The 252,935-nt window shown below is 39.5% G+C and overlaps 10 protein-coding genes, 2 long non-coding RNA genes and 3 other non-coding genes across 26 annotated transcripts; 6 read left to right on the forward strand and 9 right to left on the reverse strand.

The window, feature by feature from the left end:
- Window positions 1-48,875: 48,875 nt before the first annotated feature.
- cxcl18b (chemokine (C-X-C motif) ligand 18b) lies at window positions 48,876-50,560 on the reverse strand. Its single transcript, XM_051070901.1, has 4 exons — window positions 50,377-50,560; window positions 50,035-50,149; window positions 49,851-49,943; window positions 48,876-49,328 (listed from the first exon to the last, which is right to left on the reverse strand). Exons 1-4 carry the CDS (start codon window positions 50,447-50,449, stop codon window positions 49,268-49,270), a joined length of 342 nt encoding a protein of 113 aa, XP_050926858.1. The 5' UTR covers window positions 50,450-50,560; the 3' UTR covers window positions 48,876-49,267.
- A 15,210-nt stretch (window positions 50,561-65,770) lies between these two features.
- LOC108900091 (macrophage mannose receptor 1) lies at window positions 65,771-74,457 on the reverse strand. Its single transcript, XM_018700931.2, has 9 exons — window positions 74,381-74,457; window positions 72,091-72,374; window positions 71,294-71,419; window positions 70,441-70,540; window positions 70,134-70,202; window positions 69,596-69,687; window positions 68,185-68,310; window positions 66,891-66,990; window positions 65,771-65,990 (listed from the first exon to the last, which is right to left on the reverse strand). Exons 1-9 carry the CDS (start codon window positions 74,442-74,444, stop codon window positions 65,923-65,925), a joined length of 1,029 nt encoding a protein of 342 aa, XP_018556447.1. The 5' UTR covers window positions 74,445-74,457; the 3' UTR covers window positions 65,771-65,922.
- Window positions 74,458-79,201: 4,744 nt separating this feature from the next.
- LOC108900110 (ribosomal protein S6 kinase beta-2) lies at window positions 79,202-91,592 on the reverse strand. Its single transcript, XM_018700963.2, has 16 exons — window positions 91,365-91,592; window positions 90,459-90,513; window positions 90,108-90,145; window positions 89,902-90,016; window positions 89,268-89,336; window positions 88,918-89,065; window positions 88,610-88,667; window positions 88,365-88,465; window positions 87,748-87,838; window positions 87,531-87,621; window positions 85,226-85,333; window positions 83,965-84,027; window positions 82,728-82,805; window positions 82,174-82,281; window positions 81,850-81,962; window positions 79,202-81,367 (listed from the first exon to the last, which is right to left on the reverse strand). The coding sequence occupies exons 2-16, from the start codon at window positions 90,510-90,512 to the stop codon at window positions 81,190-81,192; spliced, it is 1,413 nt and encodes a 470-aa protein (XP_018556479.1). The 5' UTR covers window position 90,513; window positions 91,365-91,592; the 3' UTR covers window positions 79,202-81,189.
- A 6,043-nt stretch (window positions 91,593-97,635) lies between these two features.
- trnak-uuu (transfer RNA lysine (anticodon UUU)) lies at window positions 97,636-97,708 on the reverse strand. The gene has a single exon. It is a non-coding gene; the product is annotated as a tRNA-Lys (tRNA).
- A 2,773-nt stretch (window positions 97,709-100,481) lies between these two features.
- trnat-ugu (transfer RNA threonine (anticodon UGU)) lies at window positions 100,482-100,554 on the reverse strand. Its single transcript has one exon. It is a non-coding gene; the product is annotated as a tRNA-Thr (tRNA).
- Window positions 100,555-101,257: 703 nt separating this feature from the next.
- LOC108900105 (E3 ubiquitin-protein ligase DTX1) lies at window positions 101,258-128,862 on the forward strand. Of its 3 annotated transcripts, none has more exons than XM_018700957.2 (12): window positions 101,258-101,706; window positions 102,855-103,081; window positions 114,599-114,813; window positions 114,953-115,857; window positions 122,227-122,288; window positions 122,440-122,601; window positions 122,824-122,885; window positions 123,015-123,181; window positions 123,268-123,421; window positions 123,525-123,614; window positions 123,733-123,831; window positions 123,956-128,862. In XM_018700957.2, the coding sequence occupies exons 2-12, from the start codon at window positions 102,871-102,873 to the stop codon at window positions 124,085-124,087; spliced, it is 2,259 nt and encodes a 752-aa protein (XP_018556473.1). In that variant the 5' UTR covers window positions 101,258-101,706; window positions 102,855-102,870; the 3' UTR covers window positions 124,088-128,862. The 3 variants fall into 3 exon arrangements, with proteins under 3 accessions (XP_018556473.1, XP_050926850.1, XP_018556472.1); XM_051070893.1 differs by lacking the exon at window positions 101,258-101,706 and adding an exon at window positions 102,033-102,127; XM_018700956.2 differs by lacking the exon at window positions 101,258-101,706 and adding an exon at window positions 102,136-102,589.
- A 2,075-nt stretch (window positions 128,863-130,937) lies between these two features.
- Window positions 130,938-138,805, forward strand: LOC108900116 (NACHT, LRR and PYD domains-containing protein 1a). 4 transcript variants are annotated; one of them, XM_051070897.1, is made up of 10 exons: window positions 130,938-131,167; window positions 131,536-131,688; window positions 131,923-131,992; window positions 132,104-132,128; window positions 132,241-132,296; window positions 135,794-136,008; window positions 136,164-136,429; window positions 136,617-136,733; window positions 136,839-136,980; window positions 137,703-138,805. In XM_051070897.1, exons 4-10 carry the CDS (start codon window positions 132,120-132,122, stop codon window positions 138,029-138,031), a joined length of 1,134 nt encoding a protein of 377 aa, XP_050926854.1. In that variant the 5' UTR covers window positions 130,938-131,167; window positions 131,536-131,688; window positions 131,923-131,992; window positions 132,104-132,119; the 3' UTR covers window positions 138,032-138,805. The 4 variants fall into 4 exon arrangements, with proteins under 4 accessions (XP_050926854.1, XP_050926855.1, XP_050926852.1 ...); XM_051070898.1 differs by having other exon boundaries at window positions 131,536-131,641; XM_051070895.1 differs by having other exon boundaries at window positions 131,536-131,641; window positions 131,923-132,128.
- Window positions 138,806-143,113: 4,308 nt separating this feature from the next.
- LOC108900095 (uncharacterized) lies at window positions 143,114-148,834 on the reverse strand. 3 transcript variants are annotated; one of them, XM_051070899.1, is made up of 6 exons: window positions 148,743-148,834; window positions 148,417-148,550; window positions 146,806-147,084; window positions 144,376-144,675; window positions 144,168-144,285; window positions 143,114-143,497 (listed from the first exon to the last, which is right to left on the reverse strand). In XM_051070899.1, exons 2-6 carry the CDS (start codon window positions 148,451-148,453, stop codon window positions 143,257-143,259), a joined length of 975 nt encoding a protein of 324 aa, XP_050926856.1. In that variant the 5' UTR covers window positions 148,454-148,550; window positions 148,743-148,834; the 3' UTR covers window positions 143,114-143,256. The 3 variants fall into 3 exon arrangements, with proteins under 3 accessions (XP_050926856.1, XP_018556453.1, XP_018556454.1); XM_018700937.2 differs by lacking the exon at window positions 148,743-148,834 and having other exon boundaries at window positions 148,417-148,569; XM_018700938.2 differs by lacking the exon at window positions 148,743-148,834 and having other exon boundaries at window positions 143,338-143,497; window positions 144,172-144,285; window positions 148,417-148,569.
- Window positions 148,835-151,266: 2,432 nt separating this feature from the next.
- LOC108900097 (uncharacterized) lies at window positions 151,267-159,417 on the forward strand. Of its 2 annotated transcripts, none has more exons than XM_018700943.2 (6): window positions 151,267-151,564; window positions 153,463-153,741; window positions 155,878-156,177; window positions 156,269-156,386; window positions 157,827-157,894; window positions 158,365-159,417. In XM_018700943.2, the coding sequence occupies exons 1-5, from the start codon at window positions 151,528-151,530 to the stop codon at window positions 157,861-157,863; spliced, it is 771 nt and encodes a 256-aa protein (XP_018556459.1). In that variant the 5' UTR covers window positions 151,267-151,527; the 3' UTR covers window positions 157,864-157,894; window positions 158,365-159,417. The 2 variants fall into 2 exon arrangements, with proteins under 2 accessions (XP_018556459.1, XP_018556458.1); XM_018700942.2 differs by having other exon boundaries at window positions 151,269-151,564; window positions 156,269-156,382.
- Window positions 158,879-164,830, reverse strand: LOC127142508 (uncharacterized). The gene is made up of 2 exons (XR_007813303.1): window positions 164,366-164,830; window positions 158,879-163,684 (listed from the first exon to the last, which is right to left on the reverse strand). It is a non-coding gene; the product is annotated as an uncharacterized LOC127142508 (long non-coding RNA).
- Window positions 164,831-166,490: 1,660 nt separating this feature from the next.
- On the forward strand, window positions 166,491-179,878 carry patl1 (PAT1 homolog 1, processing body mRNA decay factor). Its single transcript, XM_018700936.2, is given in 22 exon segments — window positions 166,491-166,608; window positions 168,498-168,603; window positions 169,446-169,510; window positions 169,512-169,668; window positions 169,937-170,200; window positions 170,962-171,053; window positions 171,394-171,474; window positions 172,787-172,987; window positions 173,474-173,575; window positions 173,854-173,940; window positions 174,523-174,743; window positions 175,557-175,641; window positions 175,643-175,702; window positions 175,911-176,028; window positions 176,131-176,228; window positions 176,574-176,633; window positions 176,756-176,901; window positions 177,097-177,256; window positions 177,554-177,679; window positions 178,488-178,579; window positions 178,696-178,845; window positions 179,533-179,878. Coding segments are annotated over 22 exon segments (2,508 nt in total). The 5' UTR covers window positions 166,491-166,593; the 3' UTR covers window positions 179,555-179,878.
- A 409-nt stretch (window positions 179,879-180,287) lies between these two features.
- Window positions 180,288-186,945, reverse strand: LOC108900099 (uncharacterized). Its single transcript, XR_001963663.2, has 4 exons — window positions 186,833-186,945; window positions 185,047-185,154; window positions 182,508-182,867; window positions 180,288-180,675 (listed from the first exon to the last, which is right to left on the reverse strand). It is a non-coding gene; the product is annotated as an uncharacterized LOC108900099 (long non-coding RNA).
- An 86-nt stretch (window positions 186,946-187,031) lies between these two features.
- Window positions 187,032-187,123, forward strand: trnar-ucu (transfer RNA arginine (anticodon UCU)). Its single transcript is given in 2 exon segments — window positions 187,032-187,068; window positions 187,088-187,123. It is a non-coding gene; the product is annotated as a tRNA-Arg (tRNA).
- Window positions 187,047-192,101, forward strand: LOC108900096 (fibrinogen-like protein 1). 2 transcript variants are annotated; one of them, XM_018700941.2, is made up of 7 exons: window positions 187,047-187,200; window positions 189,282-189,450; window positions 189,919-190,078; window positions 190,199-190,296; window positions 190,387-190,475; window positions 191,295-191,494; window positions 191,679-192,101. In XM_018700941.2, exons 2-7 carry the CDS (start codon window positions 189,339-189,341, stop codon window positions 191,869-191,871), a joined length of 852 nt encoding a protein of 283 aa, XP_018556457.1. In that variant the 5' UTR covers window positions 187,047-187,200; window positions 189,282-189,338; the 3' UTR covers window positions 191,872-192,101. The 2 variants fall into 2 exon arrangements, with proteins under 2 accessions (XP_018556457.1, XP_018556456.1); XM_018700940.2 differs by lacking the exon at window positions 187,047-187,200 and adding an exon at window positions 187,982-188,151.
- Window positions 192,097-236,859, reverse strand: LOC108900093 (microtubule-associated tumor suppressor 1 homolog). Of its 3 annotated transcripts, XM_018700933.2 has the most exons (18): window positions 235,464-236,859; window positions 234,940-235,371; window positions 233,213-233,441; window positions 226,415-226,600; window positions 221,911-222,159; window positions 219,785-219,952; window positions 208,925-208,966; window positions 207,085-207,203; window positions 206,546-206,893; window positions 201,380-201,446; window positions 198,182-198,305; window positions 197,950-198,040; window positions 196,502-196,607; window positions 196,256-196,329; window positions 195,427-195,525; window positions 194,725-194,841; window positions 194,483-194,580; window positions 192,097-193,596 (listed from the first exon to the last, which is right to left on the reverse strand). In XM_018700933.2, exons 1-18 carry the CDS (start codon window positions 236,640-236,642, stop codon window positions 193,383-193,385), a joined length of 3,942 nt encoding a protein of 1,313 aa, XP_018556449.1. In that variant the 5' UTR covers window positions 236,643-236,859; the 3' UTR covers window positions 192,097-193,382. The 3 variants fall into 3 exon arrangements, with proteins under 3 accessions (XP_018556449.1, XP_018556451.1, XP_018556450.1); XM_018700935.2 differs by lacking the exon at window positions 226,415-226,600; XM_018700934.2 differs by lacking the exon at window positions 208,925-208,966.
- Window positions 236,860-252,935: the final 16,076 nt, after the last annotated feature.

Below are 252,935 nucleotides of genomic sequence, written 5' to 3' on the forward strand. Positions count from 1 at the left end.
AAGCGGTACCGTAAGCATGTTTCACTCTTTCATCTGATTGGTGGAAAAAGGCAAATACAGCAGGTCATTGAGCTGTTGAAACCAAAATGCTGATTCAGTAAAATACACACCAAGGTTAAAAAAGAATTAAGGGAGAAGCTGGAAAAACATGGCCTTTGTACACATACAGAAGCTGAAAAATAGTCTAAGTTTGGCTGATGGTTTCCCAGACTATCTCTAATAACAATGGCATGTAAAATAAATTAGAGCACCCTGGCCTCTGAAATGGTAAGACATCATGTTATGTTCAGTCCTTGGATCCTCTCCTTGTTCTGCTGTCCTCTATTTCAAGCAGTAACTTAAAGATAATACAGCACATTGCATGAGTTTTAAATCTCCCCTAAATTGCCTGGTTTGCTCCAAATGGAGACAAAACACCCTTTCTGGGGGGCTATTATGATGCCAGTGATTAGTTATTTTCCATTTCATGTGCCCTGAACCATCGCAGATATTCAGCTTCTTGCTGCACCGCCTCATTTTGCTGTCCTTCCTCAGCCCACTCTGATCACCTCATGTTTCACTGTATCTCATGTAAGCTACTCCTGGGTATTATTCACAGCCTCTTTTGCCCTGCAGAGGATTCTGCCACATTGTGTGATAAGGTCTGAAACCTTGACATGGAGGCCCAGAAGCAGACTCCTTCCTCTGCAGGGGAAGAGCACACTGTTCACGTGTGGGTGGAGGTAATATTTGTGTGTTTCTGCATGTCGTGGGCAGCCTTATGCAATGTCTGTGACAGTTTAAAACAAGCTGGTCCAAGCACTAACAGCCACCCAGATGTAGCATCCTTTCTGTCAGCTTCGTTCATACCAAAGATATTTGCAGCTTCATTAGTAAAGTAATGAAAACTGCATCCTCTACATGGGCATTTACACCCACCTTTGTATGTAGTGTAATGCCGACTACAGCAGTTGTGCCTTGTGCATACACATGGGGCTGTAAGGTTCTGAATTATACATGAATTAATTAAATAGATTCCGGAGTTGATTCAGAGAGCACAAAGGAAATGAGATTCCTAACATGAGATGGCCTGCTGCGCTTTTTCACCATAAGATTAGCATTGTATTGCCACTTTCTTTTGTCACTACGTGAATGGGACAATAATAGCTACAATTTCGTTGTCATTAAATAATGAGTGGTAAGAAGAGAAATGTGCTGAGTTCAAACTTTTAGAGGAGATAGCTTGGCCCCTTAAAGAGTATGTGGGGGAGTGTAAAAACATTTTAAAAATTTTGCTTGCAGTAATCACTTGCTGTTACTGATTCACAGTGATGCTCATCAAGTATTTAGAGGTGCTATTTACTCTGCTCCCTAAAAGACCACTTGACATCAGTGATAGGATTCACACAACAAACAAATAAATTATTTCTGATGATGAATGATTGATGAAAATTGTGTGATATACACTTTACATACATTTAATATACATTTTAAAAGTGGAAAATTATATTCTCTATACCTTTCTGCACCTGTTTCCCACCTTTCCTTTTCCTAAAATTAATTTCCCTACTGATTGCCTGGTTGGGGGAGCTCAGCTGATGAGCTGGAATCATGATCTGACCTTTGCCTTGTCTGAGTAGATGAGAGACTGGGGGAGTCTCAGTGACCCTCATTTCCCCTGGCAATGTCTCAAACAGCACAGCTGATGCTCAGGTATCTGCTGGATAATGTGATAAAGTTCATCGCAGACACTATTGCCATGCAGACAATGGCGCAGGAAAATGAGGCAGTTTTCAAAATTGCCATGTAGGATGCCAGAGCTGTCCTCCTCTAGTCAGCAACATTTGTCAAATTCAGATTGAATCAGCGGTGTTGTGCTCACACAGGCGATTAGGGAAAATAGGCTGCAGTTCAGCATCTCACAGCACAGGCAGTCTATACAGCTACTGTCTCGTATTTTACTCATAAGCCTTAGAGGTTATGTGACTCTTAAAATTAATGGCAAATCTGTTACAAGTATGGCAACTATTGGAGTGGCACTGCCTTCATAAGAGTGAAACAGTTTCATTTATGCTCTGGATATTTTCAGCCTCTTGATTTATTGTAAAACAAACAGAGCAGCAAGAGAACCTCTCCAAGAACTTAATCCCTGGAACTGAAACCCCTGCTGCTATTGTTCCAGCTGCTATCACTTCCACTGTAGTATATGCTTTCTCCCTCCATCCAAAATAATGAGAAGTCCCTGCATAATGTACATTTGGAGCTCTTTCAACATTCCGAGTGCCAAGAGATTCATTTTTTTCACACCATGGTGGATCCAGTCTCTGGCACTGTCTAAATTTGGATTCCTACGTTTTGTGGAACTATGCTAATATCTCCCCCAGTTGTCCAATGGTTACCCTGGCCCATTAGTGGCAATTTCACTGTTTGTGTGACTTGTGACGAAAACTTGGAGCCAGCCTGTGAAAACAGTTATTTTCCCATTAACCATTCCAGCACTTTATCAACCCATGGCTGGCTGTGCTCCGAAACCGCACCATCAAACATCTGCAGAAGAAACAATGCAATTATAGAAGCCATCTGGAACAATAACGTAGGAGAATAGATATGATTAACACTAACACAAACAGATGGCAAAGTGTTAGATTGCTGTTCGACAAGCACATAATAGGAGAGAACCTTAAGTCCAATTATCAATGGCAGCAGTCTGCCACTGTTGAAGAGGAAGCCAGTCCTTTGCAGCAGGACAAGGCTGCGGGAACCATTGGAGCTGTCGTGGCTCACTTCTTTCATGGTAAAGCACTTAATGCCACCTTGAAAGGACAAAGCAATGTGCAGGTAGACATAAATGGTTCATCAAATGGTTGGAATATTTAAATGAGGTGTCACTGTGGTGGGCTCTTAGAGGGCCAACAGTATGTGTTCAATAATAGTGTCTAGAGTGGAATGCTGGACACTCACCCTTTATTACACTCCACCCAATAACCACACAATAAATTATCAGAAAGTTTGCATCATTTGAATTCACTGTAAGCAAAAGTGGCATTAACCATTAAGTAATCCTAATGATCTTTGCAACACTAGAGTAGATGATGTTACTTTTCTGTACCTAGTCTTTTGGGAAGAGGACTTTTGGGGAACAAAAGTTAATGTGTCTTTGCAGCTCTGGGTCAATTCCCTGCAGTGACCGACCATCCAAGAAAAGAGAATGGGGAGATGAGTAAGAGTAAGTGGACTGCACTTATATAGCGCTTTTCTAGTCGTATTGACCACTCAAAGCACTTCACACTACAGGTCACATTCACACACACATTCATACAGCACCGCTCTACCTCCTGAGCCACAGCCACCCTTAGAGTCTGTTGTCTCACATCTCCATCTGCATCAGGAACATATCATCTCCCTGAAAACCTAAACAGGTAATGTTGACATATAATTGCATTTGCCAAAACTAGCCTCCTCAAGTAATCTCAGTTCAGCATCTTTTCACTGTGCAGCAGTTTGATAAGCCATGTACAAAATAAGAAACACTTCCCGTCCACCCCAATACTACCACCACCACCTCCCCTCAAGCATCACCCAGAGGTCTTCAGATCTGCCAACAATGAGACTTCAGCAGGAACTCATCTAGGAAAATATATCCATATTTGTAGTGTTTTCTGAAATGCTGTTGTGTTTTGTTAAATGTTGTAGTGTTTTCTGAAATGTTGTTGTATTTTCTGAATGTTGTGTTTTCTGAAATGTTGCAGTGTTTTGACCTTCAGGGCCACTGTACATATTTCTCTACCTGTGGAACTAAATCTCTGTGTACAGCCTTGCTTTTCATTATTATTGCTACTAGCTGATCTTTTTCAATGGAGTATGTATCATGTTAGACAACCAGAACTGACAGATGTCTGTCTAAGGTGACGTGGTAAAAGGTAAAATTAAAAAAGGTATGCAATGTAAAGATGTGTGTCACATACAGATTCACCTCTAACCAGTAATTTTACATGTTAAAATACTGAAAATGCGTATACATATATAATATATTATGACACTGTGTAAACGTGTTTCCTATTCCAATGCTGCAAGCACGTTGTTTATCATTAAAGTGGTTTGTGTACCTTGCATGGTCATTGAGGTTTATTGATTTTCTCATCTAACCTGAGATGCTCAAATCTCAGTTACATGATTTGTTAATGAATATGATAATATCCCTTTGTTGTAATGGCCTTTGCATACTTTTTTAATCCAACCATGTAGAAAGAAAGACATGAATGTGCTAGACATTAACCTCCTGCCCACACTCCTGTCATCTGTAGATATAATTTTGGGAAGACATGAATTAGAGTAGCTGATGGGTACAATATCGCTGATGCACACATTCTGTAGATGAGTCTGACATTTAAACCAGACACGCTCTTCATTGAAGCTGACAGCTGTGGAAAATAATCTAATTAATTTAGTTTTCTGACCTAGGTCTCACCGTGGCCAGGTTTGATGCCTTTATATTTTGCAAAAGTAGCATCAAGCACATTGTACATTGACTCTTCAATTAGTTTAATGTGGAAATTCAGAATTTCTGATTTTCAAGTTTTTATTGACAATGGATGATGATAACAAAGCTGATAGAAATGGAAACAACTCCAAAGTTTTCCCCATCTCCAAACAGGATCTCTGGAGTTGGAGAGCCAGAGTGACCGTGTTCTTGGTCACTTCTGACCAAGGTCATCTCTCCCAATTGCTCAGTCTGGTTCTAGGAAGAGTCCTAGTTGTTCCAAAGTTCTTCAATGTAAGATTTATGGAAGTTTTTTTTTAGTCTTCCCCATATCTCAACACAATCCTGTCTCTGAGTTATGCAGACAGTTCCTTTGACCACATGACTTGGTCTTGCTCTGATATGCATTGTTGGCTGTGAGACCTTACATAGACATGTATGTGCCTTTCCAAATCATGTCCAATCAATTGAATTTACCATAGGTGGACTCCAGTCAAAGTGTTGAAACATCTCAAAGATGATGAAGAGAAATGGGAGGAACCTGTGCTAAGTTTCAAGTGTCATAGCAAAGGTCTGAATGCTTATGTCAATGTTAAGGAATCCGCATCCCTGGCACAAAGTCAGATATGTTTTCAGTGGGTATTGGACTTCGCCAAGGGTGCCCCTCATCTCCGATCCTGTTTGTGATATTCATGGACAACGTCCCAAGGTGCAGCCGAGGTGAGGAGTGTGTCCAGTTTGGGAACCTCAGGATTGCATTGCTGCTTTTTGCAGACGATGTGGTTCTGTTGGCTTCATCAGACTGAGACCTCCAGCATGCACTGGGATGGTTTGCAGCCAATCGTGAAGCGGCCAGGATGAGAGTCAGCACCCCCAAGTCTGAGGCCAAGGTCTTCTGCCCAAAACAGTGGATTTTTCCCTCTGGGTGCGGGGATAGTTGCTGGGTCAAGAGAGGGAGTTCAAGTATCTCAGGGTCTTGTTCACCAGGGAGGGTAAAGAGGGGCTGGAGACTGACAGGTGGATCAGCGAAGCGTCAGTAGTGGGCCGTTGTGGTGAAGAGGGAGCTGAGCCAGAGGGCAAAGCTCTCAATCTACCAGTCAGTCTACATCCCAACCCTCACCTATGATCGTGAGCTGTGAGTAGTGACCAAAAGGACGAGACTGCGGATACAATTAGCCAAAATTAGTTTCATCTGCAGGGTGGCGGGGCTCAGCCTTAGAGGTGGTTCTGGCATCTGATCAGGATGCTTCCTGGGCACCTCCCTTTGGATGTTTTCTAGGCACGTCCTACTGGGAGGAGACCTCGGGGTAGACCCAGAACCCATTGGAAGGATTATATATACTGGGAATGCCTTGGGATTCCACAGGAGAAGCTGGAATGTATTGCTGGGGAGAAGGATGTCTGGAATACCCTGCTTAACCTGCTGCCACTGCGACTTGATCCCAGAGAAGCGGAAAAAAATGGATGCAAAATAATACAATTCGAAATAAGTGAAAGGGTCTGAATACTTTCTGAATACACTGTATACTCTAATCACATAACAGGGCATGGAGATGTTTGTTTGCAACAATTACAGTCACAGAAAAATTCAGTTTTGTTTTCTTTTGTTTAAAAAGAATGATAGAATACATTACATTTCCAAAAATATTGTGACAGAATTTTTCATCTCCCTTTCTCTCACACCTCTCTCACACACACACACAGTGAGAGGAAAGAGGGATCAAAACCTCCCAAATGTACCCTTGACATCCATTATTAATCACTGTGTGCACCGCAAAGTCTGACAGCAAAACTATCAGTGTTGCACACATCAAAAAGTGAAGTTGTTTTCTTCAGCAAATGTAAAATGTAACATGCGTCAATGAGTAGTGAGCCTTTGCAGACAACATTTTATCTGCAGAAAAACTATAGGCAACGCTTCATCTGACAAATATAGCATTGATTCACTGCAATGGGAATGGACTAGAATGTTTCACTTTGTATGAATCTGATTTGCCTGAGTTAGTGTAAAATATGGTAGATTATTTGTGAAAGTACAAGTTTTAACTTACAATAACTTGGGGGCTCCTTGTTCACCTGAGCATGGGCACAACATTACCAAATCTGTTCAACCTTAAATGACCTACTAGCATGTGTGGTACACATTTGCCTAAGACTGATGTATCATGGTGGGCTGCGTTTGCCTTGAAGGGAATATGTTTTATTGAATCCAAAAGTCACTGACTGGGCTCTCACAGACTGCCGGAGGATGGTTTTACACTGTGAGGTTCACTCAAGTGCTGAGCATGAATATGTAGGTTTGCAAGGGCACTGCATAATTTGGTTTCTGTTCCTTGAGAACTTTTTTTACCATCTTGATGCAGTCAAGAGTACAAAATCTTGTAGGTAGTAAAATTTGTGCCTCAAGGTTCAACATGTGTTTATAGATTTCTGGACCAGTGTATTTTTATTAGTACAGTAATCTGTACAGCTGTGGTCAAAAATAATGTTGACCACATCCATAAAAACTCTGCTTCAGCAAATCCCAGCTCAGAAAATGAAAAGGTTTGCAACTTTCTTATAATGATATCCCCTCTCTTTATGTTTGAACAAAAGAATTTTAATGAACTGAAACTGTTACTGTCACTCCATGCTAACCTTTTGCTAAGATTAGCATTTTTTGAGTTTGTTAATTGGTAACAGGGTTAATCAAAGTCAACAGGTATAATCCTCTGGGATCTGTACCAAATTTCATGGCACTCCATTGAGATATCGCTAACAGACCAACCAGAGTTGGATGAACCATTGTTATTTATTGATCTGATGATTGATTGATTTTATATGTTGTCAGCTATCTGTAAAATTTGGAGCCTACTGAGTTTATTCAGCCTCTCTGTCTGGTAAAACCATGCAGCACAACTTATAGCACAACTGTAGATGGAGTGAGATGGAGTCTACTGAAAGTGAGAATTCTGAAATAACACTTTCCTAGCCATTTAAGGAAAATTGTTTGTTTTTTTTAACCTTACAAGTTTACAAGGAGCATCTGAATACATAAATAGTTTTTGTCTCTGGAGGTTCAACACTGACATTTTGTGTTAAGGCTTAGGTTCAGCCTGCTCTCAGGCTTCTGTGCATTACATCATAGGGGGAAACAGCCCCTAAACTGAGCAACACTGTCTCCCAGAAATTATATCTATATACACCTTAACTACAACAGCAAGTATGTTTCACAGATATGGCTATGATGGATGGTAGGCATACAACATGTTGATTAAATGTCCAATCTATCTTCAGTATTACTTTGCAGCTTTGAATAATTTTCTATAATGCAGTTTGGGTTATGGGTAAGCATGTTATAATAATCTTTGCTAAAAATGTCTTCTTTTTTTTCTAGAGGCATACTATTTTCCAGGTATTTTTTTTACTTTATTCCACTGGCTGATGCATAAGATATCACTTAGGTGCTTGACAGTTGAGATGTGTGTGTATCATTTAATCTCACAGTATTGGAAACAGTCATATATTTATCTTGAAATACAGTGTTCAGAGGAAATGCTGCAGTATAATGTATGAAAATCACATCACATAATGCATGCCAACACATATTACTGTTTAGACTTAGTAATATTGAGGATGTGAAACCCTAATCTCTATTAGCAGAAATTACAATCAGTTTTAGAGGTAATTTAGCTGTAGATGGATAAAAATCTACCTGTGTTGCCTGTGTCATCATAATATTGATTCATTGAGGCCAAATTTTATCTTATCGCTTAATTATTTTTTCCAGTTCACAGGTCAGCTTGAAAATTACAGAGCCTTATGCAGGCATTATGCCACATCATGCCACTATGGTGGACCAGAAAAAAACATGAGCTGAAATGTACATTTACTCAAGTACAGTAATGAAGTACAGTCTTTAGTTTCTTGTACTTAAATTAAGTATTTCCATTTTATAATCATGTATACTTCTACCACACTACATTTCAGAGGGAAATATTACCAGGTTCAGTGTCATAGTTAACAAATGTACAGAATAGGCTGTAGGGTAATGTAGGCTTCATACCACATCAGTTTTACAGTTCATAAAAAATGTAATTCCAGAAAACATTCTTACCCTCAACTGTATTACATATATGCTTCAACTTTAACGGAAGTGACCAAATGAACCTGGGGCCTTTGCCCACTTTGCCCAGTTGCCATCCCTCAAGCCACACCGTTAGTATTGTTAAAAATTACCATATTGTGCAGCACCAACATCGTCTGATCTGTTTTAACATGCTGGAGCTGGGTGCAGAAAGTTACAAGGAGACAATTAACTTCATGGTTGGATTTATATATATATATATATATATAACTGAACGTTGCTATCACAGTGAGCAGTGCTGTGGCCCTACTCTCATGTGTTTAAGTTTCATTCCATATTATGTAGACAAATATTTAGAGACTATTGATTGCTGTGTGAAAAGACTGAAATCCTACCATTTGTTTTGTTGAGCAGAGTTCATAATTAAGTACTTGTGTCAACATTTTGTTGAATAAATGTTTCTAATTTCTTCTTATCTTTATTTACATAGGGAAGATCCTCTGAGAGCAGCTCTGTTTAGATGAGCTTTGCTTGCTCTTAGCAGAGGACGCATAAGGTCTAACCTGCTGAGCTGTTGGATTGAACTTGGATTTACATCCTAAATTATGAACAACATTCTTATTTTAGTTACTGCAGTAAACTGATTCCAGATCATTTGCCATATGTTGGAAGATATGTAAACATCATAGAATAGAATGGCTCATGTTACTGATTACATGAAACGTTGCCATGGTTTTCTGTGATATTAAATGGTTTACAAGGGTTTGCAATCTACTTATTACATTTTTGACGACAAAGACATTTCAGAAACAGTACATATTAGCAGTATGAACAGTCTCAGGTATCAATAGTTATTTCTCCACTGATATTTTTAGTAATAGAGGTCATCTTTTGTTTTTTGTTTTTTTGGCAATAACATGCAATAACAGGGTCTAGGGATAGAATGTCATGTCAGTCCACCACTTGGCTCAGAGCCTCATGGGCCTCAGAGGATGAATCCCAAAGACTTTGTTTAATCCTTGACTTTTTTCTTCTTTTTTTTTTTTTTTTTTTTAAACAAAAAAGGACCTTCACTGGGGTATAACCAGTTGTCAGCAAGGTGACTCCATGCATGCACAGGTGATGCTGACTAGCAATGGTGGTTAAAGATTTGGAAAACAACATTCTGTTATTTCCTAGACTTCCAGTTTAATGCTGTGTAGCCATGCTTATGTGTAGCGACAGACTGGCATGATTAAAGGACCCATACAGGCTCGTGAATTACTGTAAGGAGGTTGAGTGTGATTTATTTTTCCTCTCAAAGGAGATTACTATGCAGAAAATTTGAATTATGATGTTCAAATTGCACTGGTATACTGAGCAGTTTGTGAATTCCATGAATGGGAAGAATGAGCAATACAATATTACTCTGAGAAGTATTAGAGAGATGAATGTCTAACAACCAGCAAATTCCATGTGACTTTCCTGATAATACTCCACAATGAAATCAAAAAGACTCACTCCTGTATAGTTGGGATTATCACAATGTTCATATCTACAGCCTGTAGCAAAGAATTACACTTTTTACTTTTTTATTTCACTTTGTTCTGTTTTATATAAATTACTTTAACTTTTTTATTTCCCTACATCCCAGTTTCCATAATTTCAGTTTTAAAGTCTTTGTTTTTCCTGCCATATGCATTCCATCTCCACCTTCCAGTGTCTTCACTTGGATATTAATGGCCATTTTTCAATTGGACGGAGCTTGTTGACAATCACCCCTGGGTTCTAGATTGTCTGTTCTTCCTCTAAAGAGGACAGACTATGACCTGGTTATATCGCTGCACAACGAAGTGAGGGCCCTCTACACTTGCTTCCATGGCTATTTTAGGGAGAGGTTGGTGGGAAAGCCGAGTTGGCAGATATTTCCAGACTTCATAAATGAGCTATGCAGAGGGCCGCAGGGGACAAAAGGGCATAAGATTCTCTCTGTGAATTGGATGAGGAAGGGAGCAGAGAAAAGGATAGAAGCAGAGGAGAGAACAGAAGAGAGCTGTGATCAAGAAAGTTAGTGGTCACATTGACTTCACCATCAACTCTCAGAGTATTCTCGACACTGTCTGCTTGTTTCATAATAAGCAAAGCAGCATGGCTCAGAATAGCCCCTGACTTTTTGTGGACAGCTTGTTAAGGTTAGCCTTTGTAAGTTGACATGACTTTCTGAGAAGAACTCAAGCTGAGTTTTAGAAAGTGGTGGGAGAGTAATTTTGGTGGTAAAACTGTTACGGTGATGTTCACTGTTAACGAAACAGAGCCAATGTGCTATACATTTTTGCTGAGCAACAGTTTACCTTGTTTTTGGCTTGTTTAGGTTGGTGTTCCTGTATGACAGAGTGAGAGGTAATCTGGTCCTAAGCTAAGATGTCAGTAAAGCTAGGTGTCAGTAAACATCTCCAAACTGAAAACTGGCTGCATGTCAACCACTAACTAATTTGCCATATCAACTTAAAAGGTGATGATATGTCAATGTTAAAACTCTCTACTGCCCCAAAGTGGCCATAAAATCAGTTATTGCAGGACTTTTCAATGAGTAATAAGCAATAAGTAACTGAATACATTTCTCAAGTAACTTTCCCAACACTCACCAGTATACAGGGTCTAGACAAAAACTAATTAATCTCAGTAACTGAATCACTGTTGTGTACACTGCAACAAAGGGTCACATTTAGTTTCATGCCAATTGCCTTTTTATTGTCAGTTTTTAAATGTTGTTGTTTTTAAATCAAACTACTACATGTTTTTGCAAAACACCTGTATAACAAATCAAATCAATGTCCTCTGAGATCTTAGTTGACTTGTTTAATGAGAATAGGAAAAACTCACATATCAAATTGTTTATTGCCGGATCTTTTTTATAACGCTGCTGTTTGTTGGTCGACCTAATCTGACCCACCTTTATAGCAGTGTTTGTTATTGTGATCAAATGATGATTCAGTTCAATTCAATTCAGTTTTATTTATATAGTGCCGAGTTATCTCAAGGCACTTGTTCATATAGAGCAGGTCTAGACCGTACTCTTTAAAATAGATATTTACAAAGAGAGACCCAACAAATCCCACCATGAGCAGCACTAGGAGACAGTGGCAAGGAAAAACTTCCTTTAAGAGGCAGAAACCTCAAGCAGAACCGGACTCAGGGTGGGTGGCCATCTGCCTCAACTGGTTGGGTTGTGGGGGGGGGGGACCAGTAATACAGCAGTAGTAATGATAGTAGTGATAATTAAAGTATTAACTGCTAGCATAGCAATAAAACTAATAGCAGTGTAAGTAATTCCTAATCATAACAGTAGGTGTTGAGCTGGGTTGTAGGAGCAGCAGGAGACTTGTCATCACAGATCAGACTCTACAGCTCCAGAGGCAGAAATACCTGCAGAAAGAGACAGAAGGGGAGAGCATAATTAAGGGATGGTTCAAGCCTGAGTCAACCCTAACTATAAGCTTCATCAAAAAGAAAAGTTTTAAGCCGACTCTTAAGGATACACATTATTTTGTCTGTGGTCTGCAGCTAAGAAATTCGTTGTCGTTAGTTTTATTACAGTGATTGTGTTTTTACCAATAACTGGCAGGACTCATCATGGCAAATGCATCTTGGTCTCTGGTTATAATAGTTATTTTTGTGTTCCTGGGTAAAGGAGGACACAGTCACAAATTAATTTCTTTCAGAAACTTGCAATGGTTTTCACTACTTTAATTAAATGAAACCTCAACAGTTAAAGGAGCAAGTGATTTGTGCTGCCCCATACTGCAAAAAGACCAAAACATCTCAGCAGGGGTTTGACGGAAATGTTGATCAATACCAGTAACTCAGTGATTACTTAACCAGGTGCTGACATTTCTAAATTTTTAAAAGCTTTTAGTTTCTGGCCAGTGCTGTGTGTTTTCAGGCAAAAAGTGCCCATTGCGCATTCAGGACACTCATTCCCCTCACCTCCTTCATTTTATTCTACTCAAACAAGGAAGATGGCTCTATGAATGACGTTAATGGACATTTTGGCTACAAAGGCTAATACATCAAGCCATAATAGCAAATGACAAACTGTCTCTTCACAGGAAGGAGGACCAGGGACCTAGGAACAGCTCTCTGTGTAGATGTCTCAATAATAAAGTGCTTTACTTATCAATTACCTCTTAAGGAAGAGGTTAGGGTTGATTGTCAGCTGTATAAAGTATTTGACTTTGACACCAGAGACCGCAGTTTACAACCTGTCTCATACAATTTTTCACAAACAAACTGAGGTTTTGCTTTTCCCTAACATCGCCGCATGTAGCCAAAGGTTACAGAGATTTTATAATCAATAAAAAATGTTCTTATATTAACAATGGATCAAATTATTATATGTCATGTAAAAGTTGTTAGTTGCAGTGATGACAATTACCACCTGACTCTGTGATTCCCAGCTCTATGGAGCTTTGAGACAATGGGCTGCTGTTTTATGTTTTTAGTTGTTTTAGCTATAAAAAGCCCAAATCAAGCAGCAGACAAAGTTAGCAAATAGCCGGTGAACAAAGTGGAGCATTTAGTAGTTAAAGAGACAGATATTTTCTTCTTTAACTTGTGAAGACCAAAACAGAGCTAAAAAAAAAAAAGAGTGACTATTGCACTTAGATCAGGTGGCCAGAAACATGTCTGTGAATGCTACTGTTGCTCCTTGCTTTTATTTTGAAAGGTCAGAATGGAAAGAGCGTTCTTTAATGCACAGAGCCTCCACGATATTTTCATTATGATTCAGCATTCACACCACTGTCATCCTGTTTTTCTGCTCCCAAACATTGTTCAGCCACCAACTAGTCCTGCATACTTTCAGCTACAGAAACCATTCACTCTATTAACACATTCAGCTTTTCAGGACAGGTGTGCTTGTATGCAACTTGTTTTTTGACTATTTAGAATTTTGAAAATATTCTACTTTTTCCACTAAATTTTGGCCATTCAAATGAATGGAGGGGAGTTTAATATCCTCTAAAACTTCTCTTCACCTCTTTGAAATTCAACTACTTCAGTATACTTTCAGCTACAGACTTATTCTACTGTGATGTTCTATCTAATGTTGCTGTCCCTCATGCTGGGCAAGAGGCTGATAAAGGTTGTAAATTAATTATTGTGCCCTCAGGGTTAGATAAAAAGTGACTTGCAGCATGTAGGTGTTTTTTTTTTTTTTCCCATCCACACCCAGACTACATATTTTAGGTCAAGCAGATTCCATAATTAGAACTACCTATCTCTGGGTGCAGATGGACCATGACCCCAAATGCCTTCCTCTTCAGGCAAAGCCCTCTCACCTTCCCTCCTTGGTGGTTCTCTGAAGACATCTTATTAATTGAACAATGCATGTACTGCAACACTTTTGCCATGTCAGCAGGGGAATCTTCCTCTCCCCATTCAATTGAGACTTCAAACACAGCTGCTCAGGCTACTCCAGGGTAAATACAGGTTATGATGCCGCCTACACACAGCAGGTCCTCTGACAGGTGCCCAGAGTCCCAAATATGAGTTTGTTCCAGCAGCAGTAATGTTTGTCAGTATTCTGTAAGGGTACTGGGACTGTTTATGGAAACTATCCACTGTCCCCACCCGAGTGTTTCTGTGTTGCAGATGCTTTCAACTTGCTGATACTTACCAGTATTTTGACAGCTGGATGAAGACCATGCATCATCTTGTTACTTGAGGTGGTGTCTTACAACTGCAGGTATAGCATTGTGCTTTGGTAATTGCAATCCCTGTGGTTCCCCTATAGGACTGAGGGAAAATGGATCTCTGTGTTTACAAAGGGTTTGTTGTCCCTGTCTGTGTGCTGATGTGCTTTAGATTGTGCTGTGCTTTTTATAAGTTTAACTCAGTTGACAGTCAGAAAGGGAAAATGTACCAGGATGAAGGAATGCTGGCATTTTCAGAATTCAGCTGTGCTATTTAATTTATTTAATTTATTCTAATTGGCAATTCTTTAAGCCTTTGGAGGGGTATTTGATAAATTTACTGTGTGATATTACTGACAACTAAATCCCCACCTTTTTTATGAGTTATCAGCAGCACTTTTGCAGGTTGTTAGTGGCTTAAAGGTGAGTCATTTCCTTAGCCAGACCTCATTAGCCAGTCATCTCTAAACATGTTTTGTCAAAGGCCGTTGGTTCACTGAATGCCACAGTCAGCCTCTACCTGCATCTTTCACCTTGTAGCACATGTAAAGTGGTTGTGCTTCCATTGCAGAGAAATTGTATCCTTCATATCAGTCACCATTCAAGATCCTCCTGTGTCATGTTTTGCTTTACTCATTTTTTAAAAAAAAAAAGACCACAAACAAAACCTGAAGTTATGTTGAAACTATTCCTGTCTAGCAGACAAGATTCAACAAGGGAGAGAACAACGGCAAGAAAATGGCCCAGTTAGAAACTTTCAAATCCTCCCTTTTGGCAACATTCAGCAACTCTGATTGTCAACTCTGATATATATGTATATATATACAATTAATAATATTTTATATATTTATGTAATCATTTATTTATTTCACGTGTTTCACAAAGTTACTCCAGTCATAACTGGAAGGTTTATAGATCAGTCCTCCACACATTTTCATCTGTCACAGAAAAGGAGGTACCCTACGGCTTAAAGACAGTATCAGAGAGCTAAAAGGAGAAGGAAGGATCGACACCTCTCTTGAGACACCAGCTGCTCTGATGTATATTCAGGAGTACAGGAAAAAGGTGACAAACCTATTGAAAATATGTCAAGTGGCATTCAATCATGGGCCATGGGGCAGTCTGCCAAGGAGGAGCATAGGTCTAAAATCAGCTCAGGGGCCATCTCCCTCACAAACCTCTGGGGCAGCATCCTTTCAGAGTTTAACTTGCTGTGTCATCAAGTTGGGATTCACACTAGAGGACAAATGAGAAATGTTTAACCACCGTGCTTTGTTCAACAGCCAGAGACACTTCCATTTTCAGAAAATACGTGTTTTATATTGGTTTTTAAAAAAAGCTATATAGACATGTATGTGTTTCTGACACAACAAGTGCACTACAGAACAATGTCCCACTCTTTCCATTACTGATGATGTCTGAGCACTACATTCCTTTTTGGTTTGTTTCAGGCAACCTAACTCTGCACCCACACTGAAGGTGGCTTTTTTCAAAAAACATTTTTAAAAACTTTTACAAATGTAGGAAAACCATTCAGCATAGGGTGATTTGATTAGACAAGTGGTATCTTTGTGTAAAAGGAGGTAATGTCTCCCACTAGCATTAACTCTTCTGTCCCCCTGGATACTTTCATAACACTAATACTAACTCCCTTAATCCTGAATCTTAATCCCAAACACTAGCCCTTATCAGTACATATTACTTGCTTCCCTGAGAATTTACTTACCTTAATAAGACATCTGTCTTCATCCTTTGTTTGGCTTTTCCTCTTTCTTCTCTATTCTCTCTTTCCCTAGTCAGGGAAGAGTATAAACATAATTCTAAATATAATGGTATAATCTTACTTGGCAGGATTTAAGATTGTCTTTTCTGATCGATTTATTATTGTGTGTTTTATAATATGTGTACTAATACAACTCAGTGTATGCATGTTTATTAATGTCAGCACTTTGTCAGATTTTTTTTGATTAGCATTTGCCTTCATTTATTTAAAATTTTAGCACTTTCAATGACTAGGTTCCAGTGATGATCTTCCTGGGTTCCCTCATACACTCCAAGCCACCACCTATCACAGCAATGCGATAGGATCCCCCCTGAGTGGAGAGGGGGATGAAGTACATTATTCCAGCTGTCCTGCTCTTTTTAACCTTACCTAAAAACAAATTAATTATGAGCTCATATAATGAATACATATTTTTGGTGGTGGCACCTCAGATCTGTCTAAATCCCTAAACCCTGGTGCCTTTTAGGCTATGTAGCCCTTTGTGCTAATCCCTAGTTTTTAACTTCTTTGTTGTTACCCTTCTTTAATTTTTTCCTTGGTATTAGAGCTTTTATTAAAACCATGTAGTATGACTTGTTCAAACCATGAACATTAACACAAAAAAGCAAAACTAGTGCACAATAACTTAGTTTGGGGACTTTACCTAACCGTAAGCCATCTGATGGTTAGAGAACAATATGGCAGTGCTTGGGAACAGAAAACCCCTTCAATGACTTACCACAAGAGCCAATGTCATATTGAGCAAATACAGAGCTGGGAAACATCTTTTTCACGTTTCCATTATGTGTTATATAGAGCTGGGTAACATTGGACTCTAGAAGAGCATAAAACCCTTTGTCATGTTCCCATTGACTCACCTCAGAAATATTGACTCACCTTGAAATAGAATATAAACAAGAAAAAAACATTCACAAAGTTTTACTTCATGAAGAGATGACTACTTGTGATTAAAGCAATAAAACGTTTATTTAAAAAGAACTTGAAAAAATGATAGAAGGAAACCTAAGCTTGAAAAGAACTAAAGTAATACACCTGGGTGTAGGAGATGCAGGCACAAAAACTACTACAGTGAATAACAGCAGGTTGCATACTCAGATTCAACTAAGAACCAACATTTCACCAGACACCTGGCTCATTCGAGATTAGATCATCATTTATTTTGAAGAAATCATAAACCAGATCTAAACATAAGTACATGGGCTATAATTCTCAATGACAGCTGTTTATTTAAAAAAAAGCATGGACCATAAGCATATAATGAGTGCATTTTCACAAGACTGCAATTCTTTTCAGAATGCAGTACATTCTGGGCTGATAAAGTCACAATTCATCACTTATTTTCTGGAAAGACAGAAATAACGGTAGAGAGAGAAAAATGTAGCTTTAAAAAGTTGTGGTGTGGCGAAGGAATTACTTATTCTTCTGAATTACTTTCTTTGTAAGTGGTTCAGATAGCTTTCGTGCATTCAGGTCAGCTTGCTTCATGATAAATTCATGAATGAAAATCAACACAGAAAAACGCTTGATGAATTCAAAGCTTTTGCTCATATTTCTGCTCTCCAACTGCCATGTATTCTCCCATTCGTTTGGCTGTAAATGCATACTAATGAATCCTCTCTAAACAGCCACTGTGTCCTTCAGTTGTCCCTCTGTCTTCATGAGGTTACCAGTCTTTCCAAGCTTGAACTCTGACTTTCATATCAGAGCAGAATATTGTCACATAATGTTGTCCCACATATACATGTACTGTATCATACAGGTATAAGCTGTTGGGGAAAAAAGATGCAATATTGATGACCTTGTGGTGATTTGTTTCCCTCTGCCTGACTCTTTCTCTCTCTGGGGTATTACATAACATGATTCTTGAGTCGAATTAATATATTTACAGAAAGCGATTCAAATGAATGCTACAATCTGATTTGCAAGTGTGACCATGCAAATTTTTAGCACAACATGAATCCTCCACCTGTTCCACTGCAATAACAGTATTAACATCAATAAGAAGATGATGTCAAGAAGATAATATTATTAAGTTGTTGATATCCCTCAAAGTAATTTGAGTGAAAAATGCTTTAAAGTCATGACATGGATAATGGATTGTCAGTATACTACTTAGCATGTGACAACAGTTGTATAATGCTAAAAAATTCTCAAATCTAAGATCAAATTCTAAAATCAAGACCCTGATGATCATTGGCTTATTTTATTTGATGATGTCATCAGTTTTATTTCAATTTGGGCTTAAATACTGCAACGTTTTAAACCTGAATTGGAATTGTATGGGTTAAGTGTTTCTCAGAACTAGACCCATACATACATACATATATACTGTGTGTGTTAACCCTGCAGGAATGAAGGTAAGTTGACCTTCATTCCTGCATGAACTTTGTTGGCAGCTTTTGTCCCTTAGAGTAGAAACTACATCAGTCCTGACTCACCACACACATGCAAAAGTGAAAGCTAATGTTATCCATCTATTCAAATGGAATATATATATGATCTCCAATATCAAGTGTGTCGAGTACAACACACAGCTTAACGCAAGGAGGTCACACCTTAGGAAACACTTAAAACCATTAAGTGAAGTGGAAATAGGTGAGGCGGGGTGAAGGGAAGTGAGTACACCAAAAAGGTAAATGACCACATTTTGTCACATAATAACTCCTGGAATGTATTGGATATCACAGATTGATGATATATAACAGTTTAAGAGTATCCAAGGGTGGAATTTACTTTACCATTTATCTGGCCCTGAGTTGCTGGCTCTGCTCCCTGACTGAAGACAGAGAGGGAGTGACATTTAATTTCACATGGAGGTGTTTTAAATGAATCACCTCCACTATTAAGAGCACTACATAGTGTTTAATGGCTGAGTTATCATGCATTTTGAGCAAAAGATCCAGGTTCATGTGTGAGGAACATGACAAGTGGTTCTGCAGTTCTGCAGAGCTGCCAACATATTTGATTGTTAATTGGTCTGATCCTTGCCAAGGTGGAGTCAGCCATTGTTAAAAGTGACCTTTGGAGTGAGTCTACATGCCTAGATTTTTTTTCTTTTTTTTTTTTTCTTTTTTTTGTAACTAAAAGTGGTTCAGAAGAGTTTTATTACTGTATCCATCTACCCTAAATCACTGTGGGGCCGTTGCGAGCTGAAGTGTAATTAATGCTAGAAAAGTTTATGAATGCGTTTATGCCTTAAGGACATGCTTTAGTCACTTTTTGATTCAGTCATCAGAATATGTGTGACCTCACTGTATTTGACACTCACAGTGAAATGAGGATGTGCCCAATGAAGTGCTCAATGGCCTTGGATGAAAATAATTGCCATTCATTTTTACTTTTCCCCCACAAAAAAACCCTTAAAGGTATAATATGCAGGATTTTCCAAAATAGACAAAATTTTCCCAATTGAACTGTGTGGTGGTGTTGCTTTCTGCAGAGACCATGCATCTGCCTGTATTTTCTTATTCAATTCCTATTCTCCAATAAAAACACAGGGTGTGAGGGAGTCTATAAAAATATAGCACCCTGGTTACATTACTGTCTCTGCCTCTCTCCTTGCTCTCTGTCAGTGTGAACTACAGGTTGATTGAGGGCGAGGCACCTTCAGCAGGATTGTGCGGATGATGTGCTATAAAGATTTCTCCTGTTTCACCGAAAAACCCATCATAAGTGTTATGCATGGGAGGTCAAGATTCTAAATGACACTTGCTAAACCACACTTGCTATCACCACCAGTAACCATGGGCATCGCCAAATCAACCAGGACTGAAATTTTAAGGATTGTGACTGCAGGTGAGTTGAGACATCACAATATGAATGTAAAAACTATCTTCTAGTGTCAAACTTTGCACATGCATCAATCGGCACAGTGAAACATCCAAGTGAATTAACAATGTGTAAAACATACTTTTGAATGTAAGGGAGCTTTTGTATAATGCAATAATAATGCATACCAAAGTCCAGTGTGCCTTTAATAGACCAATACTGAAACTCAAACAGCAATGAACAAACCTAAATAATAATAATAATTCTATAGAATGATGAATATATAACAAGAAATTGGTTTTATAAATGACAACTAAATTTTATGACATGTTGTTTCTTTCAATTTGACAAATCGGTTGACCCCAGAGACACAGAAGCCATTACTACTATACGTTTATAAAAATGCTGTTAACCTTTTTCCATAGCTCATTTTGTACTTTAAAGCCATTCAGTGAATCTTGGCCTTGATATATTGTTTTTAAGCTTATATTTTTAGCAAATGGCAGGAAAAAAGGTGACAGAAGGCAAAGAACGAGTCGAGTCTGTTGCCTTTGAAGAGAAATTCTGCCAACCGCTGTTTCAGACACAACTCTTCTAAGTTATTCCTGCTGCCTGACAGATGATGTATCACTAAAGTCCCTGTCAAGTGACCTCCTCACAGCATGCATTTTTCTAAGCCTGTTTTGAAAACCTCTCATCTTATAAGTTGCTGTGTGATTATTTTCTGTTCCAAAACTTAGTCAGAATGGAGTTCAGATGTGCAACTGGAGACATATTGTAATGTAATATTTTAGTATAACCTGTTCAAAGATATTTTCTGACGTGTATGGAGAGACACTCAAGAAATATATATAGAAGCTTACCGGTAAATGTTTTGTGAATATACACAGCAGCAGACTTAAAATCACAATGGTTCTTTTGGATAAATATAACACCACATTATCACTATACACAGCAGGATAATATGGGATTGATGATTGATAATAGAGATCACAGACATTCCAATCACAGTGTACCATTTTGAAATTTCAGTTCTGTTGTGTCTGTTGAAATAGCAACTCAAGTCAAGTCATTTTTATTCATATATTCATATAGCGCCAATTCATAACAGAAATTATCTCAAGGCACTGCCTATACATCTTATAAATGAGCAGAACCAGGACTCAGGGTGGGCGGCCATCTGCCTCGACCGATTGGGTTTAGACAGAGAGAGGGGGGTGGGGGGTAACGAGAAAGACAACATCTGCAGATACACAGTCAGTCAAAATGTAAATAATAATAATAATTATAGCTAAAGGAATAATAATGACAGAACAATGAAACATTGTAGCACTAACTCTATCACTAACACTAATAAATGTTTAACTGTTGTCACATCATGGTTGAGCTGGCTCATGGAGCAGCAGGAGACTGTACAGCTCCAGCAGAACCCTGCAGTAAGAGAGAGATTTTATACATCAGAGTCTCTTTACAATTCTTGAGGAATACTATATGCATATGTGAAAAACATTGTAAAGCCTTTTGTAGCTCCAGAGAGAGCTGCACAAAATCTGATAACTGTGAGGTCACTTGAGGGTGAGGACTACAAGTCTGAAAATGAAAAGCCCTCTGCAGCCTCACTGCTGCTTGCAGCTTAAGGCTACATTAGCCACTACAAGCATAACACAAACTGTTAATGGTCGAGGGCTTCACATTGTGGATAATGTCGGCACCAGGTTGTAACAAGGAAGATGAATTAATATGTGGACTACAAGATAAAACTGAGGTGAACTGACCCATTTCACATCACACATAGTAATTTGATCCCTGCAGGTTCTCTACTCTGGCTATGAATGGAACTCTGTAAATCAGATCAAATCAAAAAAAGGGTGGAGTGGTCCTTTGAATTCATACTTCCTAGTGTCCATTGTAGCATTAGTACAATGACTAATGGGGTGGCTGTGGCTCAGGAGGTAGAGCCAGCCACCAATTGGAAGGTCGGTGGTTCGATTCCTGGCTCCTCCAGTCTGCATGCTGAAGTATCCTTGGGTAAGAGTTGCTTTCGATGTGTCATTGGTGTGTGAATGTGTGTGTCTGTGCTAGAAAGCACTGTTGTATAGACGTGCTGTGTGAATGTGTGTGTGAATGGGGTGAATGTGATCTGTAGTGTGAAGTGCTTTGAGTGTTTGAAAAGACTAGGAAAGCACTATATAAGTATAGTCCATTCAGTTTGTTAAAAACAGAATGTTTCTGGGAGTGTGGTGTTCACTGTGCACAAAAAAAGAAAGAAAAACTGCAGCAACCCAGCAACAGACACAGGTAAGCTAATCAGATAAATAAATCTTATCAGTCTGATCACTGCAGACACCAGGAACAACTGTCACAACTGAACCACAGCAGCAGCTTCAGCATTCACCCTGTAGCCACTCAGAGGAGGCCTCTGACAAGGATCCAGGACATTAAACACAGTGGGAAGGCTGTAGAGGATGTCAGTGAACCCTTTCAATTTAGGTATGATAGTAAACAAAGGTTTTAAATCAAATAGTCTGTGTTTATTTCTGTCTATCATCTTGGCTTTCCACGTTCAGAGGTAAACAAACTCTTTTTATCCACCTGTGGATAAAAAGACTGTGGGGGAGTGTGAGGTGGAAACAGCTGAAAGCAGAAAGGAAAATACTCCCTCTAGTTGGGGTGTCATGCTGTGTATTGACCAGGGAATCTTATGATCACTGGATCAACTGGTTCAATATAGAGCAGGATACTTAACACCTCCTCTTCTTTCTCCAGAGAACTACAAGACAAAATAAAATCTCCAAGAGAAACTGGCACCGTCCTACATTTAATATTGACTCAACACTTTAATTTAGTTAGCTGCCAGTAGAGCTTCAAACCAGAAATACAACAGTCTAAGAACTGTGTGGACACACCCATTAAGCTGCAGAGCCTGGCATACAGTACACTCACTCATTCACTGCTTAAACCAACTTATTTGATGTATATAACTGAAGAATTTCTCATAGCTGACTAACGAATTGATAGTGACTGTTTTGAGTGCCCATAAATGTTTGATTGCACATCTGTTATCATGTGTACACAAGACAAAAACTATTCAGTTGTTTGTAATTCAAGGCAAATAAGTCATTACCACTTCTTCTCCTTCAGATTACTATGCTAATGTGATTATTTTTGTGTGCTCATTCTGCAGTGATTGAGGAGCACACAAACCATGGTTGTCACTTGAGTCTGTGTGCCTTGCTGATTTGAATAGTGAAATATTGTACAAATGACCACAGTCATTTGCTGGTGGAGTGTGATAAAACTCTTCCTGCTAAATATACCAAGCGAGAGAGGATGAGATAAAATATATGCAGGGAAAATTGTCTTGGAAGCCAAGTGCTACAGAGTGAGGAAAAAAAACATGATCATGATGTATGCTTTGTATACATACACACATTGAGTATTAATTCAAGAGGCATAAATATGTAAATGAAGTCATAAAACAACAGTGTTGACAAAATATGAGTCAAAGTCAAATAGGTTTTGGAGACAAAGGACCACATCAGTCAGCTATTCCCAAAATATCTACATTGATAGTTAATCCTGGTCTGCATGCATAAGAGATCTTCACATTGGCAACAAAAATGTCAGCGAAACTGAAAAAAAGATTTGCTTTTGGCTACAGTGAAAGAATAATGGCAAATTGAACTGGCATAAGGGTTCATAAATGTTCAATAGAAGCCACTAAACAATTTTTCTTGTATCTTTTTTTCAATTCAATCAATGTTATTTAAATATATGGAGTGAATCATATGCAATCTACTACTGAGTAAAGACTGTATTTTCAGCAATATGCATTATTACAAATGTCTGTGTGGTTTTGAATAAGGTCTGGCTCTGGTTTCTCTGGATTCACTATTGTGTAGCGGCGCTCTCTTTCTAACATACAACTGTTGGCCCTAGTATACACACCAGCTGCACTTATTGTGCCTGGAACACATTGGCCTATCATTAACTTACTTAAAGAAATTAACAATTTGTCATATCAAGCAGCTACAGTGATGGCTGCACTGGCCATCACTGTAGCTGCTTGATATGACAAAGTGAAGTGTTTGGTACATTTCTCCTTGCAAAAAGGTCAAGGTGGAAAAAAAGTGTTTGTTTTTTTTGGTTTTTTTTTTGTTAGATTTGTTAGCATCTGAGCTTAGGGAATCTGGGTTTTTGCTAACTTGGACCCCTCCCATTTGGTACTTTGGACTCTAAAATCAGAATTCACATTGTGACTGGCTGTAAGATCCCAGCATTTAGCCTTGGGCCTGTTATTAAGTTACTTTAAAAAAAAATGACGTTAATCAGCTCAGGTAATATAATCTGCTGCCAACAAAGTTTGCCATTTTAACCAACAAAAACAATGGTCAGTGCTCACTAAAAATGTGATGTTTTTTATGTGGCTATAAAAGATTTCATTAAAAATTAGCTTTTTAATCCAGATATTTTGCCAAAATATAACCAACAATTTTAATTCAATCTAAGTATAAATGGAGGATTCTCTGTGTGTCTGTCTAGGGTGTTCTCACTGACAAGTCATCACAAGCAGACACTTAGCCAGGACCCCTTGGTGTCACTTTCAATTCACTGATTACCACTTTAGCATCATTTCATTTTTCAATATGCAGGGTGGTCAGATAGACTTCCAATGCTGCACGGAAAATTGATACATGAGACAAGCAGACCATTGTCTGCCGATGAACATCGTTAATATACATAACACTTAATTCATCCAAAAAATGTGCACATTCTGCACAATGAAAACATTATGCTACAGGGGGTACCCTGTGCATTGAAAAGTGTTGCCAAGTACTCCTGACCAAGTGCTGATCAGATCGATTTCAAACTTCGCAGGTGTAGCACTGAGGACTCACAGAAGTGCAGTGTCAATTGTAAAGTTTTTTGTCAAGAAAATCAACAGCTGTATGCACTGCTCAGCCTTATATTCCCCCAGCTGAGTGGACTTGGGCTCTGTCAATTTAACCCTTTCCATCAAGGCTCTTACACCCATTTGCCAGCGTGTAACAATTGCTGATGCCTACCACATCACTTGTGGTAATGGGATTTGAGCACTATGAAGACAATAGCTTGTGACATTACATGGAAACACTTCCAAGGCTAATGCCTCGTACACTCCATCTCCTTTCCTCCTCCTCCTGTCTCTCTCTCCATCTTTGATTCTCTATTTCTGTCTCTCTCTGTCAGAGTGAATAACGAACCAGCTGTTTCTCTTCTCTTACCCATCCCTAAACATCGACTTTATTCTCAAATCTCAGGCAGAGACATACAGTAGTCCTTTCTTCCTTATCAAAGCTAGTGCACTGATAATACAATAGCCCAAAATGCATCTATTAACAATTCAAACAACAATGTAAACAAGCCTCACTGCTGCACTTGACATTGTTTTCAAGATTCATATTTTGCTGTATTTTGCTGTATGAGCATGTCTGACCTAAAAATGAGCAGCCAGGACTTGTTGAATTCCAGTCTCTTCAAAGAGGAAATGTCTTGGGAACCAATTTGCCAGCTCTACAGGACGGCATTGTTTAAACTTTGCCTGTAATGAAACAAAATATTTTTAGACAGATTTTTATAGCCCATCCTATCTTGTATTTTGGTGGTGTGACAAATACAGTGTGAGCTGTAACAAAACTATCCAAGAACATCAACTCTGGTTCAAGTCAGGAGTAGCATATATTGTACTTTTTTCCTGGAGAGCATTTCCAGAGAATAAGAGTGACAACTTTGTGAGCTGAGACTGTGCAACTGTGTGATTGTTGAGGGAACTTTACAGAGATATATTCATGATAATCAAAAGAAAGTCAGGCAGAAGAAAATAACTGCTATGGAGAATAACAAAAACTGCTACAAAAGTGTAGCTGCTGGAGAAAGTTGCAAAGTTCAGAGCCTAAAGACATGAATAAGGGCATGTGTAGATGTATTTAAGACTTGTATCCAGGAAAACTCCTATTTATGGCCCTTGTCATTACTTACCTGTCTGGACAGACTAATATTGATGAGATGTATTGACAAACAGAGCCATTACAAGATGCTGTGGGCATGACTAATTTTGAAAAAGAGACAAGAGAAGAGACGAGGGAAATTTCAAGTGTTACCCTTTGACTTTAACAACACTTTAACTTCAGAGACTTCCTTCTGTTTTTCCAGTTGTATCACTGATGTCCACCAGCAGCAGCTAAGCAACTTCACTGCAAAGACATTATTACCCTCTGCAGGAAAAAGCTTTTAGTATGTGGTGTCTTATAAATGTCTAGTAATTTGTTTGTTAGTAATTCAATCACTCTAACATAAATAAAATGCTAGGAACAATTGCTGCAACTAAAAATGTCCAAAAAACAATAACAAAGACAATGAAACAAAAAATTCAACCTAAAATCAAATCACCAGAGCACCAAATATCAAAGTACATCCAAGTATCTAAAGGTACAGTAGAGTGCTCTTGAGGTTTGCGTGAAGTGAGTTTGTGTATAGACTTTTTCATGTTGTTGTTTAATTCAGTATCTCAACTCTGTGTGCTTTTTTTTTCACATATTGTGGCTGTATTACTCCCACCTTGTATTTGTATTATTCTCTATATTCAGGGCTGGCACTGTGGCCAGAGGTGAACTGGCTGAGCGCCAAACATCCTGCCCTTTCCTGAGGGCTCTAGCATTTTGAGTATCATTTATTTATCTACATTCATTCATATCCTGCACTAGATAAGTGTCTAACCCTGTCCAGTTCCAGTGTGGGGAATGATGAGGGGTGATGAAGGCAGGGGACCAGGCCAGCACAGTGGATGATGTTTTGCAGGTTTGCAGGCTGAATGCCGAGGCAGGCAGAGCAGAGACTCTGAAGTACAGGAAACAGTAAAGGCACACTGGAGAATTGCTCAGAAACTACACAAAAGACTGAGAAAAGTCAAGAGACCACAGTAATGACAGAACAATCTGGCTGGGGGGGGGGTCTGTATTAGGGTAAAAGTAAGGTGAAAAAATATGGCCCGAACCCTGTTTTCCTACTTTCCCATCATCCAGTGATAAGGAGCAGCTATAGAGGAGCCTCTCATTCTAACTCCAGAGCAGCTAGTAACACGTTGAAGGAGATGTATGAATGATTCAAATGTCAAATGACCAGTTTAGAAGATCAACTCTAGTAATCTGAGTGTTACTCTTATCAAGAAAAATAAATGTAAAAGACTATGCTGAACAACAGAGATAGACTCTTAGAGATAGATCTACAGACGATGACTAGGTCCCCACCCCACCCCTATCACCATTTATGTATATCTGCAAGGCATTAACCAGATCGTATATAATACCACATCCCAATGTAATCTAGGAAGCCATAATCTCCTTTATTTCTCATCATATGAAGCTATAGGTCAACCACTCTGTGACCCAAATCATTGTATTGATCAAATATTCAGGAAAACCAGCGAAAAATCAAGAGTCCTACGATATTATTATGCTGAGATATGCAATAATAATAACGAGGAATCTACGACTGCCACAAAGGTCAAAACGCAACAACATTTCAGTAAACAAAACAATTCAGAAAACACAACAGCAATTAAGAAAATAAAACAACATTTCATAAAAATAAAGCATTGAGGGACCAGTGCTAACCTGAGAGCATACCTGGAATTCTTCAGCATTGTAAGAAAAATGCCACTGAAAAAAGGCAGACATCAAGACAAAAAACATGCGCCAACAGTAGGAGGCTATACAGTCCATTACCTGATCATGGGATGCCAAACTAAGTAAACTTAATCCATAAATCTCATTCATAGACATCTCAGGATTCAGTAAGCATCCTAAACCTATTTGCTTCCACTATCACACTGCTCATTTTAATTACTCATGTTAGTTTGATCACATTTACATTTGTATAACAACAGGGAAAACAAGATGGTATGGAGAGCCCAAACCCAACACCTCCTGCTTACTGTTGATGGTGCTACTGTGGAACAGATGACTAGCACCAAATATCTGTATTTCTGAGAATTTCTCGTGGACTAATAACAGTGCATCACTGGCCAAGAAGCTGAAGAGGGCGAGAGCACCAGCTGAGAAGATCACTAGTGCCTCACTCTCTTCCATCTTGGACATATACAACATCTGTCCTAAACTGCAAAGCAACCAACATTGCAAGTGACCCCATCCATCCCTCACATAGCCCGTCAGTCTCCTGCCATCTGAGAGAAGATACCAGAGCCTCTGAGTCTACTCCACCTTACTGGGTAACAGCTTTATCCATCAGGCTGTCAGGATGCTGAGCTCTTTCCCCTCTACCTCAAAAATGTCTTGACTGAAACTCACCTATTCCAGCCCCCACATCCAACAGCCAACAGCACCAGATATATGAAGCTTTTATACACGTATGCACACACATCTACATTCCACCAGCCACTTTGAACAGAATACCACTTTAAACCTGTTGATTTCTCTTCCTGTGGATGACATATCACTTGCACATCTTTTCACCAGTATTTATACCATATTTATTATGATTATTATCATTTATTATCATTACAATTTTGTTCTTGAACTGTGCATAGTATGTTTTTGTGTTGTATTTAACCTATTCTGGAGACCATTTGTCATTTTGTTTAGTACTTGTATATGCTACACCATGATCTGAGAGAAACAGCATTTCGATCCTTTATATGCCCTGTACATATGGCAGAATTGACAATAAAGTTGACTTTGACTTTGACTAATGTGGACACAGTGGACCTGGGGCTGTGGGCTCCCCTGAAAGTCTGGGGTCAGAGGTGACATTTCTTCCTTTTGGAAAGTAAACCCATCATAAAGTCCACTGTAGGTAAAGGCAATGTTAAAGGCAAAAAAAGAGAAAACAATGACATCCAAATTTGCAGTACCCTCTACGAAGCTCAAGTTAGAAACACTCTCATGTCACCTGCTACAAATCTGAACATATACTATTTCTAAGGTTGGTTGATGATCTCAGAATTAAATCCAAACATGGTGAAGCTGCAGATACCTGGAACAAAATTCCAGGAGATCTGTGGCTTCAACATATTGCTTTAACTGTAAATCAAAGTTGCTTGTATGCTTGGTTTCAGATCTGTACTTTTGTAATTTTACTCTCGCCCCTCATACAGTTTTGTTTTTTATCAGCCTTTTCCTCATTTTCGTCTGGTCTGCCTTTCCTTCATAGTCTTTTTTCTCAAAATATCTTGTGTCTCAGTGTAAAGCACCTTGAATAATCCTGTATATGAAATGAGTATTACTAATGAAGCTGCCTTGTTTGTTCTTGCTGCAGCTCAGGAAACCTCAGGAAACACGAGACATGAGTGGCAGGAACTGAAAGAGTAACAGTGGTAGCTGAGGAAATATTAGAATTTAGACTGTGTGTGAGTCTTGAAAGGTATAACTAACATCTAACGAGCTCAACAAGGTTCCAGATTATTCACTGATCAGATTGATGAGGGGATGTGAGGAAAGGTAAATACTAGGGATGCTCACAAATAATCGATTAGATGAAACGGTAAGCATAGTCACACCTTTCTTTAAAGAATTCATTTTTATTTGACTAACTTTTATTTGGTTAGGGGTGGGAGGAGGTTTATATTTTACTTCATAGATACGCGGAACTAATATTTATGGTTCTGTTTCTGCCCGAGTGTGCATCTTCTCTCTGTGTGGTGCAAGCACAGCACTGGAACAGACGTCAGCAATAAGAAGAAGCGAAGCGGGCTGTTAAACGAGCTGCTGCTAATGTTAGCTCAGGTTGTTGCTAGATACTTGGCTTCAGTGTTCATCGTTCAGGTGGTTTTTTTTACTGGGAGCTGAATTATCTACAGAGGTCTCATTAACTCCAAAACAAACAGACCAAGTAATTAAAATCGGTGGAAACACGGAATAAAGCAGTTTCATATAAAAAATCAATGTTTCTCCACGCGGACACAGGACTAGGGCTGCACGATTGCTCATATTAAAATCGATTCAGGGCGCTACGAGATCTCATTCCTAAATGACAATGATTCCACTGCATTTTCATCAGAGACACCCGCTGCATCAAAATGAAGGCTGTGTTCGAAACCGCATACTAACATACTGCCTACTACATACTCAAACAGTATATACTGTATACTGCCTACTAAATGAGCGTTTAAGTAGGTGGCCGTTCACATTGAAGCATACTACCAGTATCCCAGAATGCATTTCACACCACCGGTGGCAACAGTAACAATTGGCAGCGATTTAAAGCAAAGATTTTTCACGTTTATTGATCGTTTTTTTCTGTCCTTTTTACATTTTTTTTTTTTTTTTAGGCGACAATATTGCCATATAGATTTCTAATTTGTATTTAGTTTGTGTTATAAACACCTGTTTATAAATCTGCTCCAAAGTTTTCGGAGTTCTGGGCAGAGCCGCTGGCCGACAGAGGCGATCGGCTTGTCGTCTGCGGTACATTATCCAGATGTACATCAATTCTGGATTTCCCTCAGAAGCAAGTATTAACACACAATCAAGTTTCAGTCAGATTGCTAGCTCCCAGTAAATTAATGTGATGTGAACTGCTAAGACTGAGGGAAAGTAAGAAAAAAGAAAGAAAAGAAAAAGGTCTCTTTCATTAAAATCAGTTATTATTATTATTATGATTCTTATATATTGCTTATAAGAAGGTCCGTCATTGTACGCAGTCTGACGAAACGCAATGCATTGTGGGGTGATTGAGTATATCCAGTAAGCTCACGGTGCATACTCTGAAATTCTTGCCGATTTAGTATACATCCGGGCATTTCTCAGGTACACAAAATTTGCATACTATGCAGTGTGAACACGCTACATACTAACTTTGATGTCAGACTTAGTACGAATAGTACGTTAGTATGCGGTTTCAAACACAGCCGAACACTCCTATCTCCCTCAGCCAATGACAATGGCATAGCACTGAATCACAACAGAAATGATCTCAAGGCACTTTTCATATAGAGCAGGTCTAGACCGTACTCTTTAAAATATGGCCTTTCCTATATCAGGCACCATTCTATTTTCTGTTATGCTTCCTCGTGTTAGGGTCAAAAAACATGTTGAACATCGTGAGAGAGAATCGTGATCTTGTGATTCTCATTTTTTCCAGAATCGTGCAGCCCTACACAGGACGTTGAGAGGGGCTGTTTGCTCAGCTTGTTTACTTAAGATCCAGACATCTGATCACAGAAATCCTTCATCTGGTTTAAGATTATAGTTAAAGCGTTATAAAAAGCAACGGTAACATAACTTGAAACATTCAAAAAGTAGTCTGCTGAAAATGTTTTAATGTCCAGCCATTCGGCCAACAGCCAATGCTAGCAGAAAACACTGTGGATTTGTTGTACCTAAATACTCATGTGACAGCAAACGACAGGAACAAATAACTGCTTTGGTGACTTAGATGATTTCAGATGATATATTTCCTCTTAGCATTGTCAGAGGAGTGGAGCCGTCAAAGGCTCATGGAACCTGAATACACCGTGCTTTCACAGAAGACCATTACTGGCCAGATTGAGAAAAAGTACAATGAGGCAGCTACAGCTTTAAAAAAGAATTTGATGGAAGCCAACAAAGTAGCAATAACAACCGCTGCATGGACAGCTCTCACATCAGAGTTTTCTGTCACTGTCACCTGCCCTTACATGGACCGTGACCATGAACATGAACATTGCTGCTAGCTGACGTGCGTTGTTGATGAGTGGGGCTTGGGAGGTAAAGTTAGTGCATCTGTACACTGCACTGCAAAAAATATGACTTGACATGACAACATATTATTATTTTGGTTTGGGTGGAGGGCACGTGTTAACAATGATGTCATAACTAATTGAATAATCAACTTACATTGGCTTTATTAATCGACTTGAAAAAGTAATCAAAATGCCCATCCCTAGTAAATACAATACATAAAAATAGTAAGGCACTACTAAGGCAAATGATGCTCCTTTTTTACACAGAAACTCAACCAACCACATGATGTTTTAGACAGTGAAGCACTGAGCAGGGAGCCTGTGAAGGACCACACTCCTCACCAGCTGCGGCCAATGTCACACTTGTGTGGTCGTTTGTTTAGAGTGAATAACCTAACATGAAAATGTTAGGGAAATTATAACATTACAGTAAAATGTGCAGCATTTTGTCCTGCTCTACTTACTTTTTTTATTACTCCTCTCAGTTGTCACCATAACCCTGACCAGATAAATAACAAACATTCAGCAGTTCCAAATCAGATATTATTCACTCAGAAAAAATTCATCTTTTATGAACAACAGTTAAAGAATGACTCATAGCTTACTACTAATTTAACTGGCCCAAGAGCATTTGTGTTGCTGTGCACGCTGCTTACTGCTCTGTGTCACCATGACCCAGGTAAAAGACTAAACAGGCTCCATAATTCAAATCCAATTGGGATTATTATTCCAAATCTATCCATTTTGTGAGCAAATGGTTTTAAGGTGATTCATCGCTTTCTCCTCGAATGCCAGATGGGGGTAAATATGATGATTACCAGTAAGCAACAGCCATACACTGAAGAAAAACCTGGCTGTGGTGTTTCTGATGTCATCTATATGTGTCTAATGATTCAGCTTCAAAGCTGTATCTGTGTCATTTACTGAAACCCCAGTATCCATATTTGAGTAGGAGGCTGGAGACTAAATGAAATTCACAATCAGCAAAACCCTTGCCTGCATTTGTGAAACCTACCAGCTGCAGCTAGTAATTATTTTCATAATCAAATAATCCACCGGTTTTTTAATTGTGTTATTGTTTAAAGAATTTCACAACAGAGTGAAAAACTGCATGATGGTGGTTCAGTTGTTAGCACTGGTGCAGGCAGCATGCAGTGGGTCTATCAGACCTTTTTGCTGGTAACAGCTTCCTGCTGGCTAGCTTACACTGAGTTAAAATGGGCTAAAAGTCTCTGTGGAGCTGAGGGGAGCTACAGGGTCAAGAGATAACTTCCTGTGTGTTCATCAGTATGATTGACACCCTTAGAGGCAGATATTTCAAAACACATACAAATAAAACCACAAATATCTGCATGGCTAGATAGCACCGGAGATAAGTGAGAGCCTGTTTTTGGAAAATTGGATGAGCCTACCCATACTATCCTCTGTTCTAACTTTTCATCAAGCTGCAAATACAAGAACTGATTTTTTTTCACTCTTTCAGTATTCAGCCATGTCAGTGGCCTCTTGACAACAATGACATTTGTCACCGATGTCTGCATGCCATACGCAGAATATTTTTATAATGTTGGTGGCAATTATCTTGAACCTGTGAAGTGGGACTAGTCTGTACAGCACATAAATTAATCAGTTAAATAAATGATTTATCACATTACCAGTGCTGTAGTCCAACAAGTGGAATGGATTTTATTCATTTCCTGTCTGCCCATGAAAACAGTGGAGAGATGAGATATGGTCTCTGTGTGACTAACAGATCTTACCACGGCGGTCTTTAAGTATATGTGATGTGAATGATATTTCAATTATACTATAAGCTTATCTTCCCCTTTGCAATTGCATCTCATAATAGTCTATTATCCATGGCTTTTCATGCTTGATTATTAAATAGGATTTCAAGGCTCCACAGGAGTTTGCCAGCAGCAACAAATGAAGCAGAGAATTGAGAATTGATTTCTTATTGAGCAGACAAAACACCCTCCCTCCTCATGCTTACTAAGCTAGACTACACTCTCGGATATACATGACAACTTCATCTGAGGCTGTCATATTTCATTGGGGTTGTTTTTTTCCATAAGAAACAAAGAAATGGCAGTGCAGGCTTGCCTTCTGTGGGTTTTGTGATGCAGCGGTGAGTGCTGGTCTCTGTAGGGAAAGGAGCTAACCGCAGCGGTGAAAGCAGAGCTTCGCTGCTGAATTATGAGTCCCTTAGCTCCAGAGCTTTCATTGTAGCCTTTATGACACTCAATATACGCTGACACCCACACAAGCATATGTACATTTGTACACACACACACACACACACACACACAATCAGATGGAGACATATACACTACACACTAACACAGGCACATATCTATTTGTATATACTGTGTATTTATGTACACACACACATGCACACACACTGTGCACTATGATGTAATGATTCAGCCCATTGGCATGTGTGTTATAAAAGGCCTTGAGTGTTAAAATGCAAGTGCTGCAGAGGAAACCCCAGTTAGTGTTTATACCTTTGGTAAGAGAAGGCCACACACCTGCATCTTTCATACATCTGCCTCTATGTAAGGACAACCCAGGTATCGTGATAAGTGGAAGAGCATACAGTATAGAGGTGGGTCAGTGGTCAGTACCCACCTGCAGTAGATAACTGAGAGAGTTAATGAGATGTACATTGACAGATGGACAAAATCAATTAAATACTTGTGGGAATAAGGAAGGTGGTTGGTGGTTATTATCCAAAAAAATATATAAAAAATAACCCTTTGTAAAAGCACAACTTATTGTTTCAGTATACAAAATGAGATATTTTAATTGGTGAGCTTTGCAGGTGGTGGTAGGTAGATTTTTTGTTAACTTTTGGACAGAACCAGGTGAAGTGTTTTCAACAGTTTCCAGTCTCTGTACTAAGCTATTACACATTCTCTTTCTATTGATCAGGAAGTCATTTGACAAATGCCTTGTCTAATTACAACAATTTACACATATTGGAAACCTTTCTGGACACCTTGTTTAACATCTCACGGTGATGTTTGTTTTCTTCTTAAAATGCCCAAAAACATCTGTAACCAAGTGGATAATGCTTCAAAGAGGAGAAGCATCATTTGAAAGAAGGGATGTGTTTATCATGCAGTAATGAGTGTCAATACAACTCAGATAAACAAGACAGCCAGAGCAGGGAAGAAACATATCCAAAACCTCCATCAAAGAAAACTAATGCAGACAGACAGACAGTATGATTTGCAGCCTGCAGAGTGACTGTAATCAATATTCAGGTAAAATATTTAAGTTAACAAATATTACATCATTTCTCTCCCACAGGCAGCCTCAGGCAGACTGGCATCAGTCTTAGGGAGTGTAATGTTTGGGAAAAGGTTTTTCTAGAACCTGAACTGAGGTCTCAGATGTGTAAATTGTCAGTCACAGAAAATGCTTTCTGGTTGTCTTGTAATGATGTATTCTGTCTGCACCATGTTTGTGAGTTCAGATAGATGAGATTCTTTTCATCAAGCCCTGTCTTGAACTTCAGATTGTATTTGGTCAAATCTAAACGTTATCTGACAGATGCTTCTGAAGAAGCTGCCAACAGATCTCAACATTAATCGCTTTGGCTCAGGTTTGCTACTGACATACTAAAATGTGTCTAATCAGAAAAAAACTTTTCAATTCTAAAATGTCTGAGAATTTAAGAACTTTGTAATTGTGAATGAATGACTTTGTGTAATGTGTTTGCATTATGTATTATGTATCAGGGCTTAATGATAATCCTCTATGGAATATCAAGAATTTTGTGAGACAGAAAATAGAGAATTTCACTCATGTTCCACAAAAACATAGTAATTCAAATGTCAGTAGTTTTCATTAGAATTTAAGGTTATGTAATATGTAATGTGATTTTATGTGAAACCCCTGTATTTTTAACACATTACACAGACATCAAGGATTGTTCATCGCCATAAATGCAGACTTTCTAGACATGAGTTTATGAGTTTTTCATTGGAGCGAAACAACCTCTCAGAGGTATATAATGGATTAGTGTTAGGATCCTCTCACAACAAGCTGACATCATCAGCTGAGGCACTGCAAAATGATTCATTATGCAACGCCTCATGCTGATATCTTGATATCTGGACTGATTTTTCTTTCTTTCTCTTTTCTAACAATGGCACAAAACGTTCCTGCTTCAAGCCAGGATGTTTTGCCCTATCGTGTGTGTGTGCATGTGTGTGAGGGAAGGAGAATAGTTGGGGGGTTGCAGGCGGGATAGCAGAGCCAGTAATTGTCTCCAAAGTATGTGTGTAGGCCCATGGCTAAACAGGGTCTATCAAGCAAGCACCCTGGCGATCGTTGTGCAGCACTATTGTTATTCCATTTCTCATTCCCCACTCAACAATGGAATCTTCCCTCTGCATTTTGCCACAGTGGTTGAAGGAGCCAACTTATCTCTCATTCATCCACCTGACTGTGCCTGAATGCAAAAACCCTTTTAGCTTTATTCTGTGTGGCTCCGTCGGTAAAATTAATGACTGAAAGTATAATTTTCTTAGAGCAACAAGACTGATTTAATGCTTCACCTCAAAATACCTTGGCATGCATATGTCTTACCCTCCGCTATGTGCTCTCTCCTTCCTTCCTCCTTACCTTCCTCATGGGGCCTGGACTTAGTGTTTGTACAATACAGAGGGCTTGAACTCAGAGCCCTGGTAAATGCTCCATGAGAAAAGATCAATTTTTCATGAATGAGTCCCTGGTGTTTTAAAAGGCAGGCAGGAGCAGACGGGGTGGTCTGCTTTCAACAGCCCATTAACAAAAGAAACACTGATATCCCACAAGACAACACAATGCAAATCCACAAGGAATTTACTTCTGGTGGATCTGAAATCATTTTCCTTTTAATGCAACAGAAAGTAAGTTTGAGGAAAAAAAATCTCAGTGATCCTCAGTCTCCAGCTCTACTGGCTAACAACTTTCAGCAGATCACATTTACAGAGCTTTTTATTTCCTGTAACAGTGAAGCTATGAATATACCCAAGTTACACATCCTCAACAAATCATAGTTGCTATGCTGCTTTCTTTGGGTTGCATTTGTTGGACCCGTCAGATAGCAGGTGTTTAGCAGGCTTTAGCAGCTGATTGAAAACCAGCTCGCCCACCAATGGTCAGCCAATATTAAGTTAGTACTGGGATTTTTAAATAGCTAGCTTAGAGAACTAGCCTGTTCAGCGAGCCTAGGTTTAAGAGAAGAGACATCATGTAAATAATGTGACAATAATGTGAAAGCTGTGTCTGCTTGTCTGTGGCTCTTTTGTGCTTGACTGCAGGTTGTGGCGCAAAAGCGACACTGTCAGTGTCAATATTAAGGATGGTTACTGTTACATTACAGTTACAGAGTTATATTAATTAATATTGATGTTTATATTAATGTATCAGTTATACAAGTACAATAATATGTTAAGAAAATGAATAGCAAAAGATTTAAAATAAATGAATGTATTCCTTTTGGTCTTATAGTTCACATATATCTGTGGGTTATAGGAAAGAAAAGAAACATGGCACTTTCAGTTTCAGTAGGATTAGCTTACTTGCTCTTGCTCTACTTCTTTTATTCAGATTTTTTGTGAATGGCAAATGTAAGGTAAGTGATACAGTCACACTTTTGTGTGTTTTGTAGCCACAAAAATTTCACTGATGTTTTGACTAAAATGACAGTGAGTAGATAATGAAGTGTAAAGTATTCACCTACAGTGGTACAAAATAGTGCAACTGGCAATAAAACAGTCTCATCATCCCACTTCTTTCAGTGTGTGAACTCTGTGAAGTATCGCTGTGGACACTTTAATAGACTTTTCAAGAGGGTCTTTTTAGTATTAATTTCACAGTTGCATAGCTACAAGAGGATTTAATTTGCCCGGGCCAAACATGGTCTGTGTGACTCTTTGACTCACAATGTGAGATTGGAGAAAGTCCAGTTTGGTGGCTACACAGCTAATTGTCTGTGAAATACAGCATGCCTATTTCAAGCCAAATGATATTTCTCCCTTTTCATCAGCTGCAATTTCAAAGCAATGAGGTCACTGAGTCGCGCTGAAACCAGTGAAGCATTAAAAAGCAGCACATGCCTTTATATTTCAAGTTCCATGTGTCCTCTAACAATACATAAACTTAGTGTGTCATATGCCACGCCAGTGAGCAGCACAGCCTCAGCATACCTCCTGCATATCAAGACAATGATAGACATTCTTTGAGGACTCAGAGCACGATTTGTCTCTGGGTTGGCCACTGCAGCTGAGTCTTTTTTTAAATATCACTCACTGGAGCTGAACAGGGAGAAAGAGCAATCACCCAGCTGATTAGATTAGTGAACACGGGACAGATAACGTGTCGGTCGGCTGATTGAGAGAAAACAGAATGCAGGCCAGGACCTGCTACTGCGGATCACATTAATTGTGCTTTAAGTCTACCAGCCTGCGGCTTAGCTAACACTTCTTCCCAGGAACGCAATTAATAGTGAATGTCTACTTGTTGCCCACCACAACCCAGTGTGCTCGTGATTGCACACATACGTGAATACTCTCTCACACACACATGCACTCACGCTGCAGCTCTGAAGGTGATTAGTGAGTATGTTAGCTGCCTCCCAATGAGTTTCAGCATAGTCCACATGGTACTTCAGCATGCGAGTTCTGAGGGAACAGCATTGATCAAATGCTCATTGCTGATGGCCATCTTGTTAAAGTCTCTTATATTGTAATTATACAGGACCATGTTAATGCCTTTTATTCAATTAATGAAACACTTTGTGTTGGAGTGACACACAGTACAGTACAGTTTGAATTGAATTTGAATTGTTGGGCTTCACAGAACACCAGAACGCCTTTACAGACTCAAATGCACCTGCTATTTTTTGCTTTGTACATTAGCATCTTACAGTAGTAATATGCCTGTGTGTTTGTGTGATTGACCCAGAGCAGAGTGCTGAGGAGGGATCAGCATCTCCCAGCAAGACACAAGACGCCTGAACTACACAGTGACGGCGGACAGTCCAGGGAGCAGGAGCTGCACAAATTAGGCACCAGGGAGTTCTCAACCAGTGTGGTTGACCTGTCCATCAAGAGCTATGCCTTAAATAGCTGCTGTTGTCTAAGAAGAGAAAATTATGACATGCTCAATTAGGTTCTAGTTTAGTTTGGTAAGTTATTGTTTCGAAATAAATCTTTGTCTTTTCCATGTCTCTCTGGATCTCTGCTCTTTCTACTCTAAGTAAAATAATATCCTTTCTACCTTGTACATCCAGTTGGTCAGCATAAGACACATCTTGTGATGTTCTCTTCAAACAAATTGTTATTGAATTGGGTTTGATTGGTTTTGCCTAATTTGATTCAAAGGTGAAAGGATAGAAGAGCTATGCACTGTACTGTGATTGTTGTGCAGATTGTACTTCCCTTTAAAACTAATTTGTGATTTGGAGCTCTCTGAATAAAACCAAGTAACGTTCTTGTACTGCTTAAATTAAAAAAAAAAAAAAAATGTTTAAGATTTTGGGAGATAGCCTGTCTGTTTGTTTTCTTGCATAGAGAGAAGACTGCAATCGTGCTGCATAAAGACTGGACACAGGGGAAACAGCTCATCTGGCTCTGTCCAAAGCTTTTTTAAAAATCCATACACCGGTACCTCTATAGTTCACAACTTTATTTATTTATTTTTAAAAAGAGAGAATTGTGAAAGCTTCAGCTTGTGTGTTTGTGGGACATTGTGTGTTGGGCTATTTCTTACCTGGAAGCAGTGACTTGAGCTTTCACTCTTATCCTACGCTAAGCTAACCAACTGCTGGCTGTGTCTTCATATTTAAAGGAACAGCTTGATATTTTGGGAAATAAAAATAAAATAAATCCCATGTGATTGTGTTATGGAGGAGGGAGAAAGCTTTAAGTAGCTCTGATGAATAAAGGCTTTGTTGTCTCAGCAAACTCTTATTCCAGCTAAGTGATTACTCAACTATAATGTAAAATTTATCAAACAAGTGTTGGTTTGAATATGGTGTGATCATTTATATCTGAACAGTTTGCAAGGAGTTGCTTCTTTAAACACTTCTCCTGGACTTTAAATACCATCCATTTATAGACACTGACCAGTTGCCCTTTCCACCTTTGTCTTCCCCTTCATCTCTCCCTCTTTTCATTCTTGCTCATTAAAACCTTTCCTATTGCACTGGTTCCTCCCCATTAGTTCTCGTGCTGGCCTCTGTAACTTTCTCAACTCAAACTTAGAGTTCCTCCTTTCCCCCTCCTTGTCACTTCATTTTTTTTTTTATCCTTGTTTCTCCCTAACTGTCTCCTGTATTACCCTCCTTTCACAGGAGACTCATACATCCTCCTGTACCAGTTTTAATTCTTCTTGATCTTGGGCCTGTCTCCCTCTAATTCTCTGGCAGCCTTCAGTGCCTGCAGGACAGATTCACACGAACGTCATTTCACACTGAAGCTGAATTCTGTCAGCTTTTTGGATCTTGTAATGTAATATTTGTGCTGCAGTGCATCTTTCTTTTTCATGAAAACTTCTGTTCACTACATCAGCCTCTGGGCACCTAATGATGTAGTCCTTTAAAAATGGGATTTTGACAATGCAGTATGTTGTAGCAAGTAACAGAGTTAATTGTCCACATTATTATTACAGCTTAAATCCATATTTGCTAACATTGCTAACCTGATACAGTAGTCAAGCAAATTTACATTTCCCTCTTGTGTTGATTTACATGATGAAGTCTGGAATGAGATCTGCCCTCTTGTAGAGTTGGAAATTAAATGTTTATGCCAAGATTAAGCAAAGTTTTCTAAAGATGAAGAATGGATAGAGGGATGGATGGATGGATGTGCATGGTGGTTTTTTCGCTGTTTAAAAAAACATTGCACTGTTAAACATTCTTTTTCAGAGCTGTGTTCACTAACAAAGTGAAGACTGCAATTTGTATCTGTGCACATGCATTCTCCAGTGTGTATTAATAAATTGTTCTCCAAGTTAGAGTGCATGATTTCATGATAAAAGAGATTATAGTTTAAATGTAAGAGTTGGTTTTATTTTATTTTATTTTTTTGCCAGAATGTTAGTCGTGAATGTGAGCAGCTCTTTTACTCTCATTGTGGTTGAATCTTCCTCATCTTCTGACGCCAGACTACACTGGTCACACTGACACAAACAGCAACTGAAAGCTCCTTCACAAGTGCAGAAAGCCCATCAGACAGTCTCAAGTGAGACAATTATAAGTTCTCTACAAAATTTGCCGCCTGTCCAATAGTATACCGTGTCAACCCTCAGATAGCTATGATTGTGCATTACACCCATAAACACGCCTTGCGTCGCTGAATAACTAACTATCTGATGTGAGATGACATTTTTTTAGATAAGAACAAATGGGGTTCTGCCCCCTTTTCATTTGTCCACAGCCCTCTCACTAAACTGCTTAAAGTATGAAGGGGTCATTTCCAATGGGTGCAATGCGCCTTCAATGGGAGTGGTGAAAAGGTTAATGAATTCAACACTGTAAGGCACGATTCCCCTTACAGTGGGCACAGTGAGAGGTGGAGGGTGCACAGGGCTTCTGCAGCATGCTGATGAAGGCACAGCAATAAAGGAGAATGTCGCTGCCCCCTGAAGGTGGAGATCAGCAGGTGCAAGGCTTATGCGAGGAGCCAGTGAAAGGGAGGCTAGGAAAATGTCAGATTTCATTTAACAAAATGTCTTTAATTAGGTGAGCTTTCTAGAAATTCTGACTGTGATGGGGGGGTTTTCTTCAGTTTTTGAATAAGATATTAATTAGAATGTAATGTTTTCAGTCATGGACATTAGCCTTGAATCACAACCAATCTACCAGTTTTAGGTGTATTTTCATTGTTTTCCTTTCCTTGTTGCCAAATAATGTTGTAATCAGGTGATGATTTGATTAGTTACTCAACAGAAAACAGATCAATGACAATTTTTATAATTTATCAATCACTCAAAGTATTTTAACATATACAATCACCAGAAATATGCCAATTCTAGCTTCTCAGGTACAAAACTGTGTTTCTTTTATGCATTTCAGATCAAAATAATGGAATTCCTTTGGGTTTTTGACTGGCCAAATAAAATACATAAATTCAACACATTACATATGTTTGGCTCCAGAAATAGGCACTAATCATAATTTTTTTTACAGTATTTGGGCATAAAAATAAAATAAAGATAAAGCATAATTTCATCTTTATTTGCTACGTTGCAGTGTGGTAGCATTCAGGCAGCATTAGAAAACAGGCAGAGTGAACACTACTGCATTGTAAGATCACACTCCACCCTCTGCCTAGTAATCTTGTCAGCAGCAGCACATGCAAATTCACCAACAAGCAGAAGAAGATAAAGGGAACGGCAGGGCTGCGAGAGGGGAACAGTTTAAATGTACCACTGTGTTTCTGTATGCACAATATCAGTGTGTGTGTGTGTGAGAGAGAGAGAGAGAGAGAGAGATAGAGAGAGAGAGGCAGGGAAGATTTGTGTGTGTGTGTGTATTTCTCTGTCTCAGTATCTAAGCTGCATCTCACACTGCATCTCAACAACTTGACAGAGGGCGTCAGCAGCAGGGGACCTGAACCAGTGACCAGAAACAATCCCCAGGCAGGCTGTGTATTTCTGCTTTCCCTCCTCACGTCCCTCCATCCATCCCTCCTCCCTCCTTCCTTGTAAATCAAAGCCACATGCAGCACAGCTCGTTGCTCCAGAGTTGGCCAGTGGTACATCAGGTGGAAGAAAATCCAATCTATTTGACTGCAATATTATTTGCATAGTGTACACAGTGGCTATTACAACTATGATTAAAACAATCATTCCAAATCCTCTCTCATGGAAAGAACAGAGCAGAAACAACATTATTGCTGTGATTGGCTGCAGATAACTATGCCATGCGTGACACTGTAAGAAAAAATCCTTTGGAGACGTAGCTTTGCTCTGCATCCCATGAGGCTGTATCATTCATTTGGCGATGAGGTGTACGGTTCAGCATTCAGAGTCATGGGCCAGCAGCTTTGTGTTTACTCAGTAGTTATGAAGTCTATGGAACTGGCGGGCCAGCTCTGTGTTTTTCTACTCCCTGTGCAGTTACCCCCTTCTGTACTTAAAATGACAAGCGGCGCGTATGCAGCCCTGCGACTCTGAGCGGGAAGGCGTCCAGTCAACAGTGAGAGAGGGAGTGAGGGAGCAATTGGGGTGGATGCACCATCCTTTATTTATAGAGCTGGAAGCAGCAATGACTGACAACCTGGGATAGCAGAGAGGTCCATCTCCCTCAACCCCCCACCCACCCCCCTCCAAAAGCCTCAGGCTGTCTCACACCCAGGACGCTGTCACAAACACACACCCACACACAAACATCAGCACTGTCGGGTGAAAACCTCCTATCTCCAAAATGTCACCTTGTCAATATTGTGCTGTACTTGGCAATCAGTCTGACTTTATCTACAGAAGGTTAGAATTTAGCCAACTTGTCAACAGGCAGGTAAACTTTAACACCACAAAAACTACAAATAATCATATTTGGAGATACAAGGTTTTGATATAATAACTGTGATACGTTGACCTAAGTACCAGCACCCTCACTGACATGTAGACACCCTAAAAAAGAGAGACTGAATATAAAAGTGACAGACACGTGAACAGGCACATTTCTTGAGTCACATCCCAACATGCTTTCATCCTGTAAAGGAGTCTTATTGTTGTTTTCAACGTATTTCTCTATTGCTTTTCCATTGCGCATTGCTTGACTGTGTGTTTGGGGTGAGGGGAGGGGGGTGTGTGTTCTGTTGAACCATTGTCCACAGTCATTGCCGGCCCCACCAAAGCAATGAAAGAGCACATGAAAGCCTTTGCTCTGACAGTGTTCCATAAATGTTGCACCACACAAACATGTTTGGCCAATTTACACTTTTTCCTTTGTCAGACAGCTCCATCAACAAGCAACTGGGTGGTTTCCATTCACATAAATAAAATATCTGGAGATGTGTGTGTGTGTGTCTATGTGTTTTGTTTTTTTTTTTGACTTTTGCTCCAACAGATGCATGGTATGGATGTGTTGGACTACAAAGGAGCGAGTGACAGTTCTCATATAACTTTGATTTTATCTGTTCCAGCATACAAGAGTGCATTTTATTTCATGGGAGACAGTAGCAATGGTCTTTTTTTGTCACAAAGCTATATATAAACTTCAAAGCAATAGAGAACGACACATAATATCATGGAAATAAAATGCAGAGTCTCCTTTCAGGACTGGCGCTTGCTGCAGAATGTTTAAAATTTAAAGATACTTGTCGCAGTCTTTACAAAGTGCCTGACAAATTATTAGCAGCAACTGTGAGAACATGAAATGCCTCCCCAGATCGAATGCTTTTAATAGCGTGGAGACGGTACATTGGTGAAGTGTTAGCTTTGTTGGTGAGAGATCACTTCACAGAGCTTCCATGGGTCTGACAGCCAAGGAGAACCGTGTAATAAGTGCCTTAACAGCTGAAACACCTAGCAACAGGATGACAGCGCTTTTATACATCATGTTCGCTGATCGATAAAGGAAGAAAGCCGACACCTTCTTAAGAGCACCACTTGTCCTGAGACTTTGAAAAGAGTTTGAGAAATGTGGAGGGTTGGATGAGTGGCTCAGGGGTTCAACAATAGCATTAAAAGCGCTGTTCTGGTCAAAGCCAAACCTGATCAGCTTCACGCAGACCTGCAACATGCTAAGGATCAGTGTCTTTGGGAGCAATTTGATTCAGAGACGCAAGAGCCCCAGCTTTGCCTGAAGCAAAGATGATTTTTTTAGTGTGCAAACCTCCTTTCATGTGCTGGATTGTGGCTAGTAGTGTGATTTGGTTTTTACTATGGGGACAGCGAGCACAGGCTTTAAGCTGGAGAGAGAGAAGACCCAAGCTCGCATGGCAATTTCTCAGTGGGAAAGTGTTAATGCCTGTATACATACACAGATATAGTATGAGTGCTTGATATCATAGTATGATTAAATGCATGAGGGGGATATGTTTGATTCAGTATTACCAGATATAAATAAAACCACCACGCAGTGCACACAAGACTGATTTAAAATACTGACTATATCACCACAGTGTTAGCTGAAAGTTACTCGTACCATTTTACATAACTGTGTGTTTTACTAGTGAGGGCTTAAAAACATTCATGATAACCTAGACAATGTCAATGTTCAGAGACATTATTTTAAAACTGATCTTATTTTATGAACTGCAAGGCTTGCAGCAATAAGCTGAGTTTGTGTGTGTGAGTGTGTGTGTGTGTGTGTGTATTTACTCTGAGGAGGGACCTTTAGATCTAGAGTTGAGCACTTTGTGCAAGCTGCACTGAGCAACTCAACACTTTGGTGCCCCCAAATGGCAGCAAGAGGAAACTGCTCAGAACCCAGAAATCATGTATCATGACTTCTAGAACTCCTCAGCTCCAGCTCTTTACCAGAATATCAGGAAAACAAACAGGACAAACCCAGTTCCCTCATGATTTATAATAATCCTCATGATTCATAAGCCTTTATGATAGAATTATGAGCATGATAAATGAAATGATGTTTGAGATATGAGATAGGAAACAGTAGTTAAAAAATTCTTGATGAAAATATCATCTAATTATGTCTAATTAAGTTTTTTCAAGCATCTATCTTTAAACTGCATCCCACAGTCTGAAGTTTGCTTGGTTGTCATGGAGAGGATTAAGTTGGTATCACATGACCCAACATGAGATGAAGTTACCTATGCATGTGCTATCTATGGAATCACTAAACCATGCTTTGACAAACCATGAGGACATCTGAGCCATCTTCATTAAAACTAAGCAAACTCCATCAGCTGATGAAGACCACTAAGAGAGGTTAACAGTTACTGTTTCCAAGGTATTGAATTTTCCACATTTCACAGTCTTACTTTTTTCCTTACTTTCCTTTCCATTCCGAGTCAGAAAACTAGTTAGTTTTCCTTTGAGATGAGATTGTAGAGTAACAGTAGTCGTATAAGATGTGATCTTACATATAGTGGTTACATATGATACAGTTAAAGCCCTTTGAGACCTGTGTGGTGGCTGCCATATAAGTAACTTGACAGGATTCACAGGATTTTCAGTGTCAGTGTTTCCAGCCTCTGTCCTGTTTGTTATCTTGATCCAGAGCAGTGCACAAGCACTGCTGAATGTCTGTGAACAGGCGGGCAGTGGCTCAGTGTGGAGGAGACCGTGCTGTTTGCTCTCCCATGGGACTTAAGTACAGTGTAGTTTATATTTAACATGTGTTTGTCATGTTTGTATCTATGAGAGAGAGTGAAAGAGAGAGAGAGAGAGAGAGAGAATGTGTGTGAGTGGCCAGACAGGGTGAGCACAGCCTCAGGACCCAAAGAAGTAGTGGGCTTATTGAGGATCTATTCTTTCCCACACTCTCATGCCCTGACCCAGACCAGGCCTGCTCTGATTTCCCTGGAGTGGGGCTGCAGCAGCTCTGATATTCTCCAGCAAACTTTATCTAACCAGCAAAGTTAATGGTTAAAAATCAAGATGTGTTGGCTCAGCTGATCACTGAGAGGAAGCTGGCATAGCTGAGACCATCAGTCAATCATTAACTCACTCAGCATTACCGTGTTAGCATTCATCAACAGACAGGCAGGGGATAAATGTGCTACCTTTATATGGGATAACTACAAAATGTTGATTATATCATCATTCAGTGTTTCACTGTTTATCAGCCTGAGAAATGATTTATGTCACCTGTATTTTATTGTGTATGCACAATAAATTTAATGAGCAAATAAGAAAAAAGAAATTAAAATTAACTTTTGCAAAACCACCAGTATATATTCTTGTTATTTGTGTTGACTAATTATTTGGTAAAAACTGTGATTGGAGGAGGTGAGTTTTTGGTACCTACTATCAATATTGGTACTGGTAATTTCATTGGTGCAATATCTGTGATAGTATAGTTAATAGTTTGTCATAACAGTTGATTTGACCATTCACTAAGCCTGAGCCTCCGTAGTTATTGTTGCTGTTCTTCTCAGGTTTTCCATTCTCACACCATGTACAGAGTTCAGGGGGCAGAGCTAAAACAGGCAGAGCAGTAAAACATAGGCTTCTCATTTCTACAATTTCATTTGTCAGCTGAAACTGACACCTTTCATTAACAGGTTTTATCACTTTTAGCCAGCTAGCCATAAGCTAACTTTAGCTTCTGTCAATACCCCCCAGCCTCCTACCCCCTGCTCAATATCATGAAAATGTTAAGCACTGTAATTACAAATCCTGACCATGTAGCACAATTTTGTAATGTAAAATCTTATATCTAATATCCACCTTTATTTTTGATTCGATCCTCCTGGGTGTGGATGATACCAGTCTTGCACAAATCTGTGGAGACATGTTTTGCCATTTTTCACAGATGATTCTGTTCAGCTCTTTGCTGGAGGGGTTGCTGTACTTTGTATTGGATCCAAGTCAGAGAACATCTTTATAAACTGTGTGTGTGTAATTTTTGAAGTGTGTTTAGCATCCTTATCACATTGGAGAATTCCTCTCCTGTCATCCATCATTCATTATCTGGGTATACAAACTCATTGTGTCATCTTTAAATGTCACCTGCCCTACACCTTTTGCAGCTCCACATCAGCGCACTCACATCTCTGCATGCACTGTGCAGTCCTGGCCAGGTCCACATCAAACATGCTGGAACCCGTGTAATCCAAACAATTTCTTTGACTAAAGAATGTGCTGCCAGTGTTCATCAGGCTTCTTTTCATGTTCTCAAGTTTAATCTTGCTGTTTTGTAAGCAATGATTTGAATGATTTGAATCATTGTAGTGATACTGCACAGGGATATATTTTGTCTTGTGGTGTGCTGAATGTCATACTCTCTATGTTACTCTGGACATTAATCCATGTAACATGGAGATTTGAATTGTGGAGTGACTGCCCCTTGCTGTGTCAACAGATAGACACAACTGGACCAGTGCACTGAAACAATATGAACAAAAAGTCATGTCTGATGAAAATATTTACTATAGTGCAAGCTATGCCAGCTAGCTTCCACTTTCCACTTGAAACACTAGGTTTACATCATACAATTCAGACTGTAATAACAGGATACAGGTGGGAAAAACCATTCACAGCAACCTCTGAGTTGTCATTCCTTACCAGAGATACTTGGGAGTTCTGACAGGTATGTCTCCCACTTGGTGAAAAGAATTACAGAGATGTCAATATAGCAGTGGCACATGGCTGCAAGCATCCATCACCGGTAGTTACACCTACATATTCATACTAAAAGAATCAATTCAGCTAATTTAAAGGAGCTATTCAATATTTGTGCTTTCACTTTTAAACACAATACAAACAACAACAAATACACAACACAGCAAAGTATCTAAGTTAGCTACTTTTAATCTGCTGTGGCTACAAAGCTAGCAGCAATGTCAGCCTTCTAAGAGTGATGCATTAACTCCCACGTCAGTTCTTACTTTTCTGTCAATACTGCAAAAGCTAATCTATCTTGCTAGCCAACATTCATGAATGTGGCAGAGGGTACTTAGCTTCCTAACTTTCCCTTTCCAAGTGGAACACAAATTTAAAATGGTGAATGTTGTATAAGGAGAGACTTAAATTGATGGCTGTTGTGTGGGCGTGTTGAAAACTGAGAGAAAAGATGTTACTGATAGCTTACACAGGATTATGACATGCACTGGCTGGTAGGTCACTGCAATGGGAAACAGCTGCCCAGTTTATTGCAGGTTAAACACTGGTTCCAGAAATTTGTCCATGCTTGTGTCTAAAAGCGTAACATTTTTATCCTCTGCAGTATCATAATTGATACTTCTTTGCACAAAAAGTGACAAGAAGTCTGACTCTAAGATTGTTTCCTTGTTGCTCTATTGACTCAACTATTGAGAACTTTTGCAGTCATAACTCATCACTTTTCACTTCGGTTGACAGAGTCACGAGATGCTTCAGGAATCCATTCCCCCTCTGTCATCTAGCCTGCAGCTGCAAACAGCTGTGGTCAAATTTTCTCATGGGCATCATTTAATTGTTATCATGCTAAGCTTCTTTCTCCCTGAGGAGAGAGCAGTTTTTCTATGATAACAATTAATGGTCGCTCCCTGCAACAAAGTCACTTCAATGTCCTCAAGTGCCAGCTGCGTCTTCACTGCAGAAAAACAACCATTTGTTTTTATTTTGATGCTCAGCTGCAGAGATGCTGGTGGTGAGCCACAGGTTTCATTAGGAAGGTTAAGAAATGGCAGTTGGAAACAGATGGTTTGCAGGATTCCAAAAGTTCATTCCTTTTCAGAGAAAATAAATTCAATGTTTTTGGCAGAAAACTAGGATAAAAACAACCAGAAAGCATTAAGTCATATCAAAATCCTTTTTATTTTTACAATAAATAAGTCAACATAAATAGTTGTATATCATACAGAAAATGAAGGTGTGTGCAATTCAACAGTGGCTTTCTTACACAGACTTGCTGCTATAGTACAGTATATATATATTTATGTTATCTATCTCTGACTTCCATAACCTGGTTTCTTTACTCCATTCTCTCCCCTTCCTGCCTCCCAGCTGTTAAGCATCTCCCCTCCCACCACTCTTCCCTTGTAACTGTCATTTCCCAATCCTTTCCAGCGCAGGACTTCAGTGAAAGCTCTGCTCTCAGAATTATTGGGCTTGTGTGTCTTCATGTGACCTCCGGGACTCCAGTCCGGATAACTTTCCTCCCCAGTCAGGCCTCCCCTCACTTGTCCTTTCACTCTGCCCTTTTCTTTCTTTCAATACACTCCATCTTACGGCTCTCATCTTTGTTTATCCTGAAAAGAGAGAGGAAGAAAAACTGGGATGAGGCCAGAGAACTAATACAAAACATCTGGAGGTTTGTGCAACCAGTGTGTGTTGAAATTTGTTGAGTCAGCCTTTCCTGATAAAAACCCCTCTTATTTACAGAAAGATTTCTAACCCATTTAGTTTCTGCCTTTTGCAGAGCAAGGTTTGCCAGTTAAGGTTTTGGCTCTACAAAATCCATTCCAGTGTTACATCTTGGGGCCATATCAAACATTTTTAAGTGGTGTTATTTTTTGCCATAACTCTCTGTGAAAGCTGTGCAAAATCCAACTATTGCTGGAGGACTCAGTCAGAAAATATAGCTCAGATGCAGTTTATTACATTTTTGAAAAGGCATGAATTTGTGTGCAGATTTAAGCTCAGATGGTCTAATGCAGGAGCTCAGTTTACCAATTTAGCACTAACTTCCAAAGTTAGTTGAGCTGAAAGTCATGTTATTGCATGACTGCTAATCTGTGATGTTGTTTGGATCATTGCATGATATAACTTACCTTTCCCAGCATCTCAAAAAAGCCTTGGCCATCTTTCCCTCGGTGTTCATACAGATTTTCTCAGTGGAGTTGTTCGACCCACTCATGGTTACACTGAGAAAAACAAGAAGTCAAAGTCAATACGACTGATGAGGCTCTAAGTCTTATAAAGCAACAGATATTAAAATGTTTATTTTAAACTCACATTAATTCAGTTTTGTCACATCCAGGCCGCTTTTCAAGGACTTGGAAATCTGACATGTTGCCTTTAATGAACTTGATTGTGTTGGGACAAGAGCAACGTCCAGGTAATTCATGAGCTGCAGGGAAAAGTTTTTAGATTGCAGTTAGATGTGCAGCCTCAGAAACAGGAACAATTAATACATAGTTTTACCATGGAAACAACATCTATTAAATTGTAGTTGTAGTTTAAGAATAATGCATGATAAATTCTGTTTTGCAGTGTTTTTCAGCATTACTGAATCACTCATCCTGCAATCCTGTAATTAAAAAGCCACTGTAACCATTAAACAGGACTTTAACTCACCTTGACAGAGCCCTAAGCAAACTGCTGCCACAACAACCAGCAAGAGAGCAGAGCTTTTCAGTGACAAGGCCATTTTTCTGTTGCGCGACAAAGAAGTCCAGAGATCCTTTGGAGGAGAAAGAGAAGAACTCCAGCAGGTTTCTATATCCTCTTGAAGTGGGGAGGGAGGAGTGAAGAGCTGCTGCAAGCCTTTTCCCCTTTTATAGGCAGCGCAGAGTGGGTTTTCCCCAAGTCCATGATTTTTCCCGTTAAGCCAAACCTGAAACATGCTCTGGAATTTCCACACAGACACACTCTGGAGACTCACTCTGGAATGTGCCCAGTGCTTATTTTACTGATGTGGAAGATAAAGGGTCAACAATGTGTTCATTAAGTGGATTGCTGATGTAATTAGATAAAATGAGTAAATTAGAAACAAAGTGCCTGAACTACATACAGAGGTGATTAACTTTTTGCCCAGGCATGTCCTGATAAACCAAACCCTGAATAGACAACATCTGTCAAGAGTGAGAACAGTTGCACCATGTTGACTTTGATAGAAAAGCTCCTGCCAGGAGGTGATGGTGCCAGGTTTATGTGTTTATGTGTTATGTGTTAAACAAGACGATATGGGAGGTTTGCTTTAAAATGGAACTGCTCATAGTGTGCTGTATTGTGCAATGTTGATACAACAGCTGTGAACAGAGTGTATTATATAAAATGAAAGGGAAGAATTTATTTACTCTGTGAAGATGAACTTTTACCTGGTATTATGATTATGCTTTATTAGTTTCTTGTGGTTCTGACTAATGAATACTGAATATGAATTTGTGGGTCAGAAAGTGAAAGGTGAAGGTGAAGGTGAAGGTGAAATCTAAAAGATCAACTTTCTCTTTCTGTCTTCTGTATTCCTCAACATTCCTCATATCTGTTAACAGTTACTGGAAACCACAAAACATGACACACTGAGGCGTCATGGCAGGGGTGGGGGGTGGGGTGGGGGTGGGGGGCTCTGATTGGAAGTAGAACAGCAGACACAAGACCAGCACCTGTTTATGAAACATGCTGAAACATTTTACTGTGGATAATTGTTTAACATAGGCCTGAATCTGCTCCCTGTGCCCACTATTTACAAGCCTGTTTGCATACTGTATACAAGCTGTGGCAAGTATCATCCCATTCATGACTTAACAACTCACACCATGTGAAGAGTTCACTTTCCCATAGCCTACACAGTAGGTGTGCCACAAGCTGGTAAATCTGCTTTTTGCAGCCTGAACACATTTCAAGTTAAGATGGTGCTACATGCCAAAAATACTGTCATTTAAAAAAGACCAAGGCATCTACACTTTTATTTTGATTGCAAAAACTTTATTTATCTGTTAGCATACCAGATGTGATAGAAGAAAACTTGCAACACTCTACATTACAATATGCCTATTTTTCTGATTTTTTATTTTATTTTTTTTTTTGCGTGCTTGTACATAGAAATAAACCAAAAAACTACCAAATGTGAGAGACATAAGAGGTGAAAACTGAATTTACTAATACCCTGGCACAGTGACTAATATAAAGCAAAAAAGAAATAAATGCCAGTGGACTCAGAAGGACTTGAAAAAGTGTGAAACAGTAATAATAGAATTATCCAGTGTCAACCCAGAACATCACTGAAGAACATTAAAAAGGGTCAGGCTCAGGTGGTTAGGGCGTGTACCATGTGGGCCCTAGTGGTCTGAGCAGGCGGACCCCGGTTCAACTCCCGATCCGGCCGGACCCTTACTGCATGTCATCCCCCACTCTCTCCCTGTTTCCTGTCTCTCTCTCACTGTACTATGAATAAAGGCAAAAAGCCCCCCCCCCCCCAAAAAAAGCACAGGCTCCGTACACAGAGACAGATTACAGCAGGAGCTAGCCTAACATTACCTCTAAGGTAATGTTAGCCTGCTGGAGAAGCCTCATAAAACCATGTGAGACAGACTGTAATATGATAAGCCTGTCCCCTCTGGAATCAAATTGAAAAAATAAATATCTCTTGTTTCAGTGTTTGAGTTTAGTGAACTATGCATGTATTTCTTTCAAAATGTGCATAAAATATAGACGTTAAAATACATTTTATCTCCTTCCTGCTCATAATAAAAAAGTGTTATGGTATGGTTACTTCACTGACGAACACAATGTGACTAAATACAGCACATAAGCTGACTGACGTTTAATGCTAGTATCAAGTTGGATACTACTCTGTTTTTTCCAGTGTAACATGATTGCATACAGTAAGCTAAGACCACTGAATGACTGGCCCTCTAAATATTCATATTCCCTCAAACCTGACCACAAATTTACCTACTAAAGCAGTACTGTTGCTATAAGTGAACATATATCAGCTTATCCATTCATCCATCCATTATCTATACCACTTATCCTTAAGGCTGTAGGGAGGGTTGGACAGATCACCAGTCCATCGCAGGGCTGACATGTAGAGAAAAACAACCATTCACACTCACATTCACAACTACAGGCAATTTAGAGTGACCAGTTAATCTGTATGTCTTTGGACTGTGGGAGTGCTGTACAACTGTGACCCAGAGAGAACCTGATATCCACTCATGAGGTAACACAATGATAAACCACAAACAACAAAAACTGTACGAGATGTGGGGGTATACCATCTGGTATGGCATCAGCCGTGGGTCTCAGTTCTTTTACAGTGTGACCACATAAACTCTCAAACTTAAACAGTGGTCTCTGGCATTGGCAAATCCTCTGCTGTACCAAGTGAGCTGAAGTCAAAATGATGCAGAAGTCAGAAGGCTTGTTCAATCATCACAACTGAATAAGTAACTGCAGCCTAAAATAAATGACAAAGCTATTATTTTGCACTGTGACATATTGTGACTCCTCATAAGGTATTTCTGTTGGATCTCTGCTGTAATTATTTGGCTCACTCTATCAGTTGTAGCTGTGGTTTCTTAGTCAGTGATAGAATACAATGAAAGTCAATGTAATTTACTTTGGGCCTCCTTTTTATTATCAACTTTATTTCAAAGCCAATATGATTGTACAGCACATTACTGGCCAGCAGTGCCCCAGATCATCACATTTCAATTTTATGCGTCTATTAAAAAACATCACAAACTCCCAGTGGGAATAACTGAATGTGAAGAGCCGTTCTCTGTCTGTAAAGTCTTCAGACTGTGAGCTTGTAAATCTAAACACAGAGATGAAACAGCAGCAAATCTGGGATTTATTAACTACAATCAAATCAGTTTTTAATTAATAAAGTGACATTAAGACTAAGACATGTGGCCTCCTCAACGATTTATTACCTCTATTGTTATTTAGAATAAGAGAGTGTGTCATTTTAAACAGATTGCCTGGCATTAGCTTTATTTCTTTATTCAGTAAACATAGAGGCAAGCTGGAAGCAAGCAGTGCTGTAGATGTAACAGCTATAGGACCTCAACAAAGTCAGCAGTAAAACTGATGACAAACTGATTATACTGCTAGAATTTTTTTCAATCTTGTTAGATTTCTCACAACTCTTTCCATTCATCCATTATCTATACCACTTACCGTTTGAGGGGCCTCAGGAGCCGGGGCCACTCCCAGCTGACACTATTACATTTACACCTTGGAGCAATTTGGAGTCACCAACCTAACCTGCATGTCTTTAAACTGTGGGAGGAAGCCAGAGAACCCAGAGAGAACCCACACAGGCCCAGAGAAACGCCACACAGAAGAGCCCTACTGTATGTCTATTTAAAATACAAATATATATTTATATAAAATATAATCTAAAGAATTACCATTTTGAATCTAGTAATTTATTTATTCTTACTAATACTTATATCCACTGAACAAACGAAGCACAAACCTTTGTCTGCTTTTGACAACTTACTCTGTACAAATATGAGGATATTTCTGAAAGTAGTGGAGCAATAGATTGTAGAGCAATAGACTGTGGAGTCATAGAGAATTATTACACAACTCTGCCAATCCCCTCAGTTCTACAAAGTTTATTAACATCTTTCAGCTCCTTGGTTTTACATCCCACAGTTTTTCTGTTTTGGTGCTCTCATTATCCATTCAGCCACAGCTAGCAGTTGCTCAAAAGTTCTGATGAATCCACTGCACTCCACCTACCCAGCACCACACTGCAGACAGATGAAGTCAGTGAGCATAGTCACACATTTTTTAACGGTTAACAAACCACATATTTTTCTCAAAAGTTGTCAGAGAACAAACCAGAGCCTAAAAGAGATTGAATTTAGAACTTTGGATCACCAACACGACTCTAAAGAAATACTTATGCTGCTCATTCACAGTAACATGCTATGTGTTCACAGCTTGTTGTGCTGCCTTCACATGGACAGAAAATGAACAAATGCAGCTTTATAAACAGCTGCAGGCAGTGGTTTGCAACCCGTTTGAACACAGAAGACCCATTCATAAACTACACCCTAGAGATATGGTATCAATGTTGAGATTACCTTTCAACAGTGCAGCACTCTGTGTTGTGAAATAATAGGATCATACAAAGTAAATGTACTATGACTGTTGTAGTCAGCAACATGAGAACTGATCCACACTAAAAACCTGAACATTTCCTGTTTGTCCTCTGTGCTCATGGTGCACGTCTAGACTTGAGCCTGGCAGATTGCAGCCATAATTCCAATACTGTCTCTATGTTCATCTTTATCACCTTTATGTTCAAATTGTCTTTACTGTTTTTATGTTCAATTATTGTATTTTAGGATGATGATTTCAAGTGTGTGAGGTGCATTTTCATATTATTACCGCTACACTCAGATCTACATGTATCTTCTGACACAAAGTTCTTATTATCTCACCACTTTCTTCAGCTGTATGTCACACTTCAGAGTGTTTACACATCACAGGGGTCTTAGGGATATTACAACCAAACTGAATTGACTACAGCAAATCTGTTTCATATCACTCCCTTGACACATTGCAGCATATCTTACTGCAGAGAGCAGCTCACTATGATATCCCTCCTTTTCTAATTTAATGAGTTTTGGAGAATAGATGATATCTGTGCCTCAACATCATTGTGGATTCAGTTAAAAATGAATCCAAAAACAGACACAATGCTGAAGCAGCAATTTACTGTAAATGAAGAGCCATAGTGAATGTGGATAATAAGTAATCCCATATAAGTCGTTTCTTATTAGCATTACTTACTAGTGATACAACAGTTCAGCTATTACTTTGGAAAATGGCTTCAAGCTTGTGCATGACAGTAACATTTCTGCATGACGCATGTAGTGTTGCACAATGTGTGAGAGCACTTCACAGTCAGTTAGAGTACAACAGGCTTGTTCTGTGGAAATGTCTCTAGGGAGGCTGCTCTGCTCTCTCTCTCTCACCACATGTTTGTTGGACACGACTTGGTTGATTCCTGCCAAGGCCCAACTGGAGACACTTTCCACATAGTCACAAAACTTTGGAGAAAAAGAAACTAAAAGTAGTGGGTCGAGTATAAAGTATGCCCTAAAAAAATAATGAAGCACAGCAGTGTTTAGAGACAGAGAGGATGTTTACAAGGCAAGGAACAAAGTCATTGTTGAAGTTCAAGTCATTTTATGTTTTTCTTACAAATGTTTTGTTCAAAATTAAACAAAATGTCTTTAAAGATACATGAATGGAACCACACACACACACACACACACACACACACACTGGTTACACACTATACATTTACACAATGCAGGAGGAATAATTAAGGAACTTCACTGTTTTGCACATTTCATCTGCAGGAGAAAACCAAGCATATTTTGAATGGAAAATTTAAAATGATCAGATTAAATTAAAGTGGCAACCTTTTAAGCCCACTGATGAAAGTATCACAATATCTCTATCTGTTTTCAATGGTGGAGACTGCACTGTCAGACTGGGAGAGACATTGAACCCTTGACTTACCTGCTTTGACCAACTCACACTCTAAATGACAGGTACACAGAGAGGGCCAGTAAAGAGACTGACAGGACCAGAAAAAACTTTTAAAACTTTATGCACTTTATTAAACTTTATAACAGTCCACAGGCCCACTGGGTTTTGTCTCTGTAATCCCAGTGGCCAGTCTGACGATGGTGGAGAGACCTTCACAAGCTGAAGGGCATGAAGACAGATGCGGAGGTTGCTCTGTTCCTGCTTGACAGGTGGGTAACACTAACATTCACATTCTATGTTTCACAAAGCCAATAGGTGAGAATTGTTTTGTCCCATTCATTAATGTTTGTGATGACTTATCTCAACTGGTTAGTTAGCAAGCAGTTACCAGGGTTATATTTGTGTGACCAGCAACATTAAATTACTTGCCAACCAACATTTGTCTAACTTTCTAAGACAGTGTAGATATGCTGTGTTGTGATTATGTGATGTTAGCTGTAGTAGCAGGAGTAGCTGTGAGTGCTGCTGTCTGGAGCTGGTGTGGTGGCTCTGGTAAACCATCTCCTCTCTGCATGTTAGCTTTGCAGCTCCAACTGTAACAATAACTTGTTTCTTGTCTCATAATTCGCTCTATGCCATGGCATTTGTCCATACCATGCAAAGGGTTTTATAGCCACAAAGACCTAAAAACACAAGCACAGCGGATTTATTTGGTTGGATACATAATTTGAAATGCTATGTATTACCTTAGCTACAAACCTTGGTCCTCTCCTCTATCAGTGCTTTTTTTTTAAAAATCTAATACTTGATTACTACTCTTGTGTTTGTGTACGTGGCGTTTCATTTTGGACAGTGGATCAGGTTGAAACATTGCAGGGAGTAATGGAACAAGAAGGAGCAGTCACAGTGAGCTGTTTGATGAAGAGCTGCAGCTGACAGACTGCAAACTTCCAACATCTCAGCGAGGTAGCCATCTCCTTTCACTGTGCCCTGCTGCTCACAGACTCATGACTATGCAGCATAAAATCAGCCTGTTTGTTCACAGTTAGAAATAAATAAATAAATAAATGGTCAGTTATTGCCTAATTTCTTAACTAATATGACAGTAGCTTGTTTTTCTGCCCCCAGAATTCTGTGACCTGTGATATTAAACTGTATTTGCTGTTACCAGCAGCAACTACAGGTGTCACCAAATGACTGGAATCTACAAAATTACCCCTTTAAAGCAAAACAAACACACACTATACTATAGATTCAGCAATTTAAGACACAAAATATGATTTCCCTAATTGTGTCCTTTATTTCATTGTTTGATTTAATTCAGGCATTTTAAATGTTCCATAGTTTGGGACCTCAAAAATCAAGAGAAGAGAGGTCACATTTTCTGTTTGGTCAAGGGCCCCTTGGTGGGTGAGGGGCCCTATGTAGCCACTTCCATTTTTGTTTCTATTTAGTCATTTTAAATCTTCTGGTTTGGGGGGCCTGAAGAGAATCTGACAGGGAGTGTATCTTAAAATATTAAAATCAGAACTAAAAACATGTTCAGTTTGTTCGAGTGCCCCCTGGTGGTTGGGGGTCCTATGCAGCCACTTAGCTCATTCACACCTCAGGCTGGCTCCACTCATTTGTTTGTTCTACCATTTATATTTTTCCCTTTTCATCTTTTGTTTCATGTGTTGAGCTCATTTAGCACTTCAAAGAGAATGCATATCACTTTTGGAGAGTGTCTGCACTCAATTACTTCTTACACATAAATAAATGATAGAGGCTGATGTCAAAACACGCTGCAGGGATAACTGAGTAAATCCAGTCGAGGAGGTAATCAGTTCGCCCATTAATCCCATCCCTCTGGCTCACACCAGGCCTGCAAACAGAGACTGTGCAAGCAATCTGTCCAGCAGGTTGCAGTTACTACGCAGTGATGTGTCATGGTTTGACTGGTCAGTTACGGTGAGTGACACATCTGACAGTTCAATTGGAATACAGGGTCCGTAGGTCATCAAGGAATTGAAAAATATAGTTGGAGCTACAAGTGTACCTCCGGGGCATGTGCGTACCATCCAGTGGCGGTGACCTCTGAGGGGCCCATGGAGAGGGTACTGAGCAGGCTGAGAGAGCTCTTTGATTGAGTCCATATACTCCTCCAGGGTGTGGAGGGAACAATCCGGGTTTCCGTCCCCTGTGTCGCTTTCCTGCATCTCATTGATGGTAGGAAGTCTGTCCACTGTGGAGAGGAGGCATTTGGGCTTCATCCTGCATAGGAAGGCATGCCTGTTAATGTTGCCATTGTGATATTGTGATCTGAACTTTAAAAATGGTTCCCTCTGTTTTAATAGAATATCCTGTACTCTTAAGAGACATTCCTTACTGAGACTATAGTGATTATAGCAGAGTGTATTGGGTTTACCAGTACCAGTACCAGTGTAGTTGCTAAATAGCGACAAGCACTATGAATATTTAGCTGATTTTGTTCAAGACTGTCCTGTAAAATCCCTCAGATTGCCTCTAGAATTCTAAATACACATAAGGTCACGTCTTAATCTACATGTACTAATGGAAGCTCTCACGCTTACACCAAGTTAAATGTTTTTAAAAACAAGACAGCATGAATTTTTCCTTTTTCGTTAGATTTTTTAAAGTATTGTGTGTCTTTTTTTAATACACATTTTGCCTAAAGTGTACAATATTATTTAATTTAATTAAATTTGTTTATGAATTTATTTTATATATTTACTTATTGTGGATGTTAACCTAAAACCACAAATTTCTTTCAGAAAATTGGCAGTTAAAAAAGTAATATGAATTGACCATGTTTTTTTTCACATTAGACAGATGAGTATGATACATTTTGAAAGAAAGAGATGAAGAGATGACAGAAACAGAGCAGACTTTTTTTCCATGAGGTGATGGAACCAACCAGAAGAACAAAAAGTCAAAGTAAGCCAGAACACTGACCGAAAAACAAACTTTCATGTACAAAAGTTATTCAGTTCATATTTGTTTATTCCCTTTTGAGTAAAAACAAGACAGGTATAAAGAGGATGGAAGAAAATTTGTAAAACAGAATATTGTCTAGCAATTGGAGGCTTAACACTAACAGGATTCACCTGAGAAGCCAACATATTTGTTCTTTCATTATGTTTTGTTAAATGAAGAGACACAGCCTAAACAGTTTAAATGCAAACTCTTTAATGTTAACCGAGACCCTGTTCAGGAACACTGAAATGAGAACCCTTTCTATATGAATTCCATCCAAACACAGACTTACCTGTAATGTCTCTGTAATTCTTCCTGGTGATAATGTGTCCTGTGACAGCACAGTCCTCTCACTCTCTGTGTTTCTGCCAGAACTCTGTATTTTCACCCAGTATGCCAGTAGTCTGTGGGTGTCAACTGAGCTTTTGCTAAGGCTCTCAGCATGTACAGAACATGTTATGGTGGCATGGGGGTGTAAATCTGGAAGCGCTGCTGGAGGATAAGCCAGGGGAGCTTTTATAATGCATTAGCCAGACTAGGCTAACGGAGCCAATTATAGCCATCAAAGCACAGAGAGAAAGTCAGGCTGAGATGTTGGATGTGGGTTTGGAAGTACTGTGCAACAGGAGGGAAACAGGGTGGACGTGGTGATCAGTGAGTGGATTTTCAAAGGGGGAATGTCATTATCTCACATCCAGACAGCTAGTGGCTACACAATTTACAACTGGAACTCTGCTTTTATTGATTGGTTCAGGTAGTGGTTAAATACACCAATCAATGAAATTCCACTGTTGAGATGAAAATTCTGTTTAGTAATAACTTAAAAAAAAAAACATTTAATGTGATGAAAAACGAAGAGTTTTCTCATATATGCTGCTTTTGAATGAAAAAAATGGGCCTCTAAAATGATACTGTATGAACACAAGTGTGTAATATTCAAGGAAGAGTGGAGCATTAGGTTTCCCAGGAAGCTATATAACAAAGGTTAAATAACTGAGCTGCTGGATTAAATAATCTCTGTTTGCTCTGATGTTCACTCCAACTGAATCATCAGTTAGGTCAATTTACAGGATTGAGTGTTCAGGAATCTGTATTTATCTCTTTGTTGTGGCTGGTTCAGACAGTAAGATTTAACATTATATATATATATATATATATATATATATATATATATATATATATAGCATCTTTATTTGTTTTCTATACAGACAAGTGACAAATTAAAAGAAAAACCTGAAAAAAGTAGAGGAACATATGGAATGCAGATGCTTCCATATTGGGTGTGGAGTACAAAAATTTCAAGTGGTTGATTAGACAATTCTTTCTGCCACTGTCATCAAAACAACAATGCCATTCATCCTAAGCAATGAACTGTTCTGGAGACTCATGGTGGAACAAAACATTCCTGAGAAACTTTCTGTTGGTTTTTGCTTGAATTTGTCACCCATCTGTGGTTCAACCAGTGAGAAGAAACAGTCTCACTGGGCTGCTCTTAGATAAGTGATCTACTGAAGAATCAAGACCACTGTACAGCCTGCCAGCTTAGTCAGAGAGATGGTGACATGATGACTGAGAACAACAGCTCTTACGATGAATATACGGTTTAGTCATGGTTTAAGAGCACTGTCTATATATATACAATTTCTCTCAGGAAATGGGATGGTGTTTGAGAGTAACAGTTTTTACAGTAATATATTCTAGTCATAGCCAAATCAGACATCAGGAATTGAGTCATTTTTCTGCAACAGACCATTGTTAAAGGAATTAAGCCAATAACTCTGTGAAAGTTACGCCTGATATGTATCCCACCCAAAGGAAACATCCTTCACAACTAGTCTATGGTTTCACCATTCATCCATATCCCACTCACACAGTTTCTCAGGAATTTCATTGGAATCATTAGTGACAATAATCACTGGATAGTTTAAACACTGCACTGTAAAATGAAGTGTATCCCTACTTTTCCTTTAGCTTGACACCAGCTATCAACTTCAGTGTGTTTTACATTTTACAGCACATCTGAGGGTTCATGGTGTTCTGGTTTACCTCCTTCCTCCACCATCTACAAAAAGTAATGTAAAATAGCACTCCAGACATTGATACAGTAATGCTCATATGGCTCCTCATTAACATATGGTTTCTTATCTGGATATAGACTGATTTAACAAAGTCAATTTGCATCAACACTGGATCTTTATGTCTGGAGCAACACAACCACTCCTCACTCCTTCCTCACTAAGACTGTTAACTCAGACACAGCTCCACTGAGAGCTGACCTCAGAGACACATGCTAACAATAAAATGGTGTACACTAAGCTTGCCGGCTAATGTGCTATTTGAGGCACATTTCTTTGTCAACACAGCCCAACATGAACCTTGAGATTAAGGCCAGGGCTTAAAATAGATGTTGCTGTGATTAAGAATAGACTGTGAGGCTCAGGTGCCATGGGTAGATGGATATTAAAGGACTGAACTGCCCTATGTTATCTGATGTAATGGTAGCCTACCTTAAGACCAATTAGTTAGTTAGTTAGTTAGTTAGTTAGGTAGGTAGGTAGGTAGGTAGGTAAATTCTGCTGATTTGCTGTTAATGTTCCTGTAGCACAAAAACTGATCTGTGAGATAGAAATAGATTACATTACCATTGGATAGCCACAGTAGGCTACATTATCTTGCAAAGTGACACTTAGAATAAAACATTAAAATAATTAATAGTTTCATAGAATAGATTTGGCAAATAGACTTACTTCTTGCCAAGAGTTATGGCAGATCAATGCTGCTCTCATTGGTTGAGTTGAGTTGTGAAGTTACTAGACATGCCTGTAAAACCAGCTTGTCAAACAAACAAGATATAATGTGCTAATTAGTGAATTTCAGAGGTGCCAGTAAGAGAATTTTGCTACCGTCAGACAGAGCCAGGCTAACCATTTCCTCCAGCTAACCAGCTTCTAGCTGTAGCTTCATATCTGTCAGACAAATACAAGAATAGTAGCTGTCTGCAACAAAGCAAATAGTCCCAGTCTTTTCATTTTTAGTGTTTGCTTCTTCACTTGATAAGCTAGATGTTGAGGTGTTGACCCAAGATTTGAGGTCAGTTAACCCTTTCAACCCAGTATTTTTTCTTCACATGTCCCATGTAGAAAGAAGTCTAAATTTTCAAACTCACATTTTTTTTCATGTCTACTATGATGGACTTTACAAATGAAAATACAACGTGTTACTGTTTTTTTTTCCTCAGATTTTTAAAATAGTGTTTAAAATAGTTGTTTTTTTTTCTTTTTTTTAAGCTTTTATGTGTCTTATAAAAGGTTTGCAAAGAAGTGGCTTAAATGAGACTACAATTGTCAGTGCCACAAGTCTGAACACAAATACCATCTATTCACCAGTCTGCCTGTAGCCTTGCTGTGTTTACACTCACACTCATGGAAACTATTACTAACTTTCAAAAAGAGATAAGCGTGCTAAATCAAATCAGTTAAAGTTAGAAGCTCAGTGGTGGTGGCACAGAAGTCCTGTGACTGTGGTGTAGTTTGCTAATAGCCTAACATCAGCTTATCATTTCTGGTGATTGTATTAAGGCTTCAAAACTCATAGAAGTGATGTTCACTTGTGAAGAGCTTGCTATCTTGCTGAACAAAATATATTAATGTAAAAAAAATCCCATTGGCTTTTTGTCAAGGGAGCCAGGGTGATGCTAACTTCCTAGCTGGCCTACAAAAATATGTCAACCCTGCACTACTCTGTTTCTTTACATAGCTGTATACAGCTGTTTAAAGGCCAGTTAGGTTTCTGAAGACTTTTTTAGAACCAGTTTATTGCCTCCTTTTCTGTGACATTTGTCATTAGGTCAAACATGTCAGCACCATGATCCTCAAATGTGTTCAGAGGTTAACTGACTTTATCTGACTGCATCACAAATGCAATACTGTGTACATGATTTTGTATAGCATTTAACAATGACTAATCACCCATGTTGCTGTACTGTGAAATAAGATGAAATGTTATGGACTTAACATGAAAACTTAAATATTAAGTTAATATCATCTGAAATGAGAATATGTTGTAAAAATAAACAAATAAATAAAAAATATTCTATCATCAGCTTCGTTCATTAAGACAAAAAGGATATTGTTACAAAGTGCAGGTGTAGTTCCTAAATTACAGAGAAGTAGGCAAGCACAGAGTTTGGGGATAAAGGACAGTATTTCTTCTTCTCTCGTGTACAATGTACTGAACTATTAAACTATATTGGCGAATAACATGAGGGCTTGTTCATATGTAGACATATGGCTTCCATGAAAGGTTCTAAATAAGTTCAGATAAACTCTGTGTTATGTTGTTTGTTCTTAGTTAAGTACTTTTAGCGTGAGGGAAACAGCATTATAGTAAGGATCCCTCGCTAAAATGAGATGGAAAAAATGGGAAATACAAATCTATTGTAAATGTTCAAATGAAAGGGACCACTGTCAGATTTGAATCGTGACAAACTCTGTACTGTAGTGAGATTAAAGGTCACACAGACTAACTGATGCTTTTTTTTTTCCCCCTACATGAGGGGAGCTCACAGCAGCATCATGGACATGGTGAGATGCCCAGGATAAAGCAAAAGGTGGCTGGATGTCTGTAACACCACCTGTCCTCACTGCTTGAGGAGTGAAAGCACGTTTCTGCCTGACAGAGCCCGAGGAGAGAAAGGAACAGAGACAAAGGAAGGTACAAGAAGAAGAACAGGAATGTTTTAGATTTGAGAAAAAATGGAGAGATAATTCCAAGTGTCAAGAGAACAGAAGAAAACACACAGGTAGGGAGGGGAAACCAGAGCACTCTTCTATTTTACATTCAGATGACAATTGGCATATACTGTTATTTGAGAACCAAGTTCAGTAATCTTTCCTCCTGTGTTGTACCCTCTAAGCTATTAATGCAATGACTGTATTGTGCCCCCTGTTGGTCAGAAGGCACTACTACACACACTATTTGGGCCTTCCTGGTTAAATCATACAGAATGCAAACACACATTGTTTAAAAGTTTGTTACAAAGTGTATTATTATTAAATAAAATAAAAATATATGACACATATTACATAGATATATATATATATATATATATATTATATATATTTTTTTTTACACTGAGAGGATCGGATAAGGAACTGTTATAGTTCAATACTGAACTTAACTTCTTGCCTTAGCAGATTTTTTCTTTGTGTGTCCTCTGGTTGGATCTGATACAAGAGCAGTTCTTATCTGTGTGTAAATTCTATAGCAGATCCTGGATCAGTGTACAAGTGTACAATGTTATCCCACAGTCAAGTCCAGTGACTCAGCAAATGAAAAAGAAAATCCACACTGCCCTACAGTGAAGGACAGGAATATGAGCAAGCAACCACAACATGTTAATGAAAAACAGAATAAAAGCTGGTAAAAATAAAAAGAAAAAAGTCAACATAGCAAATGCCAGTTTATTATCACTTCAATATGATCAGACTCCAAAAGATCAGGATGACTGGGGACACATTGTTGCAAAAAAAACACAATAAAACATTATGTAGCCTCCCAGTGAACATAGTATAAGCTGTATAACCTGTGCTAACGTTTGGTTATTGGTATTTCACAGTGCTAATTTCCTCACCTATCTCTGAAACTGACAATCCCACATTCACATCCACATAACTTTATCCTAACAGGTAGTTGTGAGACATTTTGGTTTTGGGAGGATATATTTATGTGTTCTTGATTGACATTTGACACAGTATCAGTGTTTTAGCCCTGCTAGTGTGATGGCTCTAGGATGGCACTGTCAGTCTGATTGTCAACCTGACACTTTAGGTAAAATATCTACAGGCATTCATGTTCCCTAGAGGATGTATATGATTAACTTTGATGATCCACTGAGGTTTCCTCTGGTTTCACCATGAGCTGTTAGTATTCTGAGTGATGTGTTTCAACTTTTGGATAGATTGTATGAAGTAGCTTGATACCTTCAACTTTTCATCTGTCATCATAAATAGGTCAAAACTTCAATGTGTCCAATACTTTGGAAAAATATTCATTAGGCTCCTCAGCTTCACTTATTGTTTAGTGCTGATTAGCAAATGCTAGCATAGTAACGCACTAAATCCAGATGGTGAAAATGGTTAACATTATAACTTGTAACATCAGCACATTAGCATCATTGTGAACATGTCAAAGCACTGAGTATTCAGCACAATGCACTGCTGTGTTTAAGTACAGCCCCACAGAGCTTCTCACATCCCTGTAGACTTTTCATTTTGTTTTGACAATTAAGTCAATTAATCTGAATCTGCATGTTCTTTGTAAACTGTGAAAATGATGTGCTTCTTTATATTTATACTGTACATGAAAATGTCAGTGATGGTTTATGAGAGTTGATGTTTTTTGTCAGTTTGTGCTGTGGGTGTTACAGTTAAGAACATTTTGTTTATTATGGAGAAAAATCAACACATTCAACCTCATATTGTGTGTGTGTGTGTGTGTGTGTGTGCAGTGTAAAAAATAACCACCTTTAAACTCTTGTATAAGTGACTTTAATTTCTTTGGGATTTTCTACAAGATAGATACTTTGGCAGTTTTGGGAAGAATACCTCTGGGTTAAATTTGTACTTCTGAAATATTCCATTACACTGTCTGTGCTGTGTGAGGTGCAGATTTTAAGTGCAACTTTCACACAACCACATTCTTCACACAAAACGAATTGTAGGTTTGATCACAGTCATAATTGCTCCAACCGTCTGTTAAGAGAGAAAAGGAGGAAGAATGAGATATTTACAGAAAATGAACACGTCCTTATGTATAATGCAATATATAATAAATACAATGTACAACACAAACTGATGTAAGGGTCAGAGGGTCACTAAAATTCATCCTCTGGGGAACCATAAATACTGGAACAAAATCCATCCCAAGATTACTGTCATCAATTCAGTGTCCGACCAAATGTGAAATATGATCACCAGCTCCTGGTCGGTGTTTTTGCCAAACAATATGATGATGACAAAATGTAACTTTGCTGAGCAACAGTGACCTCTGCAGCCATGAGTGGTAATGAATTCTGTTGGTCTCTGAGCCCAGAAAACAAATGCCCATCAACTGCATAGCCCCACTGACTGAACTCAAACATGGCCGCACGGTGTATGTTACCTGTGATCCCTGCCATCCCTACACAGAAGTGCTGTCACTGTAACAAACACCCTAACCTGTTTAAAATGTTTGTTATATGTGTGGTGTGTGTGTGTGTGTGTGTGTGTGTGTGGTGTGTGTGTGTGAGTGAGTGTGTGTGTGCATGTCAATGCAGTTGTAGTTAATATCAACTAACTAGCAAATAACTATGACAGATCTTTGGGTAAACCTACTTCCAGGTATTACCTAGTTCCATCATTTTCATTAATAGAGGCAGGCCTGAACCTGAGTCCATGATTGTGATTAGTACATCATCTGTGTATAAACTTACTTTATACTGCACTCCTCCTATATCCTGACTTATTCCACCCATATCACAAACCATCCACTACATTTGCTGCACTCAAGTTAGTTTGATTTTTTGAAAATGAAAAAATGACTAGGAGCAGGTTTGTCTTTGTGTGAAACTGAAAAAAAGGACCCAAGGACATACCGTAAGTCTGGTTTCTTACCTTTGCTATATGTTGAAAGACATGGGTTGGTGCTGTCTTGAGACATCTGAGTAAAAAACCCCTGGTAAAACCAGGAACCATCAAGCCACATCCACTGGTCCTTAAATGAGACAGTGATATATTATAATTTAATCAGATGTCTTAATGGATTTATCTTATTTCTGTGTTGTTGTGTGTTGGTGACAGAACATCTGTTATTATCATTTAAAACCAATATATGTAGAATTTTCAGTATAGAACACTACTTTTTATTGAATCTGAAAACACAAATAAGAATCTGTGTGGATTGGGTATTGTCTACCACAGTGTTATTCTTAACACCACCCACAGATGGCCCCAAAGTAAGACTTGCTATGCGATACCACTGATTTAGATAATTAAAGAGCTATGGCCAGAATGTGATTATCTTGACATAAAACAGTGTCGCGCAAAGTTCCAAAATACACCTACCATAATCTCTAAAGCTCAACATGATGTATCTCATTTATTTGACGTATAAATAAACCAAAATGTAAAACAACTTGTAGTTTTACTAGGAGTTGTATATTAGACAACAGCAATGAGTCTTGCTGTAATGTTAGGGTGACAAGCAGCAGGCACAAAACATGTTAATTAGCAAGCTTTAAAGCCACTGGTGCTTTGAATGAGAGCCAGACTAGCTGTTTCCCCATTTCCAGTCTTAAAATTCCAGGCTAAAATTAGCTAGGCTAACTGATTTCAAACTCTTGCTCTATACTTAACACACAAACATGAGTGGCATCCCAGAAAATGAAAAAAGCATATTTCCTAGAATGTCCAATCATTCCTTTAACTACTTGGAATAGTTAAAGAGCACAACCCATTTTATCTTTGCCTTGAAAAAGTAGAATAATGAGTGTGTGCATAGTACTAATATGAAAAAAAACAATGTAACATAAAGAATTCGTAAGCCTCCTTTTGTCTGAAGGTAAAATGTTAGCTAATAAACAGGCTTCATGTATAACTGGTTTAACACAGCCGAGCCAACTTTCAACTACAAAAGAAGGAAAGTAGTCTAAGAATAAGTTAATACTTTCTGAGTTAGTAAGTTATATGTATGTTTCTATAAGTGTTTGTGTTTTCACTCTTGTATGTGTTTTGGTGTTTTTAGTATTTCTGGCACTGAATGTCCATTAATGTCCATTTCTTTTCTCTTGCAGGCTATGTGTTTTTTTCCTTAGGGACAAATGTGGATGAGGAACCTCATTTAAACTCTGCAAATCAATAGTATAGCACAGAAATACCCAACACTTAATCTGCTGTTAAATTGTGTCACCTCAAGGTAGAATCCACCTAGCCAGGTTGGAGAAAAACCATTAACAGTTGTTTGCTGATAGAGGAAGAAATACTCCTGAGGGCTGTGGACAGAGACCAAGCTGGCCTCAAGACCAGCACAGTTAGTCTGTTGGAGAAAAATAAAACAGAGAAGGATGAAGCATGCAGTACAACAGGAAGTACAGCAGAAAGAGGTGACATGAAGGTCAAGGGCGAGATAGAGCATAAGAGCATGAAAGGAGGCACTAAGACATTGGAGGCGGCATGTAGTAAGTGAAAGACAAGGAGAAGTCACAGTCATCATTATTTTATATTCAAAGCACTAGATTACAGAGCTAAAATCAGAGGTTAGAATCAGAGGTGATCCTAACTTATAACTAAGCTAGGTAAGTGGAAAGTATGTATTTCCCTTATTTGTGACTAAATGTATACAGTGAATTTATTCTCAAATAATAGAGGCTATTATGAACAAAAAAAGACCAGTCACTGATACAGACTGGACTGTATCAAAAAAATATGAGACAGGTGAATAATCTGTAGCAGGCAGCAACTTTAGCATAGTAGTAGTAAATTTAGTTACTAAAGTTACAGCAGCAATCCCATCAGTACAACAGTCATGGCCTACTCTCTGTTTCTCTTTTTTTTAACATAAATAATGTTTTCATACTCTAATTTATTCCAGTCTTTTCGTCTTTGCTGTACTCCTGATTGGTTTAAGCTACACTCAACAAAACTCAACACTTCCTGATGTTTCTTGACATCAAAAGCCTCCAGAGAAAATACTGGAGGAAGTGTTGGAATGCCTGACGATGACTCTTGCTGAATTAATGGAATTAGCACTATGGAAATGGTCATTATACTGAATGAATGAAGGCAAAAGGTAAACGTGGAGAGAGTTTTGCATTAACTAAGGAACAGGGAACAAAATCCAAAATAAAGGCCTGTCTGAGCTAACTAACGGCCCAGGCTACCATTTAAGAACAGAGGTGGGTCGAGTAGCCAAAAACTGTACTCTAAAAGTACTGTAAAAGTACTGTAAAAGTACTGTAAAAGTACTGTTACAGGAGATAACAAGGTGATACTTTGTCATAATTGTGTATTAAATACAGATATGTTCTCTTCTTCACTTTCACCCAGGGAAGAGCATTTGTGTTTGGAGTGTTATATCAGTTATGTCCATGTAAAATGAGAGCATCATTTGCTCTCTGTTTTTCTGTCTCTCCTCACTGAGCCACATGAATGTTATTAGTTAATACAGCTGCAAAGACACACACTAATAGCTCCAATATCTACATTATGACAGAGCGAACATTACGACTGCATTAAAACTACTTCAACAAAATCAAAAGAGTTATGTAACAGAGTAAATGCCATTCTGATGTTGGAACAAGGAACTCATATTGTGTATTTACATCAGCTTCAGGCCAGGTCAGAGACTCATAGTTGTAGTAATAACAACGGCCATGGAACTCGGTCCAGCCTTCAGGACACACAATTGCCTGTGCTGTGAACATCAAACAAACAAACAAAAAATTCATACATGGCAGACAATTTAGCACAGTATTCTGGATTCAAATCCACACTATGAACTTTTCTCTCTTCTCCTTTTCTACTGCCATGGGAGAACTCATATATCTCATTTCTGTTCAAGCATTGGAAAAGGAAAGTTCTTAATTTCTTCATAAACCAAATTGCTTCAGGGTGTGCTGAAAGTGCTTCTAAAAACTGACAAGACTAACTGAACTTTTAGAGCCTCTTTATGTCATATCAGTGTCATGATAAAAATAAGATGCCAGTAGAGATGAATGCCTTGAAAAAGTAGAACTCTGAGTGTGTAGAAAAACACAATGTAACAAAGAATTCATAAGCTTTCTCTCATTCTGAATGTATTTTCTTTTACATTGTAAACCTCTTTTATTTGCTGTCAAGTAAAGACAAAGATGGACTTACGGACATTGGAGTTCTTCACACAGATGGAGGCAAAGCCACCAACGTTGCACGGGGAGTTGCTCCATGCCTCTGTGAGAAGAAAAGATTAGAAAAAGGACACGACAGTAATGGAGCAGTTACATAACTGTGCAGATAATAAATCCCCAAACTCACACCAGAGGCTTTGACTTTTCATTCTGAAAATGAAGTCCATGTGTGAGATGAAATCATTTCTAAAGAGTCACTGTTGTTTTTGTTCTACTGGCTACAGGCCATTTATACTGTGTATTGTTGAGGTCCCTGGAATATCGTGTGTGTGTTTTCTTACCATACGTATTGAGCAATAGGCAGGGGTTGCTGCTGTCTGGGGACTCACTGCCCCAGCTGTTATTGTAAAACCAGGAACCATCAATCCATAACCACTGGTCCTGGAGGAAAAACACATCAACACATCATTATCAGTGCTTTGTTGTGCAGCAGAGAGTAACTTAAAATTAAAAAATCAAATACACAAAGGGAAATATGTTTATGTTTATGTAATTCTGTATTTAAACTGGTTAACATACTATTAGCAGTTGCAACACTGAGCTGCAAACATGTAATATATATACTGTGTAATAATAATATGTATACTGAGTACTGTGACATTAAAAAATACCACAAATATAGTATACAGCTGTTATTTTACAGCTAGAGCTCTTCTCTACCAAGGAAAGTATTGTCATTTAATGAAAAAAAAAGTAAAAACACCTAAATATATCACATATTACTATTTCTAAAAGATTACATAATGTTATGACTTTTAACACGACACATTTAAATACAGTAAAATCATGTAATTTTTATGTGATTTTAACAAATATTATTTGCATTTTTAAAAACCATCACAATGTAAATTTTTCATAAAAATGGCAGTTTAAAAATGTTTAAAAACATTGTTTTTTTTTTTTTTTACAGTGCATGAGTCCATATTAACGTTACCTGATTTACCCTGACATCTTCAGTATAAATGTCACCACCTCGATCAACAAAAAATGTCATAAAAACCTAATTATATTACTGAAACGTCTTAAACAAGTCCCATTTATTCTGTTGATTGTCTCTAAAATCTTTATTTCTTTGTGGTGCTGCAGATTGCTATCACCATGGCTAATAATACCACATCATGTTTTCCTTCGTACCTGTAGGTAGAAACCACCCAGCCAAGCGTTCTGATTGCCATTATTGCTGGTGAGCTGCTGGAGGAAACCGTACTCCTGAGCGCTGTGGACAGAGACCAGCATGGAGTCCATCATGGCACAGTTTGACTGGTGGAGGAGAAACAGGGCAGAGGGACAAAAAGAGACCCATTAAAGTCTGAATATCTAAACTGCATGTAGCTAAAGCCTTGAGGTTAAAATAGACAGGAAATGCTCTTAATTTAGACTCAAATTTGATATCAAATGGGTGTACACTATGTAAGAAATCCAAATGATTTGATTTAGGAAATCAAAGTACAATGCTCAAACTACAATTACAATATAGAATTGATGCTGAAAATAAACAAAAACCCAGAAAGATGTTCCTCTTCACAGAAAAAACACTGCACATACAGAACACATACAGAACACTGCTCTGCACATTTAATTTCATTTTGTTGTAATTTATAGTCATTTTGAATTTAGACCCAGTGATTCAAAATTATATTTTTGACCGATAGAAGCTATAAATATTGTGTTTTAGTTTGAATGAATTAAAATTAGATAATCTATAGTCAAGTTTTCAAATCTACTTTTAAACAGATATTACTTTACAGTGGCTTTAAAAAGTGAAGAACTAATCAGCCTGTCTGTACTATGGCTTTACTTACTTTCTCTGCAACTATATATACTGTATATTAAAAAAAACACAACACTGAATAAGTGAGGCTCCAATGTAATATTGAAATTAGATTAATAATGTACAATATGTACAGTATTTGTGGTCTTGCAGTATTTACCTGAGCCTGAGGCCAGGTCATGTCCTCATTCACAAAGCTGTAGCAACGTCCCTGGAACACCTCCCATCCTTCAGGACACATCATCTGGCTTGGTGAAGGAGTAGTGTATACTGTGGTTTGTGGTGTCGTGGTTCCAGGAGATGTAGTGATACAACAAGTAATTGATGTGGATGGAATGTAATTTGGATAAGTGGTCATTGTGGGAGAACTGTCATTGTAAAGCCCTGTCACTGTGACTGTTGTGAGTGGAGTTGTAGTAGTCATAGACTCTACAGAAGGAGGCACTGTAAGGAAAAGAATTCAAGTCTGTATTACTTCAAAAAATGTCACCATATTAACCAAATCAAATAATATTTGCCTTCACAAAATCAATATGCCTTTAAAACAGCAATATGACCCTTATTAGTATATATGATAACGTTAGGCTCACCTGAAGGGGAAAAGTATGTTTAGCAGAGGAAGCAGAGCCCCAACCTCATGAAAATGGAAGAACAACTCAACACGAAATTCTAAAAAGCGTTCTTTCATAGACCACCAATACTGATGTCAAGGCCTTTTCACATGTGGAATACAGATCACCCTATCCCTCTTCTCATGAGCGAATCCTGTACTACATTTTCATCAAACTGAAAGTGTAAACATAGAAAAACAAAACCGTAACACTGGAACTTAACTTGCTTACATGCTGTTTTAAAAAGCATTTTGTTTGACATTCATGATATCCATGCTAGGTGAAAAAAAGAGGTTTTTAAGTACTAATTTTTTATGAGAAGAATGTCCTCAGTAACTTAAAAGTGGGTCATCCACAGTGTTTTGTGTTTTATTGAAGTGACTTTATTTTCTTTGTGTATAATGAACAATAATTAAGTAATAATTTACTACTGTACTCTTAAGAAGTCAGAATAAAACACAGACCCTGTACGGATCACCAGTCCATCGCAGGGCCAACATATAAGGACAAACAATCATTCACACTCTCATTCACACCTACAGGCAATTCAGAGTCACCAAGTAACCTAATGCATGTCTTTGGACTGTGGGAGGAAGCTGGAGTACCTGGAGAGAACCCACGCAGGTGACATGTGAACTCCACACAGAAAAGTCCTGGTGAACCAGGGCTTGAACCCAGAACCTGTTGTGAGGTGACAGTGCTAACCACTGCACCACTGTCTCGCCCCTAATTAAATCATTAGAATCACAATTAAATAACATTGGTTGATGTAACTGAATAACCACACACACCTCTGCACAAATCAGTCTGGTCCATTATAACTTAAATAAACAGACTATACTGTCTGTTTATGTGGGAGACATTGGATCTATCATAATTATACTAATCCAATCCATATGTTATCCAGTCCATTTATTAATCCTCACACGCTCCAGCTGATATTCCACTTCAGCCAGCCTTCTTGCATTTTGTGTTGTCATGCATACATGAACTAAAATAGCAGGCACACCTGGAGACGCCCACACAGTCCACGCACCCAAGACCTACATCCTTGCACCTGTCATTGTGCTTGAATGATTGACATAGGGCCTTTAAAATGTGCTGATCACAACCTGAGTGCACTTGTGCATCACTGCAACAACTACATCAGAATCAGTTTTCTGCCCATTGAATAAAAAAATATGACTCACTCTTATGCTGTGTCTAAAAGAATTGATTTCTTGCCTTCCAGGGTAGAAAAAGACATAATTGTGGCTAACATATTAGCAAGCATTCGCCTACATACCCCTCTAGCAGACACTGAGCAAAATTAGCACTGGGAAATATTTGTATCTTTAGCTACTAGCTGTTTGACAGTCAAAACGAGCTAGAGGCTGACTTTGTCTCTCAGTTGTTTGATGCTGTGTACAGTGGTTCTATGAAAGCCTGCTGTCTCTGAAGACAAGGCTGGTGAATGCTAAAGGCCAGAAAATCAAAACAATGAGCCAGATGAGGTAAAATAGCTCTGTTAGAGCTGGGGGACCTGATCTGGGTGATAGTTCTCTGTGGGTGGGTCCTTACTACAAGCAATATCTTTCACATTATAGAACCATCTGATCCATTGTTAAATGGAAAATGTTAAATAAATATTTTAAAATAAAGTTAATCATTATAGCTTGAAAAGTGTGTTGGACCATAATTGGAGGTACATTCTTTTCAGAAAAAAATCATTTTTTCATTCAAACTTTCTCGCTAAATTTACAATTATTTTTGCCATAAAATGTATTTACTTCATAGAGAACTGGGTCAAACAAAGCAAGGGATGTAAATGTATGTATTAGGCTAGTGTGAGTCACATACCTGATGCAGCCCTGACAGAGAGGACAACACCCAGGAGAAGAGAGAGGACAAGAGATGACTTCATGGTGATGAATGATGGATTCTTGCCATAGAAGAAAAGATTCATCACTTAGCACTTAAAATTCCATATTATGGTTCTGGTGGAGTGGAAAAGATGGTAGAAAGGCTTACCTTGTTCTGGTGAAAGAGAAATGGTCTCCCGCAAGGAGATCCCAAACTGCACAGGGTGCTTTATAGTCCTGTATCACCTTTACACATTTCAGTGTAATATGTACTTAACATGCATGTGATAAAACTAATCAGCACGTCTACATTCTGGTATCAATTTATCAGTGTTTGTTCTACTAGTTTCCAGAAACTGCTGTAAGGAAAATGCATTTGAGTTTTGCTTCACTTCAGTTAAAATGCTTCCCATTTTAACCGACATTAAACAGAGTAGGAGGAAAAAAACAGAACTCAATTTAAGTCCTGAGATTTAAATTCAGTTTGTACTTTATTTGTGAACAGAGCTGTAATTAATAGCAAGCACCAACAACAATGAAAACTTGAAGTTTGCATGCAGTGTTTTTGGATGATTTTTTGTTCTGAGGTGATGACGTGAGTCGTGGACCTAAAGTAGCACCTGCAAACTTTGGCTGCTGGGAAATGAACTAAATGGGCAGCTAATCAGCAAGTGAAGGTCAAAACCGTTGTTCCTGAAGGTGCACCCAACGTGATTTACCATATTTGCTGTACACACATTGGTAATTTCTTTGTCACGGGAGAAACGTCACCAAATATTCCATAACATATCATTTCCCATTTAAGGCAACAAACAAACAATATTTTATAATAACTTATTTCCAACATATTTACTTTACAGTTGTGTTTCAGTCCTCAATGCTTTTGTTAACAAACCTGCAATAAATTATTTGTTTTGTTTGTTGTTGTTGTTTTTTTTTATTGTATTTTGTTTTGTCAGTCCAGAGTCCTGTACTACAAAACAAGGTTACTGGCTTATCACAGTAACTTAAGGAGTAACTTAGAGACATTGGGTTTTGCTTCCAGATTAACCCGTACTACCAGAGGTGGGTAGGTTTACCTGAGGTCTGCTGCCATATCAATTAATACTGCACCTCTAAACTGCTCTGAGCAGGTTATGGTACCACACCCCTCTGTACACAATCTTGTCACATTTGGGAGACCCAATTGGTATTGGCCTAAGGACTGTGAGGGATTCACTCCACATGGTGTGGGTGTTTAGAGACTCAGTCAGTCTTAATAATAGAAAAAAGAAAAAAGCAATTATTCTTTATTACTTCAGTAATTATTTCTTGCATTCTCCCTTAAAAATGACATATTGATTACAGGATTTTTTTTACGTTCCAGTTTTTCAATTTCCAATTTCTGTTATTCTAATTTGTAGCATTTATTTCTTGCTGTCAAGCTCAAGTGTTTATACAAAACCCATATACTGTCAGGTTCAGCCTGTATGGCAAAAGAACATGGCAAGCTGGTAGCTGCAGCAAAGCAATATTATCCCTCTGAACCACACATAGGAGATGAATGGAAACTGCATAAAATGATTTCAAACAATTGATATATTACAAAAAGTGTGGACCCTGAGCTGCCTCCAGGGTCAGAGGTGACTACCCCCTCTACTCCCTCCATTACAGGTTTTTCTTTGTTATGGTCAACTGCTCTGCTTGTGAAAATGTGGCCTTCTGTTTTTCTAAGTTCAGCCTTTTTTTTCTATAAGTATCTGTCCTCAGTATTATGATAACTACTATTGTATAATATTTCATATTTCATCCTGACTTGTTTCCAGGTGTACTTTCCACTGGGGCTGGCAGCTGAAATATTGTGAGAATGGATTTGCTGTTTAACATGAGAGTATTTGATGATGTGAAAATACGTAAGGGCCAATCATTTTAATAATAAAGTTTAAATGCAAATGAAATATTTTATGAAAAGTTTATCCAAATGACATACATTTCTTCACATGGAATACAAATATATCTAGGCTACCCATGTAGGCATGAACAGGTCTTACCAAAACCACTCTACCTTTCATATCTGAAGGTCATGCGACATGAAAAAGCTGTCTGGAAAAAAAAGATGTCCAACCACCACACCAACAGTTATTAAGAAGTGCAATAAAGCCCCATAAGTCCAAGCGCAAGTATATTTATAACTGTGTTTTTGACCAACACAAAACAATATATTTTAAGTGTCCTTATATTTAAGTCATATCACAAATTAAGATTATAGAGAACATATGAGAGTAAGGCTTTATTTAGGAATTCATTCGGTCAGTGAGCCTCCCTGGCTTTGTTGGCAGCCATGGTGTTGCTGTGAGAGCCTCTTTAAATTCCTCATAAACTGTCAGAATGAATGTGCACTCTTCATCTGAGAAATACGACACAAAAGCCATTATGTCATTACTCTGCGTTTCTAGACATGACCCTTTAATGCACATACACATACACAAACTGATTAAACTGACACCAACTCAACTGTCCGACATCTTAGAAACTGCATCCTGCCACATCTGACGCATGAGCTACATATGAGCATTCAAGAGGAACTGTATCACGCTCTTGCTTTGCATTAGTAAGATATATTTAGTTTAGAAAACTTCCCTTGAGTAGGGTGTGCTGGCAATCAGGGGAAGTTGCAGCATGCTCTTGCTTCTCATAGGTTAGGCACATTATAGTTAGGGATGGGAATTGATAAGATTTTATTGACACCAGTGCAATAATCACTTCTGCTTATTGCTCCCATTCTTTATCGATTCTCTAAACAATCCCTGATCAATTTTCTGTGTGGAAAAAATAGGCCTACACAGGTGTTCAGCATCAATGTGTTTCATATCTCTGAGTGTCCTAGAGTACTGAATACTGATACAGCATTTGTTTTCACAAAAATTCTGCTAAACCTGTCTGTGTGGCACTAATGTTAATTACACATAGAATATTTACCCTCAGTAACAGACAGTGGTACTCTTGTGTATAGTCTCAAGATACATACATTCCTGAAATTAAAGCCCTTGTTGCATATAGAGATGTTTCAGCATATTGCTGGTGTTCCCACCCTTGTTGAAATTGCCATTTTACAGACATTACAACTGTTGTCATTGAAATGAAGCCACACAGTATTTCCCACAGGTTGAGAATCTACTTGTGGTGGTGGGTGTAGGATAACAGTGGAGTGGATCACAGGAATTTTAACATCACTATGGGTGCATTGGTAAGAATGAAAGGAGACCACTGTTGTTCCAGTTTTTATTCCCACACTGCACACATATTGAGATGAATAGGAGGCTTGCTATGGTTATGGTTTATATCTGAGTGAAAAACAAATAAACACAATAATTAATTCAATGTCAATTTACAATTAAATGAATATAAGTACTCTGCCTGCCAAAGGATGTAAAATGAGCAGAATTGGCATTTTCCACCAAAATGAACAATGGAAAGGAGGAGGATCAGCAGTGTCTGAAATACTCAGACCAGTCCATCTGGCACCAACATGCCACATTAAATTACCTTTCTTCCCAGTACTGATGCTCGGTTTGAACTTCAGAAGTTTGTCTTGACCATGTTTATATGCCTAAATGCACTGAGTTGCTGCCATGTGATTGGCCATAATGATCAGCTCAACAGGTATAGATAATGAAATGGCTGGTGAGTATGCAGTATGGACTGCATTCCCCTTGTAAGCAAAATGACCAAAATGCATCCCTGTGTATATCTGCACACATGAGTTTGGACCTCAGCTCAGTTCATATAATAAAAGCAATGAAGTTGTGTGAAATGACTCTACACTGATGCTGCAAAGATATTGTAGTCTACAGTGCCAAGATCACTGATTTACCCAATCTTAATCTTATCACCCACATCATTGCTTATGTGTGTGTATGGGGTGAATGAGCTTGTCATTACTACAAAGTCTTTACCTAACATGGTGGTTCTTTGATTATGTGGATTAAGATAAGCTTTGTTCATGTAGCATTGTCTGAATAAAACTGACTTGACGTGATCTTAACTTTTATTTCAAACCAGAAAATTCCAGAACTTGAATAAATACATTTCCTAACACAGCAATTCAGCTATCTTTTTTTTTCTTTTTTTTTTACAATCATCAGTTAGTAGAAAGAACACACAACAAAACAGACAAAATCAGCAATGATCACAAAATGAAGCTGAAATCCATCATTCTTAGATTACACATTAGTAAAACTACAAAACTGAAAGAATGAGAGTGTAACAATGGTTACAGATGATGGGGGTTGAATGGGAGGGGGGGTGAGGTATCAAGTGTGATATGAGGACAAGTTAAGAACCTTCTAAGTAAGACCTGTTACTGTGAACTAGAGAGACCTGCAAACAAGAACAGGAAAACAATATTCATCCTTTCAACAACAACAAAAAAAGAAGGCATCTTGCTAATTTGGAGACCCAAAGACTTCCAATATTAAATAAATAAAGGTGCAATTATCATATGAACAACTACAAACATAATATATAACCATGAAATTAGAATAATCCAATACATTCTAAAAATACTGCTTATTATTATGAAATGTCATTTAATTTTGCTTCTTTTCACAATAACAACAATTTCTGTTTCTATTTCCAAAAGTTTCCAAATGTTCCTCTTCCAGACTTTTTTTCATTCCAGTGAGTTATTCCACTTCTACAACCATGCTCGTGGCTCTGTGGAGCTGTACTTGAGACACAGCAGTGCTTTTTAGCTGAATGCTAAAGTCAGTGTACTGAAACACTCACTATGACAATGTTAACACAATGAACTATTTCATGGATTATTACATATTCTATCTGCATTTATTCAAATGATTATTTATTTCATCATGTATTATTATTATACATTATAATACAGACATTGAACTTCGGGTCTTTATACAATTCAAAGGATCGTTGACGCCTGGTAAAATACATTCTTTATTCTCCAGTAAAGATCATGATGGACAGGCAGTATGTTTAAGCTTGGAAACAAATGGATGATTTCACCAACAAATGTAAGTATATTACACTCTTAGCCATTTTATTCATGTAAATTTGTGGCATGTTTCCATCATAGAAATGTTCCCATTTTGCCCCATCTTTACTCAATACAAAACTTGCCTGTCTCCATAATCTTTGATATCACTGCTTTGGAGGCAATGATTTAAAGCTATGTAGTTCAGATTACTTTACCATTCAGCATGTATGTTACAATTTGTTATTCCCTTGATTAATTTTTAATATTTGCACTCATTTTACCTGAGCTACCTTGAGGAGTTACCTGTGTTTTTTGCGAGTTAAGATTCATGCAAGCTTCTCTTCTGTGTTTATAATTATAACGAATACAGCACATAGTGATATTAGGCCAGGAGCTCAGTTAATCTCCACCTATGATCACTGTATCTCTGAAAAAATGATTATGTAAAAAGATGTCAAAACCTTTCTGTGATCCTTCACAGTGCTGAATTAGTGTTTGACTGAGCATGTCTCCAGTGATCTAACCCAGCACAACAGTGTCAGGCAGTGGCAATCGAACACTTTAAAATATCTAGGATTTTTTTTATAAATACTATTTGGCCTAGGTTTGATGTGTAAAAATAGGTTTGTTCAGTAACCCAAAATACTCTTTTTGTACAATACAATTTGTTGTCTGAGAGCACCACTTTTAACAGCCTGCTTTGAACATTTATACATTATTTCGATATATGAATGTATATTTATGTGAAATATGGTAACATACAACATTTCCCTTGTTAAGTGCACTCTATTGCGTGATTGGTCCATTTGTACAATATGAGGATAGCATGTGTGAAAAACTTTGGCAGTAGACATGAAGACACATGAAATGAAAAACACTGAAGAAAGTCATATGTTCAGAGAGAAGTGTTCACTACAGATCAAATATCACACTCATGAATACCTTATTGTGTGTGTGATGTAGCATTCATTCAGAAGACATCTATACAATAGTCCCACCTCAACACACAACCTAATCTTACTTCTTTAAGGTTATGCAGCCTAAAGTTGAAAACTTGACAACCTGACAGCTGAAGATCAGCAGGTCTCGACCTTCATGGAAAAGAATCAGAACTTCAATCAAATGATCATTCATCAGTTTTCTAATTAAAATGTACGCTGTGATAGCCGACAAACTCTTGCACAAACTCTGATGAACCAATTAAAAGCAGATGAACTACTTAAACCCAGAAAACTTTACATCACAGCTTCCTTTTGCTGTAATCATAGCATGTAGTCAATCCATCACTTAACTGACCTTGATTTTCATGATGCATTTAGGGAAGTTTGTGAAGAAAATCAGTCGGTCTGTTGGCCTCTTTCTAGTGTTATTTGAATTGAATATTTTTTATGTATATTTTACACAAGTCTTCCAAATATTAATGCCATAGTGTGACAGAGCTACCAGTGCAGATACAGTATATTGAAGCTGTAAATTAAAGCTGTCCACAATGTGGACAGTGACCATTTGAGAACAATGACAAAACAATGATGAAATGGTTCTTCAATGGTTCTTGTTTGTCAAAGTAAAAGCATTAAAATTCCATGAAGATCCAGGAAGCCCCAAGTAGTAGGCCCTGTGCCTGTATTAATGTACTAAAATGAATATGAAGAAAAGAAGGAAAAAAGCAAACTGATAGCTTTCAGCTTTTAAGGGACCTAAGTTAATCACTTCAAAAAAGAACGATACCAAAAAAAAAAATCAAAACACTTCAGCTCTGTGCCTATAGAAAATATAAATCTGACCAAAGTCTTGCAGCACAGGCTGGTGCTCTGAATATTTCCTCCTCATCTCCGATGTCCCTTCTGCTTCTTGTTCCTTGCAGGGGTCCTGATCGGCTGACTGGCAGCCCCATTTTCCAGTGGCACATGAACTGAAGCTGCCGGTGGAGAGGTGGGAGAGAAAAGGTCTGGCTCTCCGTCGATGCTGGACTTGAAGGGTCCAGCAGGAGAAAATTTCAGAGGACTGAAAGAAATAAGAAAAACAAGAAATACATTGCATGAAAATGATAAATTAAACTAATCTTCTTTCTTTTCATCTTCTTAAAAAACACTTCATATAGATTGAATATTAAATTGTATTTTCACATACAATATGACTGCCCAATAACCAATTTTTGGGGTAATATAGAAAACGACAGTAGATACATTTCTAAGATTTTTCTGAATTAAAGTTTTGGCCCCTAGGAAAACAAAGATTTGGGGAATTGAACTCTTTACGGAGAGATCATACAGAAACAAACAATTATAATTATTGTTTTGTTAGGGAAAAAAGTTTACTTTTAAAGCTGACAGGCTGGATTCATTGAATATAAATGAATTCAGAAATATTTTCATCCTCACACACACACGTATATTCCTTTTTTTGGTTTGTTTTTTTACATCAAGATCCATGTATTACTCATAGAATGTCAATCTAAACACAAGTTTGTTAAATATGTGTATTACCTGATGGGTGTGCGTGGGCTGCTGTTGTGTCGACGTACAGCTCGTGTTCGGGGTTCAAATGAGAAGCCTTCTTTTAGACTCTCTAGAACCGATGGAGCAACGTAGGTGAAACCCTGATGGGATATGGTCATTCGTTTCTATCAGTCAGTTATGGATAAGTAACAAACATTTTCTCATTAAAAAAAAAAAGGATTAAAAAAAAGGAAGGTGCAGTGAAAGAGACTCAGTACCTTAGATAAAAGTAAAGTTTCATTTCCAGTAATCTGTGACATCTAGGGCCTAAATGTCAACTTTAGAAAAGATAGATAAGGAAGAGTATCTCACAGCGAAGGCAAGCTCTGCACTGTGGCTGAGTGAGGTGTCATCTGGACTGTCCACTGGTGTCTGTCTGGTAAACCTGGTGTCAAACTGGCTCACATCCTCATCTGACTGCTACAGAGAGACAGGTAAGGAAAGCCAAAAATTTAAGTTGATATGAAGGAGTGTAGGATTGTAACACAAAGACAATAAGAGGTTTGGGAACATGAAAGAGCTGTATAGAGGGTGGAAGTTGAAAAACTAATATCAGAGATTGCTGAATTAAGTCTGTTGGCCCAGAATAAGAGGAATCTCTTTCTGTCTGTCTGTCAATTTTCTCAACAACCACTCATCCGATCAACTTCTAACTTTGCAGTAGTATTGCTGAGGACTCAAGGAAGTGCAGTGTTGACTGTCATGTTTCTTGAATGAGTGGTTCTTGAGGAAACTACAAACATCTCTTTTCTACATTTTGAGGAGAAGAAAAAGACAGTACAGCAACCTGTGCTATGGGCACTGCGCTAGTAATATTACCTCAACAAGGTATTTCATAACATAATGGACACAAACAACTGACTTACCAGTTGTGGCTTGTATGGCGGCTCCACTCTCTTGTTCAGCAGGTCATCCCAGTTAACATGCTTGAAGAAAGGATGTTTCTGCAGAGGAATAAAAAGGTTGTTCTTTTTACATGTTGACATTTAGACTTTTTGACAAAGATCTGCACATTTATTAGAAGTATGAATTCTGTATTTATATTGTACTCACACAGTCAAATCACAGTGTTTAAATGTTCTTCACTGTTGTACTTTGTTACACTTTGATGTTATTATTAATTATCAGATAAGTCTGCAGTGTCCAATCTCAGATTTCACAGATTTCCAATAAATGAGTGTGTCTGTATGTATCCTCACTCACTGCTTCAAGATGAGGGACTGAAATGAAGTCAAGTGAGAAACAATGAAATAAGGGAACTGGGATGTAGCCCATGTCTCTTACTGTACATGCTCTGGTTTTGCCTACATTTGGGCAGCATTTCAATCGTCAATCTGCAACTTTTCCTCACCTAAAAGCAGACCATACATGTCACTGTCCTCTCAATACTGTAAATTGTAAATCCTTTAGATGACACTTAACGCCTTGTGTGTTAACACCTTCTCCATATCCAATAATATAGGGACAATGTATTTGTGGCAAATGTATTACTGCTTGGCCTGCCTGCTACCTGTTTGATTTGCTTGCATAGCTGTTATTATGTCTGTGAATTTTTTTACACTGCCATTCTACTTGATGATAAATAGTACCCCACCTGGGTTTTGAATGACCACATTTTCTGTGTTTTTTGGAAGCCTATGCACATGGATTTTATTTATCTTTAGCTTGTGTAATCCTAGGGAAACCATGTTAAAACAAGGTAGAAAACTAAGATGGTCAGTAATGGTTACTACAACTGTTGGCTCCCCCCAAAAAGCCAATTGTCTGGCAAACTGAAAGATATCAAGTGAATTGTGTTGTAGCACCAAAGAATAATGCATCAACATGCACATGCAAAGAATAACCTGTGGGAGAAAGATGTTTTAAAATTTATATTGGACCAAAGTCACTAAACTTTTAAAGCGGCTTTTATCAGATCTGAATGGTGAAAAGCAGCTTTTACATCCCAGTGACCGATGAAAGTGGGTTATGGCTCTCTCCTCATTCATTTAGAGAGAAGCCTGATCTTGTTAGCTCAAAATAACTGCCCAGGGGCTTTGCCAAGATGGCTGCTGAGCTGTAAGACTTGCCAATAAGGACTTGAAAGTTACCTCAGTTAATTACCTGGATATCAGCATAGTCTGCTTTACTAGAGCCAAGTCTTTGGGCTGGATTCTTCTTCAGCAGCTGAAAAAAAGATATAATTGTGTACATCACCATACAAATACTTATTATGTGTTAGGGTTTTGAAATAAAATTTTAAATAATCACTCGTTTGAATGAGGCTCTGCACAAGTATGCGGTTTTGGTTTTACAGTTTTTCCAATGGTAAATGTAGATTTCATTTTTGACCTTGAAAAAAGTACTTACCAAAACCATCTGAACACAAGGTCTATTATTAGCTCCTCCTGAGCTTTCAATATGTGACACCATGGACCTTATGGTGAAATGGTTTTGTAGATGTAGTTTGACCTAAAGTTTCACATGCAATCCATATAGCGGGTCCTTATATGCAACAGAGCAAAGGTTACTTGGCCTGACTGATCTACATCTTCAGAAAATGTACCTATAACCTGTGGAAAATTGGCTGACTCTAAATGATTTTTTCCAGATCTTAATTTTGATGACTGATAAAGCACGACCACACAAGGAGGTTTACCCCAATTTTAGTGCATGCATTGTTTTTAAAAGAGGATAATTCTGCAGGGTTAACCTTTAAAAAATGATGTTATGATGTTCCTTATTCAGTAACATCATATATTACAAATGGGTTTAATTGGCTTATTGTGTGCTGTTTAATTAAATTAATCTAGAGTTAATTTCTTTTATTTAACAGCTTTAACAGCTCTTCTTTACAATGAATATAAAAGAGGTTTCTTATAGTTCAACTTCTAGTAAGACCAGCTGTGGTGACCTTTTGCAAGCTGACATACCACAACTGGCAAAGCTTACATATTCTCATTATTCTTTCATCTTTCATAATGGTTTTATTTTGTTTTGTGGTCATAGATGATGGCTGTATGGGAACAAACACATTTTAGCTTCGCAAAAAAAGAAACAATTATGGTGGTTATGAAACAGAATTTTAACCAACATATAAAAGTTCATTTGAGGGCAGAAGCCTCACAGACATGATAAATGATACATGAATATTTGATTAATTCAAGAATGTGACCAGTTTGATTTTGCTCAATTTTGTGACTTCTGGATCAAAATTGTGGATCACCAGGACGTGATCACACAATGTACAAAATGTTTTTCCTGCCAACTGTGTGGAACCATAACTGAGACAACATAACAACAAATTAAATCTGAATTGAAAATGAATTAAGTCTAAATCCACACATGTACATCACATGTCAGTGTTTTTGTGTGTGTTACAGACCTTCTTGATGAGGTCCCTTGCATCAATGGTCAGGTATGGGGGCAAATTAAGTTTACACTTCAAAATCTTATCAATTGTCTTCTTCCTGTTTTCAGCTGTGAATGGAGGCTGGTGGAAAAATCACAGAAGGAGATCAAAACTACTAGACTGTCATCTATATAAATAGAAATATATATCCATCACATTAGTGATGAGCAGGATCACTAATAAGCAGTGTTATTGTGGTAATGGATTACTCAACATTTTAAAGCAATATTAGGCTTTGGCAACAGCAAAATGTACCCACGACACATGATGCTGCTGTTGTATTACATGTTTTCCTAACTGAGCTACTCCACAGTCATACAAGAACTAAACACGTGCATCACAGATGAGAGCAGTTGTCCTAGTTTTCTAGATTGGATATGGAGTTGGTTGGAGTCAATCACTTGTGGAAATGTACTCACTGATTTAAATCTTTTGTTGCTTGAGTTACCTTAGCCACAGATTGCTCAGATAGTCAAAGGAGTGTTTCTGAACTTTTTTATTTTTCCTCTCTTATGCCTAGGCCACACTGCATACCTTGCGTGTGCGTGACAGCTAAATTGCTGAATTACTGTGGCACGCACAAGTGGGTCCACACGGCCAATGCTGCTGCTGCGGTACTGCTACTGCCAGCCCTATCTTTCTAGTGTTTGCCTTTGATAATGGCCATCAATAAGACAGTGTTTGATTTCATTTTATTATGACACCAATTTACCTTTGTTCAGCACAAGAGTGAGAGCGAGAGTGAGTGTGTGTGAGTGAGTGAGAGAGAAAGAGAGAAAGAGAACGAGAGAGAGAGAGAAAGAGAGAGAGAGCACTGGAAAACTACTGCCATTCAGCTTCAGTGATGGTGAAAGGTGTCCGTTTTATTTAACATGGCTAGTATGATGTCATTATGGCTATCAACAGATCTTTTCACTGTCTATTTTAGCTGGATACACTGAACTGCATACATCACCTGTGAGGAACAAGAGAGAAGAACAAGCCAAAGCACTCTCTAACTATTTTTCTACCTCAATAAAATACGTTGGCTACAAATGTCCCTTTGACTGTGAATTGTTCTAAAACATGGTCTAGTCTGCATAATCACAAAATAAGGCTGTAAGAAGGTATGTGAGTTCTCCAAAGATGTTCAGAAAAACAATTTTGTGAATTCAAGAAGATTCAGGAGGGCAAGGCATAACATTGCTAAGGCTGTTCTCAGTAATGGTTGGTCAATAAAAGCTTTTCTTTAAAGGTCCCATATTTTAAACATTTTCTGTGTATTATTTTACATTTTTATATCCATAAAAAGATATATCTGTGGTTTTGAGTTGCAAGAATGGGACATTTTGTGTCCATCTCTGAGCTTCTCTTCTGACTGGCTGACTATTTTCTAAGTGACAGGTAATAAATTGTAGCCTACTGTAGCTGAGTAAAATGCACCGGTAAATGCAAATGGAAATAGCCACCACTGAGCAGTCAGCGCTGAAATGAGCCAAACAGATGGGTCAAATTCAGACTACAATGCTCTGGTATTATATTATCAGAAACTTTAGCCACTGGTCTCTATTATTACAATCTTCTATCTTAAAAGACTGTGTAATGGTATATACAACAATTGTGCAACATTTCCTCAGCATTTTTGTAGCTAGCCAGCAACATAAATGCCACTTGGTCTTGTGTTAATAAAGTTAAAACAACAACAAAAAAAAGTTTAGGCAGTGGGTGTGAGTAGGCCGTGCTGAGGCAAGGCTGATGGTGGTGACTGTATAGTTGTGATATCACAACCCTACAAAGATTTGACGGCTCACTTAGAGTTTCTGTACAGTTTCTGAAAATGGGCCGTGTACATTTCTGGATTGAGAATTTTGATATTTTCACTGTATTTATTAGCACTTACTCCTGCTTTATAATTGAAAAATACATGGAAATCTCACTTTCTACCATATGAGACCCTTAACTCAATGATTTTCTGTTTCCCCAAGCTTTAGGCACAGACAAAAGAATGGAGATCACTGATGCAAGCTGCTGAGTTGAGCTTCTATCCAGTGCCCAAAGCCCTCAGGCTCCAGCAGCTGCTTCTTCATAATAAGAGAAATCTGGGGCGACCTGGGCCCTAGTGAGACTGCCTCCTGCAGGACACTTCCCTTTAGAAATGGATTGGACATGAATACAGATGGGAGATCTGGAAGTTCTTCTCCAAAATATATACGTTTTATGGTATAAACACTGAAAAACAGCTCATCTCCATTTCCTGACATAGTTCACACATAATTAATAATTGTTCTTTCTTACTTACTGATCCAGTCATCATATCATACATCAGGGCCCCCAGGCTCCACCAGTCCACTGCTCTGTTGTGACCTGACCTGGTCAGGATCTCTGGAGCCCTGGAAGAGGACACAGAGTAAAATTGCAACTCACAGTTTTACATGTGGTCATGAAGGTGTTAAAAAGCAAGAGAGACACTGTGAGTGTGACACTGTGTCTATGTGAGTCAACGCAGTATTACCTACATGTATTCTATGGTGCCACAGAAGGTGTGTGTGACCGTTCCATCATGAATTGATTCCTTACAGAGGCCAAAGTCAGTGAGCTTGATGTGTCCTTTAAAGAGAGAAAAAAAATATAACATCCATTGTTTATGTGTCAGGCTGAATGTATATTAGAACTATGAGAAAATGACACTATTATAAAATTATGTTTCAACTACAACACAAGGCAGGACAGGAAATGACAAAACTACACAGTGCACACATTTGATAGGGCATTTAAGGTCATTTATAGTCATGTGATCAAAATTCCAGCTCCTAAAAGTTCTTGACAACACAATTTTAAAGCTGCAGATTTCAATGAGACAGAGGAGAAATGGGAGGAACCTGAGCTAAATGTCAAGTGTCATAGCAAGGGTCTGAATACTTTTGTCAATGTCTCTTTTTAATACAGTCGCAAAAATTTTTAAAATTCTGTTTTTGCTTTCTTATTATGGGCTATTGAGTGTAGACTGATGAGGGAATTTTTTTTTTTTTTTTTTTTTTGCATAAGGCTGCAACATAAAATGTGAAAAAAGTGAAGGGGTCTGAATACTTTCTGAATGCACTGTATATTCTTATATAAACACATGGTGGGTTACCTTGGTGATTAAGCATGATGTTTTCAGGTTTGAGATCTCTGTAAATAATCCCATTAGAATGGAGGTGACCTAGAGCCAATGTGATCTCTCCTAAATAGAAACTACACACACACACACACAGAGAGAGAGAGAGAGATTAAGTCCATTGAAACAGTTCATTGAAACAATCCAATATCATTCACGCTTAAGCTGTACAAAACTGCATCTCATGTGCAAACAATGAGTCAGGAACTTGGCATCTTTACCAAGCAGTGTCCTCCATGAAGATGCCTTCTTTCTCCAGCTGCATGAACAGCTCCCCTCCTGGTGAAACAAAAGTACAGTTTGATTAGTGCCTACAGAGATTTTTCCTACCATCTATTCCTTCATATCTTTATTCATCCTTATTTTCTTTCCCTCCACGTTTTTCCAGCTATCCATTCAAAAAGTTTTAAATTAAGGAATCTGACCATGTGCATACACATTCACTCAAGTTGGTCTATGGTATCTGTCTCTCATCCTATGTTTTTATCCTTCCCATCCACCAGTCCATCCCTCAGTGCCTCTGTCTTACCACTTAAACACTCAAGTATGAGGTAGAGTTTTCCCCCTGTCTGGAAGGCGTAGAGCAGATCCACAATGAATGGGTGTCTCACTGTCTCCAGGATCTCCCGCTCTGCTCGTGTATGGGCTGTATCTTTAGCATTACACACTATCTTAGCCTTGAAGGAGAAGAGGATAAAAGGGATGTGGCAAGGGAGAAAGGACAAATATGTAGAAAGGAGTAAATGAGAGGCAGACAATGGAACGTGTAGAGGGTAAATGGAAACAGCATGAGAAAGATGAATGGAGGAAGAGCTTCATTTTATGTATACCCTATGACTTGTATGATTTGTGAGAAAGCTGTAAGCTGTGTCAAAGTACCTTTTTCAGGACCTTCATGGCAAATATCTTCCCCATCTGGGCACCTTGAACCTTCCTAACCTGGAAAACCTTAAAGAAAACCTTTTGTTTTAAAATAAAACCATACAAAAGAAAGACAGCGCTATGTTGTAAAAAGTAATAATAGTCAGTATAACCAATAACCAATGAATCTTTACTGAGTGGTTTATCAAGCAAAAATGCCATCCTTTTGCTTTTCCAGCTTGTCAAAAGTGAGGATTTGCTGCTTTTCTGTTTCATATATGTAAATTAATTGTATTTCTGAGTTTTATTATCAGACAAACAGTTACTATAATAATAGCATAATGTTTGCAGAAACATTGGTAGTAGTAAACTCTAGTAGTAAGTGTATTTCCAAAGACACTCCTGCTCAGTGAAGTATCAATAGTGCCTAGAAATCAAAAATCAGCAGTAACACTTTGCTGAAAAATTCTCTTCCTTCCATTCAACTGACATTTAACATTTAAACCTGCTAAAGCAGATTTGCAATGTTACTGTGTGCTGGGATAACTTTTTTATGTAGTCATTAATGAAAAAACACAAGGAAAAAAGTCAGTGGATAGAAAGAGAAAGTCGCCTTTGGTGTCACCTGATATATACATGCGTACTCACGCACCTTGCCATAGGCTCCTTTTCCCAGCACAGTAAGAAGCTCAAAGCAGTCAGGTCCAACTCTCTCACTGTCTCTGTTGACACTCTCACTGGTCAGCTCCACCTCCTCTGTCTGAATGCTGGGATGAAGCATGAGAATGACACAGAAATATTTGTATATGGAAGCACTAAGCATATATTGTTTAAGATTTAATAATAAATTCAACTTACTTCTCTGGTTCTGTCACAGTGAAGTCACAGACATCATCCTACAGATGAGGAACAACAAGCCAAGGGGGTTAAACAATAGTATTAAAGGTAAATGTGTTTTTAAGAACATTCAGGTTAAATTCCTCCTCAGTTTTAATTTTGTGGATGGCTGTATTCTTTGCATTATCATCACCATTACCATCATTATCATGAAAAGAGCTAAAGACATATTCAAATTAGATCTTGTGTTACAAACCCAAGAAATCACTAATAAAGATTAATGAGCAAAATTAATGGTCTCATCTCATCCTAGATTAATTCAGTTACTTATATGATCAACTGTAGTCTTATCAATGATTATGGGACACAGACCTCTGTATCGCTGATGTCCTCAGTCTCCAAGTCTATGTCGAACACTCCTGCCATCCTGAAACCAAGACTACACAGTCAAACAGTGTGTTGTGTTTCATTTAACCAGAGGCTCATTGACACTTACACCTCAATGAGGAATGCAGTATTGCCATGCAACTCAAAAACACACTTTGTTCTTGTCTCATGAGCATAACAGTGAACATCTGAATGGCAGATGCAGACATTACAGGATCACATACTGTATGTCTGCTGTCGACCTACAATCTAGAAGACAACTGCTTCTTAGTTGATCTGCAATAACCATTTAATTCCATGTGAAAACACTATATTGGCAATTACTGGTTGGTTTCCTAAGACAACTTAAATCCCTATTTTTTATAGCTGGCTAGGTGTTCACACAAACCTGCCGTTAGTAATTAAAAGAAGAAGCAACTGCTGGTTTGGGTGAATCAGAACTCAAATAACTTGGCCCACCTAAGACGGAACGATAGCCTAGCCTCCACCAGGCAGTCGTGAAACATGGCACAACTACATCTCTGAAATTAAACTGAATCTTGGCAACCGTTTCTAAGGTCTTTGTGGCTTCAAGTAACGCTAAGGGCTATTACAGACGTCTTAATCAAATGCTTTGAGGGAGTTAGCGTGAGTTCCCACGTTAGCATGCTAGTTAATCAGATGGCAACCGCAACAACATGTGAGTGACCATGACGACAAATGTTTTGTACCCAGAAAGCCGATTGATGTCCACAATTGGTCTGTACGTTTATTGGGGTGTTACTTATCTCTGTAAAATCTCACACTGGTAGCAACTGGCTGACAATATTAAATGTTAGCTATCATCACGATGACAGCCGAGGCTGACCGGTTTGACAGGTACCAACATGCTAATGCTAGCTGCTGTTTCACCTGGTAATGCTTCTTCATCCGGTGGTTGCTTATTTCTTTCTGTAGTCCGTTAGTATAAAATCCTACGCTGTTTTTCATACACCAAAAGTTGTGGTTGCCATTGTTCCTTTTACACAATAATTAACTAAACTACAACAACACGCTGCGGTTTTTGAGTCCCCCTAATGTTCCTCTATCAGGTATCAATCTGTCATACTGTTGTTGTGGCTAGATCGACCTTTAACTTCCTACGTCAGTCAAGGGGGCTGGCCGGGGCTGACAAGAAAAGCACTAACGGCTAATACTACAAGAACAAAAAATGCAATTAATGAATATCACTGATATTATTATTTTCTCTTATTAGAGAATTGGCTCACCCAGATAAAAAAAAAAATGAAATGAAAAACAAAACGCATATATTCTCTTCGCAACCTCTGCACATCTCTCTGACATCTCAGAGACAGAAATGAAAACTATCAACATGGCCAGGTAACTCGAGGGTTAAGTGAGACGTAAAGAAAAATGTAATGCTTGCGTACCACTGGCAAACTGCGACACACGTCCTTATGGTGGAAATCTGGGTACAGTTTAATATGAAACGAATGACATCAAGATTTGATAAGTGTCATCGTGTTTTCTGGCCTGCCACTATCCACCATCCCTGAAAGGCTTCCTCTGGCATTTTTCCAGGCTATATTTTTCTAAGTGTTCAGCTAACTGTTTCCTGCTGGAGATGTAAATGAATCTTAACCAACTTTTAAAAAAACTTGAAAAAGGCTAAATATTTTCCTACCGCAGCAGTGGGTTAATAAACATTTGGTGAACTTACAACAGCAGGACAATATATGTGGGAGTGACCCCCAACACAGCCATAAAACCAGAACTATCTTTTAAATTCATACAGTGTTATAAACTACCAACAGTTTCATCACAACTTCATATTTATCATTTCCTTAACTGTTTCCCAAATCAAGCCAGAGCTGATTTTAAAGTACTTCTGCTAACTTAACATCATCACCATCATCCTAATATTAACATGTGTGCCCACAGCTCAAATTGTGCACCAGGTCCCCATCTAACCAGGTTTCTACAGAGACCCTCAAATCCAACTTCTCATACCAAACCTAGCACTGTCTATCTGTGGTGAAACAGACATCAAGGACTGCATGGATATCATTGTTTCTCTAAGGTTTTTACAGATATTCTTCTGATAAATAACAAAACAGGTTTTAGAAGTTGAAGTTTGGCTTTATTATGCTGTGTTACTTTTTCCTCTGTGTTTGGTTTTAACACAGAGGCGTAAACTACCTGCCAGTTGTGGTTTCAGCCCACACCGGATGTAACTGACATTTAGCATTCAAATTTCAATTAATCAGACTTAATTCATATATTACCTTTCTAATATGTTAGCATAGCTCAAGGTCCTTTACAAGTGACAACAACACAGCAGAAATATAAAGAGTAAAACATGCTAATGCATACAAAAAATAAAAAATATAACTTAAGCTTCACACTGAATATAACTTGTAGGCAAAATGACTGTAAAATAAAACTGGAATTTAATTAAAGCAATGAAATAAATAAATAATGACCGTGCAAAATTAAGTTCAATTAACAGCCATAAACATTTTCAGCCAAAGCCAGGCTAAAAGGATAAGCTTTAAGTTATCAGTTGGTTTCAAGATAACATTTTCAGCCACTCCCAGATCCTCAGGCAGGCTATTTCAACTGTTTAAAGCTCAAAACCAGTTGAAAAGCTTAAAAGTAAGATGGAAAACTTGTGTAACTGCCAAACTGAAAGCAGTTATTGTTAAAAACACAGGGTCAAAATGTAGACGTGAGCCTTCAGTGGAAAGTGGCTTTGGCACTTAAAAAGGAAGTCTGTGTGGTCTGGTAGCCCCTAACGTCACCTCTGTCAGGGACAGGAAAGAATATAGACTTAGAACCAGAAGATGAAGTCTCACAGGATTCCGTCAGTTCTTGTTGGTGAGTAATAAATGTGTCCTACATTACACCATAATTATGGATAGGCTGGTTAAAAAAAGTGTGCTTAATTCATAGATGACTACATTTCATGTTCATCTACAATAGATGAGGGCTGAGTCAGACATGTAGACAGAGAGACATGAGAAAGCAAGTGATGGTCACAATAACACAATCACAGCTAGATTTGTTGGTATTAATTATAGTGGTAGCCCCAGGATGGTCGTGTTATATTTTTCTTTTCAATGATAATTTATTTCAAATGTTAAACGGGAGGAAATTGATGATGATAATAGTAATTGCTTTACTGCACTCTAAAGGAAGATTACAATATAATTGGGGGCAAGAAGAGCTGCAGCTTCTGCAGTCACACAAGCAAAAAGCTGTCGTATAGCCTCCCCAGAGTTTGGTGGGTGTTGAACTCTGCCAAGGTTCTCTGCTGCAAAATGGTGGACTCTTCCCTCCAGAATGTGGAAGAGTTGCTGCCCCAAGTGAAGGAGTACAAGTATCTTGTGGTCTTGTTCACGACTGAGGATAGGATGATTGACAGGTGGATCGGTGCAGCATCGGCAGTAAAGAATAAATTGTATCAGACCATTGTGGTGAAGAGGGAGCTGAGCCAGAAGACAAAGCTCCTGATTTACCAGTTGATCTACAATCAAGCCCTCACCTATGGTCATGAGCTTTGAGTAGTGACCGAAAGAATGAGATTGTAAATAGAAGCAGCCTTAGGCCCAGCCTTAGAGATATGGTGAGGAGCTTGGGGGGAGCTCGGAGTAGAGCCGCTGCTCCTTCGCGTTGAAAAAAACCAGTTGAGGTGGTTCCTGTGTACCTTCCTCTGGAGGGTTTCTGGGAGATGATGGGGTAGAATTACATAGCCCATCTGGCCTGGGAACACCTTGGGGGCATCTGGAGTACCTTGCTTAGCCTGCTGCCACCATGACCCAACCCTGGATAAGCAGAAGAAAATGGATGGATGAATTAAAATAGAGTGGTCTGCTGTGTCAAAAACTGAACTGAGATCAAGCAGAATTAAAATATTGGATCAGTCAGCAGCTAGTAAGCAGCTAGTAGTAAATTACCTTACCTTACTGACAGCTACTTTGGCGATGTGAAATGAATGAAACCCAAATTGTAATAATAAGAATATAAAAAACTATTTAGTCCTCATGGGCTGTAGATTGGAGTGCTTCACCACAGATTGAACTATATCTTGCTTTAAGGATAACTCTGGGTTTTCTAAACCAGCATTATTTTCCCATGTTGTGTAAATGACTGATAGGGACAAAAGTCTTTGTTGTTGATGCAGTATTGAGCAAGAACAGTGTACCCAGAACTGCTTAACAGCTGCTGCAATGTAATCAAATGGTGCATGTCCAATAAAAGTGCTTATTGTTGCCTCTGACAGGTTCAGATTGTTATGAAGTGTCAGGTGTCTGACAATATTACAGGGACTACAGCTACAACTACAGAGATAGGCGTTTTTGTTGAAGAGTAAGATCCATTTTGTTTACCAATAAACAACCATTTAATGCTCTTTTCAAAGCAGCTAGGCTTCATTGACAAAAACAGTAATTTTACGTCACTGGTTGTTTCAGGCTAAACAAAAACAATCTTACTCTTTAACAAAACTGTCTCTGTAGGGATCCTATCCATAATGTTATCAGAGATTTTGACAAAACTCTGAGTCTGTCAGTGGCAAAAAGACGCACTTTAGTGGACTTAGCGTGTCTGCATCTCTCTGAACAAGGCACTGAGAGTAGATAGACTATGTGGAGAACAGTTTTCCATTTACTGAGTAAGATGACGATGTGATAAATTTTCAAAATGCACCGGTGACATTTATTCAAAAATGGATTAGCATGGCTGTAGAGTAAAATGGAATTTCAAAGATATTGAGGAGTTATCCTGCTTTGTAATGTTGCAAATTTTGTTAGCTTTGAAACTTAACTGTTTTCATACATTCAAACTGTATCAAAGATTTTTTTTAAGATTAAACTATGCATACATTGGTAAAATTGATGTCCATTTTATTCACTCCAGGATTTATCACTGCGGCTGGATTTTGGATGTGGTTTGTACAAGCTGCTGAAGTCAGTCTTGTCCAGTTTGGTTCAACAGTTACTCTGGACTGTAACATCTCCTACCTTTATGATACAACATGGTTTAAGCACAGTGCAGATCTCATCCCAACAGTGGTCCTCTGTGCCAGCTTCAGAGAGGGACAACCAGTCCAAGGTAGTACATGATTTCATACTCTGGTGTTAGCAAATATGAGCTGAACATGACCTATAGAGAGCATGAACCTCAGAAGTACTCTGCACATGATAGGATGCTTTGGACAAATAGTAGCCTAGCCTATCACTGGACTTGAGAAGCAGAGGTTTAGTTTGAACATGGACAGAAGAACAGCTTTGCAGGTTAAAATGACAGAACCCAGAGTATTATTTGATCTGTCGCCCACTCACTATTTTCTTAGGGTTTCAGCTCAGTCCTCGTTTTTCAGTGGGGTTGATGAACAGATCTCTGGTACTGAGGATCACTGATGTTGAGGATGGGGACCTGGGGCTGTACTACTGTATTGCTAATGTGAAAGGGCGATTAACAGTTGGAAGCGGAACCATGCTACAAGGTAAGCATAAGATATCATATGGTACATTATGGATAACCGCTGTTGCAAGTATAAGTGCCTTCCCTTAATGAGTAATTCCTGTTTATTTCAACCAGGCATATTTTCCATAAATGTGGCTATTGTAGCTCTGTAGGTTGTGCTTGTCTTTCAGTCTGACTGAAATTGAACACAGAAAGTATCAACTTAGAATGATCGTGATGCTAAATTATATTGGTCTACTCCTGGGGACCAGCTGACCTCATCCACACACACTGATTTGTTTGCATGTGTGAGGCTGACTGAGGACGAACTCAGACTTTTAAAAACAGATGTGTCCAACACAATAATAGCGATGAGAGTGATCACATCATATTTTATTTCTAAATGTGTGAACAAAATAGTAAAATGTGTGAACTAATTAACAACATGCACACTAAATTTTTTAACTAATCTGTGTACACATTTTACTTAATTTCTATGCATGAGATTGTAAAAATCAAGCAACTTTAACTACAGCTTCATTTCGCTCTCCTTTTATTTCTCCAGTTTCATCACTAGGTTCCTCTCAGCTTCAGTTTCACCATTGGTACTGTCTGGTTGTGGGTTCTGGACAGCTCATTATGGTGCTGGCTGTTTGCATCACCCACTGGAAAACAAAGTCACACACAAGGACCACCAACAAGAACTCCACAGCTAACAATGGCAAAAAGACAGAGCCCCCCCTCCAACAGCACCAGCAGCTAATGTAAAAGACAATTTCAGTAGACATTTAACTTGTCATAGTAGGAGAAGCATGGGTGTAACTACTGTTTATTAAGGCCCAGATATATTGGAATGCAGCCATGATTAATTCTGATCCAAGTGGGAAATGTTAATCTATTAAACTAAATTAACATGGAGTGGATGCTGAGTTGTCAGTTTCTTCTAGAGGGTGGGTGTTATTGTGTAGTTTCCTTTTGTATTATACTATTCTATTGTATTTGTCATCTTTGTTGTTTTCTTTGCACTTACCTGCATATTATTTATTGTATTCTGTACATACTTGCACTAATGTAAAGTTCTGCAACTTCCTCCTGACTGAGTATATTAGTGTATTTTGTGAAGAGTAACCTTATGATATTGGACTTTTGGACATGTTTACATGTGTTAATAATCGAGTGCTGTAAACTCTAACAAACAATACATTCTTTGAATTGAAAAAATGTGTTATAAATAAACAAGATAAATGTTTGTTTTATTTTCATGCATTAAATCATTGTATTCTGCTGCCACAAACTACCATATGAGTTTTAAGTGATATTTGGACATTCCATATTTTTGTCATTAACTCAGGTACTTTTGCAGCATTTAATGTCCAGCACTGACTGATATTTGCACCCTTTCATTATAAAGATCAATGTAGTTTGCATATCAGAAACAATTTTAAGAAATAAATGTGCAAATTAAAAAAAAAGAAATACAAAAAAGGAAAATAAATATATTATTTTTGTTAAATTCTAAATGTATTTAATCAGAATTTATCATGCAAAATTATCAACATGATTATTGAATTCCAATTTACCATGTAAATCTATTTGTAGTTCTAGGGCCCCCATATTTATGGCCCGTATGCTGTGAGCTAAGAGGGGTGCAAAAGCAGGCAGAATGACTGATTCTACGAGGAGAGAGGGGAGGGACAAACCACAAAAAAAAAAACTTCGCCCGAACAGGGACTTGAACCCTGGACCCTCAGATTAAAAGTCTGATGCTCTACCGACTGAGCTATCCGGGCTCTACAGTACTTACTCTATAGATAATTATTATGGGTATAGGAATGCACCGTGACACGATGCATCGCGATTGAGAAAATGTAACAATGCTGTTAACACTGCTGAAGTAATCCTTAACACCTCTGTGAGTGATCGCACTGTGCGCCATACGAGATAACACCGGTAAAAGAATTAAAGTGAGTAGACTTGAACCGCAATTTCTCATCTTCCCACAACCTCTGACAATGTAACAGCATCTGGCTGTTTAAGGTTCTGTACAGTCGGACATCTGTAGACAGCTCGCTTTCCTGCCACTAATCAGCTGACTGAGTGACTGTAGCGAGTCGACCTCTCTATCACTTATTCCTCTGTAATAATTATTTTCTCTGACAGTTAATATTTTTCAGACTTATCATCTGTAACAGTTGTAATTCTCGGCTGTTTGACAATTATATTTAGTTTCATTTCTGCAGTACAGACGCCGGGAGACGCTGTGAACTCGTTTCTACGGAGCCCCGGAGGGACCACGTCAAGAAATAAAAATAAAACGTCCGCACGCATTTACTAGTTGGTGCGCTTTATATATATATATATATATATATATATATATATATATATATATATATATATACTATATATATATATATAGTAAAACGTGCGAACAGAATAGCAAAATGTGCGAACGAATTAATCAAAACGTGCGCACGAAACACAATTAATTCCCACGATTTAACTAAAACGTACGCATGAAGAGTATATATAAGGAGCCATGACAACAAACAGCCTCTCTCTCTGAAGTATGAAGTGCACTGCACATAGGTTACTTCAGATATCAGTGTCACAGTGATTATTAGCTAATGAGACAAGATTAGTTAGAGTAAATACTAGGATGATTACTTTTTCAAGTTGATTAATAAAGCCAATTTAAGTTGATTATTCAATTAGTTATGACATCATTGTTAACACGTGCCCTCCACCCGAACCAAAATAATAATATGTTGTCATGTCACAGATGCACTAACTTTACCTCCCAAGCCCCACTCATCAACAACGCATGCTGTCACATGAGTATTTAGGTACAACAAATCCACAGTGTTTTCTGCTAGCATTGGCTGACATTAAAACATTTTCAGCAGACTACTTTTTGAGTGTTTCAAGTCATGTTACCATCACTTACTAACTCTAATCTTAAACTAGATGAAGGATTTTTGTGATCAGATGTCTGGATCTTAAGTAAACAAGCTGAGCAAACAGCCCTTCTGAACGTCCTGTGTCCGTGTCACAGAAAAACTTTTTTTTATATGAAACTGCTTTATTCAGTGTTTCTACCAATTTTAATTCCTTGGTCTGTTTGTTTTGGAGATAATGAGACCTGACAGTGTATATAACTGTACAGTATCACAACCAAATCAGTTTTTAGTTAAAGTGTTTTAGTTGAAACGTGGGAGCGAATTGTGTTTTGTGCACGTTTTATTAATTTGTTAGCACATTTTGCTATTCACATGTTTTACTATTTTGTTTTTAGGAAAAAAAAAATTGACATGACCATTCCGGGGCTCCGTAGAAATGTAATTGTACCAGGGGAAAATTGTTGCCTTATATTATGGTCCATACAGTATCCTCTCCTTTGCATTGTAGTCTGCAGAATAAGAAAATAACTGCAAGAAAGATTTTATTTTTACATTTTAACTGGACCTTAGTTTATAATAAGGAAAACACTGTAGGAAACGGTTTTGTGGCAACAAGAGATTTGAGATAAGTGATTTTATTTTTGCCGTTTACACTAGATCTTAGATCTTAGTTTGTTTTTATTCTTCATATATCTTTAGATGTATTGAATCGTGAGCCCCAAGTCATGGAGTATGGAGTATCATACCGAATCGTGAGTTGATTGAATCGTTACACCCCAAGTCATCTCTCTAGAAAGTCCACGAGCCCTTATACATTGCGCAGAAGAATCGACTCTGGTCCATTTTTGTACCTGGTCTGAGCTGACAGAAACCACTTGGCAGGGTAAAAGGTCAAATTGGTTTGGTTAACCTTGCCTTGGTTAACCTGACTAGCTAAATGACTGCATTGACTATAACAACATAACATTTTGTCAAGTAACGGTAGCTATTGTATATACCACAACTTGAAGCTATATTACCTGCTTATTTTCATTTTTTTTAAATTACCATCTTAATTGAGAAATAGCGCCATGCATTAAAAACAGATGTGACACATGTAGGCCTTGTTCAACCCCTTTGCTAAATAAAATTTCAACGATAATATTTTTACGTAAGTGGGCATGTATAAGTAGTATGACTTTAACACCACCAGATATTTTGTAAGAAAATGAAAATGGAATTAGCTGTTGTCAAAAGTATTTAACCCCTTTCTCTTTGGCAAACCTTAATCCAATTATGTATAAAATGTTACCTTAAAAAGCAACCTCATGAGTGGTCTGTTATAGCACATGAACAATCACAGATTTCACTATAGTACACAAAAAATAATCAGTGTAAGTGGATGATAATAGTAGTTGTTGATAATAGTATTCTATCAGTACAGTGCTTAGTTATGTGAAATCGTTGTGGAGTCCACACTGGGCCAAACTTAACAGAAGAGCTTCCTTAGCATTAAACTGTGTGGTCTTGATTTCCCTGTCCTTTTTCTCATCTGGTTCTTGCTTTCTCTCTCCCTCAGACTGCCAACTAAATCCAGCTCTCTCTCTCTCTCCTTCTTTTCCTCTCCCTCTATGTGCTGTCAACATAGTAGTAGTCTTTCTTTGGCAGAAAAAAAAAAAAGTACCGTAGGCCCCAGCGAGATTTGAACTCGCGACCCCTGGTTTACAAGACCAGTGCTCTAACCCCTGAGCTATGGAGCCATTTACGTGAAATTGCGGACGTCACATTACAATATATAGTTGATTCTCCGACATATTGATGTCTCAGAGGTATAGAAGCGGTGGAAAAACAAACTTACGTCTTAGACGGTGGAATGCGCTCCAACCAACAAAGCCACTATAGTCATACACAAGGATGCAGGTAAAGAGAGAAAGACTTAGGAGCCTTTATTCAAATCAATAACTGGTGTTTAAGTCACACACACACATACATATACACATGAACTGAAGATATGATATTGTATACCCGTCTTGAAAAGATACCTAATCTGCTTTGAACCCTCGTGATTTGGACTATAACCTGCCCCAATAAGTCAGTGTCACATTCCCCATTTATCCACCAGGTGGCAGCATGCAACAACGTTCAAAATGAGAAGTGTCTTTATCAAACTCTCCAGTTTTGACTTGATTATTCTCGGTAAAGGAGGCTACCTGTTAGTTAAACAGCTAAAGGTAAAATTAAGTTTGATTTCACTGCAACATAACACACTGTATTTAGAGTATGACTTTAATCACACAAGTGTACACTTACAAGTGTATAATGACGACTGTTATATAAGATTTAGGAAAAATAGCCAAATAAAAGTATGTAAAATAGGTCAAACCAAGGCATATTAAATACAGGTCGGCGGTGTTGTATGGTGCTAGAATTAACAGGAGGGACCCTGGCATTCAATACTTTGGGAGACCCATCTTTCTGTTGGTCGTCGACCCCTCAATTACCATGGGGGTTTTCTGGGCGTGGTGAGGGAAAGGAATCGGGGGGTGCTGTTCCCCCAGTTCCCTGTTACCTCATACCAAGTTTTTCCACGACAAGGTAAAGATGGACGCAAAGGGATAGCATTGGGATCAATATGGCGGAGTTTATCTCAACTCGTCGTGGACATATAATTGTCCCACCCTTAACATCTCAGAGGAAACGTGGATCATCTCTGTTTTGATTACGCCTTGTATTACAGGGAGATAGAGGTTATTTTGCTATGTACGACCACCTGAGGTAAAGGGGGAGAGCGAGAGAAAAACATGGTGGAGCCGAAAATGTAGATTTTATTCACGAAGAGGTCTGTGACGGTCCTGGATTTTGTTCCAAGAGTCTTGGAGTAAGGGAGCGGACCCAGAAGTTCATTTGAGCAGGTGAGTGACCAGATCCTACCCTTTCTGTGCATCGGTGAAAGCGGCTATGACAGAAACGACTGAGAAGATATGTGAAGGGGTGGAATAACCGAGTGCTCGGATATAGGCTCATTACTAACAGGCTGCTGCAGTTGAATAACAACACTGCAATAACGACAGTAGTAAAAAGTTGAAATATGACGAAGACGTGGAATTCGTTCAGCCATAACAAAATCTTAATAATAACGTTCAAAGGCATGGCCTCGGGCTCAAATGCGCATTGGGCAGTTTGTTAGTTACATTTGTGTATAGTAAATCTTCAGTATTGCGTTCAATGTTTCCGGGATACAAACCAGTTGAACCTGTTCTGATCTGTCCCGGGTTGGAGAGTCGTTACTACTGAGATTGCGCTGTTGGAAGCCACTACTTTCTCAACATTTCGGTATGCAACGCCCCAAACTACGGGATAAAAAACACACTGGCTGTTGCTACACCCTACCGTGGCTGAATCTATCGGGATTTAAATGCTGATACACGTTGCTCCTGCTCCACAAGACACAACCCCTTAAGAGTTCGCGTTTAAATGTGTTTTCCTCACGCTGAAGATATTTCTTCCACCGTGGCAGGAATCCCACAAAACGAAAACGGCTGTCGTTGGACATGAACGACTTGCCGGAGAAGCCATCAGTGTTTCTGCAAGGGGTAGCTAACCAGAAACCACGATTTTAAGGCCGCTCTGTCGCCCGTGTAGTTCGCGGCTATTTTGACATCGCAGTACGGTGTTATAACAAAGACAGTCGCACAAAGGCCGTGATTTCCCTCTCCTCTTGGCCATGCGAGGAGCTCGGATATTCGTAGAAGAATGTTTCGCTTTCTCTCGGCGTTAGCTCAGCCGCGCCTCCATGTAAGATATTAAACCTGGCTTTGTTTTAGCTTTGGGGTACAGTCGGCCTTTATTAGTTTATCACGAGGGTGAAAGACACCCCGGCACTCAGAGAGGACCAGATTAAAATGGATATCGAAATAAAAAGTCTTTCGTGCGAAAGCCACTTGGCAGGCTTAATTTTCAAATCAAACAGATTTGTCACTCCTCTCCGAGGGGGCTTAACGATACCTCTAGCTAACAACTAAGTGTTTTCTTGGTATTTCATCCGTTATTTCCTCTCCAGGGCCAACAGTAACAACATGCTCCTGGCTTCCGCCGTGGTGGTGTGGGAATGGCTGAACGAACACGGCCGGTGGCGGCCCTACAGCCCCGCCGTCTCCCACCAAATAGAGGCGGCCATTCGGAGCAGCGACCCCCGTGGAGGGAGCGTAGTCCTCGGCCAGGTGGACAGCCGACTCTCGCCATACATCATAGATCTCCAGTCCATGCACCAGTTCAGACAGGACACAGGTAAGACAGGGAGAGGGAAAAGATACTGTGTGGAAAGAATGCACTGTGGCAGAATATCTTGTTGGAGCTTTTTAATTAGGATGCAGGCCCATGAAACTTTCCGTGTAACAGGAGAGTGCTGTGACTGGCTCTAAAATGGTATTATGGTATCTAAAGCTGTTGTGCACTGCTGTACAATTTTCTCTCTTTAACAAATTTAAGTTGGTTGCTGTTGATCATGGTCGTGACTTTTTAGTGATCCTCATGGCTTGAAACATTGTTGACCCCAAAAGACACCTGTGTGTGACTCTTACTTGACAAGGGTGTAACCTCCTCTGCATGGATGTCTCATGTAAAAAAAAAAAGGATCTTGTTTTAGATCCAGTTGATCTAGTCGTTTGCACAGACCTAGGCTTAGAAGTACTTTGCATCTCTTGCAGGTCTAAGGCTAACCTAATAGGCCAAGCATAGACTGCAATGCACCATGTCAGGGTATTCTCAGTGTAGCTATACTGAAGTTTGATTAGTCTCTTCAACTCATGTACAGTATATAGAGCTATATCTGGGGACAACTGTGTTGACTTTTGACTAAAATGCGAGTGGGGAGAATGAAACAGTAAAACCCAACTTGAGTTTGCGGTGCTAATCCAACAATATGAGTAGGTACACCGTAATGGCAGGGATTTTATAGGAAACTGCACCAGTGCTTTTGTCTACACAGTCAGCAAAGAGTGATTGCATAGGCTAATTTGCAAAAGACCCAATCCATAATTGTTTTCACCAAAAAATTAAGTTCTAGTTAAAAGAAGGTCTTAATAATTGCACATATTGGCCACATTAGTGTCACAAATGTAAACAAAATCATAATATCGTCAGAAATCATCTCATCTGTTCACAGCAGCAATACAACACAGTGGATGGATAGTTTTTAATGAGCAAGAAAATATTTATTATTATTATATTATTATTATTTATAATTCATCCAGGTTAAAAAAGGCTCACAAACTAACATGTATTATAAGATGTACTTGTGTGTAAAATGGGTCAAAAGCTCACTTGGCATCTATGATTACAACACTAGTTGTATGCATGTCATGACATGGAAAAGCACAAGAGAGCACAGTATCACTTTTTTAGTTTGAAAAATCTCTGATGTACTGAAATGTATTTGTAATTGTGTCAGATAAAGTGTTGGTCTGTCCACGTACTTGATGCAAATTTTATATCGGTCCTACTCTTTTCCATGGTTTAAAACTTAGGTGGAAATGATGTCATTCAGACAGACAGCGAAAAAGAGAGAGTAAGAGAATGTGTGGTGGGTTGAGATTCAGCAGCCTCAACTGACGATCTGGGGCACCTGTAAATGACCATTGCATTGCTGAGTTAGCAGCATTCTTTAGCCCCACAAGCTCTACATAAGCTCACATAAACACTCTCACAGGCACATAGCAGCTACACACACATAACATGAAGAAAAGAAACAGAGACCATGATGCTGTGTGCAGAGTTCCCTTCAGCTGTCCTCCCTCTGTCACTCTCCCCACCTTCTCTGCCTGGGGTCTCTCGGCCTTTAGCCACTCTTCTCCCCCTCTCTTGTACAAGTGTTCAGTTTCGTTAATAGGCAAAAGTCCCTATGGTCTCTCAGTTTTGGCTTTTAACTTAGTAGGGATAGAAAGATATGCATGTGTTGTGGGGGGTGTTGCAGAAGGAGATAATTGGGGAGTCTGTATTCTGTCCCTCTCCCTCCCTCCCTCACTCTTTCTTTCTTTCACTCCACCATTGTTGGATTTTGTAGAACAGATGCGAGTTACTCCATTGTAGCTGAGACACACACACACACACATACAAGGTGACAGTCTGATGGTTCTGAGAAGCAGAACAGACCTTAGAGGCAGAGGGGAGGGGTTGTTGCAGGTTCACTGAAGTGGCCATTAAGTGGCAAAATAACATGAAACACATTGGGTTTTACAGTGTGACGTAGGCAGTTATTCACACACACATCAATGTAGTTTATTGAAGGCTGAGTGAATTATTGAATTAATTGGATTAATTTGACATTTTGCATGATGTGTAAAAATGCTTAAAATAAGTTTGGTAAGACATTCAAAATGATACAGATTCAAAAAGGGGGATTTGATATTTGATTTTATTAAATGCAATTAAATCTCAGGCCTCGTTAAATATGTCAAAGCAATATCAAGAAGAATGTTTTGCAGGTTACAGGTTTCTCCCACTTGAAAACAATAATCAACAGGTGGGATGTGACTGCACTGCACACGGGGCTTTTAGGCTGTCAGACAGGCTCAGAGGGTCTGCCTGGGTTTTGCATGCAGATGGGGCAGTGGAGTCTATGAGAATGACACCCGATTTTGAGCCTGTGTTCACACTGCATGTAATATGATGAACAGGTCTGTCAGTAAACAGTCGTATATGAAAGGAAGATTGGAGTACCTATTTGTCTCTCAGTCAGTGTTCCTATAAACTCTCACAGCACTGTCAGTTGTGGTCAGAGGAGGGGGGGGGTCCTTACCATGGGCCTCCCAGCAGAGCTACGGCCTTGCAGACACTCTCAGCACTGTCACCACAGATAGCACAGGTATTAAGCTGACAAAACGCAACACCTCCAGTCCTTAGCTAAATTGGTGTGAATGTGAGTGTGAATGGCTGTTTGTCTGTATATGTTGGCCCTGCGATGGACTGGTGATCCGTACAGGGTGGACCCTGCCTCTGTCAGCTGGGATAGGCTTCCAGTCCCCTCGCAATCCTTGTATAGATAATGGATGGATAATGGATGGATGGATGTATCGAGTATTGTACCAAATGAGTTGATTGAATTGTTACACCCCTAGCCATGAGTATTACTTACTCTGAACACGTTCATGCTTGCATACAATTGTTTGTCTGAGAGAGAAACAAACTGGGTTTCCTGTAGATAAAAACATAGTGGTATCTGATATTACTTATAGCTTTAGAGCCTTACTCAGTTCTCTTCATTTGCAATTGCTTACAGCACTAAAGAAATAATTCCCCCCTAAACATATATATGAAACAAAAACCTAATATTGAGCAGACTATTGTATTGTCCCATATGAATGTTTAACTGACTGAATTCAAGTCTACTTGGACTTTAACCCCCAAGAGATGGGCGTGATTTTTAAAGATGAAAATAAGCTTACGTAATTGAATTTTTTTGACAACTTGTCATCCTTGTCTTTGAGGGGCGTTTGAAAAATCTTTTTTCCTGCTCTTGTAGCATGTTCCTCCTCTCATTCCAGCTGGTCCTGCTGAAGGAGACACATTCCCAGACCCCCACAGTGCCCCGGGGTGTTAGGGTCACAGTAAAGGGGGGTAGGGTTTGGCTGGGGGACTCCCCAGAGACGAGGGGGTGGGGTAGGGGGAAGGGAGTGGGACCAAACATTCACCCTGACTACACCCTCTACATGGTTAACAATCTACGTTATAGTGCCAAACCAGGATAAGGAATTACAGAATGAGTTTACATGTTCTGCAGTGACCTGGCTATTGTAAAACCTCTGCTAACGTGATAGTGTTTAAAATAATTCCTTAAGACTAAGGCTTATGGTTCCTTAAGATTTTTAGCACTGCAGTGGAGGACAGGCTCCAGTTAAAGAGTACATGTTTTCCAGACAGTGCAAATGAGTTTGAAATTTACAAAAGGTCAGCTGTCTAACTTGAATTCTAGGAGCTGATGATCTTCATTTTACTGTCAATTTCAAAAAAGAAAAAAAAAAGGAAAATGGGAAAAAAAATTGCTTGTTATAAAATAAATCACACTCATTTAATGTATATTTGAGCGCATGGACATAATTATTAGGTCTCTGAAAGCATGTGCCCAGTATATTTGTTTGTTATGTTAAAGTCATATAAATCCAACATTCCAAAAAGTAGCACACACACACAGCCTCAGGGCAGAGCTATGGGTGAGATTTTAATGTCTTTAACTTTGTCTGTGAAGGTCCTTTCTTTGTTTGTCTTGAGGCCTCTTTTTTTATATTGCTCTTCCCATGGTCTGTCTGATCTACCTCTCTCTATCTCTTTCTCTGTCACACTCTCTGAAGCTGAAAATTGACTCTGAACCCAAAACTCAGGGGATGGGACTCTTTCAAGGTGAGACAAAGTAGAGACAAAGACTGAGAGAGCACAAGTGAGGAGGCGGCACGACAGAGTCGGAGGTGACAGGGTAACAAAAGTGTGGAGAGGGCAACAGAAAGTTAAAGAGTGAGAAAGAATATTACTGCAGGGAGATTAAATAAGAAGAGATGAGAGCTTAAAATCAAGATGCTGAAAAAAGCTGAGGTCAGGAGAAAGATAAAAGTCACAGTGAGAAAAAGATGACAAGACTTGATGAAAAAATTGAAAAGGGAGAATGGAGGAAAGGCACAAAGATTTTCATGTTGTTTCCCCTATCATTGTCTTGAGGGGTGGCCTGCGTGGGCATGATAGTTAGATCTTTGAAAGGAGTGCGTCTTCCCAGTATATTTGTTTATGGTGCTAAACCAAATTCATATAAATCTATACACAAAATGTATGTTGGATACCTTAAGGTAAAAAGGTAGCACATACGCACAAAGCTTCAGGGCAAAGTTGACTAATCTTAATTTCACCACTTAATCAAAAAATTAAGAAAGCAAAACATTTTAGTTACCTAACTTTTAGGGGTGTAAATCACAAGTTTTATCATGATACGATATTATATCGCCTTCAATGGACAATGATTCGATGTTTGCCAATATCACAAAGTCTGCTATGATACGATTTTGATCCAAAATGTTTCCAGACCGCTGATTTATTCTCCAGAGACAATATCTTCACTGACTTTTTTCTAGCTGTTTGCCAGGTGCTGCCTGCATTTTGTTGGGAAGTGTGCACGCTCAGGTGGAGGAAGATGTGCTGGGAAATTTCAAAATAAAGGCATGTCTTACAAATGATTATATTGTGACAGACTGTATAATATACATTATGTTAGCGTTGGGTTAGCAAAGAAAGTTGTGTTGAAACCAGCTGACGTCTGACCAGCGCGGTTCCTTGGTGAGGGACGTTATAATATGTATGATGAGTGACTGATGTCCAGGGAGAGCATCACCAGAAAACAGTGGGAAGGAAACCCAGAGAAAGGAAGATGAAAGAGATGGAGGGGTCATAACACAGTTTTTTTTCTCTCTGAGCTGTTGTTGTGAAACTCTGCGTGTCATGTTACTGTTACTGTGAGGCCTCTGGGGGGGACATCACTCACTGCCTGCTCCACATTACACACACTAGCAGCAGACGTATAGTATATGAAAGCATATGAAGACAGAAATATTTATGCCAGACATCAAAATAAGACGCTAAATTGAGTACCCATATCTATTACAATACTATTAGCTATAACTTCAATTAAACCAGACTGGTCACAGCTTTTCTGCTCCTAAATTATAACCCAGCTCAGCTTTTCACAGACTCAGATTTGTGAGTGGATTTTCCTTTTTTTTATGTTCAGCAAGTAGATTTGTTTACTTCAACCCAAGTAATGGAAATACATCCTATTTTATGGATTTTTAAATGAAATGTGGTTCTTATGGTTTGGTAGAAAGAGGGGTAAGCAAGCAGAGAGATAAAAATGTGTAAATATACTTACGCAGTGTTAGTGTTAGTAAGAGATAAAGGGGTAAGGAAGAGAAAGTGACAGGAAAGGAAAATATGACATTAAACAGCAGGAGGATAAGATACCAAGATAAACAAATCAAAAGAGAGAAATGAGAGAACAGAGGAAGCGATGAAAAAGAAAAATAAACAAGGAAGTGAAATGAGTGTGTGAAAGAAGTTTTGTCTTGGTTACTCCACGTTAGCTTGACCTTCTAGATAATCTGTGAGCTCATCCCTTTTGCTTCAGTCTCCATATCCCGCAAACAATGCCACTGTCATTTAATGCAGCTTCCTCTGAACTGCTCTGTCTTTGACTTTCTGTTCCATTAAAGTCTTTTTATCTCAGTATCAGTTCCCATATTTGGTGTGAAAATTTGTCATAATGTTGTCTTCTCATGACCTTTTCAAGGGCATCAGTTTCGTTTTAGGATTTATACTATTATACCAGTTTTGTCATTTCGTCATCCGTCCCTCATCCCCTCTGCTCAAGGGTTCTCAGTGCTGTTTGTGGACGCTCAGTGGAGAAGTGGAGCTAGAGGTTAAGTAATATTTTTGGAGAAGTGCACTAAGTTGTTGTTAGGAATATAGCAGCAGTTTGAGCTCATTTTCCCTGGGCGGGGTTCACGTTGGAACAGATATCATTCTAGGGTCAAACTGGGACTTGTCAAGTTTAGGGGTGAGAGATGGAAAGCGACATGGCAGAGATGGTGAGGAAATCTTGCTACTTCTCTGATGGGTGGATGCAGAGTCACAAAGTCATGAGGTCACAAAGTTTTGTTGTGATTTAAGACTCTGAAGAACCCAGGATGATAGTGTGTGTGTGTGTGGTAGAAGTCTGTTTAGTGCCTCTCCCTACACTGTCATCACCATCAGAACTGTGATAACAGCTAGACGTCATGCTGCCCAAAGGAAAAAGGCCAGAATGCTGCGATTCTTGACATTTGCATGAAAATACAAAGTTTGGCATGGGTATGGTCTTTCCAACAAAGGGTATTTCTTTGATTTTAAGCTTTATTAGCTTTGATAGAATTATATGTGGAAATGGGTGACAAATAAAAGGAAAATCCAACATAAAGGTTGTTGGGTCACTGAACTCTTTTGAAAAGATATTCTTTAATTTTTTTGTTTTAATTATGGTGGGAGGGAGCGCTGTCTCTCAGCTGGTGTGGCATCTGGCCATAGCATATAAATCACAATGTGCTGCAATGCAAATTATTTTCATTATTGGTTTAACTACTGATTAATTTCTTAATTAACTGATACATTCTTTTGTGTATAGACTCTCAAAAAGCCTGTTAAAATTTCCCAGATCCAAAATTGACTTCAAAATTGCATCTATGTCCAACTGTTCAAAATCAAATCCTCACTTTATAGATTAATCATTTTAGCTTGACATTATGTTGTGTGCATTTTGATGCTATTAGCAAAAGTCAGTGATTTGTGAAATGTTGGCTGATAGTGAATCCAGTCAAAATAAGGGACGGTTGAACTGTTGTTGCGTGCCTTCTGTCTGTGATGGTCAACTGTGATGGTGTTGTTTTGTCAGTAGCTTTGTTTCTAATGTTTTCCCTGGCTTAGACATGTTTAAATGTGAGATCATAACTTGTAACATAATTGAGGCATCGAATGACATCCTCCTGCGGAGCATGAAACTGGAGATTGTTTCAGAGTTGTTCTGTTATTTTTAACATCAATTTTTATTCACATATTTAAATGTGACAGTACAGTAATAGCAAACAATCGGGGAAATGTATGGATCTTCAGATAGCCTGTTAGCATCTATTAATTTTTATCTCAGAGATAATGTGAGAAAACTCAAACTCAAAACTCTTAGTTGAATGGTGTTGGGAAAGACCTTCAGGCATTTTTCTGACTTTGACATATCAGACATGAGGGCTGTGGGGTTACAGCAGGTGAACAATGCATAGATCAACATTAGGATAAGGCAATGTTTATGCTTTCTAACCAAATGTTGGAGTCGTGAACGAAATAACACAAAAATTTAATACAGTGTGGAGGGAATGTCTAGAATTGGCAGAACAAAAAGGAGGTGAAAGTGCTGGCTCATCCCACAGAGTCACTGATCTTGACAATTTCATGAGAAGCACAAACAACTTCCTGCCATGCATGAAGCAGGACCCAAACCTAACGTGTGCTCGCCTGCTGGTCGGTCTGCAGCCGTGTGTGTGTGTGTGTGCGCCTGTGCGTGTGCGTGCAGGGGAGGGGTCAGTGGCAGAGAGAACAATAACGACCAGATGGCCTGTTTCTTTCTCCACCTGCCCCAGGCCTCTTTGTCCTCTCTCCCTCTCACATGCACTTCACACACTGCCTTAGCAGTGTGCCTTTGCCTTTAGGTCTTGTTGTGACGGTTGTTTTATTTTTCAGATGTCGCACAATTAATTTAGCTCAAATGTGTATTGTCTTAGTTTTATGAAGGAACAACTATTTTCTTTTAGGTGGATTAAACATAGACCATCGTTCATTTTTTAAACCCTGCACACAAACACACAGTTCAGTGCACAAATCCAGAGCAGCCACACCCAGACATGTTGCACTTGATTCCAGCTGTGATTGACATGTGAAAGTAGCAGCAGGCCATGTAGTGTTCAGGATCTGAGAGACGAAACATGCAGAAGGGGTATGCTGTGAGAGAGAAGCAGGATTAAGGCTTTTCGCTACTTATTGTTTGCTATTTACAACACAGTTTTTGTGTAACTCAGAAACACATTCCTATACTGTAACCATCAGATCCACAAACACCTGTTTTTTTAATCTAAGAAGTGTTGGTTTCTGTAGACTTGGGGCACACCCTAACATGCCTGCATTCACATGAACACAAAATTACACAAACACACACACGTAGTCTCTTGTGGTTACTAACTTACTGTGAGGCTGATAAAGAATGAAGTGTAATGAGTCAACTCGCGTTTTGTTAGTCAGTCTGGGGTCTTCTCAATGGATGCATTGACCCATCAACTTAGAGGGAAACGCTAAAACAGTGTCACCATTATAGTTAGTCCACCATAAAGTAGTGACCGTTTTCTTTACATTAATATGTCCTGTCTTGTACATTTCTGGTTGCAATTGTTAAAAAACAAACACACCTTAATTTAAGGGAACTGTATCGCTTACACAATAATATGTTTAGTCAAATTATGGAGTTTGTAATGAAAATTGATATCAGCTAATGACCATAACCAAACAGTCAACTAACAATGGGATGTGTACTCTAAGGGGAACTAATAATTTGGCTTAATAAGATAACTAGCTTGCAAACTCAAGCCACCTGGCCAACTAGCCCTTTACCCTCTGTCTGCTGAAATGATTACTCACTAGCCAGGCCGTGCTGGGCTAGTCATCACTAAACCATCTTAACTGCACTATCACAATGTGCACATATACAGTACATACAGAGTATCCTGATGCCAAGTGTTGATGCTGTGATCAGAGAAAAATGCTTGTTGTCCTCTTTGTGATAACCTTGCTCTGATTCCAAGTGTCCAGCAGAGAGCACAACTAAAGCTTTAGCTGCACACAAAATACATAGATGCTATTTGACAGTCATGCTAGAATGCACATCTCCCTTTCTCATTATGGCTCTTCCTGTATTCATACATGCACAAAGAGAATATCCCTTTTGGGTACAATTACACTGTGCATTATGCCTTTTATTATTACCATAATGGAGAGGGTTATGAAAGTGCATCCATGTGGTTTTGTCTTCTTGGAGTGGACACCTTTATTGCAGTAGACAGTGGTTTTCAGCTGTTTTGACCACACAACAAGTCCATGAGGTTAGCTAGTTCTCTGAGGACAACATTTTGGAGCTCCTCTTTATTAATTAATTTATTTTATTTTTCCTCTCATACCTCACAATTTTAAGTGTGTGTCACTGAGTGTGGTGCACCCTTTACCATACACCTTGGTTGTGTCCCAAAAACACATTTCACATAGTGAGCAGTGGGGTCAAGTGCTCCCTGCTGCAGTGAAGTCATTCAGTCACACCTTTCTGCATTACTCCTTTTCTTTTGCTGTAGTGTATACTCAAAGTGTCACAGTGCTCTATTGGCTCTATCTTCTTTTTAGACCATTACTGCAGGAAATAATCTGGTGTACATAAACAATACAGTGGGTGATATCTCACTCTGTCCCTGTCTCTCTCTATCCCCACCAACCTAATGCAGCCCCCCATCCATTGAACCCCTTCCTTTTGATGTCTGTGTGCCCATGCCCCTCTGCCAATATCACCTCTTTGTACTTGCCTTTCACTCACCTTTAATCACACACATAGGCGTACACACACACACACACACACACACACACACACCCTTCCAATCCTTGTCCTGGCATTGACTGAATAGAATGTTACCCCTGGAGACAGTGGTAGTTTCTGGTTGGTTGGTTTAGGGATCCTCCTCCCGTCCCTCTGTCCCACTGCGAGACAGAGAGACATTGTTGTGTTCTGGTTATTTGTGTTTTTAATTATTTATTCAGTTGTGGTTAGATTGTTTAGCTGTGCCTTTGTCAGAGATATATTGGACTGAAAGTGAAAACATAAGTATATGACTATATGAATGTGAAACAGAGAAGAGAGTTATTTCACTCACCACTCTGCAAAATAGTGTCCCTTTGTGACACTATATTGGTGGATATGTTTACCTATTCATACAAGTATTTTAATGAAAATCATGCATCTAGTTAGAAAGGCTGCATCATGGCTCTGTGGCCATTAGTTGTTGCATAAGCATATTTTCAAGTGCCTTTTCAGACTCCCTCCATGTGTCTGTTCCTCCTGCAGGAAGGCTGTTTGCTTAGGTTATAGAAACCCAACTAACTCACATTTTTTGCAACATTTTAAATTAGACCTGTACGTAAATAAATGTGTAAATAAATATGTAGCTTAACATCTGTTAAGTATTGAAATTCACATCATGGTTTATTGTGAGCCGCAAAGTTTAGACGTTATTCTGGGAGACGTGTAATGTAATGTTGTCATTTTCTGTTTTATATCACACTACAAAATCCACTCTTATTTCAGAATTGCTCTACAGATTCATTTATCAGTCACTGAATGTAAACATACAGTATATGTTTGAATGCTGGCAAGCTCTATGTACATCTGAACCTTTGGCCATCTTAGCAAGGAGCTAACCCAAATCCCAGATTCAATCTCCAGTATGTTAGTCCATTCTATAACATTCTATATGATGCAGAGAATGGGTAACATAATATGTAAAAACAAATCTTGATTTGATGTCACAGACATGTTCTACAGCTTTGTTTTCTGCTCATTTAACAGCTGGACGTGAAGAACTGGGAAATAGTAATTGTTGATGAATAGGAGCATAATTCATATAGTTTCTTGCTGAGATTTTTTGTGAGAGTCTGGTGATTTTAGCTGGTGTGCAGAAGTGTGCAGGCTTCTACTGTACATGATGTCATTTTGTTGGTCCAAAGTCTCTAGCTTGTGCAGGATATAGCTCTTAACCCCCTGTGATCCTCTTCATAATTCCTTAACCTAGACCTAAGACCACTGCATTCCTTCCTTTGACCTTTTTGTTTGTTCTGTATATAACCTTTTTTTTTTGTTTGTTTGTTTTGTGTTTTTTTGCATTGCTATGTTAATGACTGGTTCAGTTTGATATTATTGAATTGCCATTTTTGCTGTGAAATATTAATTCTGTTGTATACAAAACACCTGTAGTTTAATTGTTATAGCTTCCCCTTAATGGCTTTGCTTAGCTTCTATAACCACGTGTCTTTTATTCAGCAGAAGTGCTTTTTGTTAATTATTGTAGAAATGTGCTGGTCAGGTAACAGTAACTTATAATTTATTAGGACAAAGAAATTAACCAAGGCACACTTTTAATTTTCCTCTTCTGTGTTTTTCAGGAACCATCCGTCCGGTGCGGAGGAGTTTTTATGACCCAGCCTCAGCCCCAGGTCAGGGTTGGCAGTGGGAGTGGGAAAACGATGCAGGTACATGGACGCCCTATGACATGGAGGTGGCCATTGCCATTGAGAATGCCCACAACCGCCAGCAACCCTGCCTCGACCTGACACCACTTGGCTTCTGCTACCTCATTGATTTTCAGAACATGACACAGGTTTGTTTCAGTTCTTTTCATGGATATCAGTGATAGAATCAACTCCATACCTTCAGTTCTTTTACCAAGTAGATGATATTTAGCTTTCGAGCTGCAGCATCAAAACATTTTAAACATCTCTTTTTCTGTCCATCCACAGGTGAACAGACAGAGCCAGAGGTGTCGGAGGATCCAGAGGCATGCTGATATGGCCTACCCATTAGTGTCTGGTCCTCTCCCTGTACCCAAAGGTGGAGGTGTAGGAGCAGGTGGAGGGTTGACAGGAGCCTTTCTGGGTGTTGGAGTGTCTGGAGCTAGCATGGGGATTGGAAGCTCTGTCTACCCTAATGGAGGCATAACAGCTACTGGACTGGGCCAGCCATGTTCCTGCCAGCAGTGCATGCTGGTCCTTAGTGTGAAGACCAATACAGGCGGAGCAGGGGGAGGAGCAGCAGGGATACAGACTCTAAGTAGACGCTCACTAACCATGCAGCGGCCCAAGAACTCAGCACCCATTGCCTCCAAACCTCTAAGTCCATCTAAATCAGCCACTCTGGGACGAGGACAGCAGCAGAACTCCAACTCCAACTCCAACTACTATCAGACGCTGCCACACGGCCTCGCTATCTCCAAAAACACTGCCTCTCCGAGAAGGAATGCCCAGCTCTTTGCTCAGTCGCTGGCTGCCCTCACAGCTGGTACGTCTTCTCTGGGTATCTCCTCGTCTTCCAACCGGCCACCTCCACCATCCCTCCCACCTCCACAACCTCCATCATCTAACCCGAATCTGAACCCGCCGTCCATTCCAGCCAAGCACTCCTCATCTTCAGCCAACGAATCAGTGCCAACTGCCACGTTAATTACCCCTGCCAGCAGTGTGACCACGCCCCCTTCTCCTGTGCCATCTCCGTCGCCGGTGGTGATGAAGCCACAACGCACGCCATCGTCCGCTGCATCATCAGTGTGCCATGCCCCGTTGCCACAGAGATCAAGCCTAGCTGGGCTGAGCAGACCAGCATTACAGAGAATTGCAATGGCCCAGTCCAGAGCGCTTATAGCATCAGGGTGAGTGAATGAAACATGAACACACCACAACCTCTGACTGTGGAAGAAGACACACACCATACCAAGTGGCCTCAATAAAAGCCTTTTATTCTTATTTACATTATCTTAGGAAGAAGAGGGTGCACTTTAGGGCCGCAGAGGTTATCAGATTTTTACTACTACTGCTGTAAAAACAAATTCACTCATAACCCTCACTCAAACAATTAGGTCCATTTGCAAAGGCTGTCAAAGTTCTGCTCAATTCAAGTCTGTGATCTTGTGTAGCCAGTAGACACAGCCTTTTCAAGGCACAAATATTGTGCTGTTACTCCGCCTTGCTGTTGTGTATAAAAGGTATGGAGGTGGACTGGGGTTGCCTCACCGCCCCACCTGTAAGCCAGCACCAGAGGTAGTCACAGAGCTGAATTGATGTCTGTATAAAAGGGTGAGCTGGCACAGTGGAGCAGACAACTGTCGCCGAAGCTGCTGTGTCACACTCCTCTGATTCTGCAATGCTGGTATGCTGTATAAAATCACACACCGGGGCAGCATTAAGCCAGCTTTGTGTGATTCTTTGTAAACAAACAAAGGCGGCATATTCGAGGGTCTTCTTAACCCTTTATCGGGCATTCATTGAAATACTTGGAAATTCTAAATTTCAACCCTAGAGTGTCATAGCAGGGCACAACAAGACTTTTTTACTTTTGTGACATTTTTGAAAATATTCAATTTTCATTAGGAAAATCAAGGTCATTGAAGTTACCATATGTGGTTCCTTGCCTGTCTAATTCTAAAAGGTGTATATATAAAGAAAATAGAAAAACACATATAAAGTTAAAGGAACATTATTTTTAACATGTTCCATTGAACATAAATAACACACATATATCTATATATAACATAAATAACAAATTATATATAAATATAACTAGAACTAGCAGCTGTGGCTCAGGCATATACATATATATATATATATATATATATATATATATATATATATATATAGATAGATAGATAGATTCTCACTGGGCCACGTAGTGACGCCATTTGGATGTCTGCGAAGTTACCATATATAGTCACTTGCCCGGTAAAGGGTTAACACCAGTTGCGTGGTCTTTGTGTTACTTGAGGTTAGTAGTAAACTGGAAACACTCCAGATAAAGGACACATTCAGAAACACACTGAGTCAACTGACACTGTTGGCCTGCTGCAGGGCGTAATGAATTTGAGAATGATTATAAGTAACTGCAAACCTTAACTGCTCTCCTCCCCCACCACCACTCTCCTCTCAGACTTGATATGTTCCCTAGCGCTCTCTGGTTCTATTCCCCCACGTATCCTTGAACTCCTGCTCCTTTTCTTATCATTCTCTTGCCCTTAACCTCCTCCTCTCCTTTCCTGTCTTCTCTCTTTTATCAGTATTTAAACTTTACAACTAAATCCCTTCGTGTTACTTTTGTCATATATTTTTATCTAGTGCCATTATCAAAATTTCAATTGGTCCAATACTTTATGACCAAATACCCACAAAACTAATCACATTCCCGTCAGCTTGTGCATTAGCATCCAAACACTGTAAACTAATATATGGAGAACATGGTTAACATTCTGTACTTGAGGATGGTGCTATGCTAGCATCAGCATCTAGCACAAAGTAGAGCCTAATAGAACTGCTAACATGACTTCAGACTCATGTCAACTCCCTGCATTAACCAGGAAGTGCTGACTTATTACACTTGCTGTTTCCAACTTACTCATGCTTCACAGTCATACCATGGAGAGGAAAATGTTGCTCATTACTCACAGAGGCTAATTTTAATCAGCTTCCAGTCACAGGTCAACTTCTACAATAGGAGAGAAAAGCTAGATTTCATAGTGACATTTTCCAACTCTCCATGATGTCATACAGCATTGATTACAGTGATTAAAGACATTTCATCATTCCCATTTGATGGGAAGCAGGTGTTAGTTTCACTTCTCTTGTGTATAGGCCGTCCCCCTGCACAGAAAGTGATCAAACTGAAAGAGAGATCAGATTGTTTTGAGGTGTGGATTTTTTAGTAGTCCCCCCTTTCCCTCAACCCTGTTGCTTGTTCTCTGCCCCCTCCTCTCCTTCCCTGCCCCCTCCTCTACTTCCCTGCCCCCTCCTCTCCTGTCGCGTCTCGGCAGTCTGGGCCCTCAGAGCTTCATTGTTGGTCTCCACAGCAACCTTTGTTGGATTACCCAAGTCTGGGCCACATTAGCAGCACAATGTTGAGCCTCCACTAGTTTTCACTTCTTTCTGCTCTCCTCTCCTTCCCCCTCTCTCTGTTCTCTCTCTTATTTATATTCTTTTCCTGCTTTTTCTTTCCTTTGCTCCTCTGTATTTTTAAATCTTTCTTGATTTAAATAAGTTCTTACCATGTTCATCTCTCCTGCTCTCACTCCTATTAGTAGTTAGCTTGTAGAGTTTATGTTACTGCCTTACTTCTGAGTTTACCCTAACAGCATTTATCAGGGTGGTTGGACTGCTTGGTGCGGGTGCCATGTGGTGGAGTACCTCCTCATATGGATGGCTCTGCTTCATTCATAATATGAATATTTTTCAGGTACCATGTGAATATTTTACATGTGGGGATGGGTTAGACAATGGTACTAGTCCAGTCAGCATTGTCGCTACCCTCAGACAAACACTGTCCTGAGGAGGGAGGGGTATGTGTGAGTAGACAGTCTCCTAGTCAGACAGCACCCAAGACAAGGGCTGATGGGAATGGTGGGGAGGGTGGGGTACAAGACAAAGAAACGAGTCAGCAAACTGTCAAAGATTGATCACACAATGGTGCAAGAAATCAGGCCAACCCCAGGGAGAGAGAAAAGGAGGTGACACACTCACTGGACCTCAGACAAAGTAATGCCCAGCTGTGAAGGCATTTAACAAACACACACACACACCACACACACATCGTCCTTCTCCCTCACACATAGAAAAAGTAAATATTGACGACCTAAAGGGAGCTGCGGTGAAGAATGGGTCTCTCTCTCTCTTACTCTCTCCAGTTGAGGATTATGGGAACGAGACAAAGGAAATGAATGAGTGGAGGAAAAACCAGTGTGTTGAGGGAAACCTATAAGAACAAAGGAGCAGAAATGTGCAGTGAGAATGTGTTGGCACCTGTTAAGCTCACCAATGCCAGCTATGTGTGGTGCATAGGGGGAGCTTATAACAGGCAGGGATAAATCTTATCTGTCGATTTTTCACAAATTCAGGGAAAACATGCATTGACCATTGAAGTCCTTGAATCTTGTACAGAAATGAAAAGAATGCGATTGGTCTATGAGGTCAGGTAACACTTGTAACTCATGCCTCAAAAATTGACTTTGACAAATAGTTCCTAGGAGGAACTCACTGTCTTTACTGTGTTTGCTTTGCTGGTGGCTGAGAAAATTTGATTTGTGGGTTTGTGAGTACTATATCCAATCAGTGATGTCCATGTGTGACTCTGGTTTTTGCACATTGTACAAGTTCACTGAGTTTGTTATTGTGCATTTTATGCCTTTACTGGACATCAGGCAAAAAATAAGGAAGGAAGGAGAAAGCTCCTGGCTGGACTTTATCTGGGAGCATCTTTATTACAGGGCCACAAGGACACCTTTAATAATATACAAATCAAGTAGGAATTAAAGTTCATAATGCTGACAGGCGGCAGTTTCAGACATCAGATGACAGACAAGGATACATCCAGGATAGTGTTTCTTTCCCGCAGTATATTTTTTTTAACAAGGTTGTGTTTGGTGAGTTTCATGCAGGTCAATTCCGATAGTTAGATCAGCTTCCTGGAGTGCCAAAAACATTTACATAATAAATATTTCTGAACATCCACAGCCAATTTTGACCTGCCTTTGAACAATGTATTAGTCAAGTTAGTTAGCTCTGTCAGTGTTTACTCAACAAATCCCCTTTTTTCTCAGAACTTGAATTTAAAATTGAGAAGGATTTTATGAAATGTCTCACATTGTCCACAACAGCAAACCTGTCTATCACTCTCTGCCACATCAAGCTATTGCACATTGTTACACATTATATTTTTCACCAAAGCACAGAACGTCTGCCTGAAAATCATAAACTAGTGTGTGTGTCTATAAGAAGGATAAGAATATGTGTGAGGCTGTAGGTGCAGCTTTATGTGTGTATGACAATATGTGTGTGAGAATGTGTGGGAGTGTGTTATTGTGTGGTGCATAAGCTAGTCCAGCTGATGTCCATCTGGGCCCAGGGGAATAGAAGGAGCAGAGGGATCAGGGTTGGAGGGAGTGTGTGAGACAAAGCAGAGGGAGTGTGTGATCTGGTGGGAAGCAGGCGGAGGGTAGGAGGGTGGGTCTGAGGTCGCTGGGGGTCAAGAGACTGAAGTCCATTCAGGCTTTACCCCCAGGCAGGGACGGGATCTTCCTTTTTTAAAGGTCTCAGGCTTGTTTTCTTCCTCACTGGTCTCATTCTCCGTTTCAAACCAAAGATGACATATACAAATAAATATATAAATGGTAATTTAATAAAAAAGTTCATTGATAAATGATTAGTTAAGCAAACTATTTTTTTATTATAAGTGGACAGTGCTGATGGTTCCCGAGTGTTTGTCCACACAGTAACTACCCTGTGTGTATTTGTGTGTGTCATCAGCACATCAGTGGGGCAGCTAGAAAGTGTGTTAATGAGCGACATGAAGCTTATCCATGATCAGACTTCCCTCTCTCTTCCCTACCTCATATCGTAAAGACTTCCCTGCTAACACAGCAGCCTATTAATTATTAATAGATCCAGTGACTGTTAACAAGTAATTAGTGCGTGTGTATGAGATCACTGTCATTGTCACTCATTGACTTGATCCTGTGCAGATATAGTATAGGTGTTTCTCATTCATCATCCGCAGGCAGCCTATTTATAACAGAGGAGGCTGTCTGTCTTATGTTGTCATAAATAAATCTTTATGACAAGTTTAAGATCTTAAACTACTTTGGCTGCACACGACAGACTCAGACTAATCTGATCAACGTAGATGGAAATTTGATGTGATTAAGGTGTGATAGTAGCCATAGTCATCAATGTATTCTCACTGTTTGGTTTTTATATAGCTGTTTTCTGATCCACTCTGAGATTGACCTATACCATCTGGCTAGTGTTGTCAATGTAACTTTGTCATGCTGAAAAAGTAGTTATAGGTTCTGCTGGATTCCTGTGGGATGGTAAGACAATCACACTTCACTGTCAGGATCTTATTGTCTGTGGTAATCTACTCAAGTAATATATCTTAGATTTAGACAGAAAAGGTAAACCTCCCGCATTGGTCTCTTTGTCTATGTGACGTGATAGAACTTACATTTTTTGTGTGTTTTGGAAACTGTTTTGGGCCAGTATGATGACATCTGTCATCAGGGATTTCTGTTGTCTACCCCTCACTCTGTATGTTTACTTGTGAAGTAACACCTGATTTCACACACACACACACACACACACACACACACACCAGTGAGTCACTAGCACATTGTCATGTGTTGCTGAGAGAGGTTAAGTGAAAGCAGCTTACTGCAGTGAAAGAAAGGCTGTTAAAACTAAACCAACCACAGGAAACAACAGATCATCACCACACTCTGCCCTCCTTTGAAGCCTGTAACACTATCTACATTTGTATATTAATATGAGTTATTGCATTTGTATATGCAGAGTGAAGGCCTGTAGAAGTCATTGCTGGTATCCTCAGATTGCAGGTTCTAGCTCAAAGGAGGTACTGTTTTGTATGGACCTAAATAGTAAAGAGTTGATCTTTAAAATCCCATACAACTCTATGATGTGAGTCTGTATGTGTGATACGTGTTTGTCAATTATAGATGATGATGATGATGATGATGATGATGATGAGCTTTGTGATGAGACAGTTAATCCGCACCAAGCAGCTGTATGACGTCCATCTCATTGAGCTCACTGAGCAGATGGAAACTCCATGGATTAGCTCTCATAAACACACAACAGCCCGGCGTAGTTATTCATACACTCTCCATTCGGCAAACAAAGTAGTATGCTGTTAGACAAGGAGATACAAACAGATAAAAAGGAGAGCTAGTGGGATAGATACATAACAGAAAGGGGAAAGAGAAAAGGAAGTTTCTGTGAAAACAAATAGTTGTTTGACAGTATACTTATTTAGTCAACTAATATCATTTACTTCATTTTTTTCTTTGTCTTTTTGTGGATTGTCACATTCTTAACTGTGACTGCAGACTGTAAGAATGACAGTCATCAGTTTTTCAAAGTGAGTATTAGGCAGAGTTTCCTGATTACCTTAAAGTAACCTCTAGTGTGTGATCTGACAATCACTGTAGAAATACACTTAACTAAACAGTTTGTGTCTTCTGTTGCAGTGTTCCCACCGTCCCAGTGAAGAACCTCAATGGATCCAGTCCTGTTCACCCTGCACTGGCTGGTAGGAACATACACAGGGCTGCTACCAGTCACAGATATGCAAAGTCAGAAATTTATAAGACACCAGAGAGGAAGAATCTATAATTTGAGCCTAAAAACATGGAATTTAACTCTTCTAACAAAGACTATTTTTCACCTTTTTGGTATTTCAGGGATCACAGGAATCCTGATGAGTGCCGCCGCTCTGCCCGTGTGTCTAACTAGGCCTCCTAAACTCGTGCTGCACCCTCCGCCTGTTAGCAAAAGTGACATCAAACCAGTGCCAGGATTTGGCCACTGTTGCAGGAAGACCACTAAGAAACAAGTTCGCAAGGGTAAGCATTAAAATTTTCTCTCCTTGAAATGCCAATATTTTCAAATCATTGACGTTACCTGGAGCCTGATGAAAGACAGACTTTAGCAGTTAGTCTCTCCATTTATTGTCAGCCTCTCTACTTTACTACTCTAGAAATTCACCAACAGGTGACACACACAGGTTAACATCCTAGATTTTTTAATGCAGTTCATTTCATTCATCACTCCTCTCCTCTTTGCAGGTAAAACTCCAGAGGAGGTGGTAAAGAAATACCTACAGAAAGTTAAAAGTCCACCAGAGGAGGTATGACCTGTGTTTGTGTGTATATCTTTTGTAGTGCTAACTTGTGACTCATAATAACAGTAAAGATATGGAGGGATAAAGTTTTCATTATGGGTTTTCTTTTTCTTTCTCTTTCCTTGTCTTCTCTAGGACTGTACCATCTGTATGGAGCCATTGGGGGGTCCATCTGGATACAAAGGTCCAGGGGTAGGGCCTGTTTCTAGGGCAGAGTCAGTTGGGCGACTAGCACAGTGTGGACACCAGTACCATTTCCAGTGTCTGGTGGCCATGTATAACAATGGCAACAAGGACGGCAGGTAGGTTAGAGACAGATAACACTCCTCTCCATTCCCTCTTCAAGTATTGAGCTCTATAATCAATCAATTTTTGCATCTCTTTTCAGTCTTCAGTGTCCCACTTGTAAAACCATCTATGGCGTAAAGACAGGCAACCAACCGGCAGGGAAGATGGAATACCACGTCATCCCTCATTCTCTACCAGGGCACCCTGACTGCAAAACCATACGCATCATCTACAACATACCACCAGGCATTCAGGTACTTGAAAAGAACTGGGCTAACAGTAGTTTTTGTTTTATACTCAGATGTGTTATTACATTGTTAATTGTTACTAATGTTAATCCTCCAACTCTCCTTTCAGGGACTAGAGCATCCAAACCCAGGGAAGCCCTTCACTGCCAGAGGCTTTCCCCGACACTGCTACCTCCCAGACAGCGACAAAGGACGCAAGGTAAATACAATCTACCTTTGACATACCCCCCTCAACCTATGTAAATCCATAGTTAATACAATAATTTAAAGGTATTTTTGACATTTACCTTTCATCCTTAACCCTAACCTGTTTTCAGGTGCTGAGACTGCTCCTAGTAGCGTGGGACCGCAGGTTGATCTTTTCAGTTGGTACTTCGAGCACTACGGGAGAATCTGACACTGTCATCTGGAATGAGGTACATACTCAATAACAGGAGACTCTAACACAAGAATTTGAGTTTGGCTGACTATAGTTTGTGATACATGCATATCAGATTTGTTGTTACTGAAACTAAAGACAACTTTTTCCTTCTCTTCAAGGTCCACCATAAGACAGAGTTTGGCTCCAACCTGACGGGCCACGGCTTCCCCGACCCTGGACACCTCGACAACGTTCTGGAAGAGCTTCGAGCTCAGGGCATCACAGAGGATGATGGACTGATGGAAAAGTGAAAGGATCAAAGACCAGCAGAGAAAGAGGAGACATCAGCGAGAGCAGTGGAGAGTGGAAGGGTGAATAAGAAGTAAAGGAAGAGAAGTGGACCTAACCATGAAAATAACAGAAGTAGAAGGAGGAACATAGGAGGTCCTGGACTGAAAGGGACTCTCTCTGCCAGCACTTATAAGGGGTGCAAGGGGACTTTTCGGGATATAGAAGATACTGATTTTGTTTTGCAGAGGTAACCACTTTTCAAGATACTGATTCAATCACTGCTGGGTTCGCCTGTTAATGCAAGTTTGTCCAGACATCACCGTTTTCAAGCAAGCACATCAACAAAAGTGGGGCTTTGAGGAAGCAGCACTACAGAAAGAAAAGCAATGCAAAAGAAGAGGAGGATAAGAAAGTAGGAGGAGAAATGATGGCACTCGTGGTTTCAGCTACTAAACAGCTAGGTACTAAATGTCGAAAAGTGAGAATGAATTGGTACTAATATTTAGGACAAAAACAAGTTTACTTTACTGAGAGTAAGGGTAACATAAAAAGATGGTAAAATGTTAGAGCAGCTCAATAAAAACTGGGAGTGGAAGGACAAAGAGGAAGACGTTGGAGCAGTGGGAGAGGTTACTGGAGGGAGGGGAACAGGAATAATATAGCAGAAAGAGAGAGATGGTGAATGAACGTAGCTTAGGATAGGAGTAGAGTAAAATTAACTTGTACGGTACTGTTCAGGTACTTATGCTATCAGTGAAAACACAACGAACAAAGAGTGATGGAAGGACAGAAAAACTGCTTGCTTTGTTCAAACCAGCTGCCTGTGTGTGGTTGAAGATTAGTGCTGTTGCTCCCTCTTGTGGTTTCTTTGATGAACTACACCTCAGACTGCAAGCTACTGGAACAAATCAAAATGTTACCTTTGAGTTATCCTCCTGTGTTACTTTTTGTCATTACTATAATCCTCATTTAATGTCATTCCATACTTTACCTCTTACTTTTGACTTGATAGGTGTATATGACCTAGGCTCTGTATGTTGAATGACAAAAGACCAAACCCAGGCCTTGTCATTTGGGCCTCTTTGGAGTCTTACTATTTACCCACTGTGGTATAAGTTAACCTTAGATACACAGGTACCAGTATTTACATATATATCTTTATTTTATTTTATACCCTTTAATGGTTCCCATGGTTTCAATGGATGTAGATGCTGTTGTATCCTATCAGCAATGCAACACTAGTGAGAAAAAGTGAGAATGTGATTAAAAATCTGATTAAGATGTGCATATTGAGGGATTAGCTATAATTAAGTATTGAGGATTTACGTTAAGGCCTCAGTGTTATGTTGTAGTTGAACAAGCTTCACCGCCTGTGCTAAAACCCAAGACCAATGAACCAAGCAGCTGGGACTAGTCTTACAGAGAGAAAGCCCCTCAGACTGAACAGAGCGTTGAAAGGCTGGGGAGTGTGGAGAGGACAAGAGAGGTAGAGCTGAAGGTCAGAGGTCATGTCCTGGTCTGCACAAACACAGTGCTACTAAAGAGAAAAACACCCTCAAATTTCAAATCAAACTTGATCCTGTGTGGTAGAGTGTCAAAACTTGTTAGTGGATATTAATAAATGATTTGGGCAGAAATTCCAGGACACTGGAATTGCAACACCATTTACTATTAAATTGTCACCCTCAAAAATTAAGGCCTACCAGTAGACAAGGACTTTAGCGCAAGTGAAACTGAAGCAAAATCTGTGATTAAACAGACAGTTTTGAAGGTCCCATATTTGCCTACACATGCTTTTATATCCCTCTCTCTATGTGTAATCAAGACATTTAATGGAGACTCAGAATTCTCTTTCAGATACTTGAGGACTTGAAATTTATCACCTTAAGAGTCAATAGAGGCCCTGTTCATACCCGCAGCTTGGATAATCTGATCACAAGTGCACAGCTCAAGGTACAGGTATAAATGCACCCAAGACACATTGAGAACACATTGACACTCAATGAGATCTGATCTGAGATCTTCCTACTTAACTGATGTAGTCTGCATCAGTGGTACTCATTCATCTGGTCCTCACATCATGTAAGCTGGCTTTGACCACAACATCTGAAAATTTCAAAAAGCGAGCATCAATATATTTGACGACTGTGTCAAACATCTTGGCCAATTTGGTTTGCCTGTAACACGACAGTGAAGAACATTGCTGTCTCTTGCTGGTTAAAAACAACTGTGTTCTATTGAACACATGAAAGAAAACTAAACCAAAAACAAGAAGAACATCACATTTGGTCCTTACAAATGTGAATGATGTATGTGTTCGTTTAAATAGAGAGTACTTAGAGCTGTCTACTAGTGATCTGATTACCCAAGATGCATAGAGCTAGACACTTGGCTAGAGTTGCCAAGTGGGAGCAGTTATTTGAGCTGCCCCTGGTCTATGAATCCCATTTATTTTTCCCATAGACAGAGTTACGTGACTTGCTATTCTATGGCTTCGATTGGCATAAAATTTTCTACATTATATCATCACTGCAAAAAAATTAGAGAAGCTTGTGGACATAAAAACAAGATGTACTCCCATGGTACGATTTGGCAAGAAAAATATAATCACTGAGCTTATATTCCAACACATAAGCTAATAACAGCAGGTAAGAATTAAAGAGGACGGTATTGATAAAACTGAAAACATAATCTACATCTTAAATCTGTTCACATTTAGAATCTTGTTTAATTGTGGGTGGATTCTGCAACTATGCTGCCATGTTTTGTTCTCATCTGTAAAGACAAAACCACCACCAACTCTCACTGGCCACTTCTCCATGGCAATGGCAGCCGAGGCCCCTGAGTGTCATAGTATATAGACATGTCTGCCATGCTAAATGATGGGCAACACATGATTTCTCCAAAATGAGCTGAAATAATTAAAACTGGTTGCCAAAACAAAAACCTATATGATTACTCCTGATTGGTTGCCATGGCTAAAAAGATCTGAAAAGGGAGGCTGTGGATTTAACTCCTGTTTTCAGTATAGCGAGTATAGTGAGCGTGTTCGTCCAATCTGGACGTTTAATTCCTTTAGATAAATTGTCCTGTTTCACAATATGGGGCCTTTAATCTGACTAATCACTAAGGTGACCAGTATTCTTACCTCAGCAACATCTGTAACACCTCTCTTTTTCTTATCTCCACATCCACCGACTGATAACACGCTGCCCAGTCGGTTGGGTCTGCAAATGACCACTTATCACAGTGTTATGACACATGTGTGTCTGTGTGTGTGCTTGAGTACTTCTATTTTTGTGAGGACCAGTTTTGAGTTTTATGGGGACATTTTGGCCACTCCTCACATGTTTAAAGGACTGTTTGAGGGTTAAGACTTGGTTTCAGGGTTCAGGTTAGGGTTAGGATAAGGGGCTAGGTATTATGTCAATGAGGGTCCTCACAAAGATAGAAGTACAAGTGTGTGTGTGTGTGTGTGTATTTGTGGGAAAGAGAATCTGTTTACTGTGTATACTACCAACATGCTCCCAGTTTAGGGTATTATTCGGGTCCTCTGTGGAAATCACATCATCCCTTTAACTCTGGTGATGATTGATGATGGTACTCCTGGTACGATAGCTTCTTGATTGCTTTTTATTATGAAATGTAGTTACACTTATAGGTTTTTCTTGACATTATTATAGAGTAATTTACCCATATTTCCTTTTGTACATTTATGTTGTAGTAATTATACCTTTTTTCCATTTGGTACAGTTGGTTTACAAAGACAGTATTGTTAAATACAGCGTCTTTTTTTCATTGTGTACAGAAGTTAAGCTAATTTTAAGCTGAGCTCATCTTTTCTTTGGAAAAGGAATTTGATGGTAGACTTTTATCTGAGTGTGTAATGTAATACATTTTAATAGCAAGTCAAAGTCCTTTTACGCTTGCTCTTCTGTGAGGCAAACAATACTTTTTTTTTTACATATTGTCTGTCCCACTACTGGTCTGCTACTGATCTAATCCTGATCTGCACTGAGCCTTTATCCACCTAATGCAGCTCTCAACATTTGTGACCCTGGCCTCATGTCCACCCCTCTTTCAGCAGCAGAACTGTTCAAGTGCAAATGACATTGCTGGCTCTGTTGGCACAGTGACTTGGGAAAACACTGAAACATTTTGTGTAATCACTAAGTCACTTATAGTGATTTCATTTTGTTTTTGTGTTATTAAAAGAAAGGATTTGATTTTAAACAGTAAATAAGAAATTGAATTAAAAGTCATAACTCGATTCATTACCGTTTCTCTCAACGTGCTCTGTCGAATGAACTGTGTCTGATTTGACCATGATTTTGTTACTGTGGGGTTAAAAGGTGTTGTAGTTCCTCTGTGACAGACCTTCCTCCTGGTGGACACATTATCATGATTGTCTTTGGAGGAGAAGAATGTTGGCTGATTTAAAGGCTCTGATCCATGGTGTGCAGTGTCTGAAGCCATGTGAACAATGTAGCAAACAGCTATGACCAGTAAATCACCATTTCAGTTTTTCCCTTCTTTCAATGTGTTTTTTCCATCATTGTTTCCCATCCATGCTGAAAGCAGTATCTCCTCCAACTGTCTGTGGATAAGAGCCTTCCTTGACATGGTTTTCTTACCTATGAGGGGAGGGTGGGAAAGAGATGATCATAGGTGCTGGTATGGGAGAGAGAGAGCATCAAAACCTATGATAAGAAAAGCAAAGTGTAAATATTGCAAAATAAATGCTGGAGTATGAATGATTAATACAAGAAAAAAAATAAAGAGTGAATGAAACTTACCTGTTGTATTGTTCTAATTCTTAGTAAGCCAGTAGCCCATCAAGCCACCTCTCATGCCCTAATGGTGGGGGCATTGTTATCATGGAAAAGACTACTCCCATCAGGATAGAAATGTTTCATCATATGTTAAAGATTACAACTCAAAACACATTTGTATTGATTTTGCAACGACCATACCAGGAAAACACCCTCCACAGCATAACAGGGCCACCTCATCCCCTTACTATAGGAGTCAGACATTCAGGCCTGTGCTGTTCTCTCAGCGTAGGCCACACGACACTGAACTCTCAAAAGTGCATTCCTCTTTGCAATGAGGGGTTTATGAACTGCAGCTAATATCCCTCTCTATGTTACTGTTAACAGACATTCATCAAATGTGTGACACCAGTATTGTACTTTTGTACTCATTGTACACTGTAAATATCTGAATGCTTCCACCACTGCTAACTGATTGAGGCAGCAGTATTCTAGTGGCTCTCGTGTTTTTGGGGGTATTTGCATTTATTTATTTTTGTTAAAGGAGTTTGGTAGTCATATGTAGTGATATCTTACACCTTAGTATAAAAGTCTATAGGAGAGAGGAGATCCACAACAATCTGAACCAATCTGAAGCACTTTAGTGGACATGTTTTCCACCCCAAAACACAGGAAAACAACCAGCTTTTTCCCAGTTGGAGACATGGCTTTCATCTCCTTGTCTCCAAAAGGACCAAGCCTGATCTTTAGTCTGAAATTTGTCCTCCAGAATAACCTATGACAAGCTCTAAAATAAAAAATGTGTTCCGGCTTTGTGTTTTTCCACATGCAACACAGATAAGATTCATAAACAAGAAAACAATACTTTTCATTCGGCAAAGAAATTTCATGCAGTTTGTGCTAACCAGTCCACAATGCATTAAATCCAGTTTCCGATTTTTGCCTTGTGATTTGGTGCACTATCATACTGGAAGTAGCCATTAGAAGATGGTAAAAATGAGGCGATAACGGGATGTACATGGTTAGCAACACAGTGTGCCAAGAAACTGACACAAGGCAGATTCTGACCCTACCATCTGCTGCCTCGGCAGAAATCCAGATTCATCTGACCAGGCTACGTTTCTCCGGTCCTCTGCCACCCTGCTCTGGTGAACCTGCACCCACTGCAGCTTCAGCTTTCTGAACCAGCAGGTTCTTCTGCTGCCATAGCCCGTCTGCCTCAAGATCCAACATGTTGTGTATTCTGAGACGCGTCTCTTCTCACCACAGTTGTAAACAGTGGTTATCTTAGTTACTGAAGCCTTTCTATCAGGTCCAACCAGTCTGTCCATTCTCCTCTGACTTCCGTCATCATCAGGGTGTTTCCACCCACATAACTGCTGCTTTTCATTTATTCTTTTATGTACTGCAACATTCTGAGTGAACTCTACAGTACAATGTGGAAAAAATCTCAGGAGGTCTGCAGTTGCAGAGATACTGTACTCAGACCAGCTCATCTGGCACCAACGATCATTCCATGGTCACAGTCACTGAGATCACAACCTTCCCACTCTGACGTTCGATGTGAACATGAGCTGAAGCTCCTACTCTGCATGGATTTCTACACTTTGAAATCTGAATAATTGAGTGAGCAGATGTCAGATGTACAGGTGATGTACAGGTGATGTACAGGTATTCCCTGAATGTATCTGTAAACACTGGATTTGACAAAAAAAAAAAAAAAAAAACTGATCAGCTGGAGCCATGCAGTGCTTCCTACCTCATCTGAGTTTCAGCTGCATATGAAATCCCTGTTTTATGTAACTGCTGTTTCACCAGAACTACAATGAAGAGCAGGACTTGAAACAGCATCGTGATATAGAATGTAGATAAAATTCAGCTGTTAAATTAGAAAAGGTGGAAAAAAGACTCAGTATTTCCTCATTCATTAACTGACCTGCTTCAAATTATATAGCTGCAGGTTTACCTGTAGTCTGATCCCAACCTGTGAAAGGCAGCAATGTGCCGCGATGCATCTAGACGTCGAGAAGAAGCAGAAGAAGAAAGGAAACTAAGGAAGAGGAAGAAAACAGCTCTTTATAGAACTCCCCTGACTCGTCACCTAACCTCCCTGTGTGACAGCAGGAAGAACACGATCAGGAAATAGCAGGCGTCGGTAGCGTGCGGTTGTTAGACGAAGTTAAGAGACGAGAGAACTCTGAAGCAGCTCTGCTCTGTGACACATTTTTTTTCTATAACACTAATGTTGTCAGTGTCGTTAAAAAACACGACTCATTGTTATTTAAAAGTTTCGCGCCCGTCATTCACCTCGAGGTCAGACGCCACAAGGTAAACTGTGTGAAAGAGAAGTGAGAGACCAGTCAGTCAAGCCTTTACTGTGACCAGTAAACCTGTTGTTAGCCTCAAAATTATGAAGCTAAAACTGTGACAGTAAAATTCTTACACTGGAAACAAAACCTAAACTGGAAAAGGAAACACTGGCATTTAAATACTGGTACTGGAAAAAAAAAAAAGTTGTATTAGCACTGAAATAAGCTCCACTGAGAAATAAAACACAGAATTACAGTCTTACAATGTCATCATCTTATTTCATTGTGATATTTTTTGCATTATGATGTGCTTTCAGTCTCAGTCTGTGGATTTGTCTTTTTTATGTTTTGGATGTTTTTGTCACTGTCACTTGTCTTCACTCTCAGGGGGGAGGGGCAAAGAGTTCATGATGGACATATAAGCAGCACTAGATGACAGTGGAGAGGAAAAATTCCCTCTAAGGCAGAAACCTCGAGCAGAACCAGATCCAGGGTGGGCGGCCATCTGCCTCGACCGGTTGGGTTGAGAAAGCAGTTCCAGTATGTAATGTGATGCCAGTGTCACTGTTCTAGCCCCATACAAAAACAGTGAGCTGTAATCTGACTGTGAGATGTCAACAAAAGCATTTGTCAATCCTTTATCTTTGACACTGTTCGTTTCCAATGGTGGAGCCTACATATACTTTTAAGGCGTGAATGATCAGAATTTCTTATTACTGTGGTACAGCAGGAAACATTTTATGTCTCAGCTAACAGTCATTTTTTCTGTCATAGGTGTGGGAAGACTTCTAACTGTCCAAGCATTTCTGTCCAGACCAAAGAGCCAAGGACTATTTCTGAACTGGTCAGCTGGTGTTTCATGGTGACACAAAAACTCTCATTCATACTTTATACACCGCTTTGACTGAGCCTATCAACCCAGTATTTGTGTTGGATTCTCTTTGACTCTCTACAGTGTTTTTAAGCTGAAAATGGATAGTGTGAGTATTTCTTATGGCACCTCATAGCACCACTTACTACAGTTGGTATCACAATACAAAACTGGTATCACTGGACAAACAACTAACTTTATTTTACCTTTCTGGATTCCAGGCTTGGTCAAGCTTCACACCTGAGGTGACCAAAGAAAGAGTAGGCATGTCATACAGGTAAGAAATATCATTTCACTCAGGAAAAACACAGCATGAATGGAGGGACATTATTTAATTGAGTCTTTAACACTGACCCAGTTAGTTAAAGAGATATATAGGGATAGATCCAGATGATTAGCAGCCAAGCTTTAGATGGAGCCTCGACACTGGTGGCAGAGCAGTGGTATAGGGATGAAGCTGTGAGCTACATGGACTGCAATAACAGCAGAGAGGGACAGCATACAGGTGTGGACAAATTTGTTTGCACCCTTCCATGAAAGAGAAAACCCACAACCATAATAATAATAAATAATAATTTGAAACTGACAAAAATTAATGGCATCAATCATTGTCATCATTCCATGTTAAACATAGACATTGCTTTTGATTTTTAATTCAACTGAATATTTTAGATAATAAACCAAATTAAAATGACATGGACAAAAACCCTTAATGAAGACCCTTAATATTTTGTTGCACAACCTTTAGCAGCAGTCACTGCCAACAAGCAATCACAGTAGTTCACAATGAGATTTCTGCATGTGGTAACAGGTGTTTTGACCCACTCTTCCTAAGCAAACTGCTCTAGCTGTCTCAGGTTTGAAGGGTGCCTTCTGCACGCTGCATTTATCAGATCTTTCCATAGATGTTCAATAGGATTAAGATCAGGGCTCATAGAGGGCCCTTTAAGAATAGCCCAATGTTTTTTCCAGCCATTCTTGAGTGCTTTTAACAGTGAGTTTTGGGTCATTATCCTGTTGGAGGACCCACGACCTGCAACTGAGGCTGAGCTTTCTGACACTGGACAGTATGTTTCTCTCTTGAATGCCAAAACATGACTGAACCTCCTCCATGTTTCACATTAAGTATGGTAATCTTTTTCTGTCTGTGAACACAAAGCTGATGTGACTTACCAGAAAGCTCTAGTTTTGTTTCATCAGTCCAAAGGACATTCTCCCAGAAACTTTGCAGCTTGTCAACATGCATTTTAGCAAATTCCATTCTGGCTTTTTTATGTTATTGTTTCAATAATGGAGTTCTCCTGGGTCTCCTTCCATGGAGCCCAGGGTTGTCTAAAAGGTGACAATGGTGTGATCAGATAGTGACTTATCTTGACCTTGGAGTTCAGCTTGAATTACTTTAGATGTTTTCCTTCTCTATTTGTCTACCATCCACACCATCCTGCTGATCAACCTGAGGTTGCATTTCTTCTTGCAGCCACGTCCTGGGAGGCTGACTACAGTCCGATGGACCTTATACTTTTTAATAATATTTGCAGCTGTAGTCGCAGAAACATCAAGCTGCTTGGAGATGGTCTTATAGCCTTTACCTTTAAGGTGGTTATCTACGTTTTTCTTTCTGAGCTCCTCAGACAGCGCCTCCTTTTCTTTCTCTGGCCCATGGTCAGTGTGGTGCACACAGTGATACCAAAACTACACAGTGGCACATTTTCTCTCACATTTTCGTTACTTTTAACTGAATCACTTTTCAGGAGGAATGAAGCATTGCTTCAGAACGCTGTCAGGATACCAACAAATCTGTCCCCATGTGTAGGTTAAGTGGTTAAAAACTTTAAAATGTTGTTTCCTGGGAATCCCCAATGCGTAGATAGGTAAATTCAATCCAGTGCGAGAATAGAGGACATTGCCACTAATAGTCGAAATGATATTAACAGAAGTAATTACAAAATGTAAATACAGTGAATGGCTACTGCTTAAAAAACATTCTGGTCATAAATGGTATAAAAAATGGGGTGTGACTTGATGAAAGTCAAATGGATTTTAACTTAGTTTACAAATCCTCCAAAGGATCCATGAAGGAGCTTCTATTAGAAAATGCCACATCTCCTTCACAGATTAAATTGTTTAGCTTCACAATGACAAAAATTAATGACGTGTTAGTTCTTACCCTGGTATTAAATCCAAATTTACAGACTTTCTCTCCTGGAGGTTACCCTCCAGTGACAAACTGTAATTTGGTTTTCATGATTTAAATCCTGCAGTGGATTTTTCATTGGTATTGTTTTGATTGCCCAGCTGCCATAATCAACATTAGGAAATGAGAGGATTTGCTAAAAATGGTACACTCATGTTAGTCTCCTTAGTTTATTATCATGGCTTAAAGCAAAAAAACTAAACAAACAGGAATGATTGGTGCTGTGGTTACTTTTGTCCTGGGTTTTCCTCTCAGGCTGCTTATAGTCTGACCTTTCTTGATGTTGATGTTGGATGGAGCTTGAAGGGAAAACCTGCAGAAACTATTCGGACTGGAAGATAATTAACCTCTGCATGTTTTTTCAGATTTAAAAAATGTCATTAATTTCTGGTTTAGTTAGAGGACGCTTTAACAGAACATGAATCAACAGTAAGACAGGAGAGCACAGGCCTCCTCATAGCAAGTATGCAAATGCAACATGATCTATTATCTGTATCAAGGAAACTTAACATGAGGTTTGCACATTAAAAACACTGAGGTTTGCTAGATTGATGAAACACAACTATAACACATATCTAGTTTGTTTTTTTCACCCCAAAACATACAGAGGAAGAACATTGATCGAAGTCAATAGACAGTCCTAATAAACTCAAGGACAGTCAAAGACTTGTCTTAAGGCCACTCCAGCAGTTTCAGGTCATGTGCACCGTGGAGCAGGCTTCTTTCTCTCTGAATTTGGCTGCATTCATCCTTCCCTTAGCTCTGACCAGACCTGTCCCTACCACTAAGAAGCACTCCTACAGCGTGACGCTGCCACCACCATTCCTCACCATAGGGAAAGTTTCAGCAAGGTGATCACCAGGTATATTGCTTGGAGTTCTGCCCTGAGGGTTTAATTTATTCTCATCAGATCAGAATCTCTGTTACTCATACTCTCAGAATTGTTTAAATGTCATCTGGCAAACTTTAACTGCACTTTCACATGCCTTTTACTCAAAGTGGCTTTCATCTAAACACTCTACCATAAAGGCCTGGTTGATTGAGATGGTCATCCTTTAGGCAGGTTCTCCTGTTTCTGAGGCTTCAGAAAGGACTCCTGAAGCTCTGTGAGAGTGACCACTGGGTTCTCAGTTACCTCACTGACCAAGACTCTTCTTGCCTAGATTTATGTCCTTAAGCAAAGCAGTGATGATGAGGGACTGCAAAGTGAAAGATCCCACTCTTTGTCGCTAACTTTTTCCCACTGTTAAATGGTAAATTGTCTTACTTTGGATTGTGACAGGTTTTGAACAAAACACCAGGTAACACATTTCAGTAGGAACAGTTGTTTGCTTATCTTAAACACCAACACACTACAATCCTCTTAACTAAATAGTCTCGCATCAAAGGTTGCGGTGATCCCCATGAGTTATTACAATTATTTTAGGCCAATTATACAGTGATTCAGGAAATATTTATATGCATTTCACTAAATTCTACCACAGTGAGAATAGTGTTCTAATTAATCGCAATGAATGAATAAAAAAGATCCACATTGTAATAAATCTGTATTTTCCTTTAAATCACTGTGTTTTGTACAGGTTCAAGTTCCCTGGTTCAGGTCTGTTCCATTGTTCTTTTACTGGGCTGGTGTTCAATGTGACTCATGAAGGGGAGGTCACGTACAAGTGTTTGATCTGGGATGACATGCTCCTCCAACCGGCTAACAAGGTACCTGGAGGACCATTGTTCAGAATCAGTTGTCCTCAGGAGTCTATCTCTAAGCTGTACCTCCCACACTGTGAACCAGAACCTGGTAAGAATACTACTGTGCCTTGGAATCACCCATCAAACCAACCTAAAATAGAACTTTCTTTTTTGTCTTCACCTTAATTCTGGCATAGTGTCTTGACATGGAAATAACATGAAACTGTTATGTGGCTAATGCTAGATTCTACTGTATATTCACAGCACTGGTCGCTGAAAGCCTCTCTGTTGTCCACATCACCGATGATGGCATGAGCGTCATACAACCACTGGAGATAACGGAAACCCACGTGGTCGTGGACATCCCTCACCTCTCTGCCTTTGGCATTGTATGGGACATCATCAAGAGGTTTAAGAACTTCTTGACCAAACCAATAAATGGACGTATCCTTGTGTTCCTGCGACCAAGATTCAGAGGCATCGTCATCATCAATTTCATTCTGCTGGCAAGCAACGTGCCTGTGAATGAGGTAGAGCCTTAAGTTATAGTGGCCATCAATACGCTTAAATACTCATAGAAATGCATCTTTAGTCTACGTGTCATCACCGTAAAAGCACTGGATAAGAGGCATGTGAAACTGAACAGATTTACTTCTTTTTGAATTAGATTATTGGAAGTTGTAAAACTCAAAACAAAATGTTCTGATATCACTTAAGGTAAAAGCACAACATGATGATTCTGAGTTCATAGAGGCCCCATCGTTGTGTCACCTCCACAAATTTCAAAATTACAGCGTCCACAGTGACCCAGGGGACTATCATATACAGCCTGAGGTGAGTATCAGACACAACTTCCGCAGACGATGAATATGAGCATTATACATAATACAGGTACAATCATTTTAAACATTTTTAAAACATCACCTAATTTCATTTCAGCGTGCCCTGTTTTTTGGAGGTTATGGACCAAATTACCATGCAACGTTTGAGATCATCCTGACAAAAAGCATAAAACAAATGACCGTGATGATGAAAGACCAAAGACAGATAGAAGTCTGGAAGCATGTTCTTCATCTGGCTGGTAAAGACAGAAACACTCAGTGTATAGCAGAGATTTTTAAATAGTGATGCATACTTTTTCCAATTCAATTCAGTTTTATTCATATAGCGCAGAATCACAACAAAAGTCATCTCAAAGCACTTTTCATGTAGAGCAGGTCTAGACCGTACTCTTCAAAATGTGGTGAGAATAGCGACACATATAGACACATGATGTACATGAATACATTTTTTAGATGCATGTATTCATGTATTGTTACTGTTGTGTAGTCTATGTAAATTGTAGTTATTTTACATTAAATCTATAACACAAATGTCTCTGAATAACTTGTGAAGCCACTGTATTTTTTGATGGATGTGTGACCTTTTCTCAACATCTTCTTTGAGACAAACTCTCTTTTAATTTACATTTTTGGGGTTGTTGATGTAATTTTGTAGTATATGTTGGGTATATAGTATAGTGTTTATATAGAGTGAATGACAAGTACTCCAGATAAGAATAATAACAGGCTTCAGATAAAACATAAGTAAAGCAAGTGCCACAGAGGCTGGGAAAGTTGGAAAAAATTTAAAGCCAGACTGACACAATGTCTCTATAGCCTGTGTAGCAAAGGATGTTAGCACAGCAGCCTGTGTCTCCTTACCATGGAAGTGCACCAGTTGTGTTTTTTGAAATTCGTCTCATTTCTAGCTGGTCTCTGTCGATATATGGCCGCTGATTGTTGAATCAAATTCTTGTTTCAGGCCCACCTTCTCCAGATGAAAAGCAGCCAAGGATAGAGAGCAACACCTCAGCAGAGGAGAAGCTGCTACAGGCTCGGCCAGACTTCATCGACCAAGTGTCTAATCCTGTTCTGAACAAACTGCTGGATGAACTCCTGGAACGTGGAGTTCTAACTGATGCTGAGCGTGAGGCAGCCAGAGCCAAACCCAGGGCAGAGAAAGCCGGACACGTGATCGACATGGTGCGAAACAAAGGAGCAGAAGCAAGTTCACACATGATCACCATCCTCTCTACCAATGATCCATTCCTTTCCGAGGAGCTCAATCTGAAGGAAAGATCTGTAGAGTAATGATCATATGCAGACCTGATGCTCATGATCAGTTAAATCTTGAAGCCAATGAAGTGAACAAAGAATTTGACCAAAGCTTTGATAAGAACATGAGCTTGATGTGTTTTGAATGAATCTTGAGACAAACAGTAATACAAAAGCAGATTTTATTACACTAAACCCTTCTTTGTCAGGTGTCACCCTTAATATCAAAATCACAATGTCTGTTGATTATATCTCTAAGACACTGCTGGGGAACAGTGTGTGTGCGGAGGTTGAATGCTACTTGTTGCTGTAGAACACATTTGTTTCTTGTAGAGTACATAAATCAGTGTATGACTAGGTTTTGGATGCTTTCCATCAGTAAGTTAAACTTATGTTAAATTCCTTACCAAAGTGAAGTGTTGGAACCCACAGGTGAAATGTCCATTCACAGTCACAATGAATTTGTGACTCAACCTCCCTTTCTCTTATTATTACATCAGCTTTTCTTTATTATTAAATCTTTATTATTACATCAGCATTTTTGTTATTACATGTTTAATATTACATCACCTTTGCTTTATCATTACAACTTTGAGGACACCGCAAGGTCAGTGATACTCAATTTGGATGTCATAGTGACATGAGACACAAGAGGGGGATGTTGTACTACCAGTTTACTTAAACCATCAGTAAAATGTGTTGAGAGACTTGTAGCTTCTTAATACTGTAAAATATTTCAATTTATGCCAAAGTTTCCTAAACAAACTTGTCTTTGTCATCAGAGTTATTAAATATGGTCTGGGAATGTAACTGATCCAGTGACTGTAACTGGTTAAAGAATAATGTATAATTCTGTGTATTAATCCTTAATCACTAATAGAATGTGTGCACTGGAAGGAAGAATGAACAGTCTCTGTTGAGTTCAGGGGTGAAAGTTCTTTTCTACTTCTCTTCAATATGTCTACAGCCATAACCATTCCATAGCTTATGTACAAAATCAAATCCAAAACGAGAGCAACACAAAGTCTTCAGTGGAAATTAAAAAAAAAAAAAAAGGTAGAAAGTGTGTTTTCAGTCACAAAAATACTTCCAGTTGTTGTCGTCCAGCTGTTTTAGAATGGAGATCTCACTAACAAGTGAATATAAATAATGTATATCATTTATACAGGTTTGGACAGCATGAGATTGACAGGTGGTGACTGGTCAGTGCAGCATGATGCACCAGCAATAAATACTAAACAAAACACTGATACTTCGGCCTGATGATCAGACATTTGGGGTTGACATCTGTCCATCTGTGATGTAAAGAGTGATTTATAAGACTTGCTGGAAAGCTTTTTTTTTTATGTAGCAAGTTGTCAGTATGTCAGTTGATGACAGTTAAATGCAGTAGAGACTCTCACGCTGAGCAGAAAGGAGAAAAAAAATCACTAATGTAGTATTCACTACTGAGTGGAAACTCTTCTCAATACATTTTTAGACAAGGAGGAAGAGGTACAACCTCTTCCATTTACATAAGCTGCAACATGGCCAAATACAAATAAACTGAACTCAAAATGCTGTATGAGCAAAACCTTCACTTCCTCTGTAACACTGTAGTAACGCATCATTGACCTTAACTTGTCAGGCAAAGTCTCAACACTGTTTGATTACGTAAACTTTTGGCTGACTTTTCTGTGAAGCAGGTAGACAGCCCTGCATCTGAAGTGCCCCAAGCACATTCACAAATTGTGTGTGTTTGTACGAGCTGTGTGTCAGCTGGTAATTTCATCAGCCGCTGGTAAATAGCTTTTAAGCTGTGTGACTTTACTTTTGCCTTCCACTTTTTTACTTGTTTGTTAGTCTTTGTTTTCTGTACATGAAAACTGCTTAACCCTCAGACTTGGAGCGCAACACAATTCATAACCACTCATGGCTGCAGAGGGCGCTGTTGTTCAGCAAAGTTACATTCTGTTACTTTAAATAATGCCAGCTGTCACCACTGTTACTGACCTTACTTACATTATGTAGCCACCATCATGGAGACTGAACATACTACTGAGGTGACCGCATCAATGCTGAAAATGAACAGTGATGCATTCACTTACTGTTGTATTTAGTATGTAGCTACTTAGTTACTTAGCTTCTTCTTTAACCATGTGTGTTGCAAATCTCCAAACAGCCACTGTGGAAAACATTAAATCCAAATGTGACCTACAGAGCACAGTTTAAAGGAAAATAAAATGTCATGCTAATGTAAAGTAAAATGTAAAATCTGTAAATATGGCAGACAGTGGTGAGTACATGATCCAGAGTAATGGTGGTCACATTTATTGGTTATGTGTGAGATTGAAATAGTGGAATACCAAAATGTAAAATTCAATCAATATTTGTATTATATGATCTATTTATATAATACAGTATTATTTTTTACACAATAAATCAAATGTCTGTTTTAAATGTCTCTATGAAGCCTTGGAGTGTCTTATAGCTCACTGCTTGGCTTTTACAGCCCACAGTTTCACTGTTTGGTTCAGGTTTTGACAGTTTAACTGCATACTAAAGAGACCACAGAACAACTGATATGAGAAGAGAGGCTGAGCTTGGCTGTTAGAAACAGAGAGGGTTTGTCCTTCCCATCAATGCTCTCTGATTTCAGTTCTACACCTCCATGTCTTTTTGCTCTGCAAGCCCACACTTGCCCACACCCAACTGCTTTCCTCATGGTTGTTTTGGCCTGGTACAGAAGGCACGGATCAAAACAAGCATGAAAGCAAAGCGGAATGAAAGGGTAGTAAGAGAATAAAAGCTTCTTTCAGGTGGTGTTGAAAATACCTGTAAGCAGTTCTTTGACATGTGTGTGTGTGTGTGTGTGTGTGTGTTTATATTTCTTCTTCCTTTTTGAAGGTTATGTAGAGTTGATGCTGTTTTGTTTGACTCCCAGACTTGAATTTAGTTGGTGTATGTACACACTGACTCACTGACCAGAACTCTATTAGTGTACAGTGTCAGTTACAGCATGTTATCAAGGATTACAGCCATTGTGTTTGATCAACAACAGGAGGTACTTTCCCAAACCATCAGTCCTGTCGTTAACTGTCTGGGGGTGGCAGCTAACATTAACACAGCTGAGTTGACTTTTACATGTAGATGAAGCTCACTTGGAAATAAATAGGCTGACAGAACCCTCAAGACTACGTGAGAAAAGAAACGTGTGTTAACATGTTATTGAACAATTAAATCTATAATGTAAGAAGACACATATCAACAAGTCCACATACTCAAGATTTTCTTCCATTATTGTCATTCATCTTTTCTCTGTTTTTTCAGCCCTGAACAGTCTCTGCAGCTCTATTCCTTTTAAGCTGCATAGAGCCCCAACAACTTTTACCTTCAAGAGAGTGAATCTTGTAAGAAACCTCAGCAACAAAATGTAGGGCAGTCTTCTTTTTTTCATTCTGCAGAACACTAGCTGCACCACTTGCTGCTGCTCCTGAAGCTTATTGCTTTGAAAGCCTGACAATAGCTGAAGGCAACTCAAATGAGTCAACTTTTTGTTAATCAGTTAGATCTTCTTTAGTCTCATGGCTGAAGTGCATAAATACCAGCAAGAAGAACACAGGAGACAGACTCAACCATAGTCACACACTGTCACAGCAAAGTAATTGTTAAGACTAAGATGCATCTTTTCACATCTGTCTTTTTATGTTTTTGTTCCAAAACAGACAAATTCCCACATGCTATCTGAATACTTAACTTTCATGCTATGGCTATGGATGAACCCTCAAAAACTCACTAAGAATACACCAATCATAGCATATACACATGTACAAGCCCAGACACACAAAACAATTAGCCATGTTCATGTGGTATGTTGTGTCTGTACATTTTGGGTAGTATTTCTATCTTATCTGGTCCCTAACTGACAAACACGATGCTTATCTTGCAGCATTTAGCAGCAAGATCTTTTTCTCCTCCATTTTGCACGCTGAATGTTACTGATGGAGAGGAAGGGATCCGGTTGCTATGTGCATTGCTGCATATAATCACTGGTCAAGTTGACTGTTCACAGCAGGCCAAAATGAACCTGTGGTCAGCTCATCCCCTCAGTCTTTGCCACAACGTTCTGTTTACCAGTGCAGTAAATGCTCCAGCCATCTACCTTTCTTCTACCTTATACTCCTGACATCAAGCTATGTCCAGCTCCGTTCTCGTCTGCTACCAGTCTGGATTCAGCTCCAGTCTGCCTGACTTGTTCAGCCGCTAAATATGCTGTTAATAAGTAACATATCCTGAATGGAAGCTGAGCTACAAATGGCGCCCTTAGTTGCCAGTAAGAAGCTCCACTGCTCAGTTTTGTTGGCACACTTTACACTGCTTCACAATCTGTGAGTGAGACAGTGGCTCCTGGTTTTCTGCATCAGTCTTTTATTACAAAAAACATGATAATAACTTCCTTGCATCAACATTGTGTGTTTACATTAGCTTGATGGTGGGTACATAATGTAAGGTCAGTAACAGTGGTGACAGCTGGCATTATTTAAAGTAACAGAATGTAACTTTGCTGAACAACAGCGCCCTCTGCAGCCATGAGTGGTTATGAATTGTGTTGCGCTCCAAATCTGAGTGAGTGGAGACTGTAGAAGTGGCAGGAAGGTTAAACTAGTCTGAAGTGAATTAAAGTTAGTGCATGTATGTGTGTGGCTGTGTGCCCACAGAAAGGCTTATAGATATATATAAAATACATAATACAATATAATATAAATATAAAATACATTCAAAACCTTTCATACTGTTATTATGTGGTTACTGTATTGTGATGTTGCATATGATTGGCTGTTTGTCTCGAACCCTGCCTCTCTTGCAAGGACTTGTGGCTGGATTTATAAACCCTGGGTTAATTAATCCAGTTGGTAACCAGCTTTGTGAGACCAGTGACCAAGGATTGCCACAAGCTGTACTGCCATCCACCAAAGAAACATAAACATAAATGCTGAATTTCCATCATGTTTTCTACATTTTTTTTTTTTTTTTACAGTTATTGCTCTTTTAATTACATCATATCATTATACCCTCTACTTCTGCAATGGTTTAAAGGAACCTGACTGGAAAACTTGCACAATCATTTGTCTCCACAGATTTTTTATATAAGCCTAATGGTGCCTGAAACATTTTGCTGACTCTCTTGAATACATTTTTGATGGAATGTTACAGTCACTTCTCTCGTGGGCCCAAAATGCAGAACAAAAACTCAGGAGGCAGATGGAAGTTTAAAGGGTCATTTATTGCTGACATAGAAATGGTTTTGGGTGAAGGGGTGAGAGCTGGACGCTCTGGGCTGAGCAGTGGGCTGAGTAATGGTTTCGATGGAGCACGGCAGAAATCTGATGAACTGGCAGAGCCAAGCTGGGAATGGCAGTGGCGGCTGAACAAGTCAGGCAGACTGGAGCTGAATCCAGACTGGTAGCAGATGAACTGAGCTGGACGTAGCTTGATGTCAGGAGTATAAGGTGATAGTGATATCTGAGGCACAAGAAAACACAGCCTAAGTATGCAGAAACACTATGAGAACAGACTTAAGGTTAAAAAAAAAAAGTAGTTGGCTGTAATTGTTTTGTGTGTCTGGCCTTGTACATCTGTATATGCTACAGTGTTAAAGCAATTTATCTCTTATCTCCATTTACAGTCACAAAATGTGGAAAGTACCATCTATTCACTCATCTGGCCGTAGGGCTGAGTGCAGCAGCTTTTATGACACAAACAGATCCTGTCTGACATGACATGATGGCTGCTATGAAGACTATCTGTCTCATTTTGTTGCTCAGTGTTCTCAGTGGGATCATTCAAAATCATCTCTTTCATTCCACAGTAACGCTGCAGAGAACATTAAACATTATGATAGAGGAAATGCAGATGATGCAAAATCACTCACATTCCCACAACTAGAACACTCACAACTATTAACGCTCCTTAAAAGAAACATTTCCAATATTCCTCCTTAAAAGTAGATTACTCACACAAGAACCAATGTACTGTACATGTTGTATCTCTCACACAGTTTGTACACCACAGTATGATTATTTATGACTAGCTGAACATCAGAACTATTTAAAAAATCTTGGACAGTGTGTACATTTAACAGGATCAAAAATGGAATCAAACATTGAGATTAATAAACAGCTGAAGAAAATACCTGCCTTGTGTTTGTCTGGTTATCCTTTTGTTCTTGTCAAGACACTTCCACTTGATGAAAAAGGCAACAAGTGTAACAATCACAACAGACAGGATGGAGATTACAATTCCAACTGTATCTGTTAAACAAACAAAACAAAAACACTCAGTAGCAACAAACAGCCTTTAAGATATTACTGTTTAAAAATCGCTGCTAGAATTAGTCTTACGGTGTCTTTTGTGTCTGATGTCATCTGTGCTGTTTGTGTGGTTGTGTTCACACAATGTCTTAACAGTGACTGAAAGAGTTTTCTTCTCAGCAGGGCTGGCAGCTACACATCTATATGAAGAGTTGAAATCCTGCCTGTGTATAATGAGAGGAAGAGGGAGAGCAGAGCTGCTCTCGTTCAGTTTCTCCTCATCTTTGTACCACAACAGTGTAGTTTCTGCAGCTTGGTCCACAGCACACAGCAAGGTGCAGCTCTCAGTGCTCACACTAAGCCTCTTCACTGTAGGATCTGAGACAGGCTCTGGAGAGGAAATTGATGGGAGATTAAAAATGAGGGTTTCTGAAGCCAGACTTATCAAGCAAGACTGACTTTATTGTGGTGTGATCAGAGAGAGAGAAGCTCATTTTTATCTTCTGTTGTTCACAGAAATGTTTTTGCTGGTCCTTTCACATAGACTGTGAAGACCAACTACGTCTTCCTTCATGTATACCAGATATCATATGATTTGCATTAGTTTTACTACCAGAATTAGGCCAATTTAAAAGGTTCTCAGGAAAAGTCAGTGATGGCCGACATTGTTGATCCATCCAGGTAGAACAGACAACAGAAGCAACTGGGTTTACGAATGTTACTTGCTACAACGCGACATAGAATAAACCCACACACACGAAACCAGCTTCATGTTTGTGGTCCCCCACAGTAACTAATGTTTCCAATAAATGTCAGCTTCATCTCCGTGGTTGTACCTTTCATCCTCTCATTGAACGCTGCTGAGTACCAAATGAAAAGCTGTCACCCCAGGGTGCAGCCACAGAGAACCAGAGCTATAGACCAGCTGTTTCACATCAACACTTTGCTCTGTGTAGCAGTGGTGTAAATAAGAGGATCACCTTAATGCACCGCTTGTTGAATCTTCAAGTGCCTGGGCTAAACCATGCTAAACACTCTTATGAAAAACATGTCTCTGTTCCGGCTGTGTTCTGGCTGTGCCACGGCTCAGTCTGGGCTCTGTCACACTTTCAAGCTGTACGAGCTTGTAACCAGTAGCTCATTCAAATGTATAACAGATGCTTGTGGCTGTACTTGAATACGATACAAGCTTTTGTTGCTCCTAAATTTCTCTGTCTTCACTCATTTGAAATGTCAGTATAGCCCATCTCACAGCACAGCTGCTGTCATTCACCTGTACTGTTGTTCTGTTTGTCTGAAAGGTTGTGATGGTAAAATAATGATTTTATCTGCAGCAGTTTGGTCACGACTGCCGGCCAACATAGTAATTGTGACCTGTGATAAAATGTCATACTACATTTTCTGACAAACACTAGCTGCTACATTCTAACTTGTTCATTTCACAGTAAACTCGGGCCTAAGCCGAGCCTGTGTCTGAAATCACTCATTCAATCACTCATGTTTGAGTGATGACTGCATCACACATAAATAGCCATGGTCATAAACACTAACTATCACCGTAACAGTTGTGTCTGTTACACAACCAAGCGGTGCTGAAGGAAACCCCCATCCTTTATACCCTTGTGTAATCCAAGTATCGGCCACTGCTCTGCACAGTACTGAGCATTCATGTCATCTGTCTAACAGCAACAAACTGTTTACCCGTTAACGCTATCATACACATTATAATACACATTTTATCTCTTCGTTGAAGCAATGGGATGTCAATAAAAATATTCATATCCAGTACTTGTTCTCTTTTGTCATCGCACCTTGCCATAAAATGAAAATATTCTTATATCATTTCCCTAAATTCAATCAAACTGAAGTTTGAGAATGTAATTGTAACTGATTACATTTAGAGTCACCAATTATCCTAACCTGTATGCGGACTCTGGGAGGAAGCTGGGATACCTGGAGGAAAGCCACATAGACACAGGGGGAACATGCAAACAAACTTGGAACCCTCTTGCTCTGAGGCAACAGTGCTGACCACTGTACCACCATGCAGTGCCTTTTTATTGTTTCTTTATAATCCATTTTTCAAGTTATTGCAAACTGAGTAAGAAAAACTTAAATTACTTAAATTATAATTAATGAACTTTAACTTAGTTAAGAACATTTTCTAATCAATTATTTTACTTCGTCACCCTGTCAAGACACAATTCATCTGTAAATTAATGACAGCCCTCTTTAATTTCTGTAAGCAGTGCGCCACCTAAAAATGAAATCATACCCAGAGAGCAGCAGTAGGAGCTGATGTGTTAGTGGCAACCAGACCAGTCAGAGTTCAAATGAAACACATGAACAGTTAGATGGGATATGAAAGACAGACACATTCTACTTTCTGGCATCCACTGATAGAAAAAGAAAAGCTTTTACGAATGAATTTAGCTCATTCTATTTTAAGTTAGGATGGTGTTAGGACCACGTCGCCACGAACAGTGATCAGTTATACAGGCAGAAGAAAAGTGAACTCACCATGCACTGTGAGGTTATAAGATTTAGAGGAAATGCTATATATCCCTGAGTCAGCCCTCTGTAGTCCTGTGAGTGTAAAGAGTCCAGTGGTTCTGTTCCAGAGAAGTCTGTGCTTGTACTTATTATCCAGTATCTGGATCTTCCCCTCATCGACATTAGCAAGAATCTTTGGCCCAAGTGAAAGATATCCAGAGTCGATAGCAGGGACAGGCAGAGTGATGTTTCCTCCTTCAGTGCCTCTCAGGATCTTCACCTCCCCAGCGGCCGATGAGCTCCATACTGTGAAATACAGGATGATACAACAGTCAGCTCTGGATCAAAACCTCTGATGGAGGCCACAGTCATAACCTTGAGGGTGTACACAATTGGCCAGCTGTGCGAGGATGGATTTTTATAACTGAACAAAACACTACGAATGCCTTCCAGGAGTCACTCATTTTGACAGTATGTTTGTCACTATGGCCAGTGCAGATGTGCAGAACAGCTATAAACACTGACTTCTGACATGTTGTTGGTCAAACAACATGTTGTACAGCTTTGTTTGAGAGCAACATGACTCTGATGGAGAAGTTTCTGGCACTCCATGACAGTGACTATGTAAAGGAAGTATTCCAGATTTATGATGATCAGTTCACAGCAGAATACAGAGGCACATTTTGTGGGGTCTGATATATTGTGAAAACCTGGTCTAGCTAAAGGAATGTGGAAAATATGGTGAAGCTCTTGATTTTCTATAGAACTTGAGCATAATTTCAGTACTGTAATTACACATATGCCTATAACCTGTGAAAGCCTGGTTTAACCAAAGTAACAATATGGCAAACAAGGTGAAGCTCTTGATTTTCAATATATGTCTTCATAGGCTACATAGTAGAAGGTACCGTGTTAGCAGAGTGGCAGCTTCAGTCCATCTACTGTAGCCTGTCTTTTGGAGCCCAGACCACTATTTCAGTACTGTAGCTCACATATAACATGGAAGAAAACAGACTTGAAACCTAAAAATATGCATCAAGATGCTGTTACCACACCAAGTGTGAGTAACATGAATCATGTCATACAACATAATAGATCTGCAGAGACAGAAGTTTCCTGTTTCTGGATAAAAATACTCTTGTTAGACATGAGTCTTAAAGTCTAGGGCTTTTTTTAAAAACTTCAATTTCACTACTTCTTTCACTTCTCCTCTCATGTGGACAGCATCTTTTCCTTTTCAGTTTTACTGTTGTTATAAGAAAGAAGACTCATGATAGATCAGAAATAACTCCAACATTAACTTTGGTGAGCCATAATGTCATTATGTCTCCAGACAGACACTCAGAAGATCTGAACAGATACACTGAAATGTTTTTGAGCTCAGCATATTTCAGAGAATAAGACTGAGTCTGAATAACAGACACCCAATAAATGCCAGCAGCAGATCTTTTATAGAGAATATTTCCTCTCTCATCATTGTTATATTTTACATGTACTGTTTGTTTTAAAACCTGTGTTACATTGTCGATTGGAGTCTTGTCAGTGAGTATGAGCTACAATGCCTCTATAAAAGTTTTCAGAACATTCATAACGTAAACGTAATGAGCAAATACATCAGTTATGGAGTTAATAACTTACCCATAAAAAAGAAAAGAACTCCTATCTGTGCTTCCATCACAGAGTTTAGATGGAGGCAGGCATCGTGTGTTCAGCAGCGTATTTCTCAGCGACTCAGCGGCTCGGAATCAGCAGCTCTGTGCCCGAAGCTTCCTCTGCGTAACAACGTCAATACTTCAATAACTATTTCGATTCAAAATAAGAATAATAATATTTAATAAAAGTTTCAGTACTGTCACCCACAGCTTCACTCAAAACTCAGAAATATTTCAGGATTACTCCAGTATGGCCTTCAACAATCAGAAACATGGTGAGCTAATACATCAGTTAGTGAGTTGATAACTTACCTATAAAAAAGAAAACAATTCTCAAGTTTTGATGAAAAACTAAATTCAGTCCAACGTATTTGAAGTCTTAGATGAGAGCTGTCGATAGTGAGCAGAGTAGAGAGGAGAAGAACAGAGCAGGGTGGAGCCAGAGGTGGTCATGGGTGTGGTGGCGGCACCACAGGACACCACAGGACACCATGTATTAGTATTTTCTTTTCACATGTTAACACACAGACATTCCTTCAAGTAACAACAGTAGTTTATTGAGTTTTGACAGTTGCTGGTCTGAGTGTGTGCACACATTTTGGCAAATATTCTGTCTATCATTTAATTCTGTTTGCTTTAATTCTGTTTCTTTGTTGTACCTGTTTGTCTGGAGCTGGCAAGAAGGTAGGTGCCCCCAGTAAAGAGGGCCTCTCATACTGTGTCAGAGAGGAAGTGGAGGAGGCCAACTGGTGGTGCCAAGAGGGGAGTCAGCCTGTTGGGATCCAGATTGATTCATTTATTTGGGACTTTAAGTTTTGATGTTGTTTGTTTCTTGGTAGTTTGTTTTTGTAATCAGTTTCTTGATTTAGACCTCTGTTGACATTAAGGTACATTTTTGATATATAGGTATGTGTTTGTTCCTCCATTTGTGTCCTTTTTTAGGTCAGTTGTGTTCAGTTATGTTCAGTTGGGTTTGTTGGTTTAGTTGACCTCAGTTTGAGTTTGAGTTTTTAGAAATTGTTTTTCTTTAGATTTCCTAATTTTGCATTTTGGAAAGTTGTTTTTTTCCAATTTAATAGTTTTGTAAAAAAAATCACTATTTTTCCTTTGTATACACCTTTTTTGCCTTACTGTTTGGTCCCTTACCATGGGCCAGGGACGGCTGAAGATGAAACAAACAAACACTGGAAGAACTGAAATGAACTTATCTTTTGTCATAAATAAACTTTATGATCTGATATTTAGATGTGGAAGAACATGAAAATGGGGATATAAGGGAGTAACAAGTGGACAGTTTATAGTAAAGGAAATAGGCTAGTTCTATACTATTTCTGTAGATACTGGTTATCTGCAGGATATGGTACTAACAAAGCTTAAGTTTGGAGAAATGGTGTTAACAATCTTCAGAGCATAAAATGGAGAGAACAGCCAGACATTATTCTACAGCACATTTATTCTTACTGTGCAGTTAAGAGAATCAAAATTAAAAATAAGCTCAGCGTGAGAAACTGACAGAAAACCATTCTCTGTGGATGGTTTCCATAGAAATGAGAGTGAGCTACGAGTAGTTGTCCGTGGTTGATGATGTCTCTGATGTGCTTCAACCTCAGTGTATGTCAAGCTGTGGTAGAGATGGCTTACATGGCTGGACAGCAACACTATAGCTTCTCTTTTATCTACCCATTCACTCTGCAGTCAAACCTGACATGGAAAATGTGTGGTTTCCTTTCAGTAACAGACAGCTTTCAACCAAGAACACACCTCATGCTGCAGTGAGAATGCTTTAATGTTGCACAACTTTAATACTCTTAACAGTAACTACAGTGGTAGTACAGGAAATACTACATTAAGCTAATAACTACAGATTGCCTTTGGCTATTTAGCATTTTGTGCTACTTCTATGCTGTAACAGGCTGGGTTAGTACCTGTTGGAAACTAATTATTCATTTTCACTATAAAATAATAGTCAATTCTGCCCAATGTAGGAGTGTGATGGTTGTCTCCCTTGTGTTTTATAATGAAGACCTAAAAAACTGATGATTAACAGTGAAATGTCTTGATTACATTATTTCGAGAGGATGAAAGGAGAAGATGAAATACAGAGCTGGCACAGAGGGAAGGGAGCACTACATATACTGGGAGAGGGGACACAATGGATTACAACACATTAGGGCAGAGCAGACAATCAGGAAGCAGAATCTGAGATGAGAAGGTAAGGTAAGTAACACCAAAATACCACAGGAGAAACTGCAACCAAAGAAAAAAACATTAAACATGAGCTAATGCAAGACGCAAGACACTGAGCTTGACATGACAGGAACTGTCTTGGTGGTTGTAAACATCACAATTTTCACAATTCTGAGGTCACTGTCTTCCTGGAAATGCTTACAGCTTTAGAAATGGTTTCATATTTGGTTTCACTGATGTGTGTTTTGTCATAATTTTACCATGGACCTCTACAGAGATTTCATTAGACTTCATGGCTTGGTCTTTGTCCTGACATGCAGAGTGAATTGGACCTGAAATATACGGGCATGAACCTATGTCCCTTCAATTCAGTTTACCACGGGGGCGCTCCAGTCAGGTTCCAGACACATCTCAGTGATAACTAAAACAAAGGATGACCCTGGCCATAATTTCATTTAATATTTTGCTTCATTCTACACAGTGAGCATAAAGTATGTAGACTGTAGAATAATGTGTGGCTGCTCTCTCCATTTTATCTTCCAAATTGACAGTAAGAAGTTTGTTAACACCGTTTCTCCAAACTTAGGTCTTGTTAGTTCTGTACCCTGCACATAACCAGTATCTACACAAATGTTTTCGCCTGGCCCATGACCACCTCCACGACCCTGCGGCTCCGCCCTGCTCTGCTTTTCCTCCCTCTGCTCTGCCCTGCTCGGCTCTCGGTGAAGACTAGTAGACTAATAGTTGGGTTAAATATTATTATTCTTATTTTGAATGGAAATTGTTCGTCCAGGTATTGACGTTGTTACGCAGAGGAAGCTTCGGGCACAGAGCTGCTGATTCCGAGCCGCTGAGTCGCTGAGAAATACGCTGCTGAACACACGATGCCTGCCTCCATCTAAACTCTGTGATGGAAGCACAGATAGGAGTTCTTTTCTTTTTTATGGGTAAGTTATTAACTCCATAACTGATGTATTTGCTCATTACGTTTACGTTATGAATGTTCTGAAAATTTTTATAGAGGCATTGTAGCTCATACTCACTGGCAAGACTCCAATCGACAATGTAACACAGGTTTTAAAACAAACAGTACATGTAAAATATAACAATGATGAGAGAGGAAATATTCTCTATAAAAGATCTGCTGCTGGCACTTATTGGGTGTCTGTTATTCAGACTCAGTCTTATTCTCTGAAATATGCTGAGCTCAAAAACATTTCAGTGTATCTGTTCAGATCTTCTGAGTGTCTGTCTGGAGACATAATGACATTATGGCTCACCAAAGTTAATGTTGGAGTTATTTCTGATCTATCATGAGTCTTCTTTCTTATAACAACAGTAAAACTGAAAACATGACATCTAGTCCCTGTATCAGAAAAGGAAAAGATGCTGTCTACATGGGGGAAAACCTACACAAAATAAATCTGAAAGTATACAAAAACTGAAAGTTAAAGTGAAATTGCGTTGTTTTGTTTTTTTTTAAAAAGTCCCAGATTTTTCTTTGTTTATCTTTTTCTGTAACCAGGAAATTCTCTGTGGTTATTTGAGGCAGGAAACAGATCCAGATGACGCTCAGTGACTGTTATTTGTACAGAAAAGTAAAATGAAAAAGGACATAAAGAATAGAAATTTTGGGAATACAGTATTGGAACATTGTGAAATAAATGTTTTGACATTAAAATACATTCATAATTAATGAAAAATAGTTGTAGTTGTAGTTGTCCCTGAGCTGTCCTTAATGTAAACAAGCTAATAACAGCACAGGGTTTTTCCATCATCATCACTGAAAATACAGCTGTTTACAGTACACAGCTTGTTGTGGGATGACGTGTCCAAACATGGACACCTCTAAACTGGAGGAAGGTCATTGACTTCAAATATGTTCCTGTGTCCAGAGCTGCTTTGTAAACACAGAAGGTTGCAGTCATTGTCTCTGTGTTGAGTTACCAGCCATTATACAAAATTACCAGTGACCTTTAATAACCTCCTCTACGCAGCAGCGCCCTGTTTAAGAGATAAATATGATTTTACTGTGCCTGGTCTGTCTTATCTGAGGTTGGCCATCCATAGTAGTATGTCCTTACTTTCCAAAACATTAAACTTCTGTCTCTGCAAATCTGTTGTGTTGTATGACTGGCAAAGTATCCAATGACAATCAAGAGATGATTTATGTTGTTGGTTCAGAATGAGGATCAGATAACACAGCAGCAGGTTTAATACAGGCTGGCAGCTGGCACAGGCAGTAGGCAAATAGAGATGTAAATTAGATATATGTGCAAATATTGGAGGCAAAGCATCCTGCATGTTCATAATAGGTTTACTTGCAGTTCATTTTTACCGAACACCTAGCAAGAAGTTTTTTATAGCTTGCTGGTGCACACTCAGTCGTCTCCAAATAAAGACAAAACAGACACAAGAATGTGTATCCGTCAGCAGTAAGAACATGTGAGTACAGCGAGTACTTTCACCAAGTGTTTTTAATTTTGAGCTGTTTAAATTAACACAGTGAATTATTTGTAAAGCAGTGAATACTTCTGTTTAATCCTCGGGATAATCAAAAGAAGAATTATTACTGGATATTGTCATATAAATTCAATAGATTGACCTTGGCTAGAGCAGCCCCTGGGTTTGATTTGCAAGATGGAATGTCTAGCATGAGGTGAACTGAATTTGAATTGCTGAAGTGGAATTGTGTATTGCATAGCTCTGTATAAAGTTAAACAGGACAGGATCCCCTTAGTCCAGATGCTGTTGGTGATGCTGTTCATAACTTAAGGTTATGACTGTGGCCTCCATCAGAGGTTTTGATCCAGAGCTGACTGTTGTATCATCCTGTATTTCACAGTATGGAGCTCATCGGCCGCTGGGGAGGTGAAGATTCTGAGAGGCACTGAAGGAGGAAACATCACTCTGCCTGTCCCTGCTATCGACTCTGGATATCTTTCACTTGGGCCAAAGATTCTTGCTAATGTCGATGAGGGGAAGATCCAGATACTGGATAATAAGTACAAGCACAGACTTCTCTGGAACAGAACCACTGGACTCTTTACACTCACAGGACTACAGAGGGCTGACTCAGGGATATATGCCATTTCCTCTAAATCTTATAACCTCACAGTGCATGGTGAGTTCACTTTTCTTCTGCCTGTATAACTGATCACTGTTTGTGGCGACATGGTCCTAACACCTAGCTTAACCTAACTTAAAATAGAATGAGCTAAATTCATTCGTAAAAGCTTTTCTTTTTCTATCAGTGGATGCCAGAAAGTAGAATGTGTCTGTCTTTCATATCCCATCTAACTGTTCATGTGTTTCATTTGAACTCTGACTGGTCTGGTTGCCACTAACACATCAGCTCCTACTGCTGCTCTCTGGGTATGATTTCATTTTTAGGTGGCGCACTGCTTACACAAATTAAAGAGGGCTGTCATTAATTTACAGATGAATTGTGTCTTGACAGGGTGACGAAGTAAAATAATTGATTAGAAAATGTTCTTAACTAAGTTAAAGTTCATTAATTATAATTTAAGTAATTTAAGTTTTTCTTACTCGGTTTGCAATAACTTGAAAAATGGATTATAAAGAAACAATAAAAAGGCACTGCATGGTGGTACAGTGGTCAGCACTGTTGCCTCAGAGCAAGAGGGTTCCAAGTTTGTTTGCATGTTCCCCCTGTGTCTATGTGGCTTTCCTCCAGGTATCCCAGCTTCCTCCCAGAGTCCGCATACAGGTTAGGATAATTGGTGACTCTAAATGTAATCAGTTACAATTACATTCTCAAACTTCAGTTTGATTGAATTTAGGGAAATGATATAAGAATATTTTCATTTTATGGCAAGGTGCGATGACAAAAGAGAACAAGTACTGGATATGAATATTTTTATTGACATCCCATTGCTTCAACGAAGAGATAAAATGTGTATTATAATGTGTATGATAGCGTTAACGGGTAAACAGTTTGTTGCTGTTAGACAGATGACATGAATGCTCAGTACTGTGCAGAGCAGTGGCCGATACTTGGATTACACAAGGGTATAAAGGATGGGGGTTTCCTTCAGCACCGCTTGGTTGTGTAACAGACACAACTGTTACGGTGATAGTTAGTGTTTATGACCATGGCTATTTATGTGTGATGCAGTCATCACTCAAACATGAGTGATTGAATGAGTGATTTCAGACACAGGCTCGGCTTAGGCCCGAGTTTACTGTGAAATGAACAAGTTAGAATGTAGCAGCTAGTGTTTGTCAGAAAATGTAGTATGACATTTTATCACAGGTCACAATTACTATGTTGGCCGGCAGTCGTGACCAAACTGCTGCAGATAAAATCATTATTTTACCATCACAACCTTTCAGACAAACAGAACAACAGTACAGGTGAATGACAGCAGCTGTGCTGTGAGATGGGCTATACTGACATTTCAAATGAGTGAAGACAGAGAAATTTAGGAGCAACAAAAGCTTGTATCGTATTCAAGTACAGCCACAAGCATCTGTTATACATTTGAATGAGCTACTGGTTACAAGCTCGTACAGCTTGAAAGTGTGACAGAGCCCAGACTGAGCCGTGGCACAGCCAGAACACAGCCGGAACAGAGACATGTTTTTCATAAGAGTGTTTAGCATGGTTTAGCCCAGGCACTTGAAGATTCAACAAGCGGTGCATTAAGGTGATCCTCTTATTTCCACCACTGCTACACAGAGCAAAGTGTTGATGTGAAACAGCTGGTCTATAGCTCTGGTTCTCTGTGGCTGCACCCTGGGGTGACAGCTTTTCATTTGGTACTCAGCAGCGTTCAATGAGAGGATGAAAGGTACAACCACGGAGATGAAGCTGACATTTATTGGAAACATTAGTTACTGTGGGGGACCACAAACATGAAGCTGGTTTCGTGTGTGTGGGTTTATTCTATGTCGCGTTGTAGCAAGTAACATTCGTAAACCCAGTTGCTTCTGTTGTCTGTTCTACCTGGATGGATCAACAATGTCGGCCATCACTGACTTTTCCTGAGAACCTTTTAAATTGGCCTAATTCTGGTAGTAAAACTAATGCAAATCATATGATATCTGGTATACATGAAGGAAGATGTAGTTGGTCTTCACAGTCTATGTGAAAGGACCAGCAAAAACATTTCTGTGAACAACAGAAGATAAAAATGAGCTTCTCTCTCTCTGATCACACCACAATAAAGTCAGTCTTGCTTGATAAGTCTGGCTTCAGAAACCCTCATTTTTAATCTCCCATCAATTTCCTCTCCAGAGCCTGTCTCAGATCCTACAGTGAAGAGGCTTAGTGTGAGCACTGAGAGCTGCACCTTGCTGTGTGCTGTGGACCAAGCTGCAGAAACTACACTGTTGTGGTACAAAGATGAGGAGAAACTGAACGAGAGCAGCTCTGCTCTCCCTCTTCCTCTCATTATACACAGGCAGGATTTCAACTCTTCATATAGATGTGTAGCTGCCAGCCCTGCTGAGAAGAAAACTCTTTCAGTCACTGTTAAGACATTGTGTGAACACAACCACACAAACAGCACAGATGACATCAGACACAAAAGACACCGTAAGACTAATTCTAGCAGCGATTTTTAAACAGTAATATCTTAAAGGCTGTTTGTTGCTACTGAGTGTTTTTGTTTTGTTTGTTTTAACAGATACAGTTGGAATTGTAATCTCCATCCTGTCTGTTGTGATTGTTACACTTGTTGCCTTTTTCATCAAGTGGAAGTGTCTTGACAAGAACAAAAGGATAACCAGACAAACACAAGGCAGGTATTTTCTTCAGCTGTTTATTAATCTCAATGTTTGATTCCATTTTTGATCCTGTTAAATGTACACACTGTCCAAGATTTTTTAAATAGTTCTGATGTTCAGCTAGTCATATTTAATCATACTGTGGTGTACAAACTGTGTGAGAGATACAACATGTACAGTACATTGGTTCTTGTGTGAGTAATCTACTTTTAAGGAGGAATATTGGAAATGTTTCTTTTAAGGAGCGTTAATAGTTGTGAGTGTTCTAGTTGTGGGAATGTGAGTGATTTTGCATCATCTGCATTTCCTCTATCATAATGTTTAATGTTCTCTGCAGCGTTACTGTGGAATGAAAGAGATGATTTTGAATGATCCCACTGAGAACACTGAGCAACAAAATGAGACAGATAGTCTTCATAGCAGCCATCATGTCATGTCAGACAGGATCTGTTTGTGTCATAAAAGCTGCTGCACTCAGCCCTACGGCCAGATGAGTGAATAGATGGTACTTTCCACATTTTGTGACTGTAAATGGAGATGAGAGATAAATTGCTTTAATATGATTCCAATGGGTTGATGAAAGGCCATTGTAGACCTTAAGTAGAATTTGGTTTTCTTAGGTGCTTTCCATGTACAAAGCTGCTCAAAGCAAGACACACAACACAACAAGCCCTACAAATCAGATGACAAATTATATTTATTTTTGCAGACGTTCAACTTCCTTCTGTTTTCCTTTGAGCTACTGGGTAATTTTACCACTGGACTTCTTTACCGAAACAAAACAGGGAAAATGTCACTCCACTCTCTTGGTGGTCAGGGGCTATATTTATCAAACTTTGAATTACATTTGAGAACTGTATGAAATAATACACTCACCAGGTGACCTACTCTTACCTACAGCAAAGTGTAACAGCAGCTCTCCAGTTATCACATGATTGATCACATATATGTTCAGAGGAGGAACAACAGAGACATACATTTGCATCTTTACTAAGTTCAAATACAACGTACAGATGAGGCTGATGTTTTTACAGGTATTTGGTCATAAAATAGTTTGGACAAGGTGCATCATGGTGGTGCGGCGGTTAGCACTGTCATCTCACAGCAAGAAGGTTCTGGGTTCCTGGCTCACCAGGGGCTTTTCTGTGTAGAGTTTGCTTGTTCTCCCTGTGCCTGTGTGGTATTTTTTGGACACACACAGATAATTTCTTTCAGGCTGTGGAGTTAACGTTGTGTACGATCTTGTTTAGCATAGTCAGAACAGCGTTATGAGCAACCTCTGTTGAGTGTTTGAAAACCTTTTGTCATTATTCTATAGATTCTTTCTTATTTGTTCTTATTCTTTAAAAATGTTTGCTAGTTTTCATTTTAAATACTAGTTTTAGACGTTTCTATCATCTTTTTTTCTCAACACTTTGAATCATATGAATGTTCAGCTCTGACTTTGTATCTTTGCAGGTTTAACAAACACAGAACAAGAAGTGCAGTATACTGACATACAAATATGTGAAGACAGACTCAGTCGGGTTAGTACTTCCTCAAATGGATACACCCTAGTTATTGTTTAATGATGATCCTTTTCCCAAGTAACACTGTTATTTACATAACCTCCCACAAAGTAAAGTCAGATGGCACTGGATGAATACAAATAACATCTCCAGATCTGCCTGCCTTTTTTATTCTAAGTGTGTGTGTGTGTGTGTGTGTGTGTGTGTGTGTGTGTGTCGTAAAATGATACTCTTTTAACTTTAGCAGATGCCTGAGAATCATCATGTTTTTTTAGGTTTTGAATTTAAATAATCCAGTGACAGTTCACGAATAATAGCTAATTCAGCAATGCTGTAGTATGACAAGTACCACTTGATTACGAGCATGCTCATTGTTCCACAGTGTCAGATGTTAACCAAGATGAGATATTTCCTCTGGCTGAATTTCCTGGAAAAAATACTTCAGTTCTTTATTCCATTGCTCATTTCCTGTGTTTTTGTTCCACCAGGGAGGAAATTTACCAGATTCCTCAGGAGCGGTTGACTCCCATCTAAAAACTGTTTATGATCAACTCGAGGTTCATCGCATGGTGCCACTTCACACAGTCACCGCTGATATGGTGTGAGAACAAACTTACACGAGTGCCCACATACAGCAACTGTGCAGTAAATATTTGCATCATATACCTGCTCAAACCATCAGACTGAACTTTGATGTGGTCATCAAGAAGGTCTCCATCATTTTAAAATCTTTTCAGGTAAACTTCTTTAGCCTCCCCCAAATAATAAGGCAAACGTGCACAGAAAGTTGGACTGTATTTACTGATGAATGTTTTTTAAATTCCTGGGTTGTCTAACAAAACTGTTTCAGTCCCCCCCCCCACACACACACACACACACCTTGGGGCTGCACGTAACAAGGAGTGATTCTAGGGACAGTAGGAAAGGTTAAGATCTGTAGGCAATCCAAAAGATTGACTTGTTTTATACATTTTATTATTTTGTATTTATGTTATTGTCCTATTTTTGATTTTGTTTTTTTATTTGTCTAAATTTATCTAGCTTTTGTTGTAATGCATTTCTTTATGACAGTCTCACATTATTAATGGCTGCTGTGAGAAGTTCAAGGCCCACACATTTCAAGGTCAGCCGTTTTCAGGTGTACAGGTATTTGTGTTTGAACCACTGTGTACTTTTCTCTAAAGAAAAGCCTTCCTCATTTTTCTAACTATGCCACAGGACACTGGACACTATATTTACAATTTACTATAGCCACATGCAAAAAAGAGCCCTTGTGTGCTGTTAACTAACATTTCCTTTGTTTTATGACACAAAATACTTTTTGACCTCTCTGTTCCTGTCAACTATCTCCTGTGCAGATGTCAGTTAGCATCAGTTAGCCAGCAGGTGCAACTGATACTGTGCTGTAAAAAATGGCTTTCATTCATAGGAAGGAGGACAGTGGACAATGGGTTGCATTGTCTACTAGTTTTTTCACTCAGGATTCTCTGTAAACCCGTTCTTACAGTCTATTAAAGGCATATTGCTCTGTTTTATTTTGATCAACTTTAAATCTTAATCCAAAAATTATGACAAAAGGTGAACACTGGAGCTGCTGCACATAGACATCCAGTAGTACAAAGTTTACAGGGGCAGGTTTTTAAAAGCTTTGACTTTGGCAACCCCTGCTGGTTGCATTAGAAAGGATTGTGTGGCAGTCAGCAAAGCAGGTAGTTGCCATTTTGCCCTAGATCTTTCACACCCAAAACAAGCTTAAAAAAGTTTCAGTAATTTAAAGGAATTATTAAATTATTATTCAATTAAAGTGAAAGTGTTTTTCTTTGTTGGCCTAGTCTTGTTGAAGAACTGTAGCACATAAACTGTGGCTGAATTCGGATTGCTGCCTCATAGATAATTATGGCTGGGCTTTATTTTAGTAAATGTCCTACATTTTCTGTAATGCAATATCCCTTGAATGACATTTTTTTTCTCCATTCCTGTAACAGCTGTGGCATTATGTTTTTGGGATGTCCATCTATCCCCCTCTCATGAAGGCAATATCTAATTTGGTATAAACGTTCATTTGGACTCAAGGATATATTAGTTGGATTTTAGTGGTCAAAGGTCAACCTCACAAAACATGTTTTCTGGTCGTAACTCATGCTCTTATTATGAAATTTCATATAAATGTCTAACAGGATGAAATGATGTAATGATGACATTTTATATTCAAAAAGGTCAAAGGTTAACTTCACTTTGACATTGTAATCTTCTGCAAAAACACTATTTTGGTTCATTAGTCAACACCATAACTCAGCAACAGAGAGGGAGACTGTGGCCGTAGTTAACATTTGGTCAGATACTGAATCGGTGACACTGATCTTGGGTGCCCACCCTGAAACTGTGGTGACTGAATACATTTTTGGTCAGCCTGAAAACATAATGCTCATGGCCACTGCTGTTCCCAGCATGGAGGCATAAAAAACTATGTAAAACTGACATTAGACAGGAAAAAAATAATTTCACTGTATTCATTTGTACTGTAAATGTAAATGGACTGTACTTATATAGCGCTTTTCTAGTCTTTTCGACCACTCAAAGCGCTTTACACTACAGATCACATTCACCCCATTCACACACATTCACACAGCACATATTCTATATTTAATGTGCTTTCTAAACACATTCACACACATTCACACACCGATGTGAAACACACACATCGGAGGCAATTTGGGGTTCAGTATCTTGCCCAAGGATACTTCGGCATGCAGACTGGAGGAGCCGGGCTGGGGCTGAAAGAAAATGATGTAACAGCCCATCAAAAGCACATGTACAGACTAAGTGTCATATTTAATGTATCAGAAATAATGATTTAACAGAAGGATTTGTCTGTTAGAAGTGTCTTTTTGCACAGATTTGTTTTCATGAAGGCATTTATATTAATATTCCGTAGAATGCAGCTGCTCCAACTGGAAAGCTAAGAGAAAATGCACACACTTAAAACACACTGGAAGGGGCAGGAAAGGCAGCAGCAGTCCAGTAACAGGAAGTTACACCCATGGTCATAACTCAGCCACTCACTGAAGATCACAATTAAATTATTAAATGATCTGTTCCCTACGGAGTTCAAAAGTTTATCCTCTCATCCAAAAAGCTTCAGCAGTTCTACTGATAGGTGACCTGCAGAGAAATCCTCCTGTCTAGCAGGATACCAGTTAGTCAAGTGCCTTCTCCCCAACCCCCCAGTGACACTCAATGAGCATTGTTCCCATACACTGTTTTTAGTGTCATGCTGCCATCACCAGTGTGTGTTTAGCTGCTGTTTCTGTGTTCTTCAGCAGGAAATATGACTTGCTGTGCCTTCTGGTGCTTTGTTTTGAAATTATAGCAAAAGGAATTCCATGATAAAAGATTTTGCTTTTCTTTTTGCAGAAGCCAAACAACACAGTGCTACTTTGTGGAGCAGCATTAAGATGAGGGAGGGTTATGATTTGATAAAACCAAAAAAGTTAAGAATTTACTGCCAAGTTCTTAACCTGACAAAATGTAATCTGTAAAATGACAGGCACCAGAGAACGTGTGTTGAATCATTTGTGTGGTATGTGTGCAGGCATGAAGGATCATCAAAGCAAAGAGTAATCACAATGAGAGCACAGTAGGGTTGTTTTATTTGTAGATTTGATTTAAAAAAAGAGTCATGTGCAAGTCAGTGAAGGTTACTTAAGCTAAACTATTTCAATGAAGTAGGCTACTGTATGTATAAATACCCCCAACTGAGGCAGTCAAAGTTAAACAGAGGATTCGGTTTATTAAAAATCTGAGGGGTTACTGTATTATCCCAGGAGCCATTAGCACATCTAAACTCTAGGTAAACATTGGCGCCCAGTACACCACTACTCCAAAAAACCTGTGTGGACCTTTTGAAGACTAAAAGACTAAAATGTACAAGTGGCCAGTGTTGACATTATGTGGATTCTTTTGTTGTTGTTTGTAAGTGAACAGTCTTGCTGAAGCATTCTGGACCAGTAGAAGTGAAGAGGTTGTATTGGCTAAGACACTGAACTACAGTAATCTAGCCAGCTAAAAGAATATCATTATGAACTGTTAATGATAATGTTACAGTTCTAAAATTATTTCTACGCAAGACGTCACTTAGTAAACAACTAGTGGATAAGATCTAGGGTGTGGCCCTTATCACAAATAGCTTCAGATGAATTTTAAAAATCTACAAACATATATCAAACTCACCTAAAATCAGAATATTATCATATCTAGGCAAACCAACCAATGTTTATTGTAATCTACCGTGCAACCATTAAAGTCTGTGTAAAGCCTGGTGTTTGTCACACCACAGAAAAATGTGCAATTACCCAGGGGGGTTCAGTTTGGCATCATTCACCAGCTGATTACTGTGAATCCCTGTTGTCCCTGATGAAAATTTATAAAACTAGCTGGAGTGAAATGGTTTCTTAATCCACCTCTTAGAGGAGAGCTGTTCGGCACACTCCTGGCATCCAGGGAGGATACATTTGTGGGACGACAGCATAGCTAGCTAGCAAAACCTACAACAGCTTGCAGTCGAACAAGAGGAGCACCCTGGTCTGTGTCTCACTCCTGTATGAACTGAGTTATTACCCTAAGAGGACAAAACATGCTGACAGTGATTTGCCTCTTAATCAATGCTGCCATCTGCTGTTGCCAGAAACCCTGGAAGCTTTAGCTCTAACACAGCGACCTCTTCTGTTCTACAGAGCAATCCAACCATGTTCCACCAACAACAGCCAGAGCAACAGTCTACATGAGTGGCAGTAACAAGATCAGTGTCTCATGACTGAGGCTGAGAGTAGCTCCTGTTGATACTGGCCACTCAGAGATCCCTTTCTAATGCATGTCCACTGTGAGTGATTGAGGACAAAATCCACTCTCTTCATTCTGTGCAAAAATATATTATTAAGTTTATTTAAAGCAGTCAGGTAAACTTGAAAATGTATTATACATAATTTTGTATTACTATGTATTCTGATACGGTAAATATCACAGATAAAATATCAAGAGGAGAGCGTCTAATGTTTTATAAAAAATCAAATATTGTCATTAAAGTGGGCTGCTCATGGATGAGCATCACAGCCCACAGTGGCCTAATACAGTCAAAGATTTGAAAGTACTGGCTGCCTCAGAAAGACAAAATCTTTGCCAGTAAGACAATGCAGACTTGGTGTTGTTTCTCTTGGATTGCATGATTTCGTTTACTGGGTGGAGCCAGGGCCTTCAGCTTACTTGCTTTTTTTCATTTTGAAATATCAGTATTTCAGTCTTCACAGTGATTCATTTTAGATTTGACAATCACTGTATGTACATCTTTCTGTTTTAAAATGGACAAAAAGAAGTCATATATTTCAATTCTCTGTTTTTAAGCTTAAGATCTGTGTAAGATTGTTAAAATGTTTTTTTTCTTTTTCCCAGTATGGGGAATAGTATCAAATAGTATACAGGCTGAATATACGATTTTGACAGTTCATCTTTGATGTGAATCTCTATTTTGGCATGTACCCTACTATGAGATTGTTAAGAATATCAGAAATGCAATACTTGATATTACCAGAGTCTTATCCTCAACATCCTAATACACATAATCCAGCATGATATGTGTATGTTGATAACTTGGAATCCTCCCTTTGAGGATGTTCTCATTCAGGTCCACCTTCCACCAGCTCCTCAGCCAGCTGAAACATTTGGCTGCCAAGTAGAGCGCGCCGATACTGAGGAGAATCTTGACAAAGCTGACACCACCACCTCCATTCCTTTTCTTGGCTTCTTCATCAAAGCCTAGAAACAGCAATTCATAAAAGGTCAAGCAGCATTAAAATCTGGTCTATAGTTATTTTCTGCATGAAATAAACTAGATTCTCATTTATAGGACACAGCAGCACAACAACAGCATTTAAATTTTGTGTTATGGTGGCACTGGAGTGCATGTATATCACTATGATCAAATGACCGCAATGTTCAATGACTAACCATTAAAGGAAAGACCCACCCCAGATTAACAAAAACCCATAGTTTCCCACTTCCCACTACACATTACTAATCTATATAAAGTTTGCAGAAATCTGGGGATTTCTTTTTCTTGCTTCTCAAAAATCTTCCTCCACCCCAACAAGATGGAGGTTATTTGGTAGGGTTTTTTTCTGAAGAGACAGTCTCTGAAATGTGATTTTTCAGTGCAGTGAGAATCACAAATAAGATTCCTTTAAATAACTATTGTATTGAGAAGGTGGCAGATAATCTCAACAGCACATATGCCCAGCACAAACTGGGCACATAAAACCAAGGCTATCTGAATAGCTAGATACGACTACTGGTATAAGACAAAGAAATGTCATTTGGGTGAACTGACTCCTTAATCAATGTACACATACTTACCCATACCAAAGCTTTACACTATTCCCACTGTAGAAATGCAAAGAACTGTGAGACACACATGAGCAAACATGTCTGCACCTTTACCTTTATAAGGCTGCTTCCACCCGGACACCCAGTAACTTTGCCTCAAAGCTCTTTGTCTCTTGTTGACTTTAGGCCTCCTGTATTTATGTTGCACTTCACTGTAGTTAGCCACAGGTCCACTGTTGTGAGGGCTTATGTTGACAATGCTGTGAACTTGCAGGCCATCGCTGAAGGGCACTATGTTGATATTTAGTCGCTGGTTTAAAGCTTCTGAGAAGAACTGTAAGTCATTGTTTAGCTCTGCTCTAGCTGTGATCCACTGTAGGTCTGCACTATGTTGAACATTTGTTGAGCTGAGGGTTCTTGGTAGTCTTCTATATCTTGAACCACCTGTATATGCCCATAGTAGCCAGTCTTGGTGAGAAAGTTTGTGAGATCTAGCTGTGGGTTCTGCAAAGTTTGGATCAGTTCAGAGCTGATTTCATAAGTCCTGTCAGGACTGAACTTCCCAAAGGCAGCTCTGTCATGCTCCTGTGACGTATACTGTCTCCACCACCCTGGTTCTCTTCTGGTAACTGATGATAATGCGATCCATATTGTGATAACCACTGTTACCATCCAACCCATAATTTTCCCTCACATATGTCGGGAGGTTTGCAGAGGCTGGGTAGGTTTCTGTGTTCAGGTTGCCAACGACAAAATATGCAACCTGGGGAGAGAGAGGGAGATAGAGAGAAAGGGGAGAGAGATTAACAGCTCTATTTGAATGAGATGGCTGGTAATAAATAAAGGTATAGCCTGGGCTGTCGAGTGGAATATGAATGGATGGATGAAAATAAAATTAAAGAGTACATGGAAGAGCACTGAAAATGCATGTTAAGTGTCATTCCAATTATTTAGTATTGAACTTCCATGTTGGGGGAAGAGGGAATGCTCAAAATCAAGGTTGTGATATCCTGCATTGCATTCACTAGTGTGGGTCAAACACTTGATCCTACACCTCCCATGATGCAGCTTGATTGTATGCTCCACCAGACCCACGGAGGACATTGGTATTCCCTGTGAGGACTGTTTTTCATATGCTCCTTTAAGAAAGAAGACAAACACAGACAGAAAACACACACAAACCTGGCTCTCACTATTGCACCTCCGGTGTCTGTTCAGTAGAGGCAGAAGTTCCTCAATATTGCCAAAACGGTGGAATCCAAAGACACCTCTCTCTGGTTGACAGTCCGACACCAGCTGTGGCAACAGACTCTGGTCACTTTACATTTTAGCTCACGTACGTCTTTCTAAGACACTTAAGAATTCATTAAAATGTACACATAATTTGATTGTCTTCAAATTTGCTGTAGGCCTGCTGGGCCCTCCCAACGGGAATAACTACAGATGATCTCCATTAATATTATGGGTTGCTTAAGTGGTTGTAAATATGTTATTGCACTCTGACAATGTTTCTCATAACTGGAAAAGTTATAAAACAACCACGCGCATTAACATAGTACACAATAGTCAGGCGTAATCTTACCTTCATGACCACCACAAAGTTTATAGGTTCACAGGTCACACATTGGTTGGCAAACCAAAACAGGAGCTGAAGGCCGTGTCGCGGGAAAGGACGGCCAAACCCTGAAATCATCAGGTGATCTAAAGTGCTGAGCTTCCACTGGATCATGGCTCTTCAGTATTCAGACGAGTATAATCACTGCAGAGACGACACAAAAACAAATGCAGACGAAAAAAATGTATTTGTACACACACGCACATGTATATCGATAGACAGGTAATTAAGGTATCTCACATAGTGTAAACATGACACCTTTGCGATTACAGTATTTACAATTAGAACAATAAATTAATAAAGAAGTTTGAGACCACTACGTGTATTTACAGAACCGTGAAATGAATACATTATGACAGAGAATGAACAACGATAATTTATGATGACAATGATTATCTAAAACAAAGTCTGCGACACCTTTGTCCACTTCTGTTCGCCGTTTGCGCTGTTGTCTCTGTTATCATTATTTAATAGTTGTTCCCCATCTCTGTCTTCCTGTTGTTCCTCATTTTCAACAGTGGAAGGAAGCGCAGCACCCTACTTGGAAGGCGTTCACAGATCAAAACACCGAGCAGCGCCGCCCTACACTGTGCCCAAATGCGAATGCGTGCTCGTTCTGGCTCGGTCACGTTGTTCCTTAACGCACGTTCAAGTGGACGTCTCTGCTGCGTCATTTGCGCGCCGCCTCGCTCCTGATGCACCTCTTTTCCCGAAAGCCTAGAGATAGATGTTTCGATTTCAGGTGAGTATTGTACCCTAAATTCTCAGGTTCCCATGTCCGAATTTCATGTCAGATGGTTTACAGGGAGCTGTTATAGTAATTCCGGATGCGTGATTTATATGGTAAGTGTTGCCTATTGTTTATGCGACTGCCAATTCAATGCGGTTAGCGGCCTGCGAAGCAGCCCGCTTGCCTGGTGACGTGAGCCAGGGGGAACGTGAGCGCTTCTTACACTGGTGACAAGAATGAGCATATTTTTCTCGAATTATTCTCAGTTAAGGAAGGTCAGTGTGAGATAATCATAAACTGAGACCAGAAGGTATCAAATTTTTAGAGCAGCGGTTTTCCAGCGACGTGGGTCCTGCGTGATGTAACGTCAGCATTAGCATTTTGGCTAACGGGTTACTTGCTACTTATAGTATGTCAGGGGGTCGTGGAGAAAACGTTCTGGGTCGTAGTTTCTCATTATTTAAAGTTATACGATTTAAAAGGAGCTACTAACCGGCGCTCATATGGTTCCCTGTATGTTTATGTCTCGAGCCAGTCTTTTATTGCGTTTGTATTGATTTCTCGAGTGCGAAACCATGCTCGGTCACCACTGACTTAGCCAGCCCAAATGTTAGGCTAACTGAATACTGTGTTGTAGTATTTGAAGAGTCACTGCCAAAGTTGTTAACTTATAATTTATTAGAGGAGCTAGACTAGAATATAGCTGAAATTGAATCTCTCAACTCCTCCTTAACTTCCAAAACATTTTTGCTCGCTTAAACTGCTTTAGTGCATCAGCCTTATGCTCATGCTACTAAGTTAGATATCATTGGATCAACGCGACCAGTTGGTACTAAAATGAAATCAACGCCACACTCACTACTGTGGTCCATGTGGCATAACAGAGATAGATAGTTTAGATGTGCTAATGGCTCCTGGGATAATACAGTAACCCTTCAGATTTTTAATAAACCGATCCTCTGTTTAACTTGCCTGAAAACTGCAGATTTACTAATTTAGTAAATTATGAAACCATAATGCTGTAGGTGTAACTTATGACACTGTTAAAGGCAGGAATTAATGGCAGACATGACGGAGGACACATTAGGCTCATGGCAGTCTGTCATCTAATAACATAAAAAGCACAATATTTAGTTATTATGACAGCTTCTCAGAGTTTCCTTTGGCAATTGAAGTTGAAGCTGATGTTGATTACTTTTTTGCACATTGCAAGATGATTGTGTATGTGCTGTCAAACAACAAGCTTTTGCTCAACCAACAGCACAATACAACTGCTGCTGCATTTCATTTAACTGTACTGGGACACATAATCAAACTGGGCCCTTGTTGATGTTATTAATATAGTTAACTAATCAAGGTTTATTCCTGAATGCATTTCTGTTGCCAATTTTTTCACTGTTGCATGGACCAAGTGTGGTCAGGAGCAGGTTTGAACTGCTGCCCAACATGACAACTGAAGGATGTATCTTACTGCCTATCAGTCAATGATAAAAAAAAGATGATGATTTAAAAATGTGTCATTTACTGTGATTTTACTTTTTTTTTTTTTTTTTTACAAATTTCTTTCTTTTGTGAAGTTTAAGCACACTTTAGAGTGTCTTCTATTGTATTATATTCACTGTCCATGTGTAATGCACAAATAAATCAAATTGGAAGTGAAGCTGTGCCCAAACTTCACCTGTTTTATTAGAGTCGGAAACATGTCCACTCCAGTGGTAGTTAAAACCATTTGTTTTGTTTTTTTGGTCATTATTCTCTGCTCCCTCCATTTTCTCTTTAACCTCGATCACCTTTTTGTACCCACTCTATGATCACATCTCCATGTCCTGTCTGCCTCCCTCCCACCTTCCTCTTATTCCATTCTTTGTCCCTCCATCTGTCTTCCCTGCTGTCTTCTGTAGTCCTTGGATGAAGACTGTACGCTGGAGGAGGAAGATGAGGGATTGATAGAGGAAGAAGATGAAATCGATCAGTTTAACGATGACACGTTTGGAGCTGGGGCCATTGGTGAGTCATACATAAATTTAGATTTGAGGTCATGTACAATTAATGCTGCAGTGCAGATTTATAGTCATACACTTTTGATAGAGTTTCGTTTCAAGCTGGTGAATCTGTTTCAAGGCAAAAATACACCTTCCACTCTCTAAAATTTCCAGTCAACATCAGTAGACCAGATTGTTGTGCAGCTACACATGTGATTTTGTTTTCTTTGCTAGAAAAGATAGTATCTCAGTTGCTTCCAATATAAACAATCATAAGTAAAAGCAGAATACAAGACGTTCATGCCTTTTGATGGTGTTGTCAGTAGGTATTTTTTAGAAAATGCAGGAAATTAGTAAGTAATTAATAACTAACAAAATAAGTGCATAACAAGACATAACAAGACATAATGTCACCTATAGGTGAGATGACACAAACTAGCAGCAGGGATTTTCACCTTAAAATTAAATTTCTTTATTCCTCTTAAGACCTAACCTTGTCTCTGCAATTAAATTTAAAAAATTTGTCCAATTATGTAGTGAGGTCATTATTTTTGGTACCTGTTTCGGTTCTGTTGAAATGAATTTAAATGGTTTTAATAAAACTGCATATTTAAATGAGTCATGTCCCCCAAAAAGCCACTTTGATGATGATGATTCTTTTGCATCTGTAGATATTCTCTAGTGTCGTTCCATGAACATGCTACATGGCTAATTGTGATTATGAAATCGTCTTTGAAATAGTTTGTCAAAGTTTCAAACCAAAAAGAGTTAATATTTCTCTAAAATATACCTTAGACTGCAGCACAGATGACTCATTGTCACAGAACAACCAGCCACTCACTCTTTCTGGCTCCTCTCCTCTTCCAGATGATGACTGGCAAGAGGAACACAAACGCCTCGCTGAGCTTGATGAGCGGGATGGGCTAGGAGCAGGAGGAGGGGGGGGGCGGAATGGGAAAAGAAGCAGATTTAGGAGGCACTGAGGACTCATCCTCCACCCATCCCCCTACCTCTACAAGCCATCTTCCCCTTCCATGTTCCCTCCCTTCACTTAGCTTCTCCTCATCTTCCTCTGGACTGCCTCCATCAGGTCAGTGATATAATCAGAGCAGACCAACTCTACTCAGGAATCCTGTTATTTCTCTGGTATTGCAGTATTCCCTACTGTTCGGTCATTATCAGGTTTTGGGGTCTTAAGTGTTACTGTATTTAAGTTTTAAAGTCATGGTTTGGCTGCAGGCCAAATTGATTGGATGGAACATTTGCCCACAGAATTTACCTAGTATGGTTGTTGTCACTCTAATATAGAAAGCAATAACACACCTATGGGAAAATTTAAAGAAAAAGTGTCATTTCAGATGTAGAGGATCGAGGAGGGGAAGGTGAATTGGCAGAGTCCCTGGCCAGACTCATCCTGGAGGCCGACCCTGCCATCGCTGGGGTCGGAGCAACTGAGAGGCCCTGTCCATCCCTGAGCTCTTCAGGACCCGGCCTGTCCGCTCTGCAGGGACTGGACCGACCCAGAGTCCTGTCCCAGCACTCCTCCATCCCACATCCCACTCAACCACACCAGCATCCCCAGCACCCCCAACACCAGCTGCCTCCTGGGCCCTCCACTTCAGGTGAGAGGGGAGACGGCACTAACCCTATCCTGAATCTTTATCTCCTTTCCAGTGACAAATAATCATTTTAATTCAACTCAGTCAGCATGTGTCCTGTCAGTCATTGCTAAAAATATTTAACAATAAGGGCTGTGAAAGTATGCTGAATTTTAGTAGGCATTATCAAGTACTGCATATTGTTGACAAAATGAGGGAAAAACCAACTTAAAGTGTCTTAGAAAGGTAGAACTAGAACAGCTTCAGCACTTCTTATAAAACATTGTCCAAGCTTCTGAAACTACACTACTGGAGGAATGAACAGCATTCTTTGAAATGCTTTCCCCTCATTTGATGCTTTGAAGTGTAGCCTGTATGGGAGCATCTGTGTTCATTGTTTTTTCCACTTTTATACACAGGTTTTGCTTTTAACTTATTACCCATCCAAACGTTCCACACATTTAGAAACTCAAATAATTCACTGCACATTTTGTGCAGTCTGAACAATGCAGTGGTGTGATTGTTTAGCTAAGATTATATCTTCAGTTTCGTAATCACATGGTTGTTAGTTTTACATTGCTCTGGAGTGCTTTTTGTTTTGTAATACAGAAAGGTTTATCAGCAAATCTTGCTTTATGAGTGGAAAAAACACAGATTCATCTTGAGCCACAACAGCCTAATTTCATGCTGCCTTCTAGGTGTGGTTTAGTCTGCTATATATTTCTGTGTATTGTCCTTGTTTTACTGAAATCTGCTGTGTTCTGATGTACCCTGTATGACTCCAGGCCTTCCTCCTGGCCATCATCCATCATCAATGCTCAGCTACCAGCAGCAGCAACACTTAATGCGCAGCAGAGGGTCTGCTCCTATCAGCCAGGTTAGTTTTTTTTAAACTGACTATTTCTGTGTGCTATTCTGTGTCATCAGTATTTTTGAAGCCTACAAAGCTTGTTTGTTAAATCCAACCATCTTATGTTTATCTCATGTAAGGTCAGTGAGACAAGTGAGAGAAGAAGCTTGCTGTTTTACCAAGTGTTTAGAGATGAACAGATGGAATTAAGATCCAAATAATTTTCTGGATTTCACTTAAAATTGTGAAATATATTTTGTGTAACTTCCATGCTGTGCAGCCAGATGTCTGCAGAAACAGATATTTAAAGTTCATTTTTGTTTTGTTTTTGAAATTCTCTAATTGTCTCTTATTATTTCACTCTTAGATGAACTCTCACAGTATCTGGGAGAACAGTATGGGTTTTGGACCAGTCAGTGTTACCCCTGGACTGGTTACACACATGGAGGTGGGAGACACTTGCTCTTCTGTTTTTTTATTTATTTTTTCTCAACACTGGCCAGCTAGTTGAATGGCTGATCCTCAGTTTGTGTTAATGTTGACATTAATGTTATGGCAACAAGCAGAGCCGTACTCAGGAAGTAGCTTATGGAATTGCATTGGGCACAACTGAAAACACATGTTCAGAAATTACCCTAGCAGTATATTGAGACAAATGTCAGTGAACAAGCCAGACACAGCCAGTTAAAACTCTGTGGGATTTGTCCTGGTAGAAAATACAAATACAAACCTAACTTAATGTTATTTAGTTCATTCTACCATTTTTTTTCTAATTTCTCTTCCTTCTCTCTCTCTCACCTTCTCGGCCTTCAGCAGCAATATTTTCCCGCTGCGGGCCACTGCAGACAAAGATGCTGTCTTAGTCATAGCTCAGTTATCTGTCTGATACTGTCAGCCGCTTTAACTCATCATATCATCAGTAGTTTCCACTTTAGCTGTGTCCGTTGTCAGTATTTAACTCCACAGTTAGTTTTGTGGTTTGGTCATGACAAAATGTGGTTGTAAAGTTTACAGCCTGTGGCTCTGTTGCTCCTGCAGTGCTCTGTGTGTGAACTGTGAGGTGGCTAAAAAAAGTGTAACAGCTCGTCCACTGACATTCTGTTGTAAAAATAATCACAGTCTTTGGGGTTTGCAAATCGCATTAGCTCACATTGCGATTTCGGTTCAATTTTGATAAATAAAGTGTAAGTCTAAAAGTATTTAGACCGTCTTGTGCTACAATAAAAAAACAGTCCACACTCAACACCCCATAATGACAACAGAAAAACAGAATTTTTAGAATATTTAGCTTTTTGCTTTACTATGACACTTGAAATTGAGCTCAGGTTTCTCCATTTCTCCTCATCATCATCTCTCATTTTCTCTCTCCCCTGTGATTAATTGCTTACTCACTACTCAGTGAGGTGATGCAGCCACTGCCTTAAACTTTGCCACAGTTCATGCAAGTAAACCAGTTTTTCATTAAGGCCTCTGCAACTCCATCATTCCAGTGCTCTGTAGTGACAAAACTCCTGCTGGAACTTGTTTATATGAATTGATTTGTGGCTCAAATACAAATGACAATGTGTTTGTCAAATATTACTACAGTTTTTCTCTTGAACTGTGCCTGAAATATTGTGTACATTACTGCATTTACACAAAAAATATCTTCCCAAACTTTAATCAGTAGACTCATTGTAGGAAAGGCATAACCAAGCCATTGATATTGGACAAATCTCATGTATTTCTTATACTTTATTTGCCACCTTCTTCCTCTTCAGGATAGTCCACTAATGTCTATAATCAAAGAGGTGGGCCTTCCTAAATTACCTCCTCAGGGTAGGAATGATGAAGGACGGGATTTGTCAGAGAGGGTCCCACCTCCACGGTCTTCTTCCCCTGTGATTGGCTCCCCTCCAGTGAGGGCAGTGCCTATTGGGACCCCGCCCAAACAGCCAATGAGCCATGCACTGAATCATCAGGTGAGTGGCAGACAACTGTTGTATTTGCTGTATAGTGTTTCCTAACTGATATTTTTCCTTTGTCACTCTTTTTCATTATTTCTAAGGACAGAATGAATACTAAATCTCATGTTTCATGAAATCTCCCCACTATTATTGTATGTCAGTCTATGATTATATTTGTCTTTGCGTAGAAGCCAGAGGTTTTCACATCCACTCAAGATAGTGTCTACCATAGTGTTTCTTTTGATACTATCACTTGACGTCCTCAAGTCAGTGTACACATAGACATTAGCAGACATAATATTTACAGCAGTAATAGCCTTTTTATATCCATCTTACATCACCAACTGACAACTTGGTGTTGTCATTGAGATCCATCGTAGTATGTCTCATTAGCTGTAGTAGTTACTTTTCTGTATCATATTGCAGTATTGCTTGATATGTCGTTAGTATTGTCTCTGTTAACCGTTCTCTATGTATGCCCATTTGTATCTGTATGTGTAGACCCATCATCCCACAGCGGTTCATGTGAGAGCCCCGGTCCAGCACAGATACCCACCTCCTTTCCCTGAGCGTTTGTCACCCAACACCCTTCTCAATATAGCTGTGAGTTTTTCCTTTCCTCCAACATCCCCCACCCACCTAGTTCTTCAGATTTGTATGCATGTGAAATTAGCGAATGATCTGGGGCTCCTTTCAAGTTTAATTGAACAACAATCAGTCGACATTTTAAAAATGATCCACTGGTATTCATGTGCCATGTTCAAGCATATTTCCCAAAATGTCAAACTTTTCCTTTTACAAAATAAACTTCCACAGTCTTTATTCAAGGTTATTATGAGCTATAAGAAATATTATTATGTTCATGTTGTATTTATGTTCAGAACTCTCCACTGTGTCGTGGTCCGTTCCCTCCTGGAGTTGGTCCGGTTCTGTCTCAGATTCAGCGGGCCCAGCTGCTCAACTCTCAGGTTAGTACCAGACACAATTAGTGAAATCAGTTTCTCTTCTACGTGCTCTTAGTCTCAGACATGTTCAGCCCAGCTTTGCTGAAAGACTAGAAATGGGAAAAACGCTTCACCATGGGAAATGAAAAACATAGAATATCTAAATAAATCCAGTACAAATAGTCTGTTGTTAGTGATCAAGCTGGCTTGGGTTTGTACAGACTTGCAACATAATGCAAACCTGGCAACCCCAGTATGAAGGCAGAATTTTGCAGGCCAAGAAACTCCCTCTCGAAAGAGTAATACAAACAGGAAAGACACAAAATAACATGCAGAAATATTTAAGACTTGAATGTTGAACCTGATTTAAACAGCCCTATGAATAGCAGCCAGTCTGCTTCCATCTGAGGAGGCCTTAGATGGGACTTGACACTGGTGAGACAGCATAAATGTTATAAGATGATCATTGGATGATGGGAAAGCCTGTGCATGGATCCCAGTGAAGTAGTGGAGAGGTGAAGCCTCAGTGTGGTAAGCACTTTGAAAATAAGGTTGTGGGCGCCTCCAGTGTAAGAATCCTACTCTCACACTCAGTCCTCTCAACAGGTGGCAGGTTTTGCCCGTGGCGGACCAGCACCTCCTTTGTTACCAGGTGGTGGAGGGTTCAGGCCATATTTCAGTGGACCTCCTCCTCCTCACGGTCACCGAATGGGCCCACTGCCCCCTCATGGCCCCCCCAACCACACGCCACCCATCCGGCACAACACCACCCACCTCCACCCTCAGCACCGCCGCATGCTCACCCAGCGTATGCAGAGCAGAGGAGGGTAAGGAAATGTGTATGTATGTGTACATACATATGGTCCTGGATCATTAATTGAAACACAAATACTATTCTAAACGATAGGGCTGTGTGATATGACGATATATATTGGATGACGAAATAAAAACATCTATTGTTTTACTGTTTATTGCAGTTTGCAGTCACCCTACCACATGGGTGCAAGCAGACATGAGAATACCAGCACAGCGAGTGAAATGAGACAGAATCAGAACTTTGAACAGAAGAGGGGATAGGTCAAGAAAAAATGAAGGAGCTCCTTCCTACACGAGGGGGCTACCTCTGTAGCATGGTTGTGGTTTGGTTATGAAAAGTCAGACATACAGCAGAAAACTGCACTTTGCAAATTATGCCACACACCGCTCCCCACAACAGCCTCAAACACCACCAACCTCTTCTACCACCAAAGAAAGAACCATGTCAAAGAGTATGGAGAGAGTTTACCAATTAGAGACACAAAAGAACCGTCAGGTGTTCAAAGTAAACCCGAGTCAAACGTTGGAACAGGATTTTGCCTGTGGCATACCATACAACAGACTCACAAAGATGGAGGGAGATAACAGCAGCCATTGCAGCTTATATCTGCTAAGACATGGCCCCATTCTGCACAGTTCAGAAACGGGAGATAACGTACATATTAGATTTTGGTCATATTGCACAGCTTCTTGAGCAGGTTAAATGGATAACATCACACACAACTTCAGAGATGGCAGCTGTCACCTTTCAGTTACAAGACAGTCTTCTACTCAAAAGACCACCAAGTAGACCATCACATCTTCTTCTCTTTACCTCCCTATAGGGATCGTGGCAGGACTGGAGGGGACCGGCGCAGCAGGGACCCCTACAGTAATCTGATGACTCAGAAAGAGAAGGAGTGGGTAACCTAAGATCCAGATGATGCAGCTGCAAAGTACAGACCCATATCTGGATGACTACTACTATCAGGTTGGCTTTTGATATAGTTACCTGGTTAGGTGCCTTCATGTGTTTAAAATATCTCTGTGGTTGGCTTGTTTTAGTTGGGTGTCTGTGTTAGGGGGTATATTAATTTCATAACTTTTTTTTTTTGTTGTTTTACTGAATAACTTAAAATGGGTATGACACGGATTTATTTCGTGACTGTGTGTGTGTGTGTGTGTGTCTGCACATGTAGAATTACTATGAAAAGATGGAGAAACGTCAGGAGAGAGAGAGAGACAGCAGCAAGAAAGAACACACCACCAAACTCATCACTCCACAGGTCGCCAAGGTTGAACACACCTATAGACCAGGTAAACAGAACAGAAGATGCATGATCTGCTCTCCATAGTGTGTGAACAGACAGTGTGTGATTTAAATGAACTGGATGATGACTGGGTGTTTTTTGTCAACAGTTCAGTTTGCAGGCTCTTTAGGTAAACTGACAGTCTCCAGTGTCAACAACCCCCGCAAGATGATTGATGCTGTTGTGACAACTCGCACAGATGATGAGGTCTGTTAGCATTGTTTGCCTGGCTTGCCACATAGACAGAAAAGCCAATTAGCTACTGGGTGACAGGTTAGCTCAATATCATAGGCATAGTGCTTTTATTTTTTCATTCACCTTAGGGTGCTCACCATTAAAATGCTGACAGTTTGAAGGCAGTAGACAGTAATGCATCATGCCATTATGTTTATATTCTGCTGTAGGCATGGGCCGGTTTCACAGTGTGATTATATTTGTCTTTGCATAGAAGGTTTCACAGTTTCACCTGAAACTGGTAACCGGCCCATGCCTATTCTGCTGCATAGTCAGTGCACACTTTGCCTGACTGACTTCATTTCTGTATGCCTCTAGGAGAAAAGAGAGAAACAGGTTTGGAATAAGAGGCGACAGATCCTCTACACTGTGGAGAAGGTAGGACGAGAACTGCTGTACATATAGAACACATATTCAGTCAAACTGCAGCATACACTCTTGAATCCTAAATGCACCTCTGTGACCCTTTTCTCTATCTCTCCACCCAACCTGTCTCCCAGATGTACAGTTTGCTGCTGGAGGTTCAAGACTTTGAGAAACGTTTTGTCCAAGCACCAGAAGAGGACAGGGAGGCTCTGCTGGAACAGCATAAAACTAACACGGTGCAGCTGTGCAACTCTCTGCGGGAGAAGGAGTGGGACGACAGGTAGGAGTGAGGGATAGGTTAAATGGAAGAATAGGAATAACTGAATTAGAAAAGCTGCACTTGACAGTCCTTATTTTTATCCAGTCAGTGTAACTTGTAACAAGACTGCGTGTGGGAATGAGTGTGTGAGTTAATAAGAACAAAAAGATATACACACCTACACACCGTAATTCTTTTTCTTTTCTTCTTGATAAGAGTAAGCGATGAGCAGTGTGTGATGATCATGTCAGTGAGGAAGGGCAAGCGGCTTATATCCAGGCTCCTCCCCTTCCTGCCCTCACCCCAGGCCACCGCCATTGTCATGGCGATTGCACGTAACCTTCCTGCCCTGGCCAAGAAGGACAAGCAGGACCAGGTAACTACTTCAAGATGACCACTATAAGTGAAACCGCAGAAAATTTCCCAGGTCTTTTAATAAAATAACAGACTAACAGACATCCACAACCCAGTTTTTCATTGTTAAAATTCACTGTTAGTTCAGCTTATAACTGTCCTATTGATCAAATAGTAAACTTGCTCTGCAGTTTCTTGCGTTTCTGCTCAATTAAATAGATTCATTTTGATTAACTGTGGAATGCTCAGAGCTTCACAGCTACCTGCACTATGACCCTGCACTTTGTTAACCAGCCTTCTATCTGTGCTCCCTATCCAGGTGCTGTGCTGGTTAATGGAGCCAGTTTCTGCAGTGATCCAATCATTGTCGAGCTCCGCCCTCACAGACTTGCTCCAGGAGCTTCAAGGCAATGAGGGCCAACTCGCCACAGTACTGCACAACAAGGTACACACATGTGAACCCTGCTCACTGATGTAAAATACGCAGTAACTCATTAACTTGAGAGCTAAGAAGAAAGAAAGATGGCCCTCTGGTCAGACTGATAAATAATGCGCTTGCTTCAACATTGTCCAGTAATCAAATGAATTTACTACTGGTTTAACTGCACTGCACAGTTGCACCACAAACTGTGTATAAACTGATGGCTGATCAACACCGGAGTTCACCCTCAAAACAACAGAATGACTCGACACCAGTGTCTCTGGCAGTACCAGTTATCTGCATGCACCACAAACTTTGAACTTTGAATTGAAACTGATGTTTGCATGAACTGAAAGGACAAGGCTAACACTTTAGTTTGATCATTTTTTAAGCAAATATGTGAAACAAAGCAGAGGATTTTATGCATTTCTTTGACATATGTATTTGTAAGCTAAATATGATAAATGTTTGATCTGACTAACAAGTACTGTGTGTGTAACCAGAGCCTGATTATTTTCAATACATATAATAGCTGCTCTGTTGCACTGAGTGACACACTTACTGAACACAAGCCTGTGGTTTTTTTGTGTCAGTCTGACATACACTATGTGTCATAAATATGAAATAATAAATATACTGTCACTCTGTCAGAGTAAAACATTGAAATAGCTGTTCTAGTACTGAGGAGGCTGTTGGCAAGTATTTAGAGACAAACTAACATTGTTGGTTTTGGCCTCTTCATGGGAACTGTTGACAAAGAGAAAAATGTAGAACACTTTGAAGTCCGACACACACGTGTACATTACACATGCCTCTCTCTGTTTCTATGTAGTTTGGTGTGACTCTACTGTATCTCATCCTGAGTGAAGGAGAGAGGATGCAGAGCTCAGACCCCAACTGTCAACTCATGGATGACAATCGATGGTAAGCAGTTAGTGACTGTGATATCAGCTACTCTTTGTGTTGTCATTTCACATCCCAAAATAACTTTGCTCCCTTCATTGTTGATTAACACACAGTGACCCTCTCTTCTTGTCCAGGACTGAGTTGGTGTTTTCAGTGACCAGGGAGTTGCTCAGCGTGCCCTCCTCATCCCTCTCTCCTCCTCTCTTCACCCCATCCAACCTGCTCTCCCTCTTCTCACGCTACGTTGATCGACAGAGGCTGGAGCTGTTACAGAACAAGCTACAGTGAGTTACATCAACACTAACACAAAGCCAGTACAAAGGAAAAAAACATGTTTTACTGAAACATTCAGTGTATTTCCGTTAAATGATTACGTATTTCGATTACTAGTGCAGTGTCTGTCAGGTATGCCTGTCAGTAGGGCTGATTGCTGGGCCTGCATTAGTCAAGTCTTGGCATGCAAAATTACTTGTTACAGAAACATACCAAATGTATGGTGTTACGGAGCCCCCAATGTGTAAATGGGTAAACTCTGGGTTTAGAAATCCATGTGCAGAGTTTATAAGCTGTGGTCTCGGATTCATGTGTGTGGAGAGCACAGTAAATACAATGTCACAATGAAAGGGGTGAAACATCAGATGTACAAGATGGCATGCAGCTGAGTTCTGCCTTTCTTAAAACTCAGGCAGTGTAGCACCTGGACAATGCTTGAAGCTTTCTCAAGAACCACTCATCAAAAAGACTTTACAGTTGACAGTGCATTTCATTGGGTCCTGAGCAATAAACTCACCAGGTTTGAAGTTGATCAGATAAGCAGTTGATAAGAAAGTTGAAATACAAAGACAGAGACTCCAATCATAGTTAGATATAGAGATTATGTCATTAATAAAAATGCACTCTGGTTGTTATCTAATGGCAGATACACTAAGTGTGAAAATTAAACCTAATGGCTTGTTCTTTGCCTTTCTCAGGATCTCTGCTTTGACCAGGTAGAAGTTACTACAGACATCAACACAACCCCCTCCATACTCGATGCAGACCTTTTGTTTTGTGTGTGTGTCAGAGGAGTGAATGGTGTGTGTTTGAGTGTTTTGAGGTGAATCCATGGTGGATAATTTTAATCCAGCAGAATCTCTAGTCACTTGTTTTTTTGTGTTTAGTCTCTGGTGTGTGTGTGTGTGTGTGTGTGTGCGTGTGCGCGTGTGCGCATGAGAGATGTATAGTCTTGAGTGCTGATAAAAATGAAATCTGCATTTTTAAATATCTTGTTTACGATTATGCCTGTGATGAAACTTCAAATTAAAAGTATTTCTATTATTTAAGAATGTCGACTCTTTTCTTGCCCTTTCTACATATCTTCAGCATGTTGAATGTTTCTGTACAAAAATTGTGTGGGCCTGAGTTTAGAGCACTCCAATTTACCATTCCACTGTAAGACTGTCTCACTTATAGTGGATGCACTACATGATGTTTTATCTTGTCAGTATTACAATCTTAAGGTTATTATTACTATCTTAAGAGAATGAGTGGTGCTTGAGAGGAGGCAGTGAAAACAGAAATTAAGCTAAGCTTTCTCCTGAAACAGAAATCTCCAAGCAAGCAGCCATTAGTGTGTGTTCTGTGCATATGTTGCCACTTAAGGTTACATCAGCCAGATCCTTGTTCAGAAGAAATGGGGCTGACAATTCTATGACCGCCGGAAGGTGATGCAGAAGATTATATTACCCTTCATATTCTACATACAAATCACAGTTTCTGTCCAGGTCTGGAAATACAGTGAATAATGTGTCAATGCTTAAGCAATCCATGTACCTTTATTAGAACAGACCCTCACATTATGGTAGACTGATGAACATGTTAGTACTATTATAGCTATGTAAAAGTCTCAGGAAAAGTTGAATGAAATGAAAACGTAATAATTCTTCATCATTTTCATCCCAGCATACAATAAATACATTTCATTTTTAATGATGTAAACACTAATATAATGTAGACCATAAGAATCTCACTCCAGGATGAGAACCATTCAGGTTTGAACATTCCGACTTCATATCCTCAGTTCTTGCCTGCTTCCCTCTGCTGCCCTGAGGAGACACGGCACAGAGACTTTACATCTAAGGGGGAAAAGAGGAAAATGAATGGGTTTTGAACAGTGTTAATGTTGAAACCCATCTGATTTGATATGGCAAGGCTATTCCAACTGGGAAGGACAATAAAATCCAAAACTGCTGCAACTATACCGCGGAGCAAGGCTGTGTGGGGCTTTAAAGACGAGAAGTAACATTTTGCAGTCCAGTGTTTTAATACAACAACCTGAAATAACAAGTCTCTTACTCTGGATGTGGTTTAACGTGATAAAGAGCAGTTTTCATTATGGCATGGCTCTGGAAATAGAGGCCAGAATCACAAATAACACCAAGTCAAAGTACCAGTGGGGTGTTTTCCGAGTTTAAAAGGAACATGCGTCTCACTGCAGAGTTGTAGCACACATAAGAATTTTGATTTTGTCTTTGTTGAGCTGCAGGACATTTTAGAATAGCCAGTTTGTGATTTGTTAAACCAGTAATTTAACAAGGTTTAGGTTTCCAAGGGACATACATTGGTATACCTATGTGCCTTCAGTATTTGGGCTGAACAATTCTGGGAAAATATCTAATTTTGAAAGCTCAAGCTTTAGTCCAGGATTCACTATATACATTTAAAATGTGATGGAGCATTATTATTGAAATATTAACTGCTCTCTGTACTAATGAAAATATATGACTATAACAAAAAATGGTATATAACATACACACAATCAACCCTAGAACAATTCTCGTAGCATTGCGTTCTCCCTGTCTTCTTCGCAGTAACTTTACATCAGTCATACTGCTGCCTGTGGTGATTTTTTAAATGCGGATACACTGAGGGGGAATGACAGGAGACTGACAGGCACACAGAGAGCCAGTAGAGACAGACACAGCCAGTTAAAACTCTGTGGGATTTGTCCTGGTAGAAAATACAAATACAAGCCTAAATTAATGTTATTTAGTTCATTCTACCATTTTTTCTAATTTCTCTTCCTTCTCTCTCTCTCTCACCTTCTCAGCCTTCAGCAGCAATATTTTCCCGCTGCGGGCCACTGCAGGACAAAGATGCTGTCTTAGTCATAGCTCAGTTATCTGTCTGATACTGTCAGCCGCTTTAACTCATCATATCATCAGTAGTTTCCACTTTAGCTGTGTCCGTTGTCAGTATTTAACTCCACAGTTAGTTTTGTGGTTTGGTCATGACAAAATGTGGTTGTAAAGTTTACAGCCTGTGGCTCTGTTGCTCCTGCAGTGCTCTGTGTGTGAACTGTGAGGTGGCTAAAAAAAGTGTAACAGCTCGTCCACTGACATTCTGTTGTAAAAAATAGAAGTTTGCAAATTGCATTTTTACAATACGATTTTGGTTAGAATTTGATAAATCGTTCAGCCCTAAGCAGTATACTTCTGGATTATGTGGCTTTGAGACAGCATGCACAAACAGAACAGTAGAGGGTTCAGTGTTGAGCCCTGAGGGGCCTCACACATGAGGTCAACTTTCCTAGATGTAAAATTCCCAAGAGACAGAAAAAAAATGATCTCTAAGTAATTGAGATTGTTTGTTCAGGAGATATGATATGTGAAAAAGGTCAATTATAGTCATAGTGAACTCAAAGAGAAAGAGCGACTGATTGTGAGCATGTTAGCCTCTTTCAGCTCATTGTTTCAGTTTCACAGTCCAAAACTGAACTGTTTAGCCTCAGTCTTACTGTTCTCATCAACCTCATTTCCAGATGCAGCAATCAGCTGTTTTTGGTTATAGAGCAAGAGGAAAACACAGCTCTTAAAAGGTCAAAGGTCTGTTCCACAGAATAATCGTTTAAGAGAGAGAGTTTTTGTTCACCATATTCACTGAGACCAGGAACAAGTTAATGTCTCACCTGTACAGACCACCTCAACAGTAGAGGAGGAAAACCACAGCTTTGCAGATCCACAGTCCATCAGTGCAGACTCAGATCCATCACAGTCAGAGAAAAACCGTGCCAGGTTTCTTAGTAGGGTGACATGGTGGTGTAGTGGTTAGCACTGTTGCCTCCCAGCAAGAAAGTTCTGTGTTCAGACCCCTATTAGCCTACAGCTTTTATGTGTGGAGTCTGCATGTCCTCCCTGTGCCTGGGTGCTCGGGCTTCCTCTCATAGTCTAAAGACATGCAGGTCCATAGGTGTGAATGGTTGTTTGTCTCAGCTTTGCAAATGACTTGGCGATCTGCTGTACGGGATTGACTCCAGCCTCCCACGACCCTTAAAGGATAAGTGGAATGGATAATGGATGAATGAGGTCCATCAGTATTTAAATTCATTTATCATACCTTTGATAGGGAGGGAGAGGCTCTTGCTCAGAGAAGTTATGATTGAAAACAAAGTTGTGATAAACACAGCTGTAGTTCCCTTGGTGAGCACAGCTGTAGTTCCCTTGGTGAGCAGTGAGACATGAAGAGGGCAGAGTGATTGACAGCTGGTTTACCTATATTATGATCAAGAGTCACTGCTAGTGGCAGGTGACAGTGACAGATTTTACTATTAGGCAATGTACCTGCCTACCTAAATGGTAAATGGACTGTGAAAGTACTAATCAGGCTGACTAGCTCTTTTCAGTTTTATAATATGAAATGCTTTTATTGCATACCTTTAATTATTACAGATGAGTTAACATGTAAGTTAACAAGATGTAGGTAGTTGAAGAAGGGTTCATTTTAACAGCTTAATGCACTGCAGGGTAGGCTAATCTCTGCTAAGGTATCATATTTTCAGCTGATCTGTTTTCTATCTAAATTCTTGATCTGCAGTAGAAATATAAAGTAGCATAAAAGTGAAATATTCATTGTCTGAACAGTGATCTGATTAAGACTTGATGAAACACTGATGAACAGTCAGATAAAAGGGACAGTCAAACAATCTTTGACTTTTCAATAAAAAACTACTGTGTTTGGTACAAACCAGAACCACAGTGATTTTACACTCATTCACTTCAACAGCAGAACAAGAAAGCCACTTCTTCACTTGTTCCACAGTCCATCAGTGCATGTTCAGAGCCGTGACAATCAGAATAAAAACGCCATGCAGGCAGAGGTTCAGCCCAGTCATTGACTTTACTGGTTGAAACAGCAGAGCAGCAGTTGAGCTGTCTGCACACCACATCTGCAGCCTTCAGACGCTCACTGGTCTCCACTCTTTTTGATGTTCCACCTCCAATCTACCAGCACAGTGGCTGCCTCCTCCCACTAACCTCATGTCATTGAGCTCTGCAATTAAATCAGTGACAAGCTACATACAATGCATAAACACGCCCAAGATTTCCCAAAAATATCCCAATTCAGATATGTCAGCTGAGCATGCTCACAGAAAATCCCTGATCCTTGCAACTAGATAATTTATCTGCTGCAATAATGGACTTAGATTGACCTTTTGCAGTGAGATAGACATTCCCCGGCTCAGAGAAAACATCTGAACTGAAATCATTATTGTAGTCACATTGATAGGTCCCTTGGTGGCTCTCCTGTGCAGGAGGAAAGAGGAAGATGGCAGTCCTATCAACAGGTGACTGGGTCTGCTCAGTATGGAGCAGAGGTTTTAGGCAGATGGAGAGCACATCGTCATTCAAAGCATGGGAGCAGGAGATGGCAAAGCGCTGGCCTTTGGGAACCTGTGGGACTTAAACATCCCCCTGCATGGTATATATGCTGATATAGGGTTTATGTTGAAGGTCTGCAAAGAAAATATGAGTTGCAAATACTGCAAATTGGTAAGTTAATGGATAGTGGATCTACAAGGTGTGATCGATAAACCTGCAAACAAACAAAGCGCAGCACAGTAACAGCAAGTTCTACACTCATTCTGATGTGATGCAGGAGGACATTTAACACAAATGGTGCAATGGCAATTGGGTGCTCCATCGGGCTCACTTTGGATGCAGCATCACAATCATTGCTCCCGGGCCATCCACCCAAACTGGGCTTTCACTTCCTTAAAAATGAAACTGAAGCTGAGGGGTCAGCATTTTGACACAGTGGAGGAGATGCAGCACAAGTCGCAGATGGTGCTTGACATGCCTACAGAAACAAGTGTGACTGAAGTGCTGGGAGCCATGTATTGCTGTATAAGGTGACTACATCAAAGGGCATGGCGGCCAAATTGAATCAGGTAATGTTTTTTGGTTGTTATAAAGGCAGCCTCTGAACATTTTGATAGCACCTTGTATACCTGAAGAAAAGAAAGTTTTCCATTGCATGTGTGTTTCAAGAAGAAAGTTGCAAATCCATGATACATTTTCAGAATTTTTTGAGGTAGTAGAAAAAAAGAGATAAATCTCTGCAACAACAGTGAATACACTATGTAAAATCATACATGTTTTATATAATCTAAAGAACCTCAATCTTCTCACAACTCAAACAATGAAATTAAAAATAATCTAGATTAATACCTCTGCAGCTCAGGTGAAGAAACAGTCACACACTGAAGCAAAGGACTCACTGGACTTCACCTCCAGTTTGCCTGAACATCTGCTGCGACCTTTTACAAGTCTCAGTCTCTGGAGGAAAAAAGAGAGAGAGAGAGAGAGAGAGAGTATCAAGCTGAACACATCTTTATCAGTTCTGAAACTCTCAGTGTTTTTATCAGATGGATACTCTGGGAAGAATAGCCATGCAGTAATTAAGTCTGCCTCATTGTTTATTCCTTAAATTATTTTATAAAAGCTCAACCTTTTAAAGAGTTAAGTATATTTTGTTTATATGATCCATTTAATATCTTCAATAATAATTAAATCTTGAAATTTAGGCAAATATCCTCCATCCAGTTAGGAATTGAATTACAGGAGTTGAATAAACAAGTTGCAGTTGCACTTTGAGTGTAGCAAAGTAGTTATTTGTTTACCTGTACTTTTTGAGTATTAAAATCAGTAATTCTTACTTCGTTACTTTTTCATTTCAAGTATTTGTATTTCACTCAAGTCCCAATCCTTAACGAGTAAAAAACAAAAGTGACATAATGATGTCAAGATAAACCATGTGAGAAAAGAACATAAGAAAAGAGCCAAATCAGCAGCTGCAGCAGAGAAGAAGCTGTCTCACAGCAGATATTCTGGAGGAGATACGTGTTCTAAATGCTGACAGGAGGTCAGGGGAGTGAGGGGTGCATTCAGTCATACAGCAGTTTTATGAACAGTATGCACAACAAGGCAATAAAATTAAGGATGGTGTTGTTAGAGGGCACTGGTTCAGATCTGTTCTGGTTTCCACTATTCAAAATACGCACTCCTTTCAGTTACAGGGCTAATGATGTGCTGCCTGTGGCTCAGTCAGGTGCAGGCATCAGCAGCATTGTTGGCAAAGGAGGACAGAGCCTATAAAGTCTATAAAGAGCTACACATTCATATTTCCCATCATTAATGCTGCATGTTGTGGTCTGTAGTCTATAGTTACAACAGCCTGTCGCATTATATTGTCTTTCAGGACAATAACGGCCTCCAACCCCATTTAAAAGATTATTCAAATCGATATATAATATAATAAATATGCAACACTAATGACGCTTGACTGAGATTAAAAAAAAAAAAATACAAATTAAAATAACTGAAATTGAAAATGGAAAATGCGGATCATATTTCTTTCTTTTTTTGGTTGAGGGGGACTGACGGTCTTTAGACAACCCCCGTCCTGCAGAGTCAGCCTCTCTCAGTCGTTGCGACAATATCGATTGGTTGCTCCACCTGTGGGGCGGAGCTTAGGTAGAAGTAAGAGTCGAGAGTTTAGAGACGCAGCGTAAGTTACCATGGCAGCAGACCCCGGGTAAAACGTACCTTTTGTAGTGCAGGTTAACCGGTAAATTACACCTGACGTCACCAAGTTACTCCTGAAGTTACCCTGATGAGTCAGTAACCTCGCTTCGGGTTACAGGCCTCTGGTCTCAGGGCTACTAATGTCTAGCTAGTTACCCGCATTTTAATTTGAATGGGGGCCAAGGATGTGTACTGTGTAGTCACAGAAATAAATAAAGAACATGCTTCAGCTTTTCACCAAAATCTAGAGACATCGTCTACGAGACCTATGCCCCCGATGTACGAGTAAACTGAGGCAAGTGGAAGAGAGCAACCTAGCTAGCAAGAGAGTATTACAACGCTTCATACTGCAGTTCCTTCGGCAATAACGACCGCAATCGAAACAGTTGAAAAGAACCTGAAATGGGTCATACGCATAAAGCAACGTTACCAAGATTTACTCAAGATGGCGAAACAGATGTGGCTCCTTTGTCAGTTCCGTGATCTTTTTTGCCTCAGTAGTGCAGCAGTGGTTCTCACGCTCACGTTGTGTCCACATTCATGTCCGTGCCTTAGCAAACAAATTTATGGACGTTGAAACATACCTTGGTAGGATTTCTTAAATGTTACTCACTTGTCATTCAACAGGTGGCTCCGTGGCGCAATGGATAGCGCATTGGACTTCTAGTCAAACACTTGAGGGGTGATTCAAAGGTTGTGGGTTCGAGTCCCACCGGAGTCGCACTTTTGTCCAGTTTCCCAGTTAATGAATCTACAGTACTTGGGAACTACTTGCAAACATATACGCAATCGCGCCAGGTAATATACTTCTTTTACATTAAATCCCGCCAGTTAACGCGTGTATTCCAGTGTATTGTTTCAAATCCTGGTTTAGTTTGCTTAGCTTCCGTTTTGCTCCACCTCTGTTTTGCTGTGTTTTGCATAGCGAGAATGTGACTTACGACACACCACATGTAACGTACTGTGTAGGACGAAAAATAACTCATATTATAAATGTGATGATTTAGTATATATGAATTTAAATGCTAAAATAAGTACATAGTAAATTAATATTCCATTCACATTTAACTGATAAATAAAACAAACCAATAAATACAGAAATTTACAAATTTAAATCAATAAATGCTGCCAATTAGAAGTCAAACTGTGTAGAGATAACATTTATTTCTGTATTAATCAGATTACTAAGATTGTATTTATTTATTCATGTATTCATTTCTGCACTTATTTATGTATTTATTTTTTTGCTGAATAAACCGTTTGTAGTATTCCTTAGGGTATATGGGAGATAAATATTTTATGAATCAGTGATTATGTCTCTATTTATGCTGAGGTAAACAAATCAGTCATTAATCAGAAAATAAATACACAATGGTTATATATAGTTAATTTATAGCCAAGTGAAATTACTGCAGATCCTTGCTAAGTGTTCAGAGTGTAGATTTAGAATGAGGCATTAGGTATATGCAGGAGACCAGGACAATATTTATTCCAACCACTAGATGGAGGCTAGATTACAAAGTTTAGACTATGTGCAGTCTAATAATCTCCAACTAGACTGAGTCATGGTGAGAGTGAGGAGATACTGCAATATCAAACAGCCAGGACATAGGAGAGACGAGAGGAAGTCAGTAAGACAAAGTGAGACAAGAGCGTGCCAGTTTGATTCAGTTACTGATCGGATCGGTGATTATGGGAATGCTGGGGACATCAGTGGCCTTTCTTCTTCACCTGGCTGCATGCCTGGCTGTAAGAAATGCCTATTTCTCAACATAATAACATCATAAATTCTGTGATTTCTAATCATTTTATATTTTGGCAGATGGTTCTGGTATGTATGTATGTGCATAGGTTGTGAAGATATCTCACAATACAAAAAGGTGATTCTTTTGTGGTGGTCATATCATTGTGGTGGTCATCATCATTTAATTTATGAAACTGTAATCTCAATCAGAAATGTTACACTGGATAATCCACAGACCTGCCAGTTACAGTTTTAGGGACTTAAGACAAGTCAGACATGGTAGAGCTATATTTGTTTCTGTGAGAGTCAGTGCCTGCTTGAATCTAAACCTTAATTATTTTTTTTAACCTCCATGCCTTTCCCCCTCTTTCCCTAAAACTGCAAAGGTTGTAGAGTTTTTTGAACTGCATTACATAGATTGTAATAACTTGGGTGTAATAACTGTTTAATTCATCTACCTCTGGTCGTGAGAGGGACAGTGGAGACACTGTGTCCTGAGGCCATAATGCCACTTATCACTTTATATGCCATTTCACCTTATCACTTTACTTCTTGTTCTTGTACTTATTTTATTCCAACTATGCTACTAAATTACAGTTTGTATTGTTGTATATTGTATATACCTACGTTACTGTAATCTTTGTGGCATTTGTTGCATTTAGTTACTTGTTTATTTATTTTATGTTAGCCTTTATTTTATTTTACTTTATAATAGCTTTATTCCTACTCTCTCTTCACACTGTATTACTTTTCCACTTCTGTATTGCAACTGGTGCACAGCAGTTTCCCTCGGGATATGTAAAGTTTCTTGAATCTTGAATCTTGAATCTTGAAAGTGCTCTATATTGGTCAGCATTAGCATGTTCACCACTTTAACTATTACTTATTTTTCCTGACAAGCTGAAGGAGAATTTTAGAGGGTTAACTGTTGCATAAAAATCATGAAATTTTAAAGCAAAGCCACACTATGCTAAACATACACATTTTTTCTTTGTTATTTTTAATCAGTTGTAAGATGTTTGTTGGCTATCTTTAGCTGTACTGTAAGTTGTAACCTAGTTTTGTCACTAGCCTTGCAGTGTAGGGTAACAGACAGTGTACCAATTACTCATCTTGTCTTTCTGTCTCTGTCCAGGCCCCTGTGCCATGTGAAGAGAAGGTAGTCCGTCTGGAAGCGGAGATCCAGGGCCTGATGAAAGTGATCAATGACCAGCACCAGTACATCCAGGAGCTCCACAACAGCCAGTCCCAGCAGTTAGAGCACATACCCAACTCACACCTGGGCCCTGAGAACCTGTACAGGGGTAAGGCTAGATTTCCACATACATACGTTTGTGTATGAAGTACATACCTGCCTTTGCCACAACACTGCCTACAGTCTAGCTGTTGGCTTTCCTACCTGCCTAGCACACCAACTTAGGTATGTACTATTTACTTACCTACCAGCTTCACCATCTGTCCTACCAGAGTCCTCAGTAGTAAGTGAGTGTCAAAGCTGTGCTGATTAGGTTTTTTTTTATCAACAATGGATTCAATGACCTTTTGTAACATATAAAATGAATACATTGTTGTACTGTTGTATTGTTGATACTCTGCTCATATGATCCTTGTTTTGTCTGCAGAGGGTGTTTCAAACAAAAAGCAAATATGTTGTTGGCTTCTTCTGCATATATATATATATATATATATATATATATATATATATATGTGTGATCTATCTGATCTATCTATCTGGAATATTTCACCTCATGTATGTGTGTATGTATGTGTAGACTGTTCCGAGGTGTTTGCAGACGGTAACGTGGCCAGTGGGCTCTACGTGATTCGTCCAGATGGCTCTCCCACTGCACTCAGTGTTTACTGTGACATGAACAATGGAGGAGGATGGACAGTCTTCCAGAGAAGGAGAGATGGCACAGAGAATTTTGACAGGTGTGTGTATGCATGTCAGTCAGCTTTACACACATAAAAATAACAATTAACACTGTGCATGTGTTAAGAAATTTGATGTCACAAACAAATATATAATCAGTGTGTGTGCATTGTGTCCAGAGCATGGGTGGAGTACAAGCATGGATTTGGGGACCTCTTCTCCCCTAGTGGAGAATTCTGGCTGGGGAATGAACCTTTACACTATCTCACTTCCCAAGGTGTGTGTAGCTCTGTGTGTGTGTGTGTGTACATAGATGGCATGTCAGACATTACAAGATGGTTGCCTGTGTAACTCAGGTGTCTTATAGGAAACTATGACTTGCGCATCGACATGGAGGACTTTGAGGGTAATCAGCGCTACGCAGAGTACAAGAACTTCAAAGTGGACAGTGAAAAGGTAAAACAAAGAAAGGAAAGTAACTAATTAAGCTTCATGGGTGAGGGTTGTTTCAAGAGTCATTATAAAATAAAACAGATTCTTCAATAAGATTCAAGATTTTGAACCAAGTTAATGTTTTCATCATGTTATCTCACTCTTTTTCGTGGAATTTAACTTCTTATTGGAAAATGATTTAAATTCTCCCGAATGGATTAAGTCAATACATAATATGTCATCATGTGTCTTTTTCTATCCTGAAAAATCCTCTCTGAATGTTCATCTGTCTTTCCTCCAATTTCCTTTTTTTCCCCTGTCTTTAACCTCACGCTCTCCTCCTTTCCCATAACAGCAGGAGTGTTATTTAGACTATGAATGTTATTTGTATTTTATAACCTTTGCTATGGAAACAACAGCAAGGATGTCTGGCTTCAAGTCTGCCAGCTGTTTCCCATTGCTTTCCTTTTCCTCCCCATGCCTCTTCACCTAACTACGCCTTTATTTTCCTCTCAATACTTTTTCCTTTCCTCTTATCTCTATCCATCCACCTTCTCCTCCCTCCATCATTCCCATTCATATGTATATTTTTGATGTAATTTATTATCATGCTGCTCTGTTTGGAACAAAACCTCATCAGCTCTATCAATCTGTCAAAGATGTGAATGTAAATATGCTACATTTCCTGTAATCTACACTTTTGATTGTTTTTGTTTTTTTTTTGAAATAATTGTTCCTCATTGAATGTCACTCTGGATATGAGTATGAGTTATTGGTGTAAAACGTAAATATACTATATAGTAATGATCAAAGATTTATTCAAAACTCTGCTTTTACTCAAAGGACCAGTATCAGTTACATTTGGGAGAGTACACAGGGAATGCAGGGGATGCTCTGGCTGATGCTCACAGTCCCTCCTCTGCTGGTGCAGGCTTGGGCTCAAGCAAAGTCAAATTCAGTACTTTTGATCAGCCAAACAACGACGATACTGAAAACGACAGCCAGTGTATCAGACTCACCAAGTCAGGCTGGTGGTTCAGCAGGTAATGGACAGATTCTTCAGCTTTACTCTTACTCTGGCACAAGTTATTCAGTGAATTAAAAGGGATAGATAAAAATAAGGGGGCAATGTTCAAAATGAAAATATATGTATACTATCTACCACAGTTACCACTGGTCAAGTGTTTCATGTGGTTTTTCCCCCCTCTCATTGTGTCCTCATCACAGGTGTGATTCAGGGAATCTGAACGGTCATTACTACAAAGGGCCGTACCAAGCGATGACCGATGACGGGGTGGTGTGGTACACATGGCATGGTTGGTGGTACTCCATCAAATCTGTGATCATGATGGTGCGGGCCACCGACCTCGAGCATCCACCGCCAGTCGTCGGTGTAGTTGATCCTGCTCATGGCCAATAGGCTGAAAGCAAATGTGGAAGCAATGTGTGTCTCCTCACTTAAGCCTGAAAAACTTTCCTGTTTTTTTTTTTTTTTACACATTTGACTAAAGGCTATTTGACAGGCTACAAACTGGGTAAAATTAGTGTCATCTCACTCAAACCTTTCTTGTATTCATACAGTTTGACTTTTTCAAAAATGTCTACCATTGCATTTATTTTAATGTTTGAAATAAAACAATGTTGCTTTAATCGTACGTCATATTGCATTTATTCTGTGTCCAAAATAAAACAGAACATGGTACACTGAGGCATTATGGGCACATCTGAGGTTTTTCAGGACAAACAACAGACAAGGTGATATTTTTCTTGGACTCAGTAAAACAGTAGCCAGTGTCTGTCAGTTAAGGAGAGTCTGGGCATTTTCGCTGTTGAAATTATCACTGGTGGGTTTTTGTGGTCATTTTATATATGACCCAAAGCAAAGACAGATTAACTTATTAGTCACTATTCCAGCTTTTTCTTGTTTCTGTTCGGGCACAAGGTGGTTTTAAGGGATGTGGGGGAGACATATCCCTCTGGTAGTGATAGATATAAAAGAAAAAGTAAATATGGAGGGGGGGGGGGGTAACACTGTCCTGGTCAACACTCTCCTTGTTAAGTAAACTGCATATTTGGCTCTGAGACTGTGTATGTGTGATGAACTGGCCTGCTCAGATTTAACATCCAAGGGTGATTACATTCCACATAATAGATTAAGGTAGAAGTTGTGAGGAGATTACATGGAGGAACAGATATCCATTGGATCAAAGGTTCATGTCAATAATATATATAAGGTCAGTATTTGTTCCTGTTTACCCACTGAAGGGCATTACGTTCATCCACTTCTTCCAGAGGTCCAAGCAGATCAGTGATTGAGCTTCGCTCTTTGGGAAAAAAAAACATCCTCTTCAAATAAAGGGAAAAGGCAAAACGGTCCATGCAAATCCACCTAGAAGTACCCGTCATTTTATAGTTTGCCAAACCCAGACAGTCTGTTTCCACAAACCTACATACACCACAAAGCCAAGGTTCAAGGTTTCTCATCCACCTCTTTAGAAAGAGGGGTATAAAAGAACAGGATGGGCTGAAGTTAAACTGTACAACATAACAAAAGAAAACAAAAAAGTAAGGATAGTCATAACTAGAGTGAGGCGCTATGTACAGACCCTGAGGTGTGCCTGTTATTTAGTTTTCTTCAGGAAAGGAAGTTTTGTCGGTGAACCAGGCATTTGGTAGAGACTGATAGAGAGCAAGGCCAGTCCCACGCTCAAACTTAAGTGCATCAGTGCCACTGCAATGTCTTTTCGCTTTCAAAATAAGCGTCCTTAATACAATTAATTCAAAATATACAAGTTTATTAAAGTTTATTATGTGATTGATTTCCAGCAACGCAGCTGTGCATGAAGTCTTTCTCTGTATTTGGACCATCTTCTATCCTTCCAAGGCTTCAAAAGGTGAGGAGAGAGGAGGGGGTCGTTGTTTGTTATGGTGTTATCTGGGCGACAATGGTGCAGTTGTGGGGAAGGAGGCAGAGTTCCTTGGTGAGTTGAGAGGTGAGGTGGGTGACAGGCGGCGGGGGCTCGCCAGCAGGTCACCATTGTGCAGTTTCCACAGCAGCTCCTCGTTCTCCATGGACAAACGCTTGTTGACCTTGGACTCTTTCTGCAGTGTCTGCTGGAGTATGGCCTGTTCATTGGACAGCTGCCTGTAGGGGGAGACAGAGAGCTGTAACAAGGCTGCAGGGAGACACACTGTGACTGTCAAGAGTCAGACTTCATTCAGATAGAAAAATATTAGAAAGGATAGAGCAGAACATGATTTTAATAACTTGGAACTAATAACTGCTCTATATTAGTATCTCTATAACTAGTAAAGGTCAGCCATCTGTGTGTGATCCAATAAAATTTTATTAACAAATTTCCATGTGTTCATTGGTCAGATGACACACCAATCACAAAACAGTATACAGGCTGATACACAAGCAAATGGTTCTTTTCCACATTCATATTATGTATCTATTTAAGATTACTGTTAAATTCTTTGAAGTCACAGCCTCACAGTGAATGCTTATGTTGGAATAACTGGGCTCCTCCTTTTTGTATCTGGGCCAAAACACACTGTTCTATCTCCATCATGAGTTACAGCAAAGGCAAATGTGAGAGAAAGATCAGATGTAAGATAGAGTCACATGAATGCATGATTGATGGACATTTCCGTCACCGTATATAGGTTACAAGTCCACAGCAAGTGAGCTGAATCTCCAGATACATTACAGATATGAGGCAGTTATTTCACTCAAATGAATCTATGAACTTTAAATGTGTGTTGCTGATGAGTACACTGTTTTCTCAGAAGGTAAAGCCTTAGAGTTTCTGTCACAGGTCAGATGGAGACATGAAGCTGAGACAGTTGGAGTCACTGGATAACTGACAAAGAAGTGGAGGAAAGACAGGAGGTAGATTGAAAAGACTGAAAAAATGTGCTGTATGAACAGATGGCAAAACTAATGCCTCTGCAGAGAGATGAATCACCACAATCCCACACACATACACACACACACACACACACACATACACAGCAGGAGTACATACTTGGAGAGAGCAGCATGTTTGTCCATTCTGGCCTTGTAGTCCTCGTTCTCCTGCTGGACCTTCTTCAGACACTCCTCCAGTTTCACATTAGTCTCCACCTGTGACAATCACACACAGTTGGCTCGATGTAAGCTCCTATAAGCAAAAACTATATTCATCTGAACAAAAAATGTTTTTGTGCTCATGTTCAATATATATATATGGTATATAATATATAGAGAGAGAGACGGACTGATACCCACCAGCTTATCCATCTCCATGAGCTTCTTCTCCTTTTGGTGTAGCTGGTTGTTCTTGATCTCCAGCACCACCTTCAGACTCTCCAGCTCCTGCTCCAGGTACACTGTGTGGGAGTCCTTCTGCACCAACAAATAAACCAATAAATATACAAGTTAGAGCAGGCAACGTGAAACTTTCATGCTCTCTGTGGCTCACTGCAGCAGCACAACTAAAGATAGAGAGGAAACAAAGCTTGTGACAGTGTATTTATTAACAAGTCACCATAAGTATGTAATCATGCTTATGTCATTTTTTGTGGGCTAAAGAACACTAGTGGGATAAAGGATGCCAGTTCGTAGGACTCATAATAAAGTGTGTGACTCCTCCAAACCAGCAGAGGGACATGGTGTTCAGCAGAGAAACAGGTTCAGAACAACACTGAGGTTCATCTTCATTATAACAGCTACTGGTTGTTTTCAATAAATAGTTGCATGTATGGTGAAAATTATGCATCTTTGATAGTTTGACCTTACCTGACCTCCTCTATAATGAGTTATCTCTGGCTGGGGCTTTAAGAACTTTGGGTGAATGGAGGAATTTAACTGGATGGTGTCAGTTAGTTTTTGTGTGACAACACTGCATCTATACACTCAATACTGACATTCCTTTATTAATTTTACCTGCATTCACACCCTCTCTAAAAATCTTCATGTGTTCTTTCTTACCAGATTCTTGTCAGTGAGCATCCTCTTCCTCCTCTCCTCTTCTGCTTGCAGCTTCTCATTCAGAGCCTCCCTCTCTGCTGATAGTTCAGATACTTTCTCCTGGTGAGACAAAGAGATGTGCACCCAGAGAAGGACACAGATAAAAGTCATTAATGAGTGAACAGGGAGTTTCAGTTCATAGACACTTCGAATAGTCAAAAATAGTAGCAGATAAATTCATCAAACCACTGCCTTCCTCACTGTGGAGTTTATAGGGATTTATCAGAGCAAACACATTGCATGACTAAAACCTGGGGATTGCAAAGAGTCATTTTGCTACATGCTACATGCTACATGTAGCAAAATGGTGACATAATATAACTGTGACATAATATAACTAATATAACTGACATAACTTCTAGAACAAAATTTCCTCCGGGAATCTATGTCCTCTTGGTGTATGTTTATTCATATCAATCATAGCTTTTCTCAGCCAGTGTGAAATTGCAGGCAGTTTGGCATGCAGCACACAGCCGTTTACTCAGTTATCATTTTAATAATAAATCAGCAGCACGCCTCCAAAAGATTCTTTTTTCCTTGAAGCCAAAGTGCAGAAAAAATATTTATGGTTAGCAAGGAAACATCTTGTCTAAGCAACCTTGAAAAGATCATCTACTCATATCAGCTACATACATTCAGTGCATACACATAGGCTGTTTCAAAATTAGGTACTCATTGTGTTATCAGGTAGAGAATGTTTCTATTTCCAGGACAACATTACCTAAAAAAGTTTAAGATGACAACTCAAACATTTTTAATGTGTAAATATTAAAATATGAATTACTCTTACAGAGAGAGAAGTTTCAGTCTCCATCAGTGTTTTCTCCAGGTTCTCCAGGTCTGTTTGCTGGGTCCTCTTCAGCTCTGAAATGCACAAACACACATTTGTGTCAAGTAATCAAACAAAATCACACACTAATGACTTATCTTTAAAACATTCATTTAATATAGGATTACACAGCATAGTTAGTTTGGTATGTTAAGTCCTGCATGCAGCTGGTAACAAATTTAAAATGATGGGCTGCAAAAGTTGTACCTTGTATGGAGGTCTCATACTGCTGTTTGAGAGACTCCATCTCCTGGCTGTGACTCAGTTCCTGGTTCTTCCTCTCTGCTTCCTGCTGGTTCCTCAACTCCTCTACCTGAAGAATGCAGACACAACTCAGTGCATTGTGGTTTTACTGCACCAACAATGCTGAGGTCTGATCCAAACCACCCCATTACTGGTACTTATCTTGAGTTTCTAGTATTGTCCTTATCAGTATCTGGTTATTACATATTAGTAGAATCATTGTGAGTCTTCTTTTATAGATGTAAAACAGAGTATTGGCTCAAATCTCAAGATTAGACAGAAAATTCAAAGTCTCTGTGGGACAGCAGAGGTATTGCTCCAGCAGACACACAGATACAGCAAGGCAAATGACAGATATTTAAAGTGTAAACAGTGTTTTCAAGCAAACATGATGTTAAAACCAGGTTCTTACATGGATGAAAGAGGTGTGAAAAAGTATCTTTGAACGCTCATCTCTGATTGGGTTATTCTGATAAAGAGGAAATCGAGAGGTGACCCTGCTTTTTCAGTCGCTGCCCCGAAGCTGTGGAATGAGTTGCCTTTGCACATCAGGCAGGCCGACTCACTTCCTGTTTTTAAATCTCTCTATTTTTTCTCTCTGGCTTTTAACACAGTTTGAGATGTTGGCTTTTAGTGTTTTGTCTTATTGTTTTATCTTATTGGCTTTTATTATTTTTATTCACTTTGTTTTATGTTTGTGTACAGCACTTTGGTCAACTCTGTTTTTAAAGTGCTTTATAAATAAAGTTGAGTTGAGTTGAGTTGAGTTTCCCAAATGTACCCAAATAACTGCTGATCATAGTTAGTTGAGCCTCACATTCATATGCATGATGCAGAATGTTCAACTGCAATCAAATGCCATCACGAACATAGTCATAACAACTGCCATAAATCCATAAACCTCTGGCCAAGGTTCTGTCAATGAACCAGAGTTCAGTCAGAAGAGGGAGGGATAACAGTGACACCACAGTCTTTAATGCAGAGGACCAGTAGAAACATTTTGTTTCCAGACAATGCTGGATGTCACCTCTCAAATCAAATCAAAACAATGTTCAAGTTTCATAGTTGATCATGGAATCACACACTGACCACATATCAAACTGCTGCTAACAAGACAAGCAATCACAGCTCTCCTGCAGCCATGTTAGCTGAGCAACAGAAGATCAGCCCATCAGTTCTGTGTATTACATGTCATGTATTGTGACAGGGAGTGTCATCTTTGTCACCTCCCTTGTCATGTTTATGGTGCAATCATTTCATAGTAAAACCTGGTTTTATGGGACAGACACTGGCTGAGGAACACTTTACAAGACTAATAAGCAACTACTTGTTACTGTATAGGAGTAACCATCAGAACAAACAAACTCTGTGTGTGTGTGTGTGTGTGTGTGTATGCGTGCGTGCACTCTGACCTGCTGTTCCATCAACATGCGGTATTTGTCAGCCTCCTCCTGGTACGTCTGGTGGACTTTGTCCCACTCTGTTTGGTAAAAACTCCTCAATCTAACACACACAGAAATTTACAATTAGAAACACAAATTCTACACCCAGTGCAAGCTTTAAGTTCCAGTAATGATAACGTGGTAACACTGAAGGGATATATATGGGAGACTGAGCACCACACAGTCAGAGGTGAATGCACACCTGTCCTCCAGCTGCACCAGCTCCTCCTTGTGCTGCTCCTCCAGCCTTTTCAAAGCCTCCTCCAAGCTGACATGCATCTCCTCTTTCTCCTTCTGCAGACGTTCGCAGCACTGCGATGATGTGACTGGACAGAAATAAGAAGAGGATCAATAAATGTTAGTTTGCACCTCTGTACTGAAAATATGTAGAGAACCTGAGAAATGTGCAGCAAACCTTAATTTAATCAACTAAGTCAATAAAGTGCAAAACTGATCCAACAATGAAACAATGAAACTTTACACAAGAACCAAATGGGGAAAAAGCAGACATGCTCATATCCAGCTATCTTAATCTCTTGGATCAAGTGCCATTTTTTAAATAATACAATAATCTGATTAGATAAACATTTTTGCATGTTTCAATGGAAGAAGAAAATCTAGGATTCAACTAGTCCAAATGGCTTAGAGTTGTATTTGTTGGGAAAATAAGAAAAAGAGAACATTGAACAGGTTGGGGATCAGCTGTTTATTATACAACATATAATCTCAGTTTGGAATCCCTCTGTGGGTAAACGTGAAACAAGTGGAGACCAGATGTGGAGTCAGTTACCTATCATTGAGCTACTATTTTGAACTTTTACTGTTTTACCATTAATCAGTGTCATATCCATAATATTCACCAATACAAACATTGTATTACATTATGTCATCCCAGATTGTACTGGGATGGGACATGCCTCAAGCAGTCAGTGTCTCAACAGTGTCTCAACAGGTCATAAGTAACAAGTATTCTGTGTGTGTGTGTGTGTATGTGTGTGTGTGTGTTCCTCAGCATTCCCTGACAACCACATTCCAGTTTAATTACTCTTACAGTAGACACGGTATCCAACCCCGAAACATCTGCAAGTCAGCTCAGAAGTATGCAGCCAGACCCATTCCTCTCAAGACTCATTTAAACTCTCACAAGCACATGCACGCTTCCCTCCATCTCTACCAATCATCACATGGCATTTTGATTTAAGTCTGCTTCTAGTCTGAAATATTTGGGAAAATATCCAGATAAAGAACAGAGAAGATTAGAGATATCCAGAGATATAAGATAAAGAATAGTGCACCTGGACTACTAAAGATCACTGCCTCTCACTGCCTTGACTTTCTCTGCACTCACATATTTTTAAATAGTGAACCTGTTCATCTTGAGAGCAGCAGAACCAGTTATCCACCAGGGACACACAGATGTCATCACTTGAAGGGTACATTTGACCAAAAACCTCCCTGAGTACAAGCAATGACTCTGCCTGTAATAATACTATTCTAACTACCATGTGGTAACAACTGGCTGTAGCTGGGACAGTTGCTGTTTCCCTCTGAATGGAGCTCTATAGTGCGAGTCTGTGCGTTTGTCACCATGGTGATGGAGACACAAAGCCAACGACAGCTGAGAGCAGCTTAGACACAAGCTTGTTTCTTTATAATGGACATGAATGTGTGTGTGTGTGTGTGTGTGTGTGTGGTGTGTGTGTGTGAGACAGCAGGTGTTTGGGAGGTGGTAACTTCAGGAGAGATCCCTGTTCCTCTCTCCAGTCTGGCTGGGGGTCATTTTGGGGGACACTGAGAGGAACGAGGGCATTACTGCCTGTCATTCCAACAACATGGAAACATGAGAATGAAAGCAGGAAAAGTCAGTGGAACAAGGAAATCAGATTGAAATCAGTGAAGTGCATTTGACTTGATTAAAGAAAGCCAAAACTATATTGTTGATTGAAGACATAAAGATTTTTTGCTTTAATTCATCCACAGTCTTTTGTGACTTTCTTTCTCCTACCGACAGTGCAGCATAAATATATCAAACATTCAGCCAGTGGTGAGCTCAGTAAGACACTAGTGAATTAATAGCTGCTACATATACAAACACTGATCATGTAAGAAGAGACTTCAACCTATTCATCTTGAGTCTTTCTGAGTATAAAACTCTCTCGCACCATGTTCCTTTAACACCGATTGCAGAATGATATTTCATTACAAAATAATCTTTTGTCATTTAAGGATAAGCAAGTCCTGTGTGTGAGCAGAGTGAGCAGGAATGCTGCTTTAACTTGATCCTAACAGTTGCACCAGTTATCTTACAGTGACTAAACACAGTAAAACCTCACAGTAAAACTATTAAACCAGCAGACATGAGCCAGTACAGGTTGTTCCAGTTCAGTTTGATTTGTATGAAGGTTTAATAGACAGCAGTGTGTGTGTGTGTGTGTGTTTGTGTGCATATTTCTAGGTGCACGTGTGTATGTTGCTATATACATACTGTGCACACGCTGTGTAAGAGTATCCAGTGAGTGCGTATGTGTGCATATAATCAACTGACAGAGCTATTATTGACATCATACACACTCCCAGCTATCCAACCACATACGCTATCCGCTATCAGTTAGTATTTAGGACACAAAGAGTTATTATTATATATTTCCAGTGGATGTCTAGTTCCAGGACATGCTCACACATATACTAGAAATGGAAATTGTTCCCTAATGATATTCTGAAAACTCTGCACCAGTGCCAGTTTACATTCTATTATTTGTTATTATTGACTCTACAACCAGCACTGCTTCTAATACCCCACATACTCACATGGACCATTTTCACTAGGTTTCTGCACTTTAATTAATCCATCCTAATCCAAAACAGCTGCTATCAGTCATTCATTGTGTGAAATTCCATTTTCAAATGTGCAATATCTGTATTTAGTTCATTTTCTGTCGCTGTGTATAAAGTCCTGTGTATATTGCTCTTCTGTTAATATTTTTTTATTACATTGTCATGTTTATACTGTCTATACACTCTCTGTGTATATTTTTGTTGTGTATATCTTTTCAATTACCCTCATGTACCAGTCCTCATGTACACATATAAAGACCATAAAAACACAGGTGTACTGCACAGATGACAGACATGGACACGTTATGGCCTGTGAAGAGGCTTCTCTTGCTCTGGGCCTTTCCTAAGAATGAGGAGCAGTTGGACCAGTATTACAATACAAATTTTGAATGGCAGTTGACCTGTCCTTGATAAGCTTTATATGTGTGTGTTATATGCAAATAGATGAGAGAGAGAGAGAGAGAGATTGTGCAGGGGTATGAACAGGTACTTGGTGGCATGGACGTGTGTGGTGAAATGTTTGAGTATCATGTGTAGAAAAATCCTTCTCTGATGCATCTCTTACCCAGCTCATCACAGAGGTTTGCCAGTTCCAGCGACAACTCCTTCTTCTGCTTCAAGGCCTCCTCACGCTGCAGAAAGGGGAAGAAAAGATTAAATTTAAACTTAAATATAAGCAGAGACTGATAATGTACACTGTGCCCACTACTTGCATAAAGCAGCCATTCTTTTCCCCCATCCACACAATAAGATCACAATAAGATATATATATATATATATATATATATATATATATATATATATGTGTGTGTGTGTGTGTGTGTGTGTGTGTGTGTGTATAATAATTCTCACTGAAAAATGCTAAAAAATAAATACTAAACACAACATGAGGTGGACTATAAGTAAAGGAGTTATTTTACAGTTTGAACTCATCACAGACAAGTGATTACAATCACTGAATTTTTAGTTTACTACAGGGAAGTTTTAGGTCAGATGTGGTTGAAGAGGCAGGTTTTGACCAGGAATGTAATATTACCAGTAAAAGAGCCAGTGGTTTTAGAGTTTTAGAGCAACCTTGTGAACATATATGTGGCTGCAGTCTTGTACAGCTGTAACTGAACTGAAAAAAAAAACCTTTAAAAAAGAAAATATTCCTCAACAAGTGCACTAACAGGTTAGAGAAAATGTCTTGTGTTTCTGAATGTATGCTTAAGAGACAGGCATCAATTCATTTCTTCCCTCTACCATACACACAGTAATACAAAGCAGACCAACACATTCACACACCACACACACGACACCTTACTGGACAGCTAAGACAGAAGCGTTGTAAAAACAATGGAGATAAGGTGAGTTCAGTCCCTGTAATATTTCATAATATACCCATTCATAATATATCCATGACATTCAGGGTCCAAATGAGGCAGCGTCATATTGTTCTACACTGTTTGACACATTCATTGTATTAGCTGCAGGTTTTCAGTTCAAACAAGGTGGAAAATACATTAGAATAGATTCCTGTAAAGTGACGTAATTGTACAGTTCCTTCCTAATCCTTGACTTCCCCAAAGAGTTGATCACAGCTCTGACTGAAACGCTGACATTAGTGAAGAGAAAGAAAAGAATAGCAGCAGATGATAATAAAGCAGCAGACAGCACTAAACACACACACACACACACACCTTGCATTTCTTCTTGCGGCGATGAGGGGGGGCCTTCCTGGGCTTTGCATGGGCTTTGCTGGCCATGGAGCCCATGACTTGAACAAAGACACACTCATACACACGCACGCACACACAACACACCACACAAACTTCAAAAACTTTGCTCCTCTTTTGTTTCCTCAGTCCTTCCTTTCTCTCTCTCTGCCCCTATTTCCCTCTTTCTATCAAAAGTGGATGACACAAACTGAAAAAAAAAAAAAAAAAAAAGACAGACACGCACACTCTCTCTCTCTCTCTCTCTCTCTCTGCCCTCCTCTTGAATGGGACACTCTCTCTCTCTCTGTCTCTCTCTCTATTACTGACTGCTCACTCTGCCACTTGCACTCCTCCCACTCTCCACCTATTCACCACAGAGCTCCCCTCCTCCCTCTATCTGCTTCTCCTCCTCCTGTCTAGATACTGTATGATGGAGGAATGTGAGTTATTTCTGCACCACCTTCCTCTCTTCTTATCTTTACTCTTATCTCCTTTTCTCTTCTTCCCTGTCAGTCATGTGTGTAGAAAACTGGTGCCTCTGCTTTTAACTCATACCTCTCTTTGTCTTTACTTTTACCTTCTCCAACTTTCTACTTCTTTGACTCTCTGTCTAAAGTTTACATTAAAAGAACTTTCAATAATCAGTCACTCTCAAAGTGCACTACAAATCCCTGCCAACATGTCATTTTTATCATAACCTTTAAATAAAATATCTTGTTTGGATCCTAAGCGGCATGAGCTAAATTTACTCAGATAACCCCACCCATCCAAACTAAAGCCCCAACCCTTTTCACTAAACCAAACAGCCCAATCCCCACCCACAGCCAACCCTCAAGGGAAAGTAGCTCTGTATAAAGTGCTCAGTTGATATTCACCAGTCACCTTTCAAGTGTATAATAGGACAGATAAGATAGTATTGGAATTCATGCATTTGCTCAAAGCACACACACACACACACACACACACACACACACACTATCTCAGACACGTAAATCAAAGAGCTCTAGGATTTGATCTGCAGCTGCTGCATTCCTCCACCCCTCCCGCTTTTTTTATCCATCACTCCCCCTTCACCTCCACTTTCCAGTAGGCAGTTCATCTAATCAATAACCCCTTCAGGAAAGCTCCCGCCCCCTAAATCATGAAAGCTGTTGAACGCAGTTGATATTTGCATGTTAAATTCCCTCACTTTCACAATAAGCTGCTGGAAAATAGCTACTGAAATGGGGCATTTATCCGAATACACAAAACCATTATAACCATGCTAAGAGTTATGTAACTCTCTCTCCCTATCTCTCTCTCTCACACACACACACACACACACAAGGACACTTTACTGACAGACAGGTATACTCCCTACACACGCACACACACACTTGTCCTCAGAGAGTGTGTGAGACATACAGGACAGCTGTTATCTAACTGCATTTCTCTCTCTGAGGGAAAGTAGCTAATTATCTGTAGAATAACCTGTTATCAGCAGTAACAACCCTGTACACACATAACAGAGAGAGAGCATGTGTGTGTGTATGTGAGAGACAGACAGAGTGAGAATGTTGATAAGGCCAGGTAATTGGGGATGATTTGTCCAATTGTCAACAATACAGAGGAAACAGGTGTTAGGAAGGGTTTTGCACACTGGATACAAAGGTAAAGTGTGTTGAGTTCATCCATTTTATTTCACATGCTTTTATGCAGGTTGTTTTTTCTATATGTGTTGGTCCTGCGGTGGATTGGATATCTGTCCAGGGTGTAGCCAGCCTCTTGACCAATGTCAGCTGGGATAGGCTCCAGCTCCCCTATCACCCTTAACGGATAAACAGTACAGATAATGAATGAGTGAATGAATGAATGCTTTTATTCCGTGCAAATATAAAATCACTAGTCCCTCTAATCAAACAGTAAATATTTACTGAGCAGCCTATCCATGTCCGGAACTCTATGATTGACACATCCTGGTACCTGTCTGAACCAATCACCAGCCTTTAACTTATAATGACCCAGCCTGCTATACAATATAAACTGACTTCTACTGTGTTTGACCTCCCTAACAAAACAGTTCATGGTTGTATAGAGGCAAAATAACATGCATTCTTTTATATTAAGTTTTTATGTATTCATTTTTTCTTGGCTGTTCCTATCATCACCATGACAAAAAGTCTCTCACAGAGATTTAATGCTTCAACTTCTCCAATGTGATTAGGATATACCAAAGGAAGGGGTGTAAGGAGTGTGCTTTCTTCACAAACATTTAAACCAGAGTCTGACTGTCACACATGACAGAGCATGTCAAGGACACCTTGAGATGTGTGATACAGGCACATACCACACACAAACAACTTAATAGGGTAACATCAGCTGTCGTAAACAACCCCATCATAGCTGAAAACAGGCATTTACAGTTAGTAACGCTAACCACAAACACACACACACACACACACACACACACACACACACACACACACACACACACACACACACACACACACACACACACACACACACACACACACACAAGACATTCAAATTGAGAGCAACCTCTCTCAAATCCATCAGCACATCAATGTCACGCAGCATGTGTTGTTGTTGTAAATGGCAGCTGGGTGTGGACAAGCCTCTCCCTGCTGCCTAAATACTTCCAACTAAAAACAGCCATTACTCCACTCCTCCTCTACAAGCATCATATCACACTGCAATATCTTCAACAACTGCTGAGTGATGTTTTAATTATAGGTTGTGGGTGCTTTGTTCTAATGTGCCAGAGGGGAAGGATGGTATGCAGATAACTGGTAGTTTCCTTGCGCATTTAACCCCCACACTAACCTGCACTAGACTGTGTAAAAACGCATCCATCATGGCTCTAAAGTGATGTGGTGCTAAAGCAGAAGAAATTCCTATTAAAGAGAAATACTGTAGAGTCATTCCATTTATCATCAACAGTATTATTATTTATGGGGAGACACTTACTAATAGCAGGTATTGTGTTATAGGATGCACCCAAAACATTCTTGTTAACAGCAGTACAAGCTCTATCCAGAGAGAAGTGATTTCAAAATAAGGCACTGCTACTGTACAGCCACACAAGACACAAAGAGAATAATTGCTTATAATGTCACCTGCAGGATTGTGTGTGTAATTACCTAAAACTAACAATCGTTGTGTTTTTGTTCGCTTAGAATGAGCCATTTATATCTGGGAGTTCCACAGTGTCTGCCTTTATGTTTTTACGCTGATGCCGCAGCTTTTATATGGAAGACGAAAGGGGGCGAAGAGGAAGTAAGGAGAGAGTACATGTTAGCTATTACACATAGTTTTACAGACTAACAACTAAGTGTAACAGAGTAGTCAATGCAGTAGTTGGCGCCTTTTTGTCACCTGATGGCTACCATAGACTTTGTGACACGTTTGGAAAGGGAGGGACAAGGGGATGGGTATTCAGTTGGTTCTTCTTACTAATAGATGCCTTTACAAACCATGCCATGCCAATGCCATGGTGGTTCCGCAACAACTGACAGCGTAAATAATGAATAAACAAATGCATAAAAGCATAGCAGAAAAAAAATCTAATCAGTTGACTTGTGCAACCGCTTGCTGTCTTTACCCGTCTTACAGCATTCAAACAGTTACCTCGCCACCAATATCCAAAAACTAAGAAACCCTGTTGGTTCATGTCATTATAAATTGTCACTGCCTAGCCACATTTGCACTGTGGTGAATAGGCAAACTGAGTAGCCTGGGCTGATTCCTGCATGGCCATATCTGAAGCCACTCAAACAACAGCTATTACAGATGATCACTCATGGCAGCACTGGATGTTTTTGTTCGCCACAGAGCTTTACAGTGTGTTCACTGTTTACATTTTAGTATTATTCAATATTTACAACCAATATATAAATTGTAAAGCATTTGTTTGCCTTCATGTTTTTAATGCAGTTTAAAAAAACAGTAGGAAGGGATAGAAGCTTTCACCCCACAGCAGGTGGTGTGGTATTTTTTTCACTGTTTGGGAAACACAGACATAACTGAGGTACCTCATTGAAGAGATGTTGGATGACTGTAGCCAGAGCCTCCACTCTCTTATTCCCCTCAACTAGCAGCTTCCTTAGCTGGTTGATGGCCTGGTTCTTCTTCTCTGCCTGCTCTTTGCTCTGGTTCTGCTTAGCCATGACCATCCCGTCCACCACAGCAGACCTGGCCACACCAGGTTTGGATGCATTCTGTATGCGGGATCCGGTTTTGGGGCTGGAACGTGAGCTGGTTCGTGCTTTGAACCCAAGTCCAGAAGCTCCAGTAGTGCCTGACCCCGTATTGGTGACTTCAGCAACAAGCACTGGGAGAGCTGGCGTTATTGGCGAGTTTGCATTCACCAGGTCTGGTACCTGACAATAAAACACATCACATAATTCTAATAAAAATGCTTCTCAGAGGGCCTCATTCTTAGGGAAAGATAAGAAACAAATGACTCTTGTTAATAAATGAAGAGGTAAATTTGTAGCTGTATTGTTATCAGTTATGTAATGACTGAATTTCCATCTTAAAAGCTCAAAACTTAAAAAAGAAGAGTGTGTACCAGGTCAGGATGAGGCTGCTGCTGGTTCTGGCTGTTTCCCCCTGCAGGTGCTGCTACCTGTGAACTGCTGTTGGTGTTTGTGGGTCTTGCTGGTGCCTCCCGGGGTTTGTTTTTGTCCACTGCAAGAGAACGATGACCTCTTAATGTATGGGCAGCTGGTACAACATTCAACATGGTGTCCACACACTCCACCCAAAACACACAGAGTACTCACTCAGCCCATTAACACTCACTCAGCCCAGTAAAAGCGTGTAAAACAAAACGTAAGAGAAAAGAAGAGAGGACAGCAACACACACACAGTGTCGGCCAGTCTGGGGTCTGCACACAACCAATACAAAATCCAAACAAAGAACATAAAAAATCCTGCGCGTACATATGCACATATGTCTCACACATTCGCTCTCGTCCGGTAAATGAGAATACGCCCTACTGGCTGTTCTAGGCTGAGAGAGATGCATCATGGGATTGTGTGGTAATGATGGCCATTGTGTGTGTGTGTGTGTGTGAGAGAGAGTGTGTTATGGGTCCTGGGTGTGCATTAAGGAGTGCATTACCAGAGACAAAGCAATTAGAGAGAGAGAGAGAGAAAGAGAGATCAACACACATCTTTTCTGCCCAGCCTCCTTCATTGCTCTCTTGCCTTCCACTTCTTCGTTCCCTACACTACATACACTCTCTCTTAAGTTAGTGTGTACATTTCTAAAAAAAAACAAAACAAAAAACAACCTTTAAATTCATCTTTGCGGCTGCTATAAATTAAAGCCATCAGGCAGGTGTGTCGACTGTGTACTTGTTTCAAATTAATACAAGCTCTGCAATCCACTTGCATTCATAATCTAATTAAAAGCATACTGAACTCAGATTGGTCTGTGCTCTGTAAATTAGAGCTGGTGCTTCAAGCTGATCAACAAGGCCCTGAAGCTTGTAATGACTTCCTTAAATATACTGCCATCTACTGGCAGCCACTGAGCAGAACACTGGTTTATACCGGTATGCCTGTTCCATCACCCAAGCTGTATCAGGGGACACAGGTAAGAAAAAAGTATGGTTCAATATACAATGATTATGTTGACCAGGGGAAAGAAAAATTAGTAGCGCACACTGGCATTTGACAAGTTGCACTGTTGAAATAAAAGCTGTCAAACACTGACTCAGTTTTAACCAACAAGCCACCTTAAGCAGTGTCTGACAATAGAAGCAAACATCCTGATCCTTCCCGATCCTGCTGCCTTACACTGAAGGACAACCAGTAGTCTGTGTGCATGTCTAACTTTGCACAGTTTCATCAGAACAATAGTCTACTAAACTGTGCTGTGGACACGACAGCCTGGTGAATATTTCACTATGGTCCATATTTACCATCTCACCGCCTCAGATGGAATTGTTCACATTGCAAAAGATTCAAATAGATACATACTGTAATACATGTGGATTAATTTTCATGCATATTCAGTCCTCCATCTTGGTCATATGACAATTCAAATGTTGTTTTTTAATGTGATGTGGCACAGGGCCAAAACACCAAACATTAATGCTTTTTCACATTATGAAACCAGTTATGAACACTGAAAGTGACTGTAGTGAAAATGTATGCTCTTTTCACAGGATGCGGGGCTGCCACAGTGATTATCACAAAGTGATTAGTGTGTGTGAGAGAAATACAGAACTACGTCTCCTCCTCTAATTACAGGAAAAACACACAGAGCTACACACTGACCTACTATCACTACTATCACTGCTTTAAGTTTATATATATATATGTATGTATATATATATATATATATATATATATATATATATATATATATATGGTCTGTTGGTGTTGATGATGGTTTATACCTGAAGTCTGCCAGGTAGTCATGCAGAGCTGCTGAGCCCAAACTGAGAGAGAAACGAGACTGTTAGCATGCACACATCACAGAGGACAGTTTCTGCTGTGTCATGAGAGTCTTCATTGGTAAAAAGTAAGATTACCTCCATCACAGATGATAACATCATATGAATTATTGGAAGGAGTTCAGAAAAAAAAAAAATAAAAAAATAAATAAATATATATATATATATATATATATATATATATATATATATATATATATATATATATATATATATATATATATACATATATATATAATGTTTATGATGTCACAGCTATAGAATATAGGAGCATATATATAAATATATATATATATGCTCAGTCGTAGTAATTTAATAAGTTTAATTCACTTGAGGGCAAATAAAAACAGTTAAACAGTTATAAACAGTTTTGTGAGTAAAATACATTTTACCTATATTTTATTGTTTACGTCTTTGACATTTTATTAGTTAATATTGCTGCTTCTGCTGGAGATGATGTGTGTGGAGCAGCTGTGGCTGCAGTGTTTGGACCTATTGAATTGTGTTAATTGGGTTTTTATAGCATTGCTTCAGTAATGGTATTTATTCTGGCTACATGACATGTCTGTCTGTGATGCAAACTTCTCTTATACTGTGTTTCTGTATATTGTTGATGGTTTCTATAGCTGTGACATCATAATGCTGGTATTAATTCAGGTAGGACAGCAGTGAAGGCCTAGTTGTGAAATGCACGGCCCACCACTGGGTTCAACTGTGTGCCAAATCATTTCAATTTGAAAAAAAGAACAGAGCCTCTTGAACAAGCTCCTCACTTGGAAGTGTTCATGTAACCACATGTGAAAAATACACAGAGCTTTAGCAAATTGCTGTGATGAGGATGACTCTAAAACTCCTACATCTGTCCCTGGTAGATTTTTGGTCAGCAGTCTTACAGGCTCAAATCAATGCAAATCATAATCACTGAGAGATCACATTTCCTAAAGTAGAGCTGACATCAAGGCTTTACTAGATTAAGAGGTGTCATGTGTCTATTTTTAATAAGTTATTAATAAGTTTAATAAGTAGAGTCAGAAAACAAAGCTTCCTGTAGTTACATCAAACTACACCAACAGAGATTAGCACTGGGTTGCTCTCTATGTGTGTTTGCAGGGCAAAAAATTGTGTCAACAAAGGCACAGCCTGCCCCATTAAGTATAGAAACAGTTGGAAATAGTTCACTCTAAATGCAGATAACAAAAATATTTCATCACAAGGACTTTAGTCTCATTAATTTTAAGATAATCCATACACCAATGAACATTAAGATGTAACATTGGAAAAACCATGAATGTTATTTTGTTTTTCTGTTTAGAACTGCATATAGGTGGTAGATTGACTACCACACAGGGCATCTTCACAGCTGCAGAAACACTTTAATGTTACAACATAGCATTATTCGACTGTGAACCCACAAAACTAAAGGAAGAACTGAGATAAACATGTGCTAACTTGTGGGGTTTAGAGTGAGCTCTTCCCCTGGAGTCTTCTTTCACCAATCATCTGTCCACTGGTTGCTTAAGGAATTTTACCTTGAGGCTCATAACGTAAAATTACATAAATGAGCAAAGACAATCATCATCTCCTGATGCACGCCAAAGTAATGTAACTGCAGGACTGAAAACATCAGCTGATCAACTATCAGCTAGAATCATACATTCATATCATTTGTACACTGGACATTCAGCTTCCAAATGACTGTTGCCATGGAAACAAGTGCACTGAGCATGTCACACACAAGAAAGACGGCATGATGTTTTCACTCTCTGTGCACAGGAAAACCTCTGTACAGGCACAGACAGATGGGCTTATTTTCATAACAAAAAACAGTTTCCATCCAAGTATATTTAGACATATTATGTACAGAGCTTTAAAAAGCTGCACTGAAAAAAAAAATCATATCTATTGTTTATTGACAGAAAAAAAAAAAAGATTCTACAAATAGTGAAGAAACCATCACTTTATTAATAAAAGAATTACAAAGGCATATTTGGATGTTATTCAATGTTACAACATCCATCCAGTGTCCAACACTATTTTATCAATACTAATCATTTCAGTAGAACTCTTAATCATTTTGTTGACTGTATTTTTCTTCTTCCTGAAAAGGTGTTTTGTTATTGTTAACCGATGATGGAGACACACCTAACATTGCCTGGCATTGGTTTGCTTCAAATTGAAGAGGACCCATAATGCAGACAACCACAAGTCCAGGGGAGTTCAGGCAACAAAAGGAAACAAAAAATACCATACCATACCAGTAGGTAGATAACATATCCAAAAGTACAAAATCCAAAAGAACGGAGAAACACTAGGGAACCAGGAAAACATGAGACAAGGAACAGGACACAGGTACAAACTCAATCCTCTGACAAAGAACTGGGAAGACGCAGGACTTAACATACTCACTGGGATAATTACAAACAAGACACAGGTGAGATTTAAAAAAGGAAGGAACGAGACAAAGACAGGAAGCAAATACACAAGAAACACATCATGACAGGTAACTACAAAATAAAACAGGAAGTACAAGACCGAGAAACATGAGGGAAAGGAGCAACAAAATACAACCAGAAAGGCAGGAGAAATAATGACCAAAATAACACACTAGAAACAGGAGAAAATACTAAGTAACAAAAGTCATGCAGCAGGCTGGCTGTGACACATCCCACTGCCAGAAACTGAAAAGTCAAAAGCATGTCAAATGATACCCTGCTCCTCATTAATGACATTAAGCAACTGCTGTGACATTAATGCACAGATCATTTTAACCATTCCAATCACTTTTTGAGCGAAACACAAAGCAGCTTTTGGCCTTAGATTAAGGCACTGTGTAAAACAACTGGGACTCATTTAACAAGAGGTTTCTAGATCAAAGGCAGCTCTAGATGTGGCCAAAAGATAAACTGCACGTGACTGTCCCTGATCTCCATTGGGAACATCTCTACTTAGCTTTACAAATATTAGAGAATGCTGCAGCCCAAATCTACATCTCTGCTGAGACTGAGGAGAATATTACAGTCCAGTACATGGAGCCTCTAATGCCCTCATCTGCCACCACATCAGGAAAAAAAACAGCACCCCCACATCAGATTAAAGCTTGCACGATTGGCCAGCCTCAGCTGAGCAACTATGCAGTGTGCACGGCTGTCTCTGCAGAGTGTGTACGGACATGCACGCTTGGTGACTAAAGCTTGCTCTAACCTACATTTCAGGGCAAAAGCAGACAGCAGCAGGGAAAGTGGGTCTGTGGAACTGAGAAAACACTGCAGCCAAACACGTGCTGCTGAGCTCAGATGGACTGGTAGGAATGCACAGTACAACTCACAGAGGAACATCATGATTATGGCTGAGCTGAATATTTACTGAAAACAGGAGAAACACGTTCACAAAATCAAGTGATAAAAAATACTGGCTGCATAACATGACCTGATCTGTTGAGAAATTGCTGCTTAACATGAAAAATGCAGACAATCCAGACAGTTTATATGGATCAAGACGATTTGTCAAAGATGATGAAGGAATTAGTGAGCAATTTAGCCAAGACACATGAAAGTAATTAACATATGTCCAGTGGCCTAATGATACTGGCGAACACACCAATCAAAACCCACGTGAAGCTGTTGTGAAGGTCAAATTGGGGAAATCTGTAGTTAGCTTGTAAACAAAACAAATTGCATAAATGTTCAACTCTCTGGTGTCTGTGATGGATTATGTCAGATCTGAACTCAGAGCTTTGATCTGTTACAGCTGCTCCTGTTTGAATTAATTTCATAGCCATGTCCCACATGTGAATATTTTATATTCTCTATTCTTGCTAAACAGACTTCTAATTATCCAAGAAGTGAAGTGGCAGTGGATTGCACACACACATACACACACACACAAATATTCAGCTCTACTTTACTGCCTTATCTTCTGTCCAGCTGAGACTACAGAGCCAAAGCTGCAGCCAAAGTAATGCTAACATTGAGCATAAAAGTTCATTCTGTGCTAACATAATGCTAACATTGTGTCTTAGTCTTAGTTTGGCAGGCGAAGCCCAATGACTTATTCACACTGGCATCCTCTCTCTGATCCTCTCACTGATTTTTATTTTTTATTCACATAGCACTATGAAATGCTTCAAAGCAAACATGTTCAGAGGAACACTCTAGTATGCAGTAATGCTTAATGCAGTTCCTTCTCTATAAGAGAAAAAACACCAGTAACAGTGAGTAAAGATTCTCTACCATTTTACTCAGAAAACACAAGCCTTCAGCAATTAGAGAGCAACTGTTTAATAGTTGAAGAAGTAATGGCCAGATGTGGCCTTGGTTATTTCTGGTTTGTGTGTGAGTCACGTGGTTGGTGCCCCTCTGGGCGTGGGTATCAGAGCCCGCAGACACGGCTATTCATCACGCCATGCTGAAGCACTTGTGCAGAAAGCCTCCACACACACACACACACACACACAAAAACATATGTACACACTAGTGTTAACACATCTGACAGACCTATTGTAACCCTATATATCCATGGTTGCAGTGGTAGACAATTATAAAAAGCCCCCACAGTGGAGGAGAGACAGATACAACAATGGCTTCCATCATCATGCAGGAAAACATGGGGAGCTGAGGGATGAAGTGGAGGAGGAGGAGGAGGAGGAGGAGGAGCGAGAGGGTGAAGTGGCTGATCTGAAGTCAGGCTTCCCATCCATAAGTAAAGATTAAGCTAGAACAAATGGCTAAGAAAGCTGATCCTTACATTTCATTGAAAGGCAGTCTCACCCACCCGACAGAGTGAAAGAGGTGGAACACAGATTTTAAAGATGGATGGAGTAATAAGGGAAAGGGTGATTACTTGACAATATACATAAAATATGTATATTATTATCTTATGACAAGTAGATACACAAGACAAGCAGTATTTTGGCACAGACAGGTGTTTTTTGGGGGCAGGGGGGTACACCCACTGGTGATGCTACACTGGCTTCCAAACACCATTTTAAGACCACTGATTAATTCTGATCACAAAAGGGAACTAATAGAGCTGAGGGAGCAAACATTATGCTCTCTGGAATGTATAAGTCTGAATGAGTCTTAAACACAATTATCTCCTTTCCTTGGGTGTGGTAGCATTCTACTTAAACCCCACCCAGCATGGAGGATTTTCCAGCACTCTAAGGCAAAAAGGAAGATCGTGGGAAAATAGATGGACGGATGAATAGATTGAAAGGTTGTGAAAAATCACAATTTTCTTTGAGGTGTCAAAAAGCAGTTAATGAGAACAGGGTCACTGATGGTTTAAAGGTTTGTGACACACTGTAGTGATGAACCTGTTGGCCTGAAACTTGTGTTGACCGACAAAGGGGAAAGATGTATATGTTGAAATGATGAAATGCTAGTTGACGGTTGGATGAGTGGAGGATAGTGGTATATCCAGACCTGCGTGGAAGACCACAGTGTTCTTCCTGCATCCTGACAGCAGCTGAAGATTTCGGAAAAGACCTTTGGCTGTGAGTTTCACGTGGAAATTGGACAGCGACAGTCTTGGAGACCATAACATCGTCTCTGTTTGTCCTCCAATGCTCTTTGTAAGAACTTTGACTTTCAGCACTTTCTTTGCTTCTCTCCTGGGCTGTGTAAAATACCGACCGTGTTGTTTCTTCTTGTCGTCCAAATTACCAGTGTTGCTTTCTCACCAGGTAACTGTTGTCAGCTACAAAAGAAATTATTTCCGTCTTATTTTAATTCTTCCAAAGAAGTTTTGTACGAGAATTGATCCACAGCAGCTTCAAACTAAAGTCTTGAATAAAAATGTCACTCTTTTGTTCTTTAATTCCAAAAAAATAAAAATAATAATCCCACAGACAAACCAACAAAGAAAAAAGACTTAGTGAGTGTTGCTGCTGGAATATGTGCCTTGCACCTCCATGAAAGTGCAAAAAGACAAGACAAAAAAGACCAAAAAATACAAAAAAGGCAAGTCCGTTCATCCGCTGTGATGCAAAAAAATAAAAAAAAACAAAGGAAAATGGGTTTCTGTAGCTCAGCCAATTGGTGAAGCAAAGAAATGGCGCCAAAAATAGCTGCGTGCTTCACCGTCGTCCAAGTGCTAATGAATCATCCAACAATAAAAGATGGAGTGAGAGAACAGGGAGGGAAACAAGAGAGGTAGCACTTACGTGTGTGTGAGGCACGGAGGAGAGAAAATCCTGAATGCTAGTGATGATTAGTAGTCCAGCTCTGCCGCTACACACAAAACGCACAGCGATCCATCCCACTGACCTGCACTATGGAGATTTGTGTGCACAGCCACAAAAATTTAACTCTCATTTCCACACATGTACACACACTGGGAGATTGGACAAAGACAAGCATCTGTACACTCCCTCTAATTTATTGCTCTTTCTAAACGTCTGTGGATCCAGTAAACACACACACACACACACACAGGAGGGAGAGATGCTGCAGGGGAGGAGGGGGAAGGGGGAGTGGGTGGGATTTGAATAATCTGCTGCTCACTCATTCTTTCCCTCCCCTCCTTCCTCACTCACTGTTCTGTCCCTTGTTCACTCCCTCCATCTTTTTTTTCCACATCTCTCATCCTCTCTTGGGGTCCATTTGAATGAAAGAGAGCAGAGATGATTCATGTGAAGGTTCCATGTGATGAAAGGACTACAATAAAGAAGAAATACACAAGAGAAGAGGGTGGGAGGAGTCTCTCTCCCTCGCTCTCTCATGTCTCCTCATCTCTCAGTAGCAGGTGCCACACTGAGCCTATTCAGCCACACAGACACCAAAAGCCAGCTTTGTTTCACACAATCACGCATATTTACATATTATAAGTGCAACTTAGCTGTATGTTCAAGTTTAGCATTTGCAATTTAGCTGTGTTTTCAAAATGACAAATAAATAAAATGGGTCAATGACAATTTTTATTACTGGTTTTTTGGACTGGTCTAGTACTACCCATATTTCCTATATATTAACAGGTAGATTTTTTCCCCAGTTAGGTTTTAGAGATGTAGAGATGTTTAGATGACCTGCGTAACATCACCAAAATTAGACATTTTCTGTCTCAAAAGGATGCAGAAAACTAGTCCATGCATTTGTTACTTTCAGGCTGGACTACTGTACTTCATTATTATCAGGCTGCCCTAACAAGTCTCTAAAGACTCTGCAGCTGATCCAAAATGTTGCAGCATGATTACAGACAGGAACTAGGAAAAGAGACTATATTTCTTCTGTGCTAGCCTCTCTACATTGGCCCCCAGTCAAATCCAGAATAGAATAGAATAGAAATAGTCCCCTACAATCCCACTAGGACTCTGCGCTCCCAGAATGCTGGTTTACTGGTGGTTCCCTGAGTTTCCAAGAGTAGAATGGGAGGCAGAGCTTTCAGCTATTAGGCTCCTCTACTGTGGAACCTTCTCCCAGTGTTGGTCCGGGAGGCAGACACCCTCTGTACCTTTAAGAGTAGGCTTAAAACTTTCCTCTTTGATAAAGCTTATAGTTAGGGTTGGCTCAGGCTTGAACCATCCCTTAGTTATGCTGCTATAGGCCTAGACTGCCGGGAGATCTCCCATGATGCACTGAGCTTCTCTCTCTCTCTCCATCAGTATTGATTCATATCCCATGTTACATGTTACTAACTCAGTATCTCCTCTTTCCTGTAGTATTGTGCTCTCCCGTCTCTCTCTCCTCTTCTGTCTCTTTCTGCAGGTATTTCTGCCTCTGGAGCTGTAGAGTCTGATCTGTGATGACAAGTCTCCTGCTGCTCCTACAACTCCACTCAACACCTGCTGCTAGAATTAGAAATTACTTATACTGCTATTAGTTGTATTGCTATGTTAGCAGTTAATACTTTAATTATCACTACTATCATTACTACTGCTGTATTACTGGCATCACCTTACATTTTATTGGAACCCGTGTTATGCTATGGTCTTCTCTCACTATTCTCTCCCCCTTCTCCTCTCTCTCTCTCCTTAACCCAACCAGTCAAGGCAGATGGCCGTCCACCCTGAGTCTGGTTCTGCTCGAGGTTTCTGCCTCTTTAAAGGAAGTTTTTCTTTACCACTGTCTCCTAGTGCTGCTCATGATGGGATTTGTTGGGTCTAACTCTGTAAATACCTATTTTAAAGAGTACGGTCTAGACCTGCTCTATATGAAAAGTGCCTTGAGATGACTTCTGTTGTGATATGGCGCTATATAAATAAAACTGAATTGAATTGAATTGAATTGAATATGCAGATTTAATTTGGAGGCAGAGCTTATCAACTGTGCTGGATTTTGCTGAGAGGTGATTCTAATAATTTTCAGTGAGAGTAAAGGAAATATTACAAATATTTCTAGTTATAATGCAATACTGTTCAAATGCACTGCAAGATCAAACCTCTTCAGAGCTGAAGCAGCACCGCTCAAAGAAAACTGACTGTTATAACTCACGTAAGGGAAGGATTTATTACAATGCCATTGATTGGAATACATTAGTTCTAGCTAGCTGGATAATGAACTTGGGATAAAATTGATATATACTGAAGGTGATGGTAACAATTGTGTGAAATTATTTTATACACATGAAAATGATAAATGACACTTAATTCATCTTTTTGAGAAGAAAGTTGCCCTGAAGAAAAGTTTAAGTGTCCACTTCAAACTGTTATGAACAGCACTAGAGTGACACTTGAAAAGAGCAGCTGATTCTCACAGACTTTATACTGAAAATAAAAAGAACTGCATGTTTTTAACAATCAAAATAAGAATAAACATAACTAACTAGGTCATTATCACTTGAGCACCCACAGAGCTTAGACTGTATTTAAATACACCGATCACTGATTTCCTATACTGTATGTTATGTGACTTTAAACAACATGTTTTCATTTCAGATGTACCTCAGAATTACAACTTTGGCCACATGTCATCCTTTTCACAAAGTGGTGGTCACTCAGACAAATAGACAGGACAAAGGAAGTTGGTCACTTACAGCTCCACCAGGCTCCAAATGGCAGCAGGAGGTAACTGAACTGAAATCTGACGCAAATCTTACATTTACTTTGACTCAATGAATACTTTTCTTTATTGCAGCTCTACTTTGTGATTAGGTCTGTTAAGATGCATTTTTACACAAATCCTTGCCTAGTAAAACTGTACAGCACATGTGGTACAAGTATGAAAAAATCTGACTGAAATGTGAACTTCAGATCAGTCTTCAAAAATGACAGCTTAGCCATGCCAAATAAATAGTCCCTTGTGTGTGTCTGTGTGTCAGAGTCAATAAATTCCATGTTAAATAAAGACAAAGAGAAAGCCTGTGAGTGCTTTAAAAGCCCACACTGCTAACCACTGCTGCCTGAGGGCTGCTGTGGAGTGTGTGAATGAGAAAGAGAGAGGTATATGAATCAAAAGCATCTGCAAGGATTATGAAGTGCAGGCTGCCTGGCTGTGTGAGTGTGTGTGTGTGTCAGTAAAGCCATGTTGAGGGTGACAGCATGTCTGTGACTAGCAGCTCCCCACACGACCCGTAGCAACTTCCAGGACCAGCCACACAGGGGAGGCAGCCAGGCGCCCGTGCCCAGACCAGAGCCACCACATGGGGGGAGGCTGCAACCACAAGCCCTGCTTTCATAGGTCCCGCATGGAGGAAACCTAGAGTACTTCATACAGGATTGGTACTGTTTTTGATGCTCTGTGACTGAGCATATACTTTATCTGCAACTTGTTTTTCAACTGTTTTAAAATGAGTTTTTGGTGTGACATGACATTTGCGGAATGTTTCCTTCCTTTCCTTCATGTTACTGTTACTGTTAATGTTTGCTTGGGTAATTCAACTAGTAAACAAATGAGTGTTTACTGGTTGAAAATTACAAGTGTTTCAGCACACTAAACAACACTAAAGATTAAATCCAACCCAAGTATTGCTGAGATGCAAATGTGGCTCCACTCTAAATTCAAAAAACATAATTTGTGTTTGTGCATGCCTGAGAGTGTGTCGTGAGCAGTAGAATAATTACAGGGAGACTGCAGAGGGATGATTATTATGTTTGCTTAAGCTTCCAGGGTATGAGCTATAGTCAGTCAGCCCAAATGCTTGGCATGTGAGTGTGTATCTGAATAGTAAACATCTAGCAGTGTGGTTCAGGATTAAAGGAATGATCTCATATCACTAAAAAAAGCTGCTCAACATACAAACTGATGTATAAAGGATGCAGAGTAAAGGCTGCAAATAGATTGTTTCAACTGATCACACAAGACATTGTTGTGCACACAGTGAAGCAAACGAAACAGCTCTTACATTTGTTCATCTACAAGAAGCCCTTAACCTGAACTGTTTGCATTGAGATGCCGGTCAGATTCAACACAAGAATCTAAATGTTTCTGGAGCTTTTCCTTCCTTAAGCTTTGGAAACACGCATACTTAAAGGAATTTTAGCAGCACAAAATACTGGCTATCTACAGCATCAATCTAAAAACTATTTCCACTGGCTTTTAGCAACATCAACAACATCATCCAAATCTCAGTATAAAATCACACTCTAAGCTGCTGATCATATCACATGAATGGAGAGCTGAGAGTTTACAGTTACATCTCAGAGTTTTAAGCTGTCCACAGAGCAGAGTGTTGATCTGCCAAAATACTTCAAGAATACCAGAAGAAATAGGATAGCATCATTCAAGACACACCCACAAACACCAACACACACAAATCACATGCAGTAGCTGTGATGATGCTGGATGTTTGCCATGGATGTTTGGGATTAATCCAGCACCTGCAGCCCACACGCACACCACCAGCAAACAACTTGTCATGTATCTTTACCTGTACTGTTGAGTCGACTGAGTCTTGCTGAGCCACTTCTTTGCAAGGGATACTGAGACGCTTGCTTTGCCAACCCGTGATTGGCAGAGGGAGCTGTCTTCACTGCTGTTTGACTGGCAGCTGTCGTCTTGGCTGTGTTGTGGTTAGTGGCTGTTGGGGCCTTCAGACCTGTGGAGAGGACACAGAAGAAGTCAAAGCCCATTGCAAAACCTCTCCAGAGGGCTTGTTTTTATTTCCTTGAGACTGAATTTTGATGCTCAGTCTTTCAGTCTGCTCAGTCACAGATAGAGTAGCTAGAGCTGTGAAAATGAGTCCGCTCTGAGCTAGAGCTGCTGAGTCACACTATGACAGAAGATTTGAAGTCAGAGAGATCCAGATTATGACCAGGAAGTGATTTTTTTATCTTCTTTTATCCACCACCCTTCTCTTGTTCTTCAGTCCCTATTTAGTCCTTAGTGTTTAACAGGTAGCTTTTCAGCTGAAGTCACTATTTCTCTAGAATAGAATAGAATAGAATAGAATAGAATAGAATAGAATAGAATAGTTTATTGATCCTTGACAGGAAATTACTTTGTTACAGCAGCACCAAATATAAATTAAGATTTAAAAAAAAAATGTAATGAAAATTTTAAAAGGGCCATGTGAAGCCAAGAAGAAGAGTAACAAGAGCCATACAAAATATACCCACTATGCCAAAACAAAGAATATTGCACGTGTACCAACGAGGTGAAAAATGAACAAAATATTGCAGCATTTGATCATAACAGAGAGCAGACTGTACGTAATTATTGGATTTAAAAAAGCCTGATGGCTGCAGGCATCTGTGTTCAGTCCTGCATTGAGGTGGTACCAGTCTGTGGCTGAAGGTCCTCTCCTGAAACACCTTAAGGTCGTGTAGCAGGTGAGAGTTATTGTCCAGGATGCGCTTCAGTTTCCTGAGCATCCTTACCTCAGCCACCTGCTGAACTGAGTCCAACTCAGCCCAGATGGTGGAGCTTGCTGTTCAGTCTGTTTCTGTCCCTAGAGTGAGCCCCCTATTACACTCTGCCCTGCAGCCCTCCCTCTGTCTCTGCTCTCCCTTGTGTTCCTTGTGTAATAGGATCACATGTATTAATCAGTCTCTGACCCAGACAAGATACACTGCAGAAACAGCAGTCTGTTTTCTTTCATGTTGTATTTGTGTTAAAGGGCCAACCTGCTAACCAGTATCTATTATAGGTGGAGGGGAAGTTACAAAGTAATTCACACCTTTAATCTTTAAAATCTTCCACATCCACATCAAAATCTTCTCATACACACTGAGATAAGGAAAAGCTGTTCAAATCTACTCATCCTGATAATGAAAAATAAGATGAAGCATTAAATAGAAAGTTTATTAGGCTCAAAACTGAATAATGCATTTACACAAAGTGTGTAAGAAAAACTATGTGCACAGATAAGCTCTGCTGGTTGCTGGTTTTAAAGGATATACACATAAAATCCCAAAGTAATTCTCCACAGTTCACACTGGTATTTTCTATAAATATGTATTGCATGTACTGAAGACCTTTATTATTCTGGTTCAGTTGTTTATTCTTTGAAGGGACTGTTGCTAAAATGGAATTTTGGTCCTTTTTTACTTACATTTTCTTACTTTGACTCATCATGAATGCCAAAATGAAACACTTCCATGACCCAATCTGTATCCCAAACAATGACAAAACACAATGACACAAACTTCTAATCTTTCATCAAAACCCGTCTGATTGTCACTGAACAAATGCACCATAATCACTGCTGATGAACGTGCTGCTAAAAAGACTGAAACCCAGATGACTAATTTGTTAATGATCAGGACAAACCAGCTTTTCCTTTGAATGTGTCCTGACTGCAGTGTTCAATTACAATTTGCAAACATGATTGTGACACGTTTAACTTTCATCAAAAGTCTGATCTGGTCCAGGTGGTTATGATACATTTTTCTGATTAAAGTGTGAGATTTAAATAAAAGTAAGCACAAGTGGAACAGCCTCTAAAATACAAATAATCTGAATCTTATTACTAACTTAAAACAGTGAGCAAACAATTTGTCATCTATAAATTTGTTTGGCATGAAGGAGTTAGGGCACACATACATGTAGACTCACCTGTAGAACTGTTCCTAGCCTGCAGAGACAGAGCTCTGGTCCTCATGACAGGAGGCTTTGAAGCAGCAGTGACACTACTGTTAGTACTGGTAACTGTGTCACTGTGAGTATTGGAGCTGGGGATAGTTGCTGTGGTGCTGGAGCTGGGGGGCTTTGCCGTACTCTGGTTGCCTGTGGGACACATGCTTCTACTGGGCCACTCATCTGGCTTGGTCCCTGTTGCTGGAGCTCCTGCAGGTGCTGCAGAAGCTGAAAAAAAAGAATATACAGGAGATAGCAAAATACTAAGAAATCTTTGTATAGTTAGAAGAGCAGAAGTTTGGAGTGGGTATTTAAAGTGTAAGCTTTTTTTAATGTGAACCTTAAAAATAATAATATCTGATAGAAAAAATAAGGTAGATAAATAAAGAAAAAGAAGAGACAAGAGGATGAGTAGAGAGTAGAGACAAGACTTTCATCATGGATGAATCTTTACAGAAATCATCCAACCCAAACTAACCCTTAACTTTCTTTGAGTAGAGCAGAACTGCAAAGCAAATCAACCAGCCATTTCCTCTTCTCTTTCTCGACACAAGGAAAGTGGTAGAATGACAACTGAATGTGTTCTATGGGTTCAGATCTATTGAAACAACCCAGCACTGTGGCATACTGAAAACAAGAGAACAAGAGAAGTTGGTTGTGATGTCAGACTTAAAAAGCTGATTGATACTTTTGCACTGATGAGAGAACATAGAAATGAAAGCCTCTGGGCTATACAATATACTGTATGATCTCTGTGTGTGATGTTGGGGTGTTGAGATTTGAGGAGATTCAAGTTTACAGCATCACTGAAGAAAAAACTTCAATCAGAGATTTTATTGTAACATCAACAATATTTGTTCCAAGTATGTGTGTTTCAGGATGTGTGAGGAAGTTGATAATCTAATGTTAATCTACTGGTGTTGGTGAGACTCAAAAGAGAAAAAAAAACAAGGACAGAAAAGGGTCTTAAAGGAATATATTAATTATGTGTGCCTTTCTATCACCCTGTTGACACTTGCAGATCACTTGTTATACCTGATCTGATTTTCAAGACAACTTAACCAGACAAAAGTGGAGGTGTAAAAATGCACTGAGAGTACATGTGGTTTTACACAGAAACTTAAAGCTGATTTTGGCTAACAAACAGCAGAAATTAGTAATATTAAGTTCTGTTTTGTGTTTCTGAGTTGGGTTGCATGATTATTTTTAAGAATATTGACCCAGACTTGTAGAAAAGCAACAGCAGTGTGGTACTGCATGACCCTGAGCATATGAGGTACTGTGGAGAAGCAGACGGCCAAGAATAAGCTTTAAAGTTTAATGACAAGCACTGTCTCACCATCATCAAATATGCCAGATTTTTTTCTGTATGTAACCATAGGACACTAATACAGTATTTTCCAATGCATGATGATGTTATTAAAAATTTTATCATCTGTTATCCTATAATCAGTCAAATAAAAGGTGGATGAGGGTGGATGACAATTGACATCACTCCTGCCTTCCTCCATCTTGGATGAAGTGAACTTCATGAACAAGGCCCAAAAGGCTCAACACATGAAAGGCAAGGAGCCACTAACCACCAAATTTCTAACTCTTCAAGCCAGGACATATGTTACGTCAAGATTTCCGGGATCACCCGAACCTTCACAGGATGTTGCCACAACTGCAGACAATCAGAGTGGGTTAAAAACCTAGCAGATAGAGACCTCACCACAACAGAAAGGGATGTTTTATCCAAAGGACTCAATTTCATCATATCTCCACAACAACTGCCCACAGTAGATCTCATTACAGCTACAGAATCAGCCATAAGAATCAACAAACTAACACAGTCCAAGGCAGAACAGATTAGGATCAAGGTATCCACAGCCCTGTCCAGTGCCAAAATACCTCATCAAGTCAGTGAAAAGATGTAGAGAAGAGCCACAGACATCAACCAGTGAGGAACAGGAGAAAAGACATAACAATATTGTCATACCTTATGTAGCAGGACTGTCGGAGAAATTCAAAAGAATTTTCTCCAAACATAACATCCCGGTGCATTTCAGACCCGGCAACACCCCAACAGAGACTGGTTCATACTAAGGATAAGACTCCCAGGTGACTTAACCCCCATTCACACCTTGTGACATGTGACCCTAACGACTCACATGATGTCAGGGTGGGGCAACAACCCACTAACGAATCACACTTCATGCGACCCTAACGACTCGCGTAATGACTGGGTGGGTCAATGACTCCCATAACCACCCCCAGAGGTTAAATACCTGGGACTCCCCAAGTTTTCAGAACTGAAGAAGCCTTTCGCATGAGAGTTGAAACATCTTCGAGAACCTAAAAGAAGTCCAGTTTCCTTCAACTTCAGCACTTAAGACTACCATGCCATACCTGGATGACTGAGAACCTTCACAGACAAGGTGGATGACAGTGGGTGAACCAGATCAGAATCTGACTGGAGAGACTTACATAATGGTGTATTGTTGATTTCCACACAAATTCCTCACAACCAACTGAGGTATACTACTATGATGCTCTTCTCTGATATGACTAAATACAGATCCTAAATATTACCATGGGAACCAGGAATCTCAAATGTAATCTGGTTGTCATAACAACATAGTGTTACTGTGTGAGTGAGAAGAAAAAGAAACCCTGTAGAGCCATTCCTTGAAGTCCCACTTTTCATCACATCTTACTACAAAACCAATTGTCTCGGGGGGGCTGGAGCCTTTCCCAGCTGACAATGGGCAAGTGGCAGGGTACACCCTGTATGGATCACCAGTCCATCGCAGGGCCAACATATACAGACAAACAACCATTCACACTCACAGTCACACCTACAGCCAGTTTAGAGTTACCAATTAATCTGCATGTCTTTGGACAGTGGAAGGAAACCGAAGTACCCGGAGAGAACCCACACAGGCACAGGGAGAATATGCAAACAGCAACAGTGCTAACCACTGAACCACTGTGCTGCCCTGTATACATTCACAATTATTCATTATTCAATTTAAGTTCAACTTACTGTTCAATAAGTTAGATTCTCAAGTCTATGTTTTTGTGGGGATGTTTATTATTAGGGGTTTGTGGAGCCTGTAAATGGGGTGGCTGTGGTTCAGGAGGTAGAGCAGTCGCCCACCAATCAGAAGGTCGGTGGTTTGATTCCCGGCTCCTCCAGTCCGCATGCCGAAGTATCTTTGGGCAAGATACTGAACCCCAAATTGCCTCCGATGTGTGTGCATCGCATCGGTGTGTGAATGTGTATATAGAAAAGCACTTCTATAGAACATGTGCTGTATGAATGTGTGTGAATGGGGTGAATGTGATCTGTAGTGTGAAGCGCTTGAGTGGTCGAAAAGACTAGAAAAGCGCTATATAAGTACAGTCCATTTACCATTTAAAGCAGGGATGCCAGGTGAGAATGTGTGATCCCTCCCAAAAAGAAATGCTATTTAAGTGACAAATAAGCACTCTGTACAGGATCTAATATTGTGACTGTTCTACCACTGAGGGGAAGTAAATACTATATAATAAAATAGATTTAAAAAAAAACACATTGAGGCAATTCTCAGAGGGCCCTCTGAGAATCACCTCCTTAAGGTGGTAGAGGGGTTTGTGTGCCCCAGTGATCCTAGAATCTGTGGTATTGGGAGCAACAGTCCTTGGTGGGGTCTGCCAAGACAAATTGGTTCTGATACAATTTCACTACATCACACCTTTGACACATTAATTTACAGTTTTGCTGAACTCACTTTTGACAGCTTGCCTTTTCTCTTACTTAAGTTGCCAGTCTTGTACATTTGAACTCTATACTATACCATGTCTAAAAAGAAGGTGCATGAGCAGCAGAGCAGCAGCTGCAGCTTCAGTGCAGATGCTGGTGTAAACAGTATCAAACATATATAAGATATATAAGACAAAACACAAAACTAGTTTTAAAAGGCAGCGACATGTTAAGTAAGTCACAGAGACACAGTGTTTAGCATTAATTTTGGGAGGATTGGTCCACACACACAGACACACACACACTTTCCAAGCATCTCATGTCCAAGGTTTGGTGTGAAGAGGAGGGTGTCGTGGCTCTCAGAGGAATTCATTCTGCTTTGGTCTTGGAAAAGAATGTGTGATTCAGTCCACAAAAATGATGAGAGCTTAAGATGTCGTATAACTATAGAACTACAGTCTCGGGTAGGACAAGAAAGAAACACAAAACAAACTCTATAACTAACTTTATCACTATATCTAACAAATAGATACACAGAGAAAAAACAAAGACTGAGCACACACACAGATCGTCTGTGTTCTGACTTCTGACTAGATCTCTCCCTTAACCTCCACAGAGTAAGAGTGGATATTGCTGTGCACACATACACATACTTCTCTCTTGCATATATTAATTCCCTTGGGTGAGCAGTGGTGCTGACAGTGTATAACCAAATGATAGAGGTACTGAAAAAGAAAACGCCTCTGCTGATCAGACCTTTGCTTGTGGCTCCATTGTTCTCGTTGCATCCCAGTAATGAAGAACTCAGGCTTGTAGTTAATCCCTTAACAGGAAGTTTTGATGCTGTGGATGTAGTGGGACGCCCAGCTGACACTACTGCTGGCTGCTGATTGGAAGCCAATGTAGACACTCGCTCTGCAGTGGTGCGAGGTTTAGGAATACCTAGGAGAAAAAGAAAATATAAAAGGCCACAATTAACTGTATTCATCATTACAGACAAAATACAAAATTTACATTGGAAATAGGCCCACTTATCGGTCTAAAATAGATTAATTTGGACACAAACGGAGACATAATTTTTATTGCATGAACAATGTACTACCTGGTTATAAAAGCATCCCCTATTCTTTCACCATGTCATCATTACATACAGTGCATTCAGAAAGTATTCAGATCCCTTCAAATTAGCTGACAATGCATACCAGAGCAAAAAAACAAGCCATGAGGAAGAAGGAGGCACAAATCTGTGAAAGGCTACAAAAAACTGCATTTCTGCTGCATTGAAGGGTCCCTGAGTATACCCTTGTGCAATATCACTAAAATTGTTCCATCTTAATCTTAAATTGAAGTGTAGGATTGTACTGATCACAGGAGCCCCTGAGTATATCCTCAATGCAAAAAAAGTGAGACATCAGGAGTCTACTCCATTTTGTTATATAATGTAAATACAAATTCTAGTAAAGTTTAATAGCCCTTCAATAGCATATGTTATTTTTGGCTGTCTTTGTGAGCTGAAAAATCATAAATCATGCCACATATTGTAGACAGTTATTACCAAACCCTCTCTTTCATCAAAGAAGATACAAGTAACAAAACTGAGTTGTAGATGTACAGTTACAGATGTTCTGTTTGGTGTCAGAAAATTAAAGCTCAAGTCAGAGTAACACTATGGCTCTAAAAAATGAAGCGATAGAAGAAACTGAGACAGGCTAAATCCACAACACAGAGGAACTGTGGTAATTTCTCCAAGATGCTTGGAACAACCACCTGTAGGTGAATTGTTGCTGTTAATAGGGGGGGCAGGTTAAATATTGATTAGATTTAGGTTTTTTTTTTTATTGACTGCACTTTGAATGACATTAACTGATAAATTAAAGCTATTCATGGTACTCATTTTACTTTAGGCACTTGGCACAAATAGTGCAGTATATGTAAAAGTGGCTAAGGAACAAACAAAATGCTTAATTTCTAGCTGTGACTCAAAATTTTCAAAAATGACTTGGTGGCTCGTTAATTGGTATTCAGGGGATGTAAGGGGTTTTCAGGGTTTGCTCAACATGTTGCTGCAGCAAACACTGTAGTTCTATAGTCATGGAAATGTGTAATACAGCGTCTCAAACTCTCATCATTTTTGTGACCTGAATAACACATTCTTTCCCAAGACCAAAGCAGAATGATGCCTTCCTCTTCATACCAAACCAGGGACATGAGATGTTTAGGAAGTGAGTCAATGTGTGTGTGTGTGTGTGTGTGTGTGCATACTACTAAATGTGCCAGTGGACTGGAGCAAGTGAGGTAAAAACAAAACATAAGACTGCAACACAAAGAAATACTAGTAACAAAATGTTAGGTGATTAATAATAAGAGATCTCTCCTTCACTTTTAATGAAAAGTAGAAGTAGAATAATCACCTTGTTACCTTGTTACAGTCTGCAGCTATCACAGTTACAAACAATTATTTCATATTATTCAGTTTCGTTAAAAAAAAACTTACTCATGACACATTCAGTGCCTGTGTTTGGACAAGGGTTTTTAAATGACATTAAGGATATGCAGCCTGATCTCCAGCTGAACAGGGTGACCCTGGCAGCCCTGCTTGTCTTTACTATGTCAGGACTGCTGCCACAGATGGGCCGGGTACTACAATGTTATTTCTCTGGCCTTTCAGTGAGGCACAGTATTGTGGGTGGACACTAATGTGTTTGGAAAGGCCTCTTCCACAGCGATCATGCGATTATAATAGAGGTAATAGTATGGTTAATCATAGTTTCAAAAACTGAAACACAGAAGGAGAGGAGCTTCCAGTCGCCCACCCTGAGTCCGGTTCTGCTCGAGGTTTCTGCCTCTTAAGGAAGTTTTTCTTTGCCACTGTCGCCTAGTGCTGCTCATGGTGGGATTTGTTGGGTCTCTCTCTGTAAATATCTATTTTAAAGAGTACGGTCTAGACCTGCTCTATATGAAAAGTGCCTTGAGATGACTTTTGTTGTGATATGGCACTATATAAATAAAATGTAATTAAATTGAATTAAATTGAATTTTGCAAACATTGTAACATGGAAACTATTGTTTAATTAAATGTAGCATGTACATTGATTTTACATGTTCTGACTATGTAGCACATAATGTGACATAACATGACAGATATTTACGTCCCCATCAGGATGTAATTTAAGGTGTTCTTGGTCGTTTTCACCACACTGTACCAAAGATGCTACTCATGACAACGATAGGTGACTTTTTTGCATTAACCAAAACAAGGAAGAAAGTTTGAATTCATGGTTCTTGCATATGCTCGATGCCAAAGTCAATTTAAGCAAATCACCCAATGTTACGCAACAGTGATTTGCATTAGATCCTGATGTTTTATGGTAGGATTAGGATTTTTCTATGGTTAAAGTAAACTTTTACATTAACTGTGCATTCAGCTTTTATAAATGTTTTTATAAAGGATTTAGCAAAGGTATGGGTCTACATTTGCTTCAAGATGTTGACTATGATGCTCTTTTGTAAAAACCACAGACAGAATGCAATACCTTGTGTTTTATGTGAAAGGAGATTATAAAACTGTTGGTACAGCAATCATGCTAAGGAAGACATCCTTTTTTCTCTCTCTCTTTTCCATAGGACAGAGTGGAGCAGAGAGCTGTACGTGGTTTTGGGCAGGTTTCACTCCTGTATAAAATGATTGCAAATTAAAGAATCAAAAGAATCCTCGACCAACAATAGATTGGCTGGGTCTAGTCTAGTCACAGAAATCTCTGGAGATGACTGGAGAAGAGTTTATCAACTATCAACACTGGATTTAAACTGATAAATGGATCATGCATATATATATAACTCCTTTCCTGTTACATCATAATTCTGATTTAAGTATTAAACGTGACCTAGCAGAAGGCACATTACTCCAATGCCTTTGAAGCTTCCCAAAATGAAAAATATTTGAGTAAAAGGTTATACAAACTATAACTGATAATACCAGTTGTGGGTTGCCTATCTGCCCTTGGGTATTTGTACTTGGACTATGTCCACCCGAGTTAAGACGTTGCTCTGACACAGCACAACAATAGAGAAACACCAAAAAAAGTGTCCTTCTTCATTGCTAGCTCTCTGGTTAACTTTCTGAATTGAAAAAGGTAACTACAGCTGAGTTTCACATACATTATAATAACTGGTGATCAGTCAATTGTTTAAAACTTTAGAATGAGATACTGTGACACATTACAGCTTGAGAAACAGATTAAATATAGATGTTATGCCATCACACACAAATAGGACTTAGCAGTCATAAACAGTGGCAGGACTATAAATCACAGCTCTTCTATCTGAAGCAGTATTAGCCATGAAGAATCTATTCTTAAAGTCAGATGTTATACACATTTTCTCCATATATACTATTGTTGATTTGTGTACCCTGCATGTGCTGAGAATACATTTAATTCCATAGATTTGTTGTAAGTATTGTTGGTTTTGTATGTATATGAACAACACCTTTCTCTGTTTTTATTATTTGCAACACTCTGTTATACACTGCACCAATTACATTTATCATTTAAAGTTTCATTCAAACTTCCACTGACTTTCTCTGAAGTCTCTGCAAACATGAGCCCTGAAGAAGAAGAGGCTTGTTAGAGAGAGAGAGAGAGAGAGAGAATAAACTTTTGCACGTTCACCACGTTTACATTACCTCGTATTAGCACACACACACACACACACACACACACACACACACACACACACAAACACAGAGTGTTTGGTTTGGTGAAGGTAGATCAGCAGTAAAACTTGTACTATGACTGAAGGCAGCAGGAAACATCTGGCTTCATTTGGTCCTGATGAAATGCCAGCCAGAGGAGAGAGCAGCTGGATTCTGTTACCTAAAAAATCAATGTATTAGGTAAGAGCTGGCTCACTATAGATCTGCCTCGTGCTTATTGTTGATACACAAAAACACACAAGTATATACAATTGTGTAACTACACTAGTATGAACATTTTAATGACTATATGCCTTTTGCAATCCCTGACTTTAACCTAATTCTAAACTCTATCCTAAACTAACACCTGATTCTAAACAATCAGCACCTGAATGACATTTTGAAACCAAACAACAAACAAATGCACAGCTTTTCTTCCACAACTATACCCCTATTGTTTTTCTTCTGCATCAACATGGCTTGTAAATGCCTTTCAACAGGCAACTCGCAGATTTCCAGTGTTCCAATGGTTCTCTGAGCCACCTACAAGAACACAAAAGCAGTGTTTTTTGAAACAATCATGCTTCCCAGCATTCCCAGCATACTATGGTAGCTAAATGCTCCCTGTGATGCTTTATCTACCTTAGTTTTATGTCTCAGAGTTGAATTTCACTGTACACTGGCATGAAACACAAAGTAATGGCTGCCTGTAAGCTTGGAAAAACTGTTAATAGAAGTCACAGTGTGCATCAAAAATGGCCAGCAGTAATGTAAGATACACAAGGATATGGGCTATTACAGTCCAGTGGTTGCTACCATAACTGAGTTTTCATACCAACGAATATACAGCAGTGAGTTATCAGTTCTTCTGTCATGTCGTGAGAAGAAGCATTGTGTTATATTCCCTGCTTATAATACTGGCAGATAATTAGTGGCAAACCTTTTGTGGACCATATTTGGTTTAAGAACTCGTGGCAGCAAATGCAACAGATTTATTTAGATGTCTTTGTCAGGGCTCAATCACTCTCAATGAATGTTTTATCAGCTATGCTATCTACACTGATAATGACATGGATAACATAGCGACTGTTGTCCCTTGCCTTTGCCACAAATAGCTGGATGACATAACCAAATCCTCAAGAATCAATAAATAAATCAGCACAGCAAACAGCATGGACAACCATATTTTGCAATGTCTATGTGGACGCACCATACATCAAAATGTTATGTGATGAGATGTGCAGATGCATGCTTAGCACTTAAAAGATAAAAGAATGCTGTCATGCAAAATAAGACCTGACCATAAACCAGACTCTGCCAGTTTGCCCTCATTTAGGAGAACTTCTTTTATCTTACAAGCCTCACATCTGAGTACAGATGAAAACACTGAACACATGAATACATTGGCTAGACATGTAATGGAAAAGATTTGTAATGGAGTAATCAAGTCATGACCAAATTCAAAATAGCCAGAGGCAGACACACACTCAAAGGAATCCACTGATGGCGATCTCAGTCTGAGGTCAAGAGGCATTCGTTTTTTCATGTGTATCAGCAAAGAAGACAAATGAGTTTTTGTCCATCAGAAGAATGTGACATTTATAAGGAGAAAGGTCTGGTTTTACACACACACACACACACACACACACACACACACACACACACACACACACACAAATACATTTCATCCACAGACAAACACTCTCATAGGCATTTCCTGCTATGTAAATGACACACTGCAGCTCAGTGATTATGGAAAACAAAAGTCAAGTTACACACACACACACACACACACATACAGACACACACAAAGACACACAAAAGAGTAGAATTACAGGCCAGTGGACAGCAGACACGAGACACCATGTTTAGGTTGAGTACCATAACTTTGTCACATCACCGGGAGCATACACTTTACTTACTAACAAACACACACACACATACACACACACACACAAACACACAGAGTATAGCCAACAGTGTGAGGATGTGACTGACATGACGCCAACAGCACCTCTCCATTTCACCATTCAACACAAACATGCACAAAGCAACAGACAGGAAACAAACACCGGCCTGAAATTCCCTTGAGGAAAAGAGAAAGCGATGAGAAAGGAGGAAAACAAAAAGCGGATGACAGAAAAGGAAAGGAAAAAAAATCTTAAAGGCAAAAAAATGTAATCCATGTGTTTTTCAAGTTCCTCTGAAGACAGGGAACAGGGAAATGCTGGTAAAATGAGTTTGTGCACACACAGGCGAGCACATACACACACAGTGTCTAGGTGTACTTTGTAAACTGGAGTTTAAATGCTGACAGAGATTAACCACAAACATTTAAATAAATGGAGTTCTGCCCTTATGCAACACTACAGCTGACACACATTCTAACATGAAGCGAACCTTTTTCACCAGCTGTACACACACAGAGACATACACACACACAATCAGTACAGTACATGCCTGTCTGTCAGCAACTTTATTACTGTATTTCAAGTATGGACCAGTGTGTGCTAAGCCTACAATAGGGTATCCAAGAGACTGCATGTGTGCATGTGAGTGGCAAAGTAGTATGTGGAAGGCATTTTAACTCGCAGCTCTGCAGTGTCAGCCTGTTCATTTCCTGAGTCTGCTGCAGAGACAAAGCAAAGAGTTTTTCTTTTATCACACACACACACCAACTGACACGAGTCTACATGTCTGAGAGAGGCTGTGAAGTGTTTGATCAAGCAGAGTAGACACACAGTCTGTGTGTCTGCATGCTGTTGTGTGTTTACATTTCAGGTTTCATTAAGTAAATGGGTCTGTACTGAGATGGCTTGTGTTTATGTCTCTACACGCAGACAGAAACCATGCAAACTCACCCTGGCTCTGACTTTGGGTCTGCTTCACTCTTGTTGGAGATTCACCCCCAACACTCTGCCCAACTTCTCCTAACATGGAACCATCAATCTGGGCTTGCCTGGGTCCAGAGCTCCCCTGTCCTGGAGGTCCAGCCCCTGAGCCTGGAGGTGGAGCTGGTCCAGAGGCCTTATCCAGTCTGGTGCCTTTCCCTTGTTGCCTGGCATTGGGCCCCAACTTGGTGGACACTTTCTGTAGAAAGAGTTGACGTTTAGTGACGGCATCCCAGCCAAGGGGTCCCAGCCCGGTGCTGTGCACCGAGACCATGGTGTTAGCCATTCCCCACTCAGAGTCTGAAATGTGGACTGAGAGAAGCGAGATAGGCGGTGAAAGAGCGAGGGGAGGAGTGAGTAAGAGAGCATGTGTTCAGACAGAGGGGGAGGAAAAAAGAGAGAGAGAAGGAAAGGGGGGGGGGGGGGGGGATGGGGGAGTGTGCTACAACCACCAGAGGGTTTAAAAAAAGTTGCTATTGTGCTGTACATCCCCCTTGAGAATCTCAGCTTTGACCAAGCCAATTTTTTTCTCTCTCTGTCGTCACCCAACCCCCAACCCCTCTATAAACACTAGCACACATGGAGTGAGTTTGTGGATGAAGGTCTGGCATCTGTCTCGGCCTTTTCAGAGGAAAGACTTGACTCAAAAACTGTTCTGAGGTGTCATTGCTCAGCCATTTGTGCTAACAGAGCAGTAGGCACTGAGAGCTTGATGTTCCATCGTAAAAGTCACTATTTCAGATAATACATGTTTCATTCTGTATCACTTCATTCAGCAGAGCAGTAGCGTTCAGAACACTCAGAATCTTATAGCTTTTCAGCTGAGCCAAGAAGCTGAGCCCATGGATTACTGTGGCATACCAATACACACTAAATCACATGTTGACATGCTAGCTGGTAGCTCAGCTAGGCACAAACGATCCTCTATTTTGTAATCTTATATAGTAGAGGATATACAGTGACAATTCATGCAACACCATTTGTCTGAATAGAGATAAAAGTTAAAGTAGGTCTTCAGAAAATGTAATAATAATCATCTAGAGAGCATAACACATGCCATCTCACACAGTGAGCTACTATTAATGGGAACATCATGAAATCGTCAGGGATGTAATGTACTGTAGTTTGTGAAGAAGAAGAAAAACCTTTTCATATTACAGTATTTTGACTTTTAAGTTGACTGTGCACCAAAACGTGTACTGTATGTGGGTGTAGTACAGTTGACCTGTTTTAAACACACCCTGTGCTGAGACAACCCCTAAGGCTGCCTGTGAGAGAAAATGTTGGGGCAGGTTTTAAACCTGTCACTGTCTAACTGGATCTTTAAAAACACATACCAGAGAAAGCCTACACAGTGTGCACGTACCACTCCTTCATTTAAACACAATGTATATTTTACTTTGGACTTTATCTCTTGTGTAAGATGCTAAATGACAACAACACAACTTAGGGTATCAGATAACTAACTACTACTAGTACTACTACTACTACTACTTATATGTTGCAATGGATAGCAACACATGTCATTACACAATGGCTATGTTGCATAACTTGCATCTCAAGCCAGAACAGTTTCTGGTTTTGTGTTGGCATTTGAAATCAAAATGACATTTTAATTGGTCAACTGTGACTGAACACATAAGCCTGAGGCAGAGAAGCTCAGTTTAAATACACTTGAACATACTCGTAGCTCTTACCCTGCCATGACTCCTTGGTTTCTCCACAGTGGCCTCCGTCATTAAAGCCTCTCCAGTGTGCTCTTCACCAGCATCTTCAGTTTGATGTGTTGTCTCCACATTCTCAGTTGTTCTGTGTTTATTGGGCACATCCTGGACAGCCTTCCTGGGAGTTTCCAGGGATCCTTCCTCAACTACTTCTGACCCCAGGGAGCTGGTCGAAGTAGAGAGTGTTTGACTGACAGCCGCACTCTTCTTCTCTGGCTGAGCAGAGTCATTGGCAGCTGTCTTGTGGTTGGTTTTGAGGCTATTGCTCTTTCCTCTGTTGGGTTTCAGCACAACAGCCACTTTAACTGGATCTGCAGATGACCTTTGAGCTTTACAACCATCCCCAGTCGGTGCTTCCTCCTTCCTAGGAACAGCCTTCTTTCCATTAGCTGAAGCAGATCTGTTCTGCTCAGAAGAAGGAAAATACTGTATACGTTAGACAGAAGACAACTGTACAATACCTGATACACGTAAGCTTTTAAGTAACACTACAGTACCTGGCTGGGTGTTTTAGGTGATGTTGGGATGGACCACGATCCAACTTTAGCCTTGACATTTTTTAGGTCTGGTTTGGAAACCTTCTTTGCCTCCAGACTGGATGCTTTGAGGCCTGTGGAGGAAGTTGTTTTGGGAGTAGTTGAAGTAGCAGTGGTTGGTTTGGTTTTTGTTACTCTGGCAGGCGGACTAGTGTTAAGCTGGTTGGATGTGAAGCCCGCTGCACATCTTTCAACTTCCTCAGGTGGAGGAGATGTGTCCTCCTTAGAATCTTGTGCTGGATTGGTAGGAGGATAAAATGAGATCTGGATGTTTTCACTAAGCTCCACAGTTGCAGAAGGTTCGGTCTGACTGTCCACAGCTAGATCCAGAGGACAGGCAACCTCGGGCCCTTCTAACACCAGCTCTGGCCTTTCATCATCAGCTATACTCAAAGCCACAGTTCCCTCCCACTGGAGCTCAGTCACTGCAGCAGAAGTACCTGGGATCATGAGGCCAATGCTGGATTGAATTGGTGAGCTTGTGAGGATTATGCTGCTTCTCTGTATGCCCATGTCAGAACTCACAGACAGGAACAAACTCTCCTCTTCATCATCATCAGCAGGGATTTCTGTTGCATCTGAATCTGGAGTTGAGCAGCCATGCTTTCTTCCACTTCCGCTGCTGAGACCATCATTATTGTCACGGCTGTTTGTTGTCAGTGATAAGGCCAGAGTCAGGTTGTTGTTATCATTCCAGACGTCTTGACAGTATTCACCACTGTTGGCATCAAGGTAGACAGACACAGAGTTTTCATTGGATTCTGACAGCTCCATTGCCGTTTGTATCTTTCCCACTGAGACATCATCTTTGTCATCTGGTTTACTGTCCTCCTTTGGCATCCATTTTGAAATGATAACATCTGTGATTTTGTCAGTTTTAGTCATTACTGTTGTCAACAGGGTGACCTCAAACATGTCATAATCCAGCGGGCTTTCAGTTCGGCCCTCGCTGAGGCTGTTCAGACTCTGTAATGACTCAGGAGACAACTCAGCCAGACAGGAGGTGGAAGAGGAGGACGAGGAAGAGGAAACTGAGAAAGCATTCCCATTGTGGTCGCCTGCACTGTGAAGAGGGAGTCTCATGCTGGATCCACCTTTTCCCCTGATAGGGAAGCTCTCACTGGGCTCAGAAACGCTCATCTCTGGGCCTGGAAGGCAATGGTTGCAAAAGACCAATGAACAGAAATCCTTACAGCTTTTCAGTGTTGATCCTCATTATATGCTCCTTATTGCCATCTGATAGAATTTCCAGTTCATTCCCCGTAGGGCTTTGGATTTCATGGGGTTGCAGTCCATCCATGTATACATTTTAAACACTGCACAAATATGCTGCATTATTTCCAAAAGCACTGGTCCTGTTCATGAGTGCATCCTGTTCTAGAAAAGTACCCATTTCTCAGGCCTCTGAGAGAGGATTTCACATTTTCAAACATCTGAAAAACAGGAAGAAAAAAATGAATGTTTAGACCTGTAATTTTGATAAAACATCACCATAAATGTTTGTTAAATCAGTGGAATAAAATTCAAAGCTAGTTAATTTGCCTGTTTCCTCTCAAACATGGTAAACAACAATACTGAAAGAAAATGTAATGTCACTCTGTCACATCTGTCACATTGAAAACCTGAAAAACATCACACTTCAAAATGTTTCCATCTTTCTTTACATATACTGCATATTGTTTTTGTTTTTTTGTTGATGTTGATTTAAGACATTGCCAAATAAAAGACGTTTAGCTGGAAATAAACATTTAAGAAAGCCTTTTAATATCTAGAACTCCTGTAAAAAATAAAACACATAAAATATTTAATAACATTATTATTGCAGTATTTATTACTTTCACATGCATCTTATTTTCCTGTTGAACTGCCAGTTTTCTGCTTTAACAACCCAGTGCCAGCACACTGATGGCGAAAGAGTTGAATGCTGCCCTCTACAGGCTAAAACCAAGAATTTATAGATTTTAATTTATTACTGACCGCAACTACAAGAATGATAACATACAAACTCTTAGAGACGTTTCTGAGTAAAAAGTGTTTGAAGGCCAGTCAGAGCAAACAAATCTCCTTGGAAGTAATTACCTTCATGTAGCACATTGATTTTCACCCATATCATTCATTTACTTGACCTGTGACCCCATATTCAGATGAAACCCATTTGAATGTAATACGATAAACTCAAACTCCATCAAACTCCAAAGTCTTTCAATTAACCGACTCCATTAAGTGTTAACCTATTTCATCATCAATCTAAGTCTTGATGCTCTAATTTTTATCTTTGGACAGACACATGCAAAAGAGTGTGACTGACACCTGCTGTATGTGAGTGCCTGCCAGTATACAACTGTGTGTGTATGTGGGTCAGGGATGAAAAGAAAAGAGAGGAGCAGCTATAAAAAGTCAGTCAGATCCAGGACAGTGCTCATCTCCATTATCAAGTAATGACAGCAGTGCCCCTTGGCAGCACAGGGAGTTGACTCACTTCCAGGTGGAGAAGAGGCACACAGTTAAAACCTTTCAGCTGCCCAGGAAACCATTACCTCACTGAAACAGGATATCTGAATCGGTGTTCTTAGTGGGGCAGAATTACCTGTAATGATCCACTCTCCATACAAACACAGATTACATCAGCCATTTATAATAATTTCTTCATTTGAGCAAACTTTTAAGTTGCCACAAAAGTTTTTCTCCACTAGAAATTTATGTTCAAATTTCAAGATTCAATACACTGAGGTAATCTGAGATATTACAGGGATAAGCAGAGACAAAAATGTCAGTCCGAATCTTAACAATACAGAAGACTTTTGCTACATGAAAAAAAGTTTGGTTGCACCTGCTGAATTGAATAGCTCAAACTATAATGGGTGGACAAAATAATGACCACCACAAAAAAGTGAATTCTGCTGTAGTCAGAGCTTTGTGAAATAGTTAAAATCTCCCATGCAACATAATCCCTACTGTCTAACTCAACACTAATTCATAATGTATGAGCTAAGGTTGGGTCACATCAGAGAGACAGCCACTCTCAGGAGCATTATCAAACAGTCCAGTCAACCTGGATCCACTGTTTGGTTTGGTTCACAGAAATGATTATAGGGTTTACACATATAGCACTTTAAACACAAGAATTTCTTTCATTCGTGTGGGAGAAAATGAGCAATCCATTACTCATGCATAAGATAATGATGCCAGTCACAATGCAGCAGAGAGCATCAGATATAAGTGGTATTGTGAGGTAAAGATGGTCAACTTAGCTTAATTAAGTATACATTACCACTGTCACTCTAATCTGACTGGCTCACAGCCAGCCTACTGCTACTGTCAGATTCACCTCCTGTCTGTCTAAAGAGCAGATTTAAAAAAAAAAACAACAAGCTGTGTCAGTATCCAAAATGCAGCAATGCAGTCATCAAAGTGCTCGCCATGCAGAGAAACTGATCTGTATGTCTGTCACATACAAACATGTAAAGGAATTAGACTGGATTTCCTTTCCAAACACACACTGAACATCAAATACAAATACAATGGTCAACTTCACAGTCAGCATTGACAAACAATGGCAGTTGCTTGCTTTTCAGTTCTGAAATCACTGCCTTCACCACTCCCTATAGAACAGATATTCAGTAGTTTATAGTGAGTAGCAAATTGCACAACAGTAATTTTCATATCTAAACAATGTGACATACAGCATCGTGGTTTGTTGGAAGAAATATACTAATGAAATGCCATTTCATTTTGGTTTACGTGTTTCTTGAAGGTCATATTCTCAACAGTGAACGATTGTTTGATATGCACAACTTTCTGTCTTTCCTATGACTATGGAATAGACAAATGATTTTTAATGATCCAACTCAATACACACTCCAGCAAGATTTCTTTTATCATGCAGAGACTGAATGACAAAGACAGAAAGACTGTCCCACATTACAGTTAGGCAGAGTGAACAGCCCGCTTTCTTTGACATGAAGCCTCTAAAACTGAACTGACTTTCTCTGCCCCCCACCAACCAAACATCTCGTCCATTCCTGTTAGAATCAGTTTCACCATCAAGCTCTGGAGGCCTCACAGTCACTGAATGTGTGTGTGTTCATGAGTTTTAAGTGAAGGGCAAATCCTCAAGTTTAATGACTGTTGTGTGGATGGACCCTGCTATGCATTAAGACATGCTTGTCAGGCAGGTTATGCCTAGAGTTGGATGAAGTGGAGGAGGAAAAGATCAAGAGGAAGAAAGTTACACAAAAGCGAGCACAAGAAAAAGGGGCACTTCTCAGCAATTACAACAGCAGACCGGATAACCATTAGGCCTATAGAATGATTTTGTAAATTAACTTAGCTAAATTAACGAATTTAATGATTGCTGGGTATTTTAATTCAATCGGAAAAACAGAATATTTCCTTAACATTAGGGGAAAACCTTATATGTTCATCAAGCCAGACCAACTTCTCATAATGTAAATAATAAAGGTAGTGTAAGGGAGTGATCTCTGGAGTATAATAATTCTTCATTCAGCAATACAGCTTGTGGGATTGTGGAATTTAATCCAGCTGGTGCACATGCTGTCAAGTAAATTAAGAAATTATAAACAGGAGGAAGTGTTATGTTACATTTACAGAGTTCATCAAAGCAGATACAATATTTTGTTTTACTGAATCTGCAATATCTTAGCAAATATGCAGCACAAAGAAACCTGACCCTTCACACTGAGAAAAATAAGACCTGACCAATGTCAGCTGGGATAGACACCAGCCCCCCCGCAACCCTTAACAGATAAGCGGCTTAGATGAATGAACACATAAACATTCTAAAGACTGCTATTTAGAATATATTTTAATTAGATCTTATTATATTTTCTCTCTATATACAGTGTATATATACAGATTTAAATACATATATACATTTACATATATATGATTTGGCCATGAATACAGATTTTCAAAATGGTAAATGGGCTGTACTCATATTGACCACTCAAAGTGCTTCACCCATTCATACAGCCCTTGTAAAGTGCTCTCTAACACATACTTACACATTCACACACCAATGACACATCAGGGGCAGTTTGGGGTTCAGGGATACTTAGACTGGAGGAGCCAGGGATCGAACCACCGACCTTCCAATTGGTGGGCGACCACTCTACCTCCTGAGCACAACAGAGCAGAGATTCTGCTCTGTTCTGTGAAAAACAAGGCAGATTACAACAGACAGCAGTGTACACGAATCCCAATCTCTAAACTCCTGATTAAACCAGTCAATCTGAAAAAGATCATATAGTTTGAGATGCAGTGTGGTTTGAGTGTATTTAGTGAAAAACAGCAATCGTATCTAGGATGCTATATTTCTTTACAGTTAGTTAGGATTTTAGAGTTTTGTATTGTGTCCCTGGCTTCAGTGTTCTGTACCAACGAAAACATTATGTAGCATTGCTCAATTTCCCAATAACTATGAAATATTCACAGGAGGTGATAAATTTCCATAAAATATAATTTCAATCTGCCTGATGTTATGCAATCACCCCCCTCCAGATGCCATATTACTTAATCATACTGAAGCTCTGACACTGGTCTGTTTTTCAAGGCGACAGGCCTCATCTTGGCTCAAAGAACAGATTATGATGTAATGTTTTCTTTCTCATTTCAAACAAGAGAGTTGCTGAATAAACAATGTAAACTACAAGGAAGGAGGCAGACCTAGCTTTAAACCAGATGGACCAACTTGAACAAAAAGCCTGATGGCTGGAGCACGGGCTTAGGTTTTCCTCTCCCCTAATGACCTTTGAAGCTTTCTCAAGGGGAGTTATCAGACGGTCTCATATAGGCTCTATCAGGCTGCCAAAGCTTTTATTGGCATTATCAATTGTCCTGGTATCCTTAGCTTATCCCCTCCTTTCTGCTATTCAGATTATTGTGTTAACCTCCACTTAGCAAACAGAAAAGCCATTTTCTTGTGTTTTCTAGGTGCAGACTATGAAGCTGATTTGAGCCTAAATCTCCATCTCTCTTTTCTTTTACCTGTTACTTTTCAGTTTTGTTTTGCTTTCATTTTTATATTGTTCCACTTTTTAATATCTGCCTCTGCTGTCTTACTCTTATTTCTCTTTTGCCTTTCCACATGGCCTAATTAATACCACCCCACTGTCATGACATCGGGTGACAAGACAGAGAAGTGTGTGTGTGTGTGTGTGTGTGTGTGTGTGTGTGTGTGTGTGTGTGTGTGTGTACACATCAAGGCAATAATCAATCTCAGAGTTGTCCTGTGCCAGCCACAGCTGACTGCACTAGAAGCTATTTGTGGTGACTAAACAGTCACTTCCATTGTTTTCAGCTGATCGTTATAGGATGTAGAACCTGGCTAAAGACTCAGAACTACACAAGTGTCATACATCTTGGTGACTGGACATAGGGTCTCAGTGAGAATGCAAATAAAGGAAATACAAAGTGTTTGTCACCCCTAACCCTGATTGTTTGTCAAAATGCATCTACTGAACAAGACAAAACTCATTTTTTAAACATTTTTGACAGTGGAACAATTTGAAATATTGCAGGGGGTAATGGAACATGAGTGAGAATCCACAGTGAACTGAAGAGCTCAGCAGATGAAGAGCTACAGAAAACAGGTTTCACATTTCCAACCCCTGAGCAAGGTCACAAACTTGACTTTGTTCTGCTGTTGTGTGAAAAACAATTCTAAAGTCACATCAATTAGTTGCAATTCTTTTTTTGTCCAACTTCTTGATTAAAACAACAGGTTTTGCACTGTAAATAGACTAGATGCTTCTGATGTATTTCTGAAAGCGGTTGCTCAAAGAATGTTTGCTTGAGTGTTAAACCACACTTACTGTTACCACAGTAACCATGGGCACAATCAAATCAACTAAAATCAGAAGGGTTACAACTTAAATGTCTACACACAATAATCTATGGTCAGGCATTAAATATGGTATATATATTTTCATTGGTTGCACAGTGTTGGATATAGGCAAACAAAACAAACCCTTCACATATAGCATACATATGTTGGCTCAGGAGAGATGTCATTAGGTTTTAATTTGCTACCCTAGTGAACTACTTCACTGCTGTGGTCTATCCTATTTGCAACAGTAGAACAGTATGAACTGTAATGGCAGAGGCAACAAGCACACACCTGACAGGAAGACACATCTTAGACATTACTGCTTACACAAGTGGTTTTATGTTACAAAGACAGTCTCAGCTGTATTTCTGTGATTTAAACAAAGTGTGGAAATGACTAATGGCAGCCCAATGATTTCCAAAAACAACAATCTGCCCATAACATAGAAAATCCATTCAAGTGTTCTGCTGGGTTGATTCTGAACTGAATTGTTTTCATTAATTTACAATGTAAAAGAAAGCAGAGCTGGTTAATAGGTAGGAGGGACCTTTCATTCATAGAAACACTTGGCTAGCATCACCACAGCATCACATTAAACCAACAGACAGTACGGGTTTCACTGTATACATTTCTGCAGTCACACAACAGACGTTGACACACATACAGCAACTAGTTATTAACACACTCACACACACACATGCGCACAGTGACAGGCCTGCTGGCGCGGTGGTGTATGAAAGATAGCAGCTGAAGTTACACTCTCCCTCTTGCTGCATCATACACAAAGGACAGCCCCAAAACAGAAAAAGTGGTTGCCATAGGAATGAACAGACTGCTTAGTCATTCTCAAAGATGAATGAGACTTTGTGTGACTTAATAACCAGCTTATGTCATTCTGCCATTAGGATTTTCGGGCCTACAGTCACTGCAGAGGAGTGCATGTGTGTGTATATATTGGTAAGTGCACATATGCATATGTTGTGTGTGTGCAATTCAGTCTATGCTGTCACGGCATAAACACTGCATCTAAAGTTGTAGCACGAAACGTGACACTGCTGACAGGGTGTCTGGTTCAGACACTGTAGAATCATGATTCTACAGTGAGGATGGCACTGGAACTGAGATGATGAGAGACGTCATGAAACTGTAGCAGTCATATTAATATCATTGTATTTTCTTACACAGTATGTCTGTAAAGCAGCTGAAAGTGCTACTGACAGCACTTGGATATTTATCGCAGAAAGAAAACAGTATTAAGATCGATGAGTGTCAGGAGAAACGATATAAAACACAATGAGTCACTGCTGAAGCAGAAAGACGCAACATTTGAGTAATGAGAGTGATCCTGAAGGACAGTGACAGAGGCATGGAGAGTAACAACAAAGGTGCTGGATGCAGAAAGGGAGTTTGTTGGCTGGCTGCCAGTCCAATCACTACTGGTCCTGCGGTTATACAGTACAGTGTGGATTGATCTGTTATTATATAAGCAGCTAGCTGTCCCTCTCCAGCTCTGATACCACCGCTGTTTCAACAGAACAATAACCTGGACACATGACAAGTGGGTGAGGGTTAATATACACTGGAGCCTCATTAGTGTGATGCACTTTACTCTACAGTTGTACAGTAAAGTAACTTACTTAGGCAGATAAACCATGATGTCAATTGATTATCACCAAAAAAAAAAACAAAAAAAAAAACCCAATGACAAATAAATAAATAAATCCCACATTTGCAAGACAGATGGGTAGAGAGGAAAACTATAGAAAACTGCATCCCAGATTGAATTTGGTATTGATGTGTTTTCACTTCAGTACCTTTCATTAAAAATTAAGTCTGTTAAAGTTATGTTAAGTTCTGAAAGTTACAATTAATCCACTATTAGTACTGCTCTTGAAATAGCTCTCCAGTAGTGTCTTTGAGGTGGGGTGGGGGTGGTGGGTGAAGTGTCTCCCATCATTGAACGACAGGAGCAGAACACGTGATCTGCCCATACATGGTCAGAAATGTTCACTCAGCCTGAGCTGTACAGTGGTTTTACTCCATGAACCAAAATTCCATGAACCACTGGAGTACTCACTCAATACTCACTGGCACTTTTTTTTTTGGAAATGTCATTGGTTTTAAGAGAGTTTTTACTGCATAGAAAGCCTCCAAAGTTGTTTTCAAACCATTGTTAGAATCTCAAAGTTTCTAAACTGCTCTTGTGATACCTCTCTCTGCCTTTGTGTGACCTGCAAGGTGTATCACTGCTCTCTAAACCAGTGTGTAACCTTGCATATACACACTGAGCCCCCTCTGGGAACAGCAACATCTTGGCTCTGACTGCTGAACTTCATCACTAGCAGGTTATGTCATCCTGCAATGGTATTAATCCATCACTCCTTACAGTTCATTTCTTGGGACATGAAGAAGCTAATGGATGTTAGACTCAGTAAAGCATATAGTAGGTCTTGTAATACTACAGTATCTCATGCCTGCTTTTCATTTTGGGTTTATACATTTCATACAAGTTGAAAATATTTCAAATCTGATGTGTATCTGTTGGTTATTCAAATAAAGATTTTGAAATGATGTCAACATTAAAATATTTCAACTTCCACAGGCACATACTTGACATTTTGCTAAAAGGTAGTTTTAGCTCTTGCTTTGCTTTATCTCTGGACCAGCATTATTAATCTGTATGGACAAAATAAGAATTTCAAGCATTTTCTTTTAGATCTTCACTGGCCTCATGTTTGCAGTTATCTTTTAAACAAAAAACAACTGCAAACTTGCTACATTCAGCTCAGTGAAACAATGCTTTAACTGTACATACATTGTGAAGGGATATCGTTGCACGTGCAGTCATCTCAACAAAACATCTGGAAAGCATCAAACCAACCATCTTCAAAGACTACAGAAGAAAGACTACATCAATAGCTTGTATCATCAGTTTGGCCACAGTGCCATCATCCCTGACAGCAACTTCTTTTTCCCCTGATCAAAATCCCAATTACTGTTTTTGAGTTATGATAAAATGTGCAGGAATTCATCCTGGACTTTACAGAAATGTACAGGATTTCTTGGCACATTCTGAAACATGGTAAGTCTATGCTAGGAGAAAAAAACAAATGAAGTCAGAATTACAGCCTTTACTAAGGTATAATAAGTTTTATTATAATTCTAATTATTACACTATTTGGAAAATAAGTTGTGTACAATCATTTAAACCAATTGGCTGGAAATGATCTACTATGACACATGTTGGTTTTAAATGACTGACTTGTTTTGCCCCACTCAACATCTCAAAGTACACACACCATTTGCTTTCCAAGACAAGCATGCTCCAGAATACAAACAAGAGTAAGAAAACACACATGCATATGTCCTGATCCACTATATAACCAATGCCACACACATAACTTACTCTTCTGTTTCCCTCTTCTCAGGCTGCAGTGCTGCAAAAAACATCCAGCAAAAAATCCTGGAAGCTCCTTCAGTTTGTTCAGACTCCTCACTTGGTTGTCTGTCCTCACACACACACTCTCAATCCTCCTCACACATGCACATACACACCTCTTGCTGCACTGCACTGCATGTTAATGCTTCCTATCTTATCCCATCACTGCTATGTGCAAGTGTGTGTGCGAGCACACAGACAAGGGAAGACTATGCAGGCTGTGATGGTGGTTGAGAGAAGGAGGGAGGAGACAAAGAGAGGGAGGGAGAGAGAGGGATACACCTCCCTTTTTGGTTCTGAAACACGAGCATGCAGCTGAGTGCTGCAATAACAAGAAAGAGTCTCTCTCTCTCTCATTATTCCTGTCGTTCTCTCTCTCTGTGAAACCGACTTAGTCAGTGCAAACTGCTGTTACTAGCACAGGACTATGGCAAGAGGGAAAAGACATTCCTCAAATAACACACACACGTGCACACACCACACACCTTCCTCAAGGTCTAGTGTGGGAGGGGAGAGTCTGTACCATGTCTGTGTTTACACACAGAACTGACACAGGAAGTGTGAAGGAAAAAGTGTGTGTGTGTGTGTGTGTGTGTGTGTGTGTGTGTGTGTGTGTGATCCAAGCACTAGACTACAAATGGTGGTCTTTTTCACATTAATAATGATTGCATCCAAAAATGTCCACACTTTAAATGTCTTAACTCAAACTGGTTAGACAGAAACATTACAAACACAAGAACACATCCCGGCTAATTCAGCCTCTCTCCAATCATTCAAGACTGTCAGGAAAGTTAGTATTGGGCATTAAAGGCATTAAATGGACTTCCTAAAATTAAGAAACATCTGAAAGAAGAAGGGATAATCAATGGGGAGTCGACACGACAAAAACATCCAACCTTCTTGTTCTACAGGTCTGATGCAGAAGGCCCCAGTCACTCTACTTACATTTTAAAAAACACTCACATTTTTATAACAGGAAAAAAATAGGAGATCCAACAGAAATGTTTATATTACCACAGCTTGAAGTTTTCAAGTCTTTGTAGCTAAAAAAAAATGTGAGTGGTTGTTTGCAGCATTATCCTCCATTACTGAGCAAATCAAAATCTCAATGTGAGCAGTGGGGTTGGAAGCATTTTAATAGTCCAGAGGATGAAGAGTTTTCGTTCTAAACCAAAGTGTAGCAATAAAAGTCTGAATTCTCTGTAGGTTATTTTATCATATCCAATAGAAATGATGGACAAAAATATAAAATAAACACCCACATCCAAACAATACTGAGATCCAGATTATAAAGCAAAAGTTATTTCGTTTAAGATGAAAGAGAACACTATTATTAAATCTGCTCAACTAATATGTGTTGAATATTGCACTGCATTTGTATGCATAAGAATGTGGAAATAGATCTCAGACTCACATGAACATGCCCCTACTACAAGCCAAACTGTGATTCAATATACTGATTGCATAATTCAAGTGGGCACTCACGCGCCTCTGAGACCCTGCAGCAGAAACTTCACTTTGAAAATAACTGTATCCAGCATGGGTGATTGAGCAATCCACTGGCCCAGTAAAGCTAGTAAGATGACTTCATATCATTCACCCTGCTATGTCATAGAGAGAGAGTGAAACTGACAAAATGATGCTAACACTGCCTGTCAAATGTACATTTTTTTCTGTTTCTAAAAGGTCATGAATTTATGGATGTATATGTGTTATGGCTATTAACTGACAATAGTAGTTGATGATACCAACTTATCTTAAATCATGTTCTTCTTGTCATGTGTGTGTTTATTTACCAGGAACTTTTGACAGTTGAGGGGCACTGGAGGCTCAAATAACTGTAGTTGTATAGTTGTGGTGGTATTCCTTGCAAACATGAGCAATTCAGTACACCATTGTACCCACAGTGTTAATGCATAGCCTAACCAGATTAACCATTTAGCTTGGCCACTGAACACTGGGAAACATTAATTTTGTTTAACAGAATTCTTGCACTTCCTGGTCATATTTCTTGTATATTTGGCTGAGTAAAGGACTTTATTTTAGGGAAAGGTCGCAGAAATTGTTTCTCCTGACTGAATTGGTCAGGTGCAGCACAAGCACTCACTAACAGCATATGTTGAACTGTTAAATCGGTGATGTCTTATTGCATATAGGGGAAACACTGAGCATTGTACACATAGAGGGAAGCATGGATCCCACTAAATATCAGTAAGTTCAGGATGCAAATATAATCAGTCAAAACAGTGAAACTAAATGTTCCAAAGCATACCTCAAAATTCCCCATGAACTACTTCCAGAAATGCAAGCTGAAACTGTTTGAATGGCCCTCATACTTCTCTGACTGGAACATCATTGAAAATGTGTGCGTACACCTTAAATATGCTGTGCATGCAAGCCTAAGAATATCTCAGAACCTGAAGTGATCTGTATGGAAGAGGTAGTGTGAACATTCCTAAATCAAGAACAGAAAGTAAAAATTGCTCAATTTTTTGTACATGCTACAATTATCATTTAATGTTTTTCTTTGAAGAATAATGATGAATTAATATTAATTAATATTAGATTTTTTTAATTATATGTTTTTATATCTTTGTGATAAAAATAGGGACTTAAGTACTTTGACCAAATGTGTAATTATCTGGGGCCTCATTAAAAGTGCTGTTGAATGTACAGTATACTTAATATAATAATTATAAATTGGATGCTTTGGTTTCGTAAAAACTACTTTATTTCACAGGTATGAATGTGCCTTGTAAGAATATCTGACTGGGCTTAAAAGGGCTACACATCATGCACATGCAATGGTGCCCCAGACCTGCCCTCTAATCTTAATCCTGAAATACTGTATAGGTTTACAGAGCTGCTGATTTATATTACACCCATAATATCTTTCTGTCATTTCATTTTCTCTGATTTTCTTCCAGATCTGTATTGTTGTTCTCATGTCTGTGTGCTATTGAGTTTTCATCCTACTCATGAAGTCCTCTGAACATATTAAGTCAAGGGAGTACCCCCCACCCCCAACCCACCCACATAATGTGAATACTATAAGACAAAGACAAAGACTGAACCCCCAGCAACGTTTTTCCATGGTTATTTAGACTACCACAATAAAGACACTCATTATGTGCAATGTGCAAAAGGGCCCAGCGTGTGTGAAACTGTTAAAAAACTGTTAAGGTTTAATCAGCTGTGAGGCCTCAATAGTCCAAACAGAATGTATACTGTAGTACTCTAAATAATCATAAATCCCAGAAGTGATTATTTAGCACATGCTACAGCTTAGTGGAAAAAACACTGAACACTCTCAACTTTACTATGCATGTGAGTGGACAACAGCAACAGTATCGGCTTAAACTACATTTACACAATGTAGGTTTAATTGCATTATATCTTCATAAAAACAGACAAAAAATGTATGCTGTGTTTCATGTTGCCCAGGATTTCCTATGTGCTTGCATTTGCAAAAACCATGTCACTTTAGCCTGAAGAAGACATATCTAAAGATTTCTCTATATTTTCGTAAAGACGGTTTGGCAGTGCAAACAAGAATTAATGGACAATAATCTGATTACCTTTTGATCTTAAAAAAAGGCCTTGGAGAACAAGTTACATGCAGCTTACAGCTTACATGGTCGCATGGGCAGAATTTCAAAGCTTTTGAAACATGCAGAGTCTCCGAGGACAATACATATGTGTACAAACATGCACCATACACATACACACAATGTATTTTACAGATAAGACAACACTGAAGTGGTGCATAAAAGGCGAGCACAGAATGTGTCTGTCTGTCAACTCATGTACAGTGACTTCAAAAAGTATTCAGACCCCTTCATTTTTTGCACACTTTATTGTTTTGTAGATTTAATTGTAGATGGATAAAACTGACATTTGGCCTATTAATCTGCATTTAGTAATCTATAATGGTAAAGTGAAAACATGTATCAAGGAAAAAGTTAAATCTCTCTTTCAAAAAGTACTCAGACCCTTAATTCAGTACTTTGTAGAAAACTTTTTGCAGCAAACACAACTTCCCACCACCTATTCTTATTGGCAGATTGTCCCAAGCTCCACTAAACTGGATGGGAAGCATCTGCGACACATATTTTCAATGGAGTTATGAGCTTTGGCTAGGTTGTTGAGTTGAAAGGTGAATAGTCACCCAAGTGTCAGGTTGCATGCACTCTGCAGCAGATTTTCTTCTGTATTTGGCTGCATTCATCCTTCCCTCAATTCCAGTCACCCTGGCCCTGCTACTGAGAAGCACCCAATAGTGTAATTCTGTCAACACCATGTTTCACTGTGTGGATGTTATTAGCCAGGTGATGAGCAGTGTCTGATGTTTGCTAGACATAATGTTTGGAGCCAGGTTACTAAGTATGGTTCCTAGTGGTTCCAAACGTCTTCCATTTCACAAGTATCCACTGTGCTCCTGGGAACACTCAAAGCTTGTCAAAAGGTCTACCTAGAGTTCCTTGAACGACATGGCTTGGTCTTTCTCCTGACATGCAGTGTGAATTGTGGGACTATATGTACAGGTATGTGCAGTTGTGTTTGTTGTGTTGGTTTAGTTACTACAGGTATACTTAAATCAAGTTCGAGACATATCTCAAGGTCAATTGAAGCAAATGCTTGACCACAATTTGGGGTGCCACAGCAAAGGATCTGAATACTTTTGTAAATGAGAGATTTCAGTTTGTCATATTAATAAATTTGCATACACTTCTAACAACATGCTTACACTGTGTAAGTATGGGTTATTGAGTGTAGATCGATTTAAGTCTGCAGCACAATTAAGTGTGCAGAGACTGATGGGGTCTGAATACTCTCTGAAGTAATTATATATGTGGGATTTTTTCGAAGAGTGACATATTTCTGCAAGTGTGTGCTACTTTAAAGTGTTTATACATGTGAAAACTCTCTGGGCCAGCTATGGGCCAGTTTAGATGAAGCTGCACCCGGTCACTAATGGTATCTCAAATATTTGGTATGTTTCCAAATTCAACCACTCTGTGCATGTTCATTCTGGAAAATCTGGCTAAAATACTGTAGATAGTCTAATCAATTCCTGCCTGTCTGACACAGGAGGTGTGAAGGAAAAAAGTGTGTGTGTGTGTGTGTGTGTGTGTGTGTTCTAAGGAAATAATCATGTGGTGGGGACCTATATCTGTTTACACAGTCACATTGTGGAGACTTGTTTTCTTATGGGAACAGAAATCAGTAAATTTTAACATTTTTAATAAGGACATGTTTTAAAGTTAGGGTAAAGTTAGGTATAGTTTAAGGTTAAGGTAAGGGTTAGGGTTCAGGATAGGCAAGTAGTAAGTTATGATTAAGATGCAATGTAATGTCCCCTGAAGTGATGAAGACAAGATTGTGTGTGTGTGTGTGTGTGTATGTGTATGTGTGTGTGTTTCGTTTGTTTGTTTGTTTGTTTGTTTTTACCTCTTTGGGACCTTTTACAGTATAAACACCAACCTTGTTGGGACAAGTAAGGGAACCAAAGTGCAGTCCTAATGAGAGAAAATGTCATACATTTCTCAAAAGCTAACCTAGCAAATCTCTTCTGCATTTTATCTTACTGATATTCATCCTTCAAAAATCTAATGTCACTGCCTGCTGGATTAAATCTGCAGTCCTACAGGAGAGTGCATACCTGTTGAACCTATCAAAGGTGTTTTCATGTCACAACTTTTTAACTGTCTGAGGTAATATGAAATGTAGGCTCTACAATTTATTTTAGTATATGAACACACACATGGAATGTAGCCTATAAAAAAGATTTATTCCACCCAAAAAGAATTATGACACCCTACTTTTGGGTTGTTACCACCTTAAAGTGTCCTAGACTCTCTTGCGCAATTGTGTGCTGTTGTGTGTATGTAAATTTTATTTTTATTAAAAGTAAACATTCACTGTAAATGATTGTAATTCTCATATTTTTGTATCACTTTATATTATTATATTGTGAAAATTTTGTATTTCCTATTGTATTTTTTGTCTTCATGGAGCACACCCCACAATTTCATTGTACTTAACTGTACAGTGACAATAAAGCCTATTCTATTCTATTCTTACAGTTTCAAAGGTTACACCAAAAATTAAAATTTAAAAAATAACAAACATTATGCCGCAACCCTTATGGATAAGCTGTATAGATAATGGATGGATGGATGGCAAACCTTACGACATCGAAACATTATTTTATTATTTTATGATTATAATTTTAACAGGACATTTTAAGGTCTGAGATATAAGGTCTGAGATGTATCAGTCACTGAGGTTTAAGATATATTAGTCACTGTATAGTGGTCAGTTGGTTCAACAAGCTGTGGTCAACAAGCTGGATGCAGGAGAAATGAGCAGGTGTAAAAACCTTAGACAAAGGCAAATTGTTATGGCTAGAGACTGGGTTCAACAACCCATTAATACATTGAACAAAACTGAACAAATAACCGTCATGAAGGTAGGATTTACTGCAGGACTATTGCATTAGGATGAATTGACCATACTCAACTTAGGGGTCCAAAACAGAGCACTGACCAAAAAGTGAAACTTACAGTGAAGTAATGATTGAGTTATTGGTACTGTTATGGGACAGAAATTATTCAGTCATTCATTATAATATCAGTACCATCCAAAATGCTAAAGTGATTTGGATGGTAAAAAAAAAAACAGAGATCATATTTCACCCATATTAGCTTCTCTGAATTGTCTCCCTGAACATATTAAAAATCCTTCTCCTTACATACAAAGCCCTTAATCACCAAGCGCCATTGTATCTTAAAGACCTCATAGTACTATTATTCCATTATATCACTTCACTCTCAAAATGCAGGCGTAGAATGGGTAGAATGGGAGGCAGAGCCTTCAGCTATCAGGCTCCTCTACTGTGGAACCAGCAGCTAGTTTGGGTTCGGGAGGCAGACACCCTCTCTACATTTAAGATTAGGATTAAAACTTTCCTCTTTGTGTAATCTTATAGTCATGGGTGGGCCAATAGCTATACGCCTCTGACAGTGCTTGAATACAACAGGACAGGTGTTCCAGATCTCTCTGTCCTCTCTCTCCCCCGTCTCCACTGCCATCTGCATCAACCCAACTTGATTCCCTCTCACTGTCACCAAGTGCCCATGGTGGA

The sequence above is a fragment of the Lates calcarifer genome, linkage group LG5 (genome assembly GCF_001640805.2).
Source record: "Lates calcarifer isolate ASB-BC8 linkage group LG5, TLL_Latcal_v3, whole genome shotgun sequence".
In the NCBI taxonomy this organism is placed as follows: Eukaryota; Metazoa; Chordata; class Actinopteri; family Centropomidae; genus Lates; species Lates calcarifer.

Excerpts from the sequence above, each read along its gene's own strand:
- cxcl18b (XM_051070901.1), bottom strand. The coding sequence starts at position 50,449 with ATGGCCTTGTCACTGAAAAGCTCTGCTCTCTTGCTGGTTGTTGTGGCA. Across the intron at positions 50,150-50,376 it reads TTGCTTAGGGCTCTGTCAAG|CTCATGAATTACCTGGACGT; the intron begins GTGAGTTAAAGT and ends TTTTCCCTGCAG. Across the intron at positions 49,329-49,850 it reads TTTTTGAGATGCTGGGAAAG|GATAAACAAAGATGAGAGCC; the intron begins GTAAGTTATATC and ends CTCTCTTTTCAG.
- LOC108900091 (XM_018700931.2), bottom strand. The coding sequence starts at position 74,444 with ATGAAGTCATCTCTTGTCCTCTCTCTTCTCCTGGGTGTTGTCCTCTCT. Across the intron at positions 71,420-72,090 it reads TGACCTGGCCTCAGGCTCAG|TCAAACTGTGCCATGATGGA; the intron begins GTAAATACTGCA and ends CTCCTCCACCAG. Across the intron at positions 68,311-69,595 it reads TGACCTGGCCTGAAGCTGAT|ACTAACTGTGCTGGTCTTGA; the intron begins GTAAATACACAA and ends TTTCTCCAACAG.
- LOC108900110 (XM_018700963.2), bottom strand. The coding sequence starts at position 90,512 with ATGGCAGGAGTGTTCGACATAGACTTGGAGACTGAGGACATCAGCGAT. Across the intron at positions 87,622-87,747 it reads TGTGGCACCATAGAATACAT|GGCTCCAGAGATCCTGACCA; the intron begins GTAGGTAATACT and ends GTCCTCTTCCAG. Across the intron at positions 84,028-85,225 it reads CAAGGGACCTCATCAAGAAG|CTGCTGAAGAAGAATCCAGC; the intron begins GTCTGTAACACA and ends TCTTTTTTTCAG.
- LOC108900105 (XM_018700956.2), top strand. Across the intron at positions 122,289-122,439 it reads TGTTCACCCTGCACTGGCTG|GGATCACAGGAATCCTGATG; the intron begins GTAGGAACATAC and ends TTGGTATTTCAG. Across the intron at positions 123,182-123,267 it reads AATGGCAACAAGGACGGCAG|TCTTCAGTGTCCCACTTGTA; the intron begins GTAGGTTAGAGA and ends ATCTCTTTTCAG.
- LOC108900116 (XM_051070897.1), top strand. Across the intron at positions 136,430-136,616 it reads GCAACGTGCCTGTGAATGAG|GTAAAAGCACAACATGATGA; the intron begins GTAGAGCCTTAA and ends ATATCACTTAAG. Across the intron at positions 136,981-137,702 it reads GCATGTTCTTCATCTGGCTG|GCCCACCTTCTCCAGATGAA; the intron begins GTAAAGACAGAA and ends TTCTTGTTTCAG.
- LOC108900095 (XM_051070899.1), bottom strand. The coding sequence starts at position 148,453 with ATGGAAGCACAGATAGGAGTTCTTTTCTTTTTTATGG. Across the intron at positions 147,085-148,416 it reads AGTTCTTTTCTTTTTTATGG|TATGGAGCTCATCGGCCGCT; the intron begins GTAAGTTATTAA and ends TGTATTTCACAG. Across the intron at positions 143,498-144,167 it reads ACCAGACAAACACAAGGCAG|ATATCACTATCACCTTATAC; the intron begins GTATTTTCTTCA and ends CTTGTGCCTCAG.
- LOC108900097 (XM_018700942.2), top strand. The coding sequence starts at position 151,528 with ATGGAAGCACAGATAGGAGTTCTTTTCTTTTTTATGG. Across the intron at positions 151,565-153,462 it reads AGTTCTTTTCTTTTTTATGG|TATGGAGCTCATCGGCCGCT; the intron begins GTAAGTTATTAA and ends TGTATTTCACAG. Across the intron at positions 156,178-156,268 it reads CATCAGACACAAAAGACACC|ATACAGTTGGAATTGTAATC; the intron begins GTAAGACTAATT and ends TTGTTTTAACAG.
- LOC108900096 (XM_018700940.2), top strand. The coding sequence starts at position 188,095 with ATGGGAATGCTGGGGACATCAGTGGCCTTTCTTCTTCACCTGGCTGCA. Across the intron at positions 188,152-189,281 it reads ACCTGGCTGCATGCCTGGCT|GCCCCTGTGCCATGTGAAGA; the intron begins GTAAGAAATGCC and ends GTCTCTGTCCAG. Across the intron at positions 190,297-190,386 it reads ACACTATCTCACTTCCCAAG|GAAACTATGACTTGCGCATC; the intron begins GTGTGTGTAGCT and ends GGTGTCTTATAG.
- LOC108900093 (XM_018700933.2), bottom strand. The coding sequence starts at position 236,642 with ATGAGCGTTTCTGAGCCCAGTGAGAGCTTCCCTATCAGGGGAAAAGGT. Across the intron at positions 196,608-197,949 it reads GCATGTTGATGGAACAGCAG|GTAGAGGAGTTGAGGAACCA; the intron begins GTCAGAGTGCAC and ends TGCATTCTTCAG. Across the intron at positions 194,581-194,724 it reads TCATGGAGATGGATAAGCTG|GTGGAGACTAATGTGAAACT; the intron begins GTGGGTATCAGT and ends TGATTGTCACAG.